This window comes from Trichoplusia ni, unplaced genomic scaffold, assembly GCF_003590095.1.
Source record: "Trichoplusia ni isolate ovarian cell line Hi5 unplaced genomic scaffold, tn1 tig00003702, whole genome shotgun sequence".
NCBI classification, from domain to species: Eukaryota; Metazoa; Arthropoda; class Insecta; order Lepidoptera; family Noctuidae; genus Trichoplusia; species Trichoplusia ni.
In genome coordinates this window covers 1-214,401 of record NW_020800438.1, presented here as the reverse complement: position 1 = coordinate 214,401, position 214,401 = coordinate 1, and the positions used below count along the sequence as shown (strand labels likewise).

Below are 214,401 nucleotides of genomic sequence, written 5' to 3'. Positions count from 1 at the left end.
CACTGTCGTACCTAAAGCATAACGTTAGACTATTAATAACAGTGTACGAGTTTCAACATAACCAACAACTACCATTGAACTACACTTAGGTGTTAAAGAATAAAAAATATCTACTTAACGAAACAAAGTTTTAATTTATTGAAATATGAAAGTTTCAGATGAAATATACACAAAAAGGGAAACGTCAGCGATTTCCAAACAGCTAATTAAACGATCAATCATCATCTGAATGAGCTGTGTCGATGTCTGTCTTTTTATGGGGCGTTTTGGACATCAATGCCCTATTTATGGCTGTGCTCAATATTCCTGGATCACTATCCAAGAAACTGGGAGAATTGGGTACAGCATCGACATCTGGTGTAACAACACGCGGGAAATCTGCCTGCTAACTAACCGAACCCTGCTACTAGAAGGTCTTCTATAACAAAACAGAGAAGATTATAACAATAGGTTAACTCAACATATTTACTATATTGACCAGAGACATTAACTTACGAATTTCGTCATCTGCTACATTTAACAGAGGTAATTGTCGAATGTCCTTTGTAACAAAGAAACAATATTAAAAGATTATCCCGAGGTACGCACCTAATAAAACATTTACTTACGTATGTCGGCGTCGGCTACAATTACGTTGTCTTGTACGTGCTCATTGAGCGGCAAAAGTTAAATATCGTCTGCGAAAACAAACAATATTATAATATGAAAACACACGACGAACCAAGCAGTATCAAATATTGTGAACAAGTTTTCTCGTTGTGGATACCGGACCATCCATGGTGAAAAACCTAAAGAACACATTGATATTACTTATGAATCCTCTATCATTTCAATATATTATTTTAACTAAAAAACGTATATGAGTATGTTTATTAGAAACAAATCACTATATTTCAACTGAACAGCACGCATATAAATTGTAAACAAGACAAAAGCGTTATGAATTGCAAAGGTATCACCGTTTTTGTAACAACAATATTTTGAAGTACAAATTTAAGTCGAATTCGTGGGTTAATCTTTCTTTATCTCAATATTATCAGATAGTATAGATCCTAAACTTTAATGTGATGTATAATAATTAAACACCAATAAGTAAAACAAACGAAATACTTACGACATAATAGCTGCTGCTCCGAAACACTCACACGACAAACACGGTTGGGCGTTGACTAAAGTTGAACTTTTTTTTCAAATAACTAATCATTCTCTATTATTTGGTCAAGTCCACTATTTCATAGATAACGATTTTCAACAAGCATAATGTCCATTTAATTCTGCATTTTAATACTAGATGACAATATTCACAACGTATCCTTTTGGATACCATAGTTTTCCACGGACGTGCAAGTGTAATTTCTTTGATCGAAATCCATAAAGAAGTACCGGACTCATAACGATAGACCCATCGAAGTGTTTATACCTCCTTTATACTGAAAAGTACTACTGAGAAGTAGGACGAAGAATATTTGTAAGGTACCACAAGCGACAAGAGAGCACTGCTCGCAATAAGAATTTGAGTAACAAAAAAGTACCAGGAAAGATTTATTTCTTTATTATTTTAGTATAAATACGGCATTTATTCATTAATTATGTAATGTTAAACATGATTATCTATTGAATAATTTTCTTAAATTATTGCATTATCTACAACAACATCACGACTAAAATATTGATTTTAATAATCATCCATCTATGAGGTATATTTACGAGCTTTCTTCCTTCTTTTAAATGATTTTCAGTCTTAGGATATTCATGAGGAATTTGTAAAATATTACTTTCGTATGCGAAGATTAAAACCGCAGCATGTAGAGCCCAATGGTTGGCGTCGCAAGGATTTGGCTAATCATACGGCTAAAATTCAATTCATGCTATTGTCTACAACGATTTTAAGGTATAGAAGATTAGAAAGGTTTTTTCTCCAACCAATTGACTTTAGGCGCATGGTCATGGTCCAGTTTGGCGTATATTATGACGTTATCCACCGTATGTATAACAGCTCTGCAGCGTTTTGTGGAGTTCGTAGAGCACAGCCACCTTGTCTTCTGGTTATTTAACTCTTGTTGGCGATAGAAAGAATATCCATTTAACAGTAACAGAGTGCTTCCTCGTTTTGAGTATACGAATCTTGGAGAGTCTGGAAAATGATGAGTCATTAAATGATGATGACCAAGTTTCTTTCTTTTTGAAAAGACTCCCGACCTAAGGAACATACTCCTCGTGTCATGGCGGTTTACAAACATTAAGTCACGTGCACAAAGACACCCAGACTTAGTTTAGGCATTTGTGGGGATCGAACCCGCGGTACGTCGCGCTCACTAGGTTTGGCGTGGTGACCTCATCCAGCCAAATCTGAAGGCAAAAATCCAAGGCACACTTAAATGAAGAGAGACTAGGACAGAGTAAAACAGAGTTTAAATATACTTTATTTATTGATAACCCAAACCAGCAATATTAGCAATAAATATAATAAAGTAACAATAAAAGTGCACTAAAACTATCTAAACTGCAGAAGGCAAAGCAAGACAATAAATGAATTCTAGTCCTCATATAATAATCGTAAATACGCTGACACATCCAGGTTTACGTTTAGCAGGAAAGAGAGATGTTCAAATCATGTTCAACCCAGAAGTTACTGAATTTTCAATTCGGTGTCAGAACTGGCGTTACCATGACTCAACCAATATTAATTTTTATAAAGACATAATCAAGCGTGCAAAAGAAAAACTGAAATAAATATAAAAAAAGAGTGCGTGTAAAAATTCAATATTTTTGCTATTTTTTCCAAAACTTTTGATTTGATATTTTTAAACCATTTATTACAAATCAAAAATAAAAAAAAAGCGTTTAGTACATAAACGTGACGAGATATTGCCGTAACGGACTTCCGTTGCAATGCCGGCCAATTACCTCATAGTCGCGCCTAAAGAAGTTTTACTTCAATAAACACATAATTACTATAAAAAAAAATCACTATTAAAAATAAACCAAAGAAAGCAGACATTAAAATGCAATACAAATATTATAACAAAAAGAAAACTTAAAAGCAGACAGGTTCAATCAGGAGTCATGGGTTTGAGTCCATAGGTCCAAGTTCCTCTTGAGGTATCAGAGGTATTATTGTTCAATTGTATTATTTTCTTTAATCGCAAGTAATATCCGCTTCGCAGCACTTTCTTCGCATCAAATATAAATTAAAATATTAACTAGATAAACTACATAATATTTCTCACTCCCAATTTGTCCTTAAACTGACTTTTCAAGAACATTTTGTGTTCCAAATGTGTTACGGGTATTGCCTTGGTGGGTATTTCTTTTTGCGGATGGTTGTGGTCATGGTTAACTTTAATGATGGTGTCATCTCTGGTATGCACGACCTCCTTGCAGCCGCCTGCCTTCTGCTGCTGTCAGATCCACCTCCCCCAGTAGTTACATAACAATCGAGTATCCTGTTCCCGCGTAGCGATAGTATGTTATCGTAGTTATCAGGTCCTGTAAAGTTAATGTGGTTAGTGAGCAAAACTTTGGTGAATTAAAGTAGACAATAAACTTGAGGTAATCTTCTGTGTCTTTTGACCCAATTTTTTGGTTTTTGACTCTTGAAATTCTTCGATCAGAAAACACGTTGTCAAATTCTAAAATTGCGTCGTTTGGGATGATAGGGATGACTCAAATACAAAAAACATTTAAGCAAGCATATAATAATATAGTTATAACTTTGGCCAACACAATACAATTTTTTCGATTAATTACAATCATGAGATAATTAATTACTAGTATAACATTAGGTGAATACATTAACAATTATTATATTTCTAAAATAATTACTGATTACTAGTAACTTTCTAGCGATTTATGACACTTCAGAGTTCCTACTTTTACAAAGACCAGAAAAAGGTAGGGAGAGGGTACAAAAAAATAAGGTCCGTTTCAGGAAAAAATTTGGAAAAAAACAACCATTCAATTTATGACCGTACGAAACGTTGCTAATCCTCGATTTTATACTATATTTTTTGTTACAGTGAGATCAAAAATAGGTGATATTTAAAAAAGTCTGTCTAGCTGTCAAGGTTTTAGGGATACAGCCTGTTGACAGACGGACAGAAAAATGGTCAGAGAACGGGACTTAATTATTTGCAAGAGTTTTTAACATTCATTAGTGATATTACTTCTATGCTCTGTCTAACTTTTCATTATCTAGTCTGTAACTTCACATAACAGTCAACGTTTCTAAATGGATTTCCATAGCATACACTCTTTGAGCCGCTAACCATTTCATAATTGACTGCACATTATATGGCAACTGACGCCTAACACGAAAATTATGATCATGATCCTTATTGTGGGGGTTCTGAAATATTTTACGGAAAATTGTCAGTCATTGTGATTGAAAAATGATGAAATTGAGATGAAATTGTCACTCAAGCGCTGTTAATGAGTATGTTCGACGCATTATTGCATCTCCGGTTGTGCGGCAAACCTTCATTCTAAAGTCAAGAATCGCGAAATCCATCAGATTTTGATAATGTATCGAGACTTTCTGTTTAATACTTATACAAAAGAATCATGACCGTTTCTAGCACACGGTAATTTTAACCTTTCGTCGTTCCGTTAATGTTCAAATTCATACAAGAGCCAAGATGACGGACAAAACTTTTGTTCACACAAAATTTGCCGCATATGGGGCACGAAACATGTACACGACACACGATAAAAATTGACGCGGTACGTATACTACTCAGATATTCAATTACAATACATGAATACTGACTTTAGTTTTCGTGTTAGGAGCACAGGGCGCAACAATCCTCTTAAAGTAATATCACTGCAGTTGTAGAAGCAAAATGGCGCGCTAGTGATATCTCACTCCCACAACCACATCAGACATACTGGAAGAGGCGACGGCAGTATGTTTGCTTTCCAAAATATTCCAGATTCTAACTTCACTCGTACATTTGTGAATGCATACGGGACTTTCTTCTATATTTGGGTGGATGTCCATGTTCCTGGCTTACATTAATCACGTGGTCTTCATACGTATGTACGGTGGCTTTACAACCGTTTTGACTGGAACATCGCCAACGGATCTTGGGGCCGTGTGAAGTCGCGTAGTACGTATAATGGTTGAATTTCAGCATCCTTTTACCTTTCATTGAGAGGACAAATACGGGACCGATATCGTCGTCCTCTGGAACAAAATTGCAAGTCAGTTTTATTAGGTTATGTTAGTTTGTTATAGTCACTGATTAGTTAGTAAGTTTTAAAGAAAAGGATTTAAATTACCGTATTTGAAAGATTCGACCAGGTGAAGGGCAGTACAAAAACAAACTAATGTTTTACAAAATATGTATTCAGCAACAATAGTTACAATTACATACAGAATACTAATTATGAGAATACGAGTATATGCATCAAAATGCATGGGTATACGATATTATACCTCCGAATCTAATCAAATATCACAAAAATAACAGGAACTTCCGCCTTAAAATAAATAAAACATATTATTGTATTTTTTTTTCGTCTAAATATGATCTACAGTATGAATAACGTATAAATTGTATAAAATTACTTTCTAAGATAGAGAAAAACTGGTAGATATCTTATAAATTAGTAATATATGGCATAAATACATAACTGGCCGTTTGGGCTTCGCCGCGGTCGGTTAACCTAGTAGCTAAAACAGAATACTCACACACGAGCGTTTGCTCCTAAATCTACAATTACTTAATAACTATTTCTAGAGAGATTCTTTGAAGCCTATCACGACCACTTAAAGTGAGACTAGTAGAGGGAGAGAGACGAAACTATAAGTTACGTAATCCTGTTTTTTCACTTTTCACGTAAACACGTCGCGTATTATTCAGATTTTTTTAACAATAATTGTAATGAAAAAATCCTCCTTTCACGATCAACGCATTATAGGTTTACGGTGTGGACTAACGTCACGTGACGCATTTTCCGCCACAAAAGTGGGTACTGCTTATGAAAGTAGGTGGGATGCTACCTCTTAAAGCTACGTTATTGTAATTGTGGAAGCAAGAGAGCGGATTACACGACGGAGACCAGCGTCCTTCTTTAACAACTGCAATAATACACGGTAGACGTTAAAAGGTGACAGTTAGCCCACAGTTCCACATTAGAAAGTCAGTGGTGTGAGGACCAGGTAGTGGGTGTCCCTTGGCCCTTACGATACATGTTTATGAGAGCCTCTGATTCCAAATACCTTATTTCCTACTGTAAAGACTAGAGCTTTGCAACTGGTGCTGGCAGAACAAGTCCAGCATGTCTTATGTGAGTGGTTCGCTGTGGTACAATATGTGTACCCTTTGAATTTCATTATTCGTTTTCCTCGCATCGAAACTATGTAGTCAGGTATCACTGTAAAAGAAAAAAAACCTTTTGAGTTCTGATTAATATGTGGAGCGGTTGTAGGTATAGCAAAGAGTAAAAATGTTGTCTTATTATATCAAAACCTCGTTTCGGAAATAAAATTACTCAATAAACATGATAATATCCGTTTTAAATAAATTCAATTTATTTCATTTTTTACATTACTTATAAATAATAATCAAATTATATTTTAGGGATTTTATATACAGATTATAGGAAAATAAATTATGTATTAATACATCAATTAATACAAAGAAAGGCACAGGTAATGTAAAACTAATGAATGTAAAACAAAATATTACTGTTTTCAAACTACGTAGGATTAGACTTTACACCAATTCGAAACGTGCACACAAATTTGAAAAACAAAACTGTTAGCAAATAATGTTCTAAGTTAACACTTTTAAGCCCAAAATCCTAGCTGACATTAGAAAAAATCAAATATTAAAAAAAGAGATGCTCTCACATATGAATAATTGAATGGTTATGGTTCTCGTCAATCTGCACGATAATTTCATCGATAGTGATAATGAACGCGCGGCACCCCCGAGGCATGTGCGTGGAACACCTCCAGCGCCGCTTGGAAGTCTTGCTTGGACCCAAGGAGTACGTATAGCCGTTCCTAAGAATCAACGTTTTCCCGCGCTGAGATGTAATATACTGCGCTGTAATTGGGTAAATTGTTTTGTTAAATCAATGTTTGACTGCACGGATAGCCGAGTGGTTGAGGCCTGTCTTGAGTCTGGGTGTGTGTGAGTCTGCACAAAGCGTGAGACTTGAACGTTTGTCAGATCCCCCACCACACAAGGATTCAATTCAAGGAGTCGTTTTTTTAAAGGGGTTGCCTTTAAGAGTTCTGTACGCAATTGTTCAAACTCAACCCAACAGTTTGTGCTTTGGAGTTTGTTGTGCCGTTTCTTCTTCATGACTAACGTACTTAGGAAGCGGTGAAGGGTGAACGAACCAGGATGCTGCCCAATGTCGACTTTGGCTTTCCAAAAGTGCTACTTACTTTAGTAGCCTACGTCGAATGTTCATTTTTTATTTTTGGATTTCGAACAACAGTCTACCAGATTTATTTTTTATGAACTGTAATACTAAGACATTTGAACTCAAATGTATTTTTGTTGTTTCAAGCAGGAACAACAACGGCGCGATTATTCTCAACTGCAATAATGATGTCTTAAAGGCTCTCGGGACTGTACTTTATAATAATTTTTTTAACAATACGAATCTTTAATTAAAAGCTTATCTCTATGGTAAAACCCAGCCTTTGAGTCACACAAAGGCTGTTACATTACAGATACTCGAGTAACTATGCCCACTATGCCCAAGCCTGCGTCAAACTTGGTTGTGGGAGCGAGAAAGTGCTTTAAAACACGTAGATCAGAGTCTCGCTTACACAACTGCAAAAGTCGCAAAACAATTGTGATAGGCTGTGTAACCTGAATTTGAATTCTTATCCCATCGTGCGTAGCCATAGAATTTCCTCTCATAATCCTTTAATTTAATAATTAATGTAATTTTGTTAAACATGGCTAAAAACTACATGAATGAATTTCGACTCGCCTTTTGGTCTGGTTAGTACTGTCACATTGATGGTCATGGGAGTGATTTCCACTTACGACAAATTCTTATATCATAAGCTGGATCTGTGTGTCTAGGTGTAACATACGTATTTAATTATGTAGAAATAGATTAAGGTATGTAAGGTAAGTACTAGCATAATTTTCTCGTTTAGCTATCTTTAAAAGGTCTAAACTTTGTAACAGGAGGTGGGGGGTGTGTGTGAGTTCCTATCACTGCTGCTACTTTGTCCTCGATCGTGATGACGCCTGCTCGGCATCCCATCGACCAATACGTGGAACACCGCCATCGTTTTTTCATTGTATCCTTTGGAGTACTCGAATAATAATTATATCCATTCAATTGCAGCATCTTTTTATTTTTCTGTGTCAATACAAATTGACCTAAAAATATTTTTCATGTTATTCTATATCCATCCTAATATTATAAAGAGGAAACCTTTGTATTTTTTATGTTTGTATTGAATAGGCAAAAAAACCCCCGGACCGATTTCAAAATTTCTTTTACCATTACTTAGAGGGATTCTTCCGAATCCGTATAGGCTATATTTTACCCCGGAAAATAAGCTCAAAAATAAATGTCTACCCGTGCGAAACCGGGGCAGGTCGCTAGTAATTTATATATACGAATCAAATTAATTCGGTAAGGTCAGATAGTCTACCCAACTCGATTTAAGAACCATTGCAAGACGCTAAAGACAATTTGATGTAGAAGTTCTCCTAAAGAGTGTCCATAATGCCATAGATATCAAATTATAAAGATAGTGTGACATTTTATCTTTATTTAAAATATATTTTCACATTCAATTACAATATGATTATTATTTACAGTCTATAATGTAGGTTAATTGTAGCTACATAGTCTAAAGAACTATAGGTATATACAATATTTATATACTAAATAAGTATTAGTATATTAGAACATTTTTATGACTTTACACGAGAGATTATCTAGGAAACCCTGACTAGTTTCTAAATTAAAGGGCCTAGGACCACAGCCTCACATAAGACTCCTGCAGTTTTTAAAAGCTTTTTATATCGTGGCAAAAAAAAAATAGTTAATTACCAAATTTTGTTGAAATTGACCTAGTCGTTTGGCCGTGAAGACTTACCAAATATTAAACACATACATGTAATAAAATTACACTACTAGTATTTTATATTAAAGTCGACCGTACATAGTGTGACAGCACAAAGTTTACATTGATCGATCGTAAAAACATATTGGGAAGGGTTATGTCCAGCCAAAGACTGCGATAGACCACTTTGATTGAGTAAAACGTATTCATTCCTTCTTGGAATGTGTATGATTCTCATTTAGTGTGATTATAATGTCCTCGGCGGTCTTGATGGCGGCCTTGCAGCCGCTACGGTGGTGGGTGGAGCATGCCCAGCGCACGGTCGAGCCCTGCGCACGAACTTGGTAGTAATTGTAATTGTTCAGTCTTAGCATACGCTTGCCGCGACGGGACGTGATGAAATGAGCTGAAATAGTATGAAATGTGATGAATATTGATTTCAAGAAAACTACTTATATTGGAAAGTTAAAGTTAGTTATATGAACAGAAAAACCTACCACTACACTTTAAAATTGTATTGTAGAAGTGAGACGAATCTCTACGCAGCCTAAAACGCCTTTTTCACTAATGTAACAATCTTACTTTAATATGAGGTGATAGGCCTTACTGAGGCTTTTACGCAGTGTTAGAATATAACTGTTTTTCAATGATAAAAGAAGAAAGAAGTTAATATTGAAACTAGATATAAGTACTTAAGTAAGACAGTTATTTAGCAAGCTAATAATATAAGCAGTGTTTTGGCTAATGTGGTGCAGGTCTCTTTACAGTCCGGTAGAACTGTTTCCCTGTCTAAAGGTAAAGTAATAAAATGAAACTATTTTTATAAAGAGAATAAGGATTACCTAAATTTTACAAGCAAACCACAGCCATAGCCGCAGTATTGAAATATGGCCAATGTTACTTTACGAAGAAAAAAACAAAATATCTATTTAAAATATTTTTACTAAAATAACGAAACAAAACAAAAATAAACATAAAATCCCTTTTTTAAACTAAAACAAAAATTAAAATAACATAAATTAAGTACCTATTCATAAACTTAACAATAACATTATCACACTTGTTATAAGGGCTCTTACCTTATAAGGCAAGTAAAACATAGTAATCTCTACTTTATTTCTAATTGCACAAGATTTAGTTTTAAATGGGATTAACATCAAAAATGTAGGCGGCCAAGTGTTTTAGACATGTTTTTGTAGTGTGTTACTTACAAAAACAGATTTTTTTTTTAATCACTGACACAAAAACGCTCCGGCTGAGGAAAATCATTCGATGATTACACATTTGGCGTGCACTGTGTTATGTAGCAGTTTTTACAAAGTTTCAATTTTAAGATATCATCATCATCATCTCAGCCTATTGCCGTCCACTGCTGAACGTAGGCCTCCCCAAAGAGCGCCAACCATCCCATTATTTAAGATATACTTATATATTTTTTTAAATTTAGGTAAGACTTGTCTCCAATAATATAATTTTTAAACCTGACTATTTGTTAACTCCACCCAAACTAATCTAGTGCAATAGAATTAAAGTACCTATCTATGAAATATGCAAACGCTTTGCATTTTTAATTCTCAATATAAAAATAAACAATTTTCTTCTCTATGCGAGAAGAGGCCTTTGCCCAGCAGTGGGATAACAATAGGCCGATGTTATACAATATATTTTAATGCTTACTCAATGTACGTCCATTGGTTTTTAATAGAATAGGAACCATTTAAAATTTGGCAGAAATGCCTTGAAAACCAATCATCGCTATGCAAGCATGATGACTTGGCCCGTAAAACTTTCTATACATATATCTATTTAATATTCTTTTACATAACCATAATAATTTCTCATCAATTTACCCCAATTAAAATTTAATAACAACGAATTTGAATATATCGACTCTTAGTCTTCTTAATTTGGTATGATATTCACCGTTTTATAAAACAATTATTGCACTTACTAGCATCATATTTAATCCATTGCTTTATTTATAAGCAACTAATCTAGATTATCACATGCCACTAGCCACATGGCAACAATCACTAGATGTGGTGGCAAGAGCCGCGCAACTCTAGGATCAAGATTATCATCGCCGGCAATGAATTGCAAGCCAGACGACATCTCCCTTAACGAACGTTTGCGAATGCTACTAACTGTAGATACCTTCTCATATAATATTATGACTAAAAACAATTATTGTTCGTGTGGTAGTGTGCTATAAAGTTGCATACCGTAACCACCTCTTAGCTTTGAACACCTCAAAATAAGCAAGAAGTATCAGATAACAGATCACCGTGCTTAGTTATTACCAAAATATAGATTAAAATGTAGGAACTAACATATTATTAGTCATATTTTGTGCTAAAATGCCCTCTGCGTGTTTGATCTTACGTAAAATCCCCATTCAAACCAGAAAAAAACTCTTTGGTTTACCTGACAAACAATAATATTGCAAATTCATTCTTGATGGGGGAAATAATAAAAATACGTAGAGACACGAACGTCTTTTACAATCTATGCTTTACGTAAGTGAGGTAAGGTTGAATTTGCAATTTGCGCTAGTGTACAACAAGCTTAAAGGGACCCCGGTAATGTTAATGTATTGATGAATAAAGTATGTGAACAAAAATAAACGGTTAATTGCGAAAATAGGTATGCTTCTGGTGCAAAATTATTGTCAACTCACCAAAACTTGTATGGGACTATTGGTTGCTTAGCATTTTTATTATTTCCATACAGAAAATTGTTATTCAAAACATGACCGGGGTCCGTGTACCAGTCTTACTGTAATCAATCACGTATTAAACTTATCACTCCAATGCACTAAAGTTGGATCATGGTTATGAATTTCTGAGAGCGAAACTATTTTGTACTCAATAGTTCTGACGGAGGCGCGGCACCCCTTGGAGTGATGTGAGGAGCAGTACCAGCGTATGTCCGTCTTGCCCTCATATCTGTTGCGGCAGGAGTACTTGAAACCGTTGTAGTACAGCTGGCGCTTGCCTCTCGGCGTCATGAACACTATTGGCTCTGAAAATGATGTGACTGTTAAAGTTATTTTATAGAAAACTTTTTGGCCATTCTTGTAAAAGGAAACGCTTGTCCTGATACCCGTTGATTTCAGTCTCCAGAACAACTAATTGAGTAGTTAGTTTGTATTCAAATTAATATATTTTTAATTAAAGAAAAATATTGCCCTCGGCGACGGGTTTCGGATTCATGCATAACCTAGTGCAAGAAAAGCGTTAGAGATACCAAAAAAATGGTGTCTGACTAACTACAAACGAAAACGAATAAAAATTATATGTCTATTATATTAACTAGACACCGTTTTATGTTAACTCTGCAATGGTTAAAAATAAGTTTATTACGGTACCTGCATGTTTTGAAGATCTCTCGCATGTTTGCGTGAAAAAAATAAACAAAATATTGTGTAAACATGTTGTTCATTCATATTTTGGTGCAGTTAAACAAACAAATTATTAATTGATATATTTTTTTTATTTTTCCACTATTTATAACACCTAATATGAGATACTACATTTTTTCAATAAACTATGTATGAATTATTAACAAATATTATATTTCCAACCAGAAATCAGAAGTCACAATATTTGAAAATGAGTAAAAAATTAATAAGTACAAGTGTTGCTTACTCATACATTTATAAAAATATATTTATAATACAAAAAATATATATTTAACAAGAAACTGTAAGCAATACATATATTTTTAACTACTGTATCTTACCTACTAATAATAAAATAGTATTTCTGTTTTACTTTATTTAATACTAGAGGCAACACTTGTACTTCTGATTTCTAGGACGTATTTTCATTTTATATCTTAAAAACTATCACATTAATAGCAAAAAATAGATTTCTTTGAGATCTTTTTGTATCATATCACATTATAAGGATAAAAGTTGAAACGAAAATATTAGATACATGGTTCCTCTCTATAAATAGAATACATTTACTCTACCTTTTTATAAGTATTTTAATACTTTTTATTTTCTAATTCTTTGGAATGGTAACAATACATGACTAGATTATATGAAACATAGAATACAATTTCCAATAGTGATTATTCTTTATTGTGATGATCGTGTTTGATATGCTTAGCAGACACGATGACGTCATCTAAGGTATGTACTACGGCCCTGCAGGATCGATTACTGGAGCACCGCCAGCGCTGCCTAACACCCCCTGATGGGTCCAACTTAGTTAAGTGAAGGGAAAACGGGCAACCTCTGAGTATCAAAACACGATTCCCTCTGTTATTTTCAGCGTATAGTGGCTCTGGAATCAAAGATTATTTATTAAGATAATATGTTTTTACACTGTCATTTAGCGCTAAACTTATTTTAATTTGCGCTTATATTTATTTATTACTATTACCTGATTAACTGGACTGTGGACAAGCCCAGTGACATTTCGGGAATAGTTAGCATTATAAGAAAATGTTCAAAAGTATGGTGACATGTCAAAGTCATATGGATCAATGCGAAATGTCATTTTCATATATTTGATCGTTTTCTATTTACCCTAACGATTGTAAAAATGTCACTTGGCTAGAAGGGTAAAGTAGAATCGGACTTGTCGAAAAGGAATGTAAGTATCCTATTTTTCTTATTTTTTTTATTTCAAAGCGACGTAAAATTTTCTAGATTCCTGGAACTAGTTGTAAAGTCTTATTTCTTCTTCCTCTTCATTTATTTAGTTTCCAAAGCGATTTTATGCTACGTCAGAATACAATGCATTTTTTTCTACATGAAATTCTCAATGCCAATAAGCTTTTCTGACTTCATAACGAGGTTTCGGTTGTTTGCTAGGTCATGTGTCATAAAGTGTATCCTTGTACTTTAGACGCTCCTTTTCAGTGTTAACCTGAAAGAGAAAACCATAATCAGCATTGATGTACCTGAAAAGTATTATTTTAATAACCATTTGCCATTACTAACAATCATTTTTTTATTTCTGTTTGTTCTCAAAAATACGAAATACATGCGAATATTTAATAAAAACCGTACATGGTACGAAAACATGGGCCTACAAAATAGACATATATAAAAACTTATCTCTATTTTGATCACATACTACTGATATAGACAGGCTACGACTGTTTTACTAAAATTAGCATAAAATTCGATACAGGATGAGTACAATGTTTACATTTTTTTTAAATTTAGTTATATTTTAACTACATACTACGTTTTACGATTATTGGTAATAATATGAATTATTAATATAATACTAACTACTTAGGTATATTTAATACTGACTGCTAATAATCTAGGTACAAAAGAGATCACATCGTTTACCACATACCCAGTCACATTTTAACATTTTAATGGATAATAAAGCGTCCTATACCACTAGAATGACCTCAGATACGTGATTGGAGCAAAATAAATTTACGCGGTCTCCGTTTTATCGGATAAGTTATTTATTATAAGAATTAAAAGAAGCTACTTTATATAGCCAGTGTTTTATACAGCGTAAATATTACTGTTCGATTTAAAACCCTAAATAAAACGGAAGCCATGTAAAAACGTTCGAAAATCGGCTAAATATTTCTGGGTAGTTTTTTTCCTGGATACTATATGTTGCTAAATTAGCCGACCCGAATCCAAAATAGTTGAAAAAAGGCTAGGCTGATGATGACTATGATAATTTTGCTAAATTGCTTTCGTTACTGATTACATGATTATAATTGAACATTCATCTCAAAAACTAACAGAAGTGATTATGACCTAAGTCAGTCAGAGTTAGGTCATAATCGCTTCTCCGTCCGTATTGTCATCGCGCGACTTACACAACCTTCTGTTATCGTTTACTAGGCTCAGTGTTTGCAGGGTGGTTATGCACCCCGCACACTTTCAAAATAACCTCAGTACCAATTGTGTGTAATGTTACTTTACATCTATCAGTCGATTTGTATTCAGTGCACAGCCAGATGATGATCCCGGCGGCTCGGTACCGGTGGCTGTATGTGTAGCCTTCGAAGACCAGTAACCGCCCACCATTGCGGCCTTTTATAAAGCGTGTCGCAGCCGGGGCAACTGAAACAAAAACATATGTTAGTGAAGTAATGGTATGTTTTGGGTGCAATATCAATTTAGAAAAGATAATTAAATACTACTAAAGCACTTTTTTGTCGTGTTGGCCTTGCAGGGTTGCAAGGAGGTTTTCTCGATCGGCAAAGTTCCAATGAGACTTTTTCAGAGTTATAATACTTTCCCAATTAGCCTAAGCAACTACTGACGCACGGTGAAGGAAAGCATTGAAGCATTATCAAAAAACCTTTTTACCGAATGGAAAAGCATCAAATAACTCCTTCCGCTTTGGGGTAGGCGGAAGCGACAACATGACGTATGGTCTTTCTGAGAGATTGAGTGTTGCTTAGCGCAAAAATGCGCGCTTCTAAAAGTATGCTCAAAACTTTGACCACTTTTCACCGTTTCTCTCCTCCGTGAAGAAACCTGTATTCCAATTACTGATATCTGAAACCGCCGATCGAAGCCCAGCAGTGGAACATGGTGGTAAATTATAAATTTTTAATACAGCAAGGTGTTTGTGTTCCGAATAGGAGGGCAACGCACTGTAAACGCATAGCAAAATATCGGCCTTAGCTGTCACGTTGTTTTTGTGTACTTGTGAAAAGGAATGCAGACTTTTAAACATATTATTACATTGAAATGAAACTACTTTTACGGATCGAGCAACATCTCCTGTCAAGACGAACGCCATCTCAGTCTGCCCGTGACCATGATACCTGCAAAGGTTTCGAAACGTCGGGAACTAAAATCTAAAATTAAACCGCGATAAAATCCGTAAAAGTAGTTTCATTTCAATGTCTAACATTCGCGTAAATCTAAGAAACCAATATTATTACATTATTTACGAATTTTAGCGTTTTAGTACTTGCGTACTAATGTAAAAGTTACGTGAGATGCCGGGATAGAACTTACCTCTTATTTCTGGTATAATTTATTAAAATAATAAATAAAAATACACTTTATTCATAAGATCTAGTATATTATTCGAGTTATTACTCTATCACATTATTTAAAGATAAAAGTACCCGAAATTATATTACACCACATTATGCTTTCTTTATATTTTTACATGAAAATATTCTTGATTACCATTATAGGTACTCCTTATCTCTAAGCAGACATATAAAAATATCATCAATATTACACACAAAACCTCTACCTCACCAAAACTTCTATTTCTCACATAGAATTAAATAACACTTTCAAATAAAGATCCCTTTGATTTAACTAACATTAATGCATTTAATGATTATGATTATTCTTCAAGCTGACTACTCTTTGGTCGATTGTGAACAGCACTGCTTTGCAGCCGTTGTTGTGGTGGGTGGAACATCTCCAGCGTTTCTTAAATTGACACCGGCTACTGGTCTGCACTTGGGAATATCTGTATTCCTTATACATTATCATTGGGTAACCACGAATCGATGTTCCGAATTGAAAATCGGAATCTAGTAAAGAAAAATGGTTAGTATTATTTACATGCAATTCATTTTTTTTTTATAGTAACTGCCGTGAGAATGATTATTTATTAAACGACGTTTAACTCGCGATCCCGCCGCGTCTGCTCATGATTAAGGACTCCGGTTGGGTCCGAAACTAGTCGGGCTACCCTGATATATACGCGTGAGTAAACCGTTACATCATTTAATAATGCAATTCATGCTTATTCTAATGTCGAACACTATGTTGATCAGTAAGATAGCTTAATGTCCTTGTTTAATGTAACTTTATATGTTTTATATATATATGAGTATATTTATTATAAAAGTTGTATCATGTTAAGTTTCCTTTATTTTTCTCATGGTCCTATATTTGTTATTTCCTGCTTTAAGAAATTTCTTGAGAAATAAGCAGTACCTTTTGTGCCTGTAGGTACTGCTGCATCTCCACCGCTTTTTCTGGCGACTGTACCTTGTTTAGTAGCCTCATGGAGAACCGATAACCATCAGTCACAAGTATCGTATTGCCCTTATAGGACTTCACATATTCAAAGTAAATCTATTCCGTAAAACAATTATATTGTACGGTAGTTTCAAACATTTGTTTTATAAACCTTGTTTATGAACCTTTACTGAACAAATAAAACTTATATTATTTTTTCATAACATTTTATTAAACTTATTTAATTCGATAAAACAACCAGTAATAATAAAGGTATCTCTGAAATTTATCCATATAAGAAGAATCTTTCTTTGCGTATCGTAGACATTTTGGACCAAAGAACCAATCAGGTCAAATATCGGGTTTAGTTGAAACTGATTATGATGGAGTCTTTAAACAAGAATCAGCTCCATGTTTAAAATTCTTCAGTTATTTGTAATGGACAGACAACATTATAATACTGATGACCCTTCAGTTACAATTCAGAATTGTCTAGTATTCAAACAATAGAAGATAGCAGATATAGGATAGATGCGACTCATGCTTATGCTCAACTGTGAGTTTTATTTTGATTCGATGTTTGTGTAACATTTTTAAGTAGTCAAACTAATAGTTTTAACGATAATGTGTGTGTTGTCCTAGCAGCTTTAATAAATTGTTCTCGATGGTGACGGCGACCGCCGGGCATCCTCTGCTGTGCCGCCCGCACTTCCAGCGCTTCTTTACTGAGTTCTTATAACTTTTCCTCATCAGTGTGTATCGGTACCCATTCGCAACCAACATCGTGTTGCCCCTCGCAGACATTTCGAAATAATATTCCACTGAATCTGAAATAAAACGCCGTGAATTTTACGTAGTAATTCATTTCGGACACACCATTTTGAAAGTTTTAGATGTTCATCAAAGAAAAAAGGTTTTTTTTTAATAATAAATAAAAATTACTAGATAATAAATAAAAAGAAAACTATAAACAAAAATACTTTATTTATCCTTCAGGAAGGCCGCCTATTCTTTGTAAACAATATGTTTTGTGAATGACATATAATTAATAATATTCATAAAATCGTAATGATATAAAACAACGTCCAGTCTTGAACAGAAATTAACTTAACTACAGTTAGCTTTGACTTGGGAAGTAAAAGAAGTAATTTCATGAATAAAAATACTTTTCACATCTCTCGAGCTTTTCGGAAACTTAGACCGTATAGTCAACATCAAAAGTCAAATTCCGTTAATCATTTCGTATCCCTTACTGAGGGATGAGTGTGTCGGTCATCAACAAATATAATAATGTCGTCAAGAGTTCTGACTTTGGCTGTACAGTGATGTCGAATGCGGTTGGAACAGGTCCAGCGTTTCGTTTGGGTGTTGGTCCGTTTGTCCTTCATTTCTGTGAATGTGTAGCCATTGTATAGCACCATTTTGTTTCCTCTGTTTGATATTACGTAGGTAGCTGGAATATAAGAATGTATTTCCTTTAAGTTTGACTGGTTTTCGTACATGTGCGCTTTTGAAGGTAGCTGTGCTTTTCATGACTAGTTGCGTCGCGAGGCGTTCGACATTCATGTCCTTTTTTTAGGAAATTCATAGCACAATGATAAATATACACAGATTTACATCATTTCAGAAATCATATGTTTGGTTCACAAAATAAGGTAGGTAATCAGATACGTGAATAATTTGATAAGGAAACCAAATCACCCATTTGAATAATACTTTACTGCTTTTAATGATCAAAATGAGACAAAAAGTGATTTCACAACATTTATTCATTAAATATGTAAAAACTTATTAAACACGAATATTTTTTATAAAGGGTGGGGCGGCCCCATTTTGACTTTTGCAATTGTACAAGCGAGACGGCGCGTGAGCAGCACAGCGGCATCTTGCTTCCGAAACCGCAGCAAACATAATTTAGGAGATAGTGGTAGGCCCCATAATTACCACAGTATAAAAAGCAATAAATCTTCAGAAGTTAATTTCGTAAGTTTGCGTCGGTATTATACGGTTAGAAAGAAAGAAAGAAAGATAAATTTATTTGTTAGAAAACAGTACATTAAGGTGTTACATGTTATAAACTAGTATCTTGTATTCTACCATGACTAGTGTACAAATATTAAACTATTAACTAACAAAAATAACAAATATGGGCCAAAATCATATAATGCGAAAGGATATATAAATAGGTATAAATATTTTATAGATAATTTCAGGAGATAAATTATCATTACATTATACAGTCATATTCTAACAAATATATTAGAGCCTGTAGTACACATTTCTTATTCTTTTTCAAATTATCCTTTTTATTTATTGATGATTTAAGGTAGACCTGATATAGATTCCTTTTGTTTATGCAAGCTTTTTTTAGGCCTCTAGTTATCCATTTATTTTTGATTGGCTTATTAATATTTTTTACTTTTATTATCGGAAAGCATAAGTTGTAAAAAAGTATCAGAGGGTCGTGAAAGATGTTGAAAGCTTCATCAACATTTTCTGTCTCATCAAATGAGAGTTCATTAATGCATTCTAAAAACTTGTTTATGTTTTCGGTGCTGTTGTAGTAACGTCTTTTTTCAAACCAGAATTGTTTGCTTTGCATTTCATTACCACAATGGGACTCAAACGATATGGTTTGACCCGTTTCATGATCAGATAGTGCTAGGAAGTGCTAGGAGGGGCGTGTTTGACTTTACTTCAGATAAATTACTGACTATGAGATCTAAGCAAGCATCCTTTCTAGTTGGTGTTATTATATGACATTTCAAATTGTAATTTTGCAGTAATGAATGAAGTTCTTTGGTGTTATTATCCTGTTTTGCCATGTCTATATTCCAATCACCACACAATATAATCTTTTTATTCGGCTTTTTTGTTAGTTTATTTAGCATTTCATTAAGGCGTTTTAGAAATATTGTTGCATTTACGTTTGGTATTCTGTAGATGCAAACAACATATATTTTCAAAGATACGATTTCAACACTACAGTATTCAAAGTGAAAAGGTATAGGTTCTAGAAATTTGAGTATTCTACAATCTAGAGTTTTCCTAACAAGGACACAGGTGCCACTCCTGTGTTGGTCTGCTCTACAGAAAGATGAGACCAGTTTATAATTATTTAGTTTAAGATTAGACTCAGTACCTCGTTTTATGAATGTTTCCGACAAGCTTAAGATATCAATTGGGCCTTCCTTTTTTTCTAAGTCTGTGATAGTTATTTCAAACAATTCCTTTTTATTGAGGATTCCCGCTATATTTTGATGTAGAAGTGTGTAATTTTGTTTTTTATCCTCGAAAAAATGCCTTTCCTTTATTTTCTTTTAGTATTTGTATAATTATAATGTTCGACATCCATCCAGAGTAAATTATTCAACATTTCTATTTTGTAATTTAGTATCAAAGCGCCTCGTACAAATGTCGGGCAGAATATTATAATATTAGTGTGGGTTATAGGTTTTAAAGTTTCCCTAATCAATTTGACAATATTAATTGGGTCCTCAGTGCCCTTAAAATATTGATCACCTATAATGATAATACAGAAATCGTCCATATTGAAATCTTGTAATTTATTATGAACATTCAACAAAAGGTTATGTAAACGACTGTTAGGAGATAAACAACGAAAATATTCAAAATATTGTAAGTAAGTGTTCTCCAATACGTCCTATATATTACCATTCTGATTCCAGTTGCTCAGTATACATAGTTTTCTTTTTTTTCTACTCGTAGCTCTCTTAGGTGTTGTGTTGATAGGGCTGGTAGGGCTGGTAGGCACAGCTGGTGACTTTGGTTGTTCATATGTTTGCGTGTTGCAGTTAGCGTTGTTCGAGTTGGTTTCCTCGTCCAATTTTTGTAATGTTTGGGGAGGTGATTTATGTGGAGTTGAATTTTTTATTTTTCTAGTTGGACTACAAATTTTGCTTTTGCTTCTTTATTCATTCTATTAACAATCTCATTTTTAGTATTAATTTCTTTTAATTGTTTTTTTTAATCTGATTTTTCTAATGACATATTACTTATCTCGTTATGGGCTGTAGAAAGTTCCAACTTAAAATTCTCTATTTGTGTTTTTTAATTCCCTTATATTTTGTGTATTGTTTTCGTCGTCTGGCATGCTGCAAGTGCTGACATCTAACGTTGAATTGTTGGAACTCGTAGTGACGTCTTTATCTTTGGAATCCGAGAGAGATTGTGTCTAAATGTAATAGTATCGAAGAAATCCATCTTTCACGCTCAAATCCGTTTGAGTCACTGGTCAGTGCTTTTCGAAACTTAATAATTGATACAAAAAGACGACGCAGTAAGCGCGATGCGAACTCCCGGCTTCGTTCATGTAATTCCACGCTCTTACCACTGAGTTAATTTTGCGACATCAATAGTTGATGTATTTCTTCATTTATTTTTATTGAACTTGCAGTTCCGTTAGTACTCATTGATATCGGAATGGAACGGTAGGCGTCACTCAGCCGTTTGTTTTTGAATTTAAAATGTCACATTCCTAACATTTTTGCACAGATTCTTGACATTTTTTCGGATTGTATGTATTAATGTTTTTGTTATGTATTTGTTCATTTGGGGTTTTTTAAAACACTGTTAAATAGTAGTATTAGTTCTTTTTTGTTGTTTTGACCACTGAAACACTGTGAATCTTGTATTAAATACGAAAAATTATAGTTCTTGTTATTTTTATATGAGGTCCACTTTTTTTAAGGCACTGGTTTACAAATGTTTTGCATAACACTTCCACTTGTTTATTGAGTTTATACCTTCATTTTGAAACATGAATTGAATACTTTTAACACTACATTATATTTTTAAATTATGTTTTTTATGGAGCTCATAATAGGCGATGTTTACTCTAGAAGCGCCATCTACCTTTAGATTGTTCATGGTTATGCTTGTTTTTAATGGACACAATGACGTCATCGATAGTGTAGATTACTGCCTTACACCCTTTACAGAAGTTGGTGGAGCAAACCCATCTCTTCTTGACCGTCGACTTGGTATTTGTCACTTTCTTGTGGTAGAACGTGAAGCCACCGAACTGGATCAAAGTCCTGCCCATTTGAGATTTAACAAATACAGCTGGAAGAGAAGATAAATATCACTTTTTTTCGTTGCTGAACAACCTATAGTACCTACTTACTTAATGGTAGGGTAGTAGATAGAAGAGTTACATTTTGAGATTTTGCTGGCAAGGATAGAATTGGTTAACGAAGACTTAATAGATAGCCAAACAGCAGTAATGTAGCTTTTCTACCATTAATATACATGTGGTAAGCGTATCATGGGAGAGCAAAATACTCACATAGATAAAAAAAATACAATTGTCTTTAAATATAAATTGGGCATTTATGCTTTTACTCAAATGTTTTGAAGTAGGCTACCACTTAGGAACTCGTATTCAATATTGATATTAAAACAAATGTATCAAGTAATATTCCATTATATTTCAGAAGCTTACAACTAACCCTGATTGTGGTCCATATATAAAGATATGACTAGAATATATTGTGCATCGTGGTTATAGCTTTGAAGCCGGTAGAAATTCGGTTCGACCAAGTCTTAAGAAAAACAATCTTAGCACATTAAGGCTTAAAGCTAGGTTAGGTAAGTACATATTTCATCATTAAAATTCATTGACAGCGATTGTTTATTATTGCACCTTTCAGTTGTCAGACAAATGACAGCTGTATTACAACATAACGACACTGGGTGCTTACATAGGTTACTCACACATAGCGCCGTGCGCAACGTGAGCTGTATTCATAATAAGTGGCTTAATATTCAATATCTAGCTTGAATGCAAATTCAAATATTTACAATAATTATTTTATCTCTTTGGATTTAATCGATCAATCGACACTTCTGACATGCATTCCTAGTTTGTATATTTTATTTTTATAATTCGTAACTAAAAAACCATAACATAATTCCAAACTATTTGGTAACTAGGTAACCAAAAAAATAACAAAGCCACATGATATTACTAAAAAGGACAGGTAACTACAACCCGGACTATAAGTAGTCGTTGGTTGTTCTCACCTGTTTCAGTAAATATGTAATTTAAGCTTTTCTAAAATGCTATAGCCTTTTTGGATATACTCATAAATATCTAAACCCAAAATAGCATATCCATCGAATATAATCTAGACTATAGAGAATATTTTTAATGATTATATTGTTACAATAGAATAAGATCCATAATACTCTGCTGCTTCCAGCGTACAAATATTTTATAGTCTAGGACTAGAATAGCATCGTTTAATTAACACCTATGTTCTCTGTTGAAGCATTGTGGACAGAAGTGCGGTTGTGTTGTGCAGTCAGCGCAGTAAGTCGATACTTTCTTCGTCTTATTGCTAGCAGCAACATGGCCGACGGCTTCTGCGTGTTTCTTGTAACATCCAAAACACCGCTTCCTTGTTTTGGCTGCACTTCCCTTCTTACGAACGAGGCGATGAAAGAGGCGAGGTTTCATTCTAGTATCATTACCACCCGTCATTACTTCGTCAACTTCAGTTTTGATAGCATGCGAGAAGAATTCTGTAAATGTATATATTTTTTAATAACGTATTTATAAATTACTAGTGAAAAGCGTGCGGTCTATCTTTATAATAATGTATGATAATATCAGAATAAGACAAAGACAATTTATTTTGGTATATATCTTGGATTATTTAATTTATATACAAAGAAAAGGTATGCAAACAACGTAACCTCTGTGATCTTCTTTTGCCTTTAAATTACTATGATCTTTTAATCTCGTAAATAAGATTCAAAATTGTTTGTATTAAAAAGACGTTGCCAGCCTTTGTTCTTTCGATGTGTATTAACCCTTAAGGCTCTGATAAATGTAACTTATTCCACGCTGTATCTACTGATGTACTCTGTTAAAACATGTTAAACAGTAGTGTGGCTGTTTCGGACAGTCGCGGCAGTAAGTAGGCACTTTCTTCGTCCTGTTTCTAGCGATTTTGACGCCGACCTGTAGACGATTGATCCTGTAGCAGCCATGACAGTATTTCCTTGTCAACCTCGTACTACCCTCTTTTCGTAACATTTGATGTCTACTGTGATTTAACATGTAATTAGAAGCACCCCATCGATTGTAGTTGTCCATTATTTCTATTTCTGTTTTCACTTGGCTAGTATCCCATTCTGGAACAAAGGAACGGTAGTTAAGTACGCATTTGCTTTCGTGAAAGTTGAAGTATTTCATTTGTTTTGTCACTTTAGAATGCTCAGTTACGTTGTTCACTTATTTATTTTAGCAACTAAATTATTTATAAATTTTATTTTAATACTATATAATATATTTTTTTCTTTTACAAAGTAGAAGAAGTATTACAGACACGTGTCTCGGATGTATTTTACAATATCTTTATATTATTTTACATGCTTAGAAAAACGGGTATAATTATAAAATCTGTCTTATCTTTTACATTTAATAGGTGAAGTTAATACTTAACTCATAATAATAAGATACGAGGTATAAATCAGCATTTGGAATCAACAATTATTAAAAATATCTCAAGCTTTGCATAAAAAAACACCGTTAACTTCTGATAATTTATTTTGGAAAAAGTACTCAATACTCAATACGTTTATTGCATTCCACAATGTGAACTTAGGTGGTGGTTAGTAATACACTTATATTTCTCATTTATTTACATATCTGCATTTTTTTTAATGTATTATTAAAAGAAGTGTCTCAGTGTGACCAAGATCAAAAATGACAATTTCAACATTGTAAATAATAATCACTAAAAAGACTAAAAACATAATACAAAATTACCACAAAGTAATTTGTGTGCACAGCCTAGTCTTCTCCAACCAAAATACTTGTATGTTATAATAAAAAGGCGGAAGATAAAGAACAAGGATTATACATCCAGAGTTAATTAAAACCCAACTAGCTTTGAACTCATGCGGGGAATTCAATTTGAATGGTTGGTTCCACAGCTTTCCACCAAGCACGGGCAGACGGCGGTATTTTAAGACGGGGGTTCCTCATGGATACCCCCATGGAGGGGGGGTTAATGTTGGACTCTTACTAAGTGAATCCGAACCGCCATGCAACGTTACCGGCGTTTGTTTGGGTCATGGCATTGCGTACCAGTTCGTCACCCTAATCTGTAAGTTAACGCCAGCAGTGCTCGTACAAGTAGCGCAGCATGGGTTATGAAGCAGCCTCAATGCCCCATACGGAATTCCCGACTACAACTCGAAGAGACAGTATATTTTTTTAAGAAATTCGAAACTTGTAGGGTTTCTCAAGGCTTGTGACAATGTACGTTTATAATAGAGACGATGGTATCGTCAACAGTGACCAGTTTAGCTTTACACCCGAGACCTTCTTTAAGGCACGCCCATCTGTCCTTACCGGGCACTGCGTATCTCCGTGAGTCAGTTTTCTTATAGAATTTGTGTCCATCGATGAGTATGTTTATATTACCTTTTCTCGATCTAATGAACTCCATTTTTATATCTGTAATGTGTTACAAAATAAGGATAAGAATTCGAGTTTTTTAAGTTATGTTTACTACTTACTTACACGGCTCCTTCTTTATGTTTTTGTAAATACAATCATGGAGTGACGTTTGTAGATACTTACTACTCTTATTACCATGATATTGAATAGAACATCGTTGCTTTTGAGGCGGTCCTGCGATGACGTCACGATGAAAGTAACATTATAGCAGAATTTAAATGGCTCAAAAATATTATGATTTGGTTTTAGATTAAAATGTTTATTATTTTTTATCACGTGATACTTGGTAGAAATTACAAACATTACATACTTGTGTATCATGAAATACGTCTTTCTACGGTGTATAATATACCTACATACAGAAAATTTTTAAAATATTTATTAAAACGTCTAAAAATTTTCTTATTTCTAAAATTTGGAGGTACCCACTTAGTTTCGGGCTCGTGTGTTTCATTGAATAACATGATTATATCGTGCAGCACAATAAGTCGGAACTAAACGGGTATCCCAAACTCTTAGGAGCGGTACAGATAATTATAATTATTATAATAGTATACATTTCGTATTAAATTGATTATTTATAGATTCATTCAACAAATTATAATAAAGAAATAAATTCATCAAAAACCAATACACATAATTATATTCTACGTCGAAATTATTTACATCACCAACCTGGTCTTTTAAATGACTTAATAAAGTGTAAAGAACCCTCTCGATGACACAGCTTTAAAAAAATAATGACTTAAAAAATAATTAACAACAAAAGTCAAGACGTTAACTGTTGAACTGATTTCAAACGTCAATTAATGCAAAAAGAACATACCTCCAAGTAGTAAAAAACCACATTCAAATCACCCATTTTCATGCTATTGTATAAAAAACAGACACGTCAATTTGATAACACCACACTGAACGGTGTTTAACTATGACTGTGGTCATTATAATTATAAACAATATTATCATCAAGTGTGATTAATTTCGCCCGGCATCCGCGGTTTTCTTTACTGCATACCCATCTATTCTTCCCCGGGAACGTGTTTCTCCGAGAATCGTTCTTCTTATAGTAAACATGTCCATCGAAAAGTACGTTTATGTTACCTTTTTTCGATCGAATGTATTTCACTTTTAGGCCTGCAATGAATTAAAAATAAGTTAAAAAACGATTACTTTAGGATGATTCTCAGTAAAAAGTGGTATCCAGCGCTCGTAATGTAAGCTATGATCAAAGCAAGACTGTTACCATTGTCAAAGAGAGACGGCGCAATGAATTGCACGAAGGTGTCCTGCTTCCACAATGCCAACAATCAGATCATAGAACATTGATGGTAAGATAGTGAGAGTTCGAAAAAGCGTCGAATGCTATATAGAGTTTATCCAATACATGTACCTCGATCGTACCATGGAAAAGAAAAATCAACAAAATCCTGACTTAAAATTGTTTTAGATTTGATAAAATGTAGTCTCCAGTTATTCAATTTAAATAAAAAAAAAACAACAGATAATTTTAAAAGTATTTAATACATCACATGGGTTCATCCGTTCGTCTGTTTCTACATTGCTACAACGTGCAAAAGGATCATTTTTTTTGTTTTTTTCGTCAATGTATTTCTATTTCATCTCATGGTTATGTTCATTGTAAATAGCAACAATCTTGTTATCGACGACATGTAGGCAAGCCTTGCAGTATTTATTTTGTGTGCAACACCAACGCTTCTTGTTTGCCTTGCAGTTCCCAACTTTGAGATAGAACGTGTATCCGCCCACTTTGATGTTTGTCCTGCCTTTCTTCGTTTTGATTAAAGTAACTGGAAACAGGACGGGTCGATAAGTATATTAGATATATCTTTTTAAATCAAAATCCATTCATTAAAGTAAGGCAATCCTTTGAGCATCAAAGGATCTTGTTATACAGACACAGCACACCGTACCGCCCACCCTTCACAACAGGATTCGTATGTGCTCGTACGTGCTTGGTTGTTATTTTGTAAACAGACTTTGCGGTAAACGTTAACACTCAATTCTCAATTCTTTATTGCTCTCGACAATGTAGGCTTAGGTGGTTAACATTTAGCCTTAACGCCGTTGCGCGTTGGAGAAAACTGTGACAGCGCACTGCACCGAAACAAACAGTGACTATCTTTTTACGGACTTTTGCGTGAATATTTAATACATTCATGAACCCACCAAACGAGAGTTTTTAGTAATATTCTCACCAAAACATAAACCTTATTAGCAGCCTTGCCTCGCCTTTGCTACAATACTGGCCAGTCATACTTTAATGACAAATCTGCTAAAAATATACCGTTTCACAAACGCAATCATAATGCAAGTCAAATATTTAGTCACAATCATAACACACTCAGACTCAGGCCTGACATTCGTAGATCACACAAACGCTTGTTCTACGCAGGGATCGAACCTGACACACGTCGCACACAGCGGGGTTGGTATGACTACAGCAAACCGGTATTACAAGATTATGAAAAATTAGTATAAAGGAAACAATGTTCGTCAACTGTATGTGATATATTTCTTGAGATTTGTGAATGATTTATAATATTGTGATCTGTTATGTTTCTACTCTTTTAAATAAATATTTAATATAATAATCCTTTTGCATAAATTTATTTTAAGTAGACAACATTTCATTTGACGAAAATATTAACACTTTTAGTCTAAATTTGAGACATAAAATATGTAAATATAACCTTGTGATGACAATTATTGTGTTCTTATATATAATTAGACTCAAAATATATACAAATAAACTTGAGCCTATGAACTAAATAATTATAACTACTTCATATTCTGATTGTTCCTATGGGTCTTCCACTTAAATAATATTATTGCAGTTGTGGAAGCAAGACAACGCACTATACAGCATAGAGCGGCATCTCCTTTCCACGACTACATTATTATTAAACGGACCTTTCGAACAGCAGCCTTTGATACTATATTTTATGTCTACTAAATAATTTTAAAAACTATACTTGTACTGAAATTGGTTCAAATTCGTAAAATTAACATATTTTCTACCAGTTATCGCTTTAACGCTAATACTGACTAGATTCTTATAATTATTTCTTAGTAAATAATGTATCTAATATAATAATGCTGAAATGGTAAACGATACGATTGTACCAACTACAAAATTCATCATCACACACTAGTGTAAAACTATCCCTATTTCAACGTGTTTAGATCTATATTTGTAATGTCATGTCGATTCTACGTAAGAACAGTTTATAATCACAAAATCATTACAGCCACTGTCTCTAAATAGAAGGTAAACCATAAAATAAAGTTATTATATCTAAATTAAAGTACCGTGTATTACATTAAATTCCCAAAACCATACATTCTAAGTTGTGGTAAACATCAATATGACTTAATTACAGAACTTCGTTATCTAAACTAATTTGTGACAGCTACAGAGGGCTAAATCTTGAGATTCATTCAGTATAGAATTTACTTATAACATTGCTCCCGATATCAACGACATATAATCACTCTCTTTACCATTTATACATATAATTTTGTTACAACAAGAATAAGTTTTGTTCAATAACATTATTTGTTGGTAATCTCTTAATCTTAAGTTACTAAATTAAGTCTCCAATAAATTGAAGATTGTCTATCTAAGGGCCGGTGGCTTCACACGTAGACAATTTGACATTTATCTGTTACCATTCAACATGGCCGCTTGCAGGTACAGTGTTTATGACATGGGTACGTGTTATAAGGGAGCGCTTCCCCACAAGAGTGGTAAACCAAGACCAGAGGGCTTTCCTTCTCTTAAAGTTAATTTATTATAGTTGTTGAAGTCGCCGCCCTCAGTCATGTGATGCTCTGTCTCGCTTTCACAACTGCAATAGCAGTACTTCAAGTCATGGCGGTCCTATGTATTTAGGGTTTTAAACCATTCACAAAGTTGATTTCCAAATACGTTTATCCACCATTTAAATGTTATTATGTCAATAGATTTCACAGTAGATTTGTAAGCTCTTTAACACCCGGCAAAAAATCTTTATTATTAAATAATTATTAAAATAAATGTTTCTTTTTGGGATGATTATGATAGTTGTTCATTTTGATGATGCTGTTTTCCACGGTGTATATTTGTGCTTTACATCCTCTAAAACAATGGCTTGAGCAAACCCATCTTGTTTTCGCTCCTCGCGACGACTTATGAGTGAACAGATAATCTCCAACTCGCAGCATAGTCCGCCCCGTGGTACTCGATTCGGTGAACTCACAAATATCTAAAAAAAAATAAGAACGGTTAGTGCTTAACAAAATAATAATTGAGGTCCCTTTTATTCCTTTCCATAGAAACTTATAGCAAAGCTAAAATTGTCTCACTTCCACAGGGCACGTTAAAAATACTCATAAAACAGAGTATGTCTTTTAATCGTCAAGATTTAAAGAAATGCACAAGTCACGTGCCGGCACATTATTAGGAGTATAAAATAAAGCCACGGACAGAATATTACAAAATCATTTATTGCAGATAAGATTACACTTGAGATTTATAAAATAGATTAACTTAGTCTCGTCTCGCATAAGCAAACCTCATATGATCAGTACTGGACAACTGATAAAACGCTTAAATTTTTTCAGAGATGTAAAATATATCGGCCTTGCTAAACCCACTGTTGGGGATAGGCGTTCCTTTGTTTATGCTATTCTCTACACATACTATAAATAAATTACAATCAGACGATATGCAAGATTAACGCATCCTCTATCCGAGTAACAGTATGTCACTAAAGCATACATATTGAGATCATCATGTGTTTCAGTCCTGGTATATTTAATAAGGGCTCAATGTTCTTGAACTCTCGGGACGAGTGGAGTGTGGAGTGGTAATGGACATTGGTACTGTCATTGTAACTGAGGTTGAGTTGAGTTGAAGGTCGCGAATCGACTTGCATGCCCAGAGTCATACTAAATATTTTTTATAAGATGCATAGTTAATAAATCCTAATGATTATGTTCTTCATTCAAAACAGTAATACAGTCTTCAATTGACAGTAGAACCGCTTTACACTTCTTGCTATGATGAGTAGAACAGTGCCACCAGCTCTTCTGGCCGCAATTACGTTTTTTGAAATATTTGTACCCTTTATAGAGTAAATGTATTTTCCCGGTCTGCGATCGCAAGTAGGTCACTGAAATTATACGATGAAGTTAATGTAGCACATTACGACATCTTTGAATATCAAACCATGAATGCATGCATGCAATGGCATGCATGTAATTATATAAATGAGCTTTAAATTATAGATGAAAAGCCTGATTCCAATAGATTATTATATAAAATGACTAGCTGACCCAGCAAACGTTGTTTTGCCTAATTAATTATTTCTAGTTGTATGTATTTTTAATGCCACTTATAAAAAAATAAAAACAAAAAATTTGATCCGAAAAATAAAATATATTTTTTTAGTGTGAGTAACCCTTAACACTTAGGGGTATGAAAAATAGATGTTGTTCTATTCTCAGACCTACCCAATAATAATACAAAATTTCATAAGAATCGGTCGAACCGTTTCGGAGGAGTACGGTAACTAACATCGTGACACTGGAATTTTATATATTAGAAGAAGAAGAAGAAGGAAGAAGAGATACTTATACAGCATGGCGCTTCATTGATGACATTAATTTGACACGCAGAACGTCCAATTCTGATTTCATCTCTTGTGATATAAATAATTTTTGTTTACGTTAAAACTATTGTGATAACCTGTGACCGTGACGGCAAACACACATCCTAACTATACGGCTGCCCAATATTCTTCTTTCGCAAAAACCGTCCTTAGATCCTGGGTTTGAAATCGACTACAAAGAAAAAACGAATGTATATTGGACTGTAAATGTGCATAGGGAACTAAAAATCATCATCATCATCATCTCAGCCTATCGCCGTCCACTGCTGAACGAATAGTGGCAAGTAAGTGTTTGACAACGCACGTCCGCTAGTCTGGTGAAGGTATTATGCCGATCATGAGATATGAGTACCTAATGATTTTATTTAAGCGAATTATTCAAAGCTATCATGATTCATATGATTAATTTCTACTAACCCTAACCGTGTGTTAAATTAATATCGCCAATGAAGCGCCACGCTGTATAAAACACACAGCAAATTCATCGTAAAATCAGAATAAAATCATACGACAAATAAAAAAAGAGATTGAATAGGGCAGACATAGAGATGATATGTAAAAATAGGGTTTTATGACAAACATTAAAAATAAAACAAAATTTTCAAAGATTAGAAAAAATGTAAGTATATTTCAACAGTGGTTCTACGGTAGCTTTCCAATTTTAAAACTTGTTGGAATATTTACATATGAGCATGGTAAATGATTGTGTTCGTCTGAAATCTTTATCACTCGATCGTTCACACTCAATATGGAAGCTTTGCACTTTTTACTGTGGTGTGTGGAACATTTCCACCATGTTCTAAAACCAACAGCATACTTCTTGAAAAACGTGTAGCCTTTGTAAATGATAACCGGATTTCCTTTTTGTGATGTACTGAAAATCACTGAAAGAATAAATACATTGTTCAGAAAAAAAATAAAAAATAACTAAAACATTATACTCAATTCAGTTTCAATTTTAACAATGAAAAAACAAATAAAAGTTTAGTTTTAAATGTTTATTAAATCGTAAATCAGATAGAAGTACATGTTTACATAGTCAATACACTATCATACAATAAATAACATTAGTTCTACAATGCCGGTATCAGGTAGCTACCGATAATAATATTTTACACATGAACAAACTGCAGTATGAGCATGTATTTTGAACACTAATGTCAAAAAACCCAACCGACGACTTTCACCCCCACAAATTTTAAATGACTTCACCGTTTTTATCAAAAGTGATTAAAAAAAACTCGCATGTCATTTAACTTTAATACACACGTCACGTCACGTCAAACTCTTAACCCCTTTTTTGCGTCATGGGGTTAATGAAAGAAAGTTAGTTTCTCGGACAACCCTAATATTGTTAGTAAAGTTTATATCTTTGCTCTGAGACCTCGTAGTCTTGCAAAAGTCCAGTAAAACAGTCAAAGCCTGCGCTCAGGCTAGTTGCAGAGAAAAGTAAAACAAACGTGGCACGCGGCTAAGATCGAGTATTCAATGCGACTTTTTACAAAGCGTATTAGGCAAAGCTCGACCCTAATGAAGCCCTTCGCCTTGGTTTTTACGAGACACTCAGATTAATTATATAGCAGTTAGAACATATGTTGGTCAACTGCAAATAAGTGTAACAGAGACTATTTTAAATTACTTTGAGTTATAAATACTTCGTTATCAATTTAATGATTATGTATATTTAGGGCATCAGTAACGTTGCTATCTATGGTGTAGAGTTTAGCTTTACATCCTTTATAGCTATGAGTAGAACAGCGCCATGTTTGTTTCGGCCCGCTGACAGTCTTCTGGCAGAACGTGTAGTCTCCAATTTTTATTAACGGTCTCCCTTTCTGAGATGTCGTGTAGTAGTATTCTGAAATTTATTGGCCATCAAATTTTAATTCTTGAGTTAAGTGTTTATTTTCCTTGTTTTGTTATAAGATTTTTTTTTAATGTAGACATAGATTTAACGCTGTTTACATTTTATCTTTTTTGACATACAGAATATCATTCATCAGACTGACATTCAGAATATCTTTAATATAGTCAAGGATGGCATTTTAAATGCGTCCACGCATAGAAATAGCTAAAATATTAGTTGCAGAACAGCGCAGTTTACGGCGCTGCGCGGCGTAGCGGTTCTTGTATTGTTGCAGTCTCTGGTTCCCTTTTCAGATCAAATGTTATCCTTCTCTTTTCCTTTACCTTTTCTAAAAATCAGTGCATTGCTCATGAATTTGTAGCTCTCTCAATATTGTATTCAGCAGTGAATAATGAAAAACAACCATTAAGATATAATTAAGCCCACAACCGACTTATTGATTTATTTAATGATTATGAGTATTTATAACTTTGATAATTTCCTGATCAAAAGTCAAGACTTTCGCAGAGCATCCCTTTGATGCGTGAGTGGAACATATCCAGCGCACTTTACTTCCTTTCACAGTTTTCTTGCAGTACGTGTGTCCTTGTACAGACAGCAATGGATTGCCTCGTCTCGACGTGACCAGGGTGTACGCTTAAAACAAAAAAAGAAAGCTGTTAGTAATGCATCGGCTTTAAAAATGAATTAAAAACACCAGTCACCGCAAAGGGATTCATGCACAAATATGTAGGTTATTTGATAATAATGTACTACATGGTGATGAATTGATATTTGAAAATAAAATTTCTTTTCTTTAAGAATTTAATTTGTATTATTTTTTGCTGTCCAGGAATCATAAGGATATAAAATATAATATTCACATGATACCAATATGGTGAAGCACTTCTAAACCTTTATGAATGAGAAGAATGGAGAAGAATAGAATTGATGAGAGAAGAGATAAAAATAAGACGTCTTTATAGATATAAAGTATGTGTGTATTTGAATGCTCATTAACAAACTAGTTTTACAATTGTCTTCCGTAGCGGTGGAACACGACGCACAATAAGCAGGTATATATGATTCAATTAATTACAATATACCTATATCTATGTTTTTATAATCTTAAAATTAAGACGTTTTTCGCCGTGCGTTTGTTCTACATTACTTCATAATCTTCCCTTGCAAGGATATCTATTAACATATTGATAAAAATACACCTGAAATACCCTAGAAAACTGGGTATCCACTTAATAAATTTAAGGAAATTGGTTGATAATAATTACTTAATAACTAAGTAGATACATTGCATTGTGAAGTAAAGAACTTCTTGATTTTGTCGGTGTAGCTTCGCTGACATTATAAGAAAGAACACGTTTTTAATCATTACGATGATAACTACTAATTTACCTAATTAATTCACTTATGTAAAATCTCTATTTTAACAAGAGGCCGAATTTTAAGTCAATTATTACACAAAACCTAGTAGCCACCTTAAACACCGACGCAAAAAGAAATGTGATGTTAAGTTGGGCGTCTGCCTATCTGTAGGATCGTAGCTCCCGAACGGATGGAACGGTTTCAATTTATTTTCTTTTTTTATTAAAGGTGGATTAGTTAAATGTTTAATGTATATTTAAATTCCAATACGAGTCTTACTGAAGAGTAGGATTTGCATTTCATATATGTACATGATGATTATTGACTCTGACAATCTTGCTATCTACAGTATGTACGGTTGCGCGGCACTTCTTGTGGTTGTGTGTCGAGCACACCCATCTTGCTTTTGGCCCCGTCACGTTCTGCTTACAGAAGGTATACCCGCCGATACTAATCAGCACTCTGCCACGACGCGACATCACTATCGTTGCTGAAAATATAACTTTATTATTAAATAAATAAAATACACATTTTAAAATTTACATCAAAGTATAAGAGGCCTACCATTAACTCTTAAAGTAGTAGGTATAATTGCAGTTGTGGAAAAGAGATACCGCTCTACACCGTGTAGCGCGCTATCACGGTTCAACAACAGAAAGAGTATTGCTTCAAGATATAGTACAATGAATTGACTGCAGATATGCAGTGACTAAATGCGGGAGACATTGTACGGCGGTTTAGGTTTAGTAAGAGTCTGACTCTACCGCTTCCCATCATGAGGAGGTGGACGTCCATGAGGGTTCCCCTAAAAACGGTATCTATTTACTATCACTATCGTGCTTGTTAAAGCCATCAAATCAATCAGCTCAGATAGTTTGAAACGACGGAAGAACTTTTATTAGGTAAGTGTAGACTGTACGTAGATATGTTAAAGGTATAATAAAAAAATGTGTGAAATTTTAGTCTTGCATTTATAAAATCTAGGTAAACTGTTACAGTAAAAACTAAAGTATGGGTAAAGTTTAGTTTAGGTAAAGGCATCTCATAATAAAAACAAAGTGTTAAAATAAGTATAAACCCTGAAATTTAACATAAAACTTGTAAAGAGGTATGAATAAAGGTTTATGTAACATGCTTATTCCTAGTATTTTGGTCACAATGACAAAACGAAAAATAAAATGAGATTATAAAATTTAATTTATAAAGTTAACAATATTTTTATAGGAAATCATTTGGTCCATATTACCAATAGCGAGTAGATATTTAGTTGAAAACGGCTTCCCCTTAAAGCTTAGTCTTCGTCTTAACACTTTCGTAAAACTCGAGAAAAATTTTAAACGCTACGGTCTTTACACTTTCAGGTTAAATAAATAGTAACGATGCAAAGTAACTGTTAGTAGAATTATTTTAAAACTCCGATTCGTTAACTGGGTGAAAATCGAACCCCCGACCTCCGGCATAGCAGTCAGGGCCACAAAACCAACAGGTCAGTCGATATCTGACCTCCTCAAACCATTTCCCGCCTCGTTAATGGTTGTGCTTTCCAGTGGTGACGATGATTTGGTCCCGCAGCGTGATGAGCCCTGCATTACATCCTTTGCTATTATTTGTCGAACAAGCCCAGCGCATTGTCGTGTCTTTGGCTTGCCTTTTCTTATAGTAAGTATACCCTCCGTACTTAAGAAGTATATTGCCTCTTTTAGATTTTGTGTAAATCAAATCTGTAGGAGTATTTTATTAAAGTTAATAAGGATTTTAGTAATGTCAAAGTAAGTTTTCAATAATTAATACAGAACCCTTTTATCAGTATTATATTTTTATGCTTTTTCATTTGTAAGAACAAGTCCGTCTCGAATAAGCCAGTAGACATTCTCCAAGTGATTCAGTGAATCTTTCTTATGCATTAAACTGAAAAGTAAAAGCCACATATGTTTGTCGAAAAAAAAAAATCCCGATAGTAAGTTTCCTATTCGATTTCTCTTCTACTGCGATAAGAATTAATTTTCGGGTAAGAATTTATTGCCTTAAACATTTTATAGTACCTACTCGGCATTTAGGGTTAACCTGTTACATAAAAAGCACATAACAATGTGAATATTTATTCTTTATTCTCAAAAATATTTTGTCTTACAGATTTGTCTTAACATAAACAACATATAATAGAACATTTTTTAATAAGTTGACTATTCTATAGAAAACCAACGGATAAAACAAAAACAAACTATAGTCGGTGGTAAAACTTCGAGATGAACGTAAGCTTTATATCGATGCAGTAGAGTTTATTTTCGTACCTTATTTATTGTTCATAGATCGATCGATTAGAATAACATGATAAGAATATTCGAGACATTCAGTAGTTTGGGTGATTACAAGATTATATAATTCATCAAAATTCCATACACAACAAACTATTTACAATATTTACTTCTTGGTATTGGTGTATAAATGTATTGAAGTAAATAACTTTCGTGAACATATCATGAGTTTCCTTGAATTGTATAATTATTAAGTAACAAATATAAGTTTTTTTAACAAACTGTGTAAATAACTACAGATTAGAGATATCACAATAGAAAATCATAAAGTTTAAAAATGTCACCTTATTGTGAATTAATTATGGATTCTCAAAATGTATCAAAGAAAAATATTTTGAATTGGCACTGCATAAAAAAGTATATTCTCATTACCAAAAAAATATGGTATGGGTTGGTATGTCCGTAAAAATGCTGACATTTAAAATAAACACTACTTCAATGTGAAAATATTTTTAAGGAGGTAGACAAAGCCTGGCATTTATAAAAAAAATGGTTAGCTTTTATTTAAAAATTGTTTTTTTTTTTTCTTTTGTAAACAGAAACAGTATTTAAACACGTAGGTACACCGCATCCTTCACGTTTTATGAAGTCAGGTAACACAATTAGATAAACAACTTAATTATTATTTGTTTTAGGAACAAATTGTGGAAATATTGTTGGTAGGTTTAAAATATAGTAAAGGTTTAAATTTTTGAACAAACCGATTTCTTTTGCCATCTACATCCGAAGCATTTGTTTTCTTCTCTTCAAGTTTTTTACCCTTCTTAAGTCCTTTAAGCACATTGGGGGAGGCCTATGTCCAGCAGTGGACTACTAAAGGCTGATGACGATGATGATGATGAAGAAGTCCTTTAAGTTTTGATATCGGCGGGATGGCAGTCGTTGTAATGCACGATGACGTCACCGACGGTGTGCACCACAGCCTTGCATCCGTATCGCTCGTGGGTGGCGCAGCGCCATCTAACTTTGTTTTCCGCCAAACTGATGCCGTTGTGACGAAACTTATAGTTATTTAACATTAACACCTTATTGCCACGGTTCGTGTACTCGAAGTGAGCGAGTACTATTTCTGTGGATAAATAATATTGTTAGATATAAATAGGTTTGTTTATGTTTGTACTAAACTTACTAAAACAGTTTTGTCTGTGTCAAAACTGACTTACTTGTGTTATCGTCAAGCAGTTTTTGTTGTGTTTTGTTTCATGTTGCGTAAATAGATTTCGTAAAAGCAGTTGTTTAAGACAAAACTGCCGGGCTGGCTCATAAGCGAGTTTTCCAGTATCAAATTAAACTCGAAAAGGAAATAAAAAAGTTTAATTCCAAATAGTATTTATTAAAAATAGATATCAATAATAGGCAGCTATTTATTTCTCTTAAAGTAACTTTATGTAACTACAGACATGGATGTGGTGCACAACAATGCTTTATACATGTAAGTAATTAAAATAACGTACTAAGATGAAATAGCACTATTAATCTTACTTTTAAATTTAACAATATTTTTTTGTCTCAAAATCTAATAATTTTAATCTATTTAGTCCGACAAGACGATTTCTAAAAACTTCCAAACTCTCTTTTTTAAATACTCTTATATTAGGCTCTACATAGGTACTTTGTTTACAATCAGTCAGCCTTGTCACACCTAATCGTTTATGGCAAATAACTGTTGGTCATTGAAGGTGGACAGCATATTCGGCATTATATTTATATACGGGATATTATGTAATATTCTAAGCTTTAACCACTTTTTTTTTGTATACCTACTTCTTTTTGAAAAACTTTTGCAAAAAGTCAGGAAGTGTTGTTAAAAAGTTTAAAACACAACAATAAAAACAACAACCATATTATTTTTGCAATTAATTATATATGATATAGCCTATTTTGCTACAATCTAAATTTTATAATTAATTTAGTCGACACAGACTAAGGAACTAGAACGAAAACAAATCAATTCGTTTTTTGGCGTAGGTATTTCGTTATTAAATTATAATTTTTAGCCTAATACAAATCAGTCAATCAACATTATATATAATATATAAGTATAATTATATTATTTTCTATTCTCTATTCCGACTTCTAATTAACTTTAGACCTGGAAGGCACTTCCCCTTTTCATTTAAAACTAAAATATATTCCGCATTCATAAAAAAATATTTTATGGCATATTAAATATCGACATATAATTAAACTTAACGAAACTTAAATAACTTATTTTAATAGGATCTAACAAGCAAGAATATAATTGACATTGTTGAACATTCGGTCTAATTCTAGACCTCTACTGTACTATACCTGTAGCTTTTAAAGTAAAACTTTTGTCATTAGGAAAGCGGGACAGCGCATTTATCTTTCATAGCGACAACAGAAATTACACCTAAAGTTGCTCCACATAAACTTTAGTTTAGATCCATATCTCCGGTTCAGACTTGATTTATAATCTCTACATTATTTGAAGTCTGTTTATTCCATATTAATTCAGGGTTATTTTTGACACAGACATTTTTATGCAGACAATTCTGAATCGATAAAAATAATATAATCTAAACAAATCGATAAAAAAAACAAAGTATTTCCTTTTTATTTGGCTGGTTGTTCCGAAATTATCCTGTATATCTTGGGAAATATTGAAAATGTATTCAATAAGCCCCTATGTTTGGTATAAACGCGGCCTAAGTGTCAATGTATATGCTCGTTGTACATCCTCACAATGCTCCCGTCGATGGTGTAGACAGATGCGCCGCAGCCTCGGTTGTGGTGCGTGGAGCACACCCACCGGATCTTCCTCTTATGAGAGCCTTTCATATAGTACGTGTAGTTCCCGATACCGATCAACGGCTTCCCTTTCTGAGACCGCAAGTAATGTACTGAAAATAAGAGCTTTGTTTATTAGAAAATGTTGCACATGGACTATGAATTCTTTACTCCCTTGTTGTCACCTTAGGCAACGTTTTGTATAGTATTATCGCATACAAAACTTTTTTTAAATTTTAGTCTTTTTTGTAAGGTTTGTTGTAATATGGACGACTCGTATGAAAAATTGCGTTGGTAAAAACTCTTAGCTATTACCAATTGACCTGATTTACAACTAACTAAAGATGTTTTTTTAACAAGTAATTTGTTTTAGTTGTAAGGAAACTCTACTTTAATCAATAAACTGTTTTTTATTTAACCAGGTAACTTAATCTAAGACGTAGTACCTAAATACAATAACAAAGAATAATTTCCTAATTATATATAACAAAGAATAATTACAATAACAAATTTACTACTATTTCATATTACACTTTTAAACCTATAATATGTGAGGTACAAGTACTTTACTTGTACAAAAACACATTGTGATTACATTTCTACTTACATAATTTATTACTTAATAACTAGTCTGTTAAGATACGCAGCACAATGCTATTCAATATTAGAAAAGCAAATGTCTTTTTGTTTTCACAAGGAAAAACCATTAACCGGTTTTAGAAGAATGTCATCAAAAAATTCATGGATTCGAAAACAAAGCGTTTGTTTCGCAGGCCGCCGGTCATCCACTAATCGATAAAAAGTTAGCGTACTGGCTCTCGGGGACCTTACCTCTACTGACAGTTTTACACGAAGTTATCGCAAAAAGATGATACTTACGGCAACAGCAGTAATTGTGAAAAGAAGAGTGTTTATGACGGCTGTATTATTTTATTTCAAATAGCACTTTAACTAGTATATTAATATGATATTTTTTATCTATTAGGTAAAAACTTAAGCAGCTTAATTGATTTTTATTTGAAATTGGTATTATCACTCGCTACATCACTACATCGTTTCGTTGCAAAAAGCGACGTTATGACAATAGCTGCTCGACAATTATATTAAAACTACGTTTAACATGTGCATGTGTAACTATGCATAAACTTTCAAGTTAGGTATCTAGGTGGTATCTTGGAAGGACGTGGTGTGTTGGTTTAAGTAGAACACCACGTGATCGTCGACGGTGTGCACGACCGCCTTGCAGCCATACTTGGCGTGTGATGTGCACCTCCACCTCACTTTGTACGAGTATTCCGGAGCATTTCTGCGGAATCTGTGCTCTCCCAGCAGTAGTACACGAGATCCTTTAGAATTCATGAAGAAAAACGGCTGCAGACCTAAAATAAATTATTACAGTTACTAACAATTTTTATAACATCTGGGAACGTTAATGTGAAAACAATTTATTTCACGGGTCATTTATAATGGATCAGATGTGTCTGAATAAGAAACCTAGACCGGCAATCGATTTTTTATTTAGCAATTTAGATACATTGAAAATTCACTGATTTCAAAAGTAGTACAATTTCTTTAAGAAATTTCGTCGAACAGTCTTGATAGAGAAATAAATCAGATATTTAGATAATAAGTGGTGTACTAAGTAATTAAATAAAAAAATAAGTATGTATATACTATTTATGGCCAAAAAATTCATACACAAAAAAATTTTTCACTAGCATTACGTTTACCTAAGTTTGTGCGTATACAAGTAATACTGTCATAACAGGCGTTTATAATGCGAGAACCGAATTGCTTCCTGCATCTCGTCTTAAATGAAGACTTCTGGCCTCAGAATGTGGTGCTCCGTCGCTTCCGCGGACAAGTTTCACCAGAACGCACTAAGACGTAGTATAAGGAAGGTTACTAACTTAAATTTAAGCTATATACACTAACAACTATTGTGTAAATATCTATGTTAGTCTATAAGGTATAATGGGCCTTAGTAGCCTGATAATAAAATGATTTATTATTATTATTATGTCGTGTGGGGGTTCCCCAAAAAAGTTGAACGGCACCAAAATGTTGGAAAACGCCGACGCACAATCAAAATTCGTGGTGTAATTTAATACGTGTTTAGAACCATGACGTATTTTCGAAATCAGAAAAGGAGTTACTTTAAAGAAATAGTAACATTAATATCCTGGCTTATTTTAAAGTTTTTGAGTACCTAGCGTTATAGTTCGGGGGGTGGTTATGATTACTATTCACACATATCATTTGGTCATCGATGGTAATGATCCTTGCTCTACATCCCTTGCTGTAGTGGCTAGAGCAAGCCCACCGTGTCTTGGCTTCTCTCTCGCTATGTTTGTAATACGTGTAATTTCCATGCTTCAGTAAATATTTCCCTTTCGGCGATGGTATGAAATTTGCTAAAAATAAAAGAGTGCTGTGTTATGAATATTCTGAGTTGGTTTAAGGCGAAGAATAAATGAAAGTGCGCTATGCACTGTCCTAAAGACATTTTTTCCAAGCTTGCATTTTTGTTGAAAGAGATAGTTAAATAAAACAATAGTATTTAACTTAATAGTAACATTTGAAGCAGAATAACAAAATAATAATAACAAAATAAAAGCAAGATGAAGTAATTTTTTAATTATTTTATTTGATGAAGAATAATAATGAAGAAAAATAAAAATGCCACAATAACAAATCGAAATAATAAAAACAATGGTCTTTATTTTTAATTTTCAAGTGAATAGGTTACCAGTAGTAATGTGTGCTAACAATGGCTATGGATCTCGATAGCGAGCACCACCCTGTTCTCCACAGTGTGGACCCTGGCGGAGCAAGGTCTCTTGGAGCACCTCCATCTAGTTTTATGCCCAGAAACACTGTTTATGTAATAAGAGAACCCGTTGTAACGTAACACCTTTCCTCGAGATGTTAAAAAAATATGAGCTGCAATTTAAAATATTACAAAATTATTTTCTGTGTGCTTGTTATTGCCTAACAAAGAAAATAAAAATGTAACAGCAAGTTAGGCCAAATGACAAAAGTTCGTGAACATCAAATAATATAATGAACTGACCTGTTGGTGTCATTTATCTATTTGTGTATTGATAAAAATGTACTCCATAGCTTTGATTAGTTTCAGGATAGAAGGCGTTGTGAAGATGTTATGGAATGTTATTAAGTGTAACGAGCCCCGCGTTGACTTTACGGTAGTCTTTTCGTCTAATGTAGTAAATGCGACGAACAAATTTCCGTAGCGCTGCCCACGTAGCAAAGCGTAGCATGCGAAGCGAGGGACGTAGCAAATTGTTGACGTGTTTTACTACACCGCTCTATAGTTTTGTTAGTTTTTATTGTTTATAATATGATATATTAGAATAGAATATTCTTTATTGCATGTCACACGGTGCCACAGTGCGTCATCTTCTCGCTAAGTCCGGTCTTTTGCAGACGAGGTTTGGATGGACTTCATACTACAGTCAAAATTGAACGCCACTGTTAATATGAAGCAATCAAGGATATTAAATGTGGATTTTAAATAAACAACAACAAATCACTCAACAAAGACATTTTATTGCAATTCACACACAAACTTGGTCTAAGGTATATGTAATACAAGAAATATTAATCATATAAAATTATATTCGTTTTTCATTAAAATGTAAAGTTTTCTGAAGTAGTAGTAATGTACTACTAGTTCTCAAAGGAGGACTACTACCATCGTGGAAGCAGAACGCGATACGGCCATTGTAGAGCGAAACAGCGCTCTACAATGCCCGTATCGCCTTCTCGCTTCCACAACGGTGCCAGGCTAGCTTTAGTAGACCATAGTACCTCTGGATTGGACTTTACTATGACAATTATTAAACAATTTGGTAACATTTAAACTATGATTGGCTTATTTACAGATTAATTTTAAGATAAAACAGGTATATATCATATAGCTTTATAATGCAAGTATTGATTCACACTACAATTATTTACCTAAATGAATTATTCAAGCTAATAAAAATACTTTAAAATTCAGTTTCAATCGGCATGAAATAGCATAAGATATTTTATAAGTTTTATTGATTAAATACGATATATTTTTCTTATAAAGATAATATTAAATTCTATCATTGAATTAGTAGTTTAGCCTACTTTTAATTAAAATAATATGGTTGATTTGACTAGCTGAAATCACATTTTAATTCCAATTCTTAATCTTAATAATTAATTTAAATTATTTTTATGAATATCATGTTTTCTAACATTTCCTCAAAATTTAGGAGTTCTGGTATGCAAAACACCTTACATCAATATTAAGCCATCCGTTATCACCAATTGCCAATACTTGATTTTTTTCTACACCACCTATTAAGGTGTTTCTGTTACCATGTCGGAATGTAGAAATTTTCTGAAACAACTATAATCTAAACACACAAGTTTTTTTTAACTACGTCATATAACACCATAAGCTCTATATTTATACGAGAAAAATCCTGGAATATTTTCTAACCGTCTACCAGAAATCATCTTCGTAACGTAGTGTGACTTACGATTATGTATTTATTTAGTCATACATTCTTAGTAGTAGACTTAATGATGCAATGGTTTACTCAAGCTTATTTATCAGTATTGCTCAACTAGTGTCAGACACAACCGGAGACCTTAATCAGAGCTGTATCAGCGGCGACATAGCGAGTCGGACAATCCGGATAAATACGCATTAGTAAACCAATAATCATGACATTTTTGTACAACAATATTTAAGGAAGCTAAAGGGATTAAACGGTATCGATAAAGACAGAAAAAGCTACACCGAAAAGTGCCCAGCACTTAGATATAATGATATGACCTAAACACAGACCACTTGCTACCAGCACAAAATGGACTTCTACTAAATTTCCACTACAGCTTTCTATATATTAGCCAAGATACAGATACTTTAATGTACCTTCCTAATTCTGAAACGTGTTACTCAATACATCACTTCTTTAAAGTTAATATATTATTTATTGACAAAACACACCAAGCTAAAAAATATAGTGGAATATAGACTACATATAATATTTTCTACTTTAAGTATTGCTTTAATGTTTAATCCTTCATGTTAACTTTATGCGCGTGTTCCTCCTGTTTTCTGGTGACCTTTCCATCGGCCACGAAGTAGAAGGCTTTGCAGCCTCTCTTGGTGCATCGCCACCTGATCCCCAATGTCTCAATCTGTTGATAATACTTCTCGTTCTTGTAAATCATTCCCTTTTTACCACGAGACGTTAGAAAATAAACTGAAATAGAAAATTTATTTTATTGGGATCTGTTTTGTATGTTCACTTATGCTTAAGTTATGTAAAACACTTGTCTAGTTTTCTAAATTTAAATATAATATACTTACTATACTTAAACATAATGACATTTGGACGGGGAAAGTTAAGGAAAAGGACTTTTTTTATTGAAGTATTAATGTTCGATTTGAAATCAGACCGAAATCGGAGATGAACAAAATAAAACAATTGAATTCATAATTAATTTCAACAATTTATTCAACATCACGGAATATAAATAAATAATTTTGATTTAGAGAGATCAAACAAAACTAAATATCTTCACACTAATTAACATTTTTGGCACGAGTCATCGAATCTAAACAATTAACAAAAATATATGTATCATAACAATAAAATAATAATAACTATTATAGAACGTTGACATTGTAATAGAACAGAGGAAAACATAAAATATATATTTTTTATCACTTTAATCACATAAGCGTATAGTTTATAGGAAAAAAAGAGATATCTTAAATCTGGTGAAAACTTCACATACAAATCACTTCGAATGTCTAACTTAATACAATGATAGGTACTTTGCAAAGGACCTAGTACTTAAAGTGAGACATGCAGTTGTTGAATCGAGATGGCGCCCTACATCGAGTAATGCCTCTCTCTTTCATAAACACAACAATCTTACTTTTAGAAGTGGATGGAACTCCAGGGCCCCAGCTCTGCTATTTACAATGACCGATGTATGAATTGGCTTAAAATGACACTTTTCGTATTCTCTGAAGCATTAACACAATAATTAGAAATTCAATATGGGACGGTACACTCAAGCTCAATACAATGAGTTTTCAAAAATGCCTAAGGGATTAGGAATAGGTTCAGAATTAATACATTTGCCATTGTAAATAGCAGAATCGGGGCCCAGTACCACAACCTCATTTATTCACTTCCAGACATCCGCACATTTTACTAATGATTATGTTTACCGTAGACTTGCACAATATTTCCATCGACTGTCTTCAGACTGGCTTTACAAGCCTCCACCTTTCGTTTGGAGCAGTACCAGCGACGCACGCGCCTCTGCGCTCCCTGACTGGACTTGTACGAGTTGCACCAGTAACTGTACGGCCCGCAGTGTAAAGTGTAATTACCTCGCTTAGTAGGCAAGAGCACTGCTTCTGGAAATCAGTTTGTTATTTTATAAGGAAGTTGGTTACGAGTAGAGTTATTATTATTATTACTAGCCTGGAATGTCCCACTGCTAGCAACGGCCTCCCCACTCTTCTTCCACTTGTCTCTCTCATGAGTAGACTTAATATAACGTTTAAATAAATCCTGGTTCTATTTAAGATACCTGCTCTGTACATTGAAATACACGTATTTATTTAATATTTTTGTCGATTCTGTTTGAGAAAAAATATTACGAATTGAATTAATCAAATAATGGAGGTTGTTACATAATGTATAGAGTCGTATTTAAAGTTTTAAGATTATTGTTACCCTTAGCACTAGAACTTTACATGTATAGCTCTTGCAATAGGATTCAACTGACCTTATTATTAGTCTTGACCGGGACACAGCGGGTTCCGTACTAGAGAATAACGAATTTGTAATTAACCTATTAATAAGACTGAAAGCCGAGTGGTACAAATATATTGGGGAATGGTTTCGAAGAAAAAAAAAACACAAATTTATTTTCAAGCTTTTACTCTATCGAATAATGTACAACGTAAAAGGTACAAACACTTAATTCACGACTAGATATTAACTTGATATAGGATTAAGGCATTCAGCTATAAAGTATTGTTTTTAAAGCTATGTATTGGTGTATTGTGATTCGTATTAATTTATTGTTCTATTGTCCCACTGTTCGTTTTCTATTACGTACGATTATTTACTATTATACCACTGTTATAACTCCTAAATACTAAAAATATGGATTGTCAATATTGTTAAAAATATTTGTACTAGCAATACATTTTAAACGCGTTTTTGAGTACAGGAATAAAACTAGTATTACACTTAATGAAAACATGACACAAAGATTAGAAAAGCGTCGACCACCATCCACACCACAGTAATCCAAACAAGAAGCATCATTAAAAAATTCGTCAAAACACGATTACGGCATTAAAAAAACAAAAAGGTACACAAGAGTAAATCATTAAAACACATACATCAAACAATCAATTGGAACATAATTAATAACATATTATTTGCCTATTCCAAGGTAATATCACATTATTGCAAAACATTGTAAATAAGTAAAAGGACTTCACTAGAAGAACATTCTAGTCTAACATGTCAGTTATTACATCTATAAGTACATGATAACTAGAAATATAATCCCGGCTGTTATTCTTACATCTTTGACAGTCGTTACAGGTAGTCAGAAGAAGCTTGAAAAGTCTGACAACCAGTCTAACCAAGGGGTATCGTGTCACCCAGGTAACTGGGTTGAGGAGGTCAGATAAGCAGTCGCTCCTTGTAAAACACTGGTACTTAGCTGAAACCGCTTGGACTGGTAGCCGACCCCAACATAGTTGGGAAAAGGCTAGGCCAATGATGAACTAGAAATATAATAATCATGATCTAAAAACATTGCCTGGGACTCTTGATTCTAACAGACTGTTTTGATTATAATATGGATAAAATTGGTTATTATGGGACGGTTTTCCAGTTTCTATTGATTGATAGTTAGATGTATATTGGAACGACTATATATATTTTTAATAAAATATTTCGATTACATTTTAAAGCTACTTTTTACAATTAAGTTTCGTAATGTATCTACTTATACAATTTGGCCATTAGATAATTAAAAGCTATTTACCGAATTACGAAAAAAAGTGTATACTTTACTTATACCGATGTCCTGTGAAAAATAGCATCAAGCGGCGAAGGCTAGTTAAAACACATCTGTGAGATATCGATAGTCAAAGTGCTCCATAATGATATCAAAATTTATAAAAATGGCAAAAAATTTATAAACAATGTCAAGTTGAGTGTTTATCGTGCTCAATCAGATCCACACTACTACTGCAGGTTACCATTCTTCGGCAGTATTTCCGATAGGGCCAACGTAGGTACCAGCTTGGAGACGACTGACTTCCCTCGACGCTACTGAATCCTAGTGTTTTGTTCACATGGGCGTAGGTGGGTGTGTATGTTCCCCGATGCACTTGACAATCTCTTTTTCAAACATTTTGACACGCACATGGCATCTCTTACTGACTCTCTTAGAACAATACCAGGTGCAATGACCAGTGAGGTTTATTTTGTTCGTGGAGTAAGTGTGGTTACCAATTCTGAGCAAATAATTACCAGTCGGCAGAGGAATGAGGAGGTATTCTGCAAAAGAAAATTTATTTCTTGATTGTATTGTTACGCATAGCCACAAAAATGTTGTTGTTTTGTAGATAGCAAATTTGTCTCTCTATTATCATCTCTTTGGTTAATTAGAAAAAAAGACCTTTCAGAATGAAACGATATGTATTCAAATATTATGTAAAATCGCACGTACGTATACGTACTAAAAATGTTTACGGAAATAAATAAAATACTGTAAATTATTAATCTTAATTCATATAATTCGATTTCAAATAACATCGGTGGGAAAAACTAAATAAATATTTTCTTTGGTCAGTAAGTATACGCACAGCAGGCGTATAGCAAAATATCGCATTTAGCTGCATACAGTGTTTATAATTAGTAAATGGAATGTACAAACTAATGGACAGTTAATAACTTCACAGTTACATACGCAGGCCTCGCTCACGTGTCAACGCTGGCAATCGTTCCCATCGCCTAGAGCGTCGCTTTAGAATCTTGTATTCAGTTACTATGTTCAGCCGGTGACCGGATGCGGATGACAATACGGCCATGAGACTTCAGCAATTTTGGCTGTCGCGATGCCTGTAGGTGAGGCGAGGTTGCAGAAATAGAGATCAAAATTGATACAAAGAACTCGAATGAGTCTGCCCTCATCTATACATCTGCCTAGTGGTTATGGTTGCCAGTATGAGCCACGAGTATATCCTCGACGGTCACGCACGACACGTTACAGCGTTTAGCATTCCGGAGCTTGCAGTACCACCTCACTCGTGGACCTGATTTCTTCTTACAATAATACGTGTAACCATTCAAATCCAAACACCATTTTTTACCTAAAATAAAATTTATATTTATACTATTTTTTGTTTCAAAAGCAAAGGAGGGATAGACAAGAAAATAATCTAAGCCGATGCTGATGATTGAAATAAGTCACATTTGTCTATAATTAACGATTAAACTTTATTTATTCAATTATTAGTGTGCACATACATAATAATATTCATGAATAACATATTTCATGTACAAATGCATTAGTAATTTATTTTAAAATCTCAACGAGTAATGTCTTGGTTACATGTTTTGGGTACACAATTATTCTTATATTTGATTACATACTACAAGATAAAACAAAAACTTGTTTATTCAGCGCAACAGGGAAACAGTCAAACAACTTGTCAGCTTAAAATTAAGTACCTAGAGTAAAACGTAAATATAACAACAAAATACCCTGTATTAGCATTCAGTAAATACGGCCTACCGTGATCAACTAGCACTACAAGACAAGCTCTTAAAAAAACTATAGAACGTTACGAATTTATCAAAGCCAGTGTTTCTAGTATAACATTTCAAAATCGCAGGCAATTGCTAACTTATACCTGTATGCGTATGTATTCACCGCGAAGTATAACAAATTTCGCTGGTGGATGACTATGAATACAGTTCCCACCAATGATTTCTCTGTGTTCTTTGATAACCATCCTCGCCTTACAGCCTTTAGAGTGGTGTGAAGAGCATCGCCAATGCTCTGTCTTCTTCGTGAAACAAACCCTTGAGTTGTAGTAAGTGTATTCGTTATAAATCAACAGCTGTTTCCCTGAACGAGATTGGACTATGTTAAAACCTGAAACAAAAAGTGACCATGACTGAATGAATGAATCAGATGTAGCTTTAGATTTACATTAAAAATGATCCTGGTAAAGGAGGTACAGTAAGGAGGTCTGCAGCACCTCTTAGAAAAACTATGGAAGCAAGCTACCGTAGTTCGTTACAGCGTTTTCACAATTACAATAGTTTTAGTTTAAGAGGCAGTAGAAATCCTCAGGATCAACCTGAAATCAATAAACTTACGGCTACGTTTTGTCAAGATCGCCATAACATCATTGATCCTGTAGAAAACAGTAATAAATAAAAATGCTACAACTTCATGTGGATTATTATTTTCCATCTATAACAAATATGTATGGCATTCAATAATTATGGAAGGATTGATGCTACCTGATAATTAAATGTACTTACTAATTATTTAGTAAAAATAGAAATAACAATCATATATTACATGATCGACTAGGTTTAGGTGCTAAAAGCAAATCTATGATTGTTTGGTTTCACAAAAATTTTACATATTACTAATTTATCGCAGATACAGTACCTAATTAAAACGAATATCCTCCAACACTCATTATTACCTATGCATGACTAAGAATAGGGACCTATATAGCTTCGGGGTTTCATAGAGTTTAACTCAAACCAAGTTTCTCCAAAATCCGTTCAGTAATTTGTCATGAAAGTTTATAAACCGACCAATAATAACTCTTACATTAAATACACGAGTAGTATAGATTCCTATTGTTTCAGTAATACTCTAATGAATTAAGGTCAACTACCATCTGTTAGAGCATTAAAATTTAGTTCACAAACAAGACTGGATTACATTAATTGAAATTCTTGTCTGCATTCTTAAGGCAGAAAAGATATACGCAGCTGTACGTTATTCCAGATTAACAAGCTGATGACGATGAGTTTCGCAAGGAGGGTGATTATGTTTAAAGATTCCACAGATAATTTCATAGTCGCTGTCCGTCCTGATCCTGGCTTTGCAGCCCTTGCCGCTGTGCGTGGAGCAACGCCAATGACTCGTCCCCTTCTTAAACGTACGGGAGTGATTGTACGTGTATTCTCTGCACAACAGTAGCTGCCTCCCTGTACGCGATCTAACTATAGTATACCCTTTCTCTGAAACAATACACTACTTTCTAGTGAAAATTGTTATGCAAATATTTGTTTTGTTAGCCTGTTTCAGTGAATAATATATATGTGTACAATATTTAATGAGCAATTCATGGTTTTCGATGTTTATCTTCTTCTTTTTTATATATAAAAATGAATTGCTGATCGTTAGTCTCGCTAAAACTCCAGAACAGCTGAACCGATTTTGCTTATTTTAGTCTTGAAATATTCGTAGCATCCCAGGGAAGGTTTAAACTGTTTAAAATATGGAACAATAGCAAGAAAAAATTGTAAATCAACTGTTCGGTGGTACACAGTTCGCCGGGACAACTAGTCTTGAATATTAATTTCATGATCTTTATTAAATCCAGTTTTATGTCGAATTGTTTAGGTTCGCATTTTAGGGTGTAGCGATTTTTTATCGCATATACTTCAAAACAAAGATTTGAGATTTATATACATTTATTTATTTAAACGTTTCTTGTTTAACAATGTATAATATAACTATAATTAAGTCAGTGTGACACAAATCTGTGATAAGAAATAACCCGCTATAAAATTACCAATGATTTAACTACTTGTGTCCAGATTCATAATACAATAAATCTCTTAATTGAAATTCATATGTTATTTCAAGATTACAACAAAAACCACATCGTTCATTATTGTTTATAAAAAATAAGTGTTATGAACGGCTATACCTTAACCTACCTTTATAATAAAACTATAGAACACAGTGTACACAGAATATTCTTAAAACTTATATGTTATACAAAATTCAGAGGATATGTCCAAAAGATATTGTCCAAAGTCACTTTTTTACATGAACGAAGTCGCAAGTATATCGGGCTCACCTATTTACTACGGCGGCCAGGAACGAGGGATACGTTTCCTTGATTTTATTAAAAAAAACGAGTCCTGCATTATTCACAGGATAGGTTATGAAACCGACGTAACTGCTGGGACATCACACGTTAGGACCCACATTTTCACGTGCCTTCCGAAACTCAGAACGTAAAATATATAATATACTATCTAAATCTATGATATTCTCCATTAATAACAATATATCTGGGAGGAGGATGGTTATGGCTGAACTTTACCTCTACGAAGGTTTTATTACTGTCTAACACTAGTTTTGCCCTACACCCCTTTCTGCTGTGCGACGAGCACCGCCAAGACGTCATGTTCTTGGCCACTCTAAGAAACCCATACGTGTACCTGTTACACAAAGCCATTTCGTGTCCTGACTGAGTTTTCACTATTTCTACTTCTGAAACAAAAATTCGGCTTAAGAAATAGAATGAGGTTTTAATTTTTGTTGTCTTGTTGTGTTCAGAGTTTTAGTGTCTTGTTCAGATGGGCAAGCGGAAAGGTAATAAAATAAAATAAAGTTTATTTAGCAACAAGTACTTGTTTTTACAGTAGACGGAGGTATTACATATTATTGTGTCATTGTAAATACTACCCACCCACGGAATCATTAAATTCATAGGTCGGCTTTTAAACAATCACAATCGACGCTTCTCAGATAATCCGTCACATATTTCAACCATTGAACTGCATTTGAAGTTTCGATTTTAACATTCTTTATTTTCTAAACAGACCCTTGAAACTGATATCCTTACAGAAATGTCTATCGAAATTCAAACAAACGTAATCTAAGAAAATACTAAATTTACAACTGGAGATAGAAATATCAGGATCATAAAACGACATCTAGTATCACAATACAAGGGAATAAAATATGATGTACAACGACAAGGACGCTACGTTATTAAAGGACAAATAACATTAGCATGGCCAATAGATGGCAGTACGAGCGCATCGGAGGGGGTGGAAAAGAGATAAAACATATTGACGTCATCAGTGGTATGTATTCAATCAATAACCGTTTCATAACTTCTGCGAATTGGAAGCCATACCCAATATAAATCATTTTGGTAAACATGGCTTTATTACCACGTTCGTAAAGTCTAAAATACCAATGGCTTATGTTAAACGTTTCATATCATATAAGTAAATGTGTAGTACTTACCATTCTTCAAACGACGGGTGGAGATCAGTTAAATAAAACAGATGAAACCAGTTCTTTTTTAATCTCACGTTTTAATCGGCAATTTTGAATACCTAACAGACTGCCATTCAATTGAATTTCGTTTCAATGAACAAACACAACACTCTCGCAAACATAATACACAGCTTGCAATCTGATTGAAAAGTATTAAAACTGTCTGGACAGATACACTATTAATAAGGGGCAAACATGATAAAAGAAGGGGTTGTAAATAGGGCAGGTAAAAAAGATTGCAAAATAACGTCCCAATTATTTGAATATGTACAGTTAACCCCACTTTAACAGCTAAACTGGACACAACTTATATTCAACGCAGTAAGGTTGATTACTTAGCTAGGTCTAACTGTAGAATGCGGTCGATTGTACCTCGTTTCAAATTCGGTTAGGGGTTAGTCTTAGTCAGATAATGTGAAGTACCCTTCAATAATAATAATGCATGAGAACAATATAAAGAGCCGAAGGGCTCAGCGAGGGGGACTTGCACATTGAACCCTGAACCCACCTGCGCGGTTACTATGCAGACTCAAAGCAGGACTGTTGCCGCTGTGGGAGTGAGACAGCGCTATCTTTAATGCGGTGCAATCTCTAGTTTCACCAATGGTAACGGTGCTACCTTGAGAGTGCTTAATAAAAACCCTGAGCCGTGCAGCTGTAGCTGTGTCTGCTCCAGATGAATGGTAGATGGCGTTACTGTATTTATCACGTGCAAATGGCGACGCAATATTTTATGCGTTCTATGGAGGCATTCATTAGGTAAGTAACCTGTGTTAAAATGAAGATGAAAGGTTTATTGTCACACATATATTTCAACTATTTTAGACATTAATCAATGAAGTTATGTTTTGCTTTAGAGAGAGAATAACAAGGCAATATAATCAAGTAGTTTAATCTCCAATTCAATTTCATGTTAATCAGCGTTTCAAGTTCGGCAGCAAGTTTTTATTTAACTTAATTGGATCCTAATGGACTTTCTCAGTTTTGAGAAAGATGGAGGAAGAAAAGAGATCAGTCTCATACCACGCCACACAACTAGATAGATATTTAAAACAAGACAATATTTGTTATTCACAGCAAGAATGCTTCATTACAAGAATTAAAAGACAAATACTTTAACATCTTTATTTTTATCTAAACACATTTTTATTTCAAAGAGCAGTCGAAATTACATTTGATTGTATAAACAAATACATCTACTTAGTTTTGGCTTTAATAAATGTTGAACAGTTCATATCTTACAGACATCGAATATACATATTAATAAGTATTGACTAGTATGCAATGTAGGTATGCAATGTTCAATGCACCAATCTGTCTAAATCTCAAAATATTAAAATTTATTTATAAATTGTAAAATGAATTAGTATTAAATTCACATATGGAACTTTATTTGGAATAACAACTATTTTTAGGTTTAAATTACTACAATTATTTTTATGAAATGGTTAATATGCAGTTAATAGAATAATCGTAAATTGCTATATTTTTATTTTAATATTGAGACATCGAGATCATATTTAACATTAACTAACGCTATTATACGAGATCACATATTTCTTTTAAAATTTGAAATTCTTGGCTACATATATTAACTATATAACATTGAGATCATTTTTGGTATAGAACCGAATAACTTTATAAGGTACAATGAGATCAATTTGAACACACAATCTACAAATATTAATAAACATTTTGTTTAAAATCGTATGATTCAATAAGCCTTTGGCCTAACACTAATATATGAGTACTCATAGCACATAGAATACAAGAGATCAATTTATTTAATTCAGTCCTTATTCCCAGTATCGAAGTTCTTAACAGCCTGCTTGACCTCTTAAATTAAGAGTATTGTAGTTGTGTGAGCGGGACAGCGCATTGCACGAGGTAAAGTGGCGTCTCGCTAACACAACTATTACTAATAGAATGCCACTATCTCTTTAAGTAATATTATTGTACTTGTACGTGTAGTACGCGGTTACGCTTGTCCAAGTCCAAGAATATTACTCAAACAAGTGCCTGTAGACGCTCAGATCCAAGTTTACCAAACCCTGACATATTTCCCGTCAGAAATGTAGTAGAGGGGGGGTCGGTGTGTGTGTGTAAACTCCCCTGACACTATTTTATCGTTGTTGTCTACAACTAACTTCGCTCTACAGTTCTTGCTGCTGTGGGAGGAACACCGCCAGTGATGTAGCCCTTTAGTTTCCGCCTTCCGAAGGTGACAGAATGTATAGTCTTTATGCATTATCAATGTCCTTCCCCGTTGCGATGTCATCGTCACAATACCTGTAACAATATAATGTTGCGATTGATTATTAACATAGAAGATGGTTTCCAAAATAGCTATGATAGACTTACAAAAATACTTAAAATAGCGTTTTATAACGTAAGATCATAGGATTACCTGATACCCACGTTATTGGATCAAAAAACGTCTGGTGCGTCGTTTGTGCCTACAAAACTGCAAATGAAACATTTCACATCAATATTTCAGTAGGTATATAAACTACGTTTTTTTTTTCACTGCAACGAATCACATTGCCATCTCACATATGACAAAACAAAACTATCAGTATGAGAAAAAAAGGAAGTAAATAACATAAAATATACCTTTATTTAAACTTAACACTTAGACATTAAGTAGGTACAATGTTCACTGATTTAGAATCATAACTTCACTTAAGTACTAAACCCTGAAAAAAAGGCACCGTATTTATGTACTTATATGTAAATAAAAAAACAACGGCTTAAGATTTTTCGCCTACAATTGCTAGGCATCCGGTAATAGCAAAAGTTTACTTCTCAGCAAGAAAACTCAAAGACCTTCTGTTAAATAAAAGGGGTATAACGAAAAAAGTACACTCTGTACGTGAAACTAAAAAGAGTAACTCACTATAAAAACAAGTATGAATATGAACAAATAAATGCAACAAACCTGATTTTCAGTTCAATTTTCAGTCTCATGTTTACCTTATAATTAAATAACAAAGGTATAGCAAAATATTCTATATAGCGAAGACGGGAAATACCCCATTACCAACACACATTCTAGGTTCAAACAGAACAAAAATATCTTCCTGATTAAAAAAAACTAACAAAAAGAAAATAAATATTCAGCGCACTGGCCACAAAAAAAATGAAGACTATCGTTCAAGTTAAGTAATTCTAAAATATTTTCCATTATTGAAGCAGTATTTTGGGGGCGGATGGTTGTGGTTTAAGTTTGCTTGTAAGATTTGCTTGTAACGGTCTATTTCTAACTTGGCTTTACATCTTCTACTGTTGTGTGAGGAACATCTCCAACGGCCAATGGCTTTCATAGTACTTTGATTAGCGTGCCAATATGTGTAGTCATTGAAAAGTATTAACTGATTGCCCTTTTGAGATTTTATGAACGTGAGGTCTGGAACAATGTATTGGTTTTTTGATCTTCTATTTATTTGTGCCGTTAATACAGGCTTCTATATATTAACTACCCCTTTTCAGACCTCTGAAGATACTCCAATTTTCCCACTACATCTCGCTAAGTTTACTATCTCCCTTAAAGCGAACTAAACTATTCAAACAACCGACACCAACATAGCACGCAACAATTACTATTTACGTTCAATCTACGTACAACAACTTTTCAGCACCACTTGTTAACCACCACACTTCAATACATGACAACGATCAAAACACAACTGACAAATACGAATAACTAAAGCTATTGTAAATAAAAGAGAGTTTTAAAAATGAAATTTAATAAACAACGATATTTTAAAACAGATATAAAGTAGGTCACGCAGTATCAATAACTGTTGTTACTTCGTGTGTTTCCGGATCGCATGCGCTGTGGCTAACTGGACAGGGACCCTACATGAGGTACATTTTTTACAAGCGCCTACTATCATTTCTCAGAGTTGGACTATTGCTGGTTTGAAAGCCTGACAGCACGCTACACGACCCTAAGACGTTGTGGTTGTTTCACAAATATATTAGGAAAATAGAAAAAGTAGAATTCCAAGTTTCTTTATTTTCGCGGCATTTAATTAATTTATCTATCTCTGTCCACAAATCATTTAAGCTGGAAAAAATAGGGTCTGCAAAAAAAAAACATTAGTATACTAAATAAAAGGCTTGTGTTTGATCATCATATATTTACGAAACATAATTTAAATAATGGTAATTAAGATATAACTAACTTATTTTTTTTCCCCAAGACATTCAGTAAGGAATACCCAACCAAATATCGTAGCCACCACAGTTAGTAAAATTAACTAGTTACTTGTTCTCAGCAATCCAGCCGCATCAATAATTTTGACAGATAAAAATATTATTGGTCAATTTGATAAAAATAAAATATTACAATTATTATATTATATGTTCAAAGGAGAGTCCAACCCTTACATATTTTCCATTTTGAATAATATATTTCGGCGGCGGGTGGTTGTGATCACAGGTAGGAGTAACAAACGGGCCATTCCTATTAAAAAGTAATTTCCCGCGACATTTCTTACTTTTGTGGGACGAGCATCGCCAGCGACTGAGTCCTATGTCAACAGATTCTCTAAAAAGCCAGTAGGTGTACCCTCTGTGCATTATAAGCGGGTTGCCTTTTCGACGTGATTCAACAAATTGAAAATCTGAAAAAACCATACAATTAAAGGGGAACCGTAAATAAAAGACCACATCCAAAGGCGACCGCTGACGCTGCCGCTGCCGCTGACTGATGGTACCGCAAAATGCAAGTGAAACAAATCGCAAGGTAAGTCATGGAAGAAACCAAAGATTTTTATCGGTGCCAGTGCATTGTTTTCCATGATTCGCATTTTGGCAATCCAATACATGGGCGCATTAAGATTGGGGTGCCCGAAATATGCCAGACTTCTTAGGTTAACCAGCCAGATTAAGTTGATAAAATAACAAACGATTTTGACAACCACAACACAACGTAATTTAATAATTATTTCAATAAACAATTCATTATCAAATTTAATCAATTAAAAACCTTAAAGACAAATAACAAAAAGATGTCACCGAAAATAGGAAATGTGAATATTAAAAACAAGACATCTGGTATTGTACCTCACCACAAGTATTCAATAAAACACGTACTCTCTTTAGTACTATCTATTGATAATTAAATTTATGAAATTACAACAGATGCTTGACATGTAAATTCGGAATGGGTTAATAAATTTATCAGACCGGACAAACAATATTACCTCATACGGGTCCGTAACAATATCAGTCAATTTCGTCTTTTAAATCACCAACCAGACAAGAGTCAAAAACAAACTAGCTTGAACTGAGTGATACTATGATACCGAGCGACGCGGCGACGGGTACTTCTTGAGAAACCACCTAATAAAGGAGTGTATTTCGCGGCAAATGATTGTGATCTTCTCTCGCTTGCACTATCCTATTGTTCAGATCTATCATTAACATAGCTTTGCAGTCCTTACTTCTATTGGAGGAACATTTCCAACAATTAGTTGATTTGTTCCGTCGAACATGTATGTATGTATAATTCTTGTAGAATATCTTTGCTCTTCCTTTTTGTGTCTTTCCAATCGTGTACTCTGAAAGATAATAAAGTATTTAGGACACAATATCGTTTGTGTCATGACCGCTGTCTTTCATAAATGTTCACATATTTAAAACTTTCGATGATATACGTGAGTGAAAAAAAGAGGTAAGAATTCAGAGTAAGGTAGTGTGGCTTTAGAAACAAGTGGGCCAGCTCATGAGGAGTTTACTTTTGGTAAAATTATGTATTATGATACCAAATTATCTAACCACATCGGAGAATATCCACATCACTACTCGAGAATACCTTAACATCGTCGCCGAAATTGGGGATAGCTAGTAAAAAAGATTCCAGTTGAATGCTAAAACGAGGTTCTCAAAAAGCCGCTTACCGACACACCAACTGTAGGACAAGTACCTAACACTTAATGAAAGTACGGATTAAAATATATTTGTTTAATGTTTGTAAAAACCTGTACGAATACATAATATTGCCATAATATTGATAAATAAATGGATTTAAATAAATTATAAGTATGTTAAGATAAGTGATTTTGAATAGAGATATGATTTAAGCAGGCAGCTTAATAGATCTGAGAATCGTTCCAAATAAATGACAGTATTCAACAGATGACCATTTTGAAAAAATATTACCTTATAAAAGTATGTGGCATTCCTATTGATAGACCACGAAAAGCCTACCACCACCTCTACAAGCCAACATTTTATAGTTGTGGAAACGTACAACACAACTCAGAGCGGCGTCCCCTTTCCACAACTACATCAGTTATTTTGAGGTTTGGTAGACGGCCTTCTATTCTTGGATATGTATTGCGTGAGGCGTATCCATAATTATATATTTGAAAACGAAAATGTCGCCTCATTTCATGATTTACGTCACCGGTGGGATCCAAAACCAGTCGGACTATCCCAAGTGCCGCGTCTCGGCCAACGTAGTGTAGGACGTCCTCAGGCACGGTGGAGTGATGATCGGCACAAGATGGCAGGAGCTGGATGCGATCAGCCGAAGATATATCTCGAAGGCGTGATAAACGACGATGATGATAATGATGATGATGAGGAAATAATGTAGGTAGTTGAGGTAAATAGGTACCTATTTGGTCTACATTCTCAAGTACGTTCCTATTGGCGAGCGATAGTACTTAGGAGGGGCGTGACTATGTGTGCCGGTCACACTCACTACTATATTTTTAGCACTGTTGAACAGAAGCCTTCCTCTACATTTCTTACTGTTATGTGATGTGCAGCGATAGAGATCACCAGCTCTCTTCTTACTATGGTAATAGTGCAGGAATCCTTTGTAAAGTATTAATGTCTTGCCTTGTTTTGATTTAACGTATTTAATATCTGAAACAAATGTTATATTATGTTTATCTTTTCAGTATTAGTAATTGAGCCAACCTTGTGGAATAACAGCACGTTTTGAATTTATTCTTTTGTGGTTTTAAAAACGATTCGAGCAATTGCAAACCTTATGTCTTGGGGATTTATCCTATGCACAAGGATTCGTGACAGACAGACGCTACTCCGAGTCATATTCACGTCAGCGTTATCACGCCTCCACAACTGCAATAAAATTACTTTAAGGGATGACGGTCAGCCCTCTGATAGTACCTGATAGAATTCCACGACGTCAGGTAATCATGACAAATACCAAATTGAGAGACGTGTTGTGGGTTCGATCGATAAATTAATAATGCGTAAGGTTTGATAATTAAAAGGAACTTTTTAAATCTAGGAGAAGTATTTCATGAATAAATATTGAGTGAAGGATAAGTTCATAAAAGATAATAAACAAGGATATACTGGAACTAACTACGTTTATTAATTCATAATGTTACATATTCATCAAACTCAGTCCATATAAAATTGTTACTAGATGAATAATCAGATGTAAATAAGAGTTGTTCTGCATGGTAAACATTTGAAATAAAATACTTGTCGCTAATGACTTCTATACTACAACTATTCTGAAATATTCAAGTTATATACCCATAAATTCCAGAAATACTAATTATTAAACGAACTCCTGAACTGGTACTGAACTCCATTGGCTGGGGTATTTAATTTCGTTTAAAATATCAGATAAAAAAGCTCCACAAATAATCAATGTAAATGACAACAGAGCTATATCAGTCGTTCATATATCTGCGAGAAGGCCGCTGTCGTGGGTTATAACATTAACAATACATTTGATTTATAAGTAGATACTATAATCGCACTAAATAGTATATGATTCGCTTAGAATAGTGTAAAATTGTTTTATAATCTAGAGCTTAATTCGGCAAAGAAATGTATTCCAAAATTAAGGTCAGTAACATAAACTTATCTGCTAGAACCAAAATAGTATCTTTAAAAACGTATACTTCACAAATAGGGTCAAAACAGTCAAAACCGCACAGGACTTTATGTACCATTAATAATGTTATAGAATACTGTGTATGTAAATATCATAATACCTATGAATATATTTTTATTTACATTACAAATTCAAAAAAAAATAAGAATGTTTATTGTGAAAATGAGATTGAAACTTGGTATGTATATAATTCATAAATTTTACAAGCGAAGTCGACGGATGGCCATAGGGATATTATTCCCATATGTCTCTTTCTAAAAGACTAACATCTAATATGTTGTCCTTTTAGAATAACGTACTTGGCTGCTAAGTGAGTGTGTTTCAGTTCACATTTTTGAACAAGTATGCTATTACTGCTGGAGTCCACCAAGAGCTTGGCTTTACATTTTAGACTACGTTGAGATGTGCACAGCCAAGTGTCGACTCCCTTGGTCGTGGAGTGTCGTACAAAGCCGTACGTGTAATCTTCGTACAGAATCAACTTTGTTCCCTGCTTCGACTTAACGAATTTGAATTCTGAAAAAAAAACCAGAATGCGATATTTACTTTGAATGTGCATGCCAATTTGTATTTCTTTAGCCTATTTGCCTACATGTCGCGAGACCGAATCGCTTTGCACTTGGTATCCTATTCGCTGGGACAGACGACTCTAAGTGTTTGTCACTTTCACAATCGTAAGTCGTTCTGAAGACTCTAAAAAGAACTTTTTACTCAACAGACACAAATTAAGAACTTAAATTTATTAAATAAGACAGACATAGTGCAAGTCTATAGTGTCAGCCAGGATTATCTGGCTAACGTGGATCCCAGTAGTGCAGACATTCCAAGCCATAGACATTCATCCATTTCCATAAGGGACAGTGCTATGGAATCAGGCGCTTCGGCTAGAGCCAAGAATAAGATCCATAAATATACATATTCTATATAAAACTAAAGAGTCAAAATGCGCACAAAATCATTTATTCAATACTACACAACTACAATACACAATAATACAGATTTTAATATTCCACCTACTAGAAATGTTAATTAACAGTCTTTACAAATTTGATTTTTTTTTTATTAGATTTTATTTAAAAGCGTTAAGCATAGCGTCTACATTTCACAACAATTTTTAGCTTATACAGCTTACTGATGTCTTAGTCACTATTTTGTGTTTTCAAAGCCGGATATATTTTCCGTTCATCACACAATATCTAGGCGGTGGATGTGAGTGTTTTAAGTCGCTTGATACGATTTTATTATCTCTATTGACCACCATCTTGGCCTGACATTTCTTACTGACTCGGTAAGTGCACTTCCAGCGCACGATGCCTTTCTTAACGGACTCACCATCGTTGCAGTAAGGGTACAACTTGTACAATAGCAGTGGCCTTCCTTGTTGTGAAGTGATGTACTCAAAACCTGAACAAAAATAAACATGTTGAACAAAGAATAAATTTCAAAAACATTTTAATACGTTTCCAAATAAAAATAATTAAAATTGTATGACATTTGTAGTTTGGTACCGCAGTAAACACCAATTTAATGTTAAGATTAGAGAAGACATTTATTGATTATCCTACTACATTTTTCACCACTACTGAAGAAATTTAAATAGAGACCTTACTTTCCTAGAAGTTATTATTATTATTCATTACCGGAAAATAGGCTCAGCTTAATAATGAAAATCGTAAGATTGTACTGACATAAATAAATGTTTATTAAATATCAGGTTAAGTCGGTGGCTTACTTCTTATATCACATCACATTTAAAATTACTTTCTTAATTAGATTAAGACTTGTCTTTAATTTTGACAGATCAATTAGTGTAAACATCGTAAGAATACTTTTACAAAGACATGAATTATTAGTTCTTAGGTAGAGAGCGTTATGATTATGTATCATACAGCAAAACACAATATCCCAGCAAACAGGAGAGCTACAGTTCTCCTATTGAAAGTTTCCTTGAGACCATCGCTTGACTTTCTTCACATTGCCAGGTTCATGGTTGTGTGGGGCCGTCCCCATTACCTGGTTACGTGTGTTGACCATGATCCGACCTTGACAACCTTTCCCAGAGTGCGTCGAACACCGCCACTTGGAGGCCTGGTTCCCCGCGAAGAAGTAGTAAAAACTGTATGTGTATTGTTGGTACAACAGTAACTTGGTTCCCATTTGTGATTTGATGTAATGAGCTGGAAATAAAATTGTGTTAGAGAAATAAACTTGGATAAACTGATAAATTTTGCACTTCTGATAAAATTTGCTTCATGTCTGAAATTTTTTGTCAATATTGCGTGCACGAAATTACTATTAGTTTTATTGTAAAATAGTAACTTCTATCAAAACTTGATTCAGATCATTCTTCACATATGGAATAGGTATCTATGTAATTGATGAATTACCTAAAAAGTGGACTTTTGTATGCTTAGTGACAGGTTAAGCGGCAGTACAAAATAACATCACAATGCAACCGATTTTTATTAAATAATTGACACCATTTAAACGTTTATTGCAAGCAACATTACAAAATATAAATATACAAATTTCATATGAATATAATCGATAGTCAGTAAAATGATTTTAACAGATAATAAAACGATTAAAACATTAAAACGATTTCATGACCGTTCATATAGATAGTATTTCATTAAAATATTGATTCTTTCTTTGACCTTAAACTATGGTACTTCAACAATTTCACTAATATTTTGTTTCTTTGTTCATAAGTTACATCACCTACGAATAAAATTTATCTTACTACACATTCAATGATCTGTTTTGTCAACTATCAACTAAACTGAATACACACTACATAAAAAAGCGATAACGAAGAAAAATGTATCTAACTAAATAAGAAAATAGCAGATGAATTTCCCGATTCATGAATGGGCTTGAATTTTCGAATTATTACGTCACCTGTACTATGAGCTCTTAAACTAATCTTTTGCCATCTCATAAAGTAACAGTAAGCCGTTGTGTAAGTGTGATAGAGTACTACGCAATGTAAAGCGCCGTCTCTCTTTTACATCCACAAGAAGCGGAAGGGGCCCAAAGACCTGTTGACTCCGATGACAGCAAGGTAACGCACACAGCATGTGGAATCTAGCTCCCCTAAGAGCAACGGTACTTTAAGAGGTCATAGACCAGGTGAACTGCCGATTTTTGATAAAACGTATAAAATTATAAAGTTATGTAAATATAAAATAGAAAAAAAAACGATATTAGTAATGATAAGATTGAAGATAATAAGAATCCATTCAATTAAGTAAGAACAAAAGTAGTATTCAAAAAACTCTTTAGAACTTAAAACTAATTTGCCTTGATTTGTTTAATACAGCAAGACGGTCGAGTATAAACCACAAATAATTTTATGAAACGTTTGCCACATCACGATATTTTGGGATGTCGCACTAAATTTTAAAAATATTGTATTTATAATAATCTAAATAAAAACCAACAATTTACATTGATTAACTAAATCCACTTAATTACCATAGCACCAAATAAGGTACATTTTTGATTTAACACTCCATCTGCTATCGGAAAAGTAATATTAAAATATTCACGCATGTCGAATCGTTATGATGGATGTACGGAGGTGAGTTGTTGCACCGCGCTCCGTCATAAATCAATACGTTACATGATTGGGGGGGGGTTAACTGCGCGAAATGCAGCGCACGCCAGCCCTAATGTAATAACTCAGTTTCCGATAAGGGATGCTAAATGGAATCAGTGTTCCTAACTTTTGCCAAGCGAAGTAAGAGTAAATTTTTGCCTCTCACACTATGATAGAAAAATTGCGATTTTTGATCAATTTTGTCATTAAAATGTTTGCTATCAAATAAAGGATAGTTCAACAAAATGATCTCATGAATTGGGACTAAAGAAACGTTTATAAAATGTATGAGACCGTCTTCACGAACTTGTGTACTTCGTTAAATTTTCACGTATTGCCCATCGTGTATGCAATACTTAGCAGGTGGATGAGTATGTTTGTTCTCAAAGCCTTTGATAGCAAAGTTTTCGTCTAATTTGAGCTTAGCGTAGCATCCCCTACAGTTATGAGTGGAGCAGTACCAGAGGAAAAACTTAGTCTTCTTGCATTGTCTCTTGCAGTAATAAGTGTAGTCATTGTACACCACCAGGTGTTTGCCAGAGTAACGCGATTTTGCGAGCAGCATCACTGAAAAATAGAGAAATGTTTTGTTTTAGGATCTGTCTGAACATAAGTAGATTCATTGTATTTGTCAGGGTGAAGCTTTTCTAACCAAAGTGTGTAATTTTTTCAACTTTATTTGATTCCTCTTTAATATGACGTAGTAAAGACAAATATACACAGTAAATGTTTGTTTTAATCTATACTAATATATAAAGCTGAAGAGTTTGTTTGAACGCGCTAATCTCAGGCGCTACTTCCTGGTTAAATTTAAAAAATCTTTTATTGTTGGATAGACCATTCATAAAGGAAGGCTATAGGCTATATAACATCACGCTGCGACTAATAGGAGCGAAGATACAATGGAAAATGAGAAAAATTCTAACCACGTGAACGTAGTCGCGGGCAATAGCTAGTTTTATAATATTTAGAGGTAGCATTAAAAATAGGTTTGGATCTTTCACATACCTGAAGATCAGACTACCTTGCTGTTTCTTGAAACAAACAATATAGAAACCAATTTACAATAAAAATCTATGGAAACTGGTAGGTTTAAGGTGATTTTCAGGTTTTGGAATAAAATGTCACGTCTATTTCATATGGTTTATTATACCCACTAGGTACGTTATTGCGTACTCATCTGGCATAGCAATTTTATAAATACATTTGATGATTTTCATAACAACTGCATCTTCTTACGTTTAAGTACACACTTTGCCATGGTAAAATATTCGAAAAAACATTTTTATAAGTATCATACAAATTAAGATTTCATACATCTGATACTCATAATACTTGGCATAAATGTTAGTTTAATTAATAATTATGACTCAGATACTATTATTAAAACGTCGAACAGAAAACTTTTTCGTTACATGACTACACTTTATTGGTAACATATAATCATATGTTTTTTAAGTAGGCGGTTATAATTACTTCCTAATAAATATGATTTTAATCATAGCCTTACATAAGTTCCAAATAAATTCATAATTAAAATAAAAGTTGCTTATTAAATATTATTTTATTTGGTTAAATGAGATCTCAATACAACATAGAAAGTCTTAACAAAACTAATTCCTTTATTTTTACTTTATAAAATTTAGAATAAAGTTGTACCCTGCACGTAAACTTAATCCAAGTATTCCGGCAACATATACAAAAAAATTCAACCTAAAATATTATTATAATTTAAGATTCTGTTCCTTTTTATTTATATCTAATGTATTTATGGCTTTATTTTTATATTATGAATTACATACATTGAATACAATAACATGACCACCAAATTAAAACAAAATTGATAGTGTAGAAAAATATCCATCTGTTGTTCGCTGTTTGCCTGATTAAGTCTTTAAAATTTCAGACATCAATAAATACATTGAAAAATCCTACTTACGTCTAAACTCAACCTTAAGCACGTATTTGGTTTAATAAGCCACTAATATATCATAGACATGCTGCTCACCCACCCACCTTGGAAATTGTTAGTGACACAGTAGTGTCTAAAACTGGCTTTACTGCCCTGAAAGTGACTCCATTTGTCAGCAGCAACAGTCAACTAAAAAGCCTCCCGGTTAGGAACGGCAGAAGAAATAACATTGGAAGATCCCTCAGTAATTCGCCAACATCTTTGGTAATGATTTCTAAAAAGTAATAACTAAGGAAAAATCTATTTCCTTAATGACAGCAGCACATCCATGTTCTACCTATATTTTAACATAAAACCCGTGAGATATGATGAAGGCTGGCGGCGCGTGCTCGTGCTCCAGCTTGGCGGACACCACGGTCCTGTGCTCAGCTCTCGGGTCATTGGTGATGATGAGCCTCGCTTTACAGAACCCGCCCTTCGTGCAGCTCCAGGTCTTCGTCTTGACGTTACTCTTGTGGCAGTAGAACGTGTAGCCGTTGACCACAGCTAACTCCTTCCCATCTTTCTTACGAACCCATTGAAGCACTAGAAATAAAATGTTGCTTAGTGTCAATGTTCTTAGTGTTATAGAGTAAGCTTTTGTTGCCATCTAGGAATAGAATGGCTTTTTGATACCATCTCTTGTTTGAAAAAAAAAATTATACACGGAAAAAAAAATAGATTTTATGTAGCATAGTGTTAATAGGAGGTCTAAACTTGAACTTTTTAAATTACCAAATTAAATCCGCTTCAATAAAACACAAATTATCACTAAAATCTATTTATTCTGAGTACATTTCCTAATTACAATATGATTATATGAATATATTGGAATACACAAACATTGTTTAGAGATACAATCACTAATCACACACTTAATATTTTTAATGAGATCTTATAAAGAAATAGTTACAGTGATATACAATTACAGTGACATCCTACTACTATTATAAAGGCGAAAGTTTGTAAGTATGGAACGAAGTCGCGGGCAAAAGCTAGTCAGTAATAAAACAAAGTAAAGAATAATAATTTAATCTTTGGTACCGAAAAAGGCTCATTTATGCCTACGAATAACGAAGCTTCGTTTTGAGGGAAGAATCACATAGAATCGCGTTTGGAGATTAATCCATTTTTATTAAGTAATCACGACACAAAGGGCTTTATTCAAAGATTATTAAAGTCTGATTAAATATCCGTCTATAATAGTAAACTTTGGTTTAGCGTGTTTATGTTTGCCTTTAGCGGCGACTAGGTCCCGGCAGGTAGTCGTCTCTTCATTCGTGATGATCAGCCGCGCGTTGCAGCCCCTGCGGGTACAGCTCCATAACTTCGTTTTGGTATATGTCTGGTGGTGGTAGAACGTGTAACCGTTCAATATAGCCAAATCCTTACCGTCCTGCTTTTTTTGAAAACGTACCGCCGGAATACCTGGAATTAGATTTATTTTGTTAATTATTGCGGGTTTATTTATGCTCGTGGTTTGATTTTTCGTGAATCTGACCATTGCTCATTTTCGCTTGTCAATGATTATTGGGACATCCTGTACTAATAAGTTGATAAGAGTTACACTAATCATTCGTACACAAGTAGAGTCGTAGATATTATCTTTGACTCTACTTAAAGCCAAAGTTGTTGGAAAACTTTATTAATTGAAAAAAACAATGAAACCTTAAATTTACATTCTTAAACATTTTAAAGTTATAATCTAGAGCGAATCTTTCAAAGCACACAGATCGAATGTCAGCTTAAAAATATAAACTGTCTTTTGCATTTTAAGAGCTTATGTAACTTTGACGAAATATCCATCGGAGATGATGAACTTGGGAGCGTGGTGTGAACGTCTTATGTTTGCCTTGATCAGTTGACGCGCAGACTTGTCGCTTTCGGTAGTCATCGTCAGCCTCGCCCTGCAAGTTTTCCCGAAGGTACATGCCTAAGTGCAAGTAGATTGAAATTTTTCTTTACGGTAGAAAGTGTACCCTTCAACGATCGCAATATCCTTTCCATTTTGTCTCTTTACCCGCTGCACTGCAAAACATAAAAACATTTACTTTCAGACACCTCAAACCATTGGAAAATGTAGCGTAATTATTTATTGTGTTTGTATCAAGATTTGCAGTATTTTGCACGTCTCCACATGTCAACAGGCCAGCAGGCAGGACGGGTATTACTTACCGAGGCTTTACCTCCTTGTAGCAGTTAATATAAGTTTAATCTTAAAATAGAAACGATGTATCAGGTGGAACTTAGAAAAAAAAATAGTCAGTTACTTACATTTGAAGCGAAAATAGTAAAACAAACGATATTTCCAATACATTTGTTTATTACAATTGTAACATACACATGCAAGTAACATCAAAAACATTTAGATTAATCATGCTTTTTAATAACTAGTTTGGTGCATAACACAATATCAGATACATAGTTATTACATTAAAGAGTAATGATTATGTAATTTATGTGTACTTAAAACTCGCTACTTTACCTGTAAACATTCTATACTAACTACATACATTCTACTTATCAAACCCATGCCTCTAAATTCAGTGTAATTTGGCTAAGGCGCGCGCACTACGAACTCTTAAAGCCAGCGAGACGCCGCTACGCGCACTGTAGAGCGCCGTCCCACTCGCACACTGGCCGCTTTAAGAACTCAGTACAAGCAGCACCGTTTATTCATCATCTACATTTAATACTAAGTTATAACAAGATTCTTTGGTGAACCAAACTACTTTACGGAATGGTCTTTCGATTAAATCTATGATAGTATATTTACTTCATTACCTATAACATTGTATAATTGAATATCCTAAACCTCTTAAAGTAAAGATTATATTAGCTACATAAAACTTATTACATAGGTACGTAAAATTTATATTAAACTTCTCGATGAACAACATAACTAACATATATAATCCACTCAATATAATTCATGAGAATAGTACACAACATGTCTTTTTACAATAAATTAACAAAAACGTAAATATGGTATGTATCTGCATAATAATATAATTTAAATCAATTTAACAAATAACATTGAATTTACCTGTCACATTGAAATCACAACATTTATTTAATTTTAATCCTATGTAACATAGATAGATGGAATAACCTATGGCCTAACTTTAATCAGTAAATGCGCACTACGTATGATACGACGTGAGATAAAAACATTTATTCTAATAGTAATAGTTCCCGATCAGTATTTTTATATAAAATGTGAAACTCCGTACATGACGAATTACTAAAATGTACTTAAGAGCGTTTGCACAGAAATGTAAATGCCAAAACATTACCAGGATGTATGTGCAGATGGGATGTATTTATATTTTGACATAGAACCCGTTGGTGATGGCGAACTCTGGTGGTTCGTGGTTGTGGTCCAGCCAGGAGCGGAGCACGATGCGCCGCGTGGGCTCGAAGTTGTTGATGACCAGCATGCGGGCGTTGCAGCTCGCGGTGTGGGTACAACTCCATATAAGCCTGTTCACACCATAACTACGGCAGTAGAAAGTATACCCATTCACGATCGCTAACTCCTTCCCATTCATCTGTCTGATCCATTTCACTGGAAAGTTTCAAATATGTTAGTATCTTACCGGTTGACGCACACAACTTAGGACGACATCAATACTAATAAAATACATACATGCACAAAAATTCCTTAATCTAAAATCAAACAACAGGTAGAAATGCAATATAAGTATTTTACTGAAATAAGAGACGAGAGATCATATCATGTTAAACGGCAGACTAGACTAGACTAACGAGCGAGATGGCAATATTAAGTTAGAAATCTGTTCACACACTGCATTATCATAAAAAGTTGACACAGATTTTTTTATTTAACAAATCACAATTTCAGATCAGTTCTTATAACATAACTAGTTATGTAACACAATTTTAGACACACGTGTTGCACTATATCAAATGAAGTCGGCAGCATAACTGCTGACTGCAGCATCGCTCGGATCAATACTGCGGCCCGCTGCCCCGGCTCCCGGGAGTTACGTGGGACGAAACAACTACTCACGTCAATTCATCATACCTATGTATAATACTATATATAGATAGGTATATGTAGATATCCTGACTTTACAATTTTTTCATATTTAAGGTACAGGTATTAATATTATAAAAGTTGAATTGTGTGACCTATTGAGTCCTAATGTACAGTATACTACTAATAATAACATTTATCGACAGAGATACACAAAAAACTTGGAGATATCTTTACACACCCCATGCTGTTTCCAAGTTGTATTGTTCGTGTTTTTTAAACATTTGTTTTCACTAACTAAGCTAAAACAGCACGGTATTCACTAGTTCACGGTTAGTCCACGCTCATGAAACTATACTTAAAATTACGTTTAAATATTACAGTTTAATACGGTTATCAAATCACAGATACATAAAATTTTATTTCAATACAATGTGTATTTTATGACAAAAAATAACTAATAGCTCCTAGAATCTAAAAATATTTTATAGTATACTTTAAATACGGTCCATTTATAGAACATTTGGATATTTAATTTCCAAATACTTAAATATGGAATAATACATATGGCGTAAAAGTTAAGAATAAACTTTGTCACGATTCTATGGGAGCTGAAGATCTTTAGACTAGAGTTTGCTTGTATAGTTGACTCTTCTTGACATAATACCCGTTTCTGATGAAAAACTGCGGCGGTTTGTGGTTATGTCCGAGAAACGAGGAGAGGACCACGCGCGGGACATCTTCGCTCATTATTAAACGTGCCTTGCACCTTCCAGCCCGCGTACAACTCCATGTACACTTTCCAACATTACTTCTGCGGTGGTAAAACGTATACCCGTTCACGATAGCTAATGTTTTTCCGTTTTCTTTTCGCACCCAATATACTGGAAATAAATTTATTGTCATTTGTAACTATTGGGTTTCGGGAAAAAAATTAAAAAATACAATATTTAAAGAACTAATTCTTAATAATTAATATTATTAAAGTTAATTCTCGGAGAAAAATGAAACCAGATGCATCATAAGATATGTACTTAAATTAAACATCACTTCATGCATAAATAGTACCTACTAAGCATTATTGAGTTTGGTTGTAGAAGTTTTTTCTGAGTCCTTTGAAGTAACGGCCATTGGAAATTGTAAATGAGGGAGGACTATGGGTGTGTATCAAATGACTTGAGAGGATTACGCGACCAGCGGGGTCTTCTGCCTGTAGCATGCACAGCTTCCCTTTGCAATCCTTCCCGTGAGTACAATCCCAAATTTCCTTCCGCAACGTTTGCCGGTGACGATAAAATGTGTAGCCGTTCACAACAGCCAGCTCATAGCCGTTCGGTTTCTTTACCCATTGCACTGAAAACGAAAATTTAACCATTAGGAGTTTGACAAAAGATCCTTGAGAAGAGGGTATTTGGTGTAGCCATGATAAGTACAGGTATAAGAGAAATAATACAGCAATTCGCCACAAAAATATAATTATTTTTTACTTAAAGAACCGCGCGTAGATGGTAACAAAAAAAAAAGTAATTTACACATTTTATTACGTGAAGGTTTTCAACCTAGAAATGAATTAAATAATTGCCTTGCATCCGCAAAAAAAAATGGACGACTGTTAATGACTTAATTTTTAAACACTTTAACTACTGTTTTAAATAGTTTCTAAAATTTTGATGGTAACTATCGTGAGAACGGTTCATTATTAAGCGATGCAACGGTTTCCTCACGCGTATTGATCAGGGTAATTTATTTTAAAGCGGTATTTTATTTTAACGGTATTTCATTTTATTTTAACTCTTTAATGTTTGACAGCATAAATCTCCTCAAATAGGGCAATCCCAATAAATGTGGGTCAGTAAACATTACTGAATCATTCTTACGAAAGTGAATATAAAAATACGATATAATTTTATTTGAATAGATTCATCAACTTTAGAGTTACAAGCAAGAAGTGGGTTCTGTCAAATCCTGACATAAAACCCGTTGCTGATGATGTATGTGGGTGGAGGGTGTATATGCTCCAGCTTCGCAGATATGATGATGCGGTCCTGAGGCACGGCCGCGCTGCAGGTGATGAGCCTCGCCTTGCAGAGCCAGCCGCTCGTGCACGTCCAGATCTTGGTCTTCGTGTTGTTCTTGTGGCAGTAGAACGTGTACCCGTTGACCATCGCCAGTTCCTTTCCGTTCTTCTTCATCATCCACTTCACTGAAAATTACATATTGGCTTTATTTATTTATTTTTGTTCTATTTAGATTATATTTTTAATGACAGATTTAACACCGTAAAATTTTAGTTTTAATTGGTTTCAACTTACCAATTCAAAAATGTTTGAATATAAAAATAGTTTTGGCATTATTTAGACAATTTTCAGCGATTTGCCTATCTGATAACAAATCGTCTTTATAACTCGGTAAACTTTACGACCATAAAATAGAATTTCAATAAAACTAACAGTAAAAGTACAGTACAAAATGCATTTTTTATTAGCAATACTAACCTATATCTAATTAATACTTTTATAAATTCACACGATAACCTCTAGGTATATATTTATATGATTCAATTCAATTCGATCGGAGGAAAAGTTATTTGGGCATTTAATTCTTATGCATTTAATATTTTAACTCACACATTTATTTTGTCTAAATTTTAATAAAGAATTATTAAAATTTAGACAAAAATAAATTCCAGGAAGAAGCTCTAATATTTTTTTTTCAACTTTGTATCCAAATCGATTTCATCGTCTTTATAGAAATAACCAAACTGATCAACCAAATCGATCAGTTCCTTTGATTGTAAGGTACTTACACTACATTGCTACAAACACACGCTTTAAAGTTACAATTATTACTATTTTTTAAAGGTTCAGTACCCAAAGGGTAAACACCTATTACTGAAGTTCCTCTTTCTGTCCGTCAATCTTTAGATCATTTTTTACGGAACACTCAGTGTGGCGAGTCCGACTAGCACTTGACCGATTCTATTACTTGTATTTTTTTTGACAACGCGATACAGAGCCGCAACTAACAGCGGTACATGAGGGGAGCACTAGGAGGGCAGGTAGGCCAGCTAGTACAACAGAAGCACAATAGTAATGAGGGTGTTATACCAGGGGGGAAGATATATGCTGAAGCCTAAGATGATACAGAGAAAAGAGATTGTACTAAATTATCACTTTTGCCAAACAGCCTGAGACGCACACGTTTATATTCTCAGTTCAGTAACATTTTTTTTTATTTAAATATTCAGTCGTGATTATGTTCAGGTTTATGGTTGACGATGACATTATCAATAGTAATGATAGTAGACTTGCATCCCCGCGGCGTCTTGGTGCAGAGCCATCGCACTTTGGACCCCTTGCAGGTGGTGACCTGATTGTACCGATGCTTTCCATACACAATCACGGGATTCCCTTTCCTCGTCGTGTCGAAAGTTGGCACGTCTGAAAAGGAAAAGATCAATTTAGATAATACTCTAATATTAAGTTAGTGTTTTTTTATATTCTAATCCTTTTACACATGGAATAGAATAGTCTGTGTTGTATTAAGTAGCCAAAATAAAGCAATTCTGGTGGTTCTTTCCGTGTTTGGGCTTAGGCCAGATTTTGAGTATTTCAATTTTAGTCCGTGTCATTTTAATAGCCGGCTGTACGTCTTTTTTCCCTTACTTGTCACTGCCTGCGGTGGAGTTTTGGGTCGAGTCACCTCCTTCCTTCAAATATAGAGAGGGAGATGATGTCTGACCATTGCATACATACTCGGGAAAAAGCGCTGCTTACGGTGGCTGGTCAGTCTGATGACCAGCATCTTAGTTAATAGTTTATTTTTTGTTATTTGACATTCAAATGTATTAGTCGCTCATTTTTTTTTCATATAATAAGACATGCATTTGTTGAAGGCAGGTGACGTGTAGAAGAAGTTCAAGAACAATTTTACCATCCTTTTGAGATTCGCGTAATCAAAAGAATAGAATTTTCTGCCAATACCGTCTATTGTGACTATACCTTTCGTTAAGTCATTTTTTTTATGTTCCAAGAACGAATGGGGTCTTATAATTAAAAACAAAATGTATCCACTTACAAACTTACAAAGGTATTTTTATTTAAGTTGTATGGTTTCCATAGTACAAAAAATACTGCACCTCGCAAATCAGGCTTTGCTACATATATTATTATCACTCTTGTACTATTAGTACTACTGTATATCAAATCAAACTAACCTATTACGTAAGTGTTAGTAAATTACATGGTGAAATAAACAATCTCAAATATAATCTTTGTAGGATTATGTTCAATATAATATAAAGTTCAATACAATTGCTTTCTTTCACAGCAATCCTTACCTAACATATTATAAATAACATTTGCAATTAATTGCTTCTTACAAGGCAAATTTTGGATGATTGAAATAAACCGACATGTTTAGGGGTGATTATGCTCTTTATTATGATGAACAATAGCATAATCAATGGTGTACACGGTTGACCGGCACTTCATAGGGTACCGAGTACAAGTCCAGCGCATCTTCAATCCTTTGCAGTTGTTGGAGCGATTGTACCGATAACGCCCAATATTCATAACAAGGTTGCCGGATCTGGTTCTACTGAATACAGGCCCTGAAAAAACAAACAGTCTCAATTCTTATTTTTCTTTAGTAACATTTAGTGTCCCATGTCTGGGCCAATGTCTTCCCATTTCAATGTTTGTACTTTAATACCCAAATATGTAAAAGAGTGTTATTACATTGCGTCTGTGTATGTGGATGGTGTGCTGCGTAGGTAATTTGGATAAAGAAACAAAAAAGAATATTTGTTGTGTATATTATTTTAAACCATTAACCTCACTTATACTAGTTTCGATCTTTAAAAAAACAATCTTGGAAATTAAAAATTTAGCCTAAATTTGTAAATGTCGCGTTATTTTACCGTAGTAGCATTATCAGGCAACTTAATGTATTTAATGGTGATGTTCATTTTTATATGAAAGGATGACATTTTTATAAGTGGTGATAACTGACCGGCAACCCTGCGATGCCCTGTTGCAGGTCCAGCGCACCTTGTCTCCCAAGTAATTAGTGCACTTGTTATACCGATATCTACCTATATCGATAACAGGGTTGCCGGACTTCGTCGTACTAAAAACGGGCACTGAAAAAAAAACATAGTGACAATAACGTGTCATTGTTTCCATATTTTTTGTCTCTCATGTTATACTTCCGCTACCTAACATAATAAATCCACCGACTGGAAAAAAAATGGAACACTGTTGAACCCGCAAAATGAACCCGTGCGTTTATTGGCGAGGGGACCTGTACCTCTCTCTCTATAAATATATAGTGAACATGTTCGTTGGTTTGTAGCAATCATAATTACTGAGGTTACTCATCATCATTGGCTTAGCCTTTTCCCAACTATGTTGGGGTCGGCTACCAGTCCAAGCGGTTTCAGCTAAGCACCAGTGTTTTACAAGGAGCGACTGCCTATCTGACCTCCTTAAACCAGTTACCTGGGCAACACGATACCCCTTGGTTAGACTGGCTGTCAGACTTTTTCAAGCTTCTGACTACCTGTAACGACTGTCAAAGATGTAGGAATAACAGCCGGGACCCACAATTTAACGTGCCTTCCGAAACACGGAGGAACTCGTTATGACAAAGATGGTCACCCATCTACGGACCAACCACGTCAAGCATAGCTTAACCTGTGATCGAATCACTTATGCGGTTATAGCTTAGCCACGAGCTCCTCTGAGGTTACTATGTGTTGCTAAAAGAAACTGTTGATTTCCATCAAAAGTAATTTAATACAACCACCACATATAATTTAAATAAAATCAACTAGCTGTATTTGATATTTATTTTAAATACTATTCGTATGTAAATACAAAGCAAATATATTTATAGATTAACAAATATCTATAGAAAACACTAGATACAACATTTAATTATAAACTCCTATTCCTTATGTTGGTTAAAAAGTCTGATACAAAGTATTTCTACAAAACGCTAACCTAAAGCCATTAAGAGATTCAAAATTGTTCTTAAATTTTATCATTTAATTTTATCGAAAAAGCTTTTAGATTTCGATACGGTAATTTCATCGTCATTAGTTAAGTGGTGCTCCGAATATACTCATTTTCTCTGAGTAAAATGATGGGAAATTCATAAATACGTGTATTTTAATGGTTATGTTGTCCTCTTTCTAGAAGGCTGTTGTCAATGCTGTATAAAGAGGCTCGGCAGCCAGGCTTGCCGCAGTACCACCGCGCCGTCGGCCCCTTGGACACGCCCGTACGATAATACCGGTACGGACCAAGCACAACAATTGGGTTTCCTTTGTATGTTGTTTTAAAAATGGGTCCTAAAAGAATACACCCGTCAGAAATTGAAAAAAAAATGTTGTTGGTGTAAATATTATCAAATTAGACTTAGTGACTCCTCATGTTAGTGTTAGATAAGAAACATACAATTCAATGTTGACTTTAAACTTGTTTTTTTGTATTTCACAAGTTCTTATATAACTAAAAAAAATTGATAATAGTACTGTTCCAGTAAAGATGATGAAGGACTGGCCGTCCACGCAAAACTTTCTTCTTTAACAATTAACACATTATTAACACATTAAAAAAGTCAAAAATGAAAGAATAATAATGAAATGATTTCTTTATTTGTGATCAATGAAATAATTTAATTTAAATAATCTAAACTATCCAGGGATATACCCACACGAAAAAAACATTCAAATCGGTCCAGCCGATTAGGAAATGCTTTTTGACATTTTATTTTCAAATTCTCTATTAGAATTTGTTAAAAAAAAGACAATAATATTTTATAGTCACGCATTACATAAATACTTTCAAAATAACTTCGAAGTGGTCGAAATTTAACTTGCAAAGACAAAGCCTGTAAACAATACAGGGAAGATTATATATATGCTAGAAATTCAATAAATCATAGCTACGTTACGTACAAGTGATTACGTACAACGAGTTACAAAATGTATTTAGATATCGTGATTATGATCTGATTTATGGCTAATAACTTCTTCGTTGACTGTGTACACCGTAGCTCGACATCCTAACGTGTATCTCGTACAAACCCAACGCACTTTCAACCCTCCACTGTTGTTAGAAGCCCGGTTGTATCGATGCGGCCCTATCTCGATCACAGGATAACCACGTCTCGAAGTGGTGAAAAGAGGTTCTGGAAAAAAAGTACGTTGAAGTAGGAAGCAGCCACTGAAACACAACTGTCTGCTGAGCATCAGCGGTACATAGGTACTCATACAGTGTTCTCTCTTTATTTAGACCTTACGACTATTATAAAAAAAAACCTGTCTAAAAGAAGTTTACATAGAGCAAATTATCAGAGCAACATTATGAAAATATCCTAATTACACGCATTGCAAGTATAACACAAGATTAAACAAGAAACCCCACTCGAATTGTTTAAAATAACTTTATTGATTTAAATACAAATTAAATCAAAACGACCTACTTAAATTTATGAATAATACCGTCACGCACAACGTAGTCCGCTGCAGGGTGGCTGTGTTCCAAGGAGGAGCTTATTATAAATTTGTCTTCTTTGCATACCTTGAATTTTGCCTTACATGTGGAACCCCTGGTGCACCTCCACACAGCCGTTGACGTTCTCTTTCCCTTATCACAGTAGAACGTGTGGCCTCCTACCAGCCCAACTCTTCTACCAGCTGAATTCTTCAACCAGGATACTAAAAACGTCAAATCTCTTTTAATGCATTCAATACAAAAATGGTTATACCTACTATACAGATGAGCTTAGCAGCATTGCAAAAATATAGGCAAGAATACGCGGTATGGGGCATTTTATCTGATGCACTCTGTTAGGACTAAGCCTGCTAAGTTCTAATGTTATGTGCAAAGCACAACGGGAGATGTGTAGACACAACTTACAAATAAAGCAGAATTTACCAACAATTCAATGAGTGGACCTTTACGCGACGTCTCTTGCCCTGAACTTCTGCTCCTCAGGCACGTGACAAATCTTGAGACCAATTTTGAGTTCCGTAGGTTCTTCCTCAAGGATATATTCTTAATGGAATATTGCAATTCTTACCCGTCTGCCACAACCCTTAGGTATATAAGTTTAAAAGAAAATACTAAAGCAAATCCGTCCAAAGTAAGTTCATTTTTATTTTATTCAATAAATTAATGATGTACAACTTTTTAAAAGCTGGAACTCGAACTAGGTTTGAGACCTCCACGACGGAACTCCAGACTTTCTGACACCTTAACCAAATATAAACTAGAAAATAAAACTAGCACCCAATACCCACGAAATAATAAAAGTCAAATAATACATTAAATTTTATAAAGGACACCGTTACGTACGACAAAGTCCGCTGGAGGGTGACTATGTATCAAGAAAGCGAGTGTCATACGCTGTTGATTGTCAATGGCTACCTTAAACCTGGCCCTACACGAGGTGCCCTTGGTGCATCTCCATAAAGGCACTTTATTATACTTCTGCTTGTCAGGGTAGAACGTGTGCCCTGCCACGATCCCAACAGGCCTGCCGGCTCGGTTTTTCAGCCAGGTCACTAAAAGTATAACATGTAAGCCTTTAATGTTTAAACTTGCTCAAATGCTTGTACAAACTTGTTAAATTAGTGCTTTCATTAGTTCAGACTATATTGAATCCATTTTAAGATGTGTCGAAACGTGATCGGTAAAAGAGCGACTTTTGCGGCACATTTCTGCCCTGCCGGATTTGCCTGCGAATGTTGACGCGGCATCCCCCACACGGCGCGTTTGGACAAACCTTCTTAAGAAGTTTAAATCACTTAGGGCCGATTTTTCAATTGGCAGATAACTTTTATTCGACGAATATGTTTGACATTTTGACAGCTTTTGTATAGAAAATATGTCAAACGGCCATATTTATTCCTCAAATAAAAGTTTTCTGACGATTGAAAAATCGGGACTTAGATCAACAATTTGAAAAGGCATGGAATAAAACACTGCAATGAAACAATCGCAATATGAATATATTTCAAATTAGAATAACGTACATATATTATAAGTTTGCTCTGCATTCCGTGTTCATTTACTAGGCGACCAGATGTGACGTGTAGTTGCTAGAGGTGCGATCGCTACCGACCTTACAAAAGAGCTCGCATGATTGGATATGGAGATAGCATTCATAAAAACATTTTATTAGCAGCTAGCATTTACCTACTTATAAAATAATAGGTGTACTTAGATTCTTTCAGCATTTATAATATATACCGTCCTTGATCAAGTACTTGGCGGGTAAGTGCCGGTGCGATAAGTAATGTGACTTCATGACCGTCCTGTCTTTGCTCATGCGGAACCTGGCCTTGCAGTTCTTCCCGATGGTACATATCCAGACCTCTGAGACCTTGCTCCGTCCGTCGCAGAAGAACGTGTATCCGTTGACCAGAGCCACTTCCCTACCCGTAGCTTTTCGATACCAAGAAACTAAAAAAAGGAAATTAAAATAAAGTTAGTTTTTGGAAGTAGTTTTATGTGAGTTTCAGCGTGCGATTTTGTAAGTACTGTTATTTGTCTTGGTAGCTGAAATGATGGTAAGAAAAAAATACACCAAAACATTTTAAATTTTCTTGTAACTTTATAAAAAAGCACTTTAGTGCAAACACCTTGCAAAATCATTAATTAGAAAACAAGTAAAATAAACATATTCAAGTTTTACATAAAAAATATGGAACCTGACTAGTTTTACCTTTACTCATGAAATTATTAAAACAAAAGATTACGTTTTATAAAAAAATCCTTTGAAAGATATACAATAAAACTATTGGTATAACATATACCAATAGTGTTACATAAATCTAGATATATTTTTACAAAACATCAAAACATGCTTCTGTTAAACTCTAACAGAATACCTGTTGTCACGTTTGGCAATATTAAAGGAAAATAAAATCAAATTCGAATTAATAATTATTTATTTTTATTATAACTCAAGCCAGCGATAGTGTCGAACTGTCAGTCCTGCTTGGGGACCCGCCGCCGCTTCAGTCGGGCGATCCTGATAAATACGGATAGGCAAGCCGTTACGTCAAACAATTTCATTTATATTGGATCATTCATTGATTGTTATAACCTATTATTCATAGGAATGTGTTCAGAAGTGGGATATTTATAGGTCGGTCGAATGTAAATATTACAATGGCTAAATTCTAATGTAACATCCGTCTCGTATCATATATCTGCTGCTGTCATGGCTATGTTCCAGGCAGTGCCTCAAAATGTCTCTGGTTTGGGAGGTGACGATCAAACGCGCCTTGCACCTTTTCCCGAACGTGCATCGCCAATTCTCTGTGGTGTTGGACTTAGCATGGAGGTAAAAACTATAGCCGTTGATTAAGCCAACCTCCTTGCCAGAAGTGTTCCGAAGCCATTGCACTGAAAAATGGGTTTTATAATGTGGCTGAAGAGAAATCATACGATTAATTGAAGATAAACTTCTCGAAAAAATATTTATTCGTGTTCGATGTTGCATATTTTCAATTAATTAATTAATATAACTGACAAACATAAGACGATCATTTCTGTACATATTTTTTAAATATAATTTAGCATATACTACAGTATAAAATGAAGCACGAAGAATCAATCTTAGATTATTTAATAACTATAACATAATACGCTAGCTCTTAAAGCTAATCCTCAACAAAAACGATTCATATTATTAGAATGTATTTTCAGCAATGACTATCATTATAATACCGAGCTACAACAGGTATAACACTGGATATAGATTATATTCCTCCGAGCGCTAACGTTGACGAATCGCTCAAATGTATTTAAGAAAAAAAAGATGCTTTATTTCAGTAAAGCCTTACAAGTAATTTACTGAGGCTGTGTGTGTGTTTGTATGGGTGTGTGTGGTCAAGTAAGAATTATACATTTAACAAACAGATTAATTAACAAAGTTAATATAATTCGCTGTTATTATTTAATGTTTACGACTTTTAAATAAAACTCCATCTATTATTTGAACGTTTGGTGGTTCGTGTACGTGTTCTAGTGTCGTTACTTTGATGATGTGACCTTCTAGGCTAGCCTTAAACCGGGCCTTACACGGGTGGCCGTAAGTACATCTCCACGTATCGTTCGTCGGGTGAATAGAAGTGCCGCATTCGTAATACGTGTATCCGTTGTGCAAGGCACGCTTTTTCCCGTTGGCCCCCATCCACACAAATTCCACTGAAATATGGCAGATGTTTAGTTAATAAATTCAAGGAAGCTGTTTAAAAGTATTGGGCCAATATGTTATCAAAAAACACTTGCATTGTAATAACGTGTAATAAGCCTTTAGAACAATTATCTACAAAATATTCGAAATACAGTGGTCGTTTAGAGTCAGTGCGTAGTTCCATTGATCAGTGGCTATGTTCCCCTCTGGTTTGGACGATACGGTTCCCTACAGTGTACAGCACGGCATGACATCGGGCACTTCCTACAACACCGCCACCTCACTCTTGAGCCCCTGGCATAGTCTTTCAGGAACTTATACTGCCCTATTATGAGACGAGGGCGCCCACGAATTGTGTAAATCTTGGGCTTGTCTGGAATTCGGATAGAGTTAAGCATAAAGTAAGATAAAAAAATACCCACCTATCGCGCCCAGGCTGTGAAAAAAATGCATATAAATATGACATTAAAACTCCAAGAGCATCGTAACTTTCTTTATTTTATGGCTATCCTATTCAATGGTTACAAATTCCTGCTCTAATTTGCTCATAACAAGATAAAATATCGATTTAAAAAAACCCCGACTGTATACCGATTTTTATGAAATATGTCTAAGAACACTCGCAGAATTCCTTTAATACAAATCAAATTAAATTTAAATCAATAAATCCGTGCGAGAGCTGTGATGCCAGAGACAAACATGTCAAAGACCCCTCTTTTTGCGTCGGGGGCCAACTCATCCAATATGGGAAGGATATGGGAAGGATATTGGATGAGTTAAAAGAGAATAATTGAAACACGTTAAAAGTTCTCTGAAATATACATCATGTTACTGGTATTGGTAGTGTGATAGACTTCGTCTGAGGTGCGAAATAGTTTGGGCGCGGTGTGTATGTGCTCGCCCACGTAGGTGCTGACAGCCAGCTCCTCGGTGGTGATGACAGCCGCCTTGCATCCTTGATGGTAGCGGGTGCAATACCATCGCCATAGATTATTCCTAGCCCTCTTCTTTCTGTTGTACGTGTAACCGAGAACTAACAACGCATCACATCTACCCATTCTAATGATTTTTCCTGTAAATTAAATGTACAAGAGTTAGTTTTGTTTTCACAGTATATACTATTTTTTAACAGTCTTTATAGTATTTATTTCAGTTTATTTAAATCCAGTGGATCTGCTCAAGGGTCAACATATAATACTACTATTTAGAGAAGTGAAGATGCTAGACTGTTTGGCAGGGACATGATCACAGTCATTCTTCGACCGATATGTCAGAAATATCACTACGCTACACATGTTTACATGTGCATATAGACGCATAAGACGCATTTATGTCTTCTCCGATTAAAAGGAATTTCAATATTATAGTATAAAAAATATATTGTTTTTTTTTCTCTATCTTTATAAAAACAAGAATACCTTTTACCTGATCAAAAAATGGGCTGAAATAGAAGAGTAGTTCGCTTTGCTTTTTGCTTTACTGTCTAGTGCCTAACATTTAAACATCGAAATAAAAGCTAAAATCTGACAAATAAATAGACAAATTAATTAAGTTTATTAGTTTAAAAAAAAAGCTGTAGAAGTTAGTGTGTAGGGGTGTATTTATTACATTCTTCGCTAATTTTCAATGTAATTCGGACATAGCCCTAAAATATAACCGGAAAAGTTAACTCCCAATATATGGCATAATTGTAATAGTAAATAGTTGAAGCATATTTATTCTGCTATTTAAGTGTCAAGAGTAGTATTAAATGGACAACACATAACACGTTTTATTGAAATACATTATTTTAAAACCTATTACTAATACTAGGACATAAAGATTTTTTAAATCCAAGCGTTTCAACGCTAACAGGTACAACGGATATGGGTCAACTGACCATAAATTCATATTTACTTTTTCTAGTATTAATTTACAATAAATATTTTTTCTAAATATAATATATTTTATACTTAGATCGAACACATCATAACAAGTTCTTTATTCAGTCATGGTTATGGGGAGGGCCAAATTTCACAATTTCGTTGTCTATGGTGGTGACCGAGGCTATGCAGAAGTTTTTCTTAATGCAACGCCATCTTGTTTTGCAGCCACTACTGTAGTCTTTTGTAAATCTGTACGAGTCTATTGCTATTTGGGCTTGTCCCCGACGAGTCGTTGTAAATATTGGCTGACCTGAAAATTGACCTGAAAAACAGAGTAGGTAGGTATGTTACTATCCACACCACATGTCACTAAATTGTGATCCTACCAATTTTCGACTCCGGTTAATCAGAATTAAGATGTATTGTTTTCGATGCAGGACATACATATACTTAATTACAAATAATAGATTGTTTCGTTTTAAGCAAAAATGTCCTACGAAACCGTTTGAACTGTTTGATTAAAACTTGTGTCAGATAACATAATATATGTATGTAGCGCTTAAGCATAAATGAAAAGTTTAGAAGAAAATCTTAGTACCTAAATAACATTAATGGTATTATTGGCTTCTAATACTAAGAGATAATCTAGGGATTCACTGAATCGGTTTGTATAAGTGGGCCGACACAAGAGGCAGTGTAGAGGCTTTAAAAATTCGATCTAAAATTAAGGGATGTATAAGATATTTATTTACTTTCAGGCTAAATGCATAGAACAATATGACAATGGCTTTTTAATTGGATTTAAGTTTTCATAAGCTCGTACTTTGACACTCAACACACAATGCTCAAAGGAAATTAAATATAGATCAGATGACGATTTAAAGATTTATTTCAAAATACTTACTTAAAGGAATTTTACAAACATTTACGTCATCAAAATTTTATCACATTTCATGTGAAATTTATACAACAACAAAGCCTATAATAACATATGATAATGCAAAAAAAAAAACAACAAAAGCAAGTTAAAACAACTTGTCCAAATACAAATAAAATACATTATGTACTATAAATAGAAACACAGAGAACCGACAACAAATAGTTAATTTAATAAAACAATACTTTCCGGATTCGAAAACATCTATAAAATTATTTAATTATAACTAATACTAGCTCTATGTCTACTTTGAATACTATTCACCATTAAATATTTAACAAAATTAAAACAATTTTAAGATAATTACCTTGACCAGTCAATTTCAAAGCTCCTTTGGTAACATTACAAAGTATTACATTAACAACGGTTACACTATGACAAAATGTTTAACGAAACTTATATATATCATGTACTTAGTCAATTGGAATGTGCATTATATTCGGTTAAATATTATAAAAATATGTTACAAATAGTTCAAATCACTTCCATAATTGTCGCGATCCCTGCAGCAAGGATGAACACAGGCATGGTGTTTTGGGGTAAATAAGAAGTACGTTTTGCCTATTCATATAAAACTCTTGACTGACAAGTAAATAAAACAATAATAACGTAAAAAGATTTTATCCGCAGATCTATTTTTTTTTGTTTACCCATTACCCGTGGTATATTAATATTATAATATGTAAATCTTTTCAGGCGTAACTCTTATAGGTCCCACTTACACTGGAAATACCAATTTCCTTTTATATAAACTTTTAGTAAGTAAATAGTTAATCATTCGACAAATTTAGATCGAACTCATTTTCAAATTGTTTTGTCAATTCAAAAATAGTTTAGAGCATCTCAAGGCACATCAAATTCTTATTAGTCTCACATTCGCGACTTGCACCAATCAATAACATTTTATTTTATACATAAGTCTTTCGCATAATTTTCTGATATGATAATATTGCGATGAGACTTGATGTGTAAAGCTGAAGTTAAAAGCAGATCATAAAACGTTTGCAACATAAATCGATGTTCATATTCTACATTTGGTCACGATTGGTTAGACCTTTATTGGTCCTGATATGATTGTAAAATCCATTTCAAAACATTAAAATCTTGTGTACATAGCTACGTGCTATGTACACAGATACAACAGAGGATTCTGAACATTCAATTCCAGAAGCATGGACTGACACTTGGAGGTTTCAAGCGTGCGAGTGGAGTCCAGTGGTGGACACCACAATACCATCTATGGTGACAGCGGAGGCTTTACACTTGTGTTTGTGTTTCTTGGCGCATGTCCACCGTATCCTGTTGCCGACGAGAGACCGCGAATGCCTAAAAAACTTGTGACCTCCGATAAAGATGTTTGTGGTCTCTGTAGCACAGAAGCGAGCTCGAAGGAGAGATGCCACGAATTCTGCAACGAAAACTATATTGTAACGCTAAATAGCCTATAAGGTTTTAAGTTACAAATAAATATATTAGGTCATTATGGTCGTGTGAAACTTGAAAGCCATTTTATTTACAAATGGGTTCTAAAATAACAACAATCGAGGATTTACTAATAATGTAATATGTTAATATAACTAATAATATAATTTATTTGAGAGTAGATTATATGAGTTACAAATAACTTCGATGCTTATAGTAAGAAATAAAGTAATTCAGAAAAGCTTTAATAAATTAATTATGGCATTTAATGTAGTGCCCGTCTTCAGAGACGATGTACCGCGGCGGTGTGTGGTTGTGGTCTTCCTGCAAGAACGTCAGGAAGCCGTCAGCGTTGGTCCTGGCCCGGGCACGACAGCCCCTTTTCCTCTTAGTACAATACCAGTACATCGGATAGTACTGCGAATAGGTATACTCATTTACCATGAGCAGATTCTTCTTTCCATATCGGCTAGGTATCATAATCACTGTGAATAGCAAATGAAAAAGAAACATAAGTTATATTAGGGCTATCATTGTATACGTTGCTGTATCACCAAGACGATAATTTTAGAGCGAATCGTGAAATACTTGTGTCAACATCACATTACATTGCATTTTGGAACGCACATGGCATTTTCTTTGTAGTACATACCAGGTTCAATGCAGACAGCATAGTTGGTTGGTTGCTTCTTGATATTCTTGCTTATAAATAGGTATATGAAGTGGAAATAGCGACGTATGGAAGAAAACCTGATGTTGCGTGGACACCTCGTATTTCAGATTAGGACGTGAGAAAAAGAAGAATGATAAGGTTGTTTGGTTTCTGTTCATTTGGTCATGTAAGATGTGAAAAAATAAATTTGGAAATCACAAAATCATTTATTTTAATCAGCACGCAACATTCGTTCAACGTACAGCTCAAATACTATAAAAAATACAATAATGTCCAGATTTGCTTATTTAATTTTAATCCATTTTTATATATTCCCCTTCCTTAGTGACAAAATACTTCGGCGGTGGATGGTCGTGGTCTTCTTGCAGATACTTAAGGTGTCCCTCAGCGTCTGTCTTTGCCTTGGCTGTACATCCCGAGCGCTTCTTCGTACAATACCATAAAACTGGATTGCGCTGTGAAAAGGTATACCCATTCACCATCATCAAATTCTTCTTTCGGCTTGGAATCATTATGACTGCAACAATTGGAGATTTCACCTATTGTAGCCTTTTGTTGTAGTTAGTCACGGATCTGCTAAATCGGAAGATTCGATATCCACTCGTGTGTGATGGATAGGCACAAAGATAAGGTTAGAACAGTGATGCGAGGTGCGAAAATAAGGTCTTAAGCTATATCTAATTCATTCGTTTTGCATATAAAACATTTTACGATACACACTCATTTATTTCAGAAAAACACTATACATTCTTACAAAGACGATACGACGATAGGTATTATTATAGAAAAAGCAGAGCTGAAAATATTTTATTGTTTAACTACTAGTCATTTTGATATATATCCCTTCTCTTGTGACGTAGTATTTCGGCGGCGGATGGTTGTGGTCTTCTAGCAGATACGTCAGATGATCCGCACCATCAGTTTTGGCCTTCGCAGGACACCCCCTGCGCCTCTTAGTACAATACCAGAACGTCGGACCGCACTTCGAGTAAGTAAACCCGTTGACCATCATCAGCTTATTTTTTCGAGTTGGTATCATCACGACTGCGGATAATTATTACAAGAGATTACTTATGCAATTTACGATAATAGTTATTTATGTATGTACAGGCTTATTACTAAGTGATTAGTGATGCTGACTACTAATCCAGAGATCGTGGTTTCAAAGCCTATCTAAGACAGGTGTTTTTTAATCTAGGTGTAAGTTTTACATAACTAAAAAAGAACTGAATAACATCCGAAACAAATTTGCCTATGTTTTAGGTCTTAGGTTAGACGTACTTAATTTACGGGTTACATACGGGTAGTATAAAAAAAAACCGTTAAATCTCAGACATTTATTTACCTCAAGGTCACAGGGTCAACATCATAAAATATAAAATATTTTCAACTGCAATCCATTTTGATGTATTTTCCCTCCTTAGTGACGAAGTACTTCGGCGGAGGATGGTTGTGATCCTCTCGCAGATACTTCAGCTGATCCGTAGCATCAGTCCTAGCCCTGGCTGGACATCCTTTGCCTCTCTTAGTACAGTACCAGAACGATGGACTGTACTGTGAAAAGGTAAACCTGTTCACCATCAGGAGGCTTTTTCCTTTAAAACGGCTTGGAATCCATATGACTGAAAAGAAAGTACTTCATTATTATGAGAGATTATTACCATACATTGACTAAAGCGATGCTTACATAAAATTACAATCACAAACTGAACGAATCTTAAGGACTTCAAAAAGCTAACAACCAACTGCAACAACATAAACTACAGAAAATACAAAGAATTGATAATTTACTTATCAGGAAAAAATAAAAAAAACGTAGAAAAATACTTAGGTATATTTGGGAATTAAGATAAGTACGAAACTTCGTATAAAACCTTATGTTTTAACAAAAAAAAAACCGTTTCTTATAACAACATAAACAAGCAACAAAAGGTAACAACCAAAAATAACTAAAATATCACACTTTTTGTGTATAAAATAATGAAGGTTAGAAACTAGCTGAATTAACCTCTTAGCGAGCTAAAGAAAGTTAGTTTTTAAGAAACTTGTATAGATTACGAAAAAAACATACATACCAAATCACCTGAAAGTCAGTCTTTGTTTCTTAACAGTAAAAAACATTATTTACCGGTATTCACAGGGCTTACTTCTTAAAATAAGACTATTGCAGTCCTGAAAGATACACTTCTTTCTCCTTCTCTTTAAGAAACGACTTTCGCAGTAGGAAAGTTTGTGTTGCGGGGGCTTCAGAAACGTTCAAGTCACAAGCACAAAGACTCAGACAAGCGTGCGGCAATAAATCACACGAATGCTCACCGCGAAGATCGAACCAGCGGCTTAACGCGCACAGTAAGTCTCGCAGTATCATTCTATATTGTGCGGTTTGGCGTGGTTTTGCTGACCCCACTCGGCTATCCGTGCAGGTCAGACCCCGCTACAGGCCATATAGCGCTGTCTCGCATCCACAAAAGCTACATTCTTATTTTAAGAGTAAGCAAGCCCGCTGATGAAAACTTTTATTGTCGAATTAACGACTAGATAAAGCTTCAGTCTATTTATGATTATGTACATCGTAAGCTTGAACAACATGTTTGTCTAGCGTGGTAACTGTGGCCCTACATCTGGATTTCTTCTTGCTACACCTCCAAGCCACTTGCGAGTGCTTCTTATTGCGGTCCCTGCAATACTTCTGCCCGCGGTACAATAGCATCACGTTACCTCGTGAGTTTGTTACGAACGTCGCGTCTTCTGTAATGTACGAGATGCCTTGTATTACCATTAAGCTGGCTAGTGGCTACTAGAACACAGACCACACAGTCCCAAAAGGCGCATACAGTCACAGAGTACAGTACAATCATCTAGTGTACCTACATACTTTTTATTTCTACTCAGAACTATGATGTACGTAAAAAATAAAGAAATCAAAAGGTAAATGAAAACGATAAGCAGGATTAATACTTAACTAAAGACCGATGTGATTCTACTAATTTCCTTTATTAGAACTTGGATTACACAGTATGATACTACATTTTTATTCTTTATAAGACTCGCACTACGTATTACAGTACTTTATTGGCTCTACGCCACTAATACGACAAAAATGTACTCACTACGTTATAATTGAGTATTCCTGTATTCTAACATTTATTTGAATACACATTATAGACTAAGTCTAAAAGTATTTTGATAGTAACTGTCGTGAGAATGATTCATTATTAAATGATGTAACAGTTTACTCACGCGTATTTATCGGGGTAGCTCGGGATCGCGCCTCCCAGGATGCTGCGTCTGCTCATGATTAAGGACTCCGGTTGGGTCCGAAACTAGTCGGGCTACCCCGATAAATACGCGTGAGTAAACCGTTACATCATTTAATAATAAGTCTAAAAGTGTTCGACCTTCTTTCGTCATTTTTTTCCGATTAATTCTACTGACTAGAATAGTATATTATTAAAAGATGAATGAATACAATTACTGGATAAGATGAGATAATAATATAATTCACGGATATTAAGACAAAGAGTTATTAATAACCTCCTCATTAACGTTGAACCCTAGGAAAGTAGGCACGTACGTCCTTCTGAAATCATTCAGAGTCCCACATCTACGAGCAGGATTTTTATTCTACAACACATACCTACTTATCATTGGAGATCTTTAGACAAATCTTAAATATTAATAATAGCAAAGAATAAATGAGATCACTTCCATTACAGCCCTTCGTATCGCATACTACTAGTACATAATACACTGAAAACTACATTTTATGAAATTTTTAAGATTATTCTATAATAATCAATCTCAACTCCTCCTTCCCTCTTCTTGTCTTCCCAGCGAACTTACTTTTGAAATTGTCGAAGCGCGACAATAGGAAAAGTAAGTAAGCACAATGCACAGCCCAACACAGTCCTTCGAAAGCTTATAATAAAGTATCAATTATCAATAAGGAATAATTAATAAGTTAATACGATTATGAGATCATTACATTTAACATTGACAACTCCCTCTACACTAATTTCGGATAAATAGTAGACTTCAATAAATAGTCTAAATGCTACTTTGACAACGATGAAAATCTTTGGTTATAATATTACTACTGAAATCGAGTAATGCTTACATGATTTTTGCATTCCATGATTACTTTAATCGATTAATCGATTCCTCTCCAATTTTTCCTTCTCAATAAACTTACTATCAAATCATAAAGCAGGACATTTGACCAAGAGCTCGAGCAATGGGCAAAGAAGGGCTTTAACCATACCAATGAATCACACTTGGTTATGGTTTGTTCCTATACGAGTAGCAGTATTAGCAGCTTCATTTTCTTAGTTTGAGAAATTAATTATTTCTGAGTGCCTCTTCTATTCTATTCGTGTACGGTGTGGTTTCTTCCATAGCAACAGTCCTGATTTATGAGCTCAAAGCTAAGTTAATTAACCCCACCTATAGGGATGCCGACAATTTTGATTTTTAATGTTCGTCAGGTAGTAGTTTGTTTTAGGTGTTTTAAACACGCGAGAAATATTTTTAATTTCCGTCTGACGAACTATATAGAAGCGTCGTTCTATATTCATTTACATAGAATGATTGTGTTCGCCTTGGTACGCAGGGGGTACACCAAGGGCTAAGACGACGGAGGCCGTACAACCCGGCGTGCAGCACCGCCACGTGCTTGTACCATTCACCTCACTGACTCTGTAATAGGGGACACGAGGATACTGCCCGAGCACCAGCCTGTCCCCTGCTCCTGGACCGTTCTGAACGTCGCGTTGACTCTGCTCTGAAATTAAAAGCAAGTTGTTAGAATTTGAAGAGCTTAGTAAAATAACTAATAGAAAAAATAATAATAATTCTTACGTAGTGCAGTTCTAAGCTCGTTATTAATCTAGCTATATAATAGTGCTGAATGGTTAACATGCAAGTTGTATTAACGAGGAATATAGGTGGTTCACATGCCACAATAATAAACGGAGTTCATGTTTATCAAGATTTATTAAAATATATTTATATTTCGTTTTAGTCAGATCGATTCAATATAATAAAGTCAAAGTATACAAAAACTTGTTAACTATTAGGTTTTGTACAAATTTCGTTCATAAACTACAGAAAATACAAAGAATTGATAATTTACTTATCAGGAAAAAATGAAAAAACGAACACGTAGAAAAATACTTAGGTATATTTGGGAATTAAGATAAGTACGAAACTTCGTATAAAACCTTATGTTTTAACAAAAAAAAAACCGTTTCTTATAACAACATAAACAAGCAACAAAAGGTAACAACCAAAAATAACTAAAATATCACACTTTTTGTGTATAAAATAATAAAGGTTAGAAACTAGCTGAATTAACCTCTTAGCGAGCTAAAGAAAGTTAGTTTTTAAGAAACTTGTATAGATTACGAAAAAAACATACATACCAAATCACCTGAAAGTCAGTCTTTGTTTCTTAACAGTAAAAAACATTATTTACCGGTATTCACAGGGCTTACTTCTTAAAATAAGACTATTGCAGTCCTGAAAGATACACTTTTTTCTCCTTCACTTTAAGAAACGTCTTTCGCAGTAGGAAAATTTGTGTTGCGGGGGCTTCAGAAACGTTCAAGTCACAAGCACAAAGACTCAGACAAGCGTGCGGCAATAAATCACACAAATGCTCACCGCGAAGATCGTACCAGCGGCTTAACGCGCACAGTAAGTCTCGCAGTATCATTCTATATTGTGCGGTTTGGCGTGGTTTTGCTGACCCCACTCGGCTATCCGTGCAGGTCAGACCCCGCTACAGGCCATATAGCGCTGTCTCGCATCCACAAAAGCTACATTCTTATTTTAAGAGTAAGCAAGCCCGCTGATGAAAACTTTTATTGTCGAATTAACGACTAGATAAAGCTTCAGTCTATTTATGATTATGTACATCGTAAGCTTGAACAACATGTTTGTCTAGCGTGGTAACTGTGGCCCTACATCTGGATTTCTTCTTGCTACACCTCCAAGCCACTTGCGAGTGCTTCTTATTGCGGTCCCTGCAATACTTCTGCCCGCGGTACAATAGCATCACGTTACCTCGTGAGTTTGTTACGAACGTCGCGTCTTCTGTAATGTACGAGATGCCTTGTATTACCATTAAGCTGGCTAGTGGCTACTAGAACACAGACCACACAGTCCCAAAAGGCGCATACAGTCACAGAGTACAGTACAATCATCTAGTGTACCTACATACTTTTTATTTCTACTCAGAACTATGATGTACGTAAAAAATAAAGAAATCAAAAGGTAAATGAAAACGATAAGCAGGATTAATACTTAACTAAAGACCGATGTGATTCTACTAATTTCCTTTATTAGAACTTGGATTACACAGTATGATACTACATTTTTATTCTTTATAAGACTCGCACTACGTATTACAGTACTTTATTGGCTCTACGCCACTAATACGACAAAAATGTACTCACTACGTTATAATTGAGTATTCCTGTATTCTAACATTTATTTGAATACACATTATAGACTAAGTCTAAAAGTATTTTGATAGTAACTGTCGTGAGAATGATTCATTATTAAATGATGTAACAGTTTACTCACGCGTATTTATCGGGGTAGCTCGGGATCGCGCCTCCCAGGATGCTGCGTCTGCTCATGATTAAGGACTCCGGTTGGGTCCGAAACTAGTCGGGCTACCCCGATAAATACGCGTGAGTAAACCGTTACATCATTTAATAATAAGTCTAAAAGTGTTCGACCTTCTTTCGTCATTTTTTTCCGATTAATTCTACTGACTAGAATAGTATATTATTAAAAGATGAATGAATACAATTACTGGATAAGATGAGATAATAATATAATTCACGGATATTAAGACAAAGAGTTATTAATAACCTCCTCATTAACGTTGAACCCTAGGAAAGTAGGCACGTACGTCCTTCTGAAATCATTCAGAGTCCCACATCTACGAGCAGGATTTTTATTCTACAACACATACCTACTTATCATTGGAGATCTTTAGACAAATCTTAAATATTAATAATAGCAAAGAATAAATGAGATCACTTCCATTACAGCCCTTCGTATCGCATACTACTAGTACATAATACACTGAAAACTACATTTTATGAAATTTTTAAGATTATTCTATAATAATCAATCTCAACTCCTCCTTCCCTCTTCTTGTCTTCCCAGCGAACTTACTTTTGAAATTGTCGAAGCGCGACAATAGGAAAAGTAAGTAAGCACAATGCACAGCCCAACACAGTCCTTCGAAAGCTTATAATAAAGTATCAATTATCAATAAGGAATAATTAATAAGTTAATACGATTATGAGATCATTACATTTAACATTGACAACTCCCTCTACACTAATTTCGGATAAATAGTAGACTTCAATAAATAGTCTAAATGCTACTTTGACAACGATGAAAATCTTTGGTTATAATATTACTACTGAAATCGAGTAATGCTTACATGATTTTTGCATTCCATGATTACTTTAATCGATTAATCGATTCCTCTCCAATTTTTCCTTCTCAATAAACTTACTATCAAATCATAAAGCAGGACATTTGACCAAGAGCTCGAGCAATGGGCAAAGAAGGGCTTTAACCATACCAATGAATCACACTTGGTTATGGTTTGTTCCTATACGAGTAGCAGTATTAGCAGCTTCATTTTCTTAGTTTGAGAAATTAATTATTTCTGAGTGCCTCTTCTATTCTATTCGTGTACGGTGTGGTTTCTTGGATAGCAACAGTCCTGATTTATGAGCTCAAAGCTAAGTTAATTAACCCCACCTATAGGGATGCCGACAATTTTGATTTTTAATGTTCGTCAGGTAGTAGTTTGTTTTAGGTGTTTTAAACACGCGAGAAATATTTTTAATTTCCGTCTGACGAACTATATAGAAGCGTCGTTCTATATTCATTTACATAGAATGATTGTGTTCGCCTTGGTACGCGGGGGGTACACCAAGGGCTAAGACGACGGAGGCCGTACAGCCCGGCGTGCAGCACCGCCACGTGCTTGTGCCATTCACCTCACTGACTCTGTAATAGGGGACACGAGGATACTGCCCGAGCACCAGCCTGTCCCCTGCTCCTGGACCGTTCTGAACGTCGCGTTGACTTTGCTCTGAAATTAAAAGCAAGTTGTTAGAATATGAAGAGCTTAGTAAAATAACTAATAGAAAAAATAATAATAATTCTTACGTAGTGCAGTTCTAAGCTCGTTCTTAATCTAGCTATATAATAGTGCTGAATGGTTAACATGCAAGTTGTATTAACGAGGAATATAGGTGGTTCACATGCCACAATAATAAACGGAGTTCATGTTTATCAAGATTTATTAAAATATATTTATATTGCGTTTTAGTCAGATCGATTCAATATAATAAAGTCAAAGTATACAAAAACTTGTTAACTATTAGGTTTTGTACAAATTTCGTTCATAATTGAATGAAAAACGAAGCCGGAGATCTCTATTCTCTACATTTGTACACGAGTTACGTCTTGATCACGTTAAAAAATGGTAAAAAAGTTGAAAACAATTAACCGTAAGACTTAAGTTAAATACCTTTATTATATTAATAAAGCTTGTCTCGTTTGTCACATTATTAGGTAACATAAAACAACCACGAGGGAATACCGCCACCTCTTAACGTTATATAATCGCAGTCGTGGAAAACAGCATGCTTATAATAAAATCAGATACTTATCTCTTTAATATTAATACATATAGTGGAAGTGTGACGAAGCATTTGGTGTAGAGTGATATCTCTCTTCCACAACCGGAAAAATGTTATTTTAAGGGGTGATGGTAGGTCTATTGGTTATATAAGGCTATCCATTTTATTTTATCAAAACTATATCATCCGTCAGGTCATGATAGTCCCAAACACTTACAACACATTAAAACACAATTCAATCATGATATAATTTGTTACGCATTTTATATTAGTTCGAGTTTGAATTTACAAGAGTTTAATGCGGGTGGAACTGCTTGTCTCACACATTTCAAAAAATTAGAGAGATCAATCGAAGTTTGCGCTTGTACGGATCAACTCCCACCATTTGTAATTACAGTCTTATTAAAAAATACGCTATCGGTGATTGTGTATATTGGTTCTCTTGATGATAACATGGTCGTGTGTGGTGACCACTGCCCTGCAGCCTGTTGCCTTCCGTCGGGAACAGCTCCAATCGACTCTGCTGCCTCTTTCCCTTTTCTTGTGGAACTTGTGGTCGTAGGCCATAAGGAAACATCCTCTGTTTGTCTTCACAATGAATTCTGTAATAAATAAAATGTTAATGAAAAACCGACAAAATGTTTATGGACGTTGTTGTTAAGTTATTCCTTTTGGCTTTACCAAAATTGATGATTTTTTTTCAACCAAAAGCTTTTTTTTAAATGAATAACTAGGAGTAAAACAAAAAAAACTTAAATTCCATAACTTTTTATTGACTCGAACTCACTAATGCAATTTAGTGTCCGCCATATTGCACTTCACTTTCAAACTTTATAAATAATACAACATCAATAACTAAATAAAAGTAGGGCTTTCAATCGTGTTTCAAATCAACAAAAATTATATATAACACCAATGTTCAAGAAAAAAATGGTAACTACAACATCAGCTAGGTACATATTCATGCTAACAAAATAGTTTCAGTCAATAACGTTACTATTTATATTTTTAATGATATTACATTAAAAATATAAATAGTAAGGTTCATTTAAAAATTAACTACTAATGAAGTTCATGGAAAAACATGTATTTAAAAACCTAACAAATAATTCAAATACCCGTTAAATCCTATAATACATAAGTTATCTGAACTCGGTCACAATTCATTGATTAAGTACCTAATATTTATACGTCGACTGTAAATTATAAAAAGTATCACATATTTACATATCACTTATTAAGACTTTCCACGTACCGTTATTTAAAAGGTTCAGAAAATTGCGTTTTAAATATAATGTGCGTTTTCATCATTTGGATCCTGCCGTCAATGTCGAAGCATGACAGCGCATTACACAGTATAGAGCGACGTCTCTCTTCCACAATAGGGATGATGACGATTTTTTTTTCCAGTTTCCATCTTATATTTTATTTTACAATAATGGATACGTATTTTTTTAATTTATCAGGAAAACATAAATTGACCAAATTACAATGAATGAGACTTACGCGTGACGTCGCAATTGAGTAAAAAATTTACCATATCGTTACGTCACAAGCTCCCTCCCGTAAACTTTAAAGCAGATAATCTTTGTCACTTTTAGTTTTTCTGAAAAAGGAAAAATACCTGTCTAATACTTTTCAATTATCTAACTGAGGGACTCATTAGGAGTTTTTCATTTTATACGCAGTCATCATCCCTATTGACATACTATTACGTACTTAGGTTTTTGGTGGCAAGCGCTCGCTATTTGGGGCTCTTACATAATCTCTGGCAGGGATCACGTCAAGTTTATATGCTAACTAGATAACAACTATTTGATTCCTGGGCGGCGTTTCGTCACGAAGCACTAGATAGTGACCTAATGGTTATGATCGTCTCGTTTCCTAAGTATAATATTGTTGATGGTCATCACGAAGGCTGGACAGCCAGTAGTCTTCCTAATACACCGCCACCTGGTCTTGATACCCTCATTCTGATGCACGGTATACTTGTAGTTTTTGATGTATAAACAACGTTTCCCATAAGTCGTTACCCCAAAAAACGCTGCAAATCAAATATGGATATTAGATTGTTTGGACAAATAAGGGTACGAATACTTATCAAGTCACTTTGAGGACTAAAATCCTATTTTTCCCTAAAATATTAGATTTTGGCTTCTTAAAAGTGTTCTATGTTCTTAAATTTGTTAATCTTTTGATTAACTACCGCTGTTTTTATTAAACAAAAAGTCGTGAAGGGAAGCAATTAAAAAACAAAGAGACGGTGATAATTTCTTGTCTTTATGAGTATAAACTATTATATTATTGGTGGTTGTGATAATTTCTTATTCTTACAACAGCATTATCTACAGTGACGACTTGTGCTGGGCAGTTGTAGGTCCTCTTGACGCAGCGCCAGACAGCCCGGCTGCCTCGCCGGTCACTTCGCATGTTATACCGGTGCCCGCCTACTAGGATAACTGGTTTACCTTGTTTGCTTGTTTCGAAAACAGCGACTGAAATGTAACCAAATACCAAGGTGTTATTATTACTCACTCGAGTTTGCTCCAGTGTTCGTCTCTACGGAGCTAGTTCCTTCCGGTAAAAAACCTTTCCCTTTGGTCCACCAGGTGTCAGAAATAAGGGGTATACGGGTATATCTGATCATATTCCGCTTAAAACTGTTTAGATGCTCTATCACTTTGTTGAATATAAAACAAACAAAATTTCAACACAACGATATTTATTTTTAGTCTCAAAATGAACAACAAATATTGTACGTAATTATTATTTATTTACACTATATTTTACATCTCTTAACAACTTACACCAGATTAACTTAGGTAAGCATGTACTTAATAGAACGGTATCTATATATTACATACCTTATACATATTTTCAGATATGCAAAGAACCACTTAGATTGGTCGTCTAATTAACTAGAAAATCGTTTTCTTTTTCTTTAATAGAAATAGTAATAAGTTTATATGGTAGTTATAATAAGTGCCTGAGGCTTAATATATTTCATAAATGTAATTGAATAAATCGAAAAACCACTTTTGCTGTTGACTGCACAACATTATACAGCAAAAGCTACTGATCAATATTTTGAGAATTTTGAATTTGAGAAATTCAACGCTAATGAACAAAATTCGCTTCAGAATTGTTTGGAGTGGAAGTGATTCAAAAGTATTTGAACCGAAGTACCAGCCAGTCCAGAACAACCGAAACAATCAGTTCTGAAGTAAACTCCTTTCAACAGTTAATTTCGACTATACCACAAGAAAAATGTTACTCAGAATTTACATATCATTAGTGTTAACAAAACTGAGAGCATACTCATTGTTCGCATGATTATGCTCTCCTCTAACTTTGACCACAGTGCTCTCGTACATGAGCACGGTGACTCTGCAGCCGCTAGCCCTGCCTCTACACACCCAGTACTGCCTCTTCCCGAAAACCTTGTTCCTGGTGTAGCTGTTACCCTGGTACACAAGCAGCTGCCCCCCTCGACGGCTTTCAACAAATTGAACTCCATCTAGAATAAAAAAGCGTACATTCGTGCTGGAATGGAAATATCTTTGTAAAGCAAAAAGTACTTTGGACAAAATTACTTAATATGCTATTTTTTTAATTATTAATTTTCAGTAATTGATTGAAATTAATTTCGTTGTTGGATAAAAACAATTGCATCTTCATTTTGCTGGGTGCACTATTCGAAAACAGGAGAAGTGCCGTTATCGATTATCTATGAGTGTTCCAGAAAGTATAGGTACACTCTAACCACTGAACATTCCAAATTGTACGGGACGCTCCGGGGGTTAAAGAGGTATACGAACCGATGTAAATCCAAAATTACTAAAAAGAATATAAATATTTATATTTGCAATTTATTTCTAAAAAATACTGAATTAAATATCTAACATTCAAATCACACTGTCAGCCGAATCAGGTAGCCGTTGCATTTGAACGTTTTTTCAAACGTTGTTTTATCAAAGTTCCATAATCGTCTCATGGTGTAATCTAATTACTGCTATCACAAGTATGTGTCCCTTTGATTCCAACAATGTTATTGCGAAGAGTTTGCACAGTAGCTTTGCAGCCGTATTTCTTTCTGCGACATACCCAGTAAGCCATATCGCCACATACTTTGTTCCTGTAATATCGTTTATTATACAAAACAAGGTTTTCCTTCCCTGCCCCACTTGGTACAAAGACGGCTGCTGCAACAATACAATCAGTATTAGTTGTCTACTTAGGAACGCCCCGATAAACCCTCAATTACGAACGATCATTTTGTCAAAATTATAAAGATACAAAGTGAAATACATTGAGAAACCGCGTAACTCTAGTATCAAACCCAGTATAATATCATCACCAAAAATCTCTCACAACCCACACGATGTTTCTGATATTGATTGACCTTTAATATATGCACTCGAACAACCAAACGTGTCATAAAAAAGCAATATTTTATTAAATGATGCAACAGTTTACTCACGCGTATTTATCAGGAAATCGGGACCGAAACTAGTCGGACGATCCCGATAAATTCTCACGATGGTTACTATAAAAATATTTGTTATTATTATGAACTTATGTTTATAGTATTAATATGAACTTAGTATTAGACTACTGAACCCAAGTCATAACAATTCCATATAAAAGTAGGATTGTTACCTTAGTAAAAGCGAGAGTGTATTGCATCTCCTATACAGATTATATACGGTTATATTATTTTATTAAAACTTTAAGGTATTTACTTTCTCAGTCGGCCATATTCGTTTAATAATTATTTTTGAGACGCCATACTTACCTAGGTATTGTGAAGGGTGGTTGAACGACTTTACGTACTGTGATTAATATGTTCTCCTTTTAGTCTCAGGATCATAGAGTCATGAGTAACTGTAGTCATTTTGTAGCCACAATATTTCTTGCCAACCCCGTGGGTTTTATCACCCCAAACTCTATTTCAAGTGAATTATATAGTCATTATATATGACTTTCATTGTGAAGTACGTGACAGTGCAGCTTCTGAAATATATCAAAAAATATCAAAGGCAAGGCACTTCAATAAGAAAAAAAACAGTGAGAAGAAAACAAAATTAGTAATGTCAGAATATGATTTTATTAAAGTTCATCAGTTCAGGGCGTAAAACGTTAATTCTTTAAAACGTATACCAGCAAAAAATCAACAAAATAAATTCAATTTGGAACAAATACTTTATAAAATTTGTTTACGAGGTAATTTGGACATCAGTCTGCAAACCAGCAATACAAATATGGTGTGCACGCAAGATCTACTTTACCATAAAGTATGTGCGTAACTAGGCCTGTGAGGAAAACCTGAAACCTAATATGTCGAGGGCATTTTGTTCTGGCGAAACCCCCCCCCCTTCCTCCAACCTGCCATGCCTACTTATCTATGGAACTGACAATCACTTGCGTGGACCCTACAACTCTGACACTGCTAACGCAGTATTTATAACCCAAAAAGTATTTTATCTCTGACACATCGACTTATTTAATGATTATGACAGTTTTTGATTTCAACAACGTCATTGTCCAAGGTCACAATAAGGGCTGGGCAGTGCAGTCTCCGTCGCTTCACGCAGCGCCACGACGCCCGACGCCCAGGCCTGTCCGATCGTTTGTTGTATCTGTAACCGCCTAGCTCTATAACTGGAATTCCACGGCAGGACTTTGTAAATACCGCATCCATATCTGAAACTATAAAACAAATGAATAGATTCGGTTGGTGTTTGTATTTGGCCTCTTTAGGTATATGTCTTTGACTAGCTGTGATGTATTGTAAGCTAGGCAAATAAAATATTTAACTCTCACTTGAATGATAATACGATTGTAATGGATAACGTTAGGATCATTTTTCACTATTGTTTGAAAGAATTATTAAATGAAACAGGATGCCAGGGTTTTAAGCTGCAGTGTTTTTAATGGGTTAGAGTAATCATAAATGCAATAAAAAAAAATAGGTTATTTAGCAATTTCAATAGTCATATATTATAATTTGTCTTTTCTACGCATTTATAATTAAATATGGAGGTAAACAAAAAATTAACAATGTAAAATCAATATATTTGTAAAAATAAAATTTAAAATTCTCTGAAGGAATTTCATTCAATAAAATCTGTCATTTTACCTGCCGTGTGTTGGACTAAAGGCAACGTCATCAATGGTTATGAGTGTTGTTAAGCATGACTATAAGGTTGTCGACAGTTTGCGCGGTGGCTCTGCACCTGTTGTCCTTCCTGTTGCACACCCATCGTAGGTGTGGCCCCTTGCTGTCACTCCGCTTGTTGAACCGATAGCTGCCGATCAGCATGAGCGGGTTCCCGAAACGAGTCTGAGTGAAATAGGGCTCCGGAAACTCTGTAGAAAGTGAAGTGGGTTCCTTTTAATTAACTTAGACAACTTAGTTTCACTCGTACAGTTTGGTTTCTTTCTCGGTTGAACAGCTGCTATTTTTTTTTTGTAAAGTTTGGATTCGGCCTTATAGAATAACATTACCTGTTTGAAGTTGGTATGCAAAATGTATTGATCAAAAATATGTTTTTTAATTAAAAATAAATATTTATAACATGCAAGATTGTAAAATATGAAAGTTGTGACTTGTAACTGATTTATAGTGAAACACAGACAGTTTAAAAAAATGTACAAACATTTTTAATTAACGACAGAACAGTTTACATAAATTTCAAAAAAATTAACAATTTCAAATTTATTCTTTATCCTTATACTACTACAGTAACAGTTTTGAAAAAATAACTAAATTCCCTCACTTCAGGGAAAATAACACAAAAACAATAAAATCATGAAAGAAATATGGGCCACAGCCCAACAACACATATCAAGTACAAACAAAACAATTATATCAACATATTAAATCTGCGCTAACATTTCGAATTGACAAAGCTCTAACAGGAGATAAAAACTAGTTTCCTTTGTTTCCGAAGCCAAGGGAAACAAAAAGAAAACTAGTTTCTGCAACTAGTGGAGCTATCTCCCTCTCACTAGTTTATTCGACTATATCATTAGATTAATCATGATGATTATGCAGTCCGCCTGTTTTGATGATAACTCCTTCGCAGGTCATGAGTGTTGCTGTGCACTTGCCGGTCCTCTTCTTGGAGCAGCACCAGTAGATCTTCCGGCCACTGATCCGCGTCTTGATGAACCGAAAGCTTCCGACTAGGACAACGGGATTGCCTCGAATCGATCTCCCGAAATACGGTTCTGGAATGACACAGTACAAGCATAACAAATGGTCCTTATTGGGGGTCTACACCTCTTCATGAAATTCTGTAGTAGTCGTAAAAGCGGGATAGCAAAATAAACAGCGTAGAACGGTGTCTCTCTTTTACAATTGCAATTAATTTGAAAGGTGGTGATACGCCCTCAGGACAACATCAGGCTATATTTCATCCATTGCAATCTACTTATACCAGATCCATCTAACTAATTAACTGTTTCACATAAACTAAGTACTCAAATACTTGGAAAATAAAACAAGATTGTAATAAATTAGTTATTTTTAATAGTTCAACAACACACAACAATATCAATAACTGTGAAACGTTAAAATTTATTAGTGATTAGATGATAACAATATTCACTCTTACAATAATTTTGATACTCTGACTAGTTTAGACGTTGAAATTTATTCAAAACTTATCAATGCTAATCTGTGGATTTAATACGAATAGGTATAAAACTAAACGATTAAATGCAAACAATAATATCAACTGAATACTAAAAGGAGTTACAATCAGGTATTGAGAAAGGTCACTTAAAAAAATATTTTTTATACTCTTATGATAATGCTTTCTGTTTAGCGTTATAACCCTAAAGTAGTCAAACAAACCGATTTATTAATTTAAAACAAAAACACGCAATTAATAATTATAACGCCACAAAAAGGAACAAGTCGTCGAACATTTTATCTCATACGGTAGTAAAAATTCAATTCAATAATTTTAATACTTAATTATTATGACACACGATTCAACAAGGTTAAGTATTAGCCTAGACAACACACAAAATGCAAAAACAAAATTCATTAGCGTCACAATTTTATTTTAGTAATCTATACTAATATATAAAGCTGGAGAGTTTGTTTGTTTGTTTGTTTGAACGCGCTAATCTCAGGAACTACTGGTCCAAATTGAAAAATTCTTTTTGTGTTGAATAGACCATTAATCGAGGAAGGCTTTAGGCTATAAACCATCACGCTGCGACTAATAGGAGCGAAGATACAATGGAAAATGTGAAAAAAACAGGGCAGGTATAAATCATAACTTATATCTTCTACCCACGGGGACGAAGTCGCGGGCAACAGCTAGTTTACGTATAAAGCTTAAACTTGAACACATTCACAATTATTTAATATCAATGTACCCAGAGTTGGTAGCGATATTATAATTACCACCTTTACGTGTTACGTTGATAAACGTACAAAAAATTCTTGGTGTGATATTGAAATTCGTGTTTAGACGGTGCTAAGTTAAAAAAAAATTGTAGTAAAGGAGTAGTAAAGTCCGGTGGTAGCAAAATGGTCAGCAATGTCTGATTGCGTAGGTACTTATTAATATATCTTTATTAGATAAAAACTCTGCAATTTAAGTAGCAAATGCTTAACAAGATACGTATTTAATTCAATATGGTATTTTATAAAATAATTTATCTGTTTTGTACTAAGTTTTTTGGAGCGATTCGTTGTACCCACACAAAAATTGACATGTGTAATATTACTTATATGTGTAACCTAAATGCGACGAAAAAGATCAGATTAATACCAATACTTTAAAAATACTCAGAGTATCGATCTGCACGACTTTGACGATAGTTCGATATTCTTTTAAGCATGTTAAATCATAACCATCCTCCAATTGAACGACATTAAAAAAATGAGTATTCTCTTTTATGTTCGTGTCACGTCAACATAGGTGGATATTTATGTTGACGTGATCTAGACGACTAGTAGTTCTTATGCGTGTGTTTCTTGACGCTGATCTCGATGGGCTGGCCGTCGAACGTGACGATGGTAGCGGGGCAGCGCAGCGAGCGGCGCCGGCTGCACACCCACCACACCCGCTCCCCACAGGTCTTGCTCTTCGTGTACCGGTAGCCGTGGAACCACAGGAACACGGAGTCACCACAGCTCTGCAGAACCGTGTCTCGTACTGCGTGAAATATAAAATATCTAGGTTAAATTCATTTTAATAGTACTTTAAGTCATGTTTTGTTTTCGAAAAGGACTAAAAAGTTTGTGTTGAACTCGTTCAAGCAGTCTTAAACAGAAAGGTGGCGAGGTTGGCCTGTGCATTAAATACACGCTTCTGCAATATGTATATATTGTGTCAAATTTCAGATGCTTGTTAAAGTAACTTACCTCTAAGTAATACACTAAAGGTCTGATAATACTTGTAAAAAATAGACTTTTTCATTTTAACTTTAATCAACAAGTATAACCTATACTAAACACAGTATTATGTCGAATAATTGACATTTGATGAATACAAAAACAACGTTTATTTAACATAACAACATAATGCTATAACGGTTTACTAAGCGTATTTCAGTACTGGGTATGGGACGGCGTTATAGTGTACAAAAAAAAATCGAGAGTTAAGCGTGGCGATCAATAAAATACAGAATATTTTTTTTATCTACAACTTCCTAAGGAATTAAGCCCTTGGCCGCGGGGTTTTACAAATATTTAAGTAACTTGCTAAAAGACACCCAGACTCAAAAAAAATGTGGATCGCACAAACGCTTTATCCAAGCGGGGATCCGGGAAACCAAGACACGTCGTGCAGTGGCGTGGTGACCCCAACCTCTCGGCTATCCGCTTTCAGAATTTCAAATCATAGCCGCGTAGTCACAACTCGAGATAACAATTTCCAACATTTAAATAAATACACTTCACATTCACATGATGAATAATATTAATGTCATAAGTGAAGAAATATGAAATAATTCCTCTTGTTGTTGGCATCCCTTGACCGCACGTACGCTAAAGTTAGGCCATTATGCATGGTGTTTTCGGGGCGTTTAGTTTAGCCATGATTGTGGAATACCACAATTTTTTACCTCAGCACCTTGTAAGTCACAAACTCCTATACATTAATTATAATCCATCTTGGCTAAGAACAAACACCAAATCGAATAATTAACACTAATTTGAGCTAACAATAATAGTTCAGTATCACGGACGACATCTATTTTGACCTGTAGATACTAAATTATATATTCTTTGTTCCTACAAAAACAATTGCCATAGTTTCTCAGTTACACATTTGTAAAGCAATTTAAACGTTGAGGCCTGCTCAATGCGTGTGACCACATTTCTTGTGGAGCTGTCCTGCGAAGGTGACGACAGACCCTGAACAGGTCTTGGCGTGCCTCTGGCTGCAGATCCACCACACTTTAAGGCCTGAACTATTGTTCCTTCTGTACCGATAACCGTCACAATAAAGATATGTCCGCCCGTTCTCTACGACATACGTGATATCTGTAAAAGAATATTCGTTTAATGATTTGATTGTGATAAAATAAATGTAAAAATATAATGTAATGAAATGTTTTGTGGCGTTATTACCAAGTCATAATATTACCTAAATTATAATCTTCATCATTTTCCAAAATTCATCATCCATCATCCGGTCTCGCACTAAATATGTATTTCACTGAATGTTTTGAGATGATCCGAGATTCGAACCCGGAACCTCATGCTCGACAAGAAAATAAATAATTTCATTAAAACAATATTTAAATACCAAACATTTATTTACACTATATTTGACTATTTGTTGGTAGTTTATACCTATAAATACAATTTATTTTAATAAACACGGTTATTTATAAACAATTCATACTAGAATGCACTGAATATTGAATTTACAATTCAATGTTGTTCGGGACCTCTAAAATGCCCCGGTACCAAAGACATATTTAAACAAATCGAGAAATGTCGTGTAAGTTGCAATACATTGCGAAGCTGCACAGCATAAACCACCAACATCGATGTTTCATCGCAGCAATCTATCACAACTTAAACTTTATTTCTCACCCGGTCTAAACACATGAGCTTTATGTACACATGAAGCTACATTGGGATAGACAGAATATTTTTATCTACAACTAGGGTATTATTGATTTAAAAAAAATCACTCTTGAAAACATTTATACATTGAAAACTAACACATCGGCTGGTTTCACTGCTACCCGCGTAACCGGTACGGGCCGACCGTATATGGGTAGCACCTGCAGTGCTCTGAATGAATGACACTCTGTGCACACGGAGAACAGTCAACAATGTACGGGGTCAACCCAAAGCTGATCTGTTCGTCTTCCTTACAACTGTGAAATCAGCCTTAACAATACAGCAATAGAGCCTCTTTAGACTAACTACAAAAAAAAACTTCACTCATGCACCACTATCTATTCAAGTAAAATCAGGCTAGTGCCTCCTATACCGTATTGCACAAACTCACTTTCAAAAATATACAAATAGTTATATAGTTCACTTTTCTGTGAGCGCGGCGCTATGTGTCCGTGCCATTGATAGCGATGGTTTATTTCTGGAGCTTCAGTTTGTTCGACTTCAACAAACAAACGAAAGCTGAAGACAATATTTACAAGGTTACCCACACATGGCGCCGCGCTCCAAAACGACTTCAATTGACTATGACTATAACAATTAGTCAAAACATTAAACGCTACCTACTAGGGAAAAAACAACTAACAATAATATCATATTTAGATAAAATATGTGAAGATTAAATTCATTGTACGTGTCATTGGCTTAAACTAATGTTTAAGACCTTAAATAAACACGTATTTCTGTACTTTTATATTTTAACTAGAAACAGTGCTACAATCTTTATATAGCATTTACATAATGTTTTTATACTGTTAATACGTTTGTTTTAAATATAGTACTGTACATTCGTCTACATTAATAAAAACTTACAGATTGCAAGTGATTAAAAAATAAGACGTAAATATAATGAATACTTTTATAAGTAAGTACGCCAGATATTACAATTCCATTGACATGACAACAGCATAAATGAAAACAATAATAAAAAACAATAGAGGTAATCGATTGCGACTCGGCAAAGTAATTTTGAAATTATGCAAATCCAGTAAAATTTATTTTTTATAAAACAAAATGCCTATAACTTACTTCAATATTTTCAACAAAACATACATACCTAATATAAATCAATTCATAGCAACAATGCAACCAATAATAACAAGTAATGTCTTACTACAGAATAAAGGTATACATAAAACAGAAAAGGAACTAGCATTATTCACCATCCTGACTCGCTGAGCGGAGGTTATTTCATATTCATTAGTACTAACTACACATGACATTTAGACTTAGCTAAGCAGCCCTGTAAAGGCTTTTTGCCATAAGTTTTTCTCGTGTGTGTGCCGTGGGACAGTCTTGACTAGTTCGCCATCGTCGGTGATGATGGAAGCGGTGCACTTGAGCGAGGATCTCTTGTAGCACACCCACCATATGGTATTCCCTGACTCCTTAAACTTGCGGTACCAGAAACCCTTGTGCCAGAGGTACGTTCTCCCGCAGCAGTTCTCGTAGAACACTAAGGAAAGAAATACCGTACATTTGTAAATTGTAAATATGTAATCTAGTCACTTGAAAATTAGACATGCAGTACAATTATTTCTTAAGACCAAACACACTACTAAAAGTTTTAAACGTGCAATAATGTACAGTTTACCTTTTAGACTGTAATATATACATATGTATACCTTCCTGTGTAATAATTTCAGCATGTACCAGTTACCGTACGTGTTTTCTATTATGAAGTTTATCAAACAGCCAAATTTTAATTTGAAATTGAAACTGCAGGACGTCGACTAGAATTATGATATTTATCTGCTGATGAACTGAGATTGCTGGCGTACAATGTGAGTAATCAAAAGCGACGACGCCGCGACGTTGCAAAGTCTGAAATACATGTTTGGATTGGATCACAAGAGGGTAGATTAACGAAACGATTTTGAGAAAACAAGTTTATTCGAAGTTTATTCAGGCCCATGTTATTGACAGCTTATTTTAAGACCTATTTTTATAACAGTAACATTTATTCGAGAACGACATAAAACTGCGACACAATACTACGTGCCTCTACATTCAATTCCATTCTCATTCTCAACAATGAGAAAGACAACATGTCATCCAAAAGAGTAAATAATGTAATTATACGTCGATAGAGGTTTCTCAGTCGATTCTCTTACTTATCGATGAACATAAATTTTTTTGAACTTGCAACTTTTAGGTATGTATTTATAGTTTTCATTTTCAGATACTTGTGTTTACCTAATTTACATTCTAACCTAGTCAAATTTTAACTTACCTAAACTAATCTAATGAAAGATTTATACCCAGTGGTATAATTGTTTGTAAGTTTTGACTGTTATTCTACTAAAGCATTTATTTATAAATAATGTAAATAGAAACAATTCCTAACATAAATACGTCGCCAGTTCCTCAAAAATGCCAACATATTCAGGTATGAGTATGTGTATTTTTCACTTGTATTATCTCCGAGCCACTGGTGGTGACAGACACGCGGCAGCCGCGCCACGCCTCGTTGCAGCGCCAGTACACCTGCCCTCTGAACAACTCGTGCTTCATATTGTACTTACAACCATCAATTAGCAACAAGGGCTTACCGCTTTTCGTTTTTAAGAAAATCGCTGTAAAAGAAGCTATGTATCAAATTCTAGGGACAACTTCGGCAGGCTTTCCAACCTTCGGGATAGTGAAATAAAACACATGTAGTTCTTAAGATAAAAATAAAAGAACTACTTTATTTTTCTAACAGCTTACATGGATACATTGATAATGGAATAGCAAGTGTTTAATACCAGATTAATATAATTGGTAGCTTTGGTTAACTATTGATTACATAGACATTCTATTACATTTACTAAGTTGACTTATCAAAGAACATTATTCAGTAATGTGGGCCTAAACACTAGTGCGATACATAAACATAATCTCATCTACTAAACTATTTTTTACGACCTATGACCTACAAAAATCTTGATTGATGAGATGTATCTCTTTGGATTATAAAATTAAGAAACGCAATGCTTATATGAAGACATCTAAATGTGATGGGGCCACTACGAGGCGCTATCCACCTCTACTCTATGGGAGAAAAGAGATGAACAATCTAACGTTTATAATGTTGAAATTATTTACATTTGTTGGACAACTATGATACCTTACCTGATCTCTTTCCAGTCTTGTTGACCATTAGCTCGTAGGTAAAAATAAACCGTCATGTTTATTTAATTACACAGCATGTAGGTTTATTATCATTAAATTTAATCACCTGAACAAAGACCGACCTCAAAATAATCTGAATCAAATAAACAAAGTTTTCTAATTGTATCTGGAAAATAAAATGGTTATGCCATGGCAAAAATACAATTCGCATATAGCAATTGCACTACACCTTTATAACAAATCGTCGACTCGCAATAAGAATATGAATTAAATAGAGTATCAAGAACAACTCTTCAGCTAATTCACCCACGTTCAATCCACGTTTTAATGTAATAACAGACTTTAAATTAATTAAACAAACAAGTGTAAAACTGGCAGCGGCAATGAAGAAAATATTGCGGTTTGAGTATATGGCAAGTCAATGTTAAATTGCCATTATGTGTCTCTAGATTTTTTACACGCCTGTAATTATTTAATGTTTACCGATTCCTTTACTAATGAATCTTAATTTTATTAAGAGACAGACGTATGAAAATACTGACAGATTTCTTTCTTAAGAAATTCACGCACTACGTTAACAATCTTGACCTGGTCTTTGGGTATGATGCCCCTGAGCTGATGTCTCAGCTTTGAGTTCCTGAGTATTAAAATGTTGTGGCTCAAGCTGCTTGTCGATGAAGGAATCATAACAAACCCTACTTTATCTTCCGTCAAACATTTTGAAAGTTGAGGTAGTGACGCGTCTTCTATCACAAATACTACCGTGGTCGCATCAATTCGCGGTACTTGAAATACCATTTTCTCAAATGAAAGTCTGTTGGTGGTAAACATCCGCAATTTTTTTGGCCATTGGGATAAGTTTAATTGACTTGCGTTTTTATTGTTGGGTATTTTGATGCAGCAATTTATGATGCTTACCGAGCCGTAATTCGACAAAGTCAGAGAGCCAGACCACGCTGTCTCGGCTGTACAGTCTGAAACAAACAATGGTAAGTAAAATCGTGAATACATTTTATACTGCTAAAATTAAGTAAGTAGATAATAAAAATGTATACCCCAATACTAATATTTCCTCTGCAGTTTATTAAGTACAATTTATACTGTTTAAGTGTTTCTAATTGTGTTATTGTTGTAGCTCGTGACTAAGCTACAATCGCATAAGTGATTCGATCACAGGTTAAGCTACACTTGACGCGGTTGGTCCGTAGATGGGACCCCATATTTGTCCTGACGAGTTCCTCCGTGTTACGGAAGGCACGTTTAATTGTGGGTCCCGGCTGTTATTCCAACATCTTTAACAGTCGTTACAGCTAGCCAGAAGCTTGAAAAGTCTGACAACCAGTCTAACCAAGGAGTATCGTATATAGTATATTGCTCAGGTAACTGGGTTGAGGAGGTCAGATAGGCAGTCGCTCCTTGTAAAACACTGGTACTCAGCTGAAACCGGTTGAACTGGTAGCCGACCCCAACATAGTTGGGAAAAGGCTAGGCCAATGATGATGAATGAATTGTGTTATTGTTTCAGTAATATATGAAACATAGGTACTTATTATATTTTTATTAATCTAAGCTGCTATTGCGTCAGTAGATATTAAAAACCAATCCAGACTAAGGCCAAGCAATGGTTACTAAAAAAATATATTTATGTAGTTTTTTATTTTTATTTAAAAAATATTATGAAATATTTAAAATTAAAATAAAACAATTGACTTATCTTTTATACTTTAATTACGCACTACATTAAAAAACTAAATAATTGTATTTACAAAACTTTCATAATACATAATACCGATATTGGGTCTAAGTTCGACGTCGTCTACTTACAATAAAATAAATAATTACGTTTATTTGTAAATTTCAGGCGGTAAAGCACAACGTAACAATAAAATTAAATGACACCGAGAAACGGAATAAACCGTAGAAAGAACAGGATATATTAGGTTAGCTGATAATACTCCTTGCTGGGGCTTGGGCTATAGGTAACAATGTCCCTTACTTCACACTAGCTTCTGCTTGTAGAATTTGCACAATTATATAAAAGCCTAAACTAACCAAACTCATCAGCTGTTCACAAGGATGTTTCAAACAACGAAGAGCACTGTGAGCAGTAACTTTTTATATGTAGAGTTATGGGTGTGTGTGTTCGTTTTTCACTAGCACGATAACATCCTGATAAGTAACTATCGACACCTTACACCCCTGCGGAGCCTTATTGCACTTCCAGTACATTCTGTCACCTTGTTGCCTTTTACAATTGTATCTGAACCCTTTGATTTGAAGCAACGGTGTACCTCTCTTTGTGTACAAAATTTTTGGACCTAAAACAAAAAATGTATTAGAAATTTTAACGATTTATTTCAGTTAAACCATACTTCCCGTGATTCAATAATTATGAAGAATATTTTGACCTTGTGCATCACGATACATTTTGTACTGTAATGTTTTGATATTACTTTACGATAACTAGCAGTAAAATGAAACATAAATGTCAAAGCAACAAATATAATTAAGAATAAAAGGATATCCCAGCAAAATATAAACTGCATGTACTTTAGGGCACTTTAGTGTAATACATAGATAGGTCAACTGAAGTTAGGGAACCCTTAAAATATCGATTGTGAAAAAAAAACAAAACCATAATCTCGTACAAATTAATCATGAAAATCAGTACATAAGAGGAACAAGTATATGTAGGCACACATTTTATGCGTTTAGCATATTCATTTCACCATTCTAATTTTATCAGTCGTTTACTAAAAGGGGGTGTAGAACGTGCATCCTATGCATACATTAACTTATCATCCTCTTACTAAATGTGCTGTCAATGGTTATGCACCTTCTTTTCTTTGATAATAACTTCATTCAAGGTGGTGATGGTGGCTCGGCAGCCGAAGCAGGCCCTCCCGCAGACCCACAGGGACTTGGCGCCGTTGCTGCGGTTGTTCCGATGAAACCTGTATCTCCCCATCTGTATAGCAGGTTTACCAAAACGCGTCACTGTAAATACCGGCACTAGAAACGGTAAAGACATGTTAAGAACTGCACATGGTGTTTAATAAAAATATTTTTTTATTGATGAATCTTGTTTTAATTGTTTATAATTATATCGAATCCAGAATCATGCAATTAACTCATATTCTCACACAAGTGTATAAGGTTTTGGTCGGGAAGTCGAAAACAAAATGAAAAATAATATATGAAAAATAATATAATAGAATAAATTCAAAAAAACGTCATACTGACATATTTTTTTACCTTTTTTAAAAACATGACGTCTTAGTTTGGAACAAAATTATTTTTAAAAGTTTTTTAAATGTGTTTCTTCTGAGATGTCGTCAGATAGAAAGGTATGGAAGGAGAAGACATCTTGCGCCGACCCCAAATAATAATTGGGAATAAGGGCAGGGGAACGATTATGACGAACAAAGACTGTTACTTGCTGTAGTTAGATATATTTATAACACTCAAAATTAACAACAACAAACGCAGCCGAATTATGTTTGCAACGGCAATTCCTTGGTAAGGTTAATGATTATGTTCTCCCTTTATTTTAACAATGACACTATCGAACGTGGTGACGCTGGCCTTGCAGCCGAACGTCCTTGCTTTGCTGCACCGCCACCAAGCTGAAGGGGTGTTGCTGTTATTGTTCTTGTTATATCTGTAATTGCCGAACACTAAGACAGGTCGCCCGTAACGAGACTCTGTGAAATGAGCTGCAATCAAACGTGAGAGCATTTTCAATCTGCTTGTACTTATCAGTGAAGTGTTGGAGATTTTAAAAGCTATTGATTAGCTATGTATATCGTACAAAAAAGGTAAACAAGCCAATGCTATGGAATAAAGTTGTTTTCACTGTGTTCAGAAATGCATACTTATATCTTTTTTTATCTAGCCCACTGTATCCCACTTCTAGGCAAAGGCCTTCCCCAAATCTTTCCATGATTCTCTGTCCTGGGCCTCATATATCTTTAGTCCTTAAAATTGTTTCAAAAGTGAATAAAAACGAAATCATAAGGCACTATCGATTAGTAACAAAATATTTAATAAAATTGAAAGTAAGGTTGACATATGAATAAAACACAAATAAAAAAAATAGCCGTAAACATATAAAACCTGAAAAGCGTCTGAATTTCAGATACAAAGACATTAAAACTTTTGAAAAAGTTTACGTTTGAAGAAATAAAAGTGAGGGCACAGGATCTAAGAAGAATGAAAAATCTATAATGCCTAGTTAGTGCCGGGCACTTCAATTTGGTGATGATGATGGCACTGTCCTACATTTGTTAAAATGGTATAGTTTTGACTATTCATGGTTATGAGTATGTCTGGCAGCTATGATGTCGTCATCAGCCAGTATGAGTGAGGCACGGCACCCACTCCTCCTCTTGCCGCAGAACCACACGGACTTGACACCCCTGCTCCTGTTGTTTTTGTAGTAGGTACACGAACCAACATCGAGCACTTGTGTCCCAAGTCTAGATAATCTGAATCTAGGTTCCATATTTTCTGAATGAGAGTAACCTGAATAAAAAAGTCTTTGTTTTAGCACTTGCTATTGTCCGCGACTTCGTCCGCGTGGGCTTCAGTTTGCAGCACGCGGTAGTTTATGTTGCCGTGGGAATTCCAGGATAAATGTGTGATCCCATTACCAGGAGGTAGCTTGGAACCAGGAAACGTAACAAACAAACTTACTTTCACATTTATACATTAAGTAAATTAAGGATGCTATATGTCACAAACGCCACATACTTTATTACAATATATGTCTTCTCTTCACCTCAACGAAGATTGGGAATCTTAAAAATAAATAAATAGAAAAAAAACATTTTATTTATCTTACAAAAGTCATACAAAGTGATTATTCAGTGATTATGTTCGCCGTTACACTTGACAATAGTATCGTGGTATGTTTTGAGGGAAGCTCGACATTTACTGGACGTCCGGCTGCAAGTCCACCACGCGACGTCGCCGTGACTCTTGTTGTTCCTGTTATACCTGTATCTGCCAAATATAATCACCGGCCTTCCGGAACGAGAGGTGGAAAACACAACTGAAAAGGAAATGCTACTGCGAATACTTAAACTATATATAGTTGGAACGTTTTAAACCCCATTCAGATGATAAGGATTTCATTGTATGTACAACACTATGATGATACTGATCCTGTAACAAAATCCATCGCTTCTCACTCTAATACTACATTACTAATGCTCTACTGATGGTGAAGCCGGATAGAAGAAAAAAAACGATTTTTTTTGTACGATGATGAGATTTAATCGATACAGATTTAATATCTGAACTATATTGAGATGCAATAAAATGATAGTTAGATAAACATAAACTACAGCTACAATTATTCGATTAAATATGTGTCGACAAAATATTTTTTGGAGCGATTTAATATTTATTTCAATAAGCTCGCAATTTCCTCAAATTTACTTAAAACTAAAATATTATAGGAATTACATGTATACATTTATAGCACGAAAACATGCCCTTATTTATTTCTAGTTCAAAGTGTTACAAAATTTTAATAATAATTAATATTATTTCTAAGATTCTTTGGTTTTCCAAAATTTAAACGAGATTTAATATTTTCGCAAATCACTTAAGTGAAAGGGAAATAACTATTTGACTAATCACTAAATGTAATAATATTGACTTAAAAATACGATCCTGCTTGTCTTACACCAGTGTTCTAGTGGTTTATCATGGTCTATTGTTTTATCAGATTAATTGGTTATAGTTTACTCAGAACTCAGAATTTCTCTGAATAATCAACAAGATTAACCCCATAACTTCCCTGACAAAACTGTGTGTCTGACAACCTGCATGGTTAATTTTTTTTTAATTTATGAAACAAATTCTTATCATTGATTCAACAAGATGAAAAGTGTAAAACCGGTTGACACATACGTTCATGGGCGTAGCCACACTTGGGCAAGCTGGGGCGCCTCACCCTGGCTCTGACCTATAAAAAGCTTTACTAATAACAACCATAATATCCGTAAGAAAGAGATGGAAGTGGCGGATCTGATCACGATTTCGGATATGCGATTTTATCCCAGCGTAAAAACTGCGCTCGTTTTTTTTTCTTGCCTAGTCATGTACGACTTATACAATAGAGCGATCATTTAGCACGTCCCGCGGATCAAAACGCGGCTTCGCGCAACCATGAGCGCAAGTGTTCTGAACGGCCTGTGTATGCTGAGTGAACACAGAACATGGAGAGCCGAGTCAAAACATAATTTTTTGGAAGTGCTAAATAGGTTCAGCCAGAACAAAAGAAATTACCGGGGGAGGGGGGAGGATAAGTTGAATACTGCCCCACCCTGAGCCCATGGATTTCTACGCCTATTCATACGTTAATATTTAGAATACATCATATTTAAACTTTCCCTGTTGGGTAGCCGCGTGGTTGTGCTGCCGGTGGAGTTTCACGACTCCTGTCTCCGTTGTGAAGAGTATGGCTCGGCAGTTGGTGAGCCGCCACTTGACGCAGCGCCAGCTCTTCGTGCTAACACTGTCGCTCGAAGTAGTCGAAGCTGAATAGTTATAGCGATAGTTGTTCAATAATATCACCGGCCTGCCGAACCTCGATGTTGTGAATGACAGGTGATCTGAAAGAATTTACGACTAGTTAAAATAAGAATCTTTAATTTACCCTTGAGTGTAAATTAGGCAGAAAATATGATTACCTTGCTTGTATCTTGCTCAGCCATTGGGTTTATTTTTTAGTATATAAAATATGGATTTATGAAACTTAGATTTTGAATAAAACCATATTTTACAGACGCTTTTAAATATATTAGTATTACAAATCAGTTACAGCTATATTATAAATTTATAGAAGATTTTCTAGTTGACTAATTTATTTCACTCAATTAAGTTCTTTACGAAGAATAGATAATATATTATATTGACGACTAGTCGCCGCTTAAGTGCAGAAACAGATACAAATGCATCATCAAACATGACAACTATTAATCTAAAGCCAGAAAATCTAAGAGCTTACCGAGGCCATTACTTTGCTTAAAATTATATAAAACTAAAACAAGTATAGGTACTTGTTTTCTCACGCGTACTTATCGGGATTGGCTGATCGGCCAATCCTTAATCATTTAATAAAGTATACTTGACATTAGAAACATCGAAAGGCATAAAAATCGTGTGAACCCTTTCTAGTTTATATCCTTTTGGGGGGATGATTGTTCGTCGTACTCGTTAGTGGTTGTGCGGGCGCGGCAAGCTCACGATCTCACTGCCCACGGTCCAGAGGCTAGCGCGGCAGCCGGCGCTCCACTTCACACAGCGCCAGTTCTTCTTCAAAGTAGTATCAGTTCTATTGTACCGCTTGCACCAGTTGTATCGATAATTGTTTAACAATATTACCGGATTTCCTTGCGTCGATGTAGTGAACACAGCATCTGTAACAAACGTTATTATGTACTAATGTTATGTACTTGCTTACTTTTAAGTTGAAACATTTAATACCTCGGTAGGACCAAACAAAACATGAAAACTTTCAGTAAAAATAACAAAACAAAATAATTGTACCTGATATGAATTATACATTCCCAAGTTCTCACGATAATAAGATTTTTAATAGTCATTGGTACACAATTTGTGATAACACACATAAACATGGTAAGATTTAAGCTTCCTACAGATAACATTTTAACTACATATTTGACACAGATAACAGGATTCTTAATTCCTAATGACTAGAACAGCAATTAAATCCCTACGATAAATACTTAAGATTGATACACTCATACACCTTTAAATAATGCTACTGTATCTACTTGTTTAAACGAGATGCCATTTCCGCCACGTACTCGTGCCCCTCGCTTCTATGACTGCAACAGCCTTACTCCAAGAGGTAGGCCCCTCTCCCTACACAGCAAACGTGGTCATTTTCACAAAGCTTGATATATACATTAGAGACATATTTGCGCGCGGCGCGTGTATGTATATGTGTGCATGCTATTAGCAACCATTGTTTCTTATTATAGAAGCCTTAATTAGTTGACAATGACACAAAAATGAAAGCTGTGTTAGTACACAACGTCCTGTTTGCCTACAAAGGTTAGTTATAGGTACTAGGCGCGCGTGCAAATGTGACACTACAACATCTTATAGAGATCATATATAATTCTAGTGATTATGCCCACTCTTAGTATATATAATCTTGTCATTATACGTGGTGACGGCTGCCCTGCAGTTGCTGGACCTGTATTTGGAGCACACCCAGTTCTTCTGAGGCCCTTTGTAATTGGCACGCTGGTAATATCGATATTTCCCGATCTGTATTATAGGTTTACCAAATTTAGAAGTAGTTATTGTTGGACCTGAAACAATGACTTTTGTAGAAACTTTTCCTAAATCTAAATATATTTCATTTTCTGTAAAACGTGAGGTAGAAAATAGTAGGCAGTGTACCCAAAGGTCTCTTTTTCAAAACACAGAGGGTATAAAACCTGTGAAGACACGCCAACTTCAAAGGTTCATACTTCATACTTTCGACGTATTCTGGTAAATGATATCAAATACAGAAAAAAAAATCAACGACCCAAAAAGGAAGTACGAAAAAAATGCACCATAAATTATTTAGTAACTATATTTCAAAAATCATGCAAACATAGATGCGTTCCTAAAAATACCGTAGAATGAGTACCTACTGAATACAGTTTTCGTTAGTCTTATTGTAAAAACAAGATAAATACACACATCAGGGTAAAAAAAATATAAATGAATTTATCATGAAATATGAATAACACTTTATTTTACATCAAAGATAAAAATTATAGCATTGAGATTAAATACAGTTTTAGGGTACAATAGAGGTCTAATTGCTAATAGCGAGATCATCAGATAGCGTTTAGATCATCGAAATATTATAAATAAAAAATACAATTTAAAGAAATTAGTGATTATGCTCATTCTTAGCCGCGATGATAACTGACTCTATTGTTGTAATGGAAGCCCTGCAGTTACGACTCTGCCATTTAGCACAAACCCATATGGCTTTAGGCCCCCTTGAGTAACTTCGTTTGTAATAACGATACTCCCCAATCTGAATCAAGGGTTTACCGAATTTCGATGTGGTAAATACAGGATCTGGAAAAAACTTGAGTTTAAGACAATTTTTTGGTATTTACTTTACTGTGATACACATCCAGAATTGTACAATAAAGTCCGATCCATACTATCTTCATCTTAAATTCCTAACCATTAAAAATTTAATTTCACTTAAACTTTTCAATTAACCTAGTAAACAGTTAGCTTTTTAATCAAACATAAACTTAACAAAAAAAATATCAAGTATTGGGCAATCCGTTCCAGAAATAATAATTAGGTAATCTTGAAATTTTCTGAGAATAAAAACAGCTTTCAAATGATGAAAGCTTTCGCAGTTTCATCACCGATTTTAAATCACTAATAATCCCTGATTCTAATCACACATCATATTCATACGGGACATTGAAAAAAAGGCACACATGTAAATATAATTATCAAAAAAGCCCGCGTATCAACGATGGCATTTGACATTTCAGCCATTTTGCGACATTGTGCATCACTAGCGCTCCTAGCGGCACAGCGAAACATTAGTCCGCATAGTAAAACCTTTTCGAAATGCACGATGTAAACTCATGATCTTCATTTATTTATCGTCAAACTACACGAATATTTTTTAGACACAAAAAGTTAGAAGTATTAAGCATAACTCTATACTCTATACTATAACTCTATACTCATTCATGCATTTAGTAAAATCCATCTGCAAATCATGGTGCCTTAAACGTGACAGAAATGTATCTAATTCCTTTCATGTCCCGTCATTACCCATGAGAGGATACATAAACAAATTCGGAACATATATGAAGTGAAAGTACCTATTATAACTTTATAAATTCAATTTAAATGTTACGAGTAAGACAGTATAAATCCTAACTAAGGCTCAATAAACTATTCATGTTCATTTTAATACCAACAGTGTCTTTCAGATTATAAGACAACACATCTAAGAGTATATACAGCCTATCTTTGAGATTTCATTACAGTCGAACATTCATTCCACAACTTAGAAATTAATTAATTAATATAGCAATACTACCTACCTGAATTACTTCAGCTGTCATTTGTGTGTAAATGTAGTTGTGCACGTAACGGCGCCGGCCCGGGCACTGACGCTGCGCCGCGCGGACACTGACGTACATAAATCTATAGACACTGTATGCACCGATATTTACCTATAAAGCTCCTGACGGAACCTAGCCCTGTCTCGTCCCGGGAATAACCTTGATACAGCTATAGCTACATTGAAATAAACAAAAGCGTAGGTGTATCGATTTTAAAGGGGTAATACGCCCGCTGGATGCATGCGTATTCGTGTAAACTATGCACCAGAAATATTTCATTAAATAAGATAACAGCTACTAAAATTGTATAGAAAATATTTTGCATAATGAAAGAAGAAGCCTCTTAACCATTTCACCATCATTTGGAATAGGTGTAATGGTTGAATAAAAAGTTTGACTTTCAATAACAGTTTAGTAAAAATTTATTAGTGTATTTTCCTGGTACCCGGTTTGTGTAAGCTTTATGTTACTTGTTAATATTTTTTTCTTGTTTTTATACAAAAGATGTTTTGCAAAAAGGACTTGTTTTTAAATGATCATGTTATGGACTGTTTTAAAAAGTAAAATGTTAAACATGAATAAAATTATTAATTTAAATGATTATATTTTAAATTAAGAGCTTGTACAAATTAGAAGCAGTAAGACGTAAGTAAGTAAGACGTAAGAGCACAAATTTTAAATGGAATCGTCTTCTGAGGATCTAATACATGTCTTGTTAAGGTGTACACAGTACACGGCGTGGGATCTTACGACACATTAGGGGTGTACTTCCCTTTAGCTTTCTGCATTTCGTGTTAAGGATGATTATGTAACTGACCAGATATCTTGATAATTTTATCTTCGATCGTAACAACGGATGCTCGGCAGTTTCTGGAAGACCATTTACAGCACAACCAAGAGACTCTGGGGCCCTTACAGCGACTATGTTTGTGGTAGCGATGGTTTCCAATATGCATTATTTCGTTACCGAATCTCGAATGAGAATACCAAACATTTTCTGAAAAACAAATTAAAAATGATTACAAATAGATTGGCGGCTGGTTCAATCAACGCGAAATGCGATCGAAAATAACTTAATTTTCGATCGTGTGTTTGTCTGAATTTAATGACAATATACTTGCTTAAAACTTCGATCACATACCTATACAGACCTTGAACTTATTTTCTACCTTACCAGGTGGTTTATAGTGGCAGACAAATGAACCATAAGTGTAGTTGAGAATTACGAACTTCATCAATTATTAATTACCTGATTTTATTATGGTTAAAGAATTTTAAAACCTTAGTTTGTTTCGTGTTTCACTGGTCTTTAACCAAAATAGTGGTATAGTAGTAGTAATAGTAGGAAAAAAGCTATATTTCAAGAGAGGATAAGCAAAATTTTCAAAGTCCAATTTTGGTACTTTCGGTAAAGTGGTTTATTTGATTGAAAAATGGATTCTCCATTGTTCAGCAAAACAAACCACTACTTTAAAGATCACATCTTAGTTCCAAATAAATAAATCATCTCAAGAATCGCCTTAAGAATAAACTTTTTGTTGTATCAAACAAATTTATTAGAAAAAAATTACAAACAACATAATATGCACTTAACTCGCATACATTTACACTATTAACATTATATTTTTCGTCTTCTTACAATAATTATACGTTATTATCCAAACGCAAAATTAAACACTAACATAGTTAACAGGCTTTACCTAGTGCCTACTGCAATTATAATATTTTTAAACATAATAATACTCAAGTAAATAATCAAACTTTAAATAAATATATACTCAAGAAAATAAAAACTCTAAATAACTTTAGATTCTACTAGGGCTACTACAAGAATCTACAAGACACTCAACTCTAAGGATGATTATGTTCAACAATGTCTTTAACAACTTGATTATCAAAAGTGGTGATGGCGGCTCGGCAGCCAACAGTCTTTTTAATGCAGAGCCAGAGGCATTTAGGGCCAGTCCTGTAACAGTTATGCTGGTAATATCGATAGTGGCCTCTCTGCAACATCGGCGTGCCTCGTCTGGACTGTGTCATAATAAGATCTGCAAGTGACGAACGTAGAATAAAGAATATAGTCGTCAAAATTTAAAGATGGTATTCAAAACTAAAATTACTATCGTCAAGGGAAAACAACATATGAAGGTATGTAAAATTATAATGAATCAGTTATTTATTCAGTAAAATTAAACAAAAAATGACTTTGAGAACAATATTTTGAAGTTAGCGATAGTGAAATTGATTTCTTGACCTCAGAGGGTCATGTGTATGGTTTCCATTTACAGCGATGATGTCTCCTTCGAAAGTTTTTATGGAGCACCTGCAGCCGGAGCTCCACTTGACACAGACCCACAGCTTGGGGCCGCCGCCGCCAACGCGCCTCGAGCTGTGCCGGTAGTACCGGTGCTCGCCTATCTGCACCATCGGCCTGCCTTTCCTTGAGGTTATAAATCTTGCTGCTGTGATTATAAAATAAATACTTTTAAACAAACTGATTATACAGACCCCAGTCATATTTTAAACACCATTTCTGTACCTAAAAATCAAAAAGTTTCACAAAAACTACAAACAAAACTCAAAATAAAAGTAGTGAACTAATTTATTGTTAACCACAAGGAGTAATTAAAATAAAAAAAAATATTTTATTCACAGACTACATAGGCCCACAGTGTTAGTAATATTGTTAGTGTAAAATGATCTTAAAAAATATATGAGTACATTAAACGAAATATAAATTGTTGTTGACGCGTTCAGATGCGTAATTAAAAACAACACAAAGTAATACTAACGAAAGCGGATTAGGAATAAACAGAAAAGCATTCTTAAATCTAAATGGGATGATTGTGGACATTCCTGATTTTGATAATTTCATTATCATGCGTCCATATCGATGCTTTACATCCAGACCATCTCTTAACGCACACATAGAATCCTCTGAGACCCTTACTGTTGCTGTGCTGGTTATAGCGGCCGCCTCCGTACAGTATTACTGGTTTTCCAAATTTTGTTGTGTCGAATAATATAGGTCCTACATAAAAGAAACGGTAATTGTAAGTAATGCAGTTAACCAAAAAGTATTGAAATAAACAAACTTTAACAACAATAATAATCTGTATATTAAAGTTTGTACAATTGAGAGTCAATTGTATAAACAGAAGTAAAAAAAAAGAAAAAGAAGTACCAGAAGGATTGTTTATTTAACAACGGCATTACAAACACGTATTCATCGGGATTGCCTGACTAGTTTCGTACTCAACCGGAGTCCTAAATGAGCTGTCACGGCGATGACGAACCCGTCGCATCGCCCTTCAACCACGATAAAAACGCGTGAATAAACCTCTCTTGAATAGAAATAGATTATAATTATATAGGTACGTATATATGTGGTTTTACCAAACGCACTAAAATATTTGTCCACGAAATTTATTATGCATTAAGAAGTGTTACATAGCCCCTACATAACATCATGTTATTTTTTCATATGTATGATTACTACATATTGTTGTCACTAAGAAAATCCATTTAATTCACTGAATTTACACATCAATTTAACAACACTTGATGTAAAATTTATCTAGACAATCAAATACATATCTGCTAAGAATGCAAGCAGTTACAATTAGGTTTTAAGGAATACAATAATATTATTACAATCAAAATCTTTGTATATTCTACCATTTTATCATGCAAACATTGATACAGTTTCTCATCAGAAATACCACGTAGTTATGGCTATTGCTATACATCATACAACTTATCACCTAGGAAATCCGATACTGAGTTATAACATTTACTAATTAATAAGTAGTTAGCCTCATTTTGAAAATTACTACTAGATTCTCTTTAACGCTACCGACTTTCAATATAACCAAGATTCTAAATTTTAACTATTAATTCTAACTCGGATATCATGCTATCTGAGTATCCATAGATACCTGCACTCAATGCAATGAATGCACTCAAATTACAGCGAACCAAGTAAACAAATAACATAATTACACATCACCTGCGCCTGGTTCTACGATGTTGCATGCTGCTGAAAGGCGAAGATACCTGCACCTATACTACGTACTAGAAGGCACCACAGTAGAGCAAGTACGCGAACATCTTAACTCAATATGTGGGAACGACAAATGCACGGTTGAAAAACTGAAATCACGTGGGCATTATGCGTCGTTCAAACTCGGAGTTCCATTGAAGCAGGCCGAAAATATAATGTCATCTGAAAACTGGGCTGAAGACATCTGCATTAAACCCTGGCGGCAGAACTTTCGCGCCAAAGACAATAACGATCAAGCGTCAACCGCGATTCCATGAAATGCAAATATGCTACCAAAATGTTCGTGGCCTAAGAACAAAAACTAATATGTTTCTTAATAATGTTATGGAAAGTGAATATGATATTATAGCATTAACTGAGACCTTCCTTACGAGTTCAGTGTCTAATGGTGAACTTTTTCCTCCGGGTTTTCATGTGGTTCGTAAAGACAGACCAGGTGATTGTGGATGGGGAGGAGTTCTACTCGCGATTCGTGATCGTTATAATGTTAAAATAGTTACGGATATTGTTAGTATGACTGATGACAAAGAATTAATATTTGCAATTGTGACATTTAAAAATATAAAATTTTTATGTTGTGTCGTATATCTGCCACCAAATTATAAGGATGAGCAATATTTGAATGTTTTGACATGTATAGAAAATGTGATTTGTACTTATCCCGACCTGAATGTTCTAATCCTAGGTGACTTTAATTTAAACTCTTGCAGTACCAATATAAAGACTACTTTTGACTTTTTTTGTGAATTCTGCTCGCTTAAGCAATATAACACAGTCTTGAATTATCGCGGTGGTATGCTAGATCTGGTGCTGGGCAATTTTGAACCTAAACAGATAGTGGTATCTCTCAGTGAAGATCCTCTGGTAAATATCGATCAGTACCATCCTATGCTCGATATAATTATTACATTTCCGGGCTTTTGGATATCATCGAGGGTGTCATCTCCGCAACAAGTGACACCTCGCTCGAATACCAATACAGATTGGAACTGGCGTAAGGCGGATTTTCAAGGTCTATATAGGACTTTGATTGAAATAGACTGGTCGGACTTGTTAAGAATAAGCGATATTAACTGTGCTGTACAGCTGTTCTACGATAAGCTATACGAAATTATAAATCTGTTTGTGCCTATTAAAAAACAATTGTCAGACAATCAGCGATACATATATCCAAAATGGTACAACGTAGAAATAATAAAAAATATACAAAACAAACACTTTCATCATAAGCGATTCAAAAAAGAGGGCAAAGAATTTAACAAGGCTATGTTTGTATATTATAGAGAGAAGGTTAAGAAATTGATTGACTGCGAATACCGGAAATATATGACTGTATTACAAAAAAATATCATTGACGATCCAGTGCAATTCTGGAAATATGTAAAGGAGAAGAAAAACGATAGAAGGTACATAGATACATATATATATGAAAATACTGAAGTGACAGATCAAGCCGCAGCCGATGCCTTTGCTAAATATTTTGCGTCCGTTTTCCATGCAGAGAAACCCGAGCTAAACCCGGATACTGCTGCAAAAGCTGCATATGCACATATACATCGAGATGTGGCCTCCGTTTCCATCACGACAGTAGATGAAAATGATCTGAAGAAGGCAGTGAGACGCCTTAAGCCAAGATCGGCTGGGGGGCCGGATGGCATTCCTGTCTTCTTAGTTAAGGACTGTATATCAGTTCTTGGGCGGCCACTTCTGTATTTGTATAATCTTTCATTGACCCAGTCAAGATATCCTGAGATCTGGAAGCTATCTCGAGTCTCTCCTGTTCCTAAAGGAGACGGAGGCACACATGTTACTTCTTTCAGACCTATAGCTGTCCTATCCGTTTTTGGTAAGATCTTTGAAGCAATTCTAAGTGATTCCATCAAGCGCCAAATCGGTCACCAGCTGCATAATGATCAACATGGGTTTCGTACAGCTCGCTCCACCACCACCAACTTGGTCGCGCATGTAGACTATATCTGCTCACAAATGGATAAGCGAAGGCAAGTTGATGCGGCTTACTTTGACTTCCAGAAAGCCTTCGACCTAGTGGATAACGATATGCTATTGAAAAAGTTGGCGATTGTTGGATTCGTACCAAAGCTCCTCAATTTTTTTTTCTTGTTACCTTAATAATCGACGTCAATATGTGCGGCTCAATGGATATAACTCTGGAGACTACTTTACTAGGTCAGGAGTGAGTCAAGGTAGTACGTTAGGACCTTTGCTATTCGTGATATTTATCAACGATTTACCAGATGTTGTTTTGACTTCAGAGTGTCTCCTATTTGCGGATGACCTAAAACTAACGCTGGGTATTGAAACTGAGGCTGATGCCGTGACATTACAGAGAGATATTGATGCTGTGTCTATATGGAGTCAAGAAAACCACCTTCCGTTCAATAATCTCAAATGTAAAATAATAACGTTCACGCGAAAATCACAGCCCATTATTGTTAATTATAAGTTGACTGACGCTCCTTTGGAAAGAGTTAAAGAGATTAGGGACTTAGGATTACTATTAGATTGCAAATTAGACTTTCACACGCACATCAACAAAATTTGTAAGTCAGCGCACAAAATGTTAGGGTTTGTCATAAGGACTGCGTCACAGTTTGATAATACACGGGTCGCAAAAGTATTGTACAATGCCTATGTGCGCAGTAAACTCGAGTACGGTGCAGTTATCTGGAATCCTTATGAAGAGAAATACGTTCTAATGATTGAAAAAATACAACGTAAATTTGCTCGATGGATTTATAAGAAACAGTACGGATACTATCCCTACTTATACCCTTCCTTATTCGTGTCTGGTATGGTGGACATTGAAACGTTGAAATTTAGAAGGGCAATGTCTCAAGTCATGCAATATCTGTCCATAATTCACAATAGGATTGATAGTCCCCAAATACTAGAGCGTGTCCGCATCTTAGTCCCTGGGAACGTGTCGGCAAACTCACAGGGACAGGTGGCGCCTCGGCGCCGCCCGCGACTGCTGGAGCCCCCCCGCGCACGTACCGAGCGCGCTCGTCAAGCGCCCACCAACCGCGCACTCCGATTTATTGGGGACATACTTGCACAGCACCACGAGCTAGACTTATTTGCCGATGGATTAGGACATTTGTGTAAAGAATTTCAAATAATTTTAAATAAATTGTAGCCATCAAATTGACATAATATTGTTAGTTATCATAATTAACTGTAATTAATTATTATTTTAATTGCTAGCTGCGTTTTGTTTTTCTTATTTTTTTTTTTTTTTTTTTTATTATTATTGCTATTTTATTTTAATATTAATGTTATTTATGGACTCAGATTGTATTTTTTTTTCCTATGATATTATTGATCAATTTTTAATTATGATTATTCTGCTCATTCCTGACATTGTTAAATAATTTTGCATTGTTAAATATAATGACGAGGATGTGTAACACCGAACTATTAATCTTATAAGCGTTTTGGATGTGTCATCTGTTAGCTTGTAAGATGAAATGAAATGAAATAAATAAATCACCTTGCAATTAGCCCAGTAAATGTATAAAGGCAGTAAAAGTCTAGCAGACATATTTCGGCTGAATGATATGGACTTAAGACCAGTCGGACTTAATGATTTTTGGAGCACTTTTAATTTATTCGATCTGTTGGAAACTAATGACAGCGTCTATACTGTGGCCGCAACTGGATTAGTCAGGAATATAAACGACGCAAATACTGCTAGTAACATTCCACAAACAAACAAACCCCCGACACACTTGGAAATGAAATTTGTCATAATTATATAATTTTACGAATCCTGCCTTGTATCTGATACTCATATTTAGCAAAAGTGAGAGAAAAGGAAGTAATCAAAATAAATGTAATTTAACATCCATCGGCCACGGCCGTCTAAGAGTGATCATCAAACAACTGGTCTGCTTTTTATGACCCAGTAGAAATCTTCATGAACTTCCTTTGACTTGGGAAAGGCGAAGGGGTGTGCCAGCCTCTTGAACCACCGGAATGCTTCGCTTTCGCAGACTATTGCGAAAACAGCTAATCCGTTCGAGAGTTACGATGCGGACAGATAGACTTACACACAAAGTCACGACAAATTTATAACACCCCACCGTTTTTCGGGTCGAGGGTAAGAACGAAAATCTTTACGATACTTTATTATTGATAGGTACCTTAATACTTTTTGAATGCAAACTATAATTAATATATTAGTGGTGATTGTGATCCGTGGCGGCAGCAGCTAGTCCCATATTAATCAGTACAACGAACGCTCGACAGCCGCGGTTCTTCTGAACACATCTCCAACGCGTTCTGGCGTTCGTTGGATTCACCTTAGCACTATACTCCTTGTTAAACCGGTTTCCTTGGTATATAAGCACTGGCCGACCTTGCTTTGACGTTGTAAAGAGTAGACCTAAAAAAGAAAAGCAGGGTTAATAAATTATAATCATCATCATTCTAGCCTTTTCCCAATAAAATTATGTTGGGAACGGCTTCCAATCTAACTGGATACAGCTCAATACCAGTGTTTAAAATAAGATTTCTAAAAAGTCTTTATAAGCAATATCGGTGACAGTTCATGCTTTAGAAGTGAGAAGAACGAAACAAAGAAAACAGGACAAAGGTTCAATTAATAATTTAATCAAGGACATATGTGCTTCGCACAAGTATTGGTGATAATTGTATTATCTATTATGTGACTACATATTTATTTTTCTATATTTTTAAGGCGATATTTCAGTCCACTTAAAAACCGAAGGTTTGATGGTGCATTGATCGATTTCCTTCGTTTAAGAACATAGCTTCTAAAGCCGATTTTAGGATGGTTTATGACTAGTCATGATTATGTTCACTGACGACCCTCACTAATTGCAGTTCGTTCAGCAGTACAGCCATGGTTTTTCTGTACACATCTCCAACGGGTTCTGGCCTTTAGAGGGTCAGCCGTAGACCTGCACTCCTTGTAGAATCGATTCCCTTGGAAAATAAGCACCGGTCGACCTTGTTTCGATAATATAAAATCAAGTGCTAAAAAGAAAACACAAGAGCTGGTTTTAAACTAAGTTTTAAACTATCATCATTCCTGGTGGTTCTTGGTTTCATACTTTTTACAAATTATGTTTTAAAGAACAAAAGCTACTCATTTCAGGAGAAATAAAAATTTAATTTTAATTAACTGTTATAATTCATCAAGGACCTGACTCAGAAAATGCTTCATGACACATTTGTCTTAAAACATCTCTACAGATACATGACTGAGTTTTACGTAGAAAGTCTGTTAAAACATATTAAATATGATTATGTTCATTGACAGTCCCTATGAATTTCATGTTAACGAGCACAACGGCCGCTCGACATCCTTGGTACCTCCGCATGCATCTCCAACGACTCCTGTTGCTGTTGGCACTGACAGTGGCCTTGTTGTATCTGTTGCCCTGGTATATAAGTGCTGGGTAACCTTTCTTAGATGTTATAAACTTAATGCGCTCTAAAAATTTCAGACAAATTTAGTACTTATTTATATGTAAATAATACTAAATACATTTTAAAAGTAAAAAGATATATAAAGGTATGAGAACTTTCATGAAACACACGTTGACATATATCATTATTTATATATATTAAATTTATTTTTTTGGCAATATAACACAAGCAATATCTAATAGACTATTTTATACCCTTAATTAGGAGAAATTGTATGTGTATGAAACTATTACTAAACAACTGGATCCTTTTCTTTCTTTTGCGAAATGGGGTAACATTTTATATGTGATTATGTTCATTGACTATCCCGAAGAATTTCATGTTTACAAGCACGACGGCAGCTCGACACCCACGGTTTCTCTGGACGCACCTCCAACGTGTCCTAACGTTCGCATCACTGCCGGTGGGCTTGAACTCCTTGTTGTATCTATATCCCCGGTGTATAAGGGCTGGGCCACCTTTATTTGATTTGATAAACTCGATTTCATCTAAAAATTAGTAGGTACAATTTTGGTGAAGTCATTTTATTACAGAAGTCGAGTCACTTTTTGAAGACACATCTTTTCAATCTCCCGCGATCTTGAAGAAACTTAAATGTGGCAAGAAACTTACTAAGGCCATAATAATACTTAAAGATATATAAAAAAAACAGCGATTTTCATTAAAAATAGAAAGCTATATTTCGAACACTAGTAACTTACTGCTAATCATTATAATCTAATTATATGTAATATAATCAATTACGTATACCGTTTCAGCGTAATTCCACGCCTACTTTATTATCAGTAAATCTTGCATGAGTCACACTTCGTACATCCCTATTGTAGTATACTATCGTGATTATGTCCGTTGACTACCCTAACTAGTTGCTCTTCGATGAGTACGACAGCTGCCCGACACCCGTGATTCCTCTGGACACATCTCCAACGGGTCTTACTGCTCATAGGGTTGGCACCGGATCTAAACTCCTTGTTAAATCTATGTCCTTGATATATAAGTATTGGCCGGCCTTGCATTGACGTTCTAAACTGGAGTTCTAAAAGGAAACAAAGGAATTGTTAATACAGGAAAAGTCACCCATAAAGTTAGAAGTATAAGGTATACACATGGAGGGCCTTTGCAGATTGGACACTTAAATTCGGATCATAAGTACAAATGAAATAGGTGTATCTGCTTTTAATTATATTATATTTAATTGAAAACGAGAATAAAATAAAACCAAGGGAACAACACCATAAAAGCCTTAACATAAAAGTTTTTAGATTATTTATTACATTATATCATAGAACACTTTAAACTTTACAAATGTGTGTGAGAATTTTTAAAATAAACAATAGAATTATCGACTGTGGTGAGAAACCCCCTGCACTTATAGCTGGAGGACCACTTGACACAACGCCACATTTTCTTCGCTCCCGCACAATTCGGGTTACACAAGTTGTACTCCTGACCTTGGTATAATAACTTCGGTTTCCCATACCTGGATGTAGTAAGTATTGGATCTAAAAAGGAATAATGTCATCATAAAAAAATACATATGTTTTTTAGCACCCAGTTTATTAGTATTTAATGAGCTATTTTCATGTAAACTTTCGTATTATAAAAATACAAAACCATAAATTTACGCAACAAAAACGGGCAAATAAAACCAAGCCAATAAAACCGAACTGTAAAAATTTAATCAGCACCATAAGGTATTCCACGACAAATTCCTAATTTTCTTAAATCTATAAATAAAACTCTGAGATGTGCATCTTTAATGCTGTAAATAAAATAAACCTATTTTCAGACGGAATCACTTTTTGTTATATTCATAATTTTAGTTCCGATGTGTCCGTTTGAAAATAGTTTTATGTCATATTCTTAGTGGTTATGAAATATACGTAAACCTATGACGACGTCGTTGACGGTAACGATTTGCGCCCTGCACCCAACGCACCACTTGTTGCACTGCCACACTTTCCGCAAGCGATTGGGATCTTTCACTCTAAACCGATGCTTACCACATTTGATCATTTGTCTACCACGCTGTGACATCACAAAGGTCACTGAAGGAAGACCTGGTGAATACATAAAAGACGCAATGTAGAGGGAAACAAATAACTTTCCTATTAAAAATGCGCAAAGTTTGGATGTTTCTGAAATCTGAAATATAATATTTTATTAAATGAAGTGTCATGGATTTTTCAAATCTAGTATTTTGATTAAAAAAAACAGTTTTATTATATTACTTTCTATTTTGATAACACAATCGTCAAAAGTCTTACAGCAATCGTTTATTTCAGTACTAGATACTGACGATCTACGATCATAATTACGTTGGTCCTTATTCTTAAGGAAATAATACCTAAAATGTATTTTTTCTGTTTCCAGAGATTAAATTGACGTATTATTTATGAGTGTGGGCATCATTATACTTGACGATGGTATCTCGCTGTGTGGTCAACGAGGCTCTACAGCCGTGGGACCACCGCGTGCACACCCATCTCTTCTTAGGAACGGAGCCAAGAGTACTCTTGTTGAAGCTAAATCTATTGTGATTGTACTCAATCATCGGATTTCCTCGGTTAGACGTTACAAATTTTATTTGATCTGCAAATAGACCGAATCCATAAATATAAATAAATAACGTTTGTATTGCCAAATTCAAAGCTTTGTTTTGTTCACTTAAGACCTTTCTTTTGGGTCTACTAAGATGCATGAGCTGCTAAATTTTTACCACAACAAAGTACTGTTTAACAAACTGGAACCGTCGCAATCGTAATCAATTATTTTACACTTACACTTTGCACTTATTTATTTTGCCTCATATTATTATTGCAATATTTTAAACATGAACATAGTCGTCGTAGGTCGTCTCAAAAGTAACAGTAAATATTGTCGAACACTATTCACCGATAGATTCTTCAATACTTGGATCATTAGATCATATGTGGATCATTGATTTAAGCTAAAATATTGTTGTTAAAAGTTTGAATCAGTACCTATCTAAAAACATTTTATGGATCTATATATTTTCGGAAAAGTCAGATTTGAATAATTTCAACCGAGGTATTAAAATAAATAAAACACCATGTCGTTTTGCCAGGGGATAATTTACCTAGTTATATTTGAAAGATTACAACATCCATCTCAGATATTTTATTCACAGTAAATGAATAAGAGACCTTTATTTCTATTAGCATAAAATACCACAGTAAATGTAATACTATAGTTACATGAATAGAGTTAGTACAGATGGAGGTGGATCAGCCAATGCTACGTCACAGTGCTGGTTAGAGCCACTCCTACAATTTCAGCTATTATCTAACTTTGACATATCCTTTACAGAATGATAAAATAAAATGTCATTTGGTAAGTCCAACCGTGTGGATGCTTTGGTAGAAAAAATATACTGCAGGTTTGTACTTTATTATATACATAAATACGTGAACTCGACGTAAACTTGAATTTCTAAGGGCCTATTGTAATTTTTTGAAAACAAATATTTTAAATCGTTCGAGAGGAAGGAAAAAACAGCATATTTCTCCTGTCACAATTGCATTAACATTACTTCATAAGGTGCTGTTAGCCCAATGTGAAAGTAGTTTCCCAAATGAATAAAAGAACACTAAGAATACTGGCATACAAATCAATGTGTGTGCTGATTCTTAGCGTGCACGATGACGTTATCGACGGTGAGCAGCACCGCGGGACAGCCGGAGCGAGCCTTCACACACAGCCACCGCACTCGGGGCCCTGAGCAGCGACTATACTTGTTGTAACGATACTTCCCAACATTTATTACAGGCTTCCCGAACCTGGACTTTGAAAAAAATACCTCTGTAACATTGAAATTGTAAGTATAAATATAGGTTGTCGAGGTGGTGAACACTACATGCCCGAGAGGAGGTTTAGCCTTTAAGCAAAAACAATATTTATTAGTTAAATTATATGCTTGATATATTTAATAAACATTTGATAACTCGATTATAGACAATTCAACAATAATTCGTCTTTTATCATATACCTAGCTTGCATGTAATATATATTACTTAATAAATAACAATAAAAATTAAATTCAATAAGTTAGCAACAGCAACGGTTGAAACTAAAGTTCACGAACTTGTACAAATGAATAATATAGTCTAAGGTTTTAGTTAGGATCAAGCAGAGATCTAATATTTTTCCTTAAATGTGTATGTTCGCCTTTAATTTGATAAATAATGTCATTCAATGTGATTACTTTGGCTTTACACCCGCTCGAGTATTTGACACACCTCCACGATGATTTTGGTACGTCGCTTTGAGTTGTCCTGTTAAATCTGTAGGGCCCGAGCTGCAACACAGGCCGTCCTAGTCTAGAAGTCGTATAGAACGGCTCTAAAACGTTAGAAAAATTGAATCAATAATAAATTTGCTTCATTAATTTTTGTAATAAATTAAACCGTTTATATTAGTACTTCATAATAAGTATTTCTTCTTTCTTTCCTTTTTTTTAACGACTCCCGCACTAAGGAATTTAATCCTTGTGTCGTGGGCGGTTTCACAAACATAAAATTCACTTGAACAAACATACCTACTGGTATGTTTGTGCAAGTGAATTTTACAAAAGCTATGTAGGAAATATATTTATTAGTAATAAATATAATAATAATTCATTAATGCTGGAGCTGTGCAGCTAATGCTTGTAAGGACTAGAAAACAACAGAATAGATATTTGCATTTTAATTTTTATTTATATTAGGTTTGTATTTATGTGTAAGACAGGTACATATTGACATTTACAGTTTACTATTTTACAGACTTATTCGATGAAAATATATTATCGTAAATATAAACCGCAATATATTAAAAATTCGGTCTCTATACACGTGTCGCAAGTCCTTTGGCTACGGAACTCTAAAATAGATGTTCCGGCAAAATTATGAGGAATTCAGTGATACACACACGTAGAATAAAATTATACAGGTTTATCAAGATCTAATTAAGAAAATGTGCAGGAGAATCATAAATATAGGAAGAACCGTATATAAGAAGGGTTAATGATTATGCGGCCTTTGCTTGAATATAACATTTTTGTATGTCAGAATAGAAGCAGAACATTTGTAGGTATGTACTTTGGAGCAAACCCAGCGAACTCGATCGCCTCTGCTGCCAGACCATTTATTGTAACGATAATTTCCAATTGTCAACACCGGTCCACCGCGCGACGACGTTGTTATTCTTGGAAATTCATCTGAAAAGATAATGAATATTTTTCTTTTTTTATTACATATATATTTATTAATTTATTATAATGTAAACTGTGCTATTACAGTTTATTCTCGGAGGAAATCAGTGTTTGATACGATTAATCGTCAAGCTAAACACGGAGGAATTAGTCCATGTACCTATTTTTTTTAAAATATAAATCTTGTATTTGTTTTTTGATACGCCACCCCCACCACCACTACAGTAGGTACTATTTCCTTATTTAAGCTTTTCAAACGTTTTATTCGTTTGATATACGCAAGTTGTTACAATCGGTAGGTACCTTTTATGGATAAGTTTAATGGTTATGCTGATTTTCACACTTGACAATAACCTCTCCAACAGTAGTGATCTTGGCACGACAGCCGCTGTGATCTTTGATGCATATCCATCGAACCTTGGGCCCAGAGCTGCGGCTGTACTTACTGAACCTGTACGGACCGATTTGTATAACAGGGTTGCCACGTGCAGAATAACTCATAATCGGATCTGAAACATTCGTACCTCAGCTTCTAAATCGCATTTGGGTATAATATTGTACAGTTTTACCAACTTAATTTACATTCCCTTCTCCAGAGGTCCAAAACAAACAGCGTTTTATTTTCAATAATTTATGGAAATAATAATTAGTTTCGTTCACCTTAAATCACTTAAATCAACTCAAACACTAAAATCACAAAGTTTTGTTACAGAATTACTTAACTAGTGACTAAATGATCACAAATGCACAATCATAATGATCAAATGATTAATCATCATCAATCTAAGTTAATGGTTATGTTCATTGCAGAATTTAACAATGACGTCGTCCATGGTGATTATGGTGGCCTTGCACCCGAGGCAGGCCTTGACGCAGGGCCACCTGGCGCGGACTCCCTTACTCCCGCTCCACTTGTTGAACCGGTACCCCCCCACCAAGATGACCGGCTTCCCATACCGCGACGTCGAAAACACCGGCTCCTCACTATCTGGAAATACAACACCAAAACAATAATACCACTTGTAGGTAAATATTACAAAAGCGGAAGTACCAAAAACCAAGTAAGCATAATTTTATTATATTTGGTATAATATCATTTATTATATGAAATTCATTACATTTGATTACAAGACATTATTTTTTATTATATAAAATGATGAATTGAATAATTCTTTAAAGAATAATATGAGCTTAATTTAATGCTATATACATATAAATAGAGGAGGGTCAGATTATAAATACCGCTTTAATAAAATTAAGGCCAATCCCTTGCTTAATACAGTAATACATTTCAATAAATAGATTTATAATAAATAGGTAAGGAGTAGAAATGAATAAGCAACTAAAACGAAGACCAGCGAAATAGCGTCTTAATGTAACATTATTGCGAGGTGTGGGAAAGAGATCCCGCTATGCGCTGTATAGTGCGCTGTCACGCTTCCACAACTGCAATAATATTCCATACTTTAAGGGGTAGTCATAGGCTGTTTGTTAATTCTTCGTTACAATTCAGTGGCGTCTCAATGGTTGTGTTGGTTCAAGGACTTGACAATTTGTTTCTCCAGAGTGGTGACCCTGGCGCGGCACCTGTTGGACACACTGCTGACGCAGACCCAGTGCAGCTTGGGCGGCTGCCCGCTGGCGATGCGGAACCGATACTTCCCGATCTGAAGGCAAGGGAAGCCGCGCCGCGTTTTCGTAATGAATGCTAAGAAATAAAAAATAAATTATATTAATATTTTATAAAATACAAATTATGACGAAAATAATCAAAATTTAATTTGTCATTTCAAAAATTTTTAATTAAAGTATAAAAAAATCTTATTGATGGTCCATATATTTATGTAAATATTATACCTACTTTTTTCAATCAAATTTTTTTATTAATGAGGATTGTAAAATAAAAGACAATCTGCTTTTTCCCTTTATTATCTACCCATGAAGCGTTGAATACACATAAAGCATAGACTACACATAACATTCTACTACTTCATTCAAATAAGATCAATGTTAGAACCTTATAATCTACAATTGATTACCAAATAGTATTAAAAAGGTTAACTTTAAAGAAACTACACATAGACAGACATTAGTAAAATTTTCTAATGTAAGAATATATCTAATGACCTATTGATGTGTGATCAATGGTAAACGCTAATAATCACCTAAAATATATGTTAACACGTTTTTATTACTCTTAAAATACGTTAATATATAAATCTAAAATTAACATGCAAATGTCGTAATCCTAATGTCTGAATGACATAAACACTTATTTCTTATCGAATCAATAACATGCATTATTAGAAGTTTAGTTAAATGTAATTAATTACAGTGACTTTTCAGAGGGAAAGCCACAAGATCTTATATAATATTGTTGCAGTTGTAGAAGAGACTGCTCTATGTCGTAAAGCGCGCTCTGCCTTACGCACTCATTGCTTAACCTACACTAAATATTTATTTTAAACTCTACGCACCTACGTATATTGGTAAATATAGAACTTCCTAACATCAAATATTAATTATCGAGGTAATTGTTCTTATGAGAGTGCGAGACGAACTAAATGCTTACAACAAATTGTCAGTAAAAGCCATAGACAGAACAGAATAGCCCTGCAGTGGGCTAGTAATGGTTTAAAAACAATCGGAATTCGTTTTAATGATTATGATGGCCCATAATCTTGACGATTTTTGTGTTAATTGTGGTCATTCTTGCTCGACACTTATCAGGAATGCTTCTTGCACAGACCCAGATCATTTTGGAGCCCTTGCTGCCAGCCCACTTGTTGAACCGGTATTTACCGACCAGGAGGCACGGGAAACCTTGCCGAGATGTCGAGAACCGTATACCACCTGAAAAAATAAATATCGTTAGAGCAGTTCTGTGAAAACTAGTGTGTACTAAAAGTTAAGGTACCCCGAAAAAAGGCTGTTAAATGAATCATGGCAACTGAAAACGAACAGAATATTTTAATGATATTTACTGGTTAGTGTTGTGACGAGAAATGGTATTCAATAGCTTGTATTAAATAAAATAAAAACGAATGTTATAAATATTTTTAATTTCTTTCAAAGCACACATGTTTTATTAACTTAGCAACTATATATTTTTCTATTTTAATCACATTTTAATACTGACCAAATAAAGCATTGAAATTGTATGTCACAACCTTCACACATTATTTTTACACAAAAAAGTTTACTACGAGAAGTACCTATGTTAGATTTCAATAAAATAGATTCTTATGTTTAATTTCATAAATTATATAAAGAATTTAAAACATTAATAAAATACAAATGATGTAACACAACACAGTTTAGATTATAATATAAAATAACTAGCTGTTGCCCGCGACTTCGTCCACGTGATCGATTGTATCTTCGCTCCTATTAGTCGCAGCTTGATGTTATATAGCCTATAGCCTTCCTTGATAAAAGGTCTATTCAACACAAAAAGAATTTTTCAATTCGAACCAGTAGATCCTGAGATTAGCGCGCTCAAACAAACAAACAAACAAACAAACTCTTCAGCTTTATATATTAGTATAGAGTATAGATAAATACACAATTTCAAAAGAATGCACATTGTGCATTATGTTTGGTTACAAAACGGGTGGTCATACCGCTCTTACAGTGATATAAATGTTGTTGTTGAAGAGAGACGAGACTCTTTTGCGCTATCCTGTTTTGCGGTGTCGTCGCAATACAGGCGTAGAGTAACGTCACAATGCAATAAATTACTCTAACACTTGTCAATATTACTCAGGCTTCCTATATGACGACAATTAATATTAAGAACTATCAACATTTTGTTAAAAGTAACTATAAGATCCATAATTATAATAACAATAAGAATAATAAACGTCAAACTACAAAGCGTCATAATTGAAACTATAACAATCTATCTTCTAGTTTTTAAATCAGATTAGCTAAGATTTTTTTTACGTAATGGAAATAAAATTCCGTTTCATATTTCCTAGGATCTTCAAGCATGAAACATGTTGTCTATATTTTCATTTTAACAGTAGTAAGATGAATTAGAAACATGCAGATTATTTAAAATCAGCGGCAAAAGGAATGAAGGATCTTACTCGGTTTTTGATAAAAACTACCCTTTACTAGTTTTAAAGAAAGTGTCGTTTTAAATTATTTTTATTCTTGTCCAAGCCGTATTGGAAATCTATTTTATTTATACTAAAGCCTCACTATTATTCGATCTTAATTATAGAAATAATCGAAATCAGGCGGTTTATTGCATTAACGCGTTTTCCTATAACCTCTGAAAGCAGGAGTGGTGCTGATGACAAAGAGCTGAGAGGCTTCTGCATACAGGGCAGTACGCCGGCGCGGCCTTCCTTTCGTAGTGGTAACAGTTCTGCTTTCAGAGCTTATAGTACTCGCATAGTTTAGGAAAAAGTGTGATATCTACTAAAAATGTTTAGAATTAAACATTAAATTATTACAGTAAAGTTAAATAAATAAAATTATTTAACATGTCTGGCAGAGGAAAGTGGTGCATATGTCCAGCAGTGGACGAATATTGGTTGATGATGGTGATCATGATAATTCTGAGAGGAGTTTTCAATATTATTTATATCAGTTATAACTTTTTCCACACACTAATGACAAATGCGTCGTTTATCTGCCTCCTGTTATCAAAAATGTATGTGACTGTTCTTTGTCTTGACTATAACATTGTCTATAGTGGTGATGGTCGCTCGACAGCCCTGCTGGTACTTGACGCAAGTCCACCTGGTCTGCGCGCCCCTGCTGCCACTCCACTTATTGTACCGGTAATCTCCTATCACGATCACCGGGTTCCCGTAACGAGTGGTGTCGAATTTTATCCGGTAATCTGTAAGTTTCATAATTTACCAAGTTACCTTTAAATCTACAACTTCTGTGTTAATTATGTGCCTGTATGTGATGGTTAAACATTTATATTGTGGACATAGAACATTAGAAACCACAATAAAAATAGTTTAATTCACTAATATTTTAATTATTCCAGTCTAAATACACTTAAAGCTATCTTGTCGTAGTTTTACAAATATTATCTCATGTAATGTTTATACAAATAAAACCAATAGGTTTTAAGTAATATGAAATTAACAGAATAATATTAAACAGTAAAAAACACTGTTAAAAGTCATCGAATAGTTTTTTGTTAAAACTAACTACGCACACGCTTTTAGGTCGCAGTTTTGAATGTTCAAGAATGGTTGTGCTCATCGAACACTTTATATATTTGTCGGTGGAGGGTGTAGAGCTTCGCCTTGCAGCCCGTGGAGACCTTGCCACACACCCAGCTGACTTTAGGGCTGTTCCAGCGACCTCTTATATGAAATCGGACCCCTCCATACTGAATAACAGGCTTCCCATATCGCGACACTAAGAATTCAGCACCTAAAATTTAAAAGACCCAGATTTATTTAAAAATTTAATACAGGTATTGAAGTTACGGCAAATATTTATTTTTGATTTGATAAAAGAAGTAAAACAATCACTGCTTAAACATTACGCGATTTATTCTTCTAGAAGAAATTTATTGGGATTTGACACCCTTTTAGCCTAATAGGCAAAGTGTGTTCAATATATTGAATTCTAAAATATAAATTTTACATACATTATTTGAGAACGACACGGAGCACTCCAAAACTCGCCATAACCGTCATGCTGTTAAGTAGAACGTACAAACAAACCAATACAGTGCCCCAAACATTCATGCTAAAATACAACTTACAATTATACACTACAATTCAAATACACATTTGAGAGCGTCTAGAGATGTAGGGCTAGTGGTTGTGTTCATGTAATATCCTATGTATTGCATGATTAAATAGGATGATAGTGCATTTGCAGCCGACTTGAAACTTGACGCAGTTCCACCGCGTCATGGGTGGCTTGCTAGAGCTGTGTTTCGAGAAGCGGTGACCCTGGTAGCATAGCACGGTGCCTCCGCGGTGCGACTTCGCGTAGTAAGGACCTTGGGATACAAAACCAAAAAATAATCAAACATATTTGTGAAAATGACTTAGGTACTTGAATTTAATTTCTCAGTTCTTTCTATCACGTCAAAATTAAAGAGAAACCTTTGGAAGAATGTTTTTATTTAGTTTGATCCTTATCAACTAAATATTTGAATTTATGTAAATCTTGCATACATTCCCATGAATGATATAAAAATAATCTTGAAAGCTTTTAACTACTAACACACAACTCAACACAACCTTAATAAACTATATATGCTTTAGATACCAACAATAGATAATAGCTTATGACTCTACCTACAGACTGTATGACTCTGCCAAGATTATAATAATAATGCAACATTATAAATAATTAATAACATTTAAAGTAGGTACAGACATATTTATGTAGCCATCATCATCATCTTAGGAGTCAATGGCAGTCAAAGAAATATGTCATTGATATGCTATTTTGGAAAGCAAAGTGCCTTCCGAAGGCCTCACCATCTCACCGTCACCTCTTAAATACTATTATTTCAGTTGTAGAAGAGAGACACCGCTCTACGTGTACTACGCTGTCCCCCTTCCACACGTTGCTAAGAGCACTTGTAGCCGGCTGTCCAGCAAAAACGTACACAGCCACAATAGCCATCTACAATGTTTTCCATAAATTCGATACAAAACTGTGTAAAACCACAACGCATTCTCAATTGCACACATTTTAAATGTTTCCAAAGTATACAGAACGTGTTACATACACTTAAAGCTAGCATTAATAACAAGTCACTGAAATTTACTATCCCATCCTAACATTTAACTAAATTTTTAAAAAGTTATAAACACTTATGAATATTTTCTAACAATATCTATGGAATGTCATATAAGTAGTATTTTTGTCCACAATCAATACAAATAATATACTATCAGTAAATCTACACTGAATACCAACGGTAACAACTAGGAACTAAACGTATATAGTACGGTTTCATTATATTCTAATTGCATTTGTACCTCTGAGCACCTCCACTATGGACATTTTAAGTCTTCAACCAACAACTTGCATAGAAAAAGTAGGCATTTTGGTCCCCTATGAAAAATATACTATTTCTAACGGAATACAATATGAACTACAAAACAGTTGAAACGTTTGAAAATACTGAAGGCACATTTACTTATCAAATACTTAACGAATACAGTTAATAACAATTTAAAGACAATATTTCCTTTTATATAGTAATTATCGGGAGAATGGTTAATTAAGAAATGGTACAACGGTTTTAAATCGCGTGTTTATCGTTTTATTCTTCGACTCGCGACCCCGCCGCGTCAGCTCATGGTAAAGGACTCCGGTTGTGTCCGAAACTAGTCGGACAATGTCAATAAATACGTGTGAGTAAACCGTTGTATCATTTAATAAAAATATTACTTATTCTCTTAATAATTTATTAAGAAATTTGTGCATTCGATATCGGTCACACGACCTGGTTGCCGGATAACTAAACTATGTAGAGTCTTGACCGGTTGCAGTCAATATTTTCGCATATAGCCCCAGATGGATCCTCGGAAAAATCACATGTAAGAAAATTATTAAAATCACCACATTATTAACCTGTGACGATTAAATGTTCTAATTCTTGTGTCAACTATGATTAGTCACAGTACTGTACGAGAGAACATGAAAATCCGTTAAATTAAGTTCAAATTCCCCGGCCTGCAAGAAGCTAGCCGGCAACCAGGCCATGTGAAGTAACAGCTATCCGTGATTATGTTCGCCATTAGTTCGCACTATGACATCGTCTTTGGTAAAGAGTACAGCCCTGCATTTCTTCGTGCTGCAGTACCAGCGCTTGCCGAGCCGCGCGCTGTGCCCGCACGCCCAGAACTTGTGACTTCCCACGAGGATCATCGGCCTCCCATACCGACTTGTTCCGAACACCGGCACTGAAAGAAATTATAACTAAATACCTCCGAGGAGGAAAAATGGACTTAGCTTCTAAAAATGGGGTGTAATACAAAAATAAATGAACTAATGAATGAGGGTTTTAGTTTACTAAAAAATAAAATAAAGCTCATGAGTATAACACAAAATAAGGTTTTAAACAAAGGCTTTCAAATGCTTTAAAATCCGTAAAGCACATTCAAAATTTTTTTATCGTTTACGGGGTTTAAAAGAATATAACAAAAAAGTAAAAGCATTATAATTAGATGCAAAAAAAATGCATAAAGCACAGATGTCGGTGTTCATTGGTAGTTTTGACGATGACGTCATGTTCAGTTCCTCATGGGAGTTGTCACTGGCACCGCGGTCCCAAGACTAAACTTAGTAAACACCGGCACTGTTATCAGATACGTAATCAACAATATTGAACATCTAATATTATTTCCAACTTTCGATCTTCAATACTTTTTCGCTATCTACATGCGAATAAAAAGTTTCCACGCCGATAGAAACAAATCCTCGTCGCACTGCATTTAGCGTGGCTTTTCAGTTATTTTTGCTCTCCCAACCTGATCATTTTAAACAACACTTAACAAATATATTTTTATTGATCAAGGTCCAGAACAGCAATTATACATTTAGAGTAATTACCGGAGGACCGCGGTCTTGTTTCATTTAAAATGAATTGATCTTAAGTTGTAACACATGGTAAGAATCAATCACCACCCCCATGTTCATTTTTGTTCTGCTATAAATAAGTAACCTCTTTCAAACATTTATTTCTGTACAAAAATCATTAGAAAAATAGTCAACAAGGAATAAAATATAACAGGTATGTATGTATACATAGGTACGGCTAGTCATGGTTATGGTGGAAGTTGGTTCTTATGATATGGTATCCGACGGTGGTGATGAAGGCTTTGCACTTGGTCCTGGTCTTGGTGGTGCACTGCCAGCGCACGCGGCCGTTGAGCCCCATCACGCCGGACCGAGAGAAACGGAAATGTTTCACCATGAGTATCTCTGAGCCTCGTGAAGTTAATACCCTGCGGACTAATGGAAATGTTTTGTAGTATTGGAGGACTCATTTATAACACGTGCCTATCAATCACGACAGTATTGGCCCAGCGTAAAAGTGTTTAATTTTACATAATGTATTTTGAATGAACATAATTCAATTATCTATTATTTTATGTCATAGATTGACTCAAAAGTAGTGCGCCCGAGGAAATAATGGTTTGCAATGTTAACATTTAATTTAGGATTCTGATTACATAAGTATTAGTGATTGGTTTATTCTCAATAATCAACCGACGCGCGACGGTCCGTGGAAATAATAGACTAAAATATAAATATATTAATAATTTATTCTTTGGATTTCAGACAGCACGAAATTCATACATGTTACAAACAAGTGTTAAAGTTTTTTGCCCTAATCATTTCATGATAGTTATATCATAATAATAAAATAAAAATCAATACATGACATTAAATATTTAATACCTACTATATCGATGCAAACAAATCTTAAATATCCAAGTCCAAAAAAATATACAAAAGAGATTGTCCCTCCGAAAAAAATACATTCCCTTTTCAAAATCCACAAATTTATAAAAAATTAAGCTCCTTAAGGATTTCGACATCATGACTAACAATTAGTTTTCTATGAAAAGTTAATTTCAGTCATAAATTAAGCCACTAGTTTTTACTCCATCGCGGTAAACGGTAATGGTACACGTTATTTATCTATGGTTGTGCTCCAGGAGTTTCTTGACGACGCGTCCCCGGCAGGTGATGATGGCGGCCTTGCATTTCGTTCGGGTCTTGAGAGAGCACTTCCACCGAGTTCTTTGGTAGGCCGTGGAAGACTTGCTAAACTTATATTGGCCTACCCTCAACATTTCAGTGCCCCACTTCGTTCGTATCAATTCAACTGAAATAGTAGTATTTTATTATAATCGTGTTTTTTTTAATGCTTGGTGTCTACTACTACCTCCGAAAGTAATACAGTAGGTCCTCATTTTGAAAGCTAGACGTTACTACATGACATAGAGCGGTATGCTTCCACTACTGCGACGATTTTGCTTTAAACGGTCGTGATAGGACTTAAGGTCGTCACAGTTCCTACTTATAATTATTGTTTCTCACTTTTTTAAGGTAGCCTGACGTTACTTTTACTGCATGTTTCAAAGCATCTTCACTGGCTACTGTAAATGATTGTCATTGGGTGCTAAAACAAACTCAGTGATATACTTTTAAAGATAATCTAATTAAATAGCTTATTTACAATACAAACTTAAAATTGCTTGTAATAAAAAATAACATTGTTTATTTCAGACTGTGAAATTAAAATATCATTTCAAGAGGGAAACATCGTACCCACAATTTGAGTGACATTAATTTATTACTATAATCAGGGAAAAATAAAATAGTATATTATAGAAAATACAGCTTGGTAATGTGAACATATTCAGTGATTATGAGATAAGGAACTCCTTACAATATTGCCCTCAATCGTAGTAATAAAGGCTTTGCATCTAGTACGCAACTTTTTCCCACAATGCCAACGAATTTTATCGTACTTGGAGTAAACTTTTTCTTTATAGAATATGTAACCTTCCACACTCAAAATTTCAGTTCCTCGCTCCGAAAGTAGAATTTGAACTGAAACGAACTGATAACGTTAAGTACTTAGTTACGAGTTACGTGCACTTACTTAGAGCACATAATTTATTACGAAACTTAAATAGAAAGCGTCCTTAAAATTAATAGATTTATGGAAAAGGAAAAATATTTTTAATAATATTTTAAAATTACATTCAGTACCTTAATTTTCATTTCTGATAATCGATGCCTAAGTTCTATAGCCATTCAGCTCACTCAGATTTGATAGTTTAAGCAATAATTACGATCACTAATTTTCGAATGTTTCGTGGGAGTGATTATGTTCAAATTTGGTTTTGATAATAGAACCCTCGTACGTGATAATGAATGCAGAACATTTGGTTCGAGTTCTTGTAGAACACTGCCACCTGGTTTTAGCCCCATTCTGATACGACCTTGAGAAGCGATATCCATGAGCAGTCAGCATTTGCGTACCTCGTTTGGTCGTCATTTCTCTCACTGGAATTTAAAATGTATAGACGATAAATTTAATGCATTTATTTAGAAAGTTGACGTGACGTGTAATCTATTGCTAACGACAATTTATGTGTCAAATACTATACATCTTTAAAAAAATGTGAATACAAAAAATTGAGTGTAATTAGACAAGTTTATCAGAACCATATGTATTTTGTTACCAAATATATTTCCAACATAAATCGGATCAATTACAATTTAATTTTTACGTATAAACATATTTTATGTCCAAAATCCTCTCGCTTAAAGCATTTTTGTCCCTTTATTTGCCAACATATATTAACTGAAATAAAACCTTAAGCTCCCAAGAAACAGACAGCAAACAACGCAATGGAATTTAGCCTATTTACTTTCGTATTTTACCTGCAGCGCCAGCGATATACTACCAACATCAGCTCAACACAGCGTCGCAAATATTGTGACAATGGAATAAAACATACGTCAAACAATCTAGAAATTTATTGTGTAAATAGTTCTAATTAGCACAAAGTGCATTTCCGCAGTATATAATGTAATACTAAAATATAGAAGCTAATAGTTAACAATTATTATTTACCAACTATTTAGTATCAAAATACTAATAAAAATATCTAGACTTGGTCCTGTCAAGGTTTAGACGCCCGCCATCATCATCACTGTCGTCAACTTACACATACACGGCTGCGTGTCACTAACAGTACCAGAACTAACTACAGCCATGGACAAGTTTCGGAAAATTTCCACATTCCAGCTTCAACGGACGGCACACTACAACTGCTGGTTTTAGTATGGGTTAACATCTACAGCCACACCAGCCGTTGACAATATGGCTCTCTTCTGTATGTTTCCAGCCTAAACCAAACACATCATCTCAAAAATGTTTCTGTTTGTTCCGCGTGTCATGGATGGTGGTTATGTTGCAACCAACTCTTGCACACGTGACCCTCCACTGTGGTCAGAAACGCTTTACACTTAGTCCGAGACCTCACAGAACACTGCCACCGTATTTTCGCACCCATCGACTTTTCTTTTGAAAACCGGAATCCTCCGACTAGCAACATCATGGTTCCTCTACTAGTTTTGAATGGGGTTACTGAAAATGTTTGTAATAGGCATTAAAATAAAATTTTCGTATTTTAACCAAAATAGATTAACCTATAAAAGTATGTATTTAATTTAACCTTTTCCTGCGATTCCCGATCAACTTGTCGGTGTTCAAAATCCGTTATTACTTTTCCACTGCGGTAATCGGCTATTAAAACATGCAAGTAATAAGGTTATCATTTATTTCCAACCTAAAATATAGAAGAAAGAATATTGAGTCGATTTAATGAATAAAACTAAGGGGTTCATGAATTCCGATTTATATATTACTAGCTCATCAATTAAATTGACAATTTAAAATGATTTAACGAATGCATGGAACCTACGTTAATTAATTACCTTATTCGAGATAATTAACAAAAGTCTATTTACATGATATCCTTTATAAATCCCTGTTGCAGGGATAATTCATTTTAAATTAACCTAATAAAATTTACAAATTAAGACCTTTTGATGCCATAACATATTGACAAATATTTGAAGAATTGATTTTCTTCTGCTCTCGTTGTATACTTATTCTCCAAATAAAGTATTAAGTTATAACTACAGCCTTCACACCCAATTTTTTGTGATTCTCCTATTTTATTTCCTGTAATTTCCTAGTCGGTATCTGTCTAGTCTTTCGGCTTCATTAATGATTATGTTGGAAATTCGTCCAGACTACATTTTTGTCTATAGTCCTGATGAATGCTTTGCATCTGGTCGGTTTCCTGTAGGCACACTGCCACCTCACTCTGAGCCCGAGCGACTTCTCCTTGTAAAAGCGTATTCCGTCCGCCAGGAGTATCGGTTTCCCTCTAGTAGAGGTAATCATTTTCACTAAAACATACAACCTATTGTTAGGAATTCATCTGTACCGAATTTACTTGATAAGATATCGGAGAGGCTACTGGCAATTATGAATGTGAGACGTCGCTTTACATTGTGTAATGCGTTGTCCCGCTTCCACAAGTGCAACGTGACGCGGCGGTAGAGCGCCGGCACTAGCACTAACCATAGCAATAACCAACCAAGTTGATGCACCGTATGATGACATGCGTCAAAGTTCTCATATTGCGTACCGAAAATTTCTTTCAATTAATGAAAAATCTATCGTTCTGATTTCATTTCCTTTACGATCTAATTCGATATTTTAATCAATCGAAAATGTTTGGTTATCAACTTCACTACGATTGTCAATGATTACCTGTACACGCATATCATCATACAGAGCATCAACTATAATTACAGCGAACCGTTTTTGTGCCTGTTGATAGCACTATGCTTCGTCCTTTTTCATAAGCATAAATAATAAATATGTACTGACTAAAATCCTTAATAGTGTAAATTATAGATCTAGCGATGTCGTGGACTAATATGAATTCCACTAAATGAAAATATATTTTATTTAAGCACTGATGAATCACAACGCTATAGAAATACTTTTACGCATTAGTCTTAAACTTTATTTATTTTTGTACTCCCTATGGTTTAATCTGTAGGATATTTAATAACTATGTTCCTCAAAAGTTTTATTTTGTGTTTAGCTTTAGTAGATATAAAACCTTGCAATCTGTGCCAATGTTCCTCAGAAAATATTAACGAAAGACGAGAATACATGATCACATTCTTCATCAATAAGTCACGAGATGCGTATCAGACGTATGAGAATGTATCAAATTTACAAAATATTCAATAATTTCCAATTCTTTCGAGAACTTTAATTTTTTACATTAGCCGCACAAATCTCAGCAAGTATCATTTGAATTCAAAATTATGTTCACTATTAACCTTGTTTATGTTATAGAGCTGGTAATTTTCTTAAATTAAACTCTTAATTCTTTAAAACGACTTACTTTTGGAGTGATAGTAAATTGATTCTTTTGTACACAAATGCAAACTTTCCGAGCAACATTTACTTTATGTTCAATGAAATTAAGTGCGTTTAGTAGGTATTAAAGTTAAAACGTACGTTACGTGACTATTTGTAAAGGAAACTCGTATTAATCATGGTTATGATCAAGGCAACACCGGACGACTTCCTCCTTATACGTAGTGATGGTTGCTTTACACTTAGTTCGAGATTTCGTGGAGCACTGCTATCTAGTTTTGTCGCCGTTACACGAATGCGCGGAGATAGTCAACCTAAAACCTCCCGCCATGAGCATCACTATGCCCCGCCTCGTATACACCCAATACGCTAAAACCATCATAAAACTTTACCAAAAAAGAACGAGCCCCAGTTTTATTATTAAAACGAGAACAAACTACAACTAGTAATAACAAAATGTATAAGAAAATTTATTCAGGTTCAGTAAATGTTCTTGGTCAATTTTGATCAATGATTATGTTCCAAATGTAATTTAATGATCTCATCATCCACGGTGGTGATGGTCGCTTTGCACTTGGTCCTAGTTTTGGTAGCACATTGCCATCTCGACTTGGGGCCCATCGAAACGCCTCTAGTGAACTTGTGGCCGCCGACCTTTAGCATTATAGTACCTCTAGTAGTGAACACCTTATAGACTGAAATATAAAATTTTCATTTACAATATTACTTCCACAATACCGAAGAATAATTGCGTTTGTATTTGATTGCAAACAAAATATTTAATGTTTTGGTTTTAAAGATCTAAGAACGAAAATAAAACCACAGTGTTAAAAAATCATAAATATACACGTGTAATCTTATCATAGAGAGTAAACTATTGAAGATAAACATTACTCATGATTAAATACTGAATAAAAAATTCTCTATTTTATCCACCACCGAAACCTAAGTAACATTTATGTTAGTAACTGGAGTGCGAGAGCTATAATCATGAAGTTAGTCGAAGCTACAATTTCATCTTAAAACTATATTGTAACACTTATCTACTAAAACCCACCCTAAAACTTAATAAAAAATACTGCTTACACTATCAATTTTAATCATAATTCATTTTTTATTTCATGGAAAAAATATTAAGCCTCATTGTGTACACTTTTGCAGCAAGCTACACTATTTGGGGAAGCACCTTTTGTCATATTTCCATTGATTCAGAAGTATTGCCGCGTTCGTTACTATTACTAATAAGTCATGCCTCGACTTTGATCATTTTTAATTGATTCAATTTTAATTATTTTTCAGCTAGACTACTGTTTTCTTCAGGATATGCGGACCTTTACATATCGGCCCCTCTTAATATCTACCGGTATTCGAGTTCTAATCACATTATATTTAAGTTATCATCTAAGTAACTTTTAAAACATTAACAAAGTTATATCTTCGATCTAATTAATGTGCAAATGATTATTTCCATAGAAAAGGCCGAGCAAGGTTTAACCATGTTATATACATTACGTCCAAACTGGAATGTACTTTTATTAGAAATAACTTCATACCTCCACGTAGAGATGTATTACTACACTATAAGAACAATATTGCATATTTATTGCAAAAACGAGACATGCCTTAACATTGAGGACATTTAGGCCCTTTGTCAATGATTTTTATTGATTTAGAATCTATTAGCGCTGGTGTGTGCTAGCGGGTCGTGGAAGCCCCACACTCGCACGATCGCGTTGTCCATGGTGTGCAGCGAGGCTCGGCAGCCAGCCTTGGCCTTGACGCACACCCATCTAGTTCTACTGCCATACTTGTTGACGCGGTTGAAACGGTACTGGCCAATCATTATAACCGGGTTGCCGCGCTGGGATTGTGCAAATACAGGGTTCAGATCTGAAAAAAATGTGATTCTTTAATACCTGATCATGAAATTATTTACTTTTTGTCTAAGAATGGTTTTAGCAGTCTACTTTAGATTTATTACAAACCCTTTTTATTGGAGATAGTGTGAGGGATACAGACAGAAACCATCAGCTTATTATTAAGAATGTATTTAGTTCTAAATAAAAAATATATATATATATATACCTCTTCTGTTATTTTTGTCAAAAATATCTTCCTTAAAGTATTCATCGTATATTTCAAATACACAGTTAATACTTTATCTTAGCGGTACAAGTTGCAACAACGTTTGGAAAAAAAAATGGGGAAACCAAAAATGAAAACAGTTTTCACGAAATGAAACAGCATCTAAAAGTAAATGAATTATTTAATAAGGAATACAATAAGCGTTAACACTATTATTTAACCTACAAAGCCGCAGTAAATTAGAATTAAGACAAGACTACAAATAACGTGTCGTGAACAAAGAAATACGGAAACAATTACCTATTAAATAAGCTTCGTGAAACTTAACAAGAGATATGTGACATAGTTGTCGACCGCCTCTGACTGACTTACAGACAAGCGTTATTGTTCTGAAGATACTGACACGTCATAACCTTATGTTTTAGTAATGCTGCCAGTACCTTGTAAATTTAAGTTATTGCAATGGTGGGAGCGTATGAAAGAGATACCGCTCTACAGGTTAAATAGCGGTGTCTCTTACACAACTGCAATAATGGAATTGGTGATGGAACGGATCACTTGGGGATTGCCTTCAGACCAATAATATCCATCTGGTCAGTCTGTAAGTCTTACCTTCTCTACAATTTCATTACATTTTGCCGTGTTCTAAATCTGATGAGGATTCACTGAGTATATAAATAAAGCGATCACGAATACTGTTGTGTTTATTGCGTATGTATGAACGTGTATTGAAAAAGAATGTTATTATTTTGAAAATTAATTTACTAAAACAAGTCTTATTTAAAAAATAATAATCAGCTAGAAGATATTCTAATTATATTGCTTACATCAGACACATCCTAGCCAACTAACCAAAATTTTGCAATTTGCGTTGGATTATCAACATTAACACTGGATTATCCCAAAAAAAAAATACAAATTTCTAAAGCCTTGACTATTTTTGTCAAACCTTTTAAAAAAACGTAAGGAACATAAAAAAAATCACAATTGTTTATCGAATAAAAATACTACAAAAACGTCAGCCTAATATTTGTATCTTCAGCATCCGTCAAATCTACTTAATAATATAATACTAGATAAATTAAAAAAGTAACTTATCAACACACCAAGAATTTTCTACTCAAACATTAAAATTAACTAAATCGATCGTTACTAATAATACCCTTGTAAAAGTAGTTTATGAGAAAGCTTGCTGCCCTTTGAATAAAATGCATTAAAAAATTGATTGAAGATACTATTTCCGGTGAGCTATATTTTTACACGTATGGCAGCATTATAAACACTTACGATTAATAAAACAATGTATATTCTTAATTAACAAATTCTAGCAAGTAGCAACACTTCGTCTAAACTTCACGCCACACTAAATCTCGAGCTACGAATTCAACATTCAATTAAGTTACCTGACAAAGAGTCAGGCTAATGTAACTAAACAACATCAAAACTTAAATAATAAACTAATCTAAGCCTGGCAGACTGGATCCTGTTACGGCTTTAAAGTGTACTGTCAAGCCGTAATGTATCATCCAAACAGCTGCTAACTGATATTGTCACAATAGGGTATTTAATATAAATCTAATAATATATACCTGTTTAGTCCGCCTTAGTTACCTAAAAATATTGAATTAGTATTTTAAAGTAGGAAATGTTAAAATTCTTAAAATGTTGAAATGTACGGTAGTGGGGACTATAATATAGAAACATCACTTGCTCGTAAAAATAATACTGGTAAGTGACGTCATACGAGATTTGGGAAATCTCGTCACCCACTTCATTCTTTGTTTACGAGATAAAGAATAAGATACGTATCCAATATGTTTTGGAAATCAGTTTGACGGACTTAACAGATTTTGTAAACTACAGTACTGTTCCATTGCTACAAGTGCCTTACTAAAATGTGTGGTGGGTCAACAGTTGTCAAATGCATGATATGCTTTAAACATGATTTATAAATAGTTTGATATAAATTCACTAAACCTACAACCCTATTTGTCTATTTCATCTGCAAGATACATAACCTTTTAGATCTTATTTATCAACAGGTTTATTTCTATGGAATATTATTATAGGAATGGAAGCTATATCGGATCGCGAGGAGCAAAACAGTTACAGGCCTAAACAAAAAATTTTAAAATTCAAGTCTATGCATACGGTTATTTTTAACGAATATCTTTAAGACTGAATATATATTTTTAACGCCCCGTACAATCAATATTAATTAAAAGTTAATGGTTATGTGTGCCGAGAGTCTTAACTATGACATTATCTACAGTGGTGATGGCTGCAGTACAGCCATTCTTCTTCTTAATACATGTCCAGCGTACCTTGGACCCCCAGCAGGCGTGTTTATTGAACCGCCACGGTCCTATCTGCACCACTAGGTTCCCTCGCTGAGACAAGTCAAACTTCGGCTCTGAAAAATAAAGAATGTTAGTCAATGTGTAAGGATGGTAAATAAAGAATATGTAGAGATTATGTACCTCTTATATTTGTTGAGGGTCATGCAGAAATGGACTATGAGGTTACACACAGTGCCTCAATAAAAACTACTGTGAAATAGTTACATACACAGGATGGAGCAATATGCATATACTATGAAAGAATAATATCAACTTCAATTATGAACAACTTTAATTCAGAAAACTTAAACTAACAACATACATATTCACAGTACAATATATTAATGAAACTTTGATTTTTCTATCTAGCCAATACAAAATTTTCAACCAATTACAGCTAATATTTACATCTCTGTTATTATCGAATCGACTCCTATTATCAGCTTGTTTTGAAATATTTAATTGAAAAAAATGTGTACTTGCTCTACATATTTCCTTTTAGTTCATCATTATCAATCTTTAACTATTTCGCATAATGTTAGAAGCCTAACATTTGTACATTGTTTTAAAATCAGATGAAATGTTAACTGGGTAAACATACAATTATACATTTATAACTAGCAAAGTAATCAGAAACAAATTCAACAACCTTAATAAAGTGTTACAGATAACTTCTAGTTAAACATTTAATATGTTTTATATAATTTATAGATAGGCGCTTATTTTTTAATATATCTAATTAAAAATGAATCTTTACCGCCTATTATATTATTAGTATTTCTATACTCATACATTTACACGTTTAGAAATATACTTACATTGCCTTCTAAATTCGCTAGACGATATCTTTACAAATAAATCTATATTTTTTCTATTTTTTCTTACTGCTACAAAATATGCTTAGCTACTTTCGTATTTATACTTTGTAGAATACTTCTTAACTGACTCTAATTAAGAACAGGGTAGGTACCACCACCATAAGGTAAGAATTTGCATGTGAGAGAGCAAGACGGCATGCGTCTCTCCTCCGCAGTTGCAGCAGATTTACGAGCGATTTACGATAGGGATATTTGAGATTGGATAATCAATTATATTGCCTTGAAATAATTATACTGTCTATTTCTATTTAAAACGCGCCCTATACCCTACTCGTTTAAAAGTGAACATAATAAAGAGTAATTCGATTGCTTATTGCTCCAATGTTTCAACAGTTCTGTGCAGATGGAATATGTATAAAAAAACAATTAAATCATGTATAATCAAAATCATAAGTAATATTGAATTGGACCATCGAAAGTTCAAATTACTCACATTATATGTCCCGACAATGATTTTAATAAAAAGCTATAATTAATTAAATAAATTATGTTACAGATTCAAAACTAAGTAAAGGTATCTATAGATATAGAGACATTAAAAAGTCTAAATTCGTCATATTGAATGGAGTCCTCAAACACGAATCTCACGATAACAATGTTTCAGGCCAGCTTCCTACCGTTACAATGATCACCTCTAGAAGTGTCAAGATTGGATTTGGATGGATAAAGACGCTTGCTGTTCTTATCTCTTCCTTAACGACCAAAAAATTAGTTGTGTTCATCTACCATCTTTTAAAATCGCGGATGCAGTTGTGGGAACGTGACGGCGCACCCAGAATAGGGCAGCTTCTCTTTGCCACGACTACATCCGACTTATTGATAGGAGGAATGGTAGGGTTGGCAGGTCTACTAATGATTATGCCAGCCGTTAAGTTTGACAAGTCTGTCGTTGACAGTGACGGCCACGCACCGGCAGCCGCTGGTCTTCCGCGCCGTGCACTCCCACCACGTCTTCACTCGCCGAGCCAGCTTCTTGATGAACCGATAGTTCCCCCATGTTATTATAGGGTTGCCAAACTTCGTCGTTCCAAACACTATTGGGTTTGATGCTTGATGTACTGAAATAGGTTATTCATTACTTTTGTTCTTTCCGTACAGTTTTACTAAAGTTAATTCTTATTTTTAATATATTTTATTACTTGGATTTATAACTAGTTATTTTTAAACAAAACTTACGCGTTTTATTATAAATAAAAGAGGTTTTGATAACAAAATAATTTAATATTTAAGTACGTGCAACAACCCTAACATTTCGTTGGTTTGAAGTGAGTAAACTTTAAAAACATCTGAGAGATTCACAATAAATTGTAAGTTCTATTCCACACCTGATAATATGAATATTATTATAATTATTAATATCACAACGATTAATTTTAAATTAATAAATTTTAGTTAATGCGTATGGCATACGTTCATTTTGACAATATTTTCATCTTCGGTGATGATGAAAGAGTTACATCGCTCTCTAGTCTTGATGCATATCCATCGTTTTTGTTTTCCTTTGGTCTTCATCAGCTTAAACCGGTGCCCAGACAGCACTATAACTGGGTTCCCTCTTTTGCTTGTGCCAAAATAATATTCCTCAGATTGTACAGAAACGTCTGATTCGGACCCTTGAAAAAATATAAACAATATTAGAATTACTATGTATTAAGAAGCAGAGCGTAACTCTTAAAGTATTTCGTTAACTTACTTGACTCCTTTATCGGTTAGAACAGTTTCTCTTTATAAATGGAATGGCAAAATTAATGTCAACGGCTTTTGTGTTTCAAACATTACAAATCTACAAAACCAATCCAAAGTAACAATTTATAACAACCAACAGAATAAACTTCGGAAAGGATAAATAAAATCAAGCGTAAATTCAATAATCTTTACTATCACCGTTTGTACTAAAATATTGTCTCCTTAAAATCATATATCCACAAATCTAATTTAAATTTCAACAATAATATGCACAATCATTTTAAGGGACCATAGAAGCTCCTAAGACTCCGATAATCAATTAATGCCTTATATTGTTAAAATACTATAGGTACTTATTATTAAAATTTAATTTGTGCAATACTTAACTGGTACTTAAGTATAATTCTTAGTGTTGTTTCCTCGGCAAAATAAATTGAATTTAACATTTAAAGTTATAAGTACTATTGCAGGCCGCTACAACTTATGCCTTATGACGTAAGACTATGAAATTATTATTTTTATGCAGCTTGGACTAGATATTGTCAAAAGGTAATTATTATTAGAATATACACAATATATTAAATCTTAATTTTATTACTCTACTACCTAATTTATAACAAGTTTACTGTTCAAGACCGCTACGATACTGTTAAGTTCATTATAATAACTGTCTTACTAAATACTGAATCATATATGGAATGTAATTTTTCACAATTTCATTGGAAAGTTACAAACATTGGATAAGGGAAATCACTTCCAAAAATTGATGCATATTTACTGACTTAATATGAAACTACGATGCTCAAAGGGACTCCTACTAACGCTTAAAAAATCATGGTCTCAGTTGTGGAACAGACACCGCCCTTTTACACCATGAAGTGCCCTGTCGCACTCTCGTTGCTTGGAGGTAGAGCTTCAAAACCTATTTCAAAAACAACAACTGATTTCGCTTTATTGACTGTTTCTTTGTGCGTTAGCTCCTACTATTACTTCAACCGTTTTCACTATATTGACTGTTTCTTAGTGCGTTTTCATGTTGGCAGCTTAATGGTTATGTACATTAAGTTGCTTGATGATGACGCTGTCGCAGGTGGTGAGCTTAGCGCGGCAGCCGCGCGGCTGGCTGGTGCAGCGCCACTTGGTGACGGGGCCTCGCACGCCAGTCGTGCAATACCGGTAACTGCCCAGGCATAGCTGAGGCCGCCCTAGCCTTGATATACAAAACAACGGAGTTTTACCTGAAAACAATATTACGTTCGTCCTTTATGTGAAACACATTAAGATATAACGCTGTTTTTTGTTATCTCTTACCAATCGTCTGATTTTGGGTAAATTGTTTTTCAAAGGAAGTTCTACTATATTTTTTCATTATCGTAAACAAATAACGTTGTCTCATCATTCTACTTTTTTGTTGAAGCATTGTATACTCACTCCACTTAGCGATTGCGATACAAATACATATACAATTTAAATAGACAAGTCAAGTAGAACATAATGGAATTTCACGCAAATTAAAAGACAAGCTCTTGTTTTTATCAGGATTTTCAGACTGTATTTATAATCACACAAAGCAATGTTCACAATCATTAATAATTATTTTATAATATTTTTAACACAGCCTAATGCTCTACATTTAAATGCAATTTAAGTCTTTTGTATAAGCAGTTAATATAAATAATTGTTTCTCGACATTTTACAAATCTACTCGTACTTTATAACATCTAAAGTAGCATTTGTTTTGCAGATCTAATTATTTTACTTATATCTAGAAAATGAACACAGACTGAGAAATTCTTTATTTACTAAAGAGATACTTATGTGAACCCCAAAACATTGGATGGGAAAATACATTTTGTGACAAATGAACGACGGTTCAAAATGGGTTTAAATTTGAAAGTTATAATAATATACATATTACATACCAAACTACACAGTCTGTGGAGTAACTAACACACTATACAATACAGGCATATGTTATTTTCATTTGCAAATGTGTACGTAATCGTGATTCAATTTTAAAGATTTAAGATTAAATTGTAAACTATATAATATAATAAAAGACTAGAACTTAACCCGCGTTATATTCCATTACATTTTAAAATTAAATATATACCATGTTATCCGTATATATTCAGTCCAAATATACTGAATGATATCTTCATGATACATCCTAATTTTAACTTGAAGGATTTGACATCGAGCCTCCTTTGCGTCATCTACGTAGGATTTTTCTCCGAGCGAATACTAAACTCCTGAACAAATCTAATGAGATAATAAGGTTCTACCAGCGGTGACCACGATCCTCAGTCATGAGGGACCGACGGCAGAGCGAGAGCGACTCTACCAGCACAAATAAGAACTATAGATAATGTGCAAAATTCGTTATCAACTTTGATTCTATTTTTAAGACTTGCGGCCAATAATGGCACTAAGCTAAATTACCTGCTTAATTTGTATTTCTCTATACATTCCTCTCTCAGACTTCCGCTCAAACTCTTTAAACTGATTTCAACGTCAGGAGAAATATCATTCATATCTATCAGGTCCCAAAAAAGGCGATCTTGCATCACTTTTCATACCAAAGCTGTAGGGCTTCACGACTCGCACGACATTTCTCGCGTCCGCGTTAGACGACACCTTACAAGCCTTTAATCGTATACATTATTTTTCATTTCAACTCCATGTAACCTTGGACTTAATCGTCATGGTTGTGATCATTCTTCAGAGTAAGTATTTCATTGTTCAAGGTGCTGATGCGAGCCATGCAGCCCGGCTTGTTGCAGCGCCACGACACGCGCCCACGATTCTGGTAATTCCGAGAGTATCGCAGCCCATTGTACAAAAGGATTGTTGTCCCTTTGTTCGTTGTTAAGAAGCGAGCTGAAAAATAAATACTTGTGCTATAGTATTGGAATATGCCATCTATTTATGATAAACTATATTTTTATTGTGATGAGGCGTCTACTAGGGACGTATTATGGCGAAATAAACATTTCTGAATCAATACTTGTATTTTCATTTATTAATCTTTTAATAAGCATACTGTTCATCAATACTATAACGTTACATTACTATAAGGTAGCCATTAGTATTTTAGTCGAATATAAGTATGACGTAGAATTGAAGACATACTTAACTGTGACTGTTGATCGAGGACGTGTGTGTAGGGTTTTAAAAATCAACGTTCTTCATATCTAGAGGTAAAGTACAGAAGTAATGAAGATACTTCTATACTTTTTCTTCTTCTTTTGTATTTCTTTAAGATACTATTTTATATTTTCATCAGTGTCAAGGTAATGTACTTGTAGAATGTAAGTGTCGAAAAACAATTTACCGAAATTAGATTTACCAAAATCTTTGCAACTATTTTCGTAGAGCATTTTTTTCTTAATTCATCGAATTTACGTTCCGCTACTATTTTAGAAAACAAATAATAATATTAATCAATACGATTTTATTCGGTACACCGTCGTTTTATGTTATATGAACCTAACCCTACTAAATTTATGCATTGTTTCCATTTTTCTTTAAAAAAATACTTTTATCAAGTTATCAGTAAAATGAAATTCGATCAAAATTGTTTCTGTACATTGTTATGTTCCCCATCACTTGGCACACAGTCATCTAAGTGATAAAACTTAGAGGCTTCGACGACGCTTTGCCCGATTGTTCTGATCCTACGCTTACACGCCTTGTTGTGACAGATCCACGAGACCACGTCACCTTTTCCTTGATAGTTCTTGTGGAACCTGCGACCTTCGAAATAAGCTCCGACCTGCCCTCGGCCCGTGGTGAAGAACTCGACCTCGCCTAAAACTTAATTTATATACGTTTAGTGTCAAATATGAAGTTTCTATCTACCTGAAAATTTTGAACTTGAATTGTTTGCGATAAAAACTTCTACAGACTTATGGCACTGATAGAAAAATAATACGTAAACAAAATCACATAACACATTAGCTGATCCAGGAAACGTGGTTTTGCCATATAAATTTGGGGGATGAAAATTACATGTTGTTCGATTTACAAACCTCCAAATATGCACAAAAAGACCTTGAGAATTGGTAGAACCGTTTCGGTGGGGTTTAACTACAAACACCGCGACACGAGAATTTGATATATTAGATTACATACAACTTTAATATTTCACGATTCCAATTCTATAGTGATACATTCACTCGAGTGATCTTTCGAGATGGCGACAACATACTGGCCCTGAGTTTTGATCCTGTGGTTGCAGACGTGTTTGTTGTGGCAGATCCACGACACCACGTCACCCTTCCCCTCGTAGTTCTTATAGTATTTGTGCCCATTGTACAGAGCCCCGACTTGACCTCGGCCGGTGGCGAAAAACTCGACTGTGTCTAAAATGTTATTTTAGAATTACATACTTTAGGTTAATAAAATATTTTTTTATGCTAATTTAAGTATAAACAAAATGTATTCATTTAAAAATGTAGGGTTATATATAGGGCTACCGTAATTTCTTCAGTGAAATCAAATACAGAAACTATTAAAACTATTCCATTTCATGTTATTTTATTTGTAAGTCTCCTATCACATATAAAACAAGTAAAGTCTATATAATTTTTATAATAAATGTAAATATATCTATAAAGTAAATACACTCAAATAAAATCGATTTTTTATACAAATATACAACCGTGGTCTCCATCTTAGTGAGTACTGGTATAATAAAATATAATTCTGTATACCTTTGATACACTAAAAAGAAAACCGTATACTCAGATACGTGAACGACTATTCAGTATTCTCAATACTTTTATTGCACTCCATGTATTGAAAAGGTGTTACATAATATGCATATGGCAATGTAGAAGAGAGGAGGCTCTTGATACCGTAGCTAATTGTCGACAAGTTTCTGTAAGAGCTGCAGGTTGACGGACTGTCCTCTAAGATGCGTGTGCCTGTACCTAGTGGCGTGCAGCGCTCGGTACACGGTAATGGCGGTGGCCGGGCAGCCCCTGGTCGAGCACCGCCATGACACCCGCGGCCCTGACTTGTACTCCTGTCTGAATCTGTACCCCTCTATAAGCAAGCATGTGCTCCCAAGACGGTTCACTGAGAATTCAATACCTAGAGCATAAATTAATTTTAATTTTAAAATGTTAACTTTGAACGATTTTGTCTCTTTTCGACTCTAAGGGTCACATGCAGAATACAACAAGACACTGAAAAAGGATTCGTGAATCACACGAATACTTGTCCTACGCGAGGATCGAACCTGCAACACATCGGGCATAGTAGTGACCACTCGGTACATCCATGCAGTCAGCTTTTCGTCATTTTGAACGTTCCACTTCTTGATATTTTTTTCACTACTTGGCCTACCGAGATATAATTTACCAAGGAAGCATACAAATTAAATAAACTATAATAAGAGTCAGATTCAAAATAAAAATACAAAAACTATTTAATTTAAGCAAATATAATTCATAAAAGAAGCAGTCTATAATAAAAATAGGATTTTATGTACAAAAACGAAATATTATTTAGTTTAACATGTATCTAGTAGAATTAACGTAGATATAATAAGGCTCATAATAATTATTACTTACAAAATATCACCGAATTACGTATCGCGTTGAAATATCACTGAAAGCGAAGCTTTTAACAATATACTTTCCAAATATACATAAATTTTAGAGATCAACAAATTTAAGAAACATTCGATTTCTATAACGATTTTACATCTATATATAAGTATACATCACTGTCAACTGATGCGCGTCCTGACCTTATCATAATTCACAGCTCACTCTAAGGCCTTCCTTGCTAAGTAAATAGTTGTAACACGCTATTACACTCTTATAGAAAAAAAATGAATATAGTTTCATTAAAATGAGAAATAAAACATGATTAACATATTACAGATTATTTCATAATACTAATACGAATACATTGATTTATCTTATCAAACACTGGGGTTCAAAATAAAACTTCACACAGAATATTGCATACATGTATCACATTATGGCCTTAGCAAAATCTAACTAAGCAACAACCATCACGATGTCTTAACATTCCTACCACCTATCAACATTCTATACTCGACACGCATCAGTGAACACCAATGTCAAATCATTTATTGCTTGTCAATATAACTCTCTTAACTTACATCTAGGGATCTTTTTTAACTTCTGGGTTGGGGGGTCGCAGCCACAGGTCTGTTTTTGGCAGTATTCGCGGGAAGTTCAGGGCATGGAGGGCTAGAGCTGCGGCAGTAGGTGAGGAGATGGGAGAGGGGAAGATGGCTGAGGATAGGCCCGTGAAGCTGGCCAGGCCTCGGGGCCGGAGCTGCACGAAGGCGCCGTTCCCGCAGCGCGCGTGCGACGGCGGCGCGTGGTTATGCTCGTCTCCGGACGCGATGAGCTTCCCCGACATGAGCCTCACCCGCGCGCGGCACCCCATGTGCTTGGAGGAGCAGTAGAAGAACCTCCCCCCTACTTGTGAGTACGTGTAGCCGCGAAGAACTAAGATGTATTTTCCTTTCTCCGTGGGTATGAACTGGACGTCTGCAACAGAAGCTAGTTTAGAAACATGTTCCGGGATCACCGAGTGCCAGAGTGAATTTGCATTGTTTAGCCAAGAAGGCTACTAGCAAATTGAATCCGACTAAGCTCTTATTTAAACATGCATATGTTATGTTAACTTAGTATGTGCACAGACATTTTAAAAATGTCGGAAATTAAATCAAACCTTATTTGAAGGTTACAAAAAAAATATAAACGCTGACTGCTTAAAAATTACCTATGATTTCGAGGCGTATAAGAGTTTATAGTACAAAATATCAATTTCTCAATTATTTTTAGCCTTTTAACCTGGAGTAAAGTAAAAAACACTTCGTAGGATATATTAAAGTGATATAATAAATTGTAATACACGGTATTTATTTCAAGCTTTTATTATTAATCACACAGTCAAAACAAATGCATATAATTATGTATTAAAAATTACAGGAACATTATAACAGAGTTTGCTGAGGCTTATTTGATCATTTCATCATATAATATTTAAACATGGAAGCACATTTTACTATGACTAACATGTAATTAGCATAATAATACTTTATAGTTCCCAATATTAGTGCTCTAAGTAAGCTCTACATTACATTAGTTTTGCTACAATTACTAACTTCAAATTCCATGTCTTATCAATTTAAGGTTAAGTCGCACGTGGATGACAAATCGACTTAAAACGGATTACAGCCACTAAAAATCAGGATCAAGAACATCCAGAAGATTGAGTACTTTTTGAAAGACAAATTATTGAGCGGCAATAGCGCACGTTTCTGCAGAGTGAACATTCTTAGTCCTAGATAGAGCGGGGAATATAAATAGGCAGGTAGACTTCTACAGCCACTTGAAGTAACATTATTACAATTGAGGAAGCACTACGCAGTATTGAGCGGAGTCACACTTCTACAATTCTATACATAATTTCAAGATATGGCAGAAGGCGCTCTGCAAAATTTCGAAAAACACACTTGAATAGGAACATGTCACCAGAATTATTAACACTAACTACATATAGTGCATTGGCTGTATTGTTCAAGTAAAGTTAAAATGCTTTCTTAACTGACACTGTTTAATCCTGTCCCTTGCCGTTTCAAGCAAGAAAAGGCGATAGAAGATTATGAACCTAACTCTTCGAGAAATCTAGCCTTTTAGTGTATGTTACACTGACCCGTAATATTATAAATGCAGAAATATAATACCTAGGCTTAATTTTAATACCTTAATTAGCATTAAATGCTCAAGTTTAAAACTTATTTTACATCGACTTCATTGTTTATTTTGTCTCACTATTTCTATTAAATCTATGGCAACTATCGCATAAGCCTTACAACTTTATTATTGTCACAATCATTCCATCATAGCGACATATTTTAATGACTTTAATCTTCTTAAGATTAGTGAAGAGGAATACTAAGAGCCTACCATCACCTCCATAAGTAATCCTGTTGCAATTGTGCCATTGTGGAAAAGAGTCAGCGCTCTACACCGTGTATTGCTCTTTCATACTTACACAACTACAATAGCATTACCTATAGTAAAAAAAATACATTTGCAATTAATGGAGCAAAAATGTATTTATCCGTAATAAGCTACGGTTCATTAATTTCTTTGGTCAATAAATTATTTAAGTCTTATTACTAGAAAAATAATATATGGCATCCTAAAATGATGATTAATTAATAGAATATATCAATTGATTGATTGCAGAAATACTATGGCAAAATACCTTGCTTGCGAATAATTATAACTTATGCTTATACTTAAAACAATATTGATTTTGATGTCGTTAACTGGGCAAAAGCCGTTCACATTGCATGTGCTTAATTGACTTTTAATACTTAACTACAACATAATTCAATTCCAAACACCCCACTAAAACTATTACCAAACCCATTAAAAGCTAAAAGAAAATTATAAGTAGGTACTAAAAGCGTTGTTTATGACTTCTTGAAAACGTTATTTTTAGTGTATAGATCATAATTAATTAGAATAATTTTCAAAATGTTTCATTTTACTTGCGGTAAATCATAATTAACCATTAAACCATTAACCAAAACCATTTAACTGGGTGTGAAATAGGAGCTCTTTAATTTTAGTCCTGAAGACAATCTCAAATCATTTCATAAACTTTGTCTTATCTATTCTAAAACAACCATTTTTGCAGTATGTCTCCGTGTCTGCCTTCTGCTTAATCATTAGAACAGTGATGTAAAGCAATCTCCAAATCGTAAAAAGAGTACAATCTTCCACGAAAGCGTATCCCTTCGCATTCATCTGAAAAAAATATTAACATAGATAAAAACTACAAAGTACACGCTTATCAATGAGGAAAATAATAAAAATAAAGCATAACCATGTATAAAAATATATATTTTATTTACACAAAATTACAAATATGTATAACAATAAGATTAGGTTCAAAATAGTAAAACGATTTCTTTCAACTTCTGAATTTAACTACATATATGTATCGCGAGTCTTACAATGACACCCTTCATCACATTGTATTAACTAACTAGCAAAATAAAAGAGTAATGACTTCACTGTCAAAATAAAACTTTGCTTAACGACACAATGACATTAATTTACGTACAAAATATCGCACCAGCGGACTTGAACCATCCAAACGAGCATCGAACCCACGACAGTTCTTTAAGTTGCAGAGCCTTTATTTAGCAATGCAATTATCAAAATATACAGCATGTGTTATTTATCATGAGTATTATAATAATTTATTTATTTAAAAATAAAGATTTATTATTTTTCTAACTTTACATGACCCGGAAGTCTTGAACCATATTTTTTTTTTTAAATTGGACCCAATATTCTATAAAGCAGTTTAGAGAAAAGAAGGATCTACATATTTACATAATCATACTAATGTATTTGTATTTATTATTTACACCAACTGGTAAAAGTGCATATAGTAAAAATACATTTATATTGTCTCTGACTCTAACAACTTTCTGTTGGAAGAGGACAAAGATAACCTTTATTACAGAAGTTTGTAAATAAATAACAACAATGTAATATATATTTAATCATTGTGGTCAGTCTTTCATATTTCACGGCACGGAATATTTTTTATTAAGTTTTATTAAAGATAAAATATTTAATGTGATCATTGTTCAGTCCTTCCCTATATAGGAGGTGGCCAGTGCCCAGCAGTGGGACGTTTATATACTCAGTTAGTTAAAAGCTTTTATACAGCTACAATACTTATAATAACTAGCACCTCTTCACGTGGTAATCAAATAACTCTTTGAAATAAACGCTATTATCCTTTTTACGTCATATCGATAAAAAAATATCCATTAAATACATTTCAAATATCGATCTCTCTCAGTTATTAGCCACATATAAAAATAACTATTTACATCTTACCAACTAGAGTTCGTTGATACACTATACTATATACAACATCTTGAACATGAGGCACTTTCAAGCGTTTTCAATGAATTACTTATTTCAAAATAGTGTCAACAGATAATAAAGTTACTTAAAATAATATTATAAAGCTCGAAAAGGATGGATTTCATAACACTAACGGTTTTAATAAACGAATATATATCAGCTATTTATGGGATGCAGGCGGAGTGCTGATCTAGTCAGATATGTGACATGCACGTGGCCACAAATCTGAAAAGAAAACGTGGTTTGGAGGAAAAAGAGGATATCCTTTGCCCAGGCGTGGGATCTGACAGGATATATAAATAAATATGGATTTTAAGGAAGAACCTTCAGAATCTACAGTATTTTTCTTTATATTCTTTCAAAAGTACAGACTAGAACCATGAAATTAATGGTGGCCTTTTAATCCAGACCTTACTGTACTGATAAAGAAATTTGATAAACCCAGTTGTTTTATAACAGTTCCCAAATGTATCATGAAATAGGTTTTTCGAAGCAAAGCGGATAGCTAATCGGAACTAGGTACCTGGTTATTGATATCAGGTTTGTCGGGGTCAAACTACTATTCTTGGATCCATTAAATTGCAATGCAACCTACTTGACAAGCTGTCCAGGCACTATGTACCTAATCGGTTTGGCTTTCACGTGCAGTAATCAACCAGTGTAAAAATGTGAAGTATGTATAAACCTCCTTCTAAAATGATTAGTAAAATTCAAGAATTATTTTGCATTTAACTTTAAAAGGTAACTTGAAGGCACCTTCTCATGCATATATCTACTTTTAAATCGTTGTTTGAGTAATATTGACATACTTAAAACATAACGTTTAGTAACAATTGTATTTTTTCTTAACAATCAGTCAGTGGTTATGATGTCCATACTTTTTTACAACGACTCCGTTTAGCGTGGTGAGCGACGCTATGCACTGCAGCCGCCGCTTCTTGCCGCAAACCCACCGCGTCCTTTCATTCCGAGATCTCTCCTTAATGAAGTTTTTACCCTCGTAAATGATCATGGGATTGCCACAACGAGACACCACGTATAAAGCACCTGTAAATTGAAAAGGAAATAGGGTTTGACGTGTTTTCTATATATTTTAAAGCCAAGTTCAGCGCATAAGTTATATTTTTTGAAGAAGTTCGTTTAATGAGTATTTAATTGAAAATGCGTCCTTATTCTGCGGAATAAGCATTTTTATGACAATAAAACGAACTTTTTACTCTAAACAAAATAAAATAAAAATTGAAAAGGTTTACTCAGTCAAGTAAGTTGTCGGTTATGAATAATTCTGATTCCAATAACGTCCATCTGTAGACGCGCTCCATTTTGATAGCGCATGAAACGCCGCGAACTGTGAATACAGCGCCCTAAGAAACATGTAGAGCCATCTATCGACGCAACTGTAGCAATCTTTGTGCTTGTTAATTCATTTCATTCTTATTTTTTATTCAGATATATGCGTGTTGATGAAATCCATGTTTATTAAAAAAATCATAAGTATAATATGGCATTCGTTTCGTAGGAAAGTTATATTACATAATAATAAAAATCGAAATACGCACAACTTTGTAATGTCTTACCAATTGTTTTTGATCTTAACAAACGAAGGTTTTTTCATGCGTCCAACGCCATCTACACAAGACTCTTAAGAAATGCTACACGAGCCGGTGGGACCGCTCCCATTTAGTTTCAGTGGAATTACGTCGCGGCGTCTGAGGGCGCTACTGGCACAAATTCCTTATTATTCCGCCGGTGTCCGATTATATTATCGGTAGCTGTATTAGATATCAAAATCTCCATTCGTATTGAATGTAACATTGGTAACATGCCTGCATGACAGCGTATTTATAATTACTTTGATTACGTGACCGACATAACGATTGCAGTAAACGAGAAAGAAGTTGAAAAAATGCAGTTTACCGTTAGAGAGATTACCATCATACCTTAATGCTTCACTTAACGACCGTCACAGATGCAGCTCTTATAGTTTCTATAATGGAATTTAGTGAACCGCAACTTGGGATGACCTGTTTTCGATAATACTAACTTGATGGAAGTATTACACTCAGAATCATTTTAAGGGATTAGTATAGACAATTAAAGTACTTTACAGTATTATTTTTTTACGGTGTGTTAATTACATGCATGAGTTCTAATGAAACACGTCTCTTTCCTAGGTCCCCTAAGAATTCGATCATCCGATTTTCCAAATAATAGTAAAATACAAGGATATGTTTTTTGTGTAATGCTAATAAATATTTTAATAAGTAGGTGCTTTAGATCACAGTATAACCTAGAACTTAAAATTCCTAAACGAATCAAAATTCGTAGATTGAACGATAACGGTGAAGTACCTAAAGTCAGGCATATAATTATGAAAGACAATGTAGGCAGGCACTATTAGATGATACCCAGGCAGAACAATAAGTAACGGGGCAGCTACCTGACTTTAATGGCTCACGACCATTCTCACGGAACGATACACACGTCTTACTGTTTCTATGATAAATAATTTATTGTTTTCTTCTATCTCTACAATGTCAGAATAAATATCAAATACGAATCGTAATTCCGTTACCTCGACTGTATTTGTCCAAGAATAATACAGATCATTAGTTCAAAAGAAATCCGTGATTACAGGTTTATTGAATTGTATCCAAACGACATCATACGTATACCGCCGACGTTAATTGAATCTCAATTGATTATTATTAGATCTTGATTTGATGTCTTCTGCGCAAATACCTTAACAGCCAGGTTGTTTTGTCAAAACATTTTTGTTCATTAGCCCTCGTAAATACCAACGTTCTTATAAATTACGGTACGATCAAGTATATTAGGATTATTTGTATCCAAAACTAATTGGTAGGCAAACAAATTGGGTGTAAACAAGTTTGGCGTAGGTACTTAGATATAAAATACCTAATCAAGATCGCATAGAATTCTAAATAAAAACCAGCGTGAGTCACATAGGTACATAACGCTACTTCATTGACGTCAAAGCAATTAGCGTCTCTGAATATAGCTCTATAATCTGTATATAGCTCTAATATAGCTCTAGCTGAATTACAGACAATTATAAATTAGTGTTAAAACATGTTTATAAAAGAGTATACAAACTAATTACAAAATTAGTCCTTCATCCCATTTTGAGAATTAATTACTCAAATTCACAACGACTTTTTTAACAATTTCATCAAGCTTTCCCGAAACTTCGAAAAGAAGGCTTTCAAATGTCGCTTCGTAAACTCGACATTTTCTTACTAAACCGCTATCAAAAATAGAAACCTTAAGAAATACTTATACAAGTGTAACAGATTGTGAAACAGCAAAATAATTGACACACTGCATTATAACAGCATGTAGTTTTGGGTAAAGTATAAATTCTGGTATTACAGATATCATGTATTATCAATTATATCGCGACCCCTTTAGAGATCGCGACTGTTTGTATTTATGATACATGTAGAAATATTAAACGCAGACGGTTGGCATGGTGCCCCACGCTCCCTAGTACGAACAAAATATTGGGGTGGTGGCATACCTAGCAACCAACGCCACCCGAATAACAACAGCATGTATCTATATCTGTACATCAATATGCGCATCTCCCCCAGACCTAAAAATAAAGTACATATTATTATATTAGGACCACTCCAAATAAAATACTGCGACGTAGTACTATTGTTTTATTGCTTTTGCACTCCGTTTTATATATGTAAGCACTTACTTCTATGTTTGCAAATGTAAAAGTACTGCGAAAATAAGCAATAAAACGTTTCAAATAAAAGCATCGACCTCCCAAATGTAGCATTTAAAACGTTATGCAGAATTCCAGATAAGATGGCGGAAGCTATCTTTACGTATTAATCAATAATCTGTTCTACACCGCCAAATTTTCCTTATTATTATAGAGCCTACTGATATCCACCGAGCTCCCTGTAATACCACTTCAGTAAACTAATACCTAGTATCGTTAGAAAACCATTGTGAAAACACACATCTGAATAGAATAAGATATTATGTAACGAATATCATTAGCGTCTTTGCTACACTTGCGCACAAACAACTCGAGGAAAACCCGAGATTCTGGCGTTCGATGACTCTAGAAACATAGGTAGTAACCTTCCTAAACAACTTTAGTACATTAAACTCGAATCAGCGAGCTAAAAATATGTCGGTGACGTTGAATAGCCGCTATCGCTATACACATAGGGATCACAATCGTAGTGTTTTGTAGCAGAGTAATCAGTGTTGCCGTTGAGAAAAAATGTAATCAAGTTAACATTTGAATTGAACTAAACAAGTGGTCGGCTGACCAGTTTGTTCACCGTAACGGTACGGAGAATACCTGTGGTACTTCTTCAAGTGTTTACTAGTTGGTCGGGCAATAGGGTCATGACGAAATCGCTTCTGAGCCGCTTTTACTACTCTAAGAAGAAGCTATCAAATTGCGATTATCAAATGACTTACTAATAAACCATAACAGAGTACATGTATCTAAAGTACAATTATAATCCATTTTTGATATCGCACTATTTCTTGGTAAATAAATAAACAGTAACTGTATATTCATACTTTAATACGAAAATGCGGCTCTCATTCTTTTTCCGTTCGAATAATTATTATTTAAGATTAAAGTATATTTAGAATATACATACATAACTCGTGTTAAATAATTGAGGAAACCATTTCCTCTTAAAAATAGATTTCCTCGTAAATATTTGGTTGTACTACTTAATTGTAGCATACACTTTTTCTGTGTACGAATCAGTATGCCGCCGTTTCGATATGCTAATCACATTGTATGAATGTTACCCCTCCGTACACAATGCGTCTTAGAATTCTTAAATCTAAAAGTATGCCGTCCGTTATTAAAATAACTTACAATGCAAAAGCAGGGGCTGGTTAGAGGTCTAAGATAAAAAAAAACGCTTTAGAATTCTGTAGGCACATTTGAAACTGACGAAAAGATATCTTTACATCGAAATAAAAGTGTTTAAAGCCGGTTCCCTTACCTGCACCTGGCGCTAGAACATTGAAAGAAATCAAAGTATTCCATAAAAACATGTTTTAAATAGAAAAAGCATCAAAGGGCAGGACGTCTAGACATTCTTTTTTTAGTTCTCAGAACGAGCAGGTAGAGATCTGTACAAAGACGTACGGATCGATCCGTTCAGAAAGTATTATTACTGACTAGAAAGGCGTGTTCGAGATTTAAACTTTTATTTAAATACACTTTGGTGCAACGCATTTGATACACTAAGTCCTAAACTACCATCATTTGTTTTTGGTTACATACGTTGTCAGTTTTATGATAAAGGGTAAAATAGTAGCAGATCTAGTGCCTAAGTCTATTTATTACGAATTTGATTATGAATACTTAAAAATGAATAATTAAGTTACTACTTATATACACTGATTATACAGATATTTAGGTATACATTTTTTTGTACAAATTGTTTTTTTTCGCATGATGGCATTACTTTCTTCTGGTACTATTAGTTCGCGTATTTATTTCATTGAAAGTACAACTTTAAATACAAGCGTAGCGTCCGAGTGCAGAGAGTCTGCTACCACCTCTTAAAGTAATATTGTTACAGTTGGGGAGAGACGAGCCGCTCTACACAATGTAGAGCGCAAACAACTACTGGAATAAACAAGTGCAATAATATTACTTTAAAAGGCGTCGGTTGGTCCTATATTGTTCTACAGTTTGGGCGGATGCGTGTGTTCTGAAACTTCTATAATAACTTGGCCGTTGTAGGTGATGGCCGAGGCGAGGCACTTGCGGGAGACCCGGCTCGAGCAGTACCACAGCGCACGAGCCCGCGTTTGATTCTTCTTAGAATTCATGTAGTACGTGTACCCCTTGTGGCACAACAGGCGACCACTTCTCGACGTTACCAAAAACTGTGCACCTTACAATAACAAATTACACGTTAAACCACAGCCCAATGATGAGGAATAAGGAAATATTTAAATAATAACACCTTTTTAGAACAACATAATACGTTTATTTCTATAACACATAGTGCGGTAAACATCGTCATGCATGACTAGTCGGATACAGAGTTCTATCGATCTGATACAGTTGTAAAAAATATTCGTGATTTCTAGTCAACTATTTATTCTCAGAGAATAAAGTATGATTACTTCGGCGTACAGTAAAATATACTTATGCGTATATTTCTGTTCAATTATAAATAAACATTTTCCTTAACATCTCTTACTAAAAGTAGGTCAAAGGTCACTTGTTTCTTTTCTAGAAAGAGTTCTGACACGTACTCAGTATATTGTGCGACAGCATTACATATATGCTTAACCAGTAGTGTATCTACTTGATATACCCTAAAACTAAACAAGTATACTTTAAAACCAATTACCATAAAGGAATGTTATAGCATAAGACAGCTTTATTAAGGTACATTCAAAATTAAGATCCGGTTTGATAGAACTCCAACCTAAGGTAGTTAGAAAAATATGTTTATAAATTACAAAACACGTCTGTATAGAAACAAGGTACCTATTGGGCGATTACGTAAGCTATAGAAAAACAGGTCCGAAGCCCTGCGTAGTACTATAAAATGTTCAGAAATAATTTCATTGATAGCGAGACATGCGCAGTACGGCCGTAGGTACTACCAGTTGGGTTATACGTCCTCAGTTTTGTACTAAAAATAGAACGTTGAACTAAGGCCGCGTAAAGGGACTGAGCTGTGACCTTTCGTCGTATCTCTGTGTGATTAGCGCGGCTGATGCTTTACCAACATTTTATATTATGCCCTAACAGCGACTTGTTTATTTCAATGTAACAATTTTACTAGGTGGAATGTTACATTTGTGTTAATCTAAACATACAAATAGACAACATAATATAGGTCATTAGGTATAGAGTAAATTATAATTAGCGTTTACACAATCTATTGTATTCAAGGTATCGTAGGTACATGTAAGAAAGGGCTTCGTTATAACTATTTGGTATTTTGTTGCGCACGTGGTTTCCACCTGCTGAAAATACAATAGGGACCACGTGGCACGGACGGGCGTCGTATCGCTTATTAGGAACTTCAAACATTTTTACTACAAAATGACGAAACACGTACGACTTTAAAATAGTATGAAAAGATTTTACTGAGAGTTAAATTAATAATACAGTTATAGCTTTATTTACATTATTGTTTATAAAAGCAAACTTTAGACACGCATGTAATTTATTAATTTGGTTTCATTAGTATTTCCTCAACTGACGGAATTCAACATTCTTTTGATATTAGCATGTTAAACACATGTTTTTAAATTTGATTGTCGTCTACACTAGTGAGATACACTCGCTATTTTAATGTGCGTTGAAACCTACTCTACTCAAGTGTTTCTAAAAAAATATTCACCAGCCTAATATTTGTACTCAAAAGTGGAACAAAATTATTTGAATAACTATAATTTAAAATGCCACATAAACCACTCAATAGAGAAATGCATTACATAACTGTGATATTTTCCATGTTTTTCTATTTCCATACATCATAATTACGTCACTTGATCCCATGGCTACATTTCTACTGGTCTTTGAAAGTGACAGAGAGGTGTCATATCGTGGGCAAGTGTCCCCGAAGCTGGCAATCGCACAGGTGTCTGTCGTGCACAGTGACGTAGCAGGAGGGCGCGTGCATCAGCGAGGCGCTGCGGTGCCGCCACTGCACCCATCGGACCCGCGCGCACCAAGACTGCGACTCCCAAGCTAAAATCACCAATAAAGCTCCACTAACGGCTTCAACATTCATGAATTTTGATCGTGACTAATGGCTTATGAATTGTGAAGAACACAAGGGAAACAGAAACCCCATTATGTTTCAAAACTTATAATTCTACACTGACACAGTTACGAATACATCATTTCCTTTCAAATCTGCAAAAGAAAATATTACATTAATAATTCATACGCCCATATAAATGCGATCACGTAGACAGTTTTCTGTTCTAAAAATACTGAAACACAAAGAAACATCGTTTTCTTCAAAAGATTCTTTATAGCGACTATTAACCATAACGGAAACATTAACGGAAGCGGGGATGTAAAAACGACCTTATTACTACAATGGGATGTTATAATTTGACGGGTATGGTGAGCTAGGGCTGGGAGAGGAGCGGGAAGGGGCACTCGGAGTAAGATTCTGGGGCATTATCGATTGGGGCACCATCACCAGGATGCGAATGGCGCCGCGCGCATGTCTGGCGCGTGGCGTCGTGCGGCGGCGGTGGTGGCGCGCTCCCCGGCGCGGACCTAGCGCTCTCGGCGGCGGCCTGAGACCCAGGCCACGCACACACCCGCACGCACAACACGACTCCTCACTGGCAAGCGTATCGCGGGTATCGCGGGTAATCATCCGCTTCATTTACTTACCGCGTTACAAGTTGCGCGTGCCAAACGATTAACTACGGGAGTCAAAAGTTTTAAAGCATGCTACTGTGACCTAGCCGGCGACCCGAACCCCGCCCGAGTACCGGTGTGCGCTGCTACCCTACTTAACGCAGCTCGAGCGCACCCATGCCATGTCTACTTAGCATTAATGTTAATAAATTAAAAACCCGCTCACGTAAATAGATAAACCTAAAACTTGTAGCCGAACGTATTTGGATAAGGTTGTCGTACCGTTAGACGCTCATTATAAGCTCTTATTAAGTGAGAATAGAGAGATATTTTCTCACAACAAAACTACAAAGCGTAAACAGTACGTAGTAGTAGAGAGCGGCAATCTATAAATAAATCATAGTGGCATTATGTATCAAAACACGCTACGTCACGAGGTTACTACGCAGCGCTGTTTACTCACACACCCGCAGCGGGCGCCCGCCGGGGGTGGGTAGGGGGTAGTACGTCAAATTAGGGCATACAGGGCGTAACTAGGCTATAGCGCGGGAGATGGAGGGCACGCCCATGCGATTCCCCGAGCCCTGCGGAACTTTCTTCTTTCATAACTTTGTAGGTATTGATCCGTCACAACTGCGCAATTCATGTCCTCTCGAATACATCCGATCATGCAACGATAGTAACGTCCCGCGCGTATTATTTTAACGGTCTCGACTTGATGTTTTATGGTAATGACAACAAAAATAAAGACTTTTGTTTTGCAATTTGGGAAATGATTAGATGCTTGTAATGAAACTAAATTATGATGTTTTTTTATAAATTAAATAAAGAAGTTGTGAGTTTGAGCAATAATATAATTGACACTCTCCTTAGAAGTAAGAATATCAATTATATTCTTACACCACAGATTTAATATGGCAATTTAAAAACAGACAACGCGATTTAACATGAAATGAGCAAGTACTAATATCTTAGAAAGAGTATCTCTATGACGGGCATTAGTGTAGCTGTAATGAGTGTTTTGAAAAGGTAGTATAGCAGGCAGTGTCCGGGTATTGTATACAAACAAATTGTGTTGTAGGCCGGTGCGGCGTGCGGCGCTAACGTAATGCGTAGGGCCGCGCGCCCGCCCGTACTACGTCAGACGCCCACGTCGCCACGTCGCCCACTCCACCCACAGTCACGTTCCGCACCGTGAGCCTCAGGGAAACACTGTTCATTCATTCATACCCTTTAATACAACTTTCTAGTCTATTACAGAGTATTTTGTTACTTAAGAAAATTAGATTGTGAAAACATAGGCTAGTATTATAAGATATGCTATATAATTATAATATGCGTCTTTCCAAATGTACGAGATTTCCCGTCACAGTTAAAGCTCGCCTGACTCGTAGGCTCAAGTACTAGAATATCTGGATTAAAGACGTGGACACATACATAAACACTCAATTAGAAGGCTGATCCGACATTTTTTTATTATTCTATCTCATTAAAACTGGTATAATGGGGTCACTGAAAATCTTTGCGTATACTTGTCCATTTGAAAAGACGGCAAACAACTCACACTTGCATTGAAACAAGAAAACTAATCTCGATTGAGAAAAAGATTATTTTTAACGATTTGATAACACCTAACAAATGGGCACAACATACCAAGAGTAGGATTTAATAAGAACAACGTGAAAATAATTCGATTTGGTTTAGAACCAATAAGTCAAAGTATCCTTCATTATAATTTCTAATAAAATATTATAGGTATTTGTTACCTTTTCAACCAAATACATTTTTTATGATACAATTATTTTTATTAAACTACATATTTGAGATGCCTGTAATTGGTTATACGTAAGTAAGATTAATTAATAAGACAGTACAATAATACATTGCATATTGAGTTCATATATTGAGATAAAAAAACCTAAACTAGCAAGAATATTAATTCTTGTTAATTAACCTCGGCTTCAGAGAAAAAAGGATTAAGCAGTTACATTGTCATTTCATAAATTGACTTCTACTTTAAACAATCACGTAAAAAAAGTATACTCTATATTAAATATCAATATGTATAATACACAAGTAACATTTCCTTTGTCAGAGCCATTTAGATTTTAAAAGTTAGCAGTATAATAAGTAAGTACATAAGTAATAAAAAAAAACTCATGATAAAAGGTACTCTAAAAGCTACATATCTTAATTTAGGAACTTCAATTTACAAAACTTACAAAAAAATATACACAAAAACATGATCAATAAAAAAAATCTACGTATAGGAATAAAAAAAAGTTTGTAAAAATACAAATAAATGAGTTAAGTAGATATGCAGAGATCGCGCTACCTATACCTGTGGTAGACGTCCTTCTTGCGGACGTATTTACCGTCGGGCGTGAAGTAGTAGCTGGGCGGCGCGTGGATGTGGCGGCCGCGCACCAGGAACAGCACGTCGCCGGCGCCGGCGCGCGCGGGCGCCGTGATGACGTCAGCGCGGCAGCCCGCCATGTCGCGCGACGAGCAGTACCACTGCTTCCTGCCGTGCGCCTGCAGGTTCTTCAGGTAGAACGTGTACCCGTCGTGCAGCAGCAGCGACTTGCCCGTCCGCGACGGCACGTACACCGCTTGCACTGCGTCAAAACTTTACATGTGACCAGACATTCAGTTGTCGGCGACAGGGACACGGCCAACCAGATGTGTTCCGATCTGGCGATCTCACAGACCGCAACCATGCTGTTCGTGAACGTTACAATAAGGACTGTAACGCAGACGAATTCTAATAGCACACCAATATTTTTAACTAAAGGCTATGGCTACACATTAATTACATACTTGATTAACTCTACATTTTCTTTATGTGTATATAAATGTTATAATACATAAGGGGTAAATTAAAGCCACGACATTATAATATATTGGGTTTAATTAATATTTACATCAAAACTATAAAACAATATCTGAGTAAAGAAGTAAAAAAGTAATGATACTTTTGAAAAATTACTTGTAACCGACAACTATGATCAAATAGATTTTAAAATTTGGAACTTACCCGAATATGTACAACAGACGCCCTTTATTTTGGCAATAATATAGTTTAGCACATAAACAGACTTTAATGCATTATAACATTCATTAAAGTGAACATGGTACCTACTCGTTTATTCCTTTGAGGAATAATCAAAATTAGCTTTAAAGCTCTATATTGATCGAAATATATGATTTTAATATAACATTACTCGCTAGACGTAGAATTTCTATAGCACACAACGTGTGTTCCATTTATTGCTTTGAACAAGGCAGCCTCAAAAATCAATGGCACAACTCATTGCATTACATTTTTACCGTAAATATTGTTGTAATAAAATAATCTACAATGCACTCGTAGAGACTGCTTCATATAAAGCAGTAAGATTTAAAAATCACATAAAACATTAATTTGACGAGATATAACATGGCATTTAGGAACATAATTTAAAGTAACGAAACTACGAATCGAATTATTACTTACTAAACTAACAAAATATTGTCTATTGTTGTTATAGACACAAACTGTAAAAAATACTATAAAATAAATGACTTGCTCTGTGACTTGGTACCTGTGAAACGAGTTACAAGATATCACCGTCTTTGTCTTAGCCACGGGTAGAGTGTTTTACCATCTCACTCAAAAGATATTTTATCTCTTTTTAAGTGCGCCAAGTTATAAATACTGTAATTCGATTATTTAAAAGGTCGTCTTTTTTGATAATATGGAATGTAGAGTTTATAAAAGATTTGGAATGAGAGTAATTTAGCACATTTAAAAATCTTTTTGGTGATTGAGGCTGAGTCTTTCGCCGTAGAGTGTGAATATCCGTCTGAGGCGCGGGGAGAGGTCGCGCACGCGCGGGGCAGGCGGCGCGCGCGCTCGCTGCGGTCAGCGCGCGTGGTTGTGCACGCCCGACACCGCGATCACCTCGTTGTTGTAGGTCCTCAGTATCGCGGGGCACTGGAACTTGTTCCTCGCCGCGCAGTACCACAGCACCTTCGGCTGGTTCCTGTACGCGTTATGAGGACGGAACACGTAACCGTTTAGCGACAGTTTTGGATACCCCGTGCTCGTGTGTATTACCTTCACTGGAATATAGTAATACCTATGGTTAGTTTATTCAACAACCGTTATCTTGCAGCACACTATTGAAAAGTTTCAGTATTACCTTCGTAACGGCTGACGCGTAAGATTATGAAATAAATTAAACTTCTTTTTTATAATCTTTATCTAAAACCATAAATACTTAAAATGATCGCGTTGCGGTGGATAAAAGTAATAACATATTTCAACCGACATAACTTAAAAAATTAACTTAACAACAGCACTAGATGTGCAAGTACAAATCCTACAACTACAAGAGAGCAGAGCTACTATAATATCTCCAACGTCCGTACAACACCAACGTCAAATGGTGTAATTATAATGATCGTGTCTGCAGAAATGTCGGCTCTGTGAGAAGACGATGTGTTTGCCGAGCGTGTGCAGGCGGGCGCCGCAGTCGCGCGCGCACAGCCAGCGCCGCTTGCTCTTGTAGCAGCCGTCCAGCTTGTACCAGTACCCGCCGAGCTTCAGCAACTGCCCCTCCGGCTCCTCCGCGGTCGTCGAAGGGAGAGATACTGCCCAAGAATGTGTACACAAGTTTCAGACTCAAATTTTATGTTACCAAAAGGTTGTATTGATTTTACAATCATAGCTCGACTCGGCAACATTACTCCAAATGTTAGCTACCGATACGCGCACCTACGCTTCTCTAGTGAACCACATACGTAGGCACCACTCACCATTAGTATTAAATGGATTAATGCCTCTAGTAACTTCAATGTATTACGCTTCTACGATAAGAATTGGCGTGCTATGTTAGCATAACATAAATTAAATTTAAAAATGTAGTTATAGTACTTGATCATTTAAAAAATTTAAGTGATAATAATAGGAAATTAAGACGGTTTGTCTCAGGGTTGGGAAAAGTCACGGATTCTTCAATAAAATAGTCATAAATAGGTAGGTATACGTGTTTTATAAATATTAATATAAATATAAATTAAATATTATTACAATAAATAACTTAGACAACAAATAAATGTATAGTTGGTACAATAATACTCAATATTCAACAAAAATATAATAACTAATGCTAAACAATTCAAAAACTTTGGCTTAAGAAATAAGATCTCCGGAAGGTACTGAGTATTCATAAATTCCAGTCGAGTATTTAAATAATAACAAATTCTTACCTATATCCCGTAGATACAATATACGAACGATTCTACGGAAACCGGTTACAGTGCCCTACGTCCCGCTCCCGCCCTACTGTACATACCTACAATAATATATGGTCGTATAAGTTTCTAATATAAAAACTATGCTCGTATTCTGTTCATAAGCTGGTATATTAACTCCTACGTCTGGTCTACCTCTACCGCTAGATACAAATCATAAATATTGGAGTATTTCATAACATGGTCTATCAGTCGTGCCGCACACTACATCGCGGTCAATAAATAGATTTTTTTATAAAAAAAACATCAACAAGACGGCTACGCTATAGTTAAAGCTATACAGTTTGTATACATAATTTCTAAATATTTTTGGTAAGAGAATATTGCACATTCACGTTATACAATGTATTTATATCGTGTAGTCTTCTAATAAATAGCCACTAAGGCATAACAAGGCGACAAAGCCTCTACAGCCACCTGTGTTATCGATTCCAATAGTTTTCAAATATAGTCAAGTATAAACACGCTCAAAAATCTATGTCAACGTTTAGTTTGATATCACACAGCCCCGGAGGGTTCCTCGTACTCACTATGTTTAATGGAAGATTAATGAAAGTCGAGAACGACGCGCGACGTGCCCTCCTACATTACAAGTTTCACGGAACTCCCTAACTTTCAGAGCGAAATTATTGCAAGAGTGATAACCACCCACTCTACTTCTAGTAATTCGTACCGAATCTCTCGGCGAAATATAACCGTTTTACAAAACTAAACACTTACAATAATACAACAAAAAATATACTTTAGTATACACGGTTCAGGGAATTGCTTACATTGACCTTTGGCAAACTACATAAAAATAATAAGGCTTTATATTTTACAAAGAGCAAAACTGCTTTAAGGCTTACTTAAATACTTTATATTATAGCCTGAAAGCTAATTTTGTTCTTTTGCACGGTAAGGATTGATTAGTGCATTCCACATGTCCCGTGGGGGCTAGTGTTGCAGTAGGTGTGGTGCGACGCTCCTCGTGCTAGTGGCGCGCGTCCAGCAGGCCGCGCACGAGGAGGTCGCGCCAGGCCTAGAGCAGCAGCGCGGCGTGCGGCGCGGCCGGCGCCAGCCCCGCGCCCGCCGCCGCGCCCGCCGCGCCGCCCGCTGCGGCACCCGCTACTATCTTGTACTTGCCCATGGGGTCCACTTGGAAACGCCTCGATTCATGCTTAGCAGGATTGTACGTAGCCGGGTGGTTGTGCGAGCCGCGGAAGTACACCAATCGTCCGTCTCTCAAACATAAGGCCACTTGGCACCGCTCGGCTTTCTGGTAGGAGCGCGCGCACCGCCAGGTGACGCGGCGAGGGTGCGAGCCTCCGTCCTCGTAGAATATGTGTCCGTCCGCCACCAGGTGCAGGCCGCCGCGGGCCGAGCGGATGTAGAACCAGCCTGAAACGACGCCACAGTTAGACCTTGTTACGTCGCACTGCTCGTAACCCTTTGTACATTTCCAAACATGTTGTACAGATAAGAACTAAAATAAATAATTATTTGCTTAAAAGTTTATTAATACCTTAAGTCAGTGGATGTTTTAATCCGAGGCCCACACTGCTTGTATTCCTGTATTTCTAGTTGACGTTCTTTTATTCAGAATCAAGATGGCCGAGCCTGAACAATGATAGACATTTCTAGATGGTTGATTGTATTCTATTGTTTACTCAAAAAAATACTAAATAAGGACGGTAATATTGATTATCGAAGTAGTTCGTGATTACAATTTCTTTGGTGAAAACAACATTTATTTTTGTTAGTAGTAAGTAGAGTTATTAATATAGAGCTCTTTCAAATGTTAAACATGATGATATTAATAACAATGTGACGTCTATTTTTATAAAAATGTTTTTTAGGTTTAACTAGTTCAACGAATATAATGGCAAGGGGAACCAAATAAAAGTCGAATATTACTTTCAGCGCAATATAATCATTTCTTTGTACCTAAACACAAGAGACGTATCTCCGTACTACCAGCTACACAGCGTAAACATTCTCTGACCGACAACTGCCGCTTATAGCTACCGTAATTCCATAATACTTTCACGACTAAACGTAATAATACCAATAAAATATCTTATCACAATAAAAATAATACTTTAAAATAATACTTCAAGGTTAACATAATATATTCGTATACATTCGTATGCTACTTAAAATAAGTGGTGTGGTTAACTTAACAATCAAGCTAATTCAACTGTTGTGACAACAACTCCCGTAAGTACAACCGACGGTTAAACAAACGCTCAATTAAGTACTAAAATATAAAAAAGTGTAAAATAAAAAACTTGTAAAAATAAAATAATCTAAAAATAATTTCTCACTAAAGAACAAACTTACAACTACAACGTATACATGAGTATTATTATTTAGTCAATTGTTTGATAAATGCAGTTCCTACTTTAACAAGTTGTTACACATTACTTTCCTAATCGTATACATGACATGACTTCGCGTCTCCCCTCTAAGACCTAAGCGTACTCTGACAACATAACCAGACATTCATATAGTCGCAACCGAAACCAACCCTTCGGAGCGCGCGCCGAGTCGCGGCGCGAGCTCCGATACCAACAACCGTAAATTTTATGTAAGTACAAATTTACGAATAAAATTGTAAAAATATAAATGTTAAAAATAATGTATAAAAATACTTAGGATATCATAAGAGAACTATCACTTTGTACAGTAAACTACAACTAGACCGTCTGGTTCGGAAGAGCGGACTGAGACAATAGGCTTCCAGAAAGCATGAGAACAATCGAAAATAACGTTCTCCATACTTTACACAACATTATATTTTAAAGCATTTATTGATTTTCCGTAAAGGGCTACTACGACATTACCGTAGTTGACAAAAACTAAAGCGAAATAAGTCTCAAATCATCTAAAACACAGACGGTCTTCACTAGAACTTACAAAATAGTCGTATACTTTACACAGCGCAAAAATATCTACTAATAAAAGGATCTACTGAATACAGTATATAGGTTATACATAATAATAATCTCTTTGGAGAACAAGATTAAAGAGTATCTAAATGCGCAAACTATAGTTTGCAAAATCTTAGTTTCGTATACATAATGTAATAGACAAAAGGCGTATACAATGTTAAGTCTGGACCACCGGCGGAAAGGCACAAGAGCAATTTGACTTTCCCTACGAAAGAGTACATAATTCCATCTTAATGACATTCAATACTTCAAACAACTGATCAGATTATTATCGTTAGTTCCGTCCGTAATCTTAAGCTAAGTTCCGTCCATTGGAATCTAGCGTTGAGATCAAGATCTGTGCCATAGCCAACCTCGTTTAGTTCGCCGGTGGTCGTTTCGATGACAGACAAATTGACTTTACTTCATCTGCCGATGGTGTGTTCTCGCTCAGAACATGGGCGTGAGCGGCGTGGCCCGCACGCCGCACGTGTGCGCGCTGTTCATCTGCACGACGCGCAAGCCGAACGTGTGCACGGCGGCGCGGCAGCGCGGGTTGCGCGAGCACCGCCACCACACCTTGCCGCTCGCCGCGCGCCCGTTGAAGCAGAACCGGTGTGCGCCCACCTCGATGGCCGGCTTGCCGCGCTTGCTCAAGCAGTAGCGGAATTGCCCGGGAAAGCACGGAAATGGAAATGGCAACCCTAACGTAGGCGGCGCCTCCGGGGCTGGTGTCCCTGCAACTAATAACCTGGCCGTTAATATCTGCTCGGTGAATATTCCACTGACAAATTGCAAACTACTTTGTTTATTTTATTTAGAAACAAGATAGGGCCTTAAAAATACCAGTCAAATAAGATAACCTTGTGAAGCACCCAGTAAATTTAATATACAATTTCAACAACAAACTTTATTTAATTAAAAAAAAAAAATAACATTGGTCGTTTTACTCTTAACAGAATTTGACAATTACAGACTAACATTCTGTTTTACATTTCAGTCCTTGTATGCTGCAGACGAACTCAGTTTTTAAAGTTTTTAACATAAGTTCCACACTAATTAATCGACTAGAATAATGGTATATTGACAACAGTTGTAATTGAACGACTCTATATTTAACATTAGATACGCTTTACGCGTTTCCGTTTCTTGGTGTTGGTATGAACATGTTGATGGCCCATGGCAATGATGCTGTTGTTGTAAGTGATAGCGTAACACTTGCAGCCCTGGTCAGACTTGATGCAGAGCCAGGAGGTGCGACCTGAAAACACTTTCCCGTTCCTCCTGAACCGCGCGCCGTCCAACACGAGCACAGGATTCCCGTATCGAGACACACTCCACTGGGCTAAAAACATAAAGCCCCTACTCAAAAGGTTCTCATACAAATTTCCGTGAACCCTCGCTACAGTAAAACAACCAAAGATAGAAAAATATTTTATTTTAATTAACACCGCAATGTCAACATACTTAGCATAAACACGTGTCTTAATTATATGTATGAGTATAAATTTTCTTTTTATAACGTTACACAGCAGTTCAGAGTATCACATGAGATCCTATTATCCTCAATGATTCCTTGAAACTAATTTGATACAAAAAACTGGTTATTTAAAATATATATGAGATAATGAGCTCGTAATAGCTTTTACCGGCCGGCTTTGTTACCAGTCAAATTAAGATTACCGATAAAGATAGATACATATACCTATAATACGTAAAAAACCTTACACATTTTTTTAAGTCTAGCTTTTTAGATGGGTCTTATACTATTACCATAAATCACAACTTTAGGAAATCCAAATTTAAACCACAAAATAAATAATCGATAAAAATACAGAAAATAATAATCGAAATGTACTTCCATCTTTAGCTATTCTTATGCTACTAAAACAAATTAAATCTAGAAATCTCAATTAGCTACGGCTGAAAATACACCACATAAACATTAATGCTAAAACAGTGACTTGTATATACTATAATTTTGATTTATTTATTAATACAAAACACATATAGCTTGATTTGTATAATGCCACACATATGTATAATATAACCACATATTATATGTCTAATTGTATCATATAATTTACAAATAAGATTTTTTGACCCACGTCTTTTTTACTTGGGAGTCCTGAATATTTTTATTTTATGCAGTTAGCAATCTAACAGTAAAACTATTTAATTTGAATTAGCCCTTTTAAAAATTGCGAACACAATAAATGGCCGAAAGCCTACAATTATTTTATGTTTACCTAACTTAACACAGTGAACAGGTACACAGACGCTAAAAATTGATTTATTTGTGTTGATGATAAGCATATTTTTCTAGAAGAGATCACCATCGACAACGACTCAGTGAATGTGGAATATGGGGACGCAGAACTTACAAAATACAATAAGACCTCACAACACAAAACAACTTATTTCTAACAGGAATGCATTTCAAAAATTGTATTTTATATCACGAATACTACTACGTCATGGTTTATCACAGCCTCCGAAGCCACTGGGGTGAACAATATGGTTTAAAAGTAAATGTACACCCTCATCTGAGTTAAGGGGAAACGCTCATACCATTAAGTCGACAAATGATTCTGACTCTTCCCTCGTGTGATGTCCTATGTAATACTCTACAAAAGGTATATCTGTGGATATTCTTTATTAGTCGCAAGCATGTAGATCAGGACTAACTTTACTCAGCATAGGACTAGGCCAGTCTTTCAATTTACTTTGGACGAGACCGGTAGCATTGAAGTTATCAGGAGTGAAGTTAGGTTCGTGCGTGTGGTGGCCTTTGACGCGGACGAAACGGCCTTCCATTGTCGTCTGGACTCTACAGAGGCAGCCTTTGGAGTCCTTGTCGCGACATGCCCAGTTTAGTTTGTCCCGGTATTGGTTGTTCACCCAAAACTTATTGTTCTGGAATATCAGAACCATTTTACCAGCTCTTGACGGTAAGAAGAAGGCCTCTGCGAAAACAAACAAAACATTATGATGTAAACTATACCGGTTAACATTACCAATTCCAGAACCTTTCAACCATCGGAAATTTGAAGACCATAAAACTAACAATCAATTCCCTTTAGATTTTTATTACTTAAGGTTTACTCCAGATGGTGTTAAAATGATATACAAAACTAAAAAATCACATCAGAAAATATTTAAGGCAAAAGAAGTTTGATCATACAAAATATATTTGAATAACATTACAAATCAAAGAGTCATCATTTTTTTTGTAGTTTTACTATAAAATTTGGGTTTGACATGGTTGTGCGTGTTATCATATCTGATAACTTCTCCACGTTTGTTGGTGCGGGCGGAGGCTTTGCAGCCTAAGGCCTTGCGTCGAGAGCAGACCCAGTAAGTAGGCGGCGACTCGGTGAAGGAGAATCCGTCCAGAACCAAGTTCTTCTTACCCCTCCCCGTCGGTATGTAAGCCGCCGTTATCTTCCCTATAATAATAACACCGACTTTACACATTTCCAAGCAAAATAAAAATTTGACATAAAAAAATTGAAGATAAACACCAAGTAATTTGACGGGTTTCAGATCGGAACTCGTTTATTCAAATATACACTAACTATGATCAAAACTAGTACTATCTCAATACCATAAAAAATACTGTTATACTACATTCAGTAGTTCTACTATTGAATTGCTAAAGCACACTATATGATATTTTCACGATTTATAAGAGAAATTACGACTAAAGAAATGTATAAAAGATGCTAGAAGCGCATGTTAGATCTATTCATGGTCATGTTTATCATAGAAGAGCACGACGTCCCTGTCTATGGTGTAGATGTTGGCGGGGCACTTGCCGCCGGCGTGGGAGCACTTCCACCTGGTCTTGCCGTTGGGGAACTCTCGCTCCTTCACGAAGGTGTACTTCCCCGTGGAGATGACAGGCCCCTCGCGACGGGACGACTTCCCGAACTTAAACTGCGACATCTCCCTTTTGTGACCTGACAAACGGCTAGCCACTTTATTTACATAAATTACGTATTAATTCAATTATGGTTCAATTAACCTCAAAATTTAGTTAAAAGCCGGTGGTACATAGCAATATTTTGACGTGATGAAATATAAATACGTGTTTATCAGAGCAGTTAGTGACAGCTATCAATTCATATTCCATTTCAGATGAAAGTAAACAAGTGTGATGTATAAATATAAACTTTAATTATTTAAATCTTAAGGAGTAATACTCTCAATAACTGTAACGATGTCTTTCAAATCGATATTTATAAACGTAATATCAAAATTACAGTAACTACTTAAAATATAAAAGCACAGCAAATTTTTTATAGGGAATGTTCAGTACATCAATTATTACAATATTGTAATTGACAATGGTCCCATTGTGTCACACAAGGCACTTTATACTAAATTTAGAAAAACGTACGCCAAATATCAACATGTAATAAATACTTGAGTTTATAACCTTATAATAAGTACATAACATTTTTAATTAATATAAAAATTAATTCTAACATATCGTATCTTATCACAAGTTGGCATTGACAGTGCATTCGAAATACCTAATTTAATGTCTTTCAATCTATAAAGAGAATTCCGTAACAAACTACTTGATAAATCATTACTCATTAGCGTGATTGTTTCTTTATTCACTGATATGCATCTAAATGTATTTAAAGGGTTTTGGAATATAATGCACAATATACTGCAATACCTAATCCATTAAAATATTAACATTATTCAGTACATTTCTTTAAATTGTATAAAAATATGAATCAACTCTAGCAAAGCACCAAAATCCAAGAGATCGAACGCCCGATCGCAATCATGGAATCTTCGAACGCGCCCGCGTTCAGAGAAGTAAATAGTAGCCGATAATTTTGCCATTTATCTTACTTAACATTCTAGGTACCTAATATTACGATAAAATTATTGTCTAAATTGCTGGAATAAACTTATATTAGTATAAATTCAGAGCGATAACAATTGGAATAGTGTTGCATTGAGCGGAGGTCATTCGATTTCTGGCGACTGCAAGGCGAGCGCCTCGAGCGTGGTGGCGGAGGCGGAGGCGGAGCGGTCGAGCGCGTGCGGCTTGTGCGCGGCGCCGGGCGCGGCGCGACGCGGCGGCAGGCACAGCGCGCGCGGCGGGTGGTTGTGCATGCCCTTCACCGCCACCACGTTCGAGCCCAGCATGTGGATCCGCGCCTTGCAGTTCGTCTTCTTCGAAGTGCAGCGCCAGATAACCTTGTCCCGCAACTTGGACTCCTCGCAAAAAGGAAACGTGTTCACCATCATGATGACTTTGCCGCGCCGCGACTTCAGAAACTTAATACCTGTGGGAGAAGCACACGTCATGTAACTGAAGATATACCAACAACGATATGACCGACCGTAACCAAGTAAACCGTAACCGATACACAGGAAAGGAAAGTCAAGGGTGAAATAAAACTAGCGGTTATTTATAAGTACAATTTAATATGATGTCACAAAAACATACCCCGTACATTAACTAAAAAACCTATGATATAATGGTATAAGTATAAAATTACACTATTAATTATATAAGACTTGTATATGAGTAGTTAACATTTTAGAGTTTATATTTGAGGTAGATTTTAAGAGCAGAATGTTTGATGTGCGGTATAAGACGAACCCGTGGCGGTAGGGTCAACAATCAACACACGGTTATCATGCACTACCTACGAGATTCATAATATTAACAACATGAGCAAACATAGAAACAGCACTTGACTCCATCGTCGAAACATACAAACATCGAAAAATTTCGCAAAACTTGAGGAGGACACAATCTACGCGAAGTAAATATTGCACACGAGGCAAATTAACAATATTCACAGGCGGAAACATGTAACTCTCCTTCGTATAGCCGTTATACATACATATAAACTCATAACTCGTATCTTATATAATTGACGTATATTGTCATTGCTCTAAAATATATTATACATATTAAACTTACAATTATTAGATTTATAATTACAATTACCTATTAACTATCGCCACGGTTTCATAATAACGTATATCGCCCATAATTTTTGGCTTAGTGACAGTAATCAGGTACAATAGAGCGTGCCAAACGATGTACACAGCGCGGGTGCGGGGCCGCCGCGCGGTGCAGCCCGCTTCAGCCCGCTTCAGCCGAGCGAGCCGACTCACTCCTCCCACATACCTCGCCAGCGCGCTTTTGCCGGTACCACTTGACTGAAGCTCTTCACAGGCATCCTTTATAATACAATCGTTGTTCACAATTTGACACGTTCTATAATAACACTTATATAAAGTTGTCAATATTAAGTAAAACCACACACATTAAGACCCCCATAGAACTAAGTCATCTAAATAACAATTAAAATTAGTAAAAATTTGTACTTAAATCAGAGTCATACATACAAAGCGGATCATTGTTCTCATCTACACATTTTTTTTTTAGTATTCTTTCGACAAGCAACGAAGTAGTTACAAAACAATTCATAAAATATATTCAGATAAGTCTCAAAAGAGCCTATTTAATTTTAATTAATTTAAAGTCGTCAACAGCGAACGATCGTCTAAATTAAGTAAAGAGGTAGTTGAGTTTCGATAATAACTAGAGGTAGTGGGCGCCCCGGACCCTGCGCGGCGAGCCGCCCCGGCGCGCCCGGCCTAGCCTAACGCTAACCTAAGTGCTTATGCTACGACACCTTACTCGAGTAAAGCTTCTGAGTATTCATTCTTGTATAAAATTGTATAATTTAAAATTTAAACTAATATGTAAACCCGTATAAAAGTGAAGAGGTAGATGATTGAGCTTAAGTACGTTTTAAATCAATCCTAAAGAGCAAACGCTGATTGCTCAAGACTTAATCCTTGTCGAATAACTACTGTAAATTCTTAAAGATTAAAGAGGCGGCGACATCTACATGTCAAGTAGCAATAAGTATCTGAAAAGTGTAAATTTTATAATTCTCAAAATAAATTAAGTAATTCTAAGTACAGTCCAGGGGACGTCATATTGCTTAATTTCGAACGAGTTTCTCTAAATCAGTCACCGACGCGTTGTCGGCGTCGCGGCGGGCGCGTCGCCGACCTTACCATAACACTCGTGTCGACAGCTGACCGGGCTGCGTTCGCAAAGCGCACCGACCTGACATGACCAGCAGTGCCACGTTTCCTGGATGATACTACATACTGCACGGGTCATAAACAATTAATCAAACGCTAAAAGCGGCCGTGTTCCGGATAATAACCTCTTGTCCTTAACCTGACACCAATACGAGCTGACACCGTTATACATTCAGAAGTTCTTACATATATAACTTGCTTACTAGCCCTATTCGATTCGATAAATAGCCCACACCTATACGGATAACTTTGATAGATCTCGACGAGACCGCTTAACCTACTACGACCGACGATGTTTACTCGTATTACTGGTAGTCTGGTTCCCGTCACTGGTCGTCGTAACATCCAATACACCTACTTATATGTTGACATACATTCACATTACCGATATTCATTAACCAACAATAGCCATCGCTGAATCCTAATAAACGACACCTTATCCCCTCATAACTTATCTAATCACATTTAAATCTACATCCATTATGCTAATTTCGCCAAAAGGCTGTTAGAATACATCGAATAATCGATTATTTCATTGTCAAAATCGCTTATAAAATAAATCGTGAACTCGTGTTAAAATCTTGTGTGTGTTCGGATCGTTAGCTTAGTCCTCCTCCTTGCAGAGGGTGTCGACGAGCAGCGGCTTGGCGGTGTTGGTGTGCGGCGCGGGCGGCGGCAGCGCGTTGGGCGAGACCTGCGCGGGCGGGCCGGCGGGCGCGGCGGCGGCGCCGGCGGAGGCGTTGGCGGTGGCCGTGGCGTGCGCCGTGGCGGCGTACAGCGCCAGCGCGTGCTGCAGCTGCAGCAGCTGGTGGTGCGGGTCCAGCGGCGCGGGCGCGCGGTGCCCGCTCTGGTGCGGCGTGCGCACCACGTAGCGCCCGTCCGCGAAGCGCCGCACGTTCGGCGGCGCGTGGTTGTGCGCGTAACGCGAGCGCACGATGCGCTCGTGACCCTCGGGGCCCTCGGTGTTCACGTCGGCCAGGCACCGCGACGTCAGACGGGACGAACAATACCATTGCTTCCTTCCATGTGCCAAGTTGTTCTTCAAGCGGAAAGTGTAACCACGATGGAGCAGAAGTCGACCCTTGCCGGCACGGATGAAACGGGCTAAAGAAAACAAACTTCCGTTAGTAAAAAAGCGAAGTACCTTAACAAATGATCATTCTTAAGCCATCCTGCGTAAAACATTCGTCCATAAGAACATCTGGACATTGACATGTCTTAGGTAGAAAAGCTTTTAAACTAGTCATGCAATCATGTTTACACCTAAGCATTGTAATCATTTGTATCACAGATTGTTTATTATTAAGAAGTAATATGGTTTACTCTTAACGATAAACAAACTAAAGCGAATTACATAATTAAGGGTGATGTGGAAATAACAAGTATTTCCAGTAGGTTCTAGACAACCCAATAAAACAAACTACCACTCTATACATACACATTATTTAATCATTTATAAATAAAAAAAAACGTTTGTTTAATATATTTATTTAGTAATCAACAGTAAGTTACGATACATACACAACGCTGGATGCGTAGGTAAATAATTCTCTTGGAGAAACAATAGTTTTATGAGCATATTTGGCACATGACTTTGGCAATAGGTGACTATGAGCAAACTTCATATAAAATTAATTAAAACAATCACGAATGAAGTAAAACCCAGGAAGACTAGATCTTACAACTAATTCCTACATTCTTAACCTAACTTTTGTATTCTATGAGGTAATTAATACATCAAATTAAGTTTTCTATTTACAACAATAAACTCAACATAAACAGATGCGTAATAGTTAGCGAAGGTGTACGAGCTTACCATCACGTTAGTAAGACGTACAAACACGTAGACAAAAATATACTCCTAAGTTCACTTTCATTATTGGAATGACTGGAATATTTTGAATTATAACTAACAAGTTGCAATTGAGCAAGTTATGTAGCTACGTGTACTTGCATGGAGCATACAAGTTACTTCGGAAAAGTCAATTTGCTCTGATTGTGTAGCAAGTCAGAACACTTTGTTACTTTATCGATATGGGGCTATGTTTAACCATTTTCTACTTAATTTTATTAATAACGTACAACCCAGGCGTTGGGATCAAATTTATCAAAATCGAGATTTGGGAGGCGAGGAACAAGTAAAGGGGTAGGGGGGGAAATAGAAGCAGAGGCGGCGACGGTGGTGGGCTTTATGTTGGGCGGGCGCCTGCCGCACCGGCCGACGTGGTTGTGCTCGCCGACCAGCTTGTGCAGCGTGCCCTTCTGCGTGTAGGCCTTGCAGCCGCAGCCGCCCATAGTGCAGCGCCAGCGCACCACCCCCGAGCGCATCGTGTGCGCCGCGTAAAAGCTGCGCCCGCGCACCCACAGCCGCGGCCGCCCGCCGGGCCCCACGCATAAACGCACGTACTTGTTTTCTAATAAAACAACACATTATAATACAGTCGAATAAGAAATGTTTACACACAAGATGAGAACTGTTGGCAACATGCAGCAAGCTTAGTTACTTAGTCACAACCGCAAGCAGCATAATAAATAACACAACGCAGGCCGTAGTAAAATATAGAAATTTGTATGTATCATTTATAGTATATTCACTTTAAAACATTAAAATAAAAAATTATTTCCTATCTTTAAATTATATACAAATAAAATAATAATTGGTTCACCACTAGCTAGGGTAAAACATCACAACTACAGGGGATAAGCTCGCACTTAATAAAATTAATTTGATAATTATTAAAAACTAAAAATTTAGATTTAATTATAACTATTTGAGTTATTGCTAACTGTTACAGAAATGAATTACTTAACATAATGCTATGTCAATGTTACACTATTAAACATTATTGAGATCATACTTTACTCTGACTAGAATTTTTAAGTATTACAAACGAAATAAGACAACAACAATCGGCCATCCCCGCACATTGTACAATACAGTCTAATTATTTACTATCAGTCCCGCGTCATTCCGCCCTCATGCCCTCATTATTTGCAACATGCCCTGGCGTACTAAAACAAGGCTGGAGTTTACATTGAACACCGTGTAAAATGCAACTCAGCTTTAATGTTAAGGTTAGTAACGGTCAAATTTAATAAATTTATTATAAGTGTAAGATAAACTATTGAATTTGACCGTAAGTTAATAACAGACACCAATTAATTAACATAGTTGAGTATATCTACAGCTGTGTTATATTAGATAGCGGAAGAGGGTGTTACTCGTCTAGCAGAGCCTTGGCCTGTGCGGCGAGGTTGGCGTTAGTGAAGCCGCGCGAGGCGGAGAGCGCCCCGTGCGCCGGCGGCTCGTGCGAGTGCACGTTGCTCAGCGCGAATATCCTGTCGTGTATGGTGTGCGCGTACGCGCGACACGTGCGGCGCGTGCACCGCCATCGCACCTTGCTCTTCTCTGGGAAAACTTTTTCTGCGTAAAATGAGAAACCCCCGAGCCGCATATGTCGCCGCCCGCGGTTAGATATGACGAATTCAACTGCAAAATACCATCACCATGACTATCCGAAACCACATTTTACCGAACGTTAGACGAATGGTTACCAAGGTATTTAGTACATAAAACTACCAGTATGAACTATTGTCTATCCTAATTCCTAGAGAATCACGAAGGTCTACAGCGCCACGGGACTAGCACGCTCTTGGTAGGATCGATTGAGTCAGTCATGCCAAGAAACTACATTCGGATCCAATCGAAACCTTCGCAAAATTGTTACAGATTTAACATTGTAAGATCCAATAGATAAGGTAATTTGAAAAGAGCAACTATCTCTTCAATATTTCTGAGTGGAATTCCAGGAAGTACAATAAATTCTAAACAAAATGTTATTACATTTTTTATGAATAATATTGGATCGTAAGAAAAAATACAGTTTCGAAGACATTCACAAGATTTCAACAAACATGTCTAAATGTAAATCTAACAGGTACTAATTATTGGTAGCAATAGTTTCAATTAGACTTTCGATGCGCGCATGTTCGTCGACGACAGGTGCGTGCAGTGCGTGCGTGTGCGTGCCGGCGCGCGCCAGGAGCCTGCCGTCGTTGGTGAGAGCTCTCGCGGGGCAGCCCTGCGCGCGGCTGCGGCACGACCAGTAGACGCGCGGGCCGCGGCGTTTTCGCGCCACGTATCCGAACCCATCCACCAGCAGCGAGGGTGCTCCGCGCCGGGTCACTGTGTAGCACACCTCGGCAGGCCCTGTCGCAAGACAACATGCCAGAACCAATAGCCTTCGACACTCAAATAATTCGATAGAAGGGACTTCTTTTATTCCAATCTCAATTGCAACATATTTAATTTTTTAGAACACTATTATAGTAAAGGCTTCTTAACAACAGTAGCTTCTGTCTACCAATAAATGTAAGGAAACCCCAACACAGAAATTTGAAATGTTTATTAAAACCTTACACTAACCCTCTTACATTATTTGATCACAATGTTCAGACAAAACTAGAGAAATTGATATTATCGGTTAGGAGACGATTTCATCAATGTAACCTAGAATCACAATCATCCATGCATTCAAATCTAACTAAGTAATGCTAATACTAAAATTATATGCTTACAACTATAATTAAATGATGTAAGGTACATCTCGTATTTTTATGTGGCAGCATGTCGACTACAGTCTCTACTGTACCAAATAGACATTTATTACACTTAGTAAAACAGTGACATGATCTAACCACAAGATATTGCTGTACTTCACGAAATTTAATATAAACTTTATTTCATAAATTAATAAATCCAGCAGAGACGCTGTTCTACTATGTATTGTATCTAGTGATATTTTGCCACATTTCAATCAGAACACATAACTGTCCTTAGTACTGACACACAATGAAGACAGTAAGTAATCTTCACAAAGTATTTTAGTCACACAGAATATACAATTTTATTGATTTGTCAAGCCTTAGATTACATTACATCATTTTGCATACTTATAATATGGCAATAATGTCAAATAAGGAACACACAAACAAAAATCATGGAACTTAATGCTTATCTTTACAAATTTAAGTCCATCAAACGGTGGGACAGGTAACTACTTCACCTTGTTCATATTTCCTTGCAATTTTTGACATGTGATTATCTACATGGTTATGTACTGGATTAGTTATTCTTAACACATTATTTTTGGAAGTTATTCTGGCCCGACATCGCCTCCCGTAGTCCATACACCTCCAAAATGTCCGTCCACTACGCACACTGTCCGTAACAAATATATAAGGTTCATAAATTAACTGTAAATGACCACTTTTTGTCTGAATAAAATGAAGATCACTCTTGTTGCTGTTTAAAGCCCCCATAACTGAAAAGTAATTATTTTTTAGTACATGAATACAACAAATGTGGATTTATACATTTATTGAGGTAGGAAATGGAGGGATAATAAAACTTTACAGTTTATTTAAGTTATAATATTTTAATATAAAACATTATCATGTGCTTATATAAAAATAGCTCCATTTCGCCTAGCAGAAAATACACATAGTAAAATTATTTCATGGCTTGATTGGTGAGGGTAGATACTTTGTGTATTGAGATTCGGTGGTGGGTGTCTAGGTGCAGGTATTAAAACACCTTATTGGGTTTAAATACACTCACAAACCACATCAAAATCACTGTTATATTATAATATAATGACTAATTTCTAGTAGTACAGACAACAGTAACAAATATCACATTATTAATAAAAACACTTATAGACAACATACATATTAAACACACTTTTTTTTTAAATAATTATTTGTACATTACCAGAATTAATATAAACTTTGAGTCAGATTGTATACAGCTATCAGTACACATGGCACAAAACTATGTTAACTGTTAGTCACTACAATACTGGGTTTTACACCATCAAATTAGTTTAGACATTAAGCAGAAGCACTAGATGAACACTGTTGTCAAATCATCAAAACTTGATTATTGAGCCAATTCACACCATCAGCGCAGAACACTCAGTTTTAATTGGTCTTAAATAATCATTACATGTGAAATGGTTCTGGGATCTAAATGATTTTTCATGTCCTGGCGTAAATGGATGTGGAAAAAAACGAACCGATAATCAGAAGCAGAATTGTTGGGGATTAAAAAACTGCAATCAATCTAAGATAGAACACACTTTCCTCAGATCAATGAATGACCAGGAATTAATGAATAAAATAATAGTTATCATTAAACAAGTGCACCTCTTGATTTGGTTAACCAGATAGATATTAACTTTCACGACTTCTGAGGTCGCTTAAAACTAAAATTTAATTAATATATCCAAACATTGAATGTTACTTGTAGGTTATGTTTACAAGCTGCCAAATAATTCATGGAAAATATGAAATTTTGATTGAACCGTCAAAAATAAACTAAAGCGAAACTGATACGATGCTTTATCACAGTCATAGTTTATTTTCTAAGCTTTTTATTAGGAACGTAAAACCTGGTTCCCTACCTGACAACCTGCATTCAGTTTGCATGTCGTGTTACTTTCGCTGGCATTCACTAATTGGAATAAAAAATAATACATACCACATCATTTTTTTGCACTTAAATCACATTTTAACTCATTTACATGCACTAAAATATCACTTTTATAGAATGAAACATTCAGTAACATCTTATAAACATCTTATATTTCGAGGGTAAAATGTCTTTTCACAACACATAATTGTAATCCAAAAACTTTACACTGCAGTCCACCGATAATCTCGTGGTAATTTTACACCTATTTAGTTAACAAATAACAACAAAAATGTATTATTTCCCAAAATAGTAAACAATCATCGAGTGACACAATTGCAACCATAGACTCCACGGCGTTATGACGGACAACCACAAATAACGGAATTCCGTTCCGTGTTACGCAAGGTAATGAATAAAATGTCTGTGATAAGTTAACTGTTCACTCTTTTAATTTATTAACAAATAAAAATATTGAAGTAAAAACGTTAACCAGTATCAATAGCCATTTTCTTTTCACCAAATATTAAAACGAAGAAATGCATAATAGTTTCAAACACAGTCCTTCTTTAGTACAAAAAATATCTGATTTAAATCCTTTTGGATTAACAAACTAATTGAATAAAGTAAAAAAATAAACAAACAGCAAAAATAATGGATATATTGAGTAACTTGGAGTGTTTTCGAAATAGCTATTCGAAAACTTGGTTTTTATCAAAGAATTTATTTTAGAGAGAACTTATTACAAAAAAATACCTTCATTACGAAAAACATATTTTATTGCAAGGAATTGTTAGGATATGTAATATAATATATACCTACGTATTCTCATAAACTCTATGATTACCAGCCCCGTTCTACGCAATAGTGCTGCCGCTTTATTACCGGGGAAGCTTTGCTTTGTTGCTTAAGTCTTTATTTTTTAAACGAAATGGAAATAATGTGCCGTTTGGTAGGATATTCTACTTCTTTCGGTACTTACTAGATACTAGCACGATAAGATGATTCCCATAATTTTAATCGCCGTCACCGATACTCATTCGCGGTAACCGAGTGGTCCTGCCGCGGCTGCCGCCCGGTTTCGCTGCTGCATAGTATCATTACCAATACTGTTAACTCTGTATGTTACTTCCGTTATACTTTCATGGCAAAAGAGCTCTACAGATCTTTATAAAATGATGTATGGAAAGCATGAGATTTTAGCATGAGCAACTTTTCACGTGGGCAAAAGCTTACACACGGCAACTGGCGACTGATTGTGCTATGGCAGCACTGCCGCCAACAGTGGATTTCGGAGTTATATCATAATTGAAACGGCTTATAAAGTTTAATTCGTTATGTTAGCTCAAGGTATAGCGCAGTGATGTATATTTTGTCTGAAATAACAGATAATTGAATGATAGAGAAGGTACTAAAGTAACGAACTCCATTAGCAAGCTCTAATTATACTTAAATTTCGTAAAAAGAAATTGATTAGATAACGAAATAAAACAGCAATCAGTCGGGAATAAGTATATTAGAGGCCAATAATGTTACATAGTGTCAAGTTCCGTGTCTTAAACTACTCCTGGTGCCATCTTGTGATAACAATCGGAAGACAACCAGACAATAATAGTTTTGCGTTCAGACTACATATTATTATTATTTAAAAAAAATCCTTGTTTACATCTTACTCATTATCATTAAAATTCCCTTAACTACGAACGACAATAATTATGGTATTTGTTAGTAATTTTGTTTTTTACTTTGTCTCAAAGAACATAGAAGGGAATTAAAAATTTATTATTTACAAAACAATGACTGAAAAATACTCGGCGTACCTACTTGGTTACTTAGATAAATATTATGTTGCATGTATGTTTACATACAATTAGTAAGTACATATCACACAAACAACGCCATCTATCCATGAATAGAAAGTAATTTTATTCTACACTACCTACTTTGCCTGAAAACTTTGATTATTTTAACTCTTCGGGTAAATACAAATGGATCTGTGTTCATATATTTATTTATGTCTATGGAAAAATGTTTTCCAGTCAATTGTTGTCGTTTTTTGCTTCCCATTTACGGGCGAGATACACCTTGTAGTGACATCTCGTGGCTACATTAGAACACTTACATTCTACAGTGTTGACTACTGTAACTTAATAATTTTTTAAGTTAGCCCTTTATTACACCTATGTATGAAGTAATTTTGAGTTTACTTGTTTTGTTCTGTTATACGAATTATTGAGTTTTGGACTTTCACAGTAATCTTTTAAAAAAAAATTACTAGCACATTAGCTTATTCCTTGTTCTAACTAAACAGATCAACCGAAAGTCCGAAAAAAAATATATGTTATTATCTTGAGGCTACATAGGTTGCTTCACACTTACCTAATTATCAACATACAAGCTGGGCTGAATTACTGCGGCGTCTTACATTGCATCTCTCATTACCACCTAGAAAACGTTGCACTAGCGTTGTGTTCAGTAACGCCCTAAGATCGCTTCTCATGATAATGCTAGTGACCTCGACATTACAGACAGACAGAGCAGCGCGTCCACCGGGAGAGCAACTTAAGATGCATAGCGTGGATAGTTTATGCAAATTAGCAATATCTCTGATCGTGGAAGCTGGCTATGGGCGTAACTGATTATCACTGGTAGCCTCGATACATTTTGTGAGCAAAACACAGTCAGTTCTATATATAACTTCAGAGGGCAGCCGTCAGCGCAGAACTGTTTCAGCACGTCGTTCAATGAGGATGTCAAGTGCTCGTGTGAAACCACAGTGCGGACTGCAATGTGCCCGTATCAAGGCACTCGCTCACGAGACAACCTCTCGCATGACCAGAGTAAAGCCGACCGTCCACCGCCAGCTAAACAAAATTAGTTTACCTCAGCTCGCATAGTTGCGCCAGTTTTTCATACATGTGCGTCCACTGCAATATATGCCAGCTAAGCTACGTGAAATGCGAGCTAACCTAAACTTAGTCTAGCTGGCGGTGGGCGCTCGCCTTAAGGATTACTAGGGCGAGAGCTGTTTTGCTACCCGTCAAAAGTCTTGCAAGTAGTGCACTAGGTACCTATTGCGTTTAAGGACCACGTTGTCAAAACCATATTACCTCCTGCCTACTTGCAAGGCGTATTTTCACACTGCCCCGCATCATGCTGCATATTGCGTGTCGACGCACCTATGCTCGTTCCTGCGGGAGTGCAGATCCTCATCATCGTGCGGGTTTTTTTGCGCACTCACGCACGTAGGTGCGTTTTCTGTGTGTTAAGACTGTGCGTGTTTTCCATACTAAAGGAGATACAAACAACGGAAGAACACTCGTCCTAGTTACGCTGCATCATGCGGGGCAGTGTGAGAATCGCCTAAGAGGTTAGAGTAGACCCTCTTGAGCTATTCAGACATCGTTGCTTAAAATAATATAGGTAAGCCCCTATATTCAGTTTTCGATAACGGCGACCCTTAGCAATTCACATCCTAGCGCGAGCCTTGATCGGACTGGCTAGACCGGAAGGTATGCCGGCCGGTATTTACCAGCCAATAGATAGGCAGGTAGGTAAGTAGGTACGCAACTTCTAGTAAGAAGGTACGAACCTACCTACCTATCGATCGATCATACACCGCCAGCCCATCTCGTTGCATAATATTTATGAAACGAGATGAGCTGGCGAAAGAAATTATTTCTCTGGTATCATACCATAAAGGGTAAGTACCTATGAATCCTGCTGAGAATTGTTGAGCTAGACAAGATGGCGATAGCTATCAACATACCAGTACGAACGCCACGAAGGCCATTTTAGCTTTAGGGCTCCCCGCACCCGGGCTACCGGTCACAACTACAAAACGCCGCTACTGCCATGTTGCCTGCACTTTTGAAGCAGGGTGTGGCGACCACTAGCCTTATGCAGGGTCCGTTTTGTAGGTGGCCGAAAGCCCGTGTGCGACGAATTTTAGCCGTTTGGGAAATACCAACTTCATTTGAACGTTTATGTTACCAATACATTACATTACCTATACCACATACCAGAAAATCGTTCAAATGCGTAGGCATTCCACGTTTAGTAACCAAGTTTTCACTTCGACGTATACTTACCACATTAAGGCAAAATTAGTCTCATACCAACGACTTAACATGCCATACACAGCATAGGCTTACCTATATAACGTTACCTTTAAATGGTTTACCTCATTCCATTAACTGCAAGTTTACCCAATACCAACAATACCGTAGATTATTTTTCATCAGATTACCACACCTCCAATTGCTTTTACCTGTTACCTCATACCTGCGAACAAGTTACCAGTACCTCCAGTTACCTCCTGAAACACTTGTTTACCTCAAAACCATACCAGTACCACCTTACCACTTGCAACGTTACCTTTATTACCATACCATAAAACCATGATTACCTCCAAGACCAGCTGTTGTATAGCGCAGTCTTGTACAATACCATTACTACAAATATAACTAACCAGTAAATACATTCTAGACTACTTAAAGTAACTTACAAATTTCATTCTACAACTAAGGACTTTCGTGATCAATATAAAATTAAGTTAACTCTGTTAAGTAATGAAACTTGATCACAAAAATCAGAAAATCAATGGTCGAGACAATTCGTTGAAGTGAGGCTTCAACAAACTATCTGAACAACAGGAAGTTGTAAACCTACCTTGAGCATCTCCAACAGCTCCACCTTCACCGCCGCCAGTTATATTGCCATCACCTGTCGTAGAGCCATCAAAGCCTGAAAAAAAAAAATTGTTAACATACACCTCGGAAGACAACGTAGTTGCAGCGAAGTATAGAAAATCTAATTACCAGTCATTTCCATATTAGAGTCATCTTCGCCGAAATTAGTTTCCTCATTATTAGCGCCATCATCATCGTCATCCCACATACTTTCATTAACAAATTCTGGTTCCATTTTGGGTGCTACAGCGTTATTTTCGTCTTCGTCTGGTATGGTCACAAATTCTTCTTTAGCCGATCCTGATGGTCCAGCTTCTAATGGGTCCACACATTTTCTCTTCGCAGGTCCACTTTGTGAAGATGACGAATTATTAGATGCTATTGATGGCCTATTTGGTCGCTTAACTGCTACTGGAGTTGAGGAGGGCTTAGAATCTAAATCAGTCTCTAACTTAGTCATTACAGATTGCCTTTGTTGTGACGACCTCGGGCCTGGCCTGGAGGTCGGCTTTGGTTTGGATGGCGTGGAACTTTCTTCATTTTGATTTCCGGTTAGACCTTTCACTTGAAGTTGTTCCGCGGTACTAATAAACGACGCTAATTCCTCTTGTTTAACATTAACTTCACCTTGGTACATAAACTGTAATAAGTCTCTTAACGCAGAATGACTAACATCTTTTAAAAATACTGAAACAAGAAATGGCAAGGTTAAAACACTGTAAATACGAATGAATACACAAATATGTAAACTACTAAAATTGTTTGTATCTTACCTATGGGGTGAGGATTTGGGTTCGATTTGAACATTTCTTGAAAATAGGGAGAACATACTGATAAAACTAATTTGTGTGCCTGTAGTAATCGGCCATCGGCAGCCAGTGTTACGTCTACTAAATCTCCACGCGACAGCAGACCGTGAAAGCCTGCTGACATATTTGCGTGGAAATTGTTCCAGCATAGTGAAAATTGTTCGTCCGACGCCATGATGGCGGCGACCCTGATTGGAACCTGCAACAAGAACAGTTGGTTAATACAACTCCAGATAGTAAAAAAAATCACCAAACGTAACGTAGAACTTCACTGATATTTACCTATCCTAAGCTTTGTACTTTATAATTCCGATTGTAGAAACATTTGCAAAAATAAATAAAACAATGTTTCTAATGAAGCACTGCACACTCTACCATCCCACGTCCTCCCAGTTTGAGCGCCGTTCACGATATGATGACGCAAACGCGACGTATACTGTGTCGTCACAAGAGGACCATTTGCACGAAGAATTGCACGAAATGTAGTTTAAGGGCAAAATGGCTCAAAACTTAACTTGAATTATTTTAAACTGCACAAAATACAATCGTGTTTATATTTGCACATTGATTGATTTCAAAAATTGTATGCTTAATTGTCTACAATTTGTTTTACATGTGAATAACCGAACGGTTGTTTTAGTTTGGTGGAGTAGCTTGACAGTCGAATGTGGAACAGCACTGCCACGTCCTTCAGTTTCACTCGGGATTATTTACCACTACTATTATTAATTCATGTAATGAATTTATAATTATTTAACATGTTTTTAATAAATTTGTTATGTTAAATTATATTTATTTTAAAAAAAAGTATTAGTATGTTAATAGAGGCAGAATGTCATTATTTCATTAGTCTATTATGTTCGGTCGAGAAAAATGTGACTGGGCGAGAATTTTGAAAAGAGAAGAAGAAGAAGGGCATTCTGTTCGGACATCTCGTCGAATGAAATAAAAAGTTGGAATTTACGAGTGTGAATAATATAACTGTTATTTCAAGTAAGCAGTTTTAATAATTTCCCGAATACTAACACGAATTGAGAGAGAGTTCATTACATTCATCATAGAAATAAATAGTGCAACTTGTATCTCATACAACCTTAGAACATAAGTGCGATGTTCCCGTACACTTGGAGAGATAATTAAAATACTTGACGTCTTCAAACCTATTATATCTGCCAAACGGGGGGCTGTTATAACATTACGTAGATGGATATTTCCAACACAAAATCCTTATCCGTTATCTGAATCGCAACCATCGGAAAAAAAAAATTGTTTTCTTGCTAGTCCAATGATATTGGAAATTCTTCAATACGAATTCGCCGATAGATTGTTGGCATTCAGGACTGATGACTCAGGTGATTCAAGAAAGAAATCGTATTAGGGGAAAATTTCTCAGTTATACGCGACTGATATTGCGTTACAAACGCAATATCAGTCGCTAATATTTTTGATAACTAATTCTGTATCACTTGCGGAACATCAGATGCACATTATCACAAGAACGTATATACGTAAAGTAACGTTAATGGTACTTTCAGCTTATCATAATTCGGCACAATCAACTTTCACAGTTCTGAACATCGTAATATTAGCATTCTCTATTATTGGTAAAATCTATTATCTTTCTAAATCATATTTTCTCGACCTGTAAGTGGTAAATACAGTACGTTAAACTACGATTTTTTAAATTACGGTTGGTAAGGTACCTACCTACTTAAGCTTTTAATGACATAAAGTTAATCGGCGAAACGTTCAATAGCGAAGTGGCAGTAGTGAATAGTCTATTGTTGGAAAAAATAATAGTTAATACTTGGTTATTAATAGTTTCAATGATTATTCATTGATTGATCGGTTGATTGGCGAAATTTTGCATTTGGTGTTATTGCAACGGCATAATATGTTTATGGAAAGTCTTACAAGTAGCCTTAAATTCGTTCAAAGACTTTTCCAAAACTTTGTCACAATTAAACTCTGAATAATAACATGCCGCTATCAGGCTCATCGCAGCCTAGAAAGAGGTGGCAATATTTCCGTCCCTGTGGCAATCGCAACAAATCAATTTGTGTCTTACTACCAACAACATTAGGATAGCTTTTGTTTAAGAAGTAACAAGTTTTAACTTTGGTGTGTCCAGTGCTACCAGTGTAAAGAAAATCATCTCACTTTGTGCAAATGGTTGTAATAATTAATTTATTTTACATAATAGTTATATCTTAGTCCAAGTTTTAATCATTCATTTAAAAATAATTAAAAAAAATGTAGGGAAGTAGGTACCTATGTATTAGGTACCTAAGGTCATAGAATATAATAATATATATTATTGTATAATATTATAATAGCCTGCAAAATTACCAACGCACCTGGTGAATTAGAAATCGTACCTCACGAATATGTACACAAGAGCACAATTCCTTTGGGTTCAGGATTTACCTAAGCCACTGCTCAAGCGTTGGGATTGGAGACTTTGTGTGTTGGACAGTAAGCAATAAGTCGTTGAACATAATTTAATTTTGTTTCCAATAGTTCCTAATCATTATTATTTCATCATCATCATCATCATCATCAGCCTATCTCAGTCCAATGCTGGACATAGGCCTCTCCATTATTATTTACCTACAATAAACTAATTATCAGAGTAAACTACAAAAATAACTGCTCAAAGTCAAGAGTAGGTAGGTAGCTTCACCGTGTAGATTGAGTAGGTTACAGGTATACCTATGTATTAAACAATTATGATTCTAGTCCAGTCTTTCAGTCTCACCGGATTAAGCTAAGTATAAGTAGTGTTTTAAAAGGAGCGACTGCCTATCTGACTTGCCACACCCAGTTACCTGGGCAAGACGATACCCCCTGGTTAGATTGGTTGTCAGACTTTTCAAGCTTTTGACTACCTGTAACGACTGTTAAAGTAAAGAAGTTATGTTGTGTGATAAGAGAAGTTAAGATGTAGGCGGGGCCGGGACCCACAATTTAACGTTCCTTCCAAAACACGGAGGAACTCGTTATGACGAAGATGGTCACCCATCTATGGACCAACCGTGTCAAGCGTGATCGATTCACTTGTGCGGTTATTAGCCACGAACTATAGCTAATCTTCATTATAAAATATTAGATATTTTGAACAGTTCGCACGATATCTTTACAAACATTTTTAACTTCGCCTGTTATCCTACTAATCCCTACTAATATTATAAATGCGAAAGTAACTCTGTCTGTCTGTTACGCTTTCACGTCTAAACCACTGAACTGATTTTAATGAAATTTGGTACAGAGATAGAGTTGACCTTGAGAAAGAACAGGATAGTTTTTATCCCGGACTTTTGAAGAGTTCTCTTGAAAACGCGATATAACCGACATCGGCGCGGGCGAAGCCGCGGGCGAAAAGCTGGTTCTAAAATATATATAAGTAAGCTATATTATTGTTTCAATATAATCCATCCAGTGGTTTTTGCGTGAAAGAGTATCTAACAAATATCCACCCACATAATTTTTCGTGATTGAAAAATGAAATCAAAATTCTCGCTTGTGACCTTGTGCATTTGGACGAGTGCGGGGTGATATAGATGCAGTATTTATACGGGACGCATTTTGAAATAGTTATTATAGAAATCAGACATATTTTAAACAAGTAACCAATCCAAATCATTTTACTATATATTGCAAAGCAGTAGATTTTTTTCTAATGTTCTTTTATTAAAAATAAAGCAGTAAAATGGTTTTATCTCTACGAATTGGAGGTGATTTGGAGATTTTTTACTTGTTATGTGATGCCAATAGAAAAATTATGGCTTGCTTCAGTAGGATTGTTCGCGAATGTAGGTAGACGTTTTTTGGGTGAGTCCTTCGTCGTTGACGCTTGCCTCAATAATACCTAACCGATTAATTAGCAGACATTAAATCACATCTCGGATACCTTAAATTAGAGGGAAATTTAATGTCTCTTTTTATAGACCACAGGAATTGAAGTAAACCTAACTCGTGTGGAGTTTTTCTCCCCACGTAGGTATACTTTTCAGCATGGACCTACATAATTATCAAATAACTTGGAAATATTTATTGAATTTAAACAACATACACTAGGCTAGGATACCTTTATTACTGTTAGGTAGTTCCACCAGCCCCATGCCCATGCTATCAAGCGACTTCACCATTAGCTTTAAATTCTTTAAAAATAAATCATCATTCGTTTCGTTTATGATGGGAAGCGCTTTATGATAATACAGACAGGATTTCACAAAATTATCTGTCAGTGCCATAGTAGGTATTTAGCAATACAAAAAACGATAAACCTTATATATCGTGGGATGTGGGATTCCGGCGGCGAGTGGCATAGGGGTTAGTGATGAATCGGTCCTGGTTGTGTGTGGCGCTTGCGTTGGTCACCGTGTGTGCGCCGGCGCAGGCTGTGGTCGGTGGCGCCCCGGCTTCGCCTCCCGAACCTGACGCCGCGGTTGTCTTTACCCAAAGATTTGGGTTCAGTTCTCGGATCGAAGGTCATAAAGATGATAAACTTGGGTATTACAGCTTCTTTGGCATACGGTAAGTTTTGTATGCTATTTGAATTGCTTAATATTATTATCAAAGTGTTGTAGACAGTTGTAGTTTATCTATTTACCCTAAAAAACTTATTTGTGTTTAGACTTCTGATTTAACTGAAATTCCTTAGATGATAACCTACACATGTGCCTTAGATAGATAGATACCCTTTATTGTACACCATAAGGAAAAACAATACAAACAAATATGATGCGTACAAAAGGCGGTCTTGTGCCTTAATTACCGATTACACCAAAAGCCTTCACAAATACATTTTCAGTTTAGATTCGATGATAGATAATAGCAGGAGAAGTGGTACACTACACTAACGTGGTGATATATTTTTCTTTTATATAAATTAAATCAGATTTATTATGATTGGAGAAAGATTTTCAAATTGCAGGGATTGATACCAAATTTTAAGTGTGTGGCGTTAGCACTGTTGATTTATTCAGTGAATATATTGGCTGTCCCATTGCTGATTGAAGACAATCTCCTAACCCTATTATTCTTAGAAAATGATCTAAGTTAAGTTAAGCCTGACCACCAAATTGTTAATTTTAAATTATAAGTATCTAATAATATCACAAGGCCAGCAGAATTCAGATTGAACAGTTGACGGATGCCGATAACAGTTTCCGTTTTTTATGCTACCGACAGATTATCCTGTGGGACAACACCACCAATGTTGAACAACACCTACTATTTAAAAATAAATTACGAATGCTCAAACACGAACGAATATGATGGTTACAAATAAAGTTAACCTTTCCATTTAGATATGCAGAACCACCGCTGGGACCTCAAAGGTTCCAACGGCCAGTCCGTCGGTACCTGGCTGGAGAGATGATGGCCACAAACCAATGCCCCCCATGCCCTCAACCTGATCCCTACCAGCCGAGGAGAATCATCGGCCATGAAGACTGCCTCTGTCTTAACGTGTATGCACCTAAAATGCCCGCCACGGAACAGGGTAAGCTAGGGCCTTGGCCTTGAAGACACAGATCGTCATTTCTACAAGTGCTCATTGATTAAATATTTTACAGGTAGTCCCGTAGTTTTCTTTATTCATGGTGGAAACTACAGAACAGGATCCACTGGACCTTACGGAGTAAGAATTAATATACTATACAATATTTCGGTCAGAGCGGCCTCTTTTCCATAACTGCAATTAAATTATTATATGAGGTGTCGGCATCGGGTCTCTGAAAAATCGTTTTTTTAATCACTTTGCAGGGACAACATTTAGCTCAAAAGGACACGATTTTGGTGACTGCACAGTATCGTTTAGGATCACTCGGTTACCTCAGCACAGGTCAAAGGGACGCAGGAGGGAATCTCGGACTTTTCGATTTACATACAGCTATGGTTTGGGTAAGATATACCAAAAATCCCTTGTAACGGAATGTAATTTGTTGTTGTTTGTTTTAATAATTTTCACATTACCATTCAGATTCAAGATTACATTCAGTTTTTTGGAGGCGATCCCAAAAGAGTGGTTGTAATGGGCCAAGGTTCAGGTGGCAGCGCAGCGTCACTCATGGCTATGTCTCCTGAAGGCCGCAGCGCGTCTGGCGTGGCCGCGCTGTCTGGCACCCCACTGTCACCGGGTGCCGTCAGGCCCGACCCTGCGAAACATGCTGAAGCTCTTGCTGAGCGAACAGGGTGCCCTAAGGCCCCGGCTGAGAGCCTCCTCATATGCCTAAGAAAACTTCCTGTCGAAGAACTAGTACAAGTACGAAAATTTTCACTCGTTAGAATATTTAAAAAAATACACCTATTTGATCACAAACCGTTATTTTTATGACAGGCAGACGAAGATCTCAATATGGATATGGTTGATACTCAAAGATTTTTGGAAGAGATCTCCGGCCGCTCAGGTACGATCAAAATACTTTTCGATAAACCATTTTTTTTGACAATCGACGCGTTCAATCGATTTTTAAGTGCGTGCAAATCTTCTAGTACTTAGGAATAGTTTTCTTGCCCAAATGTTAACTGAAAAAAGTAGCACAAAAGTAAATTCTTAAATATTTGACTAGGGGCTGGTGCTAGAGTGGAAGGTAAGGATGATCTGCGTGGTCTTCCACCCCTCGTGGCCGAAGCTCCGGCGGAGTCACTGAATAAGGAGCAGAAACGAGTACCGTTCCTCACTGGGGTCACCAAAGCTGAGACTTCCAGAGCAGTTTTTGGTAAGAATTATTGGATTGGTAGGGATGATCGATGACTAATATGATTTAAAAGATATTACTAGGTACATTGTTTGTAAGCAATTTGCAATTTGCAGGGAAATTCAACAAGTTCCTGACGAACCAATTACAGACAGTCACGGATTTCTTGAAGAAAGACGTCATCGGTGGTCTTCAGAACGTGGTGTCAGGCGTAGAGGGCCTGATCCCGCTGGCCTCCACCGTCACAGCCGCTCTGCCTGTGGCTGACTACTACCAGGGGCTTTTCGACCAAGCCGGTAACATCGTTGACGGGCTCGCTGAGATCGCGGAGGCTACAGGTCTATTTTATTCTATTCGTACTCTACTACACTCTTGTTTTTGTTTAAAACGCTTTACGCAAAAAAAGTACTGTACGTTCGGTTCTGTACGCTGCTGGCGGTTTTACCTGTTTTGAACACAATACTGACAATAATAAATTTCAAATCTGCTTTTTGTACTACTTGGGCAGGTAAGGTATGAATTGTATGAAACGAATGTTAGCTTATCAGCACGGTTATTTATGCGGTCTCTGGAATTATTAACAAAATATCATGGCCTGTGCGAATCCGTAATAACAAGCAACTAAAAAAATGTTATGGGAAATGTTGCTACAGAATTATTTGTTAGGTACTTGTTTTTGACAACAAAGAACACTTCGTTTTTATGCTTAGGAATGCACTAATAATGAATAAAGGCATATTTATTATTTCTGTTACTGATTTTACATAGAATTGTTGTGAATATTATAGGCACAGAGTTATTAGGTACGTATTACGTCTTATCAGTACCTACATATTGTTAGTGCAATTATGTGTAAGCTATGTAGTTTAATGACATTTGCTTTAATCTAGAATCATCGGCATTCAATCAATAACCACCCATATTTTTAAGCGTAGATAGGGAATGTTATCTGGAATCGACCCCCTACGTATTCTCATCTCCAAATGAAGGGTTGAAGTTGAACTCTCATTGTCGGTCCCTTCTTTACCCTTTGTGCTCGTAACATGTAGATATTTTACTTTTGATTTTAATACTGTAGTAACCCACTTCATATAGTAGACGGATAGTCTGCCATCTACTATATGAAGTGGGTTTATAGTTGAAATACGTAGAATTTTAGTCTAAAGATAATTGGTTAGCTGTAATAGCTCAAGTAAGTTGTTTCATTGTTTGTGTTTTTTCAGGCGATGCTTTATTCAACTTCCCAGCTTACCAAAGCGTTGAAAAGTGGAGTTCAGGAGGAGAAGCCTACCTCTACAGTTTTGAACACATCGGTAACCTCTCTAAAGGGTGGAATTTCTTACCTGGAGTCGCTCTGGCTGGTAAGTTTCTTCTATAGAAGATAATATAAAAAGTGCCCAATAGTATTTTGAAGGAAAAAATATCATGCTTAAAGAACTTAAAGGAAAGGAATATTAAAATCTGGACTTAACGTACAGATAGAGACAATGAACTTAGGTGTGTATAGCGATTACCTAGAACTACAAATTTACCTTTTCTAGACATCTCGGCCAATCCAAGGAATAAGTCCTTGGATTGTCCGAGATGTCGAAAAAACGTCTGGAGGTCGTCCATTCTCGGCATTCATCCATGAGAAACTAATAAAGTAGTTTTGCTTTTATTTACTGTTGCTTGGTGCGATACTGTTGTCTTTATAATAGTACAGGTAGTAATTAAGGTGGGCAACATGGTAATAGTATTAACCTGACTACTTTTGACAGAAAGAGCTGATGACGAAACTACGCCCAAGCCTAAAAAAGCTCAGGGTCCAGCTCATGGTGATGAACTGGCTTATATATTCGAGCTTCTAGGACCTGACGGGCAACCAATGAGTGGAGATATATCTAGCACTGACGCCCGAGTACGGGACAACTTTGTAGGGCTAATATCCAAGTTTGCACACGGCTTAGATGAGGGCGCCAGAAAAAAAAACACTACCAGTCTTTTTGGTGCACTGCCATTCTCTAAGGACACGAACCAGTTTTTAAAGATTAGTGAAAAGCTCACCGTTGACAAAGATTTCAGGTGAGTTTTACGAGATTTTACAAATTTACGAGAATTGTGTTATTCTAAAATAATTTTACTGTTTCTAGTATAGCTAACAATTAACTGGCTTCTATTACAGATTTTGTCAAATCGGTCTGTGGGGGAATATGGGAGATCGACTTACAGGCGCACTATGCAAGAATCTTCTCGGCAACCTGTTGAATTTGTCAAAATTGCCCGGACAACTGCCCAATCAACTGACGCAGCAGATCCCGAATCAACTGACCCAACAATTGCCAACTCAAGGCAGTGTGCCCTTAGTACCAGGCTTGTTTGGGAAGCCAGCGACCAAAGCTCCTGCAAGGAAACCACAAAGAACGACTCAGGGGGCCTTTAAACTTCCATTTGACTTTTGATTTTCTTTGTGACGTGACGAAAAATGTACCTCATTGCTTAGTTAAGTACAGGGTTCTCAAATGCAGTGTAAAATTAAAATAATATTTCAAGATTTGGAGTTCTCGATAAGTATTGCCTGGCAGAAATAACTTGACAAATAAACATCATTTTTGTAAATAAGGTTTTATAAAAAAAAAATGTGTTTTCTTAAAACCTATATGACTCTGATTGAACTCAGACGTTAAAACGGTATTTAGACGATAAATATTACTTTCCCAATACCTACGCATGTTTTTATTCTAAACATATATAAGTGGAAAAATATTATGAGGCTAATTGCCTGTCTCGTACGATAAGGTAAAGGTTGTTTATTGTTTAAGTTTGCTAAATATATGTATAAAATCAATATAATACAAATTTGATATCTCTAGTATACCTACATAATATCTTCTATTCTACGTTATAGTATAGAAGATATTAAGCAAAATGAAAACAGTCTTGTTTTTTGACTACTCTACTACCACTATAAGTAGCTGCTCCTTTTAATTTATCCGAGACGTCTGTGTAAAAATAAATGTATTATAAGTTAAAGGCACAGCTGTTACTTAAAAACAACATCCTATAAAAATGTTTTCGAGTCCGTTATCTTGTCCATGCGGGTGCCGTTAATGACACATTGAGAACCTATATTTACCTGGAACCTCCAAAATCATTTAGTCATTGACCGGCATCAACCACAATGTGTCGCCTTTCTTTTATCCTATTGGTACTTGTATTTGCCCAACATTTGATAGACATTGAGGCTAATGTGGTTCCAAATAACGATGGAGATGAAGAATTACATGACAAAGTAGTTGAGAACATTGACGTATCTCCTGTTGTGCAACTCAATTCGGTATGGGATGAGAGAAAATGTGCTGAAATTGGAGAACCGGTAAGGATCATATCTATTTTCAGGCCTATTTATTTAGATTGAGTTCGAAGTTATGAAACCGTATTGTTTCTTTATTTTTTCAGTGTATTTACCATTCAGACTGCTGCACGCGGCTTGCTGGGCTACGCAAAAAGATGTTCACCTGAAAATCCATAGATGTCACCGAAATTCAATAGTGATAGTAGTTGCCAAACTTATTCAGTTTTACAACTATATGAAACCCTTATGTAAACCCTTTAACATAATTAACTTACTAGTCTCTAAATTAAATCTAGAAACTACTCCTATTCTCTTAAGCGTTTTGCAACCACAATAATTGGAAATTCATTGTATTGACCGCCCGTACCGAATTTCCAATTAATGGTTTACATATATTCTTAGGACAATACGAATAGTGTCATTTAATTCCTATTCCACTCATTCGTCGGCCATTGTAAATAGCGGAATTGGACCCAGTAGCGCCTTAATACAAAGTTGACCACGTTACCTTCAATATGACTTAGGTGCAGCGCAGACGGCACTTTTTGTGCGATCGAGTCTGTAATTATATAATTGCATAACTAGGTTCTATTTCACAGATTAAAAAGTGCATCACGGATAGTCTGTTGTCTGCGCTGCACCTTATGGTAAAAATATACGTTAGATACAAGCGCGAATGCTTTTTGATGAAATAAAACTTATATAAATTCATGATTGGTAAATTTAATCTAATCAAACCTTAAAAAAGGTACAATTTTTTTCCACGGTTTAGAATCTCTGACACAGAAATAATGTAGATACCTCCCACAAAAATAACAGACACGTACGAAAAACGTAAACAATGTTAACGATGTCCCGTTATCGGGCGCCATGCGGGTGCCGTTAACGCGAATGTCAGTGACCCTATATCTGTACCCGCCCCGAGCATGCCGTTAGTGTAAGCTTGCATCTGACCACAATGCGTCGCTTCTGTTCAGTTGTTATTTTCCATGTGCTTTTGCAATTCGCGATATGTAACTTTGTCACAAAGCGACTAACGAAGGACATCGCGATGCCAGGAGCCGAGCTGGGGGAGAACATCGTTGTTGTTCCGCTCGAAATTGCCAGTCATGCACAACCAAATGCTGCTACGAACGAAAAGTGCGCTAAAGTGGGCGAATTCGTAAGTATTAAAATGTTTTCCTCGATATGATCATCGTACAAAAACGTTGTTGGTATCTCAAATTCTTAATTATTGTAATACTCTGGGGCGTTCCGTGCCTTTGGTGACTTAAGAAAGTATTGAATGTCGTGATGGGAGATGCTGTATTCTCCTCAATTATCTTACGAATAGCAAAAAAACTCGCCTTTTCAAGGTAGTATTTAATAGACACGACATGCAATGCATCTTTAAGTGCTGAACGAAAATGATACACTTATTAAGGTGGTAAGTGCTAAGTTACACATTGTTTATAATACAAAGGACGCTGTTTGATTGTGAACTGATCGTTAAGTTTGGCAGCTTGCCAATTAGTGACATTTTTCTGCGGTTAATTAACTAAATAAATACGAGAATGCCTTATAACCGTAAACATGATTGATTTATTTTCCAGTGTGTCAATCATGAGGATTGCTGTTCGAACGCATGTTTGGGTTTCATGAGAAGATGCGTTTCTGGAAGAGAAGTTCTGGAAGACTTATCAATTCACCAGCTGAATTAACAATAGATATAAGTACTTAAATTTTAAAATGATGTACTATTTTAAAAGTAATGTTCATTGGTTCAGGAAAATTAAGATTAAAAGATAAATAAATTTTATTATGCCTAACTTAATATATATTGATTTATTTTCCCTAATACAAAGACAGCGTCCACTGGAGGTTTTTAAAGTCGGCATAAAAAAAATGTTGTGTGAGAAAATAACAGGTCCAATTTCGTGAGGAATCGTAACGGGAATACGAAAACTGAGGTTCTATACTGAGGTACTAGGTCACAACTTCTTCTATTCAAAAAATAAAACAAAGGGTTATTTGTTTGTCAGTTAAAGTGGACGAAAAGAATTAACTCCCATTTTTAACGCCTCCATCTGACGGCCATACTCAATACTTGTACACTAACCTCTCTCTGACTATTAACACATAATATTATGAGGGTTGATAGGGGCCGAACACAGGTTTCTGAAGGTGCTCTAACAGAGGGAGCTATATTAGCATACAATAAAAGCTGAAACAGTATCGTAGTATAACACCATTTATTAATATACTTAGTTAGTAGGAAATTTAGGCTTTTTGTTTCCTAGCCGGATGAATGGGATGATTAAGATGAGACAAGTCCGGTGGGTTAGCGTCGAAGTGTTTGATCTCTTTCATGCCGGCTGCTGAGATCTTCCATAAGTCCGGATGATTATTCTTGAAGTTATTATACCATTGGTTTATCTGTGAAAATATCAAAAAGGATAAGGAAGCTGAGATATTCATTTAATTTCAGTGAGAGTGTAAACGCAATTATGACAAAGATTTGCTCATCAAAAACTTTTGCTCTTTACTAGAACAGAACGGGATTAATTAGATTACTGTCGAATTGAATTTTCTTTTTTGTTTTTTCCAATGCAGGGGAGTTTTCGGATACTTTATATTGAGTAAAGACATACCTTAGCATATTTCGAGAAGTCCACACCAACGGCTTCTAGGGTCATGGTAGTGTTAATGAGAGGGAAATCTGCGATGGTCAACTGGTCACCGGCGGCGTAGCTGGAGCCTAGACGTGTGAGATAGGTTTCGAATACTTCTAAAGCCATGTGGACTCGCTTCAAGCCTTCTGGGGTACGCTCGTAAGCGAAGAAGATAGGGGCCATCTGGAAATATACAAAATCAATAAGTTTGTAGACGAAGACCCATGAAAAACTTGAAACCCATTATGTTAAGAATCGTAATGCACTTGGACGCAGATTCGCGGGTAATGTAACTTACCGTGTAAGGTGCTACATTAGCGTAATAAGTCGTCAAGTTAAACAGCAGACGTTGGTTAACAATGGCCCTGGAAAATTAAAAAAAAATGTGCTTGACCATAAAGTTGACTTTATTGGGGAATCCATTTCAATATTTACAAGATGCTGTGAAATAATTACCTGGCTTTCGGATCCGTGGGGTACAAAGATGACCCTGGCTTGTATTTATCGCAAATGTACTGCATAATAGCGACACTCTCGCTCAAGAAGAACCCGTCATCGTCCAATACAGGGATTTCTTTTTGGGGGTTCATCTAAAACAAGACTATTTTTATTGATATCTATTTTTTTACCGTTAATGTATTGCATGTTACGTCATGCGTAACTGTATTCATTGTGACTTAACCAAGCACGTTAAATTTTGCATTTAATGACAAAGTTGTTAAAAGTAACTTAGTAGATAAAACATTTGCTAACACATATTGTTGGATGAATCTTATCTTTGATGATAAAGAAAGACATTAAAAATTTGCGTCTCAGCCAAACTAGCACATACCGACAATCGCTTAATCTTTGTAAATACTAATTATATCTAGATTAGGTCAACATGCCCTTCTCGCAATTCCCTCAATTGGCTACAACAATAACAGTCA

General features: G+C 35.3%; 3 protein-coding genes and 2 long non-coding RNA genes across 15 annotated transcripts; 3 read left to right on the top strand and 2 right to left on the bottom strand.

Moving 5' to 3' along the window:
- Nucleotides 1-61,941: 61,941 nt before the first annotated feature.
- Nucleotides 61,942-201,197, bottom strand: LOC113508048 (protein tramtrack, beta isoform-like). Of its 9 annotated transcripts, XM_026891014.1 has the most exons (7): nucleotides 201,066-201,197; nucleotides 200,748-200,982; nucleotides 200,104-200,661; nucleotides 199,955-200,029; nucleotides 179,924-180,178; nucleotides 177,956-178,135; nucleotides 176,868-177,604 (listed from the first exon to the last, which is right to left on the bottom strand). In XM_026891014.1, exons 2-7 carry the CDS (start codon nucleotides 200,956-200,958, stop codon nucleotides 177,405-177,407), a joined length of 1,479 nt encoding a protein of 492 aa, XP_026746815.1. In that variant the 5' UTR covers nucleotides 200,959-200,982; nucleotides 201,066-201,197; the 3' UTR covers nucleotides 176,868-177,404. The 9 variants fall into 9 exon arrangements, with proteins under 9 accessions (XP_026746812.1, XP_026746807.1, XP_026746811.1 ...); XM_026891011.1 differs by lacking the exons at nucleotides 176,868-177,604; nucleotides 177,956-178,135; nucleotides 179,924-180,178 and adding exons at nucleotides 61,942-62,142; nucleotides 62,752-62,915; XM_026891010.1 differs by lacking the exons at nucleotides 176,868-177,604; nucleotides 177,956-178,135; nucleotides 179,924-180,178 and adding exons at nucleotides 116,143-116,784; nucleotides 117,532-117,708.
- LOC113508049 lies at nucleotides 180,404-180,839 on the top strand. The gene is made up of 2 exons (XR_003401975.1): nucleotides 180,404-180,542; nucleotides 180,637-180,839. It is a non-coding gene; the product is annotated as an uncharacterized LOC113508049 (long non-coding RNA).
- On the top strand, nucleotides 201,105-210,191 carry LOC113508046 (liver carboxylesterase 4-like). Of its 3 annotated transcripts, none has more exons than XM_026891003.1 (11): nucleotides 201,105-201,265; nucleotides 206,096-206,289; nucleotides 206,363-206,427; nucleotides 206,553-206,690; nucleotides 206,770-207,051; nucleotides 207,127-207,196; nucleotides 207,359-207,508; nucleotides 207,604-207,825; nucleotides 208,711-208,848; nucleotides 209,248-209,551; nucleotides 209,652-210,191. In XM_026891003.1, exons 1-11 carry the CDS (start codon nucleotides 201,129-201,131, stop codon nucleotides 209,926-209,928), a joined length of 1,977 nt encoding a protein of 658 aa, XP_026746804.1. In that variant the 5' UTR covers nucleotides 201,105-201,128; the 3' UTR covers nucleotides 209,929-210,191. The 3 variants fall into 3 exon arrangements, with proteins under 3 accessions (XP_026746804.1, XP_026746805.1, XP_026746803.1); XM_026891004.1 differs by lacking the exon at nucleotides 201,105-201,265 and adding an exon at nucleotides 203,130-203,258; XM_026891002.1 differs by lacking the exon at nucleotides 201,105-201,265 and adding an exon at nucleotides 204,529-205,319.
- A 1,534-nt stretch (nucleotides 210,192-211,725) lies between these two features.
- On the top strand, nucleotides 211,726-212,592 carry LOC113508051. The gene is made up of 2 exons (XR_003401976.1): nucleotides 211,726-211,983; nucleotides 212,414-212,592. It is a non-coding gene; the product is annotated as an uncharacterized LOC113508051 (long non-coding RNA).
- A 441-nt stretch (nucleotides 212,593-213,033) lies between these two features.
- Nucleotides 213,034-214,090, bottom strand: LOC113508050 (glutathione S-transferase 1-1-like). Its single transcript, XM_026891015.1, has 4 exons — nucleotides 213,929-214,090; nucleotides 213,771-213,837; nucleotides 213,452-213,655; nucleotides 213,034-213,236 (listed from the first exon to the last, which is right to left on the bottom strand). Exons 1-4 carry the CDS (start codon nucleotides 214,060-214,062, stop codon nucleotides 213,081-213,083), a joined length of 561 nt encoding a protein of 186 aa, XP_026746816.1. The 5' UTR covers nucleotides 214,063-214,090; the 3' UTR covers nucleotides 213,034-213,080.
- Between the last annotated feature and the right edge of the window lie 311 nt (nucleotides 214,091-214,401).

Excerpts from the sequence above, each read along its gene's own strand:
- LOC113508048 (XM_026891014.1), bottom strand. The coding sequence starts at position 200,958 with ATGGCGTCGGACGAACAATTTTCACTATGCTGGAACAATTTCCACGCA. Across the intron at positions 200,030-200,103 it reads CTCTAATATGGAAATGACTG|GCTTTGATGGCTCTACGACA; the intron begins GTAATTAGATTT and ends TTTTTTTTTCAG. Across the intron at positions 177,605-177,955 it reads CTCACAGAGCCGACATTTCT|TGAAGGTAATACACACGAGC; the intron begins GCAGACACGATC and ends ACTATATTCCAG.
- LOC113508046 (XM_026891002.1), top strand. The coding sequence starts at position 205,123 with ATGAATCGGTCCTGGTTGTGTGTGGCGCTTGCGTTGGTCACCGTGTGT. Across the intron at positions 206,290-206,362 it reads AATGCCCGCCACGGAACAGG|GTAGTCCCGTAGTTTTCTTT; the intron begins GTAAGCTAGGGC and ends AATATTTTACAG. Across the intron at positions 208,849-209,247 it reads ACCTGGAGTCGCTCTGGCTG|AAAGAGCTGATGACGAAACT; the intron begins GTAAGTTTCTTC and ends TACTTTTGACAG.
- LOC113508050 (XM_026891015.1), bottom strand. The coding sequence starts at position 214,062 with ATGAACCCCCAAAAAGAAATCCCTGTATTGGACGATGACGGGTTCTTC. Across the intron at positions 213,838-213,928 it reads CCCACGGATCCGAAAGCCAG|GGCCATTGTTAACCAACGTC; the intron begins GTAATTATTTCA and ends TTAATTTTCCAG. Across the intron at positions 213,656-213,770 it reads CTAATGTAGCACCTTACACG|ATGGCCCCTATCTTCTTCGC; the intron begins GTAAGTTACATT and ends GTATATTTCCAG.